The 241453-nt window shown below is 43.0% G+C and overlaps 5 protein-coding genes across 7 annotated transcripts; 1 reads left to right on the top strand and 4 right to left on the bottom strand.

Moving 5' to 3' along the window:
* Positions 1–7147: 7147 nt before the first annotated feature.
* On the bottom strand, positions 7148–72197 carry CPE (carboxypeptidase E). Its single transcript, XM_079991416.1, has 9 exons — positions 71760–72197; positions 21978–22174; positions 19393–19560; positions 17828–17945; positions 16074–16256; positions 11971–12110; positions 9358–9457; positions 8344–8462; positions 7148–7913 (listed from the first exon to the last, which is right to left on the bottom strand). Exons 1-9 carry the CDS (start codon positions 72070–72072, stop codon positions 7815–7817), a joined length of 1437 nt encoding a protein of 478 aa, XP_079847542.1. The 5' UTR covers positions 72073–72197; the 3' UTR covers positions 7148–7814.
* A 10760-nt stretch (positions 72198–82957) lies between these two features.
* Positions 82958–95662, bottom strand: LOC307224527 (methylsterol monooxygenase 1). Its single transcript, XM_079991446.1, has 6 exons — positions 95590–95662; positions 92029–92327; positions 87092–87240; positions 86591–86717; positions 85215–85369; positions 82958–83929 (listed from the first exon to the last, which is right to left on the bottom strand). The coding sequence occupies exons 2-6, from the start codon at positions 92281–92283 to the stop codon at positions 83722–83724; spliced, it is 894 nt and encodes a 297-aa protein (XP_079847572.1). The 5' UTR covers positions 92284–92327; positions 95590–95662; the 3' UTR covers positions 82958–83721.
* Positions 95663–96917: 1255 nt separating this feature from the next.
* LOC307224528 (methylsterol monooxygenase 1-like) lies at positions 96918–116116 on the bottom strand. Of its 2 annotated transcripts, none has more exons than XM_079991447.1 (6): positions 115967–116116; positions 113810–114108; positions 112054–112202; positions 101488–101614; positions 99244–99398; positions 96918–97596 (listed from the first exon to the last, which is right to left on the bottom strand). In XM_079991447.1, the coding sequence occupies exons 2-6, from the start codon at positions 114062–114064 to the stop codon at positions 97389–97391; spliced, it is 894 nt and encodes a 297-aa protein (XP_079847573.1). In that variant the 5' UTR covers positions 114065–114108; positions 115967–116116; the 3' UTR covers positions 96918–97388. The 2 variants fall into 2 exon arrangements, with proteins under 2 accessions (XP_079847573.1, XP_079847574.1); XM_079991448.1 differs by lacking the exons at positions 96918–97596; positions 99244–99398; positions 101488–101614 and adding exons at positions 104363–104918; positions 106233–106387; positions 110065–110191.
* A 2855-nt stretch (positions 116117–118971) lies between these two features.
* KLHL2 (kelch like family member 2) lies at positions 118972–162820 on the bottom strand. Of its 2 annotated transcripts, XM_079991404.1 has the most exons (15): positions 162471–162820; positions 155852–155977; positions 146665–146771; positions 144298–144419; positions 135044–135206; positions 131997–132106; positions 129692–129808; positions 128489–128638; positions 127516–127633; positions 127164–127361; positions 126723–126824; positions 125581–125709; positions 122829–122969; positions 122268–122411; positions 118972–120005 (listed from the first exon to the last, which is right to left on the bottom strand). In XM_079991404.1, exons 1-15 carry the CDS (start codon positions 162497–162499, stop codon positions 119977–119979), a joined length of 1785 nt encoding a protein of 594 aa, XP_079847530.1. In that variant the 5' UTR covers positions 162500–162820; the 3' UTR covers positions 118972–119976. The 2 variants fall into 2 exon arrangements, with proteins under 2 accessions (XP_079847530.1, XP_079847531.1); XM_079991405.1 differs by lacking the exons at positions 155852–155977; positions 162471–162820 and having other exon boundaries at positions 144298–144522; positions 146665–146770.
* An 8597-nt stretch (positions 162821–171417) lies between these two features.
* On the top strand, positions 171418–189761 carry TMEM192 (transmembrane protein 192). The gene is made up of 6 exons (XM_079991451.1): positions 171418–171544; positions 175950–176099; positions 177871–178135; positions 180908–181042; positions 186557–186659; positions 187577–189761. The coding sequence occupies exons 1-6, from the start codon at positions 171485–171487 to the stop codon at positions 187698–187700; spliced, it is 837 nt and encodes a 278-aa protein (XP_079847577.1). The 5' UTR covers positions 171418–171484; the 3' UTR covers positions 187701–189761.
* The last annotated feature ends 51692 nt before the right edge of the window (positions 189762–241453 follow it).

Below are 241453 nucleotides of genomic sequence, written 5' to 3'. Positions count from 1 at the left end.
TGGTTCAGGTGAGGTTTTCACATATTAAAGCTGAATCGCACTGTCAATAAAGTATTCTGAGTTGGATCAGAGACTCTCAAAATCCTGAGCTGCTCTGTGGACTCAAGTGCCCCCCCCCCAATAGCTGCATTTCAGCATTTAAAATAAACTGGCCACTTCATTTCATTTGCAAAGGTAAAACCAATCTGAGTAGGGAAATGCCCTGAGCTTGAGAGGTTAGCAGGTGGAGGGGGGTGGATTATTCAATTTGATGGACAGATCTAGGTTTTGATCACAGTAGATTATTTTCCAGGGCACTCCAGCTACACTGATTTGAATAGAGAAGTTTGCAGGTTTTTAGTAGAGCTCATTATAGAGCCATTCCACTTTCCATCTCCCTCAGTTCAGTTCTAGGGCTTTTTTTGTATGATTTTTAAAATTATTATTCTAATCTTTTTTGGTTTTCCAACAAACAATATCTGCTTTGATTATTCTTATATTCAATTTATTTTTCATTAGGTTTGTGCAGACTTCTCTTCCAGCCGTTCCCACCCATCTTCTCCTACTGCACATGTTTGCTTATTTGTTGCTTATTACACATTTCCATTTATTTTTTTCTCCCAGTTTACTGGTTTGAAATTTCATGCCCTGTTTCCCGCCCCCACCCCCACCCCCACCCCGCTTACTCCAGTCACCAACCCCCATCTCCCTGTATCAGTTTCCCTCTTCTGTTTCCTTCTCCAGGACCATGGCATATTCCCTCCCAATGCCTCTGTTTCCTTCCACAGGACCACAGTGTGTTCTTTATTCCTCAGCTTCCAAACCTACAAAAGGGTCACAATATCTTCTGCACCCAGCCACTCCAGACAAGCATCTCCCCACGACCAGCTTCCCATCAAAAGGAGAGAGAAATCTCCTCTCTCCCCCATCCTGATTTTGATTTCTTTCTTTCTCCCCTCACCTGTCTCCCTCAGTGCCAGTGAGAAAGAGAGGCAGGCCCCACCAGCATGTCATGGTGACACCTTCCTGTCCTGTCCTGTCCTGCCCTCCTCTTCCTCCCAGGGTGACCTATTGAGACTCTGGAGTTGATTTCTGCAAGGACCAGCTTCCAGTTCTTGGTTCAGTCTACGTGTCTCTTATTCCCTCTAGTGGCTCAGAATCTCATCACAGCATGACAGTGGACCACTATGAATAAATAGAGAGAAAGGTTTGCTCTCTAGGCCTGGTACTTTCCCCACCACCTAAACTTGCTTGTCCCTTAAGTTAGCTCCCAGTTAATTTGCTCATTGACAGCGTATTATTACCCATTTACATGGGGTTCCTCTCTCATTTCACCAGTTTCAGACTGGTTGCCAGCAGAACACTAGTGGGGAAAGTTAAGTGATCTAACGCTCTTCCTGCAAAGAGTAAAGAGGAACTTCAGCACTTATCATTCTTTAAGCTGGCAGATTTCATCCATTCAGAAGGGGCAACCAGGCCTGCAAATTGCATCCAATTTTGATATAAAATATAAAAGTTATATATAGTTTTCTTAAAACACACACAGAGAGAGAGAGAGACCTAAAAGGTTCCCTGCATGAAAACTCCTGGGTGGATCTTCCTTCAGTTTGGCAGACTTAGGGGCTCCTTAACCTGCAAATTTCATACACTTCTGTGCAAAGGAAAAAGGTTAGATACATTTTTTAGATTCACTATTATTATAGTCAATAGGGAAGAGACAGAACATTCAATCTAGCAGATCTGTTTTAGGAATGGGAAATGGGGAAGATGCAGAGTGGATCCAAAACAGATCAGTTTGCTTCCCACTGCTACAGATACAAATACAAGATGGATATTGAATCCAGTGCACACTCTTAGTAAATCTGCCTTAATATATTCAACAAGTTTATCAAAACAAGAAATTACATTAGGTTTCGCTTGTATGCAGACATATGTCTCCACCTAGTGATCACTAAGAATAAAGCAAGCCTCTAAACAAAAATCTAGAAGTACATGCGAGTTAAATGTCAGGGAAGAGGAAATGCATCACTGAAAAGGAGTACTAAGGAGGAAACAGATGACATTTTTAAAAGTTAAGAAAAAGATAGGAAGCTGAGTATTTTGCAAGCATCCAGAGATCCGTTTGAAGTTTCATGGGGACTTTAAAAAAGAAAATTGGAAACTGGTGTGGAAATGTGGAGAACTGAACTTAGGATAAGTAAAATGAGAAACAGAGAGGAACCAAAATTGACATATTCACCCATCCCTATTTTTTAACAAATACAGATTGAATTCTTTACAGTTGGTGGAGGTTATGGGACATTAAACTGCTCAGTATGGAGCGGCTAAACATTGTCCTGCCGGATGCCCTAAAGTAGAGGTTCTGATACACTTTTTATTAGAATGCGCTTTGTATTTGGATCTGTTGCCTTGAACCCCTTATTGTTAGGATTAGTAATAACTCTCTGTTTAAGCAAAATTCTATTCCTGTTTGCCAGAACAGATCACCACCTGACATCTAGGACACTGAAATTTGTAAAACTGGCTTTAGGAAAGGAGAAGATGCTTACCATCTTGGATGATAATATATGCTAATACATGCCAACTATTTGTAATGATATAATTTTTAATCACATTTTAACATGACTTAAGGCATTCCGTATGTTCCTGTTTTGTCGTTATTATTGCCTTGTGTATGTGAACAGCCTGAGTGGCTAGTAAGCAATAACCTTATTGGGTGATAGTCAACTAGGCTTTACTCATAGTAGACCGACTGAAATAAATGAACATGACTAAGTTAGGTCCATTAATTTCAACCACCTGTTGTTATTAATGCCAAACTGTGAGTTGTGTCATGCTAACAGACCCATTAAAACTTATGGACATGACTAACTTGGATCCATTAATTTCAGTCGCTCTACTCTGAGTAGAACATAACTGGGTGCAGCCCAGTGCTCTCACATTTATTTCTAAGCACTAACCAAGCCCCAACTTTCTAAACCCTAATAAAGGTACACAGAGTTACATTCTAAGTCTTTCTGCCTCTCTGTCTTCCCCAGTTGTCACCCAGCCAAAAAAGAAGGGCTCGTACACTTGGCCCTGTCCCATGGTCCCCATTTTCAGATGCTTGCTGCACCGGCAACGGATCTATCTCACCATGAGGAAGAGTCTTGCCACACAGCAAATATGAGTATATATCTGCTAGTGGGGAAATGGTGTTGTTGAAAGCACAGGCTTTTCATTTCCTATCTCGATTGCATTGGTACAACTTTCTGGTGCCAATTCATTTCAGATGTCTAAATGCCCTTTTTCTTTTTCTTTTTCTTTTTTCTTCTTTTTTTTTTTGCATACATACTTCCTTGGTCAGATCAAATTCTGCTTATATCCAGACTGGCCAGTCTTAGTGTGTACGTGGATTTCTCTGTCTAGACCTAGCTATTTAGCAGTGTGCAGTTCCAGGAATTTAGATAATATGAAGCAATGAATACTTTCCTTGTGAATTTGGATTTGCATTGGCACCTTTTAACAGTACCCACCTCACTAGTAAACAAACAGCTAGTGACCTAGTTCAAGATGCCTTCCTTACATTTCTATTTTCCCTTAGCTCAGAAAAAAGTATTCCAAGCTACATCTGGTGGGTTTAAAAAACAAAAAGCACAAATAAATACTGATCAGAACATTATGCAAATGTCTGGTGTCCTAAAATAAGATAGTGTTATTATAAACTATCCTATGGATATTCATTGCCTAAGCTTTACTGTATATTATAGCTGGTCCACATGCAAAAGACAACATGACAGGCTCTATTTTTTACTGCTAGCCTTGGATGAGACTTGTTTTTCATTGCTTGTGTTTCTAGCCACTAAAGTTGGAGTTCAAGCATTTGAAGAGGCTTATTTTCCATTGCTTCTGCATTTCTCAAGTGTGGAACTTGTGGTCTTCTAGATGTTGTTGAGACTCCAGCTGCCATCAGCCTCAACCAGCATGGCCAGCATGGGAGTTATAGGCCAGCAATATCTGGAGGATCACAGGTTCCCCATCCCTACACTAGAGAAATGAAAAATAAGCCTGATCAAAGGCCTTCACTCCAATTCTGCATTTTATTTTGTTTTTCATAACTTTTAGCAAATGACTTTTTGTGAATTAAGGAACTTGTGTTTGTAGCTGATGCCATTCAGGAAATACATAGTGGCTCACTCACTATAAGCCTCAGGCTACGCTAAGCATCAGAGGAGAAGGGCAGGGAAGGGTCGCATATGCTGCCTGTACTGGTGCCAGTCATTGATGTGGCCACTATTGTTTCAGCTGTCTTCATTCTCACTCCGGTCTTCAAAAGCAGGTAAGGTTAGGAGGAACGGTGGCATTATGCTGAACAGACCATGGAAGAAATGCACTGGACCAGAATTCCAAGTGATTGCAGCAGATCATTCCTCATTCAACCCAATATTTGTACAGTTATATACTCATTGTGGTTTTTGCTCCTGTTAGACATGGTCACCATGTAGAAATGCCCTAAATATTTCAGGGACCTGCACATATCAGCCCAGCTGCTTGTGGACTCTTGAGATACCATCTCCCAAGCACACTGTATGATGGCAGCAGCTCAGCTCTTCCTCCTGTTACCTTGACATCCTTGTTGAAAAGAGTGCAAGGACTGGAAGCAGAAGGATGGACTGCCTGTAGACTGGTGTGGGTTCTAGTTTTTCCTTTTTCTTTTTTTGTAGTGTATTCTGAAACATTTCATTGACGCAATAATAGTGTATTAATGGAGGATTTATACTGAACCATTCACACATCATTCTGCATTATGGATTGTTCTGCAGTGCCTCCCCAATGATATGGCATTATTGCCATCTGGAAGGGCACTCTCCAGCTTTAGCACAACCATTTGCATTGTTTTGATGGTGTTTTATGTTTTGCCATTGTACACAGCCCTGATATTTCTTTTCTCTCATATGGCAATAAAGAAATGCTTTTATAAATAAATAAGCAAAGGTGGGACAACACCCACTCACCTGAACTCTTGTGCTATGAAAAGTCACAAGATTTAAGCAGGAAGCTATGGGCTGCGCACTGATAGGAAACGAAGCAGTACGTCTGTCCTGAAACATTTGCGGGCGCAAAGAGCATTGAAAGTGGGGTTGTGTATAACCAGCCCTATGCCATCATGAACACAAATCATTATGAATGCACAATAATAAAAAGGCCTTCTGGAAGGGCTCAAAGGCCAGTGGCACATCTAGACCAGCGCTGGCCACCCTGGCCAAATTCATACATGATGCACAACCAATGGTTCAGTACCATGTAAACAAGCTGGAATGAGCCTTTATGCACTCCCTAACCTCATCTCCTCCCATGCAGCTGGGAGAAAACTTTTCAGTTCAGTTTTTCTTTCAAGGAATTCTGGAGCAGCATTAGTTATAAATGAGAGGTCATTGTTTAAAACTGTCTGCACTATTGGAGGCAATAAGCTTCTGAATACCGGCTGCTAGAAAGTGCAGGAGGGGAGATGGTTGTTGAACATGGGTCCTGCTTCCAGGTTTCCCATAAGCATCTGGTTGGCAACTGTGAGAACAGGATGCTGGAATAGGTGGACCACTGGCCTCATCCAGCAAGCTTTTCTTGTGTTTCTAAAAGAAACTTTCGTCAGAGTTCAAACCAGGGTTTATGAAGCTGGCATGCTTAACTATTGTTTGCTTTAAACCATGATGTTGTGTATATATAATGACAAGGCACAACTAAGTTTTGTCCAAGTCACCATGCTTTAGAAGTTGAGCAAACTGGGACAATGACTCACAGTGGCCCTCCAGGGTCACAGGAAGAGGTCACCTTGCTAGGTGATATACTATAACAGGAGGCGACAGGGAATGAAATTGGAACCCACTCCGTGGAAAGAAGGTTGTTTAGCATTGAGTTATTGCCTCTTTGTCTCCATGGATTCTCATAGCAAAGTCGTCTGCCATTTAAAAATCTTTTGGTGCAGTTAGTACCAAAGGAAAACCAAAGAGACAATTTATAAGACAGTTATGTTTCATTACTTCAACATGAAAAGAATATATTATATACACATGTTATAAGTTAGACTAGAAACCCATTTTGAGGTTCAGCAGGATGTAACATCTGTGCTAGCATTAGACACAGAGTCTACAATACAGCTGCATGACAGGAGTATGGCTGCATTTTCTGGCTTTGCTTCAAAATGGGGAAATTAGTAGAGTTAAGTACAATGACTAACAAGCTTCAAATTCATAGCCTCTTCATTACCACTCACCAGGTGTCAAGATCTTTTGCAATAAATGACAGAATAATTTCTCCAGCTGTGTTTGAACACAATATGCTTATCTTCATGATTAAAATGTATTTGCATTTATTGTTTCTCATATTTGGGTTGTTTTATAGTGAGTTATATACAAACTAGTGGGATATGTTGATAGAGTTCTAGAGGCACATTGTTAGGGAAACAAAGTGATTGCTTGATCCCACACAGCGTGTTTCTTTGTTGCAGTACAGTTCTTAAATATTAATTGAAGTTCTGCAAGCTCATCGTTGTCTCTTTAGCCGGATAGAGGTTTTCAAGGATTTGAAGTATGGTCCAATGTATAGCCCAATGTTCCTCATTAACAATGCCATCTGTTTCACTAAGAGCACTTCAGATGTCACTGCTGACCAGCAACAGGAGTGATATACTGGGAAGTGCAGCACAGAAACCATCATGGCTGCTCTGCTTGCTGTTGCAGATACTGACCTACCAGTCTGTTATGGCAAGTTGTTGGTTTTGTGTTATATCTCGATCTGGCTTGTTTGTGTGGACCAGCACTGATCGAAACAGGGATTGCTCCCCTGAACTGCAAGTGCTGACCTGCAAAATACTGATCATCTGCAAACTCATTTGAGTAGACACACCCTTAGAATCCAAACTATTCATTTCAGCTTATGAGAAGCATGTCCCACTAAACTTGGTGCTTTTGAGTAAATTTGTTTGGGGTTGGGCTTTTAGGAGCACATGCCACGTACTGAATTTCCAGTCCAGTGGGTCAGGCAGCTTTTGGGTTAATATTTTGCTCTTTGTGCAAATTATACAGACATCATTTCATGCAACTCATGTCCACTTAATACACAGACAACTGCTGACAAATGGGATAGCAGAATACACTGCAAGCAGAGAAAACAACATGCAGTCACTAAAGGGTTATTCTTTATCCATCCAGAAATTTTAATCTGATTACCAAGTTACTTGGGAACATTATTGAATAGAGTAAGGGAAAAAGTTGTACTATTCCTCTTCGCTTTTAAATAAGAATGATGAAAGTTATTTCCATGTGAGTAGATGAAACCCAAGTCATTATACTTATTTTACATGGCTCTTCCACAGAGACATAAACAAACTTTAATTGTAGTAAAGCATTACTTACAACACCAAGTTTTTACTGCATACATTTGCAGTGCCATTATTTCATGAGACATTAGAAAACATCATCTGCTCACCTGCACTGCCACATATCAGCAGCAGAAGTTGCAAGTGACTGCTAATTACTATAGTGTGTTTAGTATTATTATCATCATTGTGCTTACCCTACACATTCAGGATTTGTATTCAAGTTAGGTAGATGAGACATTCATTCAGATATTCTTCCCCTATGTTGAATACCGGTATGTAGGATTGCAAACAATGGCATGAAAGTATCTAGCAATTTGTTTTTATGTAGAGCAGATTACTGATTTTTTAAAAAAAATACTCAAAAAACTCAAGTTAAATATTGTGAGCTACACAAAATCTAAAATATAGGGACTTTCCACAGTACAGTATACTAAGTCAACACGTAATAGATTAAAAGCTGTAAATTCAGAGCTTCTGCTTAAAAATTTAAAGTTTCTGACATCATCTTCCACCATTCCATTAACTCTTCCTTTTCTTCTTCTTTTCTTTCAGACAGAGATTCCAGGTCAAAATCAACCTAGGCATGAGAAAAATAATAAAATAAAAAACAAGATTTTTTTATGCACATTGGACTTTTTAATTGAAGTAACATCCTGAAATTTAGGACCTCAGAAATCGATGAAATGGCTTTCATGGTAGGGGCTGCAGTCTTATGCCTGTTAACTTGAAAGCAAACTTCCCTGAACACAGTGGGTCTTACTTCTGAAGAAACATAAAGATGCTTTCTCCAATTTAAGAGGAATGACAGGATATAAATTGAATAAATAATAACACATCAAATGTTCGCCTTTTATGCTCCCACACCAGGAATGTTAAAAGGCCCTGAATATTACACAGAGAGCCTATGAGGTTACCTTGTGGGCATCGTATTATTGCACAATATACATGCAACCAATATGGAGTCACTGGCATGCAATACAAGGCTACGCCAACCAGGCGGTACTTACCCTAATGGCAGGACTGAAGGGAACAGCCACTTTTTTAGTTATTGCTAGATAACCTGGTGCAGAGCCAGTCACTTTATAGTTTCCAGGTACGAGCAATCTCCAGTAATCACCATCCTTAGCTGTGGAAAAAGCAGTATGTTACCACTTCCAGAAATATTCTAGAACCAGCAGGGGCAACCTTCAGATATGCAGGGTCTGCTTTGGTTTCTTTACTGCTTGTCAGGGACAGGGCTTCCCAGAGCGACGATGAGAGGAACAGAGAGTCAGTGGAGGAAGAAGTAGTTTTGCTTCCTTCTCAGCAGTTTGAAACTAGTCACCAGCAACCCCCTTCCTCCTCAGCAGGAGAAGAGATAAATTCGCATGAAAGCAAGAGGAGGCTGGAAAGAGGCCAAGTCACTGATAAGCAGTCTCTAACAATAACACGGGGTGGGGGTGGGGAATGATTCATCAGAGGAAGAGGTAGGACGACAGCCAGAACCTCTCCATGCTCATAGGTTAATGAGGGTCAGGGAAAGGCGTCAATCAAGGAAGCAAAAGGCGGGGTTCTGGCGAACATCCTGTTGGCGCCGGAGTTGGAGCTCAGATGCCTCAACATCTTGAAAGAGGCAGGAGCCGTGGGAGCTGTTCTGAGTTTGACTAATAGTATACAGTGGTGCCCCGCAAGACGAATGCCTCGCAAGACGAAACACTCGCTAGACGAAAGGGTTTTCCGTTTTTCGAGGTGCTTCGCAAGACGAATTTCCCTATGGGCTTGCTTTGCAAGACGAAAACGTCTTGCGGGTTTGCTTCCTTTTTCATAAAACCATTAATACCCGGGGCATCCGCGCTCCGCAAGACGAAAAAATCGCAAGACGAAGCAACTCGCGGAACGAATTAATTTCATCTTGCGAGGCACCACTGTATATGGGATTGGGAGTGGTGGGGAGAGAGAATGTGATTCTATTCTTGACATGCACCCATTATATAAGCCCCTGCCATCACCTGTTTAAATGTATCACACATGACATAACTTACCTGAAGTAATATCATGGTTTAGTCCCTCTACAGAAATGGTGGCATTAGCAATGGGATTGCCCTGAAGATCTCTAACAAATCCTTTCACCCCACGATGGATCTGGAAAAAAAAATTCTTTGTTATCAATAGTCTGTATTTCCTTATGTGCTCTCTGTTACATCTGTTAAATAATCTTTTGAGTCCTTTGAGGTAGGCCAATATTGTCCTCATGTTAAATATGGTGCATTCAGTCAGAGACACCCCTTCAAAACTGCAGGTTTATACCCTGGCTTGTTCCAAAGTGGTTAATCCTTGTTTTATGGTATGGACAAATCAGGAAACTATGGTTAAATAGAGACGTCTTTGAGTGAAGTGGCTGTATGTGCGAGCAAAAGGGTCATTCATACTTTGGCTTACTCAATTAAGCTGAGATATGGTTATCTGAATGCAGCCAGTGGCTTGACTAAGGCCATTTGGTGCATTAATGACTGGGCTTTTAACCAGGGGCTTCCAAGCAAAAGAGTGCAAGACTTTGAGTCCAGGCATGACACGTCTTATGTTGGGACACCTTCTCCACTAGCTGGAAGTTCATAAACTCCAGAAACACAGAAGGTAACTTTGCAGCAGCAAAACAAAATAAAAACATATTGAATACATAAGGTCGTTCTAGTTTGCAGAATCTTTGCAGATGATTCTACGTGAAACAGTAAGTGCCTAACAGTTAACAAAGTTATCTTGCAGTAAAGGGTGAAAGCCTGCAATGCCCTCTGTATACATTTTACAAAGAATTAAATAGGCATGACTGAATGAGTCAGTCCTTGGGAATATTTTATTTGGCAAACTGGGCATTTCCTCCCTAGAAAAGCTAGTTTTAAATGTGTTTTTATTCGTCTCTAGTTTTACTAGTAAACTACACTGAGTGCATCATAGTACCAGTTACAGAATTTCCTCTAGTTTGGGATTAAACGACAAAGCGTAACAAACCAATAATTCTTCTATATGGATTTTTTTCCCCTTGGAGAAACTATTTATGAAACAGAAGGTTTCTGGGTGCTGATTACAGTGCTGTGATTGATCTCTAATCAAATCCTGTAATATGCGATTATGATGGCCATACTGGGAAGTGTTCACCCTTGCAGTTTTACAATCTATTACTTCTCATAGTTACAGCGAGTAAGCATATCCTGTTGCAAGAACAATATGACATTTAAATTGCAATTCCTATGCAGATTCTCTTGGTGAGTAAGCCTCACAGGGCAACAAGATTTGTTTCTGAGTGCACCTGCGTGGCAGTGTGTTGAGGGTGGAGCTGTGGTCTAAACCACTGAGCCTCTTGGGCTTGCCGATCAGAAGGTCGGCGGTTCGAATCCCCCTGACCAGGTGAGCTCCCATTTCTCTTTCCCAGTTTCTGCCAACCTAGCAGTTCAAAAGCACACCAGTGCAAGTAGATAAATAGGTACCACTGCGGCAGAAAAGTAAACGGCGTTTCCATGCATTCTGGCTTCTGTCACAGTGTTCCATTGTGCCAAAAGCGGTTTAGTCATGCTGGCCACATGACCTGGAAAGCTGTCTTTGGACAAACGCTGGCTCCCTTGGCCTGAAGCGAGATGAGCACTGCAACCCCATAGTCGCCATTGACTGGACTTAACCATCCAGGGGTCCTCTACCTTTTTACCTTACTGTGTTGTTAGTCTTTATAGACCACATCTAAGTAGTATGCAGAGTAGACCCTAAGGCAATTAATTTAAATGAGACTACTCTGACTTGGTCAGATGCCACCCTGTATACTTTTCCCACCACAGTAAAATGACTATACTAGGGAACAGTACAAGTGACAACCATTAGGCATTTTTTAGAAATAATAGCAGATATTCTGAGGGATCTGATGCATTAGACCTGGTCAGGCATTCAGATTCCTCATGCAACAAGGCCAAAGCTCTAGCTTCACCCCACTTCCCTCCACAAGGAAAAGGAATAGCTACTGAAGTAGGTAAACTTTTGAACTCATATAAGCTCCCATACAATTTGGGAGTCCGGATCTCCCAAGGACTCTCACTGCCTGGGGAGGATACATGAGTATAGCAGACTCCCCAATTCAGATACCTGTCTATAACTTATGGAAGAGCATGGACACTCATTCCCTCTCTTGCTATTGCAGTTGTGTGATGGATTAGAAAGCCTGAATGGGCCTTTTGTGTGACCTGTAATACAGTGCTGGTGATTCAGAAAACTAGTGCTCTCAGCTAAAAGTTATCAACTTTTAATAAATCTTTTGTAAACAGGACTGACATTTCAGTGCAAGAACACATTCTATTCTCAAATCCCCAAGCAGGGGGAGAATTTATGCAATTGTTTCTGAGAGAAAACCATGATCACATGGTAATCTTTCCTTGCCATTCTACTGTGGGGTTAAGCTTTCATGTAAAAAGGTAGCCTCATGTGGTTAGGTTCATAATCATGTTTTGAAGTGGTTTGAACATGAATCAATATGTGATTAAATCCCCAGTCTGAGCATATGGAGTACAACTAAGCAGAAGACGGTTTAACTATTGATGAACAATTGGATAAAACTAATCTGGGGTTGCTTCCTGCCCCACTCATGCCATGACTTGTCCTTCCTACTTCTCTTTTACCTGCTCAATATAATTGATAAGTGAATTCTTGTTGTCCTCCCAGTAACTCTTCAGTGTTTCCTCTGGAGGGAATTTTTCACAGCTAAGCTCCACAGTGATTTCAAAACAATTGCTGCTGAGGTAGTTGAAGTCCTGCATGCCTGCATTATAAGCATACAGACAGGTTGACATTTGGACAAGCATTGAGTTCTATGCAATGAAAACAGGACTTAAAAGATCTCTCTGTATAATCTCGAAAGCAGGTCTCCAGCCCTACAATCTGTTTTTAAAAGTCTCACACATATATTTCAGGGTTGTTGTTGTTTTTTCAATTTTAAGAATGGTTTTCTCCATGGCGTCAAAGTTTTCAGAAATGTTGTCCTCTCAAATTAATGTAAATTAGCTAAAGGTCACCCAGAGATAAGCAGATGTATAATATAGGAGAATCAGGGCTAACGTTTATTTCTTATTTGCTTGAAGTATTCACACTGCCCTTTAGTATATAAAACTCCCTGGGCAGCTAACAATTCACTCAATATGTGATTCTTGAACTCAAGTCAGATACATAATGCGCCGAAATGGCTAACTTCATGCAATGAATATCTTGGCAGTCACAGCTCTGTGTAATGATTGTATGAAGCCTAATATTGCATCTGGTGCGTATATTCCACTGGGATACATTTGGCTCAGAAAGTTCCATTTTCGGAAGCCAAAAAAACAGTTTCCAGGTATAGTTCAATTAATTCCAGATGAACAAGGAAACATGTTATTATGTGTACAATAAAACATGCAAATGACAGATAGTGGCACAGCCAATGAAGCTTCAAGAAATAATTTGAAACAGGGGTTTCTTCCTAATCCTGCAATTCACCAAAAAGAAAAACCAAAGGCAATGTACCAGTGCTAATGATGTGGAGGAGACTTTAAAATGTTGGAGCCAATATTAAAATGTGTGTCGACAGTACACATTACCAGCTGCACATGTTTAAGACATTATGAACCAATCAAAGACATATGCTCACCAATGAAAAAGGAAGGAAGGAGTGGGGTGATGAGTGAGTGAGTGAGTGAGTGAGTGAGTGAGTGAGTGAGTGAGTGAATGAATAAATAGGAGTAGGCTTCTGTATATACATCTCCTTCTGAATCAAGAACTAAATATACAGAATGTTCTAATGCCGACATAGTTGGAATGCCCTACATAGAGCTCACCATAGTCAGCACTGATCACCTGAATGGTGAGGTGCATACCTGAATGTAGGTTCTCTCTTATCATCAGGGTTGAGAACGGGAGACAAAGGAAAGGAAGCCTGAGTTTAGGGGGCAGGGCTTCCTTGAAAAGATTGTCAGTGATGTCCAACCTGACAACCGTGCATTCAAGTCTCTAGATTTTGGCTACATTTTGTTTTTCATATATACCAAATATTTTAAATGTGGCAACTAAATACTCTGTGACACTTGAAGATTGATATCTCCAGCAAACTCTAGGCAGTGTAACAGAAGGTTATTTTCACAATAAAGACTGTTAAACACTGTTATTGGGTTGTTGTTTTCATTTTGATTATATATATATAGTGGTTTTTATGTTGATCTTATCTGTGAACTGCCCTGAAACCTCCAGGTAAATAAATAAATTAAAAAATAAATAAACAAACAAATCAACGGTGCTCCATTTAAAAAACAAATAAAGCTTAAGAAAAATGTGGTGTTGATGCAATTCACTGTAAATACATTTTGCATAAATGCTAAGATGAATGTGTAATGCAAATGACAGTGAAATCCTAACCATGCCTACTCAGAATTAAGACTTATTGTGGGGCTTCAGTGGGGCTTACTCCCAGGTAAGTAGGGTTAGGATTACAGCCATAGACATTGAGGGTGGTATTCTAGACTAGTCCTTCTTAGAGTAGACCCCCTGATGGACATGACTAACTTAGAGTCATTACTTTTACTGAGTCTACTCTGAGTGGGACTTAGTTGACTACAACTCCACATTTTTAAGTCAGCCCTACATTACAAAAGTCTGCTAATTTAATAATGTGTCACAGTATTGCATGCAGGACATCTTGTTCCCCTTTGTATTTGCTATACAGAGCCTCCATTTGCTATAGTAAAACCTATGCCACGAATGTTCGTTGTGTGCCCAACAATAATAATTTAATTAAAATGAGTTAACAGCTGCAAGAGTTGCAGATTAGGCTGACAACACCTTAAAAGCAAAGGCCACAGTCCTGCAGCCTGTAAAGTTGCTTTGCTCCTATTGACTTCAATAGGACTTAAGCAGCTAATGTACAGGAATATATCCATCAGCACTGAAAATGCAGTCTGGCTGCAGGACAAGGTAATCTTCCTGCTGGTGCTATTTCTGTGCAGGAGAATCAGATTAGAGTCCCTTAATCCTGCACTTTGGGAGCCCTTTTAGGAATACAGACTAGCAATGCTCATGGGTGCTTAAAAGCAGAGGAAAACCCTCCAATGTCTGGCTAGTATGTGTCTTAGGGAAAATTGACTGTTTCACTCATATTCATCTATACATGCAAGGTGACCAGGTACTTCTATGTCTTCAATAGTTTATTCAACAGGTGCAAGCAGTGCTGAGAAAAGTTGCTCTTCTTGAAATTTGTCATTCTGCTTAACTATTTTCAAGGCACAGGAAGGCCTGTCCTTCTTTGTACCTTGTTATCCTGTACAACTGAACAAAGAAGCTTTCGAACTTTATGGTATATATGCATAGCTGTTTTCCCCCTCTCCTCTGCCTCTTACATCCTCTCTCTGGTCACATATTAAGCTTTTTGTGTGGCAGGGTTTATCCCTCCAAATTACTTGGTGGTTAGCCTCTACCATGTCAGGATACTTTTGTAGTAGATACAAGAAATAGCAAGGTAGGCAACAGTCAGTATGACTGTCACTGATCGTTGTGAGTACAAATCATTTATTCCTAAAGGGCCACTTCTCTCATCACATTTGAGAGATGAGCTTTCAGAAGACACATTTATCTCTATAGAGATGTGCAAAGGTGTTGACGGAACAGTAATACATTTTGTCAAGTTAGACTTACATAAGTGGAGGCAAATTTTTAAAAGTTGCAAGTTTTAGCTCCAGTGAAGGGAAGCAGCAGTTGATTTGCTGCTGAGACCCATTGTCCATTCACGTGTGTTGGTGTATGTGTATACACTATAATTGTTATTCTCTACAATAATGCCCCTTCCGACCTTCAGGAGGAGGGGGGGTTGTGGGATCACGACCCCGCCCACACTCTGCGAGGCTGGCGTCAGCCTCGCAGGAGACAGGGATTCACCCAATTAGCATACCCTGTGGCGCCAGCCAATTGGCTGGCGGCAGGGGCGGGCCTTCCTAGGGCCACTTAAGGTCAGGGCAGCCCCTGGCTCACCCCCTTTCTTCCCTGGACACGACGCAGTGGCTGTGAACAAAGCTTGGAGGATTGTGGAGCGCACGGTGGCTCGTAGAGTGGCCGCATGGGGCGGTCGGGTCATTCAGCACCCATGCATACGGTTTGACAAGGAAATGCTTTATCACTGGGATGGCGTGCATACGGTTTGACAAGGAAATGCTTTATCACTGGGATGGCGTGCATCTATCTGATGCTGGCAATGTTATTTGATTGGCAGATAATTTTCAAGGCGTTAGGGATTGGTTACAGGTCTGAGGGTATTGGCGGCGAGCCGGCTTGCGGCTCGGTGGCGGTAGGCATTGGCCGGGGTATTATCATGCAGATGAGGTTGGGGGGGAGGAACGCCATCACCTCCCCCAATGCTTGAAGGGTAGTTCGTTAAAGGACTCCGAGGGGCGACGCCTCGTCCGAAACCTACGGAGGCTAGGGCCTAAAGCGCGCCCCCGAGCGGTAACCCCTTGGGGAGCGCCTAGGGATATGCATCTCGGGTGGCTCCCCCTGTTGGTGTTTAACCCTTCCCGGTCAGACCGGATAGTCGGTTAGGGCCAATGCCTAAAGCCAATACCCTTCTTTCCTGTAATCAATAAAGTTGTGGCCATTTTTCGCCCATTAACCTAAAACTCTGTGTCCGTTGTCTTCATTTATTCCACCTGTGGGGGGGAGGGAATAGCCACACAAATGAATCTCTGAAGTATCGTAACGCATTGGCACAAACCTCCTGGAACACTGTACCAAGCCCCACCATTGGTCGTTCCATCTATGAAACTGCTGTCGTCATCATTCTTGCGACACGGTGGCCTGTTTGGATCAGACATGGCGGGATTAAAGGATGAATAGCTTCGAGCTAAGCTTTGGAAAATAGCGTCATCTGGGCAGGAGCTGTATTCATGTGCACTGCCTGAGGAAAGAAAACCAAAAACATGTAGAGGAACAGATAGACTTATTTTTTTCTACGTTGTTCTGTGTCTGTTGCTTTTGCCCAAAGTATTTACTATTGGGGGTGGGGGAAGTCTCATAGTAAAAAGGCTGGATGCACTTAATTTATTTATTTAAAATCATTTTTAGACTACTTTCCATTTTTAAACAATTATCAGAGCCATTTAAAACAATAAATCTAAGTTCAATAAAAGAGCTCAGAACAATAAAACAATCATGAATACAAAAACAAAGGTAGCTAAAACTGTCCTTATTTGTATTGATTTAAATCTAGACACATTACACATAAAAATCAGGCAGCCACATTGCAGTTAAAATTATCTGAGCAAGAATAATGCATTTTAATCTGCAAATATTTCTTAAGAAAAATAAAATACTGTAAGATCAACTACCCGATTCTCACCAAAGAGAAATAAGATGGTTGTTATTTCCACAACTTTTATTTTAATTTTAGAATTTTTAATTGATGCACAATGGCATGGATCAGTTGGTCACAATGTAGTCTTCATACTGTGGATGTCGTTTCAAGTTACAGGGCAAAAGCAGAGTGCATTCATCTCACATATGTCATTTAGCCACCAACATTTAGGGACACATTTACATTTTATAAAGATTACATATAAGATATTTTAAAGTATACTTAAAATGTAGGGCGTGAGTGTGATATATATGTAGATATATGCACCAGAGAACAAGCATTGGCTGCAGCTCCCTATTAATTATAGATCTAGAAACAAAGCTAGGTTTTCTGAAACAATGCCTGTGGTAACAGAAAGTTTAAAGGGTGACTATTAGAAGACCTGATTTGGCCATAGTGATAAACTATGATTTTTTGCATGAGCCTCTCGCTTGTGCACTCCCCCCCCCCTTTCCCGCAGTGTGGCCAAGATAAAAATTAACCATAGTTTAGCATTATGTCTAAACTCTCACCTGTGGTTAATGTTGAAACAAGCCAGTTTTATAAACCATAGTTTGAAACTGGCTCATTTTAGTAAGCAACCATGCCCTTGCAGGGTGCTGAATGAGGCCACCTTTCCTCCACTGCTGACTTCTGGTGTCTACAGTTAATTCTAAACCAGGGGCCAGCAAACCTTTTCAGCAGGGGGCTGGTCCACTATCCCTCAGACCTTGTGGGGGGGCTGGACCATATTTTGGAGGGAGGGAAATGAACGAATTCCTATGCCCCACAAATAACCCAGAGATGCATATTAAATAAAAACACACATTCTACACATGTAAAAACAAGCTGATTCCCGGACCGTTCACGGGCCAGATTTAGAAGGTGATTGGGCTGGATCCGGCCCCCGGGTCTTAGGTTGCCTACCCCTGTTCTAAACCTTATTCTCTTACACTGTAGCAGCGATCAGTAATTCTATCAGTTGCCGGTGGCATGCAGAAATATTGTAAATTTCTGAAGACATTACATACTGCCACAGAATTGTGGAAACTGAACTGTCTACAGCTCCAAAATGATGGCACATTTCACATGCCTTTGAAATGAATAGATTGCACATTCAAGTGCATTGTACATACCAGTTCGAGTCTCATCATAAGGGTAGTTTGCTACAAGGTCCCCACCATGGAGGTTGGCAGACAGCACAAAGGGGATATCCATAATCCAGTGAATTACACTTTTTGTTTCAGGCGCAAGCTATTGAAGAAGAAACATGTATTATTCACCAGCACTTCAAAGCCAGTAAATAGGTTAATACTGTATAACAAGCGCTATCACATAAGCTTTATTTAGAGTCCTGGGAAATTCCATGACTTCTGAAAATTGAATTAGAATTACATTATATCTTCGGGATGTACCAATAAAAGGTGCTGATGTATGATTAAAACACACAAGTTTACTAATATGTGCATTATACAAGTTGCCTAAACGCAACACATTAATGGGCTTCAGCCATCTTAACTCTCTGTTGGATTTAGGCCTCAGAGTCACACAATATCTGTATGTGAAGAAGCCCACAGAGGTCCCCTGCTGCCTTCACCCATTTCTGGCCTTGGGTCCAACTGAATATTCAGCAGAGATCTGGATCTCTGGGGAATGTCTAAGCAGCAGCAGGTTGAATTTGTAGGGGAGAAAAGATGCCACTCTAGAAGCATGTCATCGGGCGGCCTAGACTTTTATTCTGTCAGACCTTTAGCCTTAAGGAATTTTATGCTTGGTTATGGCCTCTTTGATATTCTTTGTTGCCTAACTTTACTGTTCTTTGTATTCTCTGTTTTTAATGTTTTATTATTGTGATCATTGGACTTTTGCTGTATTTGTTTGTACCATAAGGCACTTTGAGGACCTTCCAATGGGAAAATGGCCCATAAATACTAAAACAAATGAACAAAGAAGTGTTGAGAATACATTTGAGGTTGAGTACGTCCTTCTGCTCTACTCTAGCAAGAAAAAATGATGCTCTTTAAAAAGATGTTCTAGCATCATGCTCTTAAAAACACTAATATGTCCTGTCCTGAAGCCCTTGTCCATCCTATCTTCAATTCCTAGTTCTGATCCTGTCTGCTTGCCTTTTCAGCATTCCTGGACCAGAGAAGACCTCAAGTTGAAACCTAAAAAAATACTCCTCTGGATTTTGCACAACCTTTGGTTTTCACCTTGCTCTCAACCATATTATACATAGGTTCTGGCCATTTGTCTACATCCATCTGCAACCACATAGACAAAAGGAGAGGAGTACCAAAGGGGGGGGGTCTTTGCTCTGTAGAGTAAAACTAGTCATCTGAAAGAAACATGCTATGGAAATCTAGAAAGGTTTATCATGTGCTGAAATATTTGAATCAATTCACCTTTCTGTCCCAATTCTGCTTTATTTATTAAATTTTCAAACACCCGTGGATTGATTCTTTTTTTAATGCCTGGGTGGATCTACACACAGGAAAGAAACCGCTATAAATAAGTCAGAAATTAAATCATTATAAAACGGTTTTTGTTCTATCTGGCTCCATCTGGTGTTGCATGTTTATAATGCATTCAAATCACTGTATTTTGATTAATGTAGCTGAGTCCCCTGACTGGAAGGGCACATAGAACTCTCTGAACAGATGACAGTCTATAATGCTGATGGTAAACTACAATTATTTACCTTTGGGTTCTGATCCACAGCTTTCTTCAGGCTTTTCAGTAAGTGATTATTTGGACCTCCTTCTTTCTCATGGACATAAACTATTCTATCCAGGTCAGGGAAATTTCGGTTTAGGTCTATTCCCTGGGCATTACTTCGGCCAACAAACCAGTCTTTCAGTTCACCAGGCTAAAAAGAAGAAGTAATCAAGAGGGATTATTAGAAAATAGCACCGATGCTATCATTTAATAGTATAACATAGTTTCCATGAGAAATGGCCCATTTAGCTCATCACTGTGTTGTCTGGTGGTGACTTGAAAGATTCTCAGAAAAATTCAAAAGCATGGCATTCTGGAAACATTCGCCAGTATCTGCATCTAGTCCTCAGAAACATACCGATTCTCATGGCTGATTTAACATATGCATATTCTTCACTTGATGACTGACACTCACTGTCTCCGTTGACAGAATTGTGTTTGAGTTTATACGCAAGTTCTGTGGTGCTTAGCCGCAGTAAATTAATCGAAACTAAACAAAAAATATAGCTAACTAGCAGCCTCATACCTGACACTGCTTAGGAATTCTATATATATATAAAAAATCACTGCAGTTTTGAAAAGAGTGATTAAAATCAGTGCAGTTTTGAAATGTTCCACCAGTCATCTCCAGTCCAAAGGGTGTCTAACGGTATCCAGAGAGAAAGAGAAACCTGCTACTTAAACCATCATACAAAATTTGGTTATGATATCTTAAGGTGTCCAAACGTACAGTGAACAAACACATTTCCAAAATACATAGTAGATATTGAAAATTACATGGGTTAAAAAAATGAGTAGACATTCTAATATCCACTTCCTCACAGCTGTATAAAATTAGGAGTCCTTGAAATTTAGAAATAATAGTTCAATGTGAGATAAATGCACACATCTACTATGTCTTGATCAAAGTATTAGTAGCAATGTTGGTTCTTGGAATAAGAAATGCAGGACAAATATGAAAAAGAAAAGCTTTCCTTTGAGCCAATTTGTGTTTAAATGCAAGGTGTTCATGAGAAAATGTAACATGAAGCCACCAGAGGGTGCTCCCACACTGAACATCCCTAATCTATAATTTATTGGTGTTTCAAGGCAACCATGACTCACTTATCAGCAAGTAACTTTGGGATAGCTCTTACTGCATGTAGAATGTATCTGAAATTTAAAGAAGATAGGTAAAATCTGCAAAATGCTCCATGGATACTATTACATGTAGGATGCCAGTGAGAGAAAGTGAGATAACACTAGGCATGGATGACAATGATGAATGCCTATTTACACACATTATGTAAGCTAAGCCACTTAGAGATTTTATTAAACACTGGCCTGCGAGCGCTCCAATTGGAGAACAGCCTTTACCAAAGGTATCATGGACTTTGAAGATGCTCGAACTCAGGACAAAAGGGAGAAATGTGCTAAGAGGAAGGCACGTTTGGCAAACACTCACCGTAATCAACTCCCGCCCAGAAACCTATGTCCCCACTGTGGAAGGACATGTGGATCCAGAATTGGCCTCCACAGTCACTTACGGACTCACTGTTAAAACCACGTTTATGGAAGACTATCTTACTCGGCTACGAGTGATCGTCAAAGAAGAAGAAGTAAGCCACTTAGAGATTGGTATGATTTTTTATAATCAAATGTTTGTGGCATTGTAGCCACTAAGGAACAGTGCCATGTAAGTGGCCTTTCACTCATGACACACACAGAATAATCCAAGTGTATATGTTATAGTTACATTGCTAAAGCTAGAAGGCCCTTGGGGAGGTCATTGTCAGGGTGGGAAACAAGCCCTCTTCTTACGTCCCAATCTACACATTCAATAAATGTGTGGATTAGATCAGGAGACAATCCACTGGCCCTGGCCCTGGCTCCAATTTCTGCACGCTGGGAGGAATGTACAAAAATGACTTTGCATATGTACAACTGTACATGCTGTTTTGGATCTGTACTCATAATCAGGAACCTTAACCACACAATATTGCCTATGTGGCTAGTAGCAATGGACCGCCTCATCCTACATGAATTTGTCTAATCCATAATAATAATAATAATAATAATAATAATAATAATAATAATTTATACCCTGCCCATCTGGCTGGGTTTCCCCAGACACTCTGGGCTGCTTCCAACAAAATATAAAAAACTTCCCTAAACAGGGGTGCCTTCAGATGTCTTCTAAAAGTCCTATAGTTGTTTATTTCCTTGACATCTGATGGGAGGGCATTCCACAGGGTGGGCATTACTACCGAGAAAGCCATCTGCCTGGTTCCCTGTAACTTGGCTTCTCGCAGTGAGGGAACCACCAGAAGGCCCTTAGAGCTAGACCTCAGTGTCCAGGCTGCATGATGGGGGTGGAGACGCTCCTTCAGGTATACTGCGCTGAGGCCATGTTGGTGGCCATCACTCCATCCTGTATCTCATCCACAAGGACATAATATAAATTATGATTTTAGCCACTGTAAACTCCTCATTTCAAACCTGCTGCACTGAGCAATAATACCACTTGTAAATGCATTTGACAAATTCTATTAATGCAAATATTTGCTTATGTGACTACTGCTTGCATACCTGTGATGCTGCCTTCTCAAAGCCATCTGGATTCAGCGACGGCATGATATGGATACGTGTGCTGTGAATCAAGTTGATGATAGTCTCATTGCCCTTCTGATATTCGTTGCAGAGGTACTGAGCTAAGAAGATGAGGAGCTCCCTTCCCACGGCTTCATTTCCATGCATGTTGCCAACGTATTTGAATTCTGGCTCCCCTAAAACACAAAGAAAAATGTGGTGTTGGGCATATACACATAACAATAATCAAAATGAATAATGTACGCATCAGATCACACGCAGAGAGAGATCATACAATCATATAATAAAATCACCCAGATCCTAATTTGCTTCTCAATTCAGGGGGTGATTTTTATCACCTCCCACCTACATCTAAGGCTCCCCTTCTTGTATTCATGTAAGGAAAGTCAGGACTCAAGTTAATGCATACCAGATCATGACAACCTAGGATCCAAGCCAACATGTATCAGATCACCCTGACGGGCTAAAGTCCTGTACAGTGTAACAAGGAGTGATGTCCAATTGAAATAATAATGCAAGCATGTGTAATTGCATTATGCATTCTGAATTATTGTTGTTGTCATATTTGATTTTCTAAGATTCCAATTCAGACTTTTTATTTTTAAAAATGCAGTTATTTGGGAAACGCTTGCCTTTGTCTACAGTAACAGAATTTCCAGTGAACTCTGTAAAACTGTCATGTATGCTATACAGTCGTACCTTGGAAGTTCAACAGAATCTGTTCTGGAAGTCTGTTCGACTTCCAAAGCATTTGGAAACCAAAGTGCGGCTTCTGATTGGCTGCAGGAAGCTCCTACAGCCAATCTTAAGCCACAGAAGCCCCGTCGGACGTTTGGGTTCCAAAGAATGTTCACAAACTGGAACACTCACTTCCGGGTTTGCGGCATTTGGGAGCCAAAATGTCCGAGTACCAAGGTGTTCAGGATCCAAGGTATGACTATACTTCAAAATGACTCACCTGGTGGGGTGGAATATGCAGTGCTAGCTTCCCAGAGACATATCTGGCATTTACTGGGAGGGAGAAGGATGAGGTGGCACCAGGGTTGGGGCTCCGTGCCACCAATCCAGAGTTTTGAATATATGAGTGCACAATAATTTATATACACTATACATATACATAAACAAATTGCCAATATTAACAATCTTATTACATTACTTTGCTGGAGCAGCAAACAGAGCTATTAAAACCCTATACTGGGTCTCTTCAACATCTACAGCTGCTGCAATGCTGGTGCTGAGAAATACAATCTGTGCATCTGGTAATGCGACTTTTCTTTTAATGTCTGGCAACAAAATCATAATATAGTCTCTGATTCATATAAGCTGTTTTGTCTAAAGGCAAAAGAGTTGGATAATAATCATTTTCAATATTAAAATACGCTTCAAGATTGCACTAGAAAGTATCATTATAAATGTTAATTCAGACCAAGAGTCAAAATACATTAGGCATATGAGAAAACCGTAATATGAGTTATATTTAAACAAACATGGTATGACCAGGCACTTATTGTTAAAACCTAAGTGAGGGAACAAGATGGGCCGGGCATAACACAGCTCTGCCTGCCTGGGTATTTGGTAAGGTACCAAGCCAAGCTGGAGGGACAAGGTGGGGGAACTGTGGTAGGCCAATGAAGTTCCCTCTCCTCCTTGGAACAGGACTTGGGGGGGTTGCATCTGGTGCTGGGACAAAGAAGCAGACTAGGGATGCTGTTGGTGTACTATCCACCCTGCTGCCCAACAACCTCTCTGGATGACTTCAACATCCATACTGAGGGTGCCTTGAGACCAGCTTGGGATTTCATAGTCTCCATGGTGACCATTGGGACTGTCTCAGATGATCACTCGCCCTACACACAGAGCAGGACATACCCTTGATTTGATCTTTGCTCCTTGTGAGGAGGGGAGTGGTCTGGAAGTAGGGTAGATATTATCCCATTGTCCACTTTCTGGTGAAGTTTATCTAGCATCAACTACTCCTATCTGCAGGATTGGGGGACCAAGTTGGATGGCCCGCCATCAGAAGCTGATAGATTCTGAGGTATTTCTGATGGCTCTGAGGGATTTTCCCTTGGATAGAGCAAGTGTTCCTGCTGAAGCTCTTGCTTCACTGTGGAAACGTGAGGTGAGCTGGCACCACAGAGATTGTATTGCTCCCTGGTGACAATCAAACGTGCATTACAGAGATGGTGTAGCTCTTAGTGAGCTGATTAATCATCTCTTAGTGAAATGATTAATCAGAAAGTCTTCCCTGGAAGCATCTTAATATTTATCTCAACAACATATATACTGCTTAATACCAAGGTTTCTAAGGGCTGGTACCTGCATATAGCCTCCCATTTTAAAATAGCTAAATAATTAACTAATAAAAATAGCTAAGTATATGAAAAATGTTTGTGTTGCATTTATGTGGTCACAGTTTTAGTCAACAAGGCTTCACTTTTTTTCCAAAAAAGGAGCTTTATGTTGAGATGATCAGTGTGTATTACCAAAAAAAAAAAAAAAAATGCTTTTCAGTCTGTCTCTAATCCCCCCAAACCACAATAGCATCTAATGTTTTGTTTTGCCCATTTCAAATGCCTTTCCCCTTCATTCATTCTATTAAGAAATAGTTTTCTGTGTACCATAAATAGTAAGTTAAATAGTAAGTTAGTTGACATTTGGAACGAGGGGAAAAAAGAATAATAGAATCATGGAAGGAACCCAAGTCCAACCCCCTGCAATGAAGAAATCTCATCTGACAAGTGCCCTAAAATATAATTTTGGTGATAAAAGATCATAATCTCCATAAATTAATGTGGGAAAGTGCTATTAATCTGTCAGCTATATGTGTCTGTAATAATAGCAAGCACTTCATATCTGAAGTGTCCTGGAGTGGACCTAGTGCTATCTCATAGCCATGGGAATTGACCTCACCTCACCTTAGAGGCAACAGAAGGCTGGTAGCAACATACCTCTGATTTGTGGGTTCCCCATAACACTAGCAACCTCAAAGTAGAGAAAAGCAGCCTTCCCCCAACCTGGTGCCCTCCAGATGTTTTGGTCCACAATTCCCATCTTCCCTGATCATTGGGCTATGCTGTTTGCGTCTGACTGGAATTGGGAGTCCAACATCATCTGGTTGGAGAAGGCTAGAGTAGTGACAAAATTACTTGGAAAAATGCTCTTTGATCTACATTTGTTTTTGATACAACCAAAGGTTAGAATCTGCTTTTGAAAGCCTGGGCCTTATATTACGGCTACATAAAAAGCATGTTTGTGAAGGAAGAAGCATGAGAACCTTCTATAAGATTTGTCAGATTCCTGGATCTTTTAATTGTTGAAAATTATAAATGGACTCATAGAAAGTCCAAAAAATACTGGGCATGGGGGAAGATACAAGGTTACTTGTTGTCTGAATATCAGAAACAAATCCTGAACAGTTTTTTCTAACAATTTTATGTAAATAGAACCTCACAGACTTCTTTGTGAGCAGCATTTTGTCCGAAACTTAGAATAAAATTGCACTTTCTAATGTTGTTTCCATTCTCTACTAAACATTAGGGAAAATCCAGAGTGACTTGTGTGTTACTAAGCTTGGTGTTTCTGATTATATCCATTTGCCTGTCAGCTTTAAATATTAAAATATGTACACAATTTTTGCAGCCATACATTTTTTCAAATATAAACACCATAAGGAACAGGAAATTAATTAATCTATACGTATTTGAAGTCAGAATTCTGTCGTGTTTTTGCCTTCAATTACAGTGAAATTATCCAGAAATCACTTTAAAAGACAATTTTGCAAGAAAGAAATTGAACATTCTGCTCACAGGAAAATGACAATTATGGGGAAAGTAAGGCTCTGTCTGTTTTCAAGGCATCTGGGAAACAGGTTTTTAAAGTACTATCTGCCATACAGGAAATCTGTGATTTGTGCAGTTTTAATACTGAATGTGTAGGAGAAGTCATGCAGCTTGTACACAGCTTAGTTCGCAATCAAGTGAGACAGAACAGCTTCTCTTTAAGCCTAATGTGGTCTCAGCAACATCTGCTGGGTTAAATTAGGTTTAATCAGCTATGTACCTGGTTATATATTAGCATTCCATGCAACAATTTCCAGAAGCATTCAGGACAATCCCAGAGCTATTTCCACTAATGTTAACTGGAGCATTACATCAGTATTTACTTTAATGGCAGAAGGTAGGTTTGAGAGCTGTTTGGAATTCATTCCTCAAAGAAGAGAAGAAGAGTTTGGATTTGATATCCTGCTTTATCACTACCTTAAACAGCTAAGAGTCTCAAAGCGGCTAACAATCTCCTTTCCCTTCCTCCCCCACAACAAACTGTGAGGTAAGTGAGGCTGAGAGACTTCAGAGAAGTGTGACTAGCCCAAGGTCACCCAGCAGCTGCATGTGGAGGAGCGGAGACGCGAACCCTGTTCACCAGATTATGAGTCTACCACTCTTAACCACTACACCACACTGGCTCTCAAAACCTTTGTACTATCCTGGAAGGAAATGTTCCAAGGACAAAAACACCAGGAACAAAAGAATGAAGGTGGGCTGCAAGAATCTACACAGCAAAAAAGTCACAGTCCTAGACCTCTTCCATTTGAGACAATAGACCATAGGCCTTGCTTCTCTAATACTTAAACACCTTGTTCATGTCCTTTGTCAGATAAGTGCTACAAAGTGTTGAGTTCTTCATCTGGGAACCAACAACTAAGCCATATAAGATATATTTATTTGACCTAAAAGCTGTCTAACTCACACTATTGTCTGATGCACAAGTCACTGCCACCATGGAGCAGTCTTGAATTCAAATAGAGTCGTTTTCTCTACTCCTCTACCAAACTGCTCCTTAAAAGCTGTGAACTTTACATTGGGGTTGGGGGAAAAGAGAAAATCCTCTGATGAACATGATGAGCTTGAATGCTTCCAGACCTGATACCAACAAATTTAATGGCCAAACTAGGGAGACAGAGAGTGTTAGGCTTCAATGCCAAGGTCACTGAGCTTACCGGTATAGGCTGAATGTCGCCATTGCACTTTTTTGGAACACTGTGAGTTTTCACAGTGGTCTTCCCTGCCCCATTAGATCTTCCTCGACCTAAGAATTATTTGGCTCTTTTGTTCACTTTCCTTTACTTGCTGGCTGTTACTGGAGCAGTCTTGTTAATGATGCTGCAGGGGCTCTGAAGGATTTAAGCGTTTCTGTGGAAAGCTACTCATGCCAGAACTCACTCAGTCTGTTGGAGCGGCGATCATAGCGAGTGTTAATGCTTTCTCCCAAATAATGGGCCATAAACAGTTATCGTTTTCCCTCTTGCAATTTCTTGGCCAGTAAGTGGGACAAATTTCATACCAGATGGCTTATCCCAAGCTTCAGAGGATTTTGAACACAGTGCGCATATCTTTCCTTCCATTGTGAGGATATTGCATTTCCCACGCATTTAAAGCACATAATTTCATACTTTTTCCAGATACAGAAAGCTTACTAACAGTGAACACACAGCATGGAATGGATTCACACCATTGTCACATATACTGACTGGGTCTCTTACGCAATTCAGTGACATAACCCCTCAGCCCCAATATGGTTCAGTTACTTCTGAAACTTTCCTTTGCGGACCATCTAATTCTTTGAAACTATGCATTTCACTTCTGCGACTTAGGCATTGGTTTATTTCTTTTTTAAGGGGGTGTAAAGAATGGCATAACTCCTCTGCAACAAGCCTAGCCTCCTCATCCACTATCATATGGTATAGAAAGAGGTCATATATTCACTGCTCTTCTCTAGCTCTTCTTTTTTTGTATCACTAGACTTGGCTCAATGAGAGCTGAAGATGGAACTTCTTATCTCCAAAGATGCAGCAAACAAACCAATTTGAAAGTAGAAGTGCTCTTCCAGGAGAGAAAGCAGCATCTTTGTTCTTGCCCCTGTCATCCTGGGGAAGTGACTTTCATCGTTGTTCAAGGTGGCCTCCTATGCCTGACTTAGATATTTCAGCCTTCCCAATCTAGTGCCCTTTTGATGTTGCTGGACTACAACTTTCATCAGCCCTGACCATTGCCTATGCTAACTGGGCTGATGGGAGTTGTATTTCAAAACATCAGGAGGATACCAGGTTGGTTATGGTTGAGTTATTCATATACAGCAATAGGCTGACTAGATTCCTCTGTTTATTGTGTGCATTATGAGCAAATATATTTCTCTGACCAGCTAGCATATCATATATGTATGCTTTCATAATAATTATAAACTATTTGTAATCTCTCACTGGAAGGACAGATCGTGAAGCTGAGGCTCCAATACTTTGGCCACCTCATGAGAAGAGAAGACTCCCTGGAAAAGTCCCTGATGTTGGGAAAGATGGAGGGCACAAGGAGAAGGGGACGACAGAGGACAAGATGGTTGGACAGTGTTCTCGAAGCCACAAACATGAGTTTGACCAAACTGCGGGAGGCAGTGGAAGACAGGAGTGCCTGGCGTGCTCTGGTCCATGGGGTCACGAAGAGTCGGACATGACTAAACTAAATAACAACATTTGTGATCTGTGTAAGATACTTCATTGTGAGGCATTGTGAGGTATATTTGACATTTTTTAATATATCTTTTGCAGGCTGCAGAAGATGTGTCATTTCATTTCTGCCAACTGTCCATCAAGTCAACAGGATTCGGTTTGACAGTTCCATTTTATTTTTTGTTTACTATATGAATAAATGGGAAATTGAAAATCCAGCAGCACATAGTGGATGACAGCGCAGCTGCTCCCAATAAGAAATGCATTCAACACTTTATAGTGATGCTCAACTGAGTTGATGGAAGTCTGCTACTATACAAAATCCTCCTTGTTAAGTATATAGAAGAATACCAGGCCTGTCCAGATTTGGGTCTGTTTGCTTGTTTGTTGCAGAATACATCTGCAACGTGTTATTGACACAAAAATAGCATATTAGTGGTGGATTTATAATGGAACATCCACACATCGTTCTACTGTTAGCACATTATTGCCACCTGGAGGAGCACCCTTGTGCCTTAGTGCAACAAAAGCAGGTCCACAAAAGTTAGAAAATTTGAGAAAGTTATGAGAAACACACTTACTGGAAATGTCTGCTCCAAAACATTTGCAGGTGAAAAGTATTGAAAGCAGGATTGCATATAACCTCCCCAATACCACCATGAGCACAAATCATCATGAATGAACAATAAAAGGATGTCTGGGGAAGCCCACACTGAAAATGTCACTTTGGCACTAGTAAGACTGCAGGTGCCCAGAAACAATCAGGAACTAGGTGAACAAACATAAGCTCAATGTAGAGGAAAAATATGATAGTGGCTTTACTTTCATAACTTGGTTTCATTTCTCCTTTCTCTATCCAAATATTTTCCTTTAAAATGGTTCAGGTTTGTCATATTTGGAAATGCATATAACTGGGTGAATTGCTGAAGTTTATCTGCTTTAAAGTACAGACAATAGAAGCTGCAGTCTCCAAGCACTAAAGGGTAGCATAAACACACACCACATATGCTTGCATGCATACTTACATGAAAACCCACAGGACATTTAAAACTATCTTGAATGAATACTGTAGTGCCTGTAGTTCCAACAGCAATGAACCCCACCAGAAGCATATGATTGGTATCAGAACTATAGTCAGAAGGCAACTTCATATAAGCAGGCTAAATATGAGCTGCCCTCCCTTGTTCAATAGGGTGTGATGTTTTCTTTTAATAACATTATATGCCCATTATCAGAGGTAAAAATGACTAATACCTAATGCTCATTAGCTTTAGCCATTGCCCTTTATGGATAAACACGGTGCTCACAGAAAGCTTCCATAACGTAAAATGTGACTTTTTGTTTGATTGATTCAAGGAAAAACAAACACAGGAAGAACACAGCAGATTAACTCTGTCGCATCACTTTATCCCCTTATGCAGTCTTGCCAAAATAAACAGGTGAAGATAAATATGTTAGGGGGATGAAATGCAATTTGATGATCACAGTTGCAAAGAGAGAAAAGATTAAAAGGTACACTATTTAACACTGCCTGCAAGAAAGTTGAGGAAATCTCTCAAGAGAGTAGTTTAGCTAGATTTTCTTAAAAATCAGGCAGCACAGCAGTGACCCCAAAGTAGCATGCCATTGCTGGTATTACCTGGGATAGTCAAATGTAAATTACAACTTCCATCACCCCTGACCATTGGATGTGCCGGCTGGGACATGAGAGGAGTTGTAGTCTCTCTCTGGAACATCCTGTTCTTAGAGCTGCTATGTATTATGCTCTTTTGTATATTTTATTCTGCATGCTAAATACACAGATTCAAAATACATGTTCGAGCATACCACATTTGTATCTGATTCTGGCATGTGCTAATGTGCCCGCCAGTACCTCCTATGATGCCCACATAAGGCCTGAGAAAAAATCCCCTCAAAAATCCACATGAGGCTGTTTCCTCTTCCTGTTCAGTTTCACTCTGCACTGGTTTGGTCTCTCCTACACTGGACACATACTTATGTTGACCAATCCCTGGATGCCAGAAGTGGACACCCTCTCCTCCTTCTGTTCTGAACAGAGGTACGAAGGGCGAGTGCATTAGTGGCTGATGTAGGCACCTTCCTGCTGATGGGGGGGGTGTATATACATGCACCATTCTGTGGTCCTGTCTCTTCTTCTGCTCTTTTAGATGAGGCAGCCATTTTGTATTACGCCACATCCCTTGGCAGCCATTTTGTTATTGGCACCCATAACCCTTTCTCAATATTCTAAATGTTCCCACTGATCCCCAAAAGTTGTGTGTCTCTGTTCTACAGGGGACTTCTGATTAGCTATGCCTCAATGTGGCATGTGCAAGTCTGGAACAGGAAACATGTATTGTGGAGGAAGGAACCCTTGCTCTTAAGCAAGTTTCTAACTTTCGAACATTTTAGTAAGTGAATTTTCAGCTTTGTCATCTTTCCCCTCACAACAAACCCACTGCCACTCCCCTGCTTCTCTTTTAAAATGCTAAAGGACATTTGCAACTGGTAATTCAGTCTTCCACATGTAGATGGAATCAAACCATCTGCAGGAGAACACAGTAAAAAGTTAAGCCAACACCCAAAAAGCCACTCCCTCCCTCTTCTAAACATCAGGCTGTTGTCACGTTCTTGCCTTTTTCTCTTCACTTCAGTTGTGGCTGCATCATGATGGTTTCAGTTAACATTCACAGCCTTTATGTAGGCTGCTATGATGCTTGAAAGATGGGTGCTAGAAAGCCTCAGGAAATGTGAAACACTGGCTTCCAATGAACAGCTCCCAAAATAGCAGCTGTTAAGAATGGATAGCTAGGAAGCAGATAGAACATGGGAAGCCAACATGAAGACCAGAAGCAAAACACTGCAAAAATCTCTCTGCTGAGGAGGCTTCGTGTCCAGCCCCCAAAACCCTTTTAGTATGCTGAGGCTAGGACTCAGAATGGAAACATCTACTGAAGAAAAGCGGGAAAGTGCAACTCAGTGTATTTCCTCACCCATTGCTAAGTAACTTTAACCCATGTCAGAGAAAGCAAGTTTAAGATAATGAGAAGTCCTGGACCTCCTGCCTTTAAAAAGGAGGAGGAAATGCCAGGAATGTACATGTCAGCTAGCATGACTTCTTTCTTACAATTGGTACTTCCTAACTAACAAGAGCAAAAATGAAATGACATTCCCCACCCAGTATGCAGAGTTGCTAAGTGTGCAAAAAGAGTAGTCAGAGCAAAAGCAAACATCATCATGGCTGGAGCATAATCGTGAAGGATGTGTGTTGACTTAAGAACTAGTGGCCTGTAGCCAAAGATTTGGCTGATAAAGCTCCAATTGCTATGTGAAATTGATCTTGCTTGAGTACCTCTCAGCTTTCCCAGCTTCTTGGGGCCAAGACCTTCAAAATGCCACTTCTGTGTTTGCACCACTGGCACTAACACAAAGCTCCCCCCCCCCCTTTCCCTTCACCCCATCTGTCTTGACTTACTGCTTATGCCATTCTTTGCTGGAAGCCATACCCCAACCCCCAGGAAAGAGATTCTGTTGTCCTTACACCACAAGGGAATTCTGGATTGAGGGGGGGGGGACGGGACTGGCATGGGTAGCAATTGGCAAAACTGCTTTCTCTGGGTGGAGAAGCACAGCAGAGCAAGGAGAAGGGAAGGTGGAAGCTGCTGCACTCGGTGCACATTCAATGTGAACTCTTATCTCATCTTCTTCATCTCCTTCTTTGGCTACAAAAACTCCTGCCCTCACCTGAAAGAGGGACATCAGCAAAGGCAGCTGTATGTGCAAGTGCTAAGAAGGCCCTCCAGTCAAAGGTTCCCCACCCCGCCTGATTTTAAAGAGACATTTAGAAGATATAACAAGATCTATAAGACGCATTATATAGCTAGAGAAGAAAAATCCATCCAATTTCAGCCACTTCTGAACAGAATTTTGTTGATTACACTTTAGCACAGAACAGAAGCAGAGAGCTAATCTGTGTGACTCATCTCCGGAGACTGTGTGGGTGGAAAACAGGACCAGAAGGCAAAGACCACAGAAGTGTAAACTTCTGTGTATGCCATGACCAGATAATGTACGGGAGCAGAGCAGTGTATGTTGAACTTCTTTGTAAGTAACATGGTTGCTGCCCAAAAAAGATTCCTGAGGAAACAGTTTGAAGGGTTGGAAGATTATATATGTGAATATCTGATTGGTATTATACATTTTTTCACTAGTAACGTTTGTTTCCATACACTTTATTACCGTTTTCTCAAGCAATACAGAAGACATAACCAGCAGAAGACAAATTATAAGATTAGAAGGTTGTCCAACACAACCACCCACAACCAAATAATAATTAATAATAATAATAATCGCAATCTCGTCATTATTTACCAAACAGAATTCAGTAACAAACTAACAAAGTTCATGCCAAAGGTAATTAAAAGAGATAGAACCAACTTAGAAACATAAAAGGCCAAAAATGACATTTCTCTATGACTAAGTGAAATATTAAAGTGGCACCCCTCCTCTCCCCAGCCTTCTGATCCCAAAAGGTTTTTGGTCTTACAGCTGTGCCTCATCAATCCCATAGACTCAAGAACTTGGGTCTCAACCAGACCCTTTCCTTACCCCTGCATCTCCATCCCCACGGTCAGGAAGCTGCATTGCACAGGAATTCCTAGTTTACCTTCTCCCATACTTGTTGCTCAGGGAACCTGGAGCCTAAAAGTCAGCTGCTGTTTGTGCATTCGCATGTCATGTCACATCCATCTTCAGGTTTACTGAACTTCTCACCTGCCTCTTCTTATTCTCTCTGAAATCCCCCCTGCTTTTTTTAATTGCCTGCTTCCTGCATTAAGCACTTTCTCTCTATTCTATCACATCTGTTCATCATTATAAGAAATGTACAGAAGCATTTTGGCATAATATAAAACCACCCCAACACTGAGTTCTGGTCTGTGTTCCCTTCACTATCTTAGAGTGGGCCTTTTCTGTCATGGTACCAAGGCTTTCAATCTCTGAGATCTACCTGCCCTATTTCTACTCACCTTGTGAGCTTTTGCCTCTAACAATTAACTGCCATTCATTTGTTTTATTTACTTATAAAGTGGAACTAGTCTTGTTATCAGAATTTCCAATTTTTTGGGGGGTTGAATAGTTTAGTCCCAAAAGCTCAGTTCCCTTTTGTTCATTCTGGGGCCTATCCCTTTCTCTCCCACACTTTGGAGGGGAATTTCCTTGGACCTATACAGTGTCATGATATCTGTGCTCTTGTCCTATTTAATCTGTTTTACAACTATCCCATCCTCTCACTAAGCCCCTTCATATCACCTTTCTTATCAAGCCATATTTACATTCCTAACTAAAAATCCTATGTTGCACAGAAATACATGAAATGAATACTAAACACGCAGTCAATCCCCTCCCAAACACACACATCTCAAAATCATGAAATGTGGATATGTGGACTACTTTACAGAGGACAGTCCTCTACCTGTCTGGTCCAAGTCCTGTTTAAAGAACCACAAAGGGGGAGAGCAAAAGAGACCCTGAATTTGTCAGTCAAAAGCCAGCACCTGGACAGCAGCCTGAGCAAGTTACAAGGTCACAGTGTTCCCCACTTTGGTAAGCTGTTTTATATTTCTGTTGAAATTAGAGTCATTACTTCTCAATTTGCATATGCTGATGCATATGTGCATCATCTGTTCTCTTTTTGGTGATGCATTTTTGTAAGCGATGACTATAGAGGCCACACTAAAATCAAGCTACAGTTTTAATGAGTGACACATTTTTAGTTTTCAAACAAAAACGGAATGTTATTCTTCATGTGGCCTTACACCTTTCCCAGTTCAGGCATACAAGCTAAATGAATGACAATTCAAGATTATATTTTATGGTCTGTTCTGTAACAGCTGCCAAAAATAATGTTTAAAAGGGTATGCTTTCTTTCTCACTGGCTGTCAGATTATATGGGGTGGGGGAGTTGGTTTCACAGAAAGTACATATTCAATTAAAGAACAAGCAGGAGAGGTTTCCAAAAATGCCTATTTTAGGGATTAATGTCCCATATCTAAGGAAATATGTTATCTGCAGAAGTTTGGTTCAAATCCTAGGTTGGCTTCAAAAGCAGAAATCATAAATTTCACATTTCTTTTTTCTTATTAACTTAAAAGGAGTGTATATTGCTGATCCTTAGTTGTGCTTTGTGACTAAGTAAAAGAAAGAGATTACTGGGAGCACCGGATGAATATGAGAGGTTTGCAAGGCTTGTGTAAATTGAGATTTTCATTTTCGTACATAGTCTGTGTCCTACATAGGCAGTACAAAGCTGGCACACTACACCTGTCTTTCCCCTGCAAAGCTCTTTATTCAGATATTGGAACAACTGGCACATGCAGGTACATTACCACATGGGAGCAGCACGTGATGAGCAGGGAGAAAATAATTGATGGGCTGGAAGAGAAACAGAATTGTGCCTCTGAATTACACCTATAAACTGGCCTAGCTTCTCTTTTTTTCCATAGTGGCTCATATTGGGTGGGGCAGCACTTCATTTTTCTGATGTGAGCCTTAGGGAGGGTGCAGACAATAGATGGAGGATAAATTTGATCCAGTATGCATTTAAAGCTGAATCTGTTTAATTTGCACTTGCCAAAACAATAGATGAGTATGGAGAAATGTGGAAAATGGGCAATTTATTTTACTACTCTTTACAGATCAAAAGCCACTTTGTTACTTTAGAAACATAAAGTGGATTTAGTATAACTTGGTTTGTAATTGTAATGACCTAATACAGTACTGTACATAGTCTAACATAAAGGTTTTAGAAATTATCTTGGTGAAGTAAATATATGAACACCTTGTCTTAAACCTTTCACTCATCAGTCTACCAAAAAAAAAAAAAATCATAATCCAAAATTTTCAGGGGGGAAACACATTTTCCCCAGGTTTCCTCCTGCCCCCGGGCCTTCACATATCTAGTTGGCAAATACACAAGTTCCTCAGAGCAGTTTTGGCAAAAGATATTTCTACCTCACCCCCATTTTCCCCTGCAAGGTAGAAGTCATCACCAAAAACCTAAAGCACCCCAGGGAGATATTTAGTCATGCTCACAGAAAGTACAAGACCTACTAAGCCCCCTCAGCCCACATTGTAATTGACAAAAGGTTCATTACATATTTGCAAAAATCAATAGCAATATATTTTTCTGTGAATAACAGACATAGGTCCAATACGGTGGGCGGGGGAGAAAATATCATATGATGATTCAGTTGCTGCTTCTTTGGGGCAAAGAGAGTGTGCAGGTGCTCACATAGATTTATAGAATCATAGAGTGGAAAGGGACCCTGAGGATCATGAAGTCCAACCCCTTGCAATGTAGGAATATGCAGCTGTCCCTATTGGGGGTCGAACTCACAACCTTGGCATTATCAGCACCACGCTCTAACCAATTGAGCTATCCAGCTGGGGTGGTGAGTGAGAGATATATAAAGCATGTACGTCTTTGTTACTTGCAATTACAGTTCCAAATTGAAATAGCAATGCTCTGTAAGGAAAACAGCAAAAGGTTTTATCCCAAGTGAGGTTATTTTAGGATTGCCACACAACTGTACCCCCAGGGCACCAGAGAGGAAATGTGAGAAATAAAGCCTTTCAGTCAAAAGTAACAGAATGAGGACCACAATTGTGGTATTTATAATTTATACCATAAGCCTATATGCTAAACATTAAGTATGTTGAATTTGTGGGTTTAAACATGTCTTTGATACTAATTTGACACTGGCACCTGCTACAGCAAACTTCCAGTTGGCTGAGACTCCGTGCAATGGGCACCCATTAATTGAAAATATTACAGTATAATTTGCATTCAAGCTAAACTAGGAAACATGATTGCTTTGTTTTACTGGGATCTCAGCTGCACACAATACACAGTACCTTTCATGGTACCTATGTTCATAATGCAAAGTCAAACCATGTTCTTATGTGTTTAGTTTATATATATATGCCACCTTTCTACAGGGAACTGTGTCCAAAATGGCTCACATTCAACAAGACAATAAACAATTCAATCAACATAGAATGAATTCAAAATTCAGACATGTCTTTGTCACAATCAGCACGGTTTCTGTTCTGCAGCAGTTTGGTTTCCCCCAAGTACCACATTATACGTTTCCTGTCCACTACTTAGCATTATTTATGCAAGTTACGAATTTAGTGTGATGAATGACATAATTATTTTTTTTGTTTTTATTTTTTATTAGTTTTCCAATTTTAAGACAAGTCAACAGCAACATGCAAACATCAACAAATACAAACAAACATACAAATATAATTTCTTAACCTCATTTTCATAAACCTCCTTTCTCGGACTTCCCCATACCTCACCCTTTTTGCATCCTTATTTTACAGTTTTTCAGCAACCCTTTTTGCCAATTAAATTTAAACTTGTTATCTTTCTCAGTTTCACCTTAAATCATCAAACAATTTCAGCTGTAATTCTGCGTCTTCCTTCCCCTTGACATTTTAGCACTCCTCAATTTTGTAACAGTCCTTAAGATATACTTTATACTTCTTCCAGTCTTCCTCCACCGTCTCTTTCTCTTGGTCACGGATTCTGCCAGTCATTTCTGCCAGTCCCATAAAGTCGATCACTTTCGTCTGCCATTCTTCCAGTGTGGGTAATTCTTGTGTCTTCCAATACTTTGCTAGAAGAATCCTTGCTGCTGTAGTGGCGTACATAAAAAAAGTCTTGTCCTTCCTTGACACCAATTGGCCGACCATGCCCAAAAGAAATGCCTCTGGTTTCTTATGGAAAGTACATTTAAGTACCTTCTTAATTTCATTATAAATCATTTCCCAAAAGGCTTTAATCCTTGGGCAGGTCCATCAAAGGTGAAAGAAGGTACCTTCAGTCTCATTACATTTCCAACATTTATTATTGGGCAGATGATAAATCTTCGCAAGCTTGACTGGGGTCATGTACCACCTGTAAATCATTTTCATAATATTTTCTCTTAAGGCATTACATGCCGTAAATTTAATACCGGTGGTCCATAACTGTTCCCAGTCAGCAAACATAATGTCATGACCTATGTCCTGTGCCCATTTAATCATAGCTGACTTGACTGTCTCATCTATTGTATTCCACCTCAGCAACAGATTATACATTCTTGATAAATTCTTAGTATTGGGTTCTAACAATTCCGTTTCTAATTTCGATTTCTCCACCTGGAAACCAATTTTCCTGTCTTGTTTAAAAGTCTCCATTATTTGGTAATAATGGAGCCAGTCTCGTACCTTGGACTTTATTTTCTCAAAACTCTGTAATTTGAATTTGCCACTTTCTTGTTCTAAAATTTCAAAATATTTTGGCCATTTAGATTCCATATTAAGTTTCTTCACCTCCTTAGCCTCCATTGGTGATAACCACCTAGGAGTTTTATTTTCCAACAAATCCTTATATCGAATCCAAACATTGTATAATGCTTTCCTAACAATATGGTTTTTGAAACCCTTGTGAACTTTAACCTTGTCATACCATATATATGCATGCCAACCAAACCTATTATCGAATCCTTCCAAATCCAAATGTCTGCATTCTCAAGAAGTAGCCAATCTTTCAGCCAGCAGAAAGCTGCCGATTCATAGTACAATCTTAAGTCCGGCAGGGCAAACCCCCCTCTTTCTTTTGCATCAGTATCTTAAATTTTATTCTGGGCTTTTTGCCCTGCCAGACAAATTTAGATATATCTTTCTGCCACTTCTTGAAACAGTCTAGTTTATCCACAATTTGTAATGTCTGAAACAAAAATAACATTCTAGGCAATACATTCATTTTAATCACTGCGATTCGGTCTAACAAGGAAAGCTTCAAGTTCGACCATATTTCTAGATCTTTCTTTACCTCTGTCCAACATTTGTCATAATTGTCTTTAAATAAATTCACATTTTTAGATGTCATGTTAATCCCCAAATATTTTACTTTCTTTGCCACCGTTAACCCAGTTTCATTTTGAAAACTCTCTCTTTCAACATTTGTTAAATTTTTTTCCAAAACTTTAGTTTTTTGTTTGTTCAACTTAAATCCTGCCACCTGACCAAAGATTTGAATTAACTCTAGAACTCTTTTTGTACTAGTGTCTGGCTCTTGTAAAGTCAATACTAGGTCATCTGCAAATGCCTTCAATTTGTAATGTTTGGCTCCGACCTGTACTCCTTTTACCAGCTGGTCCCCCCGATCATATTCAACAAAACCTCCAGGACTGATATAAAAAGTAATGGGGATATTGGGCACCCCTGCCGTGTCCCTTTTTCTATAGAAAGTTCATCAGTAACCACATTATTTACAATTAACTTTGCCTTTTGTTCAGAATATATTGCGCCTATACCATTGTCAAACCTTTGGCCTACCCCCATCCCATGGAGATTCTTCTTCATGAAGTTCCAAGAAATATTATCAAAGACTTTCTCCGCGTCCACAAAAATTAAAACTGCCTTTGTATTAATATTTACAGTCAACAGTTCCATAATGTCAATTATATTCCTTACATTGTCTGATAAATGTCTTCCTGGGAGAAAGCCTGCCTGGTCCTTGTGAATCTCCTCCACCAACACCCTCTTCAGTCTTTTTGCTAAAATGTCAGCAAATATTTTGTAATCCACATTAAGTAATGATATAGGGCGGTAGTTCTTGATCTGATTTTTTTCAGTTTCAGTCTTTGGTATAAGTGTAATAAAAGCTTCTTTCCACGATTCAGGTGCCTTTTTCCCCTCTAATATTTCATTACAAACCTCCTTAAGGGGCTGTATTAACCATTCCTTCAATGCTTTATAGTATCTGGAGGTTAGTCCATCTGGTCCTGGAGATTTCCCTAGTTGCATATTTTGAATGGCACCCTCTATTTCTTGATCTGTTATTTTCTCATTTAAAACCAACATACTTTGTTGCGATATTTTTTGTAATCCATATTTCTTAAGAAAATCTTCTATATCTCCTTCATTTTCCGGCCCCTGTGCATATAATCTTCTGAAATAGCTCTGAAAACAGTTGCTGATCTCATTTGGTTTAAAAATGTTCTTTCCATCCACCTCCAAGCTTGTGACTGTGTTCAATTTCTGTCTCTTCTTCAATTGCCATGCTAGAAGTTTCCCACATTTGTCCGCTGATTCGAATGTCCTCTGTCTCATTTGCTTAATTTTCCATTCTATCTCCTGGTTCATCAATTCCATGTACTGCATCTGATAAAACTTAATTTCTCTCAAAATCTCATGAGACTTTGGTTTAGACCTCAATTTCTTTTCTCCTTCTTTTATTTTTTCCAGAATCTTATCTTTCTTCTCATTTTGTTTCTTCCTCTTTAAAGAATTCTGTTGTATTAGGAAACCTTGCATCACGGCCTTACTTGCGTCCCAAATCACTCTTTTCTCAACATCTGTACTCAGATTTATCTCAAAATAGTCCTTCAAAGTTTTTTGGGCCTTTTTGTAAATCTCGACATCTCTGAATAGGGTGTCATTCATTCTCCATCTGAAGGAACCAGCTGTTGTTAGTTTCATTTCCATCTTTACTGCATTGTGGTCGGAGCATGTCTTTGGGCAGATTTCCACTTTTTTTATCTTTGGAGCCATTCCACTAGTAGTCCATATTTGATCTATTCTTGTCCATGTCATCTGTGCCTCTGAGAAGAATGTTCCCTCTCTCTCAAGAGGGTTTCTTGTTCTCCAGATATCAATCAAGTCCATATTTTCAGTCATTTCAAAGAAAGTCTTAGGTAGTCTCCCGTCCTTAGAAACCACCTGTCTTTGTGCTTTGTCCATATTAGTAGAAACCACGCCATTCATATCTCCTAACAAAATCACCTTATAATCCAGGTAGTCCATTAATATCTCATGCAATTTCTTGTAAAATTCTGCCTTCCCTTCATTCGGTGCATAAATGCCAACTGTCAAAAAAAATTCTCCTTGGATTTGTATCTCAATTGCCAAAATTCTTCCATGTTCATCTTTAAAAATCAGTTTTGGGGCCAATTTCTCCTTTGCATAGATCACCACTCCTCTTTTCTTGACTTTGTCTGATGAAATAAATTCCTGTCCTAATCTTTTATTTATAAGCAATCTTCTATGTGCCCTTGTCACGTGGGTTTCTTGTAAGCAAATCAAATCCAATTGTTCTCTTTTCAAAATGTGAAAAACCTCACGCCTTTTTCTGGGAAGATTCAGTCCATTACAGTTCCAGGTTAGAAATTGCAGAGACATTATTAATTAGTTACCTCCAGCTGCTCCCTGCGGCTGTTCTTCTTCCGTTGGTGACTTAAGTCCAAATGTCAGGTTTCCAAGATCTGTTTCAGAGGTCGATTCTAGCACTCCTTTCAAAAGGTCCTCCTCGTTTCTGTCCAGGAATTGTTCTTTATCTTGCACTGTTCTTATTTTAACTTTCTTTCCTTTGAAGTTAAAAGACAAACCCTGTGGAAATTCCCACCTAAAAGGTATGTTGTTCTTCTTCAGCAGGTCAACCAGATTCTTATAATAGGTTCTTACCTCCAGAATGTATTTTGGGATGTCCTTGTAAATTTGCACAGAAGCATTTTCAATCTGAAGAGTTCTCTAGTAATGCAAATTTAGTATTTTATCTCTTTCCTCTTTAGATCTCAAAGTTATCAGACAATCCCTTGGAATCTTCCTGCCTTGCCTTCTGCCCAGTCTGAAGGCGGTTGTTATCTTGAATTCTTCTTTCTCTGAGTTTACCTGCCAAAATTCTGAGAGTTCTTTTGTGAGAAAGTCCACTAGGTTGTCCCCTTCACTTTCAGGGACCAATCTAAGTCTTAGATTCCTCTCCTTCCTCTGCATCTCCCACAAAGACAAGGCCGCCTCATGTTGGTCAAGCTTCTCACAAACTGGTATTAAGTTTTCCTGTGTGGTTTCTGCAGTAAATTACCTCCACACCATTCTTTTCAGTGCAAATGTGTAAAGTGCAAAGCAGAACAATGTAAAAAAAGAAGAAGCCAACAAAAATGGCAATTTCCAATTCTTCGGCATTGGTAGCAAAAAATGTATGGGCTACATTCATTCTAGAAATTTCACCCTACCTTCTATTATACCACAAGAGCAATGTGAAGTAATAGCCCAAGGGAAAACCGATGCTAATTCAGGCTGGTTTGCTAATGTACTAAAATTAACACAACGTAGATGCTGTTTTCTACATGAATAATTTATTGAAAAACTAAGCTCCCCATCTCTAGTTACATTAATATTTCAAAATGATAATGAACAGGACAAGTTACCCTTGAAACGTATTTTACATTTACCCATTGAAATTAGTGGGCCTTATTACAGTACAAGGGTGAACATTCTCTCATTTCCTCTATTAGTAAACTAGATTTGTGCATGTAGACATTCCTGGTGGGGAAATGTGTTAGAGGACACATGGCACTTTATAGCACCAAGAGGCTCTCAAAAGAATCCTCAGCTTATTCCTATCATTTGCATCTCCTTGCTGCACATTCATATAGGTTAAGATTCCACACATTTGTTCATGGGGCCAAGGAACGTAACTTTCAAAATGTATAAACTTGGTTTATATTAATACATTTCTCAGATTTGCTCCCCCCCCCAAAAAAAAAGAAGAAGCTGGTTTCCTTCTAGCCTAAGAGGTACCGGTACATTTACAGGACATTCCAATGTATTAGGCATAGTGCAGGATGGCTAACAATAAGCCGCAAACTCAGTAATGCACCACATAAAACCAGCTTGTCAGGCAAGTGCTATTCCCTGGAGCATCAAGTACAAATGCAGCTTCTGAATTCTAGCTCCTTGGGGGAAATGAAGGTGATGTGAACTTTTAGCTGCCACTGTGTTCTCTCTTTTAGCAATTTTCCTCTGTAATGAAATAAAAGTACTAATTTTAAAGGTTGACAACACTCCAGTCGTTGTGGGTAAACATCATCACCTTCAGCTAAGTCTCCCATCTGCACAACACATTTTTTATATTTTGTTTGGCTATGCCTTCTAGAAGACAGCAGGTTGTATGGTGTAGTGGTTAGACATGGATACAGAAGCCCAGCTCCATTTGGCCATAAGCCTCCCCACGCATCAGGATGTTTTTCTTATCATTGTTACTGCACAGATATTGGTCATTGTTTTGATGCGTTTTGTTGCCTAATACATGTTGTAAATCTCTTTGGGATTTCTTTCATACAAAGTGATATACAAGTTTAATAAATCAATTCAAATTTAGAACCACAGAATCATGGGTTGGAAGGGACCCTGGATGTCATCTAGTCAAACGCCCTGCTCACTGCACCATCAGTACCTGCCGCATGGCTAGGAGAACAAATAAATGTCACCTGGTAGCAGCCGATGGGATGCAGGGAAACTCAGTCATCATAACTGAGAGGCCAGCAACATTTATCTCCTCCTCTCATTGAAATTTTCCTCCACAGCTGGTCATTAGAAGAATTTGCAACTAAGAACTGGTGCCCAAGACTGCTTATTTCCTCCTCAGTCCCAATCCATTCTCCTTTTGTGTCATGTCTTTTTACATTGTAAATCTGAGGGTAGGGATATATATATATAGTGAACCCTAAGCTGAGAGGGAGCCCTTTTGGATGTCATGTATGGCATCAAAATTAATTAAATAAATATAAAATAATAAATAAATTCCCCAACCAAGTGATCAGGAGACCTTGTCAGGGATAAAGGTGGGATACTGAATGAATGAAGGTGTATTTTCTACAAAATCAGCACTGCACTAAGGAAGAGAATGCCATCACTGGTGAAGAGCCCTACAAACTCCTGGGGAGGGGGTTCATTTTAAAGTTCTCCCAGCAGCTCAGGAGCTGTTCATGGACAAATGGCACCCACACAGCTGAAAGACTGTTTAAAGGGCATCCACACATTCTTTTTTCCTTTGAAGGAAATGCTAGACAACATATTCTTCAGAAGGCAGCTCTTTTCCCCAGACAGAAAACATTTGGAGTCCCCTGATGCTCCTTTCAGAAAACACCTATTATGATAGAAAGTAAACACTTCCAATCACTTAAATTACAATCGTACTCATAGCAACACATTAACACTCCTTTCAGAATCCCTCCTCTCTTTTTTTATTTTAATCCAAGAGATTTTCACAGAGCTAAAGTTGTGTGGCCATTCATTTTGCAGTAAGACGTATTTAAGATGCACAGCAAGCCTTTAAGATTTCCACACTTTGTGTCTCAGTATACAAGAAAGCTTTAGAAACAGATCTGGTATTCTGTTTCTCAAGAGAGGTGACTATTTTGTTATTTTCCAGCAATTAGTCACAGTTCTCCTTTGAAAATCAACTAAGTGCGTATCCTCCTGCTGAAGTATTCAATTTATTATTTCTTTTTGTTTGTTTGTTGCTTGTTTGTTTTACTGTGGAAATATTTGGATCATTTTTGTTCTTCTTTCCACTAGTCCTAACAAAGATCAGACACAAAAGCTGTGTGTAGGATAGAATTCATTTTGCATATGAGCCTTACAAAGCCTTTAGTTAATACCTGTTTCATATGCAACAGTTCATTCTCTTTTTTTTAGGTGTAATTAAATTGATGCATCACTTCAGTTTTATTGATTTCTCTAGATTCCCAGCCTCTGTGATCTGCCTGGCCCCAATATCTCCCAGCTCCTAAGTTTACAGCTCTAGTCTTCTTCAAACCATAGTAACATTTTCCTGCTTCACAAGAAATGTGTCTTCATTCATAAGTAAGACCACTAATGGCAGTGAAGCTTCTTTTTCTGCAATGTACGCTGCACGATCTCACTCTCCATACGCAGTGGCCCAGCAGATCCCATATTGTTGAATTGTTTAATTTGTTCTGGGATCTCATGGGGAAGGGACGGGAATAAATCTAATGAAATAATAAAAAATATGAACTGAGAATGCCTCCTAGACTATTCTCCATAATATTCTGCAACACAAAGGGGGTTCACAGTAGGCATTTTATTTTTATCTATTTATTTAGGGTTGCCATATGCCATCTTTTTTTCCACGACACACCCTCTTTTTTGAATTAAAATGTCCAGGCCTATTTTTAAAATTTGGCAAAATGTCTGGGATTATTTATTTATTTTTTTGTTTACAGTAACCAAAGAAATTTTTTCTAGTACGTTATACTCAGATCTGGGACACGGGTGGTGCTGTGGGTTAAACCACAGACCCTAGGGCTTGCCAATCAGAAGGTTGGCAGTTCGAATCCCCGCGATGGGGTGAGCTCCTGTTGCTTGGTCCCTGCTCCTGCCAACCTAGCAATTTTGAAAGCACATCAAAGTGCAAGTAGATAAATAGGTACCGCTCTGGCAGGAAGGTAAACGGAAGCTGTACACCGGCTCGCTCGGCCAGTAAAGCGAGATGAGCGCCGCATAGCGATCCATAGTTAAAAGTAGAAGTCAGCAAATGCATTCTCTTTTTTGCTCTTCAAAATAGGGCAACCCTAATTTATTACATTTATATCCTACCTTTCTCCCAAGAAACACACACACACACACATACATTTTATTTTCACAACAACCCTGTGAAGTTGGTTAGGCTGATAATAGGGCCCAAGTTCACCCAGTGAGCTTAATGGGTAAGCAGGGATTTGAGCCATAGTTTTTCCAATCCTGGGACGCGGGTGGCGCTGTGGGTAAAACCTCAGTGCCTAGGACTTGCCGGTCGCATGGTCGGCGGTTCAAATCCCCGTGGCAGGGTGCGCTCCCGTCGTTCGGTCCCAGTGCCTGCCAACCTAGCAGTTCGAAAGCACCCTCGGGTGCAAGTAGATAAATAGGGACCGCTTATCAGCAGGAAGGTAAACGGCATTCCGTGTGCTGCGCTGGCTCGCCAGATGCAGCTTGTCACGCTGGCCACGTGACTCGGAAGTGTCTGCGGACAGTGCTGGCTCCCGGCCTATAGAGTGAGATGAGCGCACAATCCTAGAGTCTGGCAAGACTGGCCCGTACGGGCAGGGGTACCTTTACCTTTACCTTTTTCCAATCCTAGTCCAGAACATTCATCATTAAACCATACTGGATCCTGTGAACTCTTGCATGCACTCTACTATTCCCCAGAATCTTCCTCAAATATAAAAAGATGGATAACAAGATAACAATGCTATTATTAATTTGTATTATCCTATTAGTATTATCGGCAGAAGCAGCTTTCCTACCACTCAGTGCCCTAAAATCCAAAAATACAAATCAATCGATAAAAAGGTTCATTCAAAGAAAAACTTGAAACTCTCTGGATAAGAGCAGCTAATGAGCTGCAAGTTATATAGTGCCTGGAGAATTGTACCTGTGAGTTCATGCCTACTATTGTCATGGAGAGAAGGCAGAGCCTCAGGAAGTCAAGGCATAAGGGATGGAAAAATCCTAAAACAAAAGTCCTAGAACTCAAAATTTAAAATTAAGATTAAAGGCAAGCACAAGTTAAAGTTAACATGAATTTTCACATCTGCTATTACTGTCTTCAGCATTTGGCACCTCTAGTTTTATTTGGAATTATACATTATATGTTTTTCCTGTGCAGTTTGCTCTCATGCAGTTTAACAGCTAATGGTTTTCACAGAGTCTGTTCCATTGAACTCTATAAAGACTGCATGGAGTACAAAAGTTGTTGCAAATCAGCATTTTCGATATCACACTTATGATGTTACAAGCATCCATGTAATATGATCACAAACGGCCAGGTTCAGGGCGGTTTGTAGAGAGGAATGACAAAGAAGAAGAAAATATGGCAGATAATAACAGAACAAGCCTAACCATGTCTTCTCAGAAGTAAGTCATATTTAATTTGCTAGGGCTTACTCCCAGGTTAAAAGCAAAATAGGCTAACACTGGGGAAGGGAGACTGGTGTGGTAAATACTACCAGACTTCACATGGTTTGTTCACCCAAGGTAGCGTGGAAAACCAGAGTTACAGACTACACAATAATATGTGTGAGCAGAACATTAATTAATGCTGTAAACTAAGGTTGTTTCAAGATACAACATAAATCATTAAAAAGAAATGGGTTGGAACTAGACTGTTACATGGACTTAGGTACCATGGAAATTAAAGTGGAAAAATCAGTCACGACTAAATGAAGTCCCACTGATTTCAATAGGACCACAGCAAAAATAACTTACACAGGATTCACCCCTCTCTTTTTAAAAATAAAGCAGGTTTTTAACAGCTGGGGCTTGATTAATAAGGTAAACAAAGGAAGAAGAAAACATGATTTAAAAACTAAGCACAGTGGTTAAACATATGGGAAGGTATTTTTGTAAATCTCAATTGCTACTGCTTTAAATGAATGTCGCTTCAACATTCTATATCACTGATACTTAACCCCTTCACATTTAAGCAAAATGGGTAAGACAATGACAGATAATTGTTGGAGATGAGCTTTACTCAGAGCAGGTGACTTTCATAAGCTGGGGGGCATAAGGTGTACAAATTTGAGCATAAAGGTAAAGGTAAAGGTACCCCTGCCCGTACGGGCCAGTCTTGACAGACTCTGGGGTTGTGCGCCCATCTCACTTAAGAGGCCAGGGGCCAGCGCTGTCCGGAGACACTTCCAGGTCACGTGGCCAGCGTGACATCGCTGCTCTGGCGAGCCAGAGCCGCACACGGAAACGCCGTTTACCTTCCCGCTGGTAAGCGGTCCCTATTTATCTACTTGCACCTGGAGGTGCTTTCGAACTGCTAGGTTGGCAGGCGCTGGGACCGAGCAGCGGGAGCGCACCCCGCCGCAGGGATTCGAACCGCCGACCTTTCGATCGGCAAGTCCTAGGCGCTGAGGCTTTAACCCACAGCGCCACCTGCGTCCCTAATTTGAGCATAATGTAAAGTAATTATTATTAGACAAATTACTACAGATCTGTCATCATTAAGATTTCTTTTAGGATACATCAAGGATGTAATGGCATGTGAAAAGCCAGGATTGGCCAATTACTTAACTGCTTCATATTGAGCAGAGATGGTAAATAAATGGGAAAGTGCTTTATATGACCTACCTTACATTCTAAGCTCTGCTTGAAGAAGGGGAAGGGGTTACTAGTACAATGAGATTTTTAAAAAAAGAAATAATAATTTATTTTTAGAATAATTGCTTTCAAAAGAATACCGCTATAGGCAATTTAAAATTCTGAGGCTAAAATCAGTTAAATCAGCATAAGGAAATGGATGCATTATTATTATTTTATTGCTATTGTATTACAGATATTGCCATTTGTGCCTACTCTTTGTGATTTGAGAACTTTATATTGTAGATTGCATAGGGAAATGAAGGGCGTCAGGGAGAAACGTTGTGTCTGGCTTTTTCTGTCCTTATTCGAAATGAACTGCCGAGAAGTGCAGACCCAGAATAATAGCGCTTCTGAAGGTTATCATGATTCACAGTGGCATTTTGATTAGCAACGTAGTCTAAAGAATCAATCATGAATCAAAAACTCACTCCAGAAACCTTAAACTTTACTAAGCCTTTAATGCATGTCGCTTTTCAGCAAGGTAAAAAAGAAGCCTTCTCACATTTAAACCACTCTGTCAGTTTCAAAAAAATGCTTTAAAGTTGTAGAAAACATGCTGATTTATATTTATATTGCCGCTTTCAAGATCTCTGAATCGGAAGCTCTTCATGTTTTATCCAGCCAATCTGCTGAGCATATTTTTGCATGAGCTCATTTCCCAAGGCATCTTAACAGTAAATGTCATCCTTCTACTAAGTCACTCAGGTAAGCACCTCATTTCACTGTACTTTGAAGTGCTTCTTAGAATTCCTCCAAATATTGCTATCTTCCCCATTGTGTTGATCACACCCACAGTATGAACATACAAAGCTACCTTATACATTGATCTATCACTGTCTACTCTGACTGGCAGAGTCTCAGATATGCCCTCTCCTTATCAGGTTTTGATGTATCTCAAGGTCGGCAAGCCATTTACCATATTTTTCGCTCTACAAGATGCACCCGACCATAAGATGCACCTAGTTTTTAGAGGAGGAAAACAAGAAAAGCCAGCAAGAGCCACAGACACTCTCGATCAGCGCAGCTCTTTAAAGATAGAGCGGTTCTTGCTAGCTTTACCAGGAGGTGGGAGAAGGGACTGACAGGCTGCCCTCCGTCCCTTCTCCCACCTCCCTGAAAAGCCAGAACAAGCTGCGCAGCTATCGCTGAAGCCAGAAGAGCAAGAGTGAAAGCTGTGCAGCCCGTAAGGGCTCCCTTCCGTTCCTCCTCCTACTTCGCTGGGAAGCCAGCAGAACAAGAGGCGCTGCGCAGCTCTCACTCTTGTTCTGCTGGGTTCAGTGATAGCTGCGCTGCCTGCATTCACTCCATAAGATGCACACACATTTCCCCTTACTTTTTAGGAGGAAAAAAGTGTGTCTTATGGAGCAAAAAATACGGTATTTGGCAAACTTCAGTTTGGTTAGGCACAAAACATTCCATTTTCTTCTCTAATTAAAAACCACCCATCTGCTCAGAAAGTCCTCTTCATGTGAGAAGAGATTCTTACATTACTTTGAATAAAGACTCCCATAATATTTCTAGTAAGTACCACTCTATGTCAATCCAATTCACACCCACCCACAATACTTTTAATCATACCCGGGCAGCCCTCTGCCTTCATCTAAATGATCATTTAGTTTTCCTTCCAGTCTTGAGCAAAATTCTTATTTTAGTCCATTTGGAAGTTCATTAGCAAATTTAGCAAGTTAAAGATTATTGTGGAAATTAAGCATTTCATCATGAGAAAGTTAAAAATATGGCTCAGACCTCATATGGGACTGTGCTACCTTAGAATGCAGATTAGAGGATCATGGGACTGCATCCAGTCCAGTTTTTGCCTGTGGAAAGATCACAATTCAGGAAGAAGAGTTCTATCCAAGCCTTCTGCCCATGGGCGTAGTCAAGGGGTGCAGGGAGGGGCAGCATCCCCCCCAAATCAACAAAAATACATAGGTAACAGAGGTTCTGCCCTCCCAACAAAAATGCCTGCCCCCCTAACAAAAATCCTGGCTATATGCGTCTACCTAATGCATTAGTTTTCCATACGCAGGGAGTTTTGCAGGGGAGAAGAAATGAAATGTGATCTTTCACATGCATTTTGGGGTGGAGCAGTCCCAGGAGAGTTGTTGGATTGCCTTCTTCACTTCCTTTCTCTCCCTCCTCCCCTGCCCATTTTGCTTTAGCCCCAAAATCCTGGTTCTGAACTGAGAGGCAGGGCTGGGGGGAAGAAACTCAGGATTCTGTGACTGTCTAACTTTAGATCTGATGGAGAAGTTCCCTACTGAAAGCTGAGGAAGGATGAAAAGGGGATCACTGTATACAACATCACACAGCTCCTCATTTACAAAAGATCAAAGTGATTCGGTTCCCTCTCATTTCACATTCCCTCTGAGATTCACAAACAGGCACACACAAATCAGTGTCATTTAAATCAGTGTCATTTTACTGACATTTAAAAATGCTAAATCAATAGTAACTAGGCTGTCCCTTCTTCCACAATTTGCACCTTAGAGTTTGTGAATTTTATCTTGCACATTATGAATGCCTCATATTCAGGTCAAGGGAAGATGCAGGTGTTTTTTGCTTTTTGCTGCTTCTTATTTTGCAGTTCCTACAAAACAAAACAAACTGCTTGAAATTTCCGTATCCACTCTGTCATGCTCCTTTCCCAATGAAAAGTGTAAGCCAACCTCCTACCTGCAGGCCAAATTAGGCCCAAAAGAGTCCTAATTTGGCCCACCCATGAATAAGTTTTTCCTAAACAATGCCCTCCTGCCCCACACCTGATGCTGTATGTGGCATCAGGTATAGGGCAGGTAAATAGAATTGCACCAAAGGAACAATGGTGAAACTTAAACTCCTGGTGGTTGTTCAGCAAGAGAAGGTTGCTGGTGTGGTATGCACCCAGTAAAGGGCATCACTCACTGCCCAGGCTATGGGATTCTGACCAGCTACAGCCTCCAGACCATCCATAAAGGAAGCCTCACATCAAGCACATTGCAGTAGTCTAAATGTGAGGTTACCAGTGCATGAGTCATAGTGGCTAACTATCCCTGACCAGGATCTTTCTGACATCATGAACAGAATGGGTTGCTGTGGTTCTGTCTCTCACTCAGGAGTGAGTGACCCATTCTCTGCAACATGTCAAAGGATGGCACCCACACCCTTATTGCTCCCTAAATGAGTTTCACTCCTTTGGGTTCACCCTGCTACTGGTATTTTACCACACCACAGCAGTGCTGCTGATTTAGTAGTTCTAGCAGGATGTCCCAAGACAAATCAGTGAACTTGGAACTAAGACTCAGCTAGTTTAACTGCAATGAGCCCAGACATTGCTGCCTCCTTTCTTGGGGCGTTGCCACAGGAAAGATGACATGTTAATTGCTTGGGTGCACAGGGAAACAGTTTGTGCAGTTGCTGTGTTCCTTGCTCAGATCCCCTGTTTTATTAAATGCTGGCAGGTATTTCTACACAAAGATGTTGTGCTGTGGCACGTTAAAAATGCTTGACAGCACTGCAAACCAAGACTTAGGAAGCCATCAAAAGAAATGATAATTTGCTTTGCTATGCAAATACTTCGCTACACACTAATGGGGTTTAAGTGGCCTGCATAAAAGACTGCAGCCCAAGACTACCCTTAGGATTTGTCCAGACTGGCAGGAATCCAGGAAAGAGAGACACCTCCTAAAGCAACTTTCTTCAAGAAGGGGAAATTGGCAAAGTAGTAGGAAAGTCATGTGTTTATTATCATTCAATACTAACAGTTAAAAGCGATGTGACCAATTGATTTTGAAAATGCAGCATGCTGCCTTTATGCTATAAATGGCATTCGAGGCAGCTTAACAATCAGTCATAATAAAAATCCAAAGCAGCAGACAGAAGATTAAATAATCACAACAGCCAAGAACTCAAAACACAAGAATCAGAGAGCAGACTTCACTCAGCATCTATACACAGTAGAAAAAGTGGGTTTCTGTCAGTAGACAGTTCTGTAGTCTGACCACACACATAGAAAAGTCATTCTCCTTACTTCTGCAGGGTAGAGAAGGGCTAATGCTATAGAAAGAGAAAACACATCTTGCCCTTGAGCTCTCTAAACAAATTGCTTAGTTCTTTGGATCTTGGCACCAAAGACACAGCTATAGATAAAAGTTGCAACAGTTAAGTGACTAGTTGGTTACATTAAACGAGGTGTGGGGCCTCCAGAGGTTGTTGAACTACAGCTCCCATCAGCTGTAGCAAGCCAGGGATTATAGGAACTGTATTTCAGCAACATCTTGGGAGGGGTTAAAGGTTCTCCACACCTGTATGAAATTATTTTGTTAAAAAAACTCTTTGGGCAGAGCAATCCTAAAGCTGACCAAAAGGCAGCTGAGAGGCTGTTGGTGCATAAGAACCAGGAGGATGCCAGTGATCCATCTGGTCCAGCATCCGTTCTCACAGTGGCCAACCAGATGCCTTGAGAAAGCATATAAGGAGAATCTGAGCAAAACAGCCACTGTCTCTCTTGTGGGTTCCAGAACTGATATGCTTCCTCTGACTGCAGCATAAATGCCACTCTGCTGGAGAGAGAAGCCTATCAGCGGGAAGCACTCATGATGCCAGAACATGCACTGCTGAATACCCACAGAAAGCTGTGTGGGCATACATGTTGCACCAAACATTGGTGGGAGGAGTGGTATGTCAGGGGAGGGCATGGTTATATAGGATCCTAAGGAGCTTCATTGCCTGGACATGATCCCAAAAGGACACAGTACAATGTCAGCCCTGAAGCTGGTGAATAATTTCCTTCCTGTTGGAATCAAAACTCTCCATCACCACCAAACATTCTGCCAGCTGGCAAGGCTTCTGCTATGGCTATTGCTCCACTACAGAATCTCTTGGCCATTGGAATCCTCTTCAAATCAATGATAGAGATGTCCTTGATTTTTGTTTTCAAATAGTATTTTTTAATACAAGGACTTGTAAAAGCTGCAGATGGGCAAGCATCATCTTGAAAGATACCTTTGTTCTTCTGCCGCACACAGGAATATTGTCTCTGCTAAGATGACGCCTCTTATAGACATATTTGTGCATCATTTAAAAACAAAGACAATACTTCCTTTCTTCAGTTGTATTGATTTTACCTGTACAGAAAATTATGCAAATTGAAATCAATATTTGACTCAAAGTTATTTGTTGGAACATTTATTTGAACGTATGAAATTGGATCTTTGGTTCCCATAGCTCTGTATTGCTTATGTTGCAAGTCACACTGGAGTCTTCCACAACTCTACTTGGAGATGCTAGAAATTTACAGTACATCTCTATGTATGTTTACTTGAGATTGATGGGACATATTCCTATGTGTGTGTAGGACTGCAGGCTGAATCTACATGAAAGCAATGGGCTCTAGCACTGAGCCATGGCTTCATCCCCCAGTGGGGCCTTCATTAATAAATAGAGTCTATTTATCTATGTCTGTATATATCTATGTCTATAAATAAGGACATGACATGAGTAGTGCCGCTAGATTTACTGAGCCTGCTCAAGTACGCAGTGTGCTGCTTAATCATTCAATCAATCAAGCCTGGCTTCAAATCCTACTTACAGTACAAGCCCACATTGTCTGCTCAGCAGTAAATCCCACTGAGCTCAATGGGACTTACTCACAGGCAGTGGATATAGGACTGAAGTCTTAGTCTTATCTAGGAGGTTATTTTAAGGGCTTAAGGGCCATCGATATGTGGTTGATGGACCATGTCCCAGCATGCTGCTTGAAAGCATCAGGAAGGCAAGTCTCATCAAGACTAAGAGCCCTTGGGCAATACAGACAGATCAAAATGGGAAGGGGGATATGCATGAGTGTGAGAGAGAAAGAAAGGGGATTATACTGGTTAAAGAGGCACTTGCATATAAACATTTTCACTTGTATCTTCATAACTTAAAAAAAGCCACCCCATACAAAGAAAGATGGCCTTGTTAAATCACAGAAGTGATATTCTCTGTGGATTCTGTCTACCGTTCCAGGCAAACCACAGTTCCTGCCCCTACTTTTCCAGTTCACTTGGCCCAATTTACTTGTTGACAAGTTGATGCAATTATGTGGTTTAATCAAATATCAAGGTTGTGTTTTTTTACACAGTACTCTGGCATTCTTCCTTCATCCGCAGCAAATTCATAGCCTGCAGATGAAGATGCCAGCTGAAACAGAAACAGCACTATGAACTCTGTACTGTTCTTACATTTAGTCCTGCAGCCACCCACTTTATATACTTGTGCATCTGGCACTTGTATTTTCTGTACAACAGCATACTTTATATTTATTTTTATTCCTTAAAATATTTATAGACTGCCTTCTCATTAGAAGTATAACAAGGTGGTACATAACATAAAAGAGTACAGAACAGAACAGACAAAAAAATACAAGGCTACTGTAATATCTAAAAAAACATCATGTCAATACATTGGTGGGTGCAAAACTTCAAATTACAAATACCGATTTGAACAATTCAGCTTCCGAAAGTTATCTAAAAGAAACCAGGGGGTGACTCATTATATTTGAAAAGAGCTTCACACTAAAGGCTTACTCCATCATGAAGACTGGGGACTGCAAAAAGTGCCCTACCAGAAGATTTGAGGTTAAATATGAGGTCCTTAAGATTCTTTGGGCCCAGGTTGTGTTGAGTTTTGTGAATTAACACAATAACCTTGAACCTGGCTGAGTAGCAAACTGGCAATCAGAGCAGCTCTCTCTCAAGGAGTAGCCTGTTGCCAGTAGCCACAACTTTTGGCCCAGATACAAGAGCAGTCTCATATGAAGGGCATTGCAGTAATTAAGTCTTGAAATTTATTTTATTTTTTAAAATTATATTTCTATCCCACCCATCTTCCAAAATGAGCTCAGGGCAGTTACCAATGCATGGACCACTGTGGTCTCTCTATCCCAGTCTAGAGATGGAAGTGAGCAGTTGGCGTGGGTGAAGAAGCTGGTAAAATGTATTCTTAGCCACAAAGGTCATTTGGGCCTCTAGTAACCAAGATGAATCAAGGGGTATCTTTAAGCTGCACACCTGCTCAGAGGACCTGCAACCCCTACAGAAAAGGTAGCTGATCTATCTCCCAGAAACAGGATCGACACACACTGTATCAAGGTATTAGTCCAGGGCTTACATAGACTGACTCAGATGTAATGTGCAAATGGAATTTGGTATCATCAGTGTACTGATGTCTTCTAACTCCAAAACTTCTCCCAACAGGTTCATATAGATGTTGAATAGCACTAAGGGCAATAAAGTGCCCCTTCGTGCTCTGCAGCACAAATGTCAAGCAGCTGAAGAAGACTCTCACAATGCTGTTATTTGGAGATAGCAGGTAGGAACACAGCCACTGAAAAACATTGACACCAATACCCATCCCACAAAATCAGTTCAGAAGGATACCATGACCAATGGAACCAAAAGTGACTAAGACATTGAGCAGAAGGAGGAGGGCTGCACTCTCCCCGAGCTTCTCTCTATAAAGGTCATCCATCAAGGTGACCAAGGCTGGATCTAGACACATAAAAAAAAAGCATTTCAGGAAAACGCATTGTAAACTTCATAATGGGAAATCACACTGGCTAAAGTCGGGGCTCCACAGCGCCATCTGTTGTCACAGTGTTATAACGCATATACTGTACAACACTTTTTCTTTACTAATGTAGCTGAGTCCCAAGGCTGAAATGAATCCAGATTTTCACTTTTATCCAGGAATGTCTGGAGTTGTTTCAAATGGGCAATAGTTGTCACAATCCATTGGGTCCAGGGCCAACTTGTTCAAGAGGGTCTGCTCCTTGCTAAAGAGTGTTTACATACAAACAAGTTTATTTTCTTCATGATTATCTTCACAATGAAGACAACGGGCAGACTAAAAACCATGGGTTGTGTCCAACACTGCTGTTCTGCTCACACAATAGACTTCTGCTTGCACAACAGAACTCCCCCCTGCACTCCTCTGCAGCCTCTGGAGCAGATCTTAGGGGTGTTAAGGGTAAGGAAGAGGAAGTCCCATTGCATGAGTGGAATGCTGCTCATACAGTGTTGAATGCAACTCTTGTGTTTCTAAATAATTAAAAATAAAACTGCACTGAAGCCAAAGCTCTAATAGGAAGGCTTAGAAATCTGTGGATTAGTGAAGCAGATAAAAACCCCTCTTCATTACGCAACTGCCCTGTCACACAGTTAAACGAAATGTTGGACTAACCCATGATAAGGTTTTTTTCTGCAGGAGATGGAGCAGGTCCTAGGATGGGTCGCCACTCACACTGGGCAGGATTATTCAGTTAAAGGGTGGGTTGCCCTTGCAGGAGGGCCATCCCCTTTCTTCTTCAGTTGCACAACTGCCCAAGCAAAAAAAAAAATGTTTAACAAAACTAAATGGGCCTAGCAACCATGAAAGCATACAAATGAAGTACCGTATTTTCTGCTCTATAAGACTCACTTTTTCCCTCCTAAAAGGTAAGGGGAAATGTGTGTGCGTCTTATGGAGTGAATGCAGGCTGTGCAGCTATCCCAGAAGTCAGAACAGCAAGAGGGATTGCTGCTTTCACTGTGCAGCGATCCCTCTTGTTGTTCTGGCTTCTGAGATTCAGAATATTTTTTTTCTTGTTTTCCTCCTCCAAAAACTTGGTGCGTCTTGTGGTCTGGTGCGTCTTATAGAGCGAAAAATACGGTAGGTATGAAGAAGAAGAGAAAAAGTGCCCACAAGAAACACATCTCTCCCCCCAGCTCATTATCTGATATTATCCAATGCTGCAGCATCCTCTGCAGGAAAACACTTTACATTCTGCAACGCACTCGAACCACCTAGGACAAAATCGAGTGTGCACGTGCAATGTATAGTATTAGCAAAATTTAAATAAGAAGCACATTCCTGCTGCCCTACATAACAGTTTCCTAGTACTGCTCTCATCAAGATTTGAATTTAAATTGGCTGAGTTTCAATGCAGAGGGCTGAATTCTCTGTTGTCTTACACTCATGCTAACCTCCTGAAAAATCACCTAGTGCAAGATCTATAACACAATGTTTGGCCCCAAGAGCACATTTTTCTGTGCAATCTGATGGGATCTGCTTTTGTTTAGAATGGGATATTACTGGAACCAATCTATTTTTACATTCTTGGGAATAATGAATTGCTATAGCATAAATCACTAAAGCAAAGGCGGTGGGTTATCTGTGGAAATCCAAAAGCACCTGATGTAAATCAGAGTTGAAGAATTGTATGATCTTTATAAATAAACATGAAGAGGTAACATCTCTCACACTAAAGGAATCAGTTAAAGCAAAATCTTGAAACTATAAGAAGAGCCCATCTACTCCTCTGGCGTTCTGTTCACAGAGGCCAGCCATTTGCCCATGGGAAGCTCGCAAGCAAGATCTGGCATTCAGAGATATACTGCCTCCAACAGCGAAAATTGTCTCCTCAACTGCCAGCAAATTTCACATACCAGAATAATTTATATACAGAGATTTCCTACATGTAAAGACATTTTAAATACTAGTTGATTGAACAGGTGGCACCTCCAAGAAATAAACAGGAGTACATATATGTGCAATCAACATAAAAGGCACTGTGGCAGCTTGCTGTGCCTATAGCATGTTTTGCTATTATACACGTACTGAGAATCTTTTAAGGTGTCATTGCCCCCTTTGAAAACCTGTGAACCTCATAAGCTCCATTTACAACAAATTAAAAAAACACCATGCTGCCCAGCATTTTTCAGAGCAGGGCTGCACCTTTAAATACTGCCTACACCAGATGGTCTTGACATAAAAGCAGCAGGAGACAACATTTTAATGCTACTCAAACAAGCAACTTGTGCTAGTCGCAGACCAATGGAAGCAGCCTCAGCCGGCTAATCCTCTCTGTAACCATAGCAACTTCTATTTCAGACAGTTCCACGATTTTCAAGTCATATGGGCCTGCGTGAGTCCAAGTATCTCTTTTCCAACACTACTAATGCAACCAGGTATATTTTCTCCTGTGTTAGGACACTACATTTCAAGATATTTTACTCAGAGGAAAGCCTGAATTCGTTTTTCCTATGCAGATTTATGCAGTTATCAGTTTCCATATGGCACGCCTTGTGACATGAGGCTGAACTGATATCAGCTGTTGCAAAATCATAAATCAGAGAAGGAACATTCTGCGTGGCTTAAATGGGGCTTCTCAAACTCGGGAGGGCAGGGAAAGAAGAGAAGGATTCTGCAAGTGCCACAAATTTTCCACAGGAAAAAAAGTATTTGCTCCATCTGTCAGAAAGAGACAGAAAGAGTCTGTTTGCAGAGGGAAATGCAGCCAGCATCACAGTACACCATACAAAAAAATCAGGCTCCTAACTCTCCGTGACTTGGCTTCAAGAAGACCTACTCTCAGGTATGAAAATTTCGCAGCTAATGCCATTAACAAAAAAACAAAATATCCACAATATATAGAGATGAATAGAGAGCCTGAGGAAGGTTACATGCTTATATAAGATCCCATGCCACCTGAATAGCGATTCTGCCACTATGGGCTACTCCTGTGTCCATTTCCAAGAGAGAGTTTTGGTGAGACGCTTACAACCTGAGCTGCCCTGTGCTCTTGATCCTCACTTGCTCATTTTCTCAGGCAAAAGGAAACCTTTACAGGGGGAGTGGTGAATCTTTGGCCCTTCATACGCTGCAGGACTACAACTCCCAACCCTGGCTATTGGTCATGCTGGTTGCGGCAAATGGAAGTTGAGAGTCAAACTACAGCTGGAGGGCTACAGAATTCCCACTCCTGTTTTAGAATCAAGGTGCGAGGGAACACATAAAATAGTGGCAGAATATTGCTCTCCGGTAACACATCAGAGGTACAGAAAAGCAAAAACAAAAATTAAACTTGGAAGGGTGCACATTCAGATTACTAGGAGTTATAGAAACAAAGGCTCACATCATGAGAGGATCCAGTCACAAATCTGTAATGTCATGTCTCATTTGGCCTCTAGATCCATCTGGAAATAACTCACCTTTCTTAGCTGGACAAAAGTCCCACAACATATCGTAAGTATACAAGTACAACCACATTCTCCCAAATTAGCGGAGTCTCAAATTCTATTAAATGCAACTGGAATGGAGTTGTGAAAGTGAAAAGTCAATGAGTAAACACTGGACACAATCCACCAAGTTTAACTATTATTATGAAACCTTCTTTTACATCTTTTAAAGCTGCAGCCTTGAAAGCCTCAGGGAAACGAACATAATCTGCACAGCAGTCATGAGTAACAAACACTCTGACCCCCATGTTTTTTACAAGCTAGATCATAAAACTGGAAGTTCCATTGGTTCTAAAACTTTTTCTCCCCTGCGAACCACTTGAAAATTGCCAAGGATCTTGGCGGACCACTTAATTTTTATTTTATTTTTTTGCCTGTTTTGGAAATTGTAATGTACTGTGCTATATGCCGTATGATTTTTAATGGTTTTATTGCTTCTTTTATTTCTTACATATTGTATTTTATTATACCACAGTCCCATACAATTCAAATTATAATGCAATAAAATACAATATAATAAATCAAAGAAGTAATAAAAATACAGTTTAAAATGCAGTATATGTGAATACTTAATGCAACCGATGTGAAACAATAGTTTGGGAAACCCAATTTAGTCAAACCTGTGCCAAAGGACAAAATCCACCACTACATCACCCCTGAGAGGCGGCCACCCAGTCTTTGTCATCTACCACCTTCCAAGGCTCTCATTTCACCGTCAAACAGTTTGAAGGAGAAAGGCTCCAGGATTCTTGAAAAAGTGTTGAAGGAAAATTTCCAGTCCTCTTCTTTCACCTTCACCTAAACACACACACACACACACACACACACACAACCCTTCATGTTAGTCTCCATCTTCTCTTACTCCCACCCCTTTTTCCTTCTAGCACTGATACTCCCAATGTTTGAAGAGGTTCAATAATGTTTTTACAACATGCTGCTTGGGGAAATCCTAGGAAATATGAAAAGAGTATATAAAGTCTTTGAATCCAATCCTTCTGGCAAGGTCAGAAACTTCTCTAGAGAATCTCTTCAGTGTTAAAACCCATGCAACAAGCTTAGCCTAAGAGCCAAGTGCTTCACTAGAACAAATGATGACTTTCTGTATAGTTCTAGTGTAGCTCTGCATGGGTGCTATTTACCACACAAGGAGGAATTTTCCAAGTAAGATACTTATCTCTCTTTGGCACAGAGTTCCTTTAATTTAAAGTGATTCTTTTATTAGCCTCTATTAAGTTTACTATCTATTGGAGGAACAATCCAGTATATTGTAACACACCAAAACAAGATGTTACACTGTAGCATCAACATTCCTACAATTACAATAGCAAATAAATAGGCCACAGAAGTCAATTCAAATTGATGCATATAATCATGCTTATCTCTTCTGTTAACCTGAATGGTAGTCTGTAAAATAGCAACATGGTCGTATTTGAAGCACCGATTTTTGAAGCCACTATAAACAACAAATATGTTCACTATATCTTGTCTTGTTTAATGAAAATGTTTGCGTGAACATCTGTATACATCTTGGAATTTTCACAGATCCAAGTATCTCTGTTTTCCATCAATTTAAAAAATAACTGCAAAAGATAAAACCTTTGGATGAACCCACAAGCATCTTTAAAAATAATGTTAAAGCACTTTCTTAAAATGGCAGCCTTTCTTTTTCTTTGAGCCAATTATTTGCTAACATCTTTTTTGTTTTGAAAAAGCATCCCTTTAAAGGTAGAGATTCCAGTGCACTTCCAAAACATTTTACAACTTTTTGTAAATTAAACTGACATTTATTGCCAAATGCAGGAAATACACCCATTCCCTTAAAAAAAACCCCTTCATTAAAAAGTACTCAGCATGCACATTTTTATGGCTTCACCAGCGAGAAAGAAAAATGTTGCTGTAAGCTGAACTCAACAAGGCCCTTTGAATCGCTGGGGAATTTAAGTGAGTAAAAGATTATTTAGATATTACAAGAGATTTGGGGGAAAGGGAGTTTGCTTAAGTGCTTTGATTGTAGCAGAAACGGTCAAAGTGCAGCCCCAAACCCCACATTGGAGAGCACAATAATATCACATGAATATTCAAGCCCCTCAGCTGTTGTAACATCCCATACAGACCTTTGGAATATATCTTCTTGAGTCATGTTTAAATTTTACTCACATGTAATTTTCAGACATTTTAAGATAACCCCAAAGGACTCGTTCTTTGTCCTTCTGCACCAGCTTACTTCCTAAGAGAGTTGCCAAGTGTTCCTTACTTTAAGTGCCTCTTTTGGCATTAAAGCTCCACAGCACATACAGATCCTTTATTTCAAACACCTTGCCTGCAGCTTCCCTTACAATGAAGATACCATATGTTGATATGGAAATGCCCTCCATCACATATACCGGGGGGAGGACCTTTTTCAGCTTGAGGGCCACATTCCAGTGATTGGTTCAGCTAGAGGTAAAGGTAAAGGGAACCCTGACCATTAGGTCCAGTTGTGGCCGACTCTGGGGCTGCGGCGCTCATCTCGCTTTATTGGCCGAGGGAGCTGGCATACAGCTTCCGGGTCATGTGGCCAGCATGACTAAGCCGCTTCTGGTGAACCAGAGCAGCGCACGGAAACGCCGTTTACCTTCACGCCGGAGCGGTACCTATTTATCTACTTGCACTTGACGTGCTTTCGAACTGCTAGGTTGGCAGGAGCAGGGACCGAGCAACAGGAGCTCACCCCGTCACGGGGATTTGAACCACCGACCTTCTGATCGGCAAGTCCTAGGCTCTGTGGGTTAACCCACAGTGCAACCCACGTCCACACTGCTCTAGAGGTAGAGCAATACAAATGCATGTCAGGTAAGGTGCTCAGAATTATGATGGGGAAGTCAGACAGTGCCAACATGTTAAAAGTAGATGATGATGAAAAACTACTGGTGGACATGTTGATCAACCAATTGCAAAGCATGTGGCTTTCAGTCTGCAGAATCTTTTTTTTTCCCCCTTTGCTGAAGACACTCCAAAGCATTTTACTTGGGTTCTGGTTTTGACTGAAACTGTATTTGTCGTATATTTATGCCAAATGGCAGGATTATTGCCCCATGCTTAAGCGCTACATTTAATAGAAAGCCGACCCCTTGTGCTCCGCACCAAGTGAGATCAACTCATTTCAAACACTGAAGAATGCTAAATAAGCCAACACCTAGTAACTAGATTCTAGTTTTTAAAACACACACTAGCTTCAGGCATGCCTAATTTTCACTGACGTGCAAGCCAGATAACTACAGCAGAACAAAACATTGTTGTATGCACATGGAATTTCTGTAGCTAGGTGAATAAAAATGACATACAACTGAATGCCACTATTTATAAGTACCAAGAAATATCTGAGCCGCAACAGCTGTATCAGGAATGATGCTGTTTGACTGCTGCTATGTTCCATTTCACCACGCTTGGGCTTCGGAGAGGGAGAAGGCTGTAGATTACAGCAGAATCCGTCAAAAGAAGGAGAATGTGTATACAGTCGTCATCTCTATTTTCTCACCAAGAAAAGCAACTGAGCATGGAAACCATCCATGGTACAAGGGCCAGGACTGACCAAATTGTAATCAGATTCTACAACTCTAGTTAAAGTCACTGCCTGCCTCTGATTCCTAGGCAGTATGCCTACAAATTACTATTTGCTGGGAACACCAGACAAGAGCTATTGCTTTCATGGTCTGCTTTATATGGGCTTCCCAAAGGCCTCTGGTTGGCCACAGTATGAAACAGGATGCTGGACTGATCCAACAGGGCTCTTGTCAGTTACCACCAGAGGAAGTCAGAATAAAAAGTAATCAAAGATAACAATAAGTGAACAACATGGAAAATGTAGTGGTACCACAAACTGCCAGAGAATGGCAAATAAAAATAATTTTAAAATAAATAAATTGCTTTGAGCCTCTCGTGCCTTGTGCATGACAACTTAATATAATTTAGCATATTACTTCAGAATGTGAGAATGATGCCAAGGAAAGGACACAGCAAAGATGCAATTGTTTCAGACAACATAGTCCCAAGCCACTTTATGTTGTAGGTTTTCAGAATCATAACTTAATCCAGGCATCCCAGGGAAGACTGCCAAAAGTAACAACCCTCCAGACTAAGGCAGCATTTGACTTTTGAACCACTAGGACATGGAAACTCCCTACATATCCCCACATGCATATCCTTACAATTTCTGGGTCCTCTGCCATGAGGAGCCTTACATTATCTAGGCAATGCAGTATGCTATAGATAAGTCACTCTCCTCTTTTCTTGCACATCACCTGCCTCAATTGCTGTGATTCATGTTGCTGGTGTGAAATGCAATGCTGTGAAGAATCCAGATGAGATAATTTAAGTCATCAGTCATGCTTTGATCCGATTAGCAAAAGGAAGACACAAACCATTTATTACAGAGAAACAACATCGATACGGAGGAGTAAGACAGCTTATTACTTATTACTTTTTTGTGAGGCAATGGAAACTACAGCTTATATGACCCCTTTATATCGTTGGTCAAAATGAGCTGCAGCATCAAAACTACATTTAGCAAATTCCAATCAAGATATAGCCTGTGATCATGTAAGTTCTCCAGACAAGGTGTTGTGGGGCAACTTGTTCCTGAGGTCTACGTTTTTGTTTTACTTATCTCTGAGAAAGGGCACAGTAAATAGGAACTCTGTAATCCAGTTACATTTTTCACAAAAAAAACCTATTATACTTTGCTAGCATTCAATAAACCATCAAAGACTTTTGGCCAAGCAAAAGCTGGCATTCTCCCATTTTTAACATTTAGCAGCTCTAGGAGAAGAGTCTAGGAAAAAAGCCACTCTGTATTTTTTTAAGTGCATAATTGGTTTTCAAGATTTGCCAAGATACTTTTAAAAGAATGACACAATAAGCCAGATCTGTTCCTGGAGAACTATTCTTGTCTCTAATGTATACTTTGTAGGGTATTTAAATAAAGGGTTTTATGTTGTTGAGGGTTTTTTTTTTAGAAAGAAAAACTTTTCTTACAACTAATTCAAGACACCAGTCCATTAGGTCCATCCCAGCTGTGGTAAGCTACAGGAAGTTTTCTACAAGCTACAAAGAGTGTGAACACACTGTATTTTATTTTAATATCTGCTGAGTAAACCTCTATTAACTAACAAGCAGTGGCGAGCTAAAAGACCACCCTGGAGTATATTAAAAGGGTGGTCAGAATTAAAGTGGGGAAGCATACTTGACCCCATGATTTTAGAAATTTAGCCTGAAGGTTAAATGAAGTTGTAAAAAAAAGATATAAAATATGGATGTTATGGAAAATGTTAAAACTATCTATCTATCTATGAATGACACCAGTCCATTAGTCCTCTGGAGGACATGGTGTTTCAACAGCAATATTCTAGAGCCGTGTCCAATTGTGCCAACCCTAAAGTAACTTTATTCTGGCACACAAAACACTGGTAGAAATATTTAGGAAAGGGCACCAGTTTTACATGCAGAAAGTCCAAGGTTCAATCCCCAGCATCTCTGGGTGTAGCTGAGAGAGACTCCTGCCTGCAACCCTTGAGAGCTGCTGACAATTAGTATACTATTGACAGCTCTGAGCTAGATAGACCAATGGTCTGTATAAGGTAACTTCTTGTTTTCCTGGGATTGGGATGCCTTCTGGAAATCAGATTAGTTGCCTGTGCAATCTAATCAATATCTCAACATGTTTCTCTCCATCTGCTTTCTTCACCCCTAGTGACTTCAGTCACTGAAATTGACTCTACGGCCCTCTATGTATGGTCCTGCCCTTTCATTTGCACAACCTCATCCAGGGTTCAATTTCTTGGTCCCGCTATAATACGATGCAATATTACCTTTCAAATATGTCTGAGATTGCGTCTTTTTTTAAAAAAAAAAAAATCCCATGTATAAACTGCAGCTCAGTCCGATGCAATTTTTATCTTTGAAACTTTTCTATCCAGCAGCCAGATCATGGGTTCCTGAGTTCCTGGGTTCCTTCACCCACAGTGGGCCACTCTTGCAGGTGGGGTGGGGGTAGGCACCCACCTGTCAACCACCTGACTTCACCATGCTGTCAGGTGATTCATTTTCCCCTTGCCCAAAAGGATGAGCCAAGCTGATTCAAGTGTTGCTTGAAGTCACCGCCAATCAGCTGATTCATGCCAACTTCAAGATCTGCTTTTGGTAGGGGGTTCGGTGTACAATGGAGTCCCTACTAGGGAACTTTGTAGCGCAGTCAGCTGCTTGGTGGTGATAGCAAGCCTCTGTTGCCAATGAACAATTGAGGCTCACTTTAAGGCCTAAATGATCGTCTCAAAGTTCAGCTTGATATACATGAAACAAAATATGCTCATATGCATATTCACAAAGTGAGGCATAGATCTATACGCCATAAGTTTTAGCAGGCAGGCTAAGCCTCTTCCTTTTTCAGACCTCCTCCAAGAATCAGCATAGGTCACAATATTTAACAAGCAGCATTCTTATTCAGTGTCATTCAATAAATCAAACAGAAGACCAACAACTGTATTAATTTGTGCTTTCTAAGTTTTGCAAGACGATTAAGAACATAAACCCATACTGTATATATATATATATATATATATATATATATATATATATATGTATGTATAGCTTGTTTATGAAATCTAAGCTCCCTGAAGTATGCACTCAGACAGAAGACATGTGCATTATATATGACTGCAACAGCTGACCAGATTTGTTAACTTATCAGTCTAACAAAATTACCGGCCTTCCAGAGAGTACTTAACCTATTGGCCACGTTTACATCAAACAGTGAAAGCACTATGATACCATTTAAATAGTCTCTGGTTCCCCCGAAGAATTACGGGAGCTTTAGTTTGAAAAGTGTGCTGAGGGCTGGTGGAAGACCCCTGTTCCCCTTCCAGAAATGCAATTCCCAGAGTAGTATAATGACCAATCCCGCTTCACAGGGAACTGTAAGGGAACAGATGGTTTCCTAACAATTCTCAGCACCCTTAGCAAACACTCAGAATCCTTTGGGGGAAGCCATGAATGTTTAAAGTAGTATCACAATGCTTTAAATGTATGTTCTAAGTGTGCCTATTGTTATTCTAGAAACAAGGTGGGATGTAAGGTAAAGGACCCCTGACCATTAGGTCCAGTCGTGGCCGACTCTGGGGTGGTGGCGCTCATCTCGCTTTATTGGCCAAGGGAGCCGGCACACAACTTCCGGGTCATGTGGCCAGCAGGACTAAGCCGCTTCTGGTGAACCAGAGCAGCACACGGAAACACCGTTTACCTTCCCGCCGGAGCAGTACCTATTTATCTACTTGCACTTTGACGTGCTTTTGAACTGCTAGGTTAGCAGGAGAAGGGACCGAGCAACGGGAGCTCACCCCGTCGCGGGGATTCAAACCGCCGACCTTCTGATCAGCAAGTCCTAGGCTCTGTGGTTTAACCCACAGCACCACCCGTGTCCCAGGTGGGATATAACTACTTTTTTAAACCACTTTTAAAAATGTAACTAGAATAAGTTTTGTGAAAACTGACCTTCTAATCTGACTTCAGCATCTCCTGAAATAGCTGAGCCGGGTGCAAGAATCTAAAGACAGCCATACAGTGGTACCTCGGGTTACGAACTTAATTCGTTCTGGAGGTCCGTTCTTAACCTGAAACTGTTCTTAACCTGAGGTGCGCTTCCGCTAACGGGGTCTCCTGCTGCCGCCGCGCTGCCAGAGCATGATTTCTGTTCTCATCCTGAAGCAAAGTTCTTAACCCATGGTGCTATTTCTGGGTTAGCGGAGTCTGTAACCTGAAGTGTCGGTAACCCAAGGTACTACTGTAGTTGCATCTACAAGCTATCTTCTCTGGTAAGTGACAGTCCCAAGTTCAAATCTTACCTTCAAAGTGGCAATCTCCCCTCAGGTTCAAATGCCATTTCCATGGTTTTGTATGAAGACCTAGGCTGACCCAATTCTTGTGCTGGCAGAAATCTTTTGAAACTGCCATGGTTTGTGCTAGCAAAGGGATTGCTAGGCTCTTAACATGCAACATAATTCTCAGCCACTTCCTCGGCTCCAAAATATGGTGCGATGCCCCTAAAGTGCAAAATCATGTAGAAGAAGTAACCTGGAAATGTTGAGTACAACGAGGAACCCACAACGACACAGGTTTTTAACATGATTGTATGATGGTTAATTGACAAGCTGAAACACTTTAATGTACAGAAATTATTTAAATGCAGCTAAGTCTTCTGCATAACTGCATTCAGCCTGTAATGAAGTAGTGCCTTGTGCCTTGTTATTATAACTTTCTCACTTGGGGGGGGGGGCTCCAACCTTCATGAACCCAACCCCTATAGAACTCCTCAGAGACAAGACCCACAAGTTCATACTTCATATAATTTCAGCAGGGATGAGAATAGCAGAAATATGAGTCACAGACCACTGCCTTTTCTGTTTTGTATAACATCCAGACTAGATACCAGTGACATCTTGGAATGTATATTTGAAATACTATCAAAAATTCAAAGGGGGGGGGGGATAAAATGGGCAGGGAAGGGTCCTAAATGGAGGCTTTTTAGTGGAGTGTGGATAAGTCATTGCTGCTGTTACTGAGCTTTGATTTTATTGTTTTGCTGTATGTTTCTAAGCAGTTTTATAAGCCTGGATTTGTATTTTTAAACATGTTATAAGCTGTTTTGTGGAATATTTCCCTTTAAATATGTGTGTGCACATACACACATACTTGAAACAGGTCCCCCCCCCCTTCATCCTTACATGGTGTGCATGTTTCACAAACATATGGTCCTAAGCAGGTTTTCTTCCTGATCTTTTCCTTCCCTTCAATGTCTTCCTTAGCTCTTGACACTTGCAGTATTCATCACTCCCACACTGTTCTCCCAATAGATTCGGGAGTTCTCACAATCAAGCCTCTATTCACAAAACCCAAGGTTAATTCACTGATCTCTTGGTATAAAGACACTGAGTTTCTAATAAAAATAAAGCTTTGGCAAATTAAAAAGTCAAATCATTCTGTTGCTCAGCTTAGAAGGGGTACAGCTTTGGGAATTTTCAAAGGCACACACAACCAAACAAAGATTAAGCCGTGCTAGCAGCTAAGAACTATTTTGGCTTGACAGAACATGTGGCTGAATCTTAAGGTGAGCCAAGGTTTTCCTAGGAAGAACGAAAAGAAAACTTTTGAAGACTTGGGTTTTCCAGGCAATGAAGGACAATTGGTACATTCTGTAGCTTTACCACAAAAAAGCAGCAGAGCAGCTTCTGAGTCTTGCTCTAATTTATGCAGACTAGTGCCATAGTATTAGTTCTTTGAGACGTGTCCATCAGTACCATTGATGATACCATGGAGGCTGTATAATCCATTTTATTTTGTTTTTTATTCCTATTTCCTGATATATTGCAAGCCTAAATCTTAGTTTATAGCTAAAAGCACTTGTTTACTAATTTTAGAAAGTGCTGAGCCTCTTTTTATCTTTTAGATTATGAGACATGTTTGGTTGCTTTAACAGGAATGCTAAATATCAAACATTCTGTTGTGCTTTTTTTTTAATGTCAGACCCATCACAACCAAGATTTTTCAGCCTCCATATGTCCATGTACTTCAGTACAATACAATTACAGTATGTCAGCAGGCAACTTGCTGACGACAAAGACAGCAGGAGCACTGCTTCAACAAGAATGATATTCCAACTCCCATCCCAGACTTACTACATAATAAGTTTCACACATTAACATACGCATTAACAATCCCGTACATGTCTACTCAAAAATAAGCTCATGAAATACTCATGAAGTTCGATAGGATTTATTTCCAAATAAATAGATACAAGACTGCAGCCTAACACAATTTTCACCATTCACAAATATTGTTAACATGACCCAGCATTTCCATTTATGGACATCATAAAAACTGTCCTCTCCTAAAAGCGACACAGTAGCCAATGGGCAGCTTCCCTTTGAAATGCTAGTTTGAGGGATAATAGATCTGAAGTCAAGAAGACGAACCCTGCCTTGTCATATGTCATGCTCCATACAGACTCTAAGCACTGGCTCTCACAGAACTGATGTCATGAAAAATCATAAAAGGAGCAGAACAATTAACCTCAAGCTTCCCATCCCCAAGAGCTCAGAAAGCTTTTCAAAATAAAGCTGCAAACCAGGACATTGTCTGTGGCCAACAAATAAGGTCATCTATAAACTCTGATGTCCCTTTGAAGTGAATAGAACCTAATCCAGAGCCTTGGCATAATTCAAGGGTACAAGCAAGGAAGAAATCCACATTGGTTTCCCAGTGTCCTAGGGCTTTTAAAACAGAAGAAGTTATCCGTTATTATACAATGATTTCCTAATTAACTCGATTAATTCTTATACAGCTGGTGCTCATCAGTCAATGTATAATCCTGAGTGTCATTCTATCATTTGCTCTATCTTGCAGTAAGAGAGATATTCTAGAATTCATCATCGCTGTTGCCTGGTGTATGCATCTATCATCAGAATCTTTTGATGCTGTCAGAGGTCTAGCTATTCGTTTGGCAAGTATGACTTATGACAATCGTATGTTCATTATTTCCTGATTAAATAATTATATCCCCCCTGTTATGCTGGCACCTCAAAGCAAATAATAAAATACAATGCAGAGTATGTAATGCCACTGAAAACTTTAAATACAATAAATAACAATCAAGTGGTCAAAAAGTCCACATTCTACCATGGCAGACAGCAAAAGCTATGGCAAATGGAAATGTTTTCATTCATATGGTATCTCGTCATTATACTTCTATTGCTATATTGCCTGTTGCCCCATGTGTTGATTCATGCAGCTTTGATATTTGCAGGATCTCTGTTTTCAACAACTAATAGGATGCTGACCTGCTCTGTTTTTGGTTTTTTTTAACTGCTGCTGCTGGTGAGAGCTCCTGGGCCATTCCATCTGCTTGCCCACTCTGTTCCTAGATGCCAACCAGCCAGCACTTCATTGCTGATTCTAGGAGGAGGATAGTAAAAACATCTATGGCTATCTGGCTTGCTGCCACACTACAGTGCAAACCTTTGGAGTTTGCATGAGGGCACCAACCTCTTTGAGTTTGTGCTGTGGAATGTATTATCCAAGTAGGAGAAAGAAGTGATGTAATATTGGGTAGCAGGACTGGCCCACCCATGAGGCAAGGTGAGGTGACTGCCTCAGGTGGCAGGACCCATAGGGTAGCTGATTTGGATGTACAGTAGATCTTTACTCCCCACCTCTTCCTTCATGGGGAGGGAGGTGCCATTTTGTGGTTTGCCCCAGGTACCAAAATGTCTTGAGCCAGCCTTGTTGCGTAGTTTTTGCTGTCCGAAGTGAGAATCTGAGTTGTAATGCTTTTGTTCATTTCAAAGTTGTTCAGTACCACTCAGTGTGAGACACTGAACCGGTATAGAATACAACCCTATGAGGGTGAGAGTTTAGTTGGGAGTAGTTTTGTTGCTGGTTATATGACACTACATTGCCCTAGAATGAATGAGCTGGTCTCCCTCCTGTGTCAAGGCACCCACAGGCTACTGGAAGATGGGAGAGAGAGGTCAATATTTCAATGGGTATGGTTGTCACTAAAAAAGTAAATATCTTGAAGTTGCAGGAGGATGTCACAATTCTGTCACTTTGTTCCACTTTGTGAATTGTTTTGACAGAAAAACAGGCTACAAATCACTAAGCAAATAAATAACTTTTTGTGTGAACCTATTTCCTTACCAGCCAGACTGTATGGTAAATATTGTTGGCCACTGTGTGCCACCATGGAACCTGGCAGCACCAGCATGGGTATTATTTGACCGATTCATGTATTCAGAGAAATTTTAGCTACTACTGATACTGCATCAAGCAGCTGTTGTGGAGAAGCATTTCTCTGAATAGGAGGAACCGTGTCACACTTTTAACGTGTGTGTGTGTGTGTGTGTGTGTGTGTGTACGCATGTGTGAAGAGAGAGACAGAAGGAGATGGAGCTAGTCTCTTCCAAGTCATGGTACATATACGGCTTTCTTTCCATCAATGGCTACTGGCTCTTTAAAGACTGTAGACAGAGGCCTTCCTATGCAACCTGACATGTGGCTGGTAAAGGTAAAGGTAAAGGTACCCCTGACCATACGGGCCAGTCGTGTCCGACTCTAGGGTTGTGCGCCCATCTCACTTAAGAGGCCAGGAGCCAGCGCTGTCCGCAGACACTTCCGGGTCACGTGGCCAGCGTGACAAGCTGCATCTGGCGAGCCAGCACAGCACACGGAAACGCCGTTTACCTTCCCACTAGTAAGTGGTCCCTATTTATCTACTTGCACCCGGGGGTGCTTTCGAACTGCTATGTTGGCAGGCGCTGGGACCGAGCAACAGGAGCGCACTCTGCCGCGGGGATTTGAACCGCTGACCTGACGATCGGCAGGTCCTAGGCGCTGAGGTTTTACCCACAGCGCCACCCGCTGGTACCTTGATCTATAACAGGGATTAGAAACCTGTGGCTCTCCAGGTGTAGTTAAGACTCCAGTTCCCATCAATCCCAACTAGCATGGCCAGTGGTGGAAGATTATGGGAGGGCCAGCTTCAATGACATCTGGAGATTCAAGCCTATAAGAAACTATACAGCCAAATGGCTCTCTACCTGCTTCTCTTCCCCCTCTCAAAATGGCTGGCACAGATGAATCTTTTTCCCAACTAATTCCCTTAAACCAGGAAGATTTCAGCTGCCCATCCAAAGCCATTCCACAGTGAAATGCGCCGCACGTGGCCTCTGCCATGACACAAGCAGCTCAGCCAGCCCACTAAGCCAAGTCAAAAACATGGCTGCGAAGGTGTAGGCAGAGATCCTCAAAGCCTGGTTACCAGGAAAGATTATCATTATCACCATAGCATCCGTTGCATGCGTCTCCAGGTCTGCGCACGCACGTAACCGTACTGGGAACACAGCACATTGTACCATACTGGGAAGACAGCACATTGTACCCTCGCTGCCATAAAAGGGGGTCACCATGGCCAGGATTTCAAAGGTCTCCTAACTCTCCTTCCAGCATGAGGTCATGATCCCCGGAATAGACCCACCGCCATCAAGGGGATCACGGTGACCTCAGTGCTGAGAAACAAGGCAGGAATTTGCAAGGGAGAGAGGTTGTTTATTCCACCTGAGAAAGCAAAAGAGAAAATGGGGGCGGTGGGGTGGAGGAAAGAGGAGCCACCCAGGACACCCCCAAGCCCACCCCAGCACTACCGGGGGGGGGGGCTGCGTCAGGGGCTTCCCTTACCAGGCTCGTGCTCGCCCGGGTTGTCGGAGAGCTCGATGACCAGCAGCTCCCGGCCCTCGGAGCTGCGGCCCACGGTGTAGATCCTGCTGATGGACGAGCACTGCAGCCACACCGAGACCATCGCCTCGCGCATCTCCGGGTAGCGGTGGTACTCGAAGGAGATGCCGTCCTCCTGGCTGAGGCGGCGACGCCGGTTGGCGGCTGCCGCTTCGGGCTGCTCCGCCTGGGAGCCCTGCTGCCGCAAGGCGAAGGCGCCCAGCGCGCCGCAGAGCGCCGCCAGCAGCAGCGCCCAGAGCCCACCTCGCCGCGCCATGCCTGGCGGAGAAGAAGGACGGGCGAGCAAGCGCGGCTGGCAAGGCGGGCTGCCGCTTCTGCTTCTTCTTCGCTCAGCTGCTGCCTTGACGTGCTGCGTCGACGCGGGCTGCGCTCCCTCTGTGCTCGCCTGCGGGAAAGCTGCTCCGTCCAGGAAGAGCGCTCGCGCCGCAGACTGCACTACTCGCGCCGCAGCCGCCGGGGGGAGACGCAAGGATGTACCACTGCCGCGCGCGGGGGGGGGGGGGATGCGAAGGTGTGACGTGCGCCACGCGCGCGCGCGCCGCCCCGTCCACCTGGCAGCGCCCTGGGGGCGCCCGGGCTGCTTCCCCCATAGTCGTCGCGATTGGCCAGGGCCAAGCGCCCTGCAGGTTTGGCGCCAGAATCTTCCTCGCGCGCGTCAAGAGGTGCGGGAGGGTGTGCCTCTCAGGACACTCGGCACATGCCCCAAACCTCCCCATAGGATGAAGTGCATGTATGTATGCCTGCCTGCCTGCCAGAACGCGTGCCACCCTAGGAACCATATCCTAGAGGCCGAGGTCACTTTGCCGCCTCCACCCCCTACAATAAAATATTGGAGGGGACCTGCCAGTGCCGGATTTACGTATAAGCTAAACAAGCTGTAGCTTAGGGCCCACTCTCTTGCGGCCCCCTCAAAAAAAAAAATTCAAGGAATAAACAACTGGATGTACATTTCCAAAATATAAGAAAAAAATAAAAATAAAATAATTGTTATAAATAAAAAATCATTTTAAGTTAGATAATTATTTCAATATCAATGTACTTCTTAATTGTATTTCAGTTCAACAATTACTTTGATAAAATACATATTTTGTTATGTGCAAATGGCTTTAGATACCTCTTAGGTCCATAAATTACCGTATAGCATATATTCAACACAAAATACAGCGATAATTTGTTGTTGACAAAGGACAGCTGGGCATATAAAGGGCCCCATTACCTTCAGTAGCTTAGGGCCTCATCAAACCTAAATCTGGCCCTGGCACCTCCCCACCTCCCCCCCCCCCACTTAATGACCATTGCTATTCAAATGGTGTGTGTGCACCGTATCATGTGATTGATTATGGGGGGGGGGACACCCCATATTTTATTCAGGTTGGCCATGCATGCCACAATCAGGGTGCGACTGGGCTTTAACATCCCACAAGGTTCTGCTGTTTTCCCATGCTCAAAAGTCACTGTTTGTTTCACATGTTTGTTGAGTAATCAGCTGTACAGCTGCAGATAAAATATTTTAGGTGTGTTTTAAGTGCATTATACAAACATTATACAAACATGGACGCAGGTGGCGCTGTGGGTTAAAGCCTCAGCTCCTAGGGCTTGCCGATCGAAAGGTCGGCGGTTCGAATCCCTGCGGCGGGGTGCGCTCCCGCTGCTCGGTCCCAGCGCCTGCCAACCTAGCAGTTCGAAAGCACCTCCGGGTGCAAGTAGATAAATAGGGACCGCTTACCAGCGGGAAGGTAAACGGCCTTTCCGTGTGCGGCTCTGGCTCTGGCTCTGGCTCTGGCTCTGGCCAGAGCAGCGATGTCACGCTGGCCACGTGACCCGGAAGTGTCTCCAGACAGCGCTGGCCCCTGGCCTCTTAAGTGAGATGGGCGCACAACCCCAGAGTCTGTCAAGACTGGCCCGTACGGGCAGGGGTACCTTTACCTTTACCTTACAAACATGACACCAGATGGCGCTGGTAAGCTAATGCCAAATTACATATACTGTACAGGTATACAGTACAGTATTTCAAACCTTTTTTTAAAAAAAAAAAAGCATGTTGACAGCATTTTTTTTATACATGTGGTGATTCAGCCTATATTTACACTCATAGGAAACTGCCCTACTCTCCAAGGTCACTTCCAGATTACCTGGTTACTGAGCATTCTGGTTTGTTCATAGGAAGTTTGCAGGGACGTTCTTCGTTATTACTTATTTGAATTGTTGCCAATCCTTCGCCATGAAGTTTCAGGGCAAGTTACAACAATTTTTAAAATACAATATTCCAAACAATTAAAACAAATGAGATGGCATTGCTTCAAGCATTATTCTGCCCTTTCTGCTGCAATTTCCCATCCTTATTGCAAACACACACATATACATATACATATACATATACATATACATGTATACATGTATACATGTATACATATACATGTATACATATACATGTATACATATATGTGTGTGTGTGTGTGTATACATATATATGTATTATGGTGCTGGAAGAGACTCATATACATATACATATACATATACATATACATATACATATACATATACATATACATATACAGTGGTATCTCAGGTTAAGTACTTAATTCGTTCCGGAGGTCCGTACTTAGCCTGAAACTGTTCTTAACCTGAAGCATCACTTTAGCTAATGGGGCCTCCTGCTGCTGCCATGCCGCTGGAGCACGATTTCTGTTCTCATCCTGAAGCAAAATTCTTAACCTGAAGCACTATTTCTGGGTTAGCGGAGTCTGTAACCTGAAGCGTATGTAACCTGAAGCATATGTAACCCGAGGTACCACTGTACATATACATGTATATGTGTGTGTGTGTGTGTGTATACACACACACACACACACACACATACGTATGTATGTATGTATGTATTATGGTGCTGGAGGAGACTCTTGAGGGTCCCATGGAATGCAAGAAGATCAAACCTATCCATTCTTAAGGAAATCAGCCCTGAGTGCTCACTGGAAGGACAGATCCTGAAGCTGAGGCTCCACTACTTTGGCCACCTCATGAGAAGAGAAGACACCCTGGAAAAGACCCTGATGTTTGGAAAGATGCGGGGCGCCAGGAGAAGGGGATGACAGAGGACGAGATGGTTGGATAGTGTTCTCAAACCTACCAGCATGAGTTTGACCAAGCTGTGGGAGGCAGTGGAAGACAGGAGTGCCTGGCATGCTCTGGTCCATGGGCTCACAAAGAGTCGGACGCGACTAAACGACTAAACAACAACAATATACATACATACATACAGTATATCCAATTTTGCGGGGAAAGGTGGTTTGTTGCGCAAGAGCTTCAAAGCAACTGTAACAAAGCAACATCAATTTCCCACCCAGAAATATTAATGGACTGGAAAAACTAGTCCATCAATCTCATTACTGCCAACACAATGACAACTATTGAATATGGAGCGTTCTACATGCAAGGCAGGCACTGAATCACTCTATTTCTATAAAATACAGCAGTTCTATTTCTATAAAAAACAGCAGTTCGCAATTTTAATAAATAATTGTAAGGTATCAGTGAAGCAGCAACAATCTTTAAAAACAGCACAATCCTATACATATGAGTTTCACAGAGATTAATGGTACTTATTCCCTGGTAAGCAGGTACAGGTTTGCAACCTAAAAGGTTAATACAGTATAGGGATTGCAGTGGGAGAAGGAAGAGCTAAACTTCTCCTTCTTGTGGACTGTGGTCCTAATCTAGATTAGGCTGCTCCTGTGCTTGGCTTTCATTAAAAACAGAAACCCTGAGGTGGCTAAAGCAAAGCATTTAGTGCCACACAGTGTGCAATAAGGGACCCTTGTGTATCAGAACACAGACCACAGAAAGTATGAAAAATACTCTAAAAAACATATTAAAGAGGAACAAAGAGATCCTTTGCATATTGTTCATTGCCTCTTTTTTATTTGTTTACTTGTGGACATTAAAAGTATATATATTTTTATAATTGTGGGTCTTTCCAGTGCTTGTGTTATGAAATGGAGACCACAATCCCCTCATGCTTGCTTTACCTTTCTTTCAGAGGCAGTAATACTTCTGAAAATCAGTTTCTGGAAACCTCAGGAGGGGAGAGCAATCTTGTGCTTGCTTCCTGCTTGCGGGTTTCCCACAGACATCTGGGTGGCCAGCGTGAGAACAGGATGATGGACAGGGCTAGATTTAGGCTTGATAAGGCCCAAAGGTCCTGAAGGTAATGGGGCCCTTTATATGTCCAGCTGTCCTTTGACAACAACAAATTGTCACTGTTTTTTGTGTTGAATATATGCTATATGTTAATTTGTGGACCTAATAGGTATTTAATGCCATTTGCACATAACAAAATATGTATTTTATCAAAGTAAATGATATAGAAATGAGTAAACCAGTGATATTTTAGGGAGCAGGCTAGCAGGTGGAGTCCATTACTTACATCATAGGAGCCTACACAACACAAAACACTGTTGCTGTATGTATGTTTTATTTTATTTGTTTTTTATCTTATATTTTGGAAATGTACATCCAGGGTTTCTTTCCTTTAAATTTTTTGGGGGGGCTCCAAGAGCCCTAAACTATAGCACTGATGATGGACTAGTTGTTCATCATGACAACCTTCAGACTTCTCAAATGTCAGAGCCTGACTTACACAGGGCTATTTGAGGCGTGCAAGGCATAACCAAGCTGTTAGAAACCACACACTCCAGTCTACAAGCAGGCAGTATTGCTTGTGTTGTAGTTAAAAGTGTTTTTTTTTTTTTAAGGAGATGAAGCTAAATGCATGCTTTCAGCCACATGGTTTGGTTTTCCATGACCACTAGTATTTATTCCAACATACAGTAGTGTTTAGTGGTTTAATATATCTGGACTGTAACGAGGCAGAGAATCACACACCCGTCCTGATTTCGTATTGGAACGAATGATTTTCAGGTTTTACAGACTCAGCTTTTACTGGCATCCATGACTCAGATGGAATGAAGCCTTCACTTATGCGAAGTGGTGCCACTACTTATTTCACAAACAGCAGGATTCTATGGGGCAGGTAGGAGATGTGCAGCCCCGTGGCATTTACAGCCTCCACAACAGATCAGCTACTTGAAGGAGTTGCCAGACTTCTACCTACCACAAGAGCAAATCATCTTCTGGAACATGAGGTACACCAGACTTTCCTGAACCTTTAGATTTAAGCTCCCTAAAACATACCTTCCTGCTAGTAGAATCATAGAATCATAGAGTTGGAAGAGACCACAAGGGCCATCAAGTCCAACCCCCTGCCAAGCAGGAAACACCATCAGAGCACTCCTGACATATGGTTGTCAAGCCTCTGCTTAAAGACCTCCAAAGAAGGAGACTCCACCACACTCCTTGGCAGCAAATTCCACTGTCGAACAGCTCTTACTGTCAGGAAGTTCTTCCTAATGTTTAGGTGGAATCTTCTTTCTTGTAGTTTGGATCCATTGCTCCGTGTCCGCTTCTCTGGAACAGCAGAAAACAACATTTCTCCCTCCTCTATGTGACATCCTTTTATATATTTGAACATGGCTATCATATCACCCCTTAACCTCCTCTTCTCCAGGCTAAACATGCCCAGCTCCCTTAGTTGTTCCTCATAAGGCATCGTTTCTAGGCCTTTGACCATTTTGGTTGCCCTCCTCTGGACACGTTCCAGTTTGTCAGTGTCCTTCTTGAACTGTGGTGCCCAGAACTGGACACAGTACTCCAGGTGAGGTCTGACCAGAGCAGAATACAGTGGCACTATTACTTCCCTTGATCTAGATGCTATACTCCTATTGATGCAGCCCAGAATTGCATTGGCTTTTTTAGCTGCCGCGTCACCCTGTTGGCTCATGTCAAGTTTGTGGTCAACCAAGACTCCTAGATCCTTTTCACATGTACTGCTCTCAAGCCAGGTGTCACCCATCTTGTATATGTGCCTCTCATTTTTTTTGCCCAAGTGCAATACTTTACATTTCTCCTTGTTAAAATACATCTTGTTTGTTTTGAGCCCGTTCTGTAACCTGTCAAGGTCGTTTTGAAGTGTGATCCTGTCCTCTGGGGTGTTAGCCACCCCTCCCAGTACCTCTCCTGTAGAGAGAAACTGCTCGTTGTAATTTGGTTTAACCATAAGTTGTAATTTTCCAAGTTTAAATTTTGACATTGACACATGTCTGTGTTTTATTTTCCTGTTGTCATTCCAAACATTATTTTTCTCTTGTTTTTCCTGTGTGTGTGTGTTTTTAAAGATTATGATCATTAAATCAGAAGTGGCCAACCTGCCTAATGTTATAATACAGCCTCAGCATCGGATTCTTCTGTGCCTTCTTTCCATTCTCTGTGACAGACCCCTGTTCATTGTCACGACTCCCTCCTCCCCTGAAATCTCCAACCACTGTGGCTTGCTGAGATGGAGGGTGCGACTGCTTTTTCCTCCTGGGCGGAGGATTAAGAAGATTGCCTAAGGCCATGGCAGGGGAGGGGCAGAATTATTTTCACCAGAACCTTGCTCAATGTTCATTCACTGTCTCTTATTGTTACTCCGTGGGAGGTAATTAATCCGAAGAGTCATACCTTATTATGCTGCAATGCAACAAAACATTGCTGTGGGGTGTGTTCCTGTTCACTGTTCTTGTCAGACAACCATACCCTCTTCCTCAAAAGTCCACTCCATACCATTCTTCTCACTTTCCCAGGCAGTCAACAGTGCATGGCCTCTTAGCATGCTCTGTCCTCATCTAGCTGTTTTGCCAGTTCCAATATATTTTGCCACCTGAGGCAAAGAACATGATGGCACTCTATCCAACCCACTTCCACCTAAAGGAAATTGGACTGGCAGCTGAATCTTACTTTTGCACTTACAGGGTAGTGCCCTTTAGTGCTCACTTAGTGGGTGTTTGACAGGCCTGTAGCCCACCCATAGCTCTGATTTCCAACAGAGTGGAATGTCCAGGGGGCCAGAAGGAATGGCTGGTGGGCTACCACTGTCACTTGAGCCAATTGCCTCACTCTGCCCAATGGTGGGGTGAATGCTATCAACGGCTTAAATGCATCTCTATACCTTTTTAAAAATGCATGCAAAAATTGTTTCCTTTGACTTTTAAGCACCCAGGAACATCGTCAGTTTGAAGTTTGCCCTAGAACCTCATTTCCCTGGCTGTACATAGTTTGCGGGAAACAGGGATGTATATAGGAGCTAGGCATATTAATGGTGACCTTTGCATAGGGTGAGACACGGGTGGCGCTGTTGGTTAAACCACAGGGCCTAGGACTTGCCGATCAGAAGGTTGGCGGTTCGAATCCCCACGACGGAGTGAGCTCCCGTTGCTCAGTCCCTGCTCCTGCCAACCTAGCAGTTCGAAAGCACGTCAAAGTGCAAGTAGATAAATAGGTACCGCTCCGCGGGAAGGTAAACGGCATTTCCATGCACTGCTCTGGTTTGCCAGAAGCGGCTTAGTCATGCTGGCCACATGAACCGGAAGCTGTACGCCGGCTCCCTCGGCCAATAAAGCGAGATGATCGCCGCAACCCCAGAGTCGGTCACAACTGGGCCTAATGGTCAGGGGTCCCTTTACCTTTACCTTTTTGCATGGGGCTGCTGCAGGACCTGAAGGAAAGCAGCAGCAAGGGAGGCCAGGCCAGTGAGCACATCAGCTCCCAGTTGGCAGTAGAGGACTCTGTCAGTCTTCATTTTATATAATGTTCTCGTTTTAGTATTTGAATTGTAAACTGCTTTGGGTGCCTTGGCAGAAAGGAGGTATGTAAATTCAGTCAATCACTGGTGATGGGAGGTTATTTGAAGGTGGTTAAGAGCAATAGTGGCTTGGAGCAGAGAGCATGGCGGGAACATCTTAGATCCCCACAAACTTTGACCTGTTTTTCTTTGCATTTTTTGTGGCTAATTTCCCGTTGTGCAAGGGCTCAATGAATGACAGATATTGCATCAGTGTGGACTAATTTTTTAAAACTTTTAAACACTACATTTCTGTTTGAAATAAACAGAAATGTAAAGGGTAAAGGGTGATTAATTAATAGTTAATTATGCAAAACAATCAAATGCAATAAAAATAACTGAAACAGCAGAAAGATAAATGAACAGTGCACATTTATTCGAAAGTAATTCCCACAGTGTTTAATGTGGCTCAGATAAAGTGTGTGCCGGGGCTGTAGTAAATATTTAGTAGAATCAAACACATAACAAACACTCCGTCCCCCCAACGGCTGAAGGTTCATGAAAGAAACACGTACAATTACAGAGCATCCATGCCCAAAAAAATGGAGTGAGGGGACCAGATGAGCCCCATTGGTTGTGATTGATGGGTTTCCTGCAGCCTAGAAGGAATGACCAAAATGCATATTTGCCCACATAACCCTCTGGAGATTAAAATCAACACAATTCATTTTTTAAATTGTTTGAGTGTCAAATATATTTCCCGATACTGCTTGGTAGCCGTATGTTTCCAAGTACGATGAAGTAATTGCTATCAAGCAATAAAGAGGATTCTGCACCACTCATGGCATTTCCTGTGCTTAACATGATTATGAATGACTGTGGTTGTAGTTAAAAACCCAGCTCCAGAAGATGTAAATATTCATCATGCACCCCAGAGCCTAAGAAGGGAGAGGGGGTGGGGAATCACTAGAATAGTATATTGTGTGCCAGAATATACAAGCTAATCATATTCCCATGGCACCCTATGCAACAACAATGCGGTTTCTATAAAAACACACACGCACACTGAACTGAAAAGGAAAGGAACTGAATTCCTATTTATTTGAGCCAATCTCTCCTAGGATCTCTTTGGCATGTGTGTGAGCACATTTCTCTTTTTGGAGAGAAGGTGGGAGGAGGAGTCTTTATTGATTTTTTAGCTCTTACTGGCCCACCCAAGTACATTCATGCTGGAAACCTGTCGCCAAAGAACTGGCTTATTAGCTCAAATTCACGTGTGACTTGAAGCCCCAGCAGCACCACAGGTCAATAATAATATAATGAATTAATAATAAGTGCTTTTTTCTAGAAAAATAGGCGCCGGGACTCACCATGAAGTTACAGTAAGTGCCACACTTTTTAACAACAAAAAAGGAGATTCTGGTACTGAAAGTACCCCCTGAAAAAAAAGCACTGATTAATAATAATGTTATTATTTATACCCCCACCCATCTGGCTAGGTTTCCCCAGGCGGTTTATCCCACATTGCTTCCTCATGTCACCAGGGCTTTCACAAGCCCCATGGGTATGCCATGGAGGGGACTGGCAGATCCCAAAGAAGTGGGGGAATGAATCAGGCAGTCAGAGCTGGGTGACCCAGGGAAGTGCCTGAGCAGGATGGAGGAAGGTCAAGGCCTCAAGAAAGGTCAGAGCTGGTGGAGCTGACTTGTGATTAAAAAAGTCAGGAGCTGGATCCTGGAGAAGGTTCAAGCAGGCTGTCAGAGAGGTGTCCCACCTTGTGACGTCAGACGCCTCTAGTCAGGCTTCTCCTAAAAGGCTGCTGCCATCACTCTCAGCCCCTCCTGTCAGGAAGGAGCCTCCCTCCAGCAGAGGCACCTGAGAGGAAGTTGGAGACGTGAGCCAGCACCTCTGTCCTCAAGGACATGGCGATGCCACCATTGACATAAATGAACCTCACAGACCCAGCCCACTGTATAGCAGTGCCCTTTGCTTGCCCAGAGCAGAAATGCCTGTTATTCACCACACTAGATTTGTGCCTGCACCACTCTTCAAAAGGAAGAGGTAATGGCTGGGAAGCTTCTTGGATCAATGTCTCTGCTTGCACTTAACCTTGCAACTCACCCTCAGGGCATTTAATCTTTCCCTTGCCTATGTACCACTTATATTTGTGCATTGGGCAGAAAGATAAGCAAGAACATTTGTGCCGTAAAAAGTTACAGGATTTCAGCAGAAAGTTATGGGCTATGCACTGATTGGAAATGAAATGGTGTGACTGCCCCCAAAACGTTTGCAGGCACAAACATGACTGAAAACAGATTTGTGTGTGAGTGGCCAGAGAGCATTATGAGCACAAATAATCAAATAATTTGTTTTGAAGGGAAGTAGTTCTCTCTGCAATAGAAGAATTAGGCACTTTGTGTGAATGTGAAAGATGTCACTAAGGTGCTTGATCGATTGATCAATACTGAGGAGGGGAAAATACTGAAAATCTGGGGGGGGGGGGGACTAGAACACACATAATGATGCCAAGAAGTATTATGCACCATCTTCTGGTCAGAGTGAAGTATAACAGACCAAGGAAATCCCCAAACCAAGAAGAGAGAAGAAAAAACACAGAACATGCAAATGTGAATTTGTTCTTTGTTCAAATACACATCTAGTATTGAGACTTGTTTGAAAACTGAGACAAATAAGACAGGGTAGATACAGTAAACATATGAAGTTTAGTAAACACAAATGTTCACAAGAAAGACTTCATAGGTTTAAAGGAATTTGGGCAATAAACTAAGTGTTAGGAGTCACTTCCAAACCTGGAGGTTGTACGGTAAGGCAAATTGATTTTGATTACAAATAATGAATATAATGGAGAACAATAACTGGAAACAAATCTATTACTTTTATTAATACAAAAAAGTAGAAGAGCAGCGGAGAATACAGGATTGTTTCTGAAATACTGTCATGCAAACTTTTTCTCCCCCGAAGAATAGAATTCTAGAAACAGCAGAGTGGAAAGCAAAGATGTTTGAATAAATGCCTGTGTAGTTTTTTACCTCTCTCCTGCATACAAACCTGAGATGTGGTCAAACAAGAGCTGCATTCGCTCATTGACCACCTTCAAGCAATAACATGCTCATGGGTGGGCGGAGAAACGGGTGTCTTACCTCTGTACAGCAGGATACCACCTGCACCAAAGTCAGAAGCTTATACCCTCCCACTCCAGCCTCCATTCAGACAAGCAAACAGCATTTTGACAGTTCAAGAACACAATCCAGGCAGGCAAAAGCCCTTCAAGAGGGTACAGAGCAGGGTCTGTGAAGGGTATTGGCCAGGGGAGTGGGGAGGGCCCAGAGGGCCAAATGAAGAGGTCTGCAGAGGCACATTTGATCCCCAGGCCTAAGGTTTCTCATTCCTGATGTATATTCTCAGACACTAGTTATGGTCAACCCCCTCGTTTTCTGAATGTTATAAAGGAACAGGAAAACATAGCTCAAATTCCAATATATATATCTATTTATTTGTTGCATGGTAAACATGAAAATGTCAGACTAACTTTACAAATTTTTTTTGCCAACGACAAGTGCAAAATATAGCAATCATTCAGTAGTTTGCAAATATTTATTTATGAACATTAACTACATTGACACAGTTAATTTAGTAAAAGAGAATAGAAAGGCTCATCCCAGCAGATTAAGAAGAAGGGGGGGAAAAAAAGCTTCCTCTCTCAAATCTAAATTTTTTCTAACACCAGACTAAGAAAGGTTTTTTAAAGGAAACAACTATTAACATGTGTCTTCCGGTATTTTTCCTCCCAAGGAAGTTCTACTCAGCAGCTCATTAAACCAGTTTTTATGGGTATGCTTCAGAAGAAACTTAACTTCATATATCCAAATACTTTACAAACAGTTCTATCCAACTCTAATGGAAACTTTATTCTTTTAAAAACTTTGAATTCTAAATGGATACATTGCTCTTTACAAATATTCAAATTTGTGGCCTTCATTTTTAACCTTTACTTAAATATATATGCTTCAGTTGCGTATAAAATAGAAAATGCATTCATTTTAGGAAGATAGGGCCGTTTCCTCTAGCACACAGCTAGGGCCCAGCAGGCTTGTTCTTGGGCTCCAGTTAAAAGCATCATATAGCTTTGAATTTGCAGAGGGTGTTAAATCTTCTAGGCTTAACCAAAAGTTTATAGTAGTAGTTATGTGCATTTGTCAGGTGTTCCTCCTTATATTTCTGCTGGGAAATTTATTTGGTCTTCTTTTCCACCATGCACTCTTCTTTCTCCAATTTCTCTCTGTAAGAATTGTACTGCGAGTCGGTACCAAACAGTTTATCCCACCACGTGAAGGTTGAAGCATAGTTGCCAATGAAGTTCATATGGTGGAAGTCATGGAATCGAGCCCCAGCATAGAAAGGCACCAAATGCAATGGATTCAGAGGAATGTCGTAGCCGCTAAGGAAAGCGAGAGAGAGAGGAGAATTTACAATACAGATACAGAAGACACTGCTCGCATTTCCATTCAAGTGAAGCATTGCTAAAATCAGAAGCAAGTCCCACTGAGTTTAATGGGGCTTACTCTCTTGTAAGTGGGTATAGGACTACAACCATAGACATCTACCAGTTTCCATGTTAACTTGGTTGTAAAACCCCTGAAGTTCCTGGACTATGCAACTGGACAACATACTTCTGAAGCTGTAGAAGTAACATCCACCATGTGGTATTTAAAGTGTGTTTCTTACTTCTGTACTGATGCTACATGCTTTATATATAGTCCCTGTAAGGAGGTCATGTAAATATCTCAGCACAAAGTGTCTACAACACTATGCCAAACAGAGGAATGAAATAGTTGAATAATGTGGGCTCTCTCTCTCTCTCTCTCCCACACACACACACACACAAACACACAGTCTGGATTCATAGCTAGATTTTGCTGGGAAAGTATTCAATGAATCAAGGGTGGCCAACCTATGGCTCTCCAAATGTTGTTTCCATCAATTAAAAATTATGGTTAAATGTTCTCTCTTAACCATAATTTGTTTCACTTGTTCAGACATCACAAGGAATTCTAGTTAGCTTAACATTAAAAAGCTTTCTATCTGAAATAAATAAATAAATTCATTCATTCATTCATTCATTCATTCATTCATTCATTCATTCATAGCCTTCCCATCTGGCTGGGTTGCCCCAGCCACTCTGTATCTATCTTTGACATGTGAAAATAGAGGGGAAGAGGGAGCATGTGAGCCTAGGCTCATTTAGGTAGCATAGTTTCCAATTGTATCTTATCATTTCTAGTTACATCTTAATCATACTTAATAGAAAAGCTTTTATGTGGAACTTTAGGTGACCCAACTTGCTCAAAGAGTATCAAATTAGTTTGTAAGCTTGTCATCTAAAGAATCACGTGCAGTAGAATCCTCTGAATGTTTATGCAAGCTCTACTAAAGTCACTGAAACTTACTCTAAGGTAGGAATGCACAGGATTTCAGTCTTAAATACATGCACTTAGAATAAGGACATTTAGAGGAAATCGTGAATAGTTAATAGATTTTTTTTTTTAAAAAAGTCATTTGTCTAGATTTTACCTGGTGACTTTGGGTGGTATTCAACTCTAAGTGTGACTTAGAGTACACCTAGATGACTAATTTAGGTCTAATACCCCAAGTAACACTTTGTTGAATACAACCCTCTATATTTCTGATGAATATGACCAGACTGAACAGCGAAAGTAGATTACCTGTGGACGTCAATGGTCTCCAGCAAGCGACAGATCACCCATGCCCACAGAAGAATCACGTGATTGCAAAACACCATTATTCCAATGAAAAACCCAGCTCCAAGGATAAGGGTTTCCAGAGGGTGTGCATATTCAGCTTGCATTCCAAACGGAGCCTATGAAAGGAGGAAGAGGGGGAAAAATGCTCTTTTCTATGCCAAGACATAAATATACTTTACAGCTAATCTGAAATGTATACAGTGGGTTACGAACTAAATTTGTTCCGGAGGTCCGTAGTTAATCTGAAACCGTTCTTAACCTGAGGTACCACTTTAACTAATGGGGTCTCCTGCAGCTGCCGCACGGTTTCTGTTCTCATCCTGAGGTATAGTTTTTAACCCGAGGTACTACTTCCGGGTTAGCGGAGTCTGTAACCTGAAGTGTTTGTAACCCGAGATACGACAGTACTTCCTGCATGGCCAGGTTGTTCTAGCAGAGTTCTCCCCCTCTCGCACTCAAATCCTGGTTTTAATGTTACACACAGGGAACAGAGGAATGAGTGAACTGTGTTTAGCTCTACTCCAACTCTTTATGGCTACAAATTCTGGACTGCCCCTGAAACACTATAATTTCAGCTGGTAGCATAGAACCATGATTACTTAAGACGACAGAGTAAGAACCCCCTGTAAAATATTCAGAATGGAAGCAAATCATAGCTTATATGAAAACTTTACAGTGATGCTTTTCTCACCTTCAAACCTCAGAAGAGGTTTTTCCGAGTCTTTAGTCTATGCTCCCTACTGAGCGTTATTTCAGTAGCAGAAGCTAGCTATTCAAAAAAGCAATTGGAGGGTGGTTGTTAGGGAAACCACCCAATGTAGGTTGAAACCTTACAGGTGGGCTTTAGCTCAGTTGTACAGCAGAGTGATGCAGAAGGACTAAAGTTCAGTCACTAGTCTCTCTGTTTAATAGGACCTCAGTAAGTCAGGAGACTGGAGAATTGCTGCTGGTCAGACTTCACTACAAATATACCAGGGCAAAGTGGGTTATGTTCCTAACCTACATAATCATTATCAGAATAACAGACAGAGATCATTTGTAGGGAAACCCAGCTGAAGGGATTTTTGTATTTTATAGCCAGTCATTGGTGGGTAAGAAGTTAAGACATATTCAGAGCACAGCATTTAAAATGGCGAACTATTTTGAGCGATTAGTTTCAAAGTCTGTCCAACTACAGCCATATTAAACACTTGATGAAAACAGTTTGCTAAGCATGCTGTTTTCTCTTCTCCCTTTTTACAAAAAGAATAGCTAATGTATGCCTAGTGCTTTTATATGCTCACAGCATTACAGCTTTAACTAGGTAACGTTCACCAAGAATTTAAGGCAATACATACCACAAACTCATGATGCACTTTGTGGATGTACTTATATATTCTCTTGTGATGCAGCAGCCTATGCAGAAAATAATGCCAGGCATCCTCAATCACAGCACATCCAAAACACTGAGAAAGTAGCACATACCTTGGGGGGGGGTAGGTAGGGAAAGAACCATTTGTTAAGACAAGTTCAATAGATTAGGACACCTTGTCTCCCAACCCAATTTTTGCTTTTTACAAATCAGTGTAGCAGTTTTCTAAAATTAATTTCACATAAAATTTACTTAATCCATTAACATCTTTCTTTCTTGCAAATCAGTTGTAATTTGTAATGATAAGAACGCTTTATAGGGAAAGTTCAGCTTGAAAATGACTGACTACTAGAAACTTATTATTATTTTTCTGTGCAGAACTTTTAGAAATCTTCCAGATGCTTGATCATGACAGGATTTGAGAAACACTACATTTATTGAAGTACTTAACTGCACAGAGCTGTTTAAGTGAAATCCATCTACTTACCATCTTGGCATGCTTTCCCAGTCATAAGGAATATTAAAATATTCTGTGAAGTAATAGGTACCAAGTATCAGAGGAAACTGAATAAAAAAGTGATTGAACATAAGTGCCTTGAAACACTTCCATTGTCTTTCCCAGGTTTCTGGCTTATCCTGTAAACAAGAAATAAAAGTATTTTATAAATAGAAGTAGAATATTCCAATGATATTACTGAAGATGTGATACATGGGAATAAGTTCTAAATTAATAGTACTTCATACTATAATAGAAGAATACCTAAATTAAAGGTAACGGAATATCAGCTTTGTCTTATCTGACACTGTTTCAACTGAAATTTCCCCAAAATGCAGCAACACTGCTGCCTGCGATGATCAATGTTTCCATTAATATCAGATATACATTTCAATGTTGATTCCCTGTCAATTATCATCCTACTCCAGGTGTACTTGGGGTAAGGCGAGAGATAAATATTAAAGTAGTGTTAGAATGCTCAGATTTTTGTCTTTCAGCCCGGGAACAGTACACCCATTTGGTCTGAATTTATTGTTAATGAATCAAGATTACAAATGCTATTTTAAAGTCAAAAGGAAACAGTTATGGTATGCATAGATCACAGCATCTATGGCATCAGAGCAGGGATGAGTAACCTGTGACCTTCCAAACATTGTTGAACTCCAGATTCTGTCAGCCTCAGCCGGCATAGCCCACGGTCAGGAATGAGCAGAGCTCATATATCTGGGGGGCCACAGGTTTCCCCACCCCTGAATTAGTTTGGAGCCTGTACATTGTTTCAAGAAGGCTGCAGGAAATCAGCACAGTAAAGTAATCATGGTTTTATAACAGACTTCTGGGCTCCGGATCTCATTAGGAAGCAGGATACTATGATCTATCTACCTTTTTAGTAGAAACTGGATTGAGAAGGCACCAGAATTCTATACGATACAAATTTCACTGACTTATTATTCAATACTGTGGTACCTCGGGTTACAGACGCTTCAGGTTCCAGACTCTGCTAACCCAGAAATAGTACCTCAGGTTAAGAACTTTGCTTCAGGATGAGAACAAAAATCACGCAGCGACGGCGCGGGAGGCCCCATTAGCTAAAGTGGTGTTTCAGGTTAAGAACGGACCTCCAGAATGAATTAAGTTCTTAACCCGAGGTACCACTGTACAGTGGTACCTCAGGTTACATACGCTTCAGGTTACAGACTCTGCTAATCCAGAAATAGTACCTTGGGTTAATAATAATAATAATAATAATAATAATAATATCTTTTTATTTATACCCAAGGCCGGGCTCAGAGCGGCTTACAAGCAATAATAAAAACAAGATGAATGATTACAAACTTAAAAACAAAAATAGAATACAACATTAAAATAATGGAACATTAAAATATTAAAATGTAGCCTCATCGCAGGAGGAGAAGGAAAAGGAAAAAAAAGAGAGGGAGGGAGGGAATCAAATTGGCTCCAAGCCAAAGGCCAGGCGGAACAACTCTGTCTTACAGGCCCTGCGGAAAGAAATCAGATCCTGCAGGGCCCTGGTCTCATGAGGCAGAGCGTTCCACCAGGCCGGAGCCAGAGTTGAAAAGGCCCTGGCTCTGGTCGAAGCCAATCTAACTTCCTTAGGGCCCGGGACCACTAGGGTGTTGTTATTTATGGACCTTGAGGCTCTCCGTGGGGCATACCAGGAGAGGCGGTCCCGTAGGTACGAGGGTCCTAGGCCGTGAAGGGCTTTAAAGGTCAAAAGCAGCACCTTAAATCTGACCCTGTACTCCACCGGGAGCCAGTGCAGCTTGAAAAGCACTGGGTGAATATGCTCCCATGGCAGAGACCCCGTGAGGAGCCTCGCTGCAGCCTTCTGCACCCGCTGGAGTTTCTGGGACAGCTTCAAGGGCAGCCCCGCGTAGAGCAAATTACAGTAGTCAAGCCTGGAGATGACCGTTGCATGAATCACTGTGGCCAAGTCAGGGCGGGAAAGGTAAGGGACCAACTGCTTGATGCGGCGAAGGTGGAAAAATGTCGCCTTGGCTGTTACTGTAACCTGCGCCTCCATGGAAAGGGAGGCGTCAAGGATTACACCCAAACTCTTAACGGAAGTCAATGGCACTAATTGGGCCCCCGCAAGAGAAGGGAGTTGGTCCCTCATCCCCATGCCATCCCGACCTAGCCATAGGACCTCTGTCTTTGAAGGATTTAGTTTCAATCGGCTCCCACGAAACCATCCAGCCACAGCTTCCAAGCATCTGGTCAGTGTGTTCGGGGTCGAGTCGGTGTGGCCATCCATCAGCAGATAGAGCTGAGTATCATCAGCATATTGGTGACAGCCCAGCCCAAAGCTCTGGATAATCTGGTCAAGGGGGCACATAAAGATGTTAAAAAGCATCGGGGAGAGAATTGCGCCCTGTGGCACTCCACACACCAAGGAGTGGCGCGACGACATTTCCCTCCCTAGTGCCACCCTCTGTCCCCGACCAGAGATAAAAGAGCACAACCAGTTACAGGCTATGCCTTGTATCCCCACGTCTGCGAGGCGGTGGTCCAGAAGATCATGATCGACCATGTCAAAGGCAGCTGACAAATCTAAAAGGATCAGCAGTCCTGACCCGCCTCGATCCAGTTGTCTACGGAGATCATCTGTTAGGGCAACCAGAGCCGTCTCCGTCCCAAAACCAGGACGGAAACCAGACTGAAATGGATCTAATGCCGATGTTTCCTCCAGAAACCTACCAAGCTGTTCAGCAACCGCTCTCTCAATTACCTTACACAGGTATGGAAGATTTGAAACTGGGCGGTAATTGGATAGGTCTAAGGGATCTAATGAAGTTTTTTTTAAGAGCGGACACACCACTGCTTCCTTCAGTTCCCTGGGAATGTCCCCGTGTCAAGGGACAAATTGATAATTTCAACCAGGGGGGTCCGTGCAACATCTGGACACTCCCTAATCAGCCAAGACGGGCACGGATCAAGGAGGCAGGTGGTGGGCCTACCAACTTGGAGGAATCTATCCACATCAGTAGGGAGTATCCGATCGAAATGGTCCAACACTGGACCTGAAGTCAATCGAGGGGCCTCCAGTTCAGTCACTGTATCTAAATTGGCAGGGAGGTCACGGCGGAGCAACAGGACTTTCTCCGCAAAAAAACTCGCGAATGCCTCACAGCTGTGGGTCGAATTTGTGCTTAAATTTGGTTGTCCTCCTAAGGACGTTATTGACCTAATTATTCTAAAAAGTTGTGCCGGGCGAGAGCTAGCGGATGCAATGGAAGCTGCAAAGTAAGATTTCTTAGCAGCTTTCATAGCCATCTCATAGACTTTCATAAGCGTCCTATAAGATGTTCTTGAGGCTCTGTCACGAGTCCGTCGCCATACTCGCTCTAGCCGTCTGAGATCCCGCTTCATTTTCCGGAGCTCCTCAGTAAACCAAGGGGCCCGGTTTCGATGGGGTCGCAGAGGGCGCTTAGGCGCGATCTCATCTATGGCTGCCAAGAGCCGGTTATTCCAGTCCTCAACAAGGTCATCTAATGAGTCGCCAGGAGGAGCAGGGTTCTGCAAGGTTTGTCGGAATCTATCAGGATCCATCAGTTTTCGCGGACGAGCCCAAATAGGTTCGCCACCCGAGCCGGGGAGGAGCGGGAAGTCAATCTTGGCTTTCAGAGCGTAGTGATCAGACCATGGCACTTCCACAGCAGGGAGCATGATCACATCTATGCCAGCCCCAAAGATCAGATCCAGCGTGTGGCCTGCTTGATGAGTGGGGCCCAAAACAACCTGGGAGAACCCTAGTGTTGCTATGGAAGTCACTAGGTCCAGAGCCTGTGGGGAGGGAGTGGCATCGGAATGGACGTTGAAGTCTCCCAAAACCAGTAGGTTTGGGAACTCCAAGGCCCAGCCTGCCACCACCTCCAGCAGGTCTGACAGGGTGGCTGCAGGTGTGCTGGGTGGTCGGTACACCAGCCAGACAGCCAAGCTCTCCTTGGTGCCCCACACGAGACCAACACATTCAATGCCGGAGATCGCCGGTGATGGCAGAGCTCTGAAAGAGCAATCCTCCCGGAATAACAACGCTACTCCTGCTCCGGCAGCGCAGCAGCAGCAGGAGGCCCCATTAGCTAAAGTGGTGCTTCAGGTTAAGAACAGTTTCAGGTTAAGAACGGACCTCCGGAACGAATTAAGTACTTAACCCGAGGTACCAGTGTATTGCAATACTCCAAGCTTTATGTTATTACATATATACCATTCAGGTATCAGGGTGTATGTCACTCAAGCGAATTTCACACACGGTTACTATTAAAAACAAGAGTGCCCAGGACTGATGCTATATACAGGGGCCATGGTCTAGCTTAGTGATGGATAGCCTGAAGCTTTGCAGACTGCCCCAACTCCCATCAGCCCCTGCCAGCATTGCCAATGGTCAGAGATGTCAGGACAGTTTGGGGGACCACAGTAAACATCTAGCAAATAATACTGTTGGCAAACCTTTTCAGACGTTCCACTTTCTACAATAACATATCAAAACATACACAAAAACCCTATTTACTTGAAAGCCTGCAAGTTAGAGGCCAGACTGTCAAAGGCCCTTTGCCTCGTGCTTTTCAACAGCACCACCCAGAATTCAGATTGGAAGTCAGCAATACGTACTCACAGATAGCTAAACTAAATATTGATATAAGAAATTAACCAAAATATGCATAATAATTATACAATCACATAAATAAGTGTAAATTGTTCCATGTTTGTTATAAAAGCAGAGTAAAGCATAAGATCGGTTTTTTTCTATCCTCTGAAAGAGGCTGCTCACAAAAATGTCACCAGTCGCAAGCTGGCAGAATATGGGAAGTGAACTCATGATCTGGGGAGCTCCAAAGTTATGCCACTTGTTGGAGCCATGTATGACACCAGAGCTGGAATTTTTCATACTAGACAACACTCCATCTTACCTGTTGTATTTTATACTTTTGCATGTAAGGTATAAACTGAAAGATAAATCCAGGCAAACATATTAAAAAGTAGGAAAGTTCATGTATGAGAAGTGATCCCCAGGTTGCAATCTGGTATTTGGTGTAGTTATTCAGCATATATGTCCAAGCATTTTTAAATGGCTGTTGTAGCGGATTCTCAGGCAAGAAAGAGTCTATATATTCTACAGCCAGATAGGCAGAATTCAGTATGCCAACACTGTCGTTAGTTGCCATCGTTCAGTTCTGGAATATCACACTTGTAGCTTCTCTGCAGGAGTCTAGGAACAGTAAATAGACATCATGGTAAAGACACCATAACCAAAATGACATCGGCCAGCAACACAGTGTGCAGCTGTTGACTTGCATAAAAATAGTAGGGGACAAGATCTATCCATTTCCATACTAGACAACAGAGTTAAACAGATGTCGCTGCTTGCCCTTTGTCCTTGTCTGGTAGGAGAAGAGATTAATTCATACCTGCTTGCGCTGTATACATTGACAGAATCTCCTCTACCGCCTGACAAGAAGGAAATGTGCTGCTGCTTAATTAGGATGCCTTGGCCATAAATTGATCAATCATGCTAGTTATCTGTTACATAATAAAAAGTAAATTAAAAGCCCTGCATGAAACTACTAGGATTTACCTCGAGAGAGCATCCAAGGATTAACTACAAAAACAATTACAGTGGTACCTCATGTTATGTACCGTCCCCCTTACGAATGCTGCGGGTTACGCGCTCCACTAACCCGGAAGTAGATCTCCCTTGTGCGACCCTTGCCCTAGGACCCAAGCAGAAGTCGCACTCTGGTGGCGTGGCAGCAGCAGGAGGTGCCATTAGGGAAAGTATGCCTCATGCTACGAGCGGTTTCAGCTTACAAACGGATCTCTGGAACGGATTAAGTACGTAACACAAGGTACCACTGTATCTTCTTTCCCTTCCTGATATGAACAAAGGACAGGTCCAAACCAATTCTTACCTATGTGGCATTGCTAATGCATCAGATTGAACAAAGTTTTTACAAGCATTCAATATTGGAGGTATAAGATCAAATTAGATGCTTCCGGGTCATGTGGGCAGCATGACTAAGCCGCTTCTGGCAAACCAGAGCAGCGTATGGAAATGCCGTTTACCTTCCTGCTGAGCGGTACCTATTTATCTACTTGCACTTTGACATGCTTTCAAACTGTTAGGTTAGCAGGAGCAGGGACCGAGCATCGGTAGCTCACCTCATCATGGGGATTCGAACCACCGACCTTCTGATTGGCAAGTCCTAGGCTCTGTGGTTTAACCCACAGCACCACCCACATCCCTCAAGCATTCACATACATGCTTTCAAATGTATATGTGTAAGTTTGCTTAACCTGATGCAGTAAAGTAACTCTTAATAAAGAGGAATTAAATGCTGTGCTCTTCTAATTATTCAGTCAGAGCAAGAATTTAGGCTTGCCAGATGGAACAATCCTGACCCTCCAGAGTGGCCAATGGTCAAAGATGACAGGAGTTGTAGTCCAGCAACATTTAGAGAGCCAGAGGGTAGCCATCCCCAATATGTGTGAAAATCAACTAACATTAAGAGTGCCACAACAACAGAATCCCAATCCCACCTCGGCAATCAAACTGAGTGACTGACTGCAGGTTAAGGTAAGGTAAGATTTCACCAGGGGGGTGAAATCCTTATAATGGCTACTCTGCCTTTCTGTACCTCAAGCCTTACTTTGTGCTGCACTTGATATTCAGGTGAATCTATTTGGAGGAAGTTTATATCTCCCTCTTTGTCCAGCCAGGTACCAGACCAGACTGGCAAGTTACTAAAATCTGAAATGATTGAGGTCTATTATTTATTTATTGCACACTTTTTTAAACATAAAAAGTAAACTCAAAGTGAATTGCAATGTATCAAATAACTTACACAATCCAACTGCTATAATTATGCACATTTCAACCTCCTAACAGTATCAGTAATCTATTCTTCTACCCATATTACAAGTTAAAGGGAGCAGGTGGTGCTGTGGTCTAAACCACTGAGTCTCTTGGGCTTGCCGATTGGAAGGTCAGCGGTTTGAATACCTGCAATGGGGTGAGCTCCCATTGCTCTGTCCCTGCAATGGGGTGAGCTCCCATTGCTCTGTCCCAGCTTCTGCCAACATAGCAGTTCAAAAGCATGCCAGTGCAAGTAGATAAATAGGTACTGCTGTGGCAAGAAGGTAAACGGCATTTCTGTGAGCTCTGGTTTCTGTCACGGTGTTCCATTGCACCAGAAGCAGTTTCGTTATGCTGGCCACATGAGCCAGAAAAGCTGTCTGTGGACAAATGCCGGTTCCCTCAGCCTGAAGCAAGATGAGTGCCACAACCCCATAGTCACCTTTGACTGGACTTACCTGTCCAGGGGCCCTTGACCTTTTTGTTATTTCAAGTTAAAAGAGATAAGACAGCTCTGCCTGCAGGTTTGCTTTCCAACAGCACAACTCAATAGGGAAAAGTAATGGGGAGGTATTCCTTTACTGGCAGACTGAGGGGGCCAGGCTGGTCTTCCTCTTGGTCTTCCTGGTTGCCCTGTGTACCCCTGCGGGTGACAGAGGCCAGAGCATGCCACCCATAGGTTCCTGCACAACGCAAGACTATGACTGAAACTAGATACATCCTAGCTCTGTGAAGCAAGACTTAAGCATGCAAAATGATGAAACCTTATAGCACAATCTCAAGGATGTTTACTCCGCAGCACATTTATCTAATTAAACTGGGCTAATGTTGTAGGATACAGTGGCTCAAGCATCAGACTAGGCCAACTCCCTGCTCAGCCACAAAGTACATTTGATGTTCTTGGTCTAGTCCTTGTATTTTACTTATTATACCGTAAATTTTATACACTGCTTAATTGTGGGGGGGGGGGGACCACTAAAGTGGTTTCCCACTATCCATCCTAACCCACCTATCCCAAAGTTTGGTTAGGAACAAGTTGCAGGAGGAGAATGCCTTCAGCTCCTTGGAGAAGAGCCGGTAAATAATTCTTAAAACATGCTACCTCATCCGTCTTAAAAAAGTTACATAAAAACTAGACAGTCCATCAGTCAGGCCTGGCCAAGCTCACCAACCACAACAAACAAATAATAGAAACTTTAGAATTTCAAGCCATGGTTTGCTTTCTTGTTCTACCAGGCAAGCAGCACTAGGCGAATCAAAACAGCGAACATCGAAAACAGGCACCAGGAGAAAGAAATGCCTTCTCCTATAACTCACCTGGGCCAAATAACAACAACAACTAATAAAAAATAAAAATGCATCTCCCGAACCCTTAACTTCAGCTTTTGTCTCTGAGAGAGAAGTCGGTGAGGGGGGAGAGAAATGAAACGGAAAGTCACAAAATAACAGGCCTGAGCGGCCAAGAAGTGAATATTTTGGTGCCCATAAATAAAATGTAAGGGGGTTGTGTTTGTCGCCTTTTTCGGGTGTGGGGGGGGGTCTCCAAATGCAACCAATGACAGGATCACCCTCTAAAACAACCCGCCCCCCAAGGCGCCTCCGCTCTCCATCCTCTTACCTGCGCCGAGGGATGCAGCAGCTCTGCCCACCTGACAAGGGCCAGGCTCCCTCCGCGCCGGGTCCTCAAATACGCCTCCTTCATTGGCCGCGGAAGGAAAGGCCGCCCCGCTGCCGCGATTGGTGCCGTCGCGACCGTCAGGCGTGCGCCGAGCAGGTCTCGGCGGGCTCCCATTGGGTGGAGGGATGGAGTGAGATCGTCAGACCTTGTGGGCCGGCCAATGGGACGAGGCGCCAGTTCACTGACGAAGAGAAGGGAGAGGAGCGAGATGGGTGGATGGAGGGGGCGCGGGGCGGAAGGTAGCCATGCAAACCGTACGGCGGCTGCACGCTCACCTGCTTCTCCTAATACTGTATCGAAGGATCGCAGCCTCTGCTCACGGGGTTTACTTCCAAGGAAAGCTGGGCATAAGACGGCAGATTTCCGATGCAGCTTCGCTCCCCTGCCTCGCACTCCAAAATAAACTCAAAAGTAATGTTTGGTATTGTTTTCGGTTCATACAACTCCCCCTTCCTTTTGCTGGAAAAAAATTCAGATTATTTTTTTAATGGTACATTCGGAATCGCTTTCACGTTTCCCCCTTTTTTTTAACTGTCCATTTCATTGCTGTAACCCAACCTGGGACCTTATGGTAGGGGGCAATTATAAATGATAAATAAATGAGAAAATCCCGAATCCCATAGGTGGTTTGGTTCCTCTTGGCAGTGCCAGATTTATGTACAAGCTAAACAAGCTACAGCTTAATGCCTCACTCTCTTGGGTCCCCCAAAATAATTAAAGGAAAAAACACCTGGATTTACATTTCCAAAATATAATACATAAAACAAATAAAATTGAACCAGCAAGAGTGCTTTGTGTTGTGTAGGCTCCTATGATGTAAGTAATGGGCTTCGCCTGCTAGCCTGCTCCCTCCCTAAAGTATCACATATAAAGGGCCCTATCATCAAACCTAAATCTGGCCTTGCCTCTTGGGGCTTGGTCCTAAGTACTGGCAAGTGCTTCAGATTGCAGCTGTTCTTGTTCAACAGCAAACACAAGTTTGGTTACCTTATTCTCTGCTTTATGCCAGGAATCTACTGCTATCTTCCACATGCAATCAGTGAGGCCAGCAACTGGCATTCATATATTATAAATATAGCAATCATTCAGTAGTTTGCAAATATTTATTTATGAACATTAACTACATTGACACAGTTAATTTAGTAAAAGAAAATAGAAAGGCTCATCCCAGCAGATTAAGAAGAAGGGGAGGAGAAAAGCTTCCTCTCTCAAATCTAAAATGTTTCAAACACCAGACTAAGAAAGGTTTTTTAAAGGAAACAACTATTAACATGTGCAAATACTCTTCCACCAGTATTTTTGCTCCCAAGGAAGTTCTACTCAGCAGCTTATTAAACCAATTTTTATGGGTATGCTCAGAAGAAACAACTTCATATATCCAAATACTTTACAAACAGTTCTATCCAACTCTAATGGAAACTTTATTCTTTTACAAACTTTGAATTCTAAATGGATACATTGTTCTTTACAAACATTCAAATTTATGGCCTTCATCTTTAACCTTTACTTAAATATATATGCTTCACCTGCGTATAAAATAGAAAATGCATTCATTTTAGGAAGATAGGGCCGTTTCCTCTAGCACACAGCTAGGGCCCAGCAGGCTTGTTCTTAGGCTCCAGTTAAAAGCATCATATAGCTTTGAATTTGCAGAGGGTGTTAAATCTTCTAGGCTTAACCAAAAGTTTATAGTAGTTATGTGCATTTGTCAAGTGCTCCTTATATTTCTGCTGGGAAATTTATTTGGTCTTCTTTTCCACCATGCACTCTTGTTTCTCCAATTTCTCTCTATAAGAATTGTACTGCGAGTAGGTACCAAACAGTTTATCCCACCACGTGAAGATTGAAGCATAGTTGCCAATTGAGTTCATATGGTGGAAGTCATGGAATCGAGACCCAGTATGGAAAGGCACCAAATGCAATGGATTCAGAGGAATGTCGTAGCCGCTAAGGAGAGAGAGTGAGAGGAGAATTTACAATACAGATACAGAACACATTGCTCGCATTTCCATTCAAGTGAAGCATTGCTAAAATCAGAAGCAAGTCCCACTGAGTTTAATGGGGCTTACTCTCTTGTAAGTGTGTATAGGACTACAACCATAGACATTTACCAGTTTCCATATTGGTTGTAAATCCCCTGAGGTTCCTGGACTATTCAACTGGACAACATACTTCTGAAGCTGTAGAAGTAACATCCGCCATGTGGTATTTAAAATGTGTTTCTTACTTCTGTACTGATGATACATGCTTTATATATAGTCCCTGCAAGGAGGTCATGTAAATATCTCAGCACAAAGTGTCCACAACACTATGCCAAACAGAGGAATGAAATAGTTGAAAAATGTGGGCTCTCTCTCACACACACACAGTCTGGATTCATAGCTAGAATTTGCTGAGAAAGTATTCAATGAATCGGGGTGGCCAACCTATGGCTCTCCAAATGTTGTTGGACAAGAACTCCCATCAACCAAAAATTATGGTTAAATGTTCTCTCTAACCATAATTTGTTTCACTTGTTCCAGACATCTCAAGGAATTCTAGTTAGCTTAACATTAAAAAGCTTTCTATCTGAAATAAATAAATAAATAAATAAATAATAAAATAAAATAAAATAAAATAAAATAAAATAAAATAAAATAAAATATTTCATTTATAGCCTTCCCATCTGGCTTGGTTGCCCCAGCCACTCTGTATCTATCTTTCACATGAGAAAATAGAGGGGAAGTGGGAGCATGTGAGCCTAAGGCTCATTTAGGTAGCATAGTTTCCAGTTATATTTTATCATTTCTAGTTACATCTTAATCATACTTAATAGAGCAGCTTTTACAGTGGTGCCTCGCAAGACAAAATTAATCCATTCCTTGTGGCTCTTCGTATAGCGGTTTTTTCGTCTTGCGAAGCAAGCCCATTGACAGCTTAGCGGATTAGCGCTATTAGCGGTTTAGCGGCTTTTAGCGGATCAGCTGATAAGCGGCTTATCAGCGGATCAGCTGATAAGCGGCTTAGCGGCTTAGGAAAAGGGGGGGGGAACCTGCAGGAACTCGCAAGATATTTCGTCTTGCGAAGCAAGCCCATAGGGAAATTCGTTTTGCGAAGTGCCTCCAAAACGGAAAACCCTTTCGTCTAGCGGGTTTTCCGTCTTGTGAGGCGTTCGTCTTGCGGGGCACCACTGTATGTGGAACTTAAGATGACTCTACTTGCTCAAAGAGTATGAAATTAGTTTGTAAGCTTGTCATCTAAAGAATCATGTGCAGTAGAATCCTCTGAATGTTTATGAAAGCTCTACTAAAGTCACTGAAACTTACTCTAAGGTAGGAATGCACAGGATTTCAGTCTTAAATACATGCACTTTGAATAAGGACATTTAGAGGAAATCCCGAATAGTTAATAGATTTTTTTTTAAAAAAGGTCACTTGTCTAGATTATACCTGGTGACTTTGGGTGGTATTCAACGAAGTGTGACTTAAGAGTACACCTAGATGACAAATTTAGGTCTAATAATTTTACTATGTCTACCCCAAGTAACACTTCATTGAAAACAACCCTCTATATTTCTGATGAATATGACCAGACTGAACAGCGAAAGTAGATTACCTGTGGACGTCAACGATCGCCAGCAAGCGACAGATCACCCATGCCCACAGAAGAATCACGTGATTGCAAAACACCATTATTCCAATGAAAAACCCAGTTCCAATGATAAGGGTTTCCAGAGGGTGTACATATTCACCTTGCATTCCAAACGGAGCCTATGAAAGGAGGAAGAGGGAAAAAGAGAATGCTCTTTTCTATGCCAAGACATAAATATACTTTACGGCTAATCTGAAATGTATACAGTGGGTTACGAACTTAATTCGTTCCGGAGCTCCGTTCTTAATCTTAAACCGTTCTTAACCTGAGGTACCACTTTAGCTAATGGGGTCTCCTGCCGCTGCTGCACGATTTCTGTTCTCATCCTGAGGTATAGTTTTTAACCCGAGGTACTACTTCGGGGTTAGCGGAGTCTGTAACCTGAAGTGTTTGTAACCCGAGATACGACAGTACTTCCTGCATGGCCAGGTTGTTCTAGCAGAGTTCTCCCCCTCTCACACTCAGATCCTGGTTATAATGTTACATACAGGTAACAGAGGAATGAGTGAACTGCATTTAGCTCCACTCCAACTCTTTATGACTACAAATTCTGGTCTGCCCCTGAAACACTATAATTTCAACTGGTAGCATAGAACCATGATTACTTAAGACGACAGAGTAAGAACCCCCTGTAAAATATTCAGAATGGAAGCAAATCATAGCTTATATGAAAACTTTACAGTGATGCTTTCCTCACCTTCAGATCCCCCTGAAGAGGTTTTTCTGAGTCTTTAGTCTATGCTCCCTACTGAGCGTTATTTCAGTAATAGAAGCTAGCTATTCAAAAAAGCAATTGGAGGATGGTTGTTAGGGAAACCACCCAATGTAGGTTGAAACCTTACAGGTGGGCTTTAGCTCAGTTGTACAGCACAGTGATGCAGAAGGACTAAAGTTCAGTCACTGGTCTCTCTGTTTAATAGGACCTCAGTAAGTCAGGAGACTGGAGAATTGCTGCTGGTCAGAATTCACTACAAATATACTAGGTCAGAGTGGGTTATGTTCCTAACCTACATAATCATTATCAGAATAACAGGCAGAGATCATTTGTAGGGAAAACCAGCTGAAGGGATTTTTGTATTTTGTAGCCAGTCATTGGTGGGTAAGAAGTTAGACATATTCAGAGCACAGCATTTAAAACGGCAAACTACAGTTGTGCCTTGGGTTAAGTACTTAATTCCTTCCGGAGGTCCGTTCTTAACCTGAAACTGTTCTTAACCTGAAGCACCACTTTAGCTAATGGGGCCTCCCACTGCCGCTGCGCCGCTGGAGCACGATTTCTGTTCTCATCCTGAAGCAAAGTTCTTAACCCGAGGTCCCTCAGCCGGCATAGCCCACGGTCAGGAATGAGCAGAGCTCCTATATCTGGAGGGCCACAGGTTTCCCCACCACTGAATTGGTTTGGAGCCTGTACATTGTTTCAAGAAGGCTGCAGGAAATCAGCACAGTAAAGTAATCATGGTTTTATAACAGACTTCTGGGCTCCGGATCTCATTAGGAAGCGGGATACTATGTTCTATCTACCTTTTTAGTAGAAACTGGATTGAGAAGGCACCAGAATTCTATACGATACAAATTTCACTGACTTATTATTCAATACTGTGGTACCTTGGGTTACAGACCCTTCAGATTAAAGACTCTGCTAACCCAGAAATAGTACAGTGGTGCCCCGCAAGACGAATGCCTCGCAAGATGGAAAACTTGCTAGACGAAAGAGTTTTCCGTTTTGGAGGTGCTTCACAAAACGAATTTCCTATGGGCTTGCTTTGCAAGACGAAAATGTCTTGCGGGTTCCTGCGGGTTTTTCCCCCTCCCCCCCTTTTCTAAGCCGCTAATCCGTTTATCCGCTAATAGCGCTAATCCGCTAAGCCGTCAATGGGCTTGCTTCGCAAGACGAAAAAACCGCAAGACGAAGAGACTCGCAGAACTGATTAACTTCGTCTTGCGAGGCACCACGGTACTATTTCTGGGTTAGCGGGGTCTGTAACCTGAAGCGTATGTAACCCGAGGTACCACTGTATTTTGAGTAATCAAAGTCTGTCCAACTATAGCAATATTAAACTCTTGATGAAAACAGTTTGCTAAGCATGCTGTTTTCTCTTCTCCCTTTTTACAAAAAGAATAGCTAATGTATGCCTAGTGCTTTTATATGCTCACAGCATTACAGCATTAACTAGGTAACGTTCACCAAGAATTTAAGGCAATACATACCACAAACTCATGATGCACTTTGTGGATGTACTTATATATTCTCTTGTGATGCAGCAGCCTATGCAGAAAATAATGCCAGGCGTCATCAATCACAGCACATCCAAAACATTGAGAAAGTAGCACATACCTGGGGGGGGGGCAGGGGAAGAGAAGCATTTGTTAAGACAAGTACAATAGATTAGGACACCCTGTCTCCCAACACAATTTTTGCTTTTGCAGTTCTATACTGACTATAAAACCAGTTTTTTTGTGTTGGAGAAACATGTTATCCAATAGCTTGCAAGGCAGCAGCAATCTACAAAGAATTGGCAAAAGTATATTTTACCATACACATAACCTTTGTACACAACAACTTTATTATATAGGGAGGATAAGAGTGGCTTAAAAGACTACATTGTACACAAACACTGCTGTTGTGTATAATGCAATACACAAGGTTGTGTTGTGTGTCAAGCAACATTAATTTTAGAACAATTTAAATTGCTATAGCTGTGACCTACTTTGTATTGAGCCTAAGATTAGTAAGATTGATAATTTATTATTATTATTAATCTTACTAATCTTATGCTCAATACAAAGTAGGTCACAACTATAGCAATTTAAATTATTCTAAGATTATTGGTGCTTAACACACAACACAGCCTTGTGTATTGCATTATACACAACAGCATATTGCTGACAACCAAAGTAGGTCACAACTATAGCAATTTTTAAAAACCTATAAAAAGGCATGCAAGTAGAAACCAAGCTACCATGTATAATAGATATGAGGATAAAAATATAGCCTAAGTTGTAACATATGGGAAGTTGCTGGTGAGATATTTTGCTACTTTTTTCCCTAAGGAATTAGTGAGAAATGTTTCAAATACAATATAGATGGGGGAAAGGTGTATGCTGTATTCTGTTTGCTAATGAATGAAAAAATGAAAGTTGGAATTGTCAACTCTGGTGACATTGCTGGAAGCAAATCAGTTGTAATTTGTTGTTTTTCCAAAAAGTTTTATTAGTTTTCCAAATTTATAACAAACATATCAACAAACATAAAAAGAAAAACATCAAAAAACAAGCAAACAAGCAAACATACATATATCCTAACTGTTGAAATTTCTCTTTTGTTATCATTGTTAGGTGACTTTCTCAAATCCCCCTAGCTGAGTTTCTATATAAATCATTGTAGCAGTTTTCTAAAACTAATTTCACATAAAATTTACTTAATCCATTAACATCTTTCTTTCTTGCAAATCAGTTGTAATTTGTAATGATAAGAACACTTTATAGGGAAAGCTCAGCTTGAAAATGATTGACTACTAGAAACTTATTATTATTTTTCTGTGCAGAACTTTTATAAATCTTCCAGATGCTGAAGTGCAGTGCTTGTTCGTAACAGGATTTGAGAAACACTGCATTTATTGAAGTACTTAACTGCACAGAGCTGTTTAAGTGAAATCCATATACCGTATTTTTCGTCCCATAGGACGCTCCGTCCCATAGGACGCACCTAGTTTTTTTGGGGGGAAATAAAGGAAATTTTTTCCCCTTTATTTCCCCCCCAAAAGCAGGTCGGGGAAACCGAACCAGGTCGGGGAACAGCGGGATGGCGGCGCTGTGCCTCCCTGCTGTCCCCCGAGCTTGTGGGGCTGGCCAATGTCTGTCCGGCGCACGGGGCGCTCTGCTGTCCGCAGCATGGGGAGCGAGATGGGTGGATGGAGGGGGCGCGGGGCGGAAGGTAGCCATGCAAACCGCACGGCGGCTGCACGCTCACCTGCTTCTCCTAATATCGAAGGATCGCAGCCTCTGCTCACGGGGTTTACTTCCAAGGAAAGCTGGGCATAAGACGGCAGATTTCCGATGCAGCTTCGCTCCCCTGCCTCGCACTCCAAAATAAACTCAAAAGTAATGTTTGGTATTGTTTTCGGTTTATGCAACTCCCCCTTCCTTTTGCTGGAGAAAAATTCAGATTATTTTTTTAATGGTACATGCGGAATCGCTTTCACGTTTCCCTTTTTTTAAACTGTCCATTTCATTGCTGTAACCCAGCCTGGGACCTTATGGTAGGGGGCAATTATAAATGATAAATAAATGAGAAAATCCCGAATCCCATAGGTGGTTTGGTTCCTCTTGGCAGTGCCAGATTTATGTACAAGCTAAACAAGCTACAGCTTAAGGCCTCACTCTCTTGGGTCCCCCAAAATAATTAAAGGAAAAAACACCTGGATTTACATTTCCAAAATATAATACATAAAACAAATAAAATTAAACCAGCAAGAGTGCTTTGTGTTGTGTAGGCTCCTATGATGTAAGTAATGGGCTTCGCCTGCTAGCCTGCTCCCTCCCTAAAGTATCACATATAAAGGGCCCTATCATCAAACCTAAATCTGGCCTTGCCTCTTGGGGCTTCGTCCTAAGTACTGGCAAGTGCTTCAGATTACAGCTGTTCTTGTTCAACAGCAAACACAAGTTTGGTTACCTTATTCTCTGCTTTATGCCAGGAATCTACTGCTATCTTCCACATGCAATCAGTGAGGCCAGCAACTGGCATTCATATATTATAAATATAGCAATCATTCAGTAGTTTGCAAATATTTATTTATGAACATTAACTACACTGACACAGTTAATTTAGTAAAATAAAATAGAAAGGCTCATCCCAGCAGATTAAGAAGAAGAGGAGAAAAAAAGCTTCCTCTCTCAAATCTAAAAATTTTCAAACACCAGACTAAGAAAGGTTTTTTAAAGGAAACAACTATTAATGTGCAAATACTCTTCCACCAGTATTTTTGCTCCCAAGGAAGTTCTACTCAGCAGCTTATTAAACCAATTTTTATGGGTATGCTCAGAAGAAACAACTTCATATATCCAAATACTTTACAAACAGTTCTATCCAACTCTAATGGAAACTTTATTCTTTTACAAACTTTGAATTCTAAATGGATACATTGTTCTTTACAAACATTCAAATTTATGGCCTTCATCTTTAACCTTTACTTAAATATATATGCTTCACCTGCGTATAAAATAGAAAATGCATTCATTTTAGGAAGATAGGGCCGTTTCCTCTAGCACACAGCTAGGGCCCAGCAGGCTTGTTCTTGGGCTCCAGTTAAAAGCATCATATAGCTTTGAATTTGCAGAGGGTGTTAAATCTTCTAGGCTTAACCAAAAGTTTATAGTAGTAGTTATGTGCATTTGTCAGGTGTTCCTCCTTATATTTCTGCTGGGAAATTTATTTGGTCTTCTTTTCCACCATGCACTCTTCTTTCTCCAATTTCTCTCTGTAAGAATTGTACTGCGAGTCGGTACCAAACAGTTTATCCCACCACGTGAAGATTGAAGCATAGTTGCCAATTGTGTTCATATGGTGGAAGTCATGGAATCGAGCCCCAGTATAGAAAGGTATCAAATGTAATGGATTCAGAGGAATGTCGTAGCCGCTAAGGAGAGCGAAAGAGAGAGGAGAATTTACAATACAGGTACGGAAGAGATTGCTCGCATTTCCATTCAAGTGAAGCATTGCTAAAATCAGAAGCAAGTCCCACTGAGTTTAATGGGGCTTACTCTCTTGTAAGTGTGTATAGGACTACAACCATAGACATTTACCAGTTTCCATATTAACTTGGTTGTAAAACCCCTGAAGTTCCTGGACTATTCAACTGGACAACATACTTCTGAAGCTGTAGAAGTAACATCCGCCATGTGGTATTTAAAATGTGTTTCTTACTTCTGTACTGATGATACATGCTTTATATATAGTCCCTGCAAGGAGGTCATGTAAATATCTCGGCACCAAGCGTCTACAACACTATACCAAGCAGAGGAATGAAATAGCTGAATAATGTGGGGTGTCTCTCTCTCTCTCTCTCTCTCTCTCTCTCTCTCTCTCTCTCACACACACACACACACACACACACACACACAGTCTGGATTCAGAGCTAGATTTTGCTGGGAAAGTATTCAATGAATCAGGGGTGGCCAACCTATGGCTCTCCAAATGTTGTTGGGCAACAGCTCCCATCAACCAAAAATTATGGTTAAATGTTCTCTCTAACCATAATTTGTTTCACTTGTTCAGACATCACAATGAATTCTAGTTAGCTTAGCATTAAAAAGCTTTCTATCTGTAATATATTCATTCATTCATTCATTCATTCATAGCCTGCCCATTTGGCTGGGTTGCCCCAGCCACTCTGTATCTATCTTTGACATGTGAAAATAGAGGGGGAAGAGGGAGCATGTGAGCCTAAGGCTCATTTAGGTAGCATAGTTTCCAGTTATATCTTATCATTTCTAGTTAGATCTTAATCATACTTAATAGAGCAGCTTTTATGTGGAACTTAAGATGACTCTACTTGCTCAAAGAGTATCAAATTAGTTTGTAAGCTTGTCATCTAAAGAAGCATGTGCAGTAGAATCCTCTGAATGTTTATGCAAGCTCTACTAAAGTCACTGAAACTTACTCTAAAGTAGGTATACACAGGATTTCAGTCTTAAATACATGCACTTTGAGTAAAGACATTTAGAGGAAATCCTGAATAGTTAATAGGTTTCTTTTTCCAAAAAAGGTCACTTGTCTAGATTTTACCTGGTGACTTTGGGTGGTATTCAACGAAGTGTGACTTAAGAGTACACCTAGATGACAAATTTAGGTCTAATAATTTTACTATGTCTACCCCAAGTAACACTTTGTTGAATACAACCCTCTATATTTCTGATGAATATGACCAGACTGAACAGCGAAAGTAGATTACCTGTGGACGTCAACGATTGCCAGCAAGCGACAGATCACCCATGCCCACAGAAGAATCATGTGATTGCAAAACACCATTATTCCAATGAAAAACCCAGTTCCAATGATAAGGGTTTCCAGAGGGTGTACATATTCACCTTGCATTCCAAACGGAGCCTATGAAAGGAGGAAGAGGGGAAAAAAGAATGCTCTTTTCTATGCCAAGACATAAATATACCGGTACTTTATGGCTAATCTGAAATGTATACAGTGGGTTACGAACTTAATTCGTTCCGGAACTCCGTTCTTAACCTGAAACCGTTCTTAACCTAAGGTACCACTTTAGCTAATGGGGCCTTCTGCTGCTGCTGCACGATTTCTGTTCTCATCCTGAGGTATAGTTTTTAACCCGAGGTACTACTTCCGGGTTAGCGGAGTCTGTAACCTGAAGTGTTTGTAACCCGAGATACGACAGTACTTCCTGCATGGCCAGGTTGTTCTAGCTGAATTCTCCCCCTCTCGCACTCAGATCCTGGTTTTAATGTTACATACAGGTAACAGAGGAATGAGTGAACTGTGTTTAGCTCTACTCCAACTCTTTCATGACTACAAATTCTGGACTGCCCCTGAAACATTATAATCTCAACTGGGGTGGTGAATGCTTCCCTCCGTGAGGGAGCCTTCCCAGACCCGCTGAAAGAGGCGGTTATCAAACCACTTCTTAAAAAACCATCTTTAGATGCGGCCACGATGGCCAGCTATCGCCCAGTCTCAAATCTTCCATTCTTGGGCAAGGTGATTGAGCGAGTGGTTGCTGAACAACTCCAGGCACGCCTGGAAGAAGCGGACCATTTGGATCCCTTCCAGTCGGGATTCAGGCCTCATCATGGGACTGAAACTGCCTTGGTCGCACTGGTTGATGATCTCCGGCGGGCTAGGGACAAAGGTGAGAGCTGTTTCCTAGTTCTGCTGGATCTCTCAGCGGCGTTTGATACCATCGACCATAACATCCTTCTGGACCGTCTTGAGGGGCTGGGAGCTGGGGGCACTGTCCTACAGTGGTTCCGCTCCTTCCTCCTGGGCCGTGTTCAGAAAGTGGTGGTGGGGGATGAGTGTTCAGACCCCTGGGCTCTCACTTGTGGGGTGCCTCAGGGTTCTGTCCTCTCCCCCATGCTTTTCAACATTTACATGCAGCCGCTGGGAGAGATCATCAGGGGGTTTGGGCTGGGTGTTCATCAGTATGCGGATGATACCCAGCTCTACCTCTCTTTCAAATCAGAACCAGTGAAGGCGGTGAAGGTCCTGTGTGAGTGTCTGGAGGCGGTTGGAGGATGGATGGCGGCTAACAGATTGAAATTGAATCCTGACAAGACAGAAGTACTGTTTCTGGGGGACAGGAGGCGGGCAGGTGTGGAGGACTCCCTGGTCCTGAATGGGGTAACTGTGCCCCTGAAGGACCAGGTGCGCAGCCTGGGAGTCATTTTGGACTCACAGCTGTCCATGGAGGCACAGGTTAAATCTGTGTCCAGGGCAGCTGTGTACCAGCTCCATCTGGTACGCAGGCTGAGACCCTATCTGCCTGTGGACTGCCTCGCCAGAGTGGTGCATGCTCTGGTTATCTCCCGCTTGGATTACTGCAATGCACTCTACGTGGGGCTACCTTTGAAGGTGACCCGGAAACTACAACTAATCCAGAACGCAGCAGCCAGACTGGTGACAGGGAGCGGCCACCGAGACCATATAACACCGGTCTTGAAAGACCTACATTGGCTCCCAGTACGTTTCCGAGCACAATTCAAAGTGTTGGTGCTGACCTTTAAAGCCCTAAACGGCCTCGGTCCAGTATACCTGAAGGAGCGTCTCCACCCCCATCGTTCTACCCGGACACTGAGGTCCAGCACCAAGGGCCTTCTGGCGGTTCCCTCACTGCGAGAAGCCAAGTTACAGGGAACCAGGCAGAGGGCCTTTTCGGTAGTGGCGCCCTCCTTGTGGAATGCCCTCCCACCAGATGTCAAAGAGAACAACAACTACCAGACTTTTAGAAGACATCTGAAGGCAGCCCTGTTCAGGGATGCTTTTAATGTTTGATGTATCATAGTATTTTAATATTCTTTTGGAAGCCGCCCAGAGTGGCTGGGGAGGCCCAGCCAGATGGGCGGGGTATAAATAATAAATTATTATTATTATTATTATTATGGTAGCATAGAACCATGATTACTTAAGACGACAGAGTAAGAACCCCCTGTAAAATATTCAGAATGGAAGCAAATCATAGCTTATATGAAAACTTTACAGTGATGTTTTCCTCACCTTCAGATCCCCCTGAAGAGGTTTTTCTGAGTCTTTAGTCTATGCTCCCTACTGAGCGTTATTTCAGTAATAGAAGCTAGCTATTCAAAAAAGCAATTGGAGGATGGTTGTTAGGGAAACCACCCAATGTAGGTTGAAACCTTACAGGTGGGCTTTAGCTCAGTTGTACAGCACAGTGATGCAGAAGGACTAAAGTTCAGTCACTGGTCTCTCTGTTGGTCCTATTAAACAGAGACTGGAGACTGGAGTCTCTTGACTCCAGTCAGGAGACTGGAGAATTGCTGCTGGTCAGAATTCACTACAAATATACTAGGTCAGAGTGGGTTATGTTCCTAACCTACATAATCATTATCAGAATAACAGGCAGAGATCATTTGTAGGGAAAACCAGCTGAAGGGATTTTTGTATTTTGTAGCCAGTCATTGGTGGGTAAGAAGTTAGACATATTCAGAGCACAGCATTTAAAACGGCAAACTACAGTTGTGCCTTGGGTTAAGTACTTAATTCCTTCCGGAGGTATGTTCTTAACCTGAAACTGTTCTTAACCTGAAGCACCACTTTAGCTAATGGGGCCTCCCACTGCCGCTGCGCCGCTGGAGCACGATTTCTGTTCTCATCCTGAAGCAAAGTTCTTAACCCGAGGTCCCTCAGCCGGCATAGCCCACGGTCAGGAATGAGCAGAGCTCCTATATCTGGAGGGCCACAGGTTTCCCCACCCCTGAATTAGTTTGGAGCCTGTACATTGTTTCAAGAAGGCTGCAGGAAATCAGCACAGTAAAGTAATCATGGTTTTATAACAGACTTCTGGGCTCCGGATCTCATTAGGAAGCGGGATACTATGTTCTATCTACCTTTTTAGTAGAAACTGGATTGAGAAGGCACCAGAATTCTATACGATACAAATTTCACTGACTTATTATTCAATACTGTGGTACCTTGGGTTACAGACCCTTCAGATTACAGACTCTGCTAACCCAGTAATAGTACAGTGGTGCCCCGCAAGACGAATGCCTCGCAAGATGGAAAACTTGCTAGACGAAAGAGTTTTCCGTTTTGGAGGTGCTTCACAAAACGAATTTCCTATGGGCTTGCTTTGCAAGACGAAAATGTCTTGCGGGTTCCTGCGGGTTTTTCCCCCCTCCCCCCTTTTCTAAGCCGCTAATCCGCTTATCCGCTAATAGCGCTAATCCGCTAAGCCGTCAATGGGCTTGCTTCGCAAGACGAAAAAACCGCAAGACGAAGAGACTCGCGGAACTGATTAACTTCGTCTTGCGAGGCACCACTGTACTATTTCTGGGTTAGCGGGGTCTGTAACCTGAAGCGTATGTAACCTGAGGTAGCACTGTATTTTGAGTAATCACTTTCAAAGTCTGTCCAACTATAGCAATATTAAACTCTTGATGAAAACAGTTTGATAAGCATGCTGTTTTCTCTTCTCCCTTTTTACAAAAAGAATAGCTAATGTATGCCTAGTGCTTTTATATGCTCACAGCATTACAGCATTAACTAGGTAACGTTCACCAAGAATTTAAGGCAATACATACCACAAACTCATGATGCACTTTGTGGATGTACTTATATATTCTCTTGTGATGCAGCAGCCTATGCAGAAAATAATGCCAGGCATCATCAATCACAGCACATCCAAAAAATTGAGAAAGTAGCACATACCTGGGGGGGGAGGGGCAGGGAAAGAGAAGCATTTGTTAAGACAATAGATTAGGACACCCTGTCTCCCAACACAATTTTTGCTTTTGCAGTTCTTACTGACTATAAAACCAGTTTTTTTGTGTTGGAGAAACATGTTATCCAATAGCTTGCAAGGCAGCAGCAGTCTACAAAGAATTGGCAAAAGTATATTTTACCATACACATAACCTTTGTACACAACAACTTTATTTTATAGGGAGGATAAGAGTGGCTTAAGAGACTACATCGTACACAAACACTGCTGTTGTGTATAATGCAATACACAAGGTTGTGTTGTGTGTCAAGCAACATTAATTTTAGAACAATTTAAATTGCTATAGCTGTGACGTACTTTGTATTGAGTATAAGATTAGTAAGATTGATAATTTATTATTATTATTAATCTTACTAATCTTATGCTCAATACAAAGTAGGTCACAACTATAGCAATTTAAATTATTCTAAGATTATTGGTGCTTAACACACAACACAGCCTTGTGTATTGCATTATACACAACAGCATATTGCTGACAACCAAAGTAGGTCACAACTATAGCAATTTTTAAAAACCTATAAAAAGGCATGCAAGTAGAAACCAAGCTACCATGTATAATAGATATGAGGATAAAAATATAGCCTAAGTTGTAACATATGGGAAGTTGCTGGTGAGATATTTTGCTACTTTTTTCCCTAAGGAATTAGTGAGAAATGTTTCAAATACAATATAGATGGGGGAAAGGTGTATGCTGTATTCTGTTTGCTAATGAATGAAAAAATGAAAGTTGGAATTGTCAACTCTGGTGACATTGCTGGAAGCAAATCAGTTGTAATTTGTTGTTTTTCCAAAAAGTTTTATTAGTTTTCCAAATTTATAACAAACATATCAACAAACATAAAAAGAAAAACATCAAAAAACAAGCAAACAAGCAAACATACATATATCCTAACTGTTGAAATTTCTCTTTTGTTATCATTGTTAGGTGACTTTCTCAAATCCCCCTGGCTGAGTTTCTATATAAATCATTGTAGCAGTTTTCTAAAACTAATTTCACATAAAATTTACTTAATCCATTAACATCTTTCTTTCTTGCAAATCAGTTGTAATTTGTAATGATAAGAACACTTTATAGGGAAAGCTCAGCTTGAAAATGATTGACTACTAGAAACTTATTATTATTTTTCTGTGCAGAACTTTTATAAATCTTCCAGATGCTGAAGTGCAGTGCTTGTTCATAACAGGATTTGAGAAACACTGCATTTATTGAAGTATTTAACTGCACAGAGATGTTTAAGTGAAATCCATATACCGTATTTTTCGTCCCATAGGACGCTCCGTCCCATAGGACGCACCTAGTTTTTTTGGGGGGAAATAAAGGAAATTTTTCCCCCTTTATTTCCCCCCCAAAAGCAGGTCGGGGAAACCGAACCAGGTCGGGGAACAGCGGGATGGCGGCGCTGCGCCTCCCTGCTGTCCCCCGAGCTTGTGGGGCTGGCCAATGTCTGTCCGGCGCACGGGGCGCTCTGCTATTCGCAGCATGGGGAGCCCTGCGGGAAACTCCTGCAGGGCTCCCCACGCTGCGGATGTGTCCCCGAAGCGCCGGGCACTCTGCTTTCAGGGCGCCCGACGCTCCGGGAAGCAGGCTGCTACCTACCTCCCGCAGGGCTGCCTAGGCTGCGGATGTCTTCCTGAAGCCTGGAGAGCGAGAGGGGTCGGTGCGCACGACCCCTCTCGCTCTCCAAGCTTCAGCGAAAGCCTGTATTCGCCCCATAGGATGCACCCAGATTTCCCCTTCATTTCTGGAGGGGGAAAAGTGCGTCCTATAGGGCGAAAAATACGGTACTTACCATCTTGGCATGCTTTCCCAGTCATAAGGAATATTAAAATATTCTGTGAAGTAATAGGTACCAAGTATCAGAGGAAACTGAATAAAAAAGTGATTGAACATAAGTGCCTTGAAACACTTCCATTGGCTTTCCCAGGTTTCTGGCTTATCCTGTAAACAAGAAATAAAAGTATTTTATAAATAGAAGTAGAATATTCCAATGATATTACTGAAGATGTGATACATGGGAATAAGTACTAAATTGATAGTACTTCATACTATAATAGAAGAATACCTAAATTAAAGGTAACGGAATATCAGCTTTGTCTTATTTGACACTGTTTCAACTGATATTGTCCCAAAATGCAGCAACACTGCTGCCTGCAATGATCAATGTTTCCACTAATATCAGATACATTTTAATGTTGATTCCCTGTCAATTATCATCTACCTTTTTAGTAGAAACTGGATTGAGAAGGCACCAGAATTATATACGATACAAATTTCACTGACTTATTATTCAATACTGTGGTACCTTGGGTTACAGACGCTTCAGGTTACAGACTCTGCTAACCCAGAAATAGTACTTTGGGTTAAGAACTTTGCTTCAGGATGAGAACAGAAATCGTGCTCCGGCAGCGCAGTAGCAGCAGGAGGCCCCATTAGCTAAAGTGGTTCTTCAGGTTAAGAATAGTTTCGGCTTAAGAACGGACCTTCAAAACAAATTAAGTTCTTAACCTGAGGTACCAGTGTATTGCAATACTCCAAGCTTTATGTTATTACAGTGGTGCCCCGCAAGACGAACGCCTCGCAAGACGGAAAACCCGCTAGACAAAAGGGTTTTCCATTTTGGAGGCGCTTCGCTAAATGAATTTCTCTATGGGGTTGCTTCGCAAGACGAAAAAATCTTGCGAGTTCCCGTGGTTTTTTTCCACTTTTTTCCGCCCTTTTCCTATGCCGCTAAGCCGCTTCTCAGCTGATCCGCTGATAAGCCGCTTCTCAGCTGATCGCTAAAAGCCGCTAAACCGCTAATAGCGCTAATCCGCTAAGCTGTCAATGGGCTTGCTTCGCAAGACGAAAAAACCGCTATACGAAGAGAATCGCGGAACGGATTCTTTTCGTCTTGCGAGGCACCACTGTACATATATACCATTCAGGTATCAGGGTGTATGTCACTCAAGTGAATTTCACACACAGTTACTATTAAAAACAAGAGTGCCCAGGACTGAAGCTATATACAGGGGCCATGTTCTAGCTTAGTGATGGATAGCCTGAAGCTTTGCAGACTGCCCCAACTCCCATCAGCCCCTGCCAGCATTGCCAATGGTCAGAGATGACAGGACAGTTTGGGGGACCACTGGTTCCCACCTGTGTTCTAGCCACTCTACAGCTTCTGTGGGGGAAACTAGCAACTGTATAATGTTATCTCCTTTCTTCATTTACTGGCTGAACAATGCAATCCTATGCATTGCTTAAGATAGAATCCTACACCAACTAACCTGTGAGTAAGCCACAGTGACAATCACATCTGAGCAACTGTGGCTTACTCACAGGTAAGTCCGTGTAGCGTTTGTTTGTTATAAAAGCAGAGTAAAGCATAAGATCGGTTTTTTTCTATCCTCTGAAAGAGGCTGCTCACAAAAATGTCACCAGTCGCAAGCTGGCAGAATATGGGAAGTGAACTCATGATCTGGGGAGCTCCAAAGTTATGCCACTTGTTGGAGCCATGTATGACACCAGAGCTGGAATTTTTCATACTAGACAACACTCCATCTTACCTGTTGTATTTTATACTTTTGCATGTAAGGTATAAACTGAAAGATAAATCCAGGCAAACATATTAAAAAGTAGGAAAGTTCATGCATGAGAAGTGATCCCCAGGTTGCAATCTGGTATTTGGTGTAGTTATTCAGCATATATGTCCAAGCATTTTTAAATGGCTGTTGTAGCGGATTCTCAGGCAAGAAAGAGTCTATATATTCTACAGCCAGATAGGCAGAATTCAGTATGCCAACACTGTCGTTAGCTGCCATCGTTCAGTTCTGGAACATCACACCTGTAGCTTCTCTGCAGGATTCTGGAACAGTAAATAGACATCATGGCAAAGACACCGTAACCAAAATGACATCGGCCAGGAACACAGTGTGCAGCTGTTGACTTGCATAAAAATAGTAGGGGACAAGGTCTATCCATTTCCATACTAGACAACAGAGTTAAACAGATGTCGCTGCTTGCCCTTTGTCCTTGTCTGGTAGGAGAAGAGATTAATTCATACCTGCTTGCGCTGTATACATTGACAGAATCTCCTCTACCGCCTGACAAGAAGGAAATGTGCTGCTGCTTGGCCATAAATTGATTGATCATGCTAGTTATCTGTTACATAATAAAAAGTAAATTGAAAGCCCTGCATGAAACTACTAGGATTTACCTCGAGAGAGCATCCAAGGATTAACTACAAAAACAATTACAGTGGTACCTCATGTTATGTACCGTCCCCCTTACAAATGCTGCAGGTTACACGCTCCACTAACCCAGAAGTAGATCTCCCTTGTGCGAAACTTGCCCCAGGACACAAGCGGAAGGGTCGCACTCTGGCGACGTGGCAGCAGCAGGAGGTGCCATTAGGGAAAGTGTGCCTCATGCTATGAGCGGTTTCGGGTTACAAACGGATCTCTGGAACGTATTAAGTATGCAACACAAGGTACCACTGTATCATCTTTCCCTTCCTGATATGAACAAAGAACAGGTGCCAATGTTTACGTACCAATTTCAGTCCAAACCAATTCTTACCTATATGGCATTGCTAATGCATCAGATTGAACAAAGTTTTTATACGCATTCAATATCGGAGGTATAAGATCAAATTACATGCTTCCGGGTCATGTGGCCAGCATGACTAAGCCGCTTCTGGCGAACCAGAGCAGTGCACGGAAATGCCGTTTACCTTCCCGCTGGAGCGGTACCTATTTATCTACTTGCACTTTGACATGCTTTCGAACTCTTAGCTTAGCAGGAGCAGGGACCAAGCAACGGGAGCTCACCCCGTCATGGGGATTCAAACTACCGACCTTCTGATTGGCAAGTCCTAGGTTCTGTGGTTTAACCCACAGCGCCACCCACACAAGCACGGAGCACGATTTTTGTTCTCACCCTGAAGCAAAGTTCTTAACCCAAGGTACTATTTCTGGGTTAGCAGAGTCTGTAACCTGAAGCGTATGTAACCTGAGGTACCACTGTACAGTGGTACCTCGGGTTAAGAACTTAATTTGTTCTGGAGGTCAGTTCTTAACCTGAAACAACACTTTAGCTAATGGGGCCTCCCGCGCCTCGCTGCGTGATTTTTGGTCTCATCCTGAACAAGTTGCAGGAGGAGAATGCCTTCAGCTTCTTGGAGAAGAGCCGTAAATAATTCTTAAAACATGCTACCTTATCCGTCTTAAAAAAGTTACATAAAAACTAGACAGTCCATCAGTCAGGCCTGGCAAGGCTCATCAACCACAACAAACTAATAATAGAAACTTTAGAATTTCAAGCCATGGTTTGCTTTCTTGTTCTACCAGGCAAGCAGCACTAGGCGAATCAAAACAGCGAACATCGAAAACAGGCACCAGGAGAAAGAAATGCCTTCTCCTATAACTCACCTGGGCCAAATAACAACAACTAATAAAAAATAAAAATGCATCTCCCGAACCCTTAACTTCAGCTTTTGTCTCTGAGAGAGAAGTCGGTGAGGGGGGAGAGAAATGAAACGGAAAGTCACAAAATAACAGGCCTGAGCGGCCAAGAAGTGAATATTTTGGTGCCCATAAACAAAATGTAAAGGGGTTGCGTTTGTCGCCTTTTTCGGGTGGGGGGATCTCCAAATGCAACCAATGACAGGATCACCCTCTAAAACAACCCGCCCCCCAAGGCGCCTCCGCTCTCCATCCTCTTACCTGCGCCGAGGGATGCAGCAGCTCTGCCCACCGAGGCTCCGCGACAAGGGCCAGGCTCCCTCCGCGCCGGGTCCTCAAATCCTTCATTGGCCGCGGAAGGAAATGCCGCCCCGCTGCCGCGATTGGTGCCGTCGCGACCGTCAGGCGTGCCCCGAGCAGGTCTCGGCGGGCTGCCATTGGGTGGAGGGATGGAGTGAGATTGGCCGGCCAATGGGACGAGGTGCCAGTTCACTGACGAAGAGAAGGGAGAGGAGCGAGATGAGTTTGTTCCTAAGTACTGGCAAGTGCTTCAGATTGCAGCTGTTCTTGTTCAACAGCAAATACAAGTTTGTTTACCTTATTCTCTGCTTTATGCCAGGAATCTACTGCTATCTTCCACATGCAATCAGTGAGGCCAGCAACTGGCATTTATATATTTATAAAAAGTTACAGCCTGCCCTTCATTATTGCCAGGGTTGGGTGTGATGTAACAAATTGCAATCTTAAAAATCAATTTATAAAACACATTGTCAGGCTGAGAACTAAAAACAGATGGGTAAAACACTCATTAAAACCCACAAAAGTCAGTAAAAAAAGTCTCACGAAGTGTTTGTCCCTTATATAGTTGTAGGGAGAAAGCACTCCACAAACAAGGGTGCCATGCTGGGGAAGTTTGCACCACTACTTAATTAGTCTCTAACAGATAACAAAAAGATTCCCTCTGCTGATCTTGGAACACAGATAGGTTCAGTATTTCATGTATTTGAGTCACAAGCTCTCAGAGAAGGTGCAGTGTTTTAGATATTTGAGTTGCAAGCTATTTAAGTGTGTAAAGGTGCACAGCCATTTAAGGCTATAAAGGTGCAGCCTTGACTTAGGCTAGGAAATGAATAGATGGCCAATGCAGCAGTGGCGTAGCGTGGGGGGTGTAGGGGGGGCCGGCCGTACCGGGTACAACATCTGGGGGTTAGGGTTAGGGGGCACAAATCCACGGGTTAGGGGGTGCAAATCCACGGGTTAGGGGGCACAAATCCACGGGTTAGGGGGTGCAAATTACTTGCCTTGCCCCAGGTGCTGACACGCTACGCCACTGCAATGCCGTTGTCTAAAGGTTGATGTACAGTGGTACCTCGGGTTACATATGCTTCAGGTTACAGACTCCGCTAGCCCAGAAATATTACCTCAGGTTAAGAACTTTGCTTCAGGGTGAGAACAGAAATTGCGCGATGGCGCGGCAGCAGCGGGAGGCCTCATTAGCTAAAGTGGTGCTTCAGGTTAAGAACGGACTTCCGGAACAAATTACCAGTAAGTACTTAACCAGAGGTACCACTGTACTATGAATCATATTGGTTGTATAAATCAAAACTATGGCAGCCACATTTTGCACTCATTGACATAAACTAGACAGACCACTGCTACTTTTAAGCCTCCCTGCCAGAAACGTGTCCCAAGCGTGTTGTCACCGAAGAGTTAACACCATCCCATCGACATAATGCAGTTCAGTGATGTGGTAAACAGCTCAGAGGTATTTCACTTGAGAAACCAGTTTGACAGTGACAGAATGCATCTTGATTTTAGAAGGAAAGAACACACTCATTTGGAGTGCTCTTAAGGGACTAGCCCTTTCTCTGACATCGTTTTCTCTGAAGGGTGGGCCTGCACGTGGATAAGGAGAAACATTCAAACATGAGCTTGTAAGTGGTACAGCCCAGACACAGTTTACCTCCCTCTAAGAATCAGGCTAAGGAGGAGCCATTATTTCATATAACATATGCTTAAGTTACAGACTGCAATAACTAGTATATCAAGTAGTGAGCACTTTTCCTTTTAACACATTTCTTCCAAAAAATTTTTTGTCTGGTGTGGAATGTGGTTATCACTAGTCATCAGGCATGGTAGCAACCCAGAACCTTCATGTGCAGCTGTTTCACATGGCCAAGATTTCAGATTGAGCAGCTCTCATAGCAAGCTACACATACTGACATGTCCATTTCTACACAACTTAAAGGTCTAGGAGTCCTGTTATATTTTGCATTTCGTCTCCCTATTTATACCCTTTCCTTTTTGTGAGGTCCCCATATGCATGTGGCTGACCATTGTAGGAAAGAGTGCACCTTTGGGTCTGATCAAGAAATAAACATTGGAATGTACAAAAATCTACCATACTGCTTCAACATTCTTCCTTACCATCTTATATAAAAACATCTTAATCAAATACCAATTTTATCCTTTCCCCCCCCGATATATACACAACATTCCTAGACAGCTTGTTGTAGCACTCCCTTGCTCTTAGTCAGAAGTTCCTAATGTTCAAAATACAGTGGTACCTTGGTTTAAGAACTTAATTCATTCTGGAGAGCTGTTCTTAACTGTCAGGACTGGTCGCTGTCCTCTTCAGATCACCACACAAACGCTTCTTGTTCTTTTATAACTTTTATTGTGTATCAACAAAACAATCTTATAAATGGTTCTTAACTATTCTTCCTCAGAGTCACTTCTTTCAGATACCTTCTCAGCTCTGCTTCTCCGTGACCAGCCACTCTCAAAATGTCGAACCTGCCGTCGTTTTCCCCGCTCTTTTTTCTAACCTCCTGGCTAGAGCTGGCTTGTATCTCCCCTCCTCCAAATCTGAGCTAGAATTTAACCCTTGCCTTTTCTGGGAACATCCCTGTTGTTCCTGTTGCTCTCTTCTATTTGATTCACTGCTCTCCTCCCCCCCTTGGGGAAAGCTTTCTCCCTCTGGGAAACTGGAAACTTCTAACTCTAACTCTTCCCTGACATTAACCTGAAACTGTTCTTAACCTGAGGTACCACTTTAGCTAATGGGGCCTCCTGCTGCCACCGTGCCGCCACCGCAAGATTTCTGTTCTCATCCTGAAGAATGGTCAGCATGGTTCTTTTACTCCAAGCAAAACATACTCAGTTCATCCAATCTGTCTTCCCAGACAGTTATGAAACAAAAAACACCTGTCTTGTTGAAGAGGGACATTATTTCATCACTTTTACATTAAATAGAAGTCCCAAACTTTAGGAAAAACAAATATGCAAAGTTTTATTAAAAGAAAAGAAGTCAAAATGACAATAGTTTTGGTCATATTTAAAGCATCCAGGAATTGTTTGTTTACAAACATTTTCACATACAGGAAGTACATAATTAATAGCAGCTAGTTACACAGGAAAAGTTTTAAATGCCATGCAAGTAAAACAGAGCTCCATACATTCATTATAAACCTGCCATTATGCCCAAGCCAAGTATTAACCCTTATGACAGAGTTAAGAGAGATAAATCAAAACATAACAAAAGAGATCTTGGTAAATAGAGATCACCAATACATTAGTTTAAAACATTTTGGCATTACACTTATTTCATGAGCATTGTATTGTATGTTTTCTGTGGCATTTGTTAAAGCATTGGTAAATATCAAAATATACACCTCTGTTTTACAACATAGTACTGGCAAACTTCAAAGTTCCGTGCAGAGTATAAATAGTATCATCAAGTTCCAAACAAGTATAAAGAAAGTCTACTTACACACACACTTAAATATGCACACAATAGTAATGTAACCAAAGATGATTTATAAAAGCATCCAGATTCTTGTGCCAGCTTGTAGTACTAAGCTGGGATTCAATATTCCTCCAAAAACCAGCAGTTAATGGATATTTTTTTTTCTTTGGAAAAAAGACACCAGGAAACACTATCTTTTACTTAAAAAAATAAAAATCCAGTCAACCATGAGACACATGATTGGTCCTTAAGGAATTTTGTCCAGAAACCCAGCAAATCCAAATTGTAGTCAACACAGCCAGCTACACCTCAGTCAGATGCTGCTTTACATCAAATAATGCTACACATTGCTTCAAACTGGAATAATCTTCATTTTCATCCTTAATTGTCGCAGGCCACAGCTTCCAACATGTCTCAATGTGCTACAAGTTAAGAAGTGACTTGATGCTCAATCACTTCGACATCACTTGTTAAAGCTTGCTTCTACTGCATAATCAAGGTAGGGAGAAATCTTTGCACCAACTCACAATGGCTTGTCAATAACTGTAACACCTACAGAAAGAGAGAGAAAGCGGGACTTGAACTGTTATTCAGAGAAACATTCCTATATGGTTGTTCTAAAACTACGTAATTCACTTTATCGTGTTAAAACAGCCATGTAAAAATAAAGATGTGACCGGATTCTGTGGCTAGAAAGCAGGACTGATCCTAGAGTGGAGTTATGGAGTTTTGCTTCACATACATATTTCCCCCTGAAACTAAAATATTTTCCCTGAAGGGGGCTTTATTTGCTGTGCTTTTTGCTGTAGTGGGTCTTGGGCTATAATTATGTTTTAGTTCTAGGCTGGATGTCTGCTTATTTGCTATCTGTATTTATTGAGCTTCATTCACCAAATAAAAACGAGTACAATTTACATTAAAACTGTAAAATAGCATCAGAAAACCACCAACGGCAAAGTTGCCAAAAAAACAACCCCAACAACAACCAAAAAATTGGTTTTCTAGAAAAATAGGTGCTGGAACTCACCATGACCACCTCCCTCCTTCTCTTAGAATGGCAATAGCGCCCACCTGAGAGCTGCTGGACTTGAGTTCCGGTGAGTTCCAGCTGAAACAAAGCCTTGCATCTAGTCAACTAAAGACCTGGGTGAAGAGGTGTGTGAACTAACTCAGAGAGGAAGTCATTCGACAACCTGGAAGCCACCACAGAGAAAGTCTCCCGTCTCCCCGCCCCTCAAACCATATTTTGCCTGCACTGCCAAAATGACTTCCCACACTGATCGCAACACTTAGGCAAGCTGATGTGGTAGGAAGTGCTCCTTCAGGTATTTGGAGCCCAGGTCATTTAAGCCTTTAGCAAATTGGAAACCAGTGCAGATCTTTCAAAGCCAGCAGAATACATGTCAGGCCAGACACTCAACAGTAGCCTTGCTGCTGCATTCTACATTAACTGCATCATCTAAACAGTCTTCAAGGGCAGCCCCACAAAGAACATATTGCTAGTCTAATCTGGAAGTTATCAATGCATACATTGCTTTGGCCAAAGAATCCCCTTCCAAGTGGGATTGTAGCTGGCGAACCAGCCAGAACTGGAAATAGGTATTCCTAGCCATTGAAGTGAACTGTGTCTCAAGTGACAGTGATGGATCAAGGAGTCCTGCCCCCCAAATGCACATTTTCCTTCCAGGGGAATGCAACTCCTTCCAGAACTGACCATCTCCCTATATTCTACACTTGAGAACCTGCAGCACCTGAATTTTGCCTGGATTAAGTTTCAGTTTAGTACTCCCCATCCAGACTACTACCATCTCCATACAACTGACAAGCACCTGAACTGCTTATCCTGAGTCAGAGGCAACAGAGAGATAGATCTGGTTGCCAACTAACTCGACATCACCTTAATACATCTCCCAGTGGATTTCTATAGGTGTTCAAAAGCATCTATAACTAATGCTCTTTGTATGGATTTTGTTTCATTATTTCTGGTTTATTCACATTTTATCTGTGATGAAATTGTCTTACATGTTGTTTTTTATGGACGCCGCCCTCAGAAAGCTTTGACTCTTAAAAAGGTGACATATACACAGTGGCGTCGCAATGGGTGTGTGGGGGTGGTGCGGTGCACCCCAGGTGCCATGTCTGGGGGGGGGGTGACAAGAAGGCAACCCGCTGCAGCCGCATGTGGAGCTGGAGCCGTGAGTAGAGGATCCCGGCGCCAGTGGCAAACTGCTATGTACAGCGTGTGTGCAGTGTCGCACGCATGCGCTTTACGCAATGACGCCGCACATGCACTGTACATAGCGGTTTCCGCCGGCGCCGCTCAAAAGCCTTACAGATGGCGGTGGGATCCCTCCATCGCCACTACAGCCGCATGTAAAGGATCCTCCGTTCGAGGCTGCAGCTGCGAGCAGGGGATCCCGGCACTGTCCGTATAGCGCTGGAGCACCGGCAAACCGCTATGTACAGTGCACATGCAGCGTTGCTACGTATGGCACATGCATTATATGTAGCGACACTGCACATGCGCCCTATGTAGCGATGCCCCGCCCCAGGTGTCACAACACCTTCGTTCGCCTCTGCATATACATATTTTAAATGAGCAAATATAAAGATGAGAGCTTGGTTTTCACCGCATGCAGATGCTATCTGTGTTTAACTCCATTTATATCCCATCCATCCTCCAAGAGCTTCTAGACCCATTCACATAATACACGCTCACTGAGGGAGCATAATGCAGTCCACCTGCATTTAGCACCTTCATTAACCTCCAGAAAAAGGGAGAAGACTCCTCCTTTTTAACTTATTCTTTATTACCTGCATAGCTTCTTCCTGTACTCATACATGACGATACCACCGTCCACTTATCTGTTGTAGGGTTATAATATTCCACTGTTGCCAAGTTACAGGAACCATCGTCTCCTCCAACTACATATAAGAGCCCATTGACAGCACAAACCCCTAATACAAAGCAGAAAAATAGTGTCAGCGCCTGGTTTCTTAGCTCACCAGGCCACATTTGGTGCCAGGAGGTTGTAAAAAAGAAGCATTAAGGCCTTTCTAAGTGACAAGCTAAGTGCACAATTATTTATTTGATATGATGGAGAACCATGTATTTCCCCAATGTAGCATTTGAGGCTAGTGGTTTATCAAAATTCAAAACTGCCATAATTTTTGTCTGTTGTTATTTAGTTCTATGGTGAAAGTGGCTGTGTTAGTGTCATATGCTGAATTATGTTAGATTTCTCATTACTCAAAGCAAGGTCCTCATTAGATAAATAACCTGGGGGGCAGATGTGGAAGCAATTAAAGCCCAAGCGAGTGTCATTTCTATTTTCAATGCTATATTAAAAGTTCTTTGAAGGCTGTAATATTTACCTGCATTTCTCCTACACATGTTCATATCTGCAACCTGTTTCCATGTATTGATGGTGGGATCATACACCTCAACACTTTTTCTGACTAAAGGACCATCATGGCCACCTACTGCATACAATAAGTTGTTTAAAACACCAACACCTGAAAGGAGGGGAAAAAAGCAAAACGAGTTAACACTAAGAAAAAGCATAAATCCCCACTTCTGGGGTTTTAGCAAGTACCAACAAAGTACCAAGGGGTGGGAGGTGGGAATCAAAAAATTTCAGATGCAATGAAAGTCACATAAATACTGTATTACATTATACGTTCACAGGCACCAACACATTCACAGACATGAACACACACTTAGTATGTACCTAGAGCTTGAGAGTTTTGAAAAATGTCTTCACACTTTTCCCCAGCAACTCTTACAGCCACCTTTAGGTCAGTTTGTTTATCCCAATATTACATGGTTTGCTGGAGCTGTGTGTGGCTTTGTTGAAGATTCTATTGAGTTCATCAAAGGGGCAAACTTTAAACTAATGAAATACTGGCCCATAGCTGACTCTCTTACAGTGCAATCCTTTGTCCAGTGCAATCCTATGCTAAATTACACCTAGACAAGTGTGCATAGGATTGCACCTTTAGCCAATATGCTATGCTAGTTCTTGGTCTTGCAAACCTTGATGCAGCTCACAGGAAGGAAATACTGTGGGGTCCTGCAACAGACTCTATAAACTAAAAAACATAACATGCAAGAATAAAAGGGCAGCGTAAGCACTATACTAGCAAACAAACTGCAGAGTTGAAGTGAGGCACATCCTTGCCTTCCTTCGCCACTAGTCAGGAAACCAATGGCCCCTGGGAGAAGCACTCTCTACCTCTCGGAAAGAGCATCATGGGAGAGCAATCTAGCCCCATCCATCTGCCAGAGGAGGAGAAGCAGCTCCTCCAATCATTACTTTCTCCTTCCCACCCCATTTCCCCCCTTTTCAATTTGTATATCACTTAGTTACAGCAATCTCTCAGTGGCATACAGGAAACACAAAGCAGTAAAACTAAAAGTGAGTCAAAACTATAAAACCAGATACAGGTTTTAAAACTATAAAACCAGATACAGATAGGTAGCCGTGTTGGTCTGCCATAGTCAAAACAAAAAAAATTCCTTCCAGTAGCACCTTAAAGACCAACTAAGTTAGTTCTTGGTATGAGCTTTCGTGTGCATGCACACTTCTTCAGATACACAGAATTAAAACCAGATTATAAAACCAGAATTATAAAACCAGAATTCAGCTTAAAAGTCTGTAGGAATAAAACAGTGTCTTCAGTAGGCACTGAAAGCTTAACAGGGAGGTCCTGTCTGATCTGGAAAAGATTTCAATAAAACTGGGCCCACTATACTGAATGCATGGCTCCTTGGTAATAAGAGTCCTGCATCCAAGCCATGGGGGACCATTAACAGTGACTCCCTTGAAGACCTCAGTGACTGAGCAGGGATATAATGGATCAGGTGGTCCATTATGTACCTGGATCCACGTTGTTAAGGGCCTTATAAATTAATACAAGAACCCTGAACCTGGTCCAGTAGCATATAGGCGGCCAATGCAAGCTTGAACACCGGGTTTATGTGCTGCTGATAGTCCGACCCTATCGACTGTCTAACCACAGCATTCTGCATCAGCTGCAGCCTCTGCTCAAGGGATGAGTGCATTGAAATAATTGAGTTTTTGAAGGTACCAGTACATGAATCTCAATACAAATTTAACTAATCATCATCATCACCATTATTATCCAGGTCCAAGAATGGCCATAGTTGGAGGACTAACTGTAGCTGGCAAAAGACACTCCTAGCCACTGAGGCTATATCTGAGCTTCCAGCAACAAAGATGGATCTAGGAGCACCTCACCCCCCCAAGCTCTGAACCTATTCTTTCAGAGGGAGTGCAACCCCACACAGACCTGTCAATCTTCCAAACACAGGAAACACCAAACCATCTTCCAAGGATTCAAGCTCAGCATACCGGCCCTCATCTACTCCACCACAGTGCCCAGTGGTGCAAATTGAACTGGACACCAAGTACTGAATGGGTGTAATCCAGACGTATGCAAACAAAATTATGTTTTCTCAAGTCATGCTGAACCAGAAATTGCTTTTTCAAAGCCACTGGCATTTAAGAGTTTGCTGCTGGGAGCTTCCAACATAAATAGTTAAATAGGGATTCAAAAAACAAAAAACAAAACAAAACAACCAAAGTCAGATTTTTCAGTGAGTAGCTGTTAGATCATACCAAAAACCTTTGAAAAACAAATAAATGGGGGCGTTAAACCAGCAATTTAAAAATTAGCTACAAAGAAAGATTATCTTGAGAACACTTCCTGATTGCAACTCACAATGTCAGTTCCTTCCAAAGAAACTGATAGCAATTGATATTTGAAATGTACACCTACCCGTCACCCCACCTTGAGAATGGTAAAGCATGAATGGTGAGATGACTCTCTTCAATCCTGCAATACAAGCTAAAATCTGATCAGAGAGACATCTCATATTCCAATAAATGCAATTATTTCCTGGTTCAGGAATTATGTCCCATATATAGCAATAAGTGTGGGGGAGGTGCAGGAACAAGTTCAAGCAACAGTAAGACAGCTATTTGGATTTTGAAGATATGTGTACCTGCCATGACTATTTTAAAAAAACCCCCAAAAACTTTGGGATTCCTTGCATTTTTTTCCATTTGACACATAGAGTTCTCATTTAAGTTTGTTTACTCACCTGCTCCGCTACGTCTAGTGCCCATCTCTGCAACATAGCTCCATTCATTTGAACTGTAGTTATAACACTCCACTGTACTAAGGCACTGACGTGATGCACCATCATAGCCACCGACGGCATACAGCATACCTGGAAAGAGGATTAACAAATTCTGCATATACAGATACACCAGTAGATGATAGGTCAACCTTCCCGAACCTGGTGTCGCCCAAGTGCTTTGGACCACAACTCTTGTCTTTCCTGACCACTGATCATGCTCGGTGATAGAAGTAAAGAGCCCAAAAATATCTGGTGGGCACAAGGTTGGAGAAGGCTGCATTAGATTTGTATGATGTGCATTTCACAGAGGATTAAACCTAGAAGCCTTTGTGTTAAAAGGGGTGACTGATCTGAATGAGAAAGCTTCCACATAAAATAGTTAAGGTTTGTGCTCTGTGTAACTGAAACAATGCAAAACCATTTAGCGTGGACGTTTACATTTGATGCTTTGTGCTAAATGGGCTTTTCTCAACAAGGGTCTATTATGAAGAGAACTTGTCAGGTTCCACTCAAGTCCTTTTTTGTGAGGTTTGATGGACTCACACTTTGAAGAAGCTGAACGAAAGCAAGGCAGCCTTATCTGAGCTGTCTACTTCAGATAGGTTGTGGTTCAGTTTAAATCATTCATACATTTCAGAAGAAACAAATACTTTCTCTTTAAATATTTTTTTAGACATTTCTCTTTCAATCATATTCATTTAATTCAAGATTTTTATTTTTATTTTAAAACATGAGCAGTCATTTTTAAAAAAAGGACTATTCAGCTTCTCAGCTGGCCAATAAAATCTGACTACTATAGCTATTTCTTAATATAGCAGGCAGCACACTGCCACTTTCTCCTTGGCACAAGGAAAGCAAAAAATTAATAAAATAAAGATAAAAATACTGTACTAAGGTGGTTAGGAAAAATTCACAGAGAACACAGCAGAGGGCACTCCTGGGACTAATAAATACTTCATCTGAAGATGGAGTTAGACTGAAAAGACTAGTCTGCTTTGCAAAGTGCTTGCTATGAACATATGGTGTATTTAGGAGTTAAGCTTGTGAATAGCTATTAGTCACATGGACACCAGAACCAATTTAGTCTTAAGTGGAGACCTTACCTCCAACTACACCTACACCAACACTACTTCTCCTTGTGTTCATTGGAGTTACATGAAACCATTCATTAGTCTTCATATTATAGGCTTCTACTGATGATAGACCTGTAACAAAGCAGTACACAAAGCTATGAAGAAAGAAGTTATTATTCATTCGTTTCTCCATGAACTATTAACAGGAATTAAGAACTTATGAACGCTTTTCTATCATTAGCTACGGAGATGAGCGTGAGCTTGAGAGTGCTGGTCTCACTCAGATGAATTACTGCGTGTTGTGTTTTCATTTTTATAAGCACAATTTTAATAGTGTAAAACAACTTGCTGGGGCTGATGGGAATTGTACTGCCAAGCATCTGAACAGCGCCAAACTGGTGAGGTCTGATCTAGAAGACTGTCATCTCAAAGTAAGAATGCAAAGTACAATATGAATGAAATGCTCTATACCTGTACTTCCATCAAATCCTCCCACAGCATACAGAAGTCCGTTTAATACAGCAGCCCCCAAAGTACTTCTTCTGTCTTGCATGCTAGCAACACTTGTCCATTGGTCCTTCACGGGATCATATGAATCCACCGTACGAACCCTCAAGGAGCCATTGAAACCACCAACGGCAAAGACAAGTCCGCTCATGTATACCACTCCTGAAAGAAAAGGTTCTACATTTCAGGTATTGGTCTCTGCAGACCATGTATGCTCTTTTGTTTAAAGACATAAAAAAAACATCCTTCTTAAAAGGAAGTTGTTGGCATGGAGTTACCTAGCTATGTAAGCAACACTATCAATTTAAGCAGCTACCTGCTCTGCATCTTCTAGAAGGCAGCTCAGCAACTTGGTGCCACCGTTCTTCCTTAAAATCGTAACACTCCACACTGCGGATAGCTTTGGGTGCTTGTCCTCCGACCACCACCATCAGCTTCAAAGGAAGAAACACATCGTAAATAACCTTGTTGCTTAGTCACATAAATGGAGACAACAATGGAAAATTGATCATTTCTTACAAGTTGCTATTCCGTGTCTCAGAGTAGTTTGTCATGCTCTTTGGCTAGAGCAATAAACTTAGGAACTATTCACTTACGCATACCCATCATGTATCAGAATAGCATCTTTGAACTTCCTGTATTCCCCTTTTCTTTTGGAGACTACTTCTGCCAAGGCGATTGTCAGGAGAAAGAGTTCCACCACCAAAGTACACAGGGATCAATAAGGAGGAGATATAGTCCTACTCCTACTGTCTAACTTTGCTGCCACCAGGGTGTTTTTTTTTGGGGGGGGGGAGGAGAGAAGAGTCTTGCTATAATCTATAATGCTGCTCCTTCTGTTAAGTGGTCACCTTGACAATTCATGGGACACATATGGAACCAAATACCTCCATTCTACTCACTAAAAAGGCAGATGCTCTTGACAGGCAAAACAAGAGTCTCTCTGCTGAACCACCATGACAGTCTTGCCAGTTACGTCATGGCACCCCAATATTCTTGAACAAGCAGAACCCTACTAACAAATATGAAAGAAAGACATTCTAGATTTGATTGTCTAAATTCGCTTACTGGATTGTGGTGCGCCTCTTCCTACTGGTGTGTGTGTGTGTGTGTGTGTGTGTGTGTATATGTCCCATTTGACTGTCTTAAATTACTCCAAAATCACTGTATTTTCAGTAAGACCGCCGCATAATTAAATCCATCTGTTACATCTCTGCTGAACGTTCTCTTCCCATAATGCAATGCAATACTAAATGGCGAACCAGGTAGTCAAGAGTGACAGGTCTTACTTTTGGAAGGCAGGCTGGTGTTCGCAGCCTTGTTCGTGTGGTCTTCATCAGAGCCCTTTGCTCAAGTGGCAACAAATGGTACTTCATCGCTTCAATGAGGTAATCCTTACACGCACTGCTGTTTTTAACAAGTGGTTCCTCTTCGACTCTCTGCGCATTAAACATGTGGACAAAAGTCTTAATAAGTACTGCTACACAACAGGTGCGTACTAATATGTTGGCATGTTCATATCAAGATTACCCCTATGCCAGCCCTCTTAAGAAAGAAAATACAAGCCCTTTGGATCTGTTCAATAAGAGATGTAAGCACGGTGCTTCCAAAATTTTTGGAACCCTATAAAGAAAAGGCATTTCAAGAAGGTGAATGCCTACAGGCGAGAAATCAGAATATAGAGGTAAGAACAGAAGCTGTATACCCTGGCAAAAAAATGCAGTTTGAGTGTCACTTCTTATGTGTGCTTTGGAGTTCTGTCCTATGCAAAGACATTTCAGTACTTTTCTGAACAAGATCAAGGTAACTTATTCAAAGAAATGAAAACAAATGGGCTCAAGGAAAAACGAGGTGAATATTGCCAATTTCCTTCTGCATGACATGCAGAAGTTTCAAAACTCACTCCCTGGCACCTCCAGGTAAATATGGGGTTGTCCCTTATTAAACTCTGGAGAGCCCTGCCAGCTGGACCAAAGTGACTTCATTTAAGCTGGTTTCCTACATTCCTAGGGCAACAGGAAATATTAATTCCCTTCAACAAAATATCAAGGAAAGCATAAACCAGTACACAATTGTTCTAGTATAGCTGCAGATTCAGATTCTTAGCGATAAACCATTTAAGGCAGGTCACTTCAAATTTAGGTGTAGGTTTTTTGGGTTGGTTTTTTTTTTTTTTTTTTTTTGCTAGTTAGGTTGATGAAGTGATTCCTCCAAATTAACGGAGCCTTACCCTTTCCACTATTAAATATTTTCAAAAGTTTCACACTCTCCAAAAAGCACGACACAAACAAGATAAAAAAAGACCCAGTCGTAACTACCAAGATACAGAACGCTGAGCAGATTGGTAGAACCTTACAAGAAGTGCTACCTGTAGTTAAGCGATTCTGTCTCCTTAATGGTAAATATTCTGTTCCTACGGCTAAGTCTGTACGCTTAAGGTTGTACAGAATAAGAGAGAGGGTGTGCACATCAAATGCTTACTTTTTACTTACCTGAACCAAATACTCCCGGGAGAGCAATGGCAGGCGGACATGTTCCATCAGGCGTGCCATGAGCTCCTGTCGCACATCTTTGTCGTGGTTGACCCATGCGATCACCGCTTCAAACACCTTGAGTAACAAAAGGACACACTATGAGTTTTGAACCTTTTTTTGGGGGGGGGGCAACAGAGCAGATTCACATATTATTCTCTCTTAAGAAGCCCTTCTCTGAGAGTGCTGTAATTGAGCGTGGAGAACAGACACCCTTCCATCAGGGGTCAGTAGCACAGGAAAGGAGCCACAGCTGCTGCCCACACTCTGTAGGTTATCCTCAGCAGGTCCTATCTTTTTAAAGATGCCAGTAGCCTTCTCACTCTCTAAATGGTTAAAAAGGGGTACCAAGCCCAAGCTGCTTCCCTCTCTCACCCCAAGCATCTTGCTCCTTTTGAAAGTGGCTGCTCTCCTCTGTCGTCTCTTCCCCAATCACCTTCAGCTTCTCATAAGCTGTCAGGAGGATGGAGTATATTCTCACTTCCTTAAAGGATTATTGTGGCTCCTGAGGATCCTCAGTACAGTACCGCATTGTACAGTGGTACCTCTGGTTACAAACTTAATTCGTTCCGGAGGTCCGTTCTTAACCTGAAACCATTTTTAACCTGAGGCGCGCTTTCACTAATGGGGCCTCCCGCTGCCGCCGCGCAATTTCTGTTCTCATCCTGAGGTAAAGTTCTTAACCCAAGGTAATACTTCCGGGTTAGCGGAGTCTGTAACCCGAAGTGTTTGTAACCTGAGGTATCACTGTATATGCATTGTAACACTGTGACACCTGACGGCGCTTTGGAGTTCCATTTTTGCCAACCCGATTTCTCATATAAAGTTTACAATGCATTTTACTGAAATGATTCTTTGATGTGTCTAGATCCAGCCCTTACTGAGGTTCAGCTTTTTGATGAAAATGTTTGTGTTTTCGCAAGCTGCTGGAGTGGAATTCAGCATCGTGCTAAGCTGATCCTTTCATCGGCACAGGCATTTCTCATTGTCAGGTGAAATGATTAACCCTCTGCTCTCCCTACGAGCTGTTCGGGGGGTGGGGGTGGTTCCTGACCATTATGAGCATATTAAGAGAGGGCATAGGGCATGTGGGGAAGAAGAGAATTCCCCCAAGGATGCCAACAACTCGGTGTTGTTGTTTTTAGTGGTCTCCAGTTACAAATCTTGTCAGCGCTTACCACTTGAGTTAGAAGGATTATCTATAAAATTCCCATACTGTGCTAAATATATCTGCAGTCTATGAGGATGCTTAATAGAAGTTCAGTTCAGTTTGCAGCTAGGGTACCAAAAGATCTGCTGAGGATTTAATTAAAGGATAAGAGTCATGCAGCTCTAAAAGCAGGCCGAGATGTGGGCTGACAGCACTGCACCACTGCCAAGACTCAGAGAGTTGGACAGTGATGCTGCAGTAGCGTGTCAGCCCTCACCGAGGGAAGAAACCCACACAGGACATGGGCATGTGGCAAAAACAAAACAATCAGAACAGCTTCTCCATATGCCGAAACTCAGCACATGCTCTACTTAACCTACATCTCGGCCCACATTCAGTATCATATGATCTTGCTTTGTAGGCCTATGTGTATTCCAGTATCTGCGCTATCATTGTATACTACTCATTTTTAAGTAGGATGCTTTAGCTGTACTTCAAGGAAAGTCTTGAAGTTGGCCAACTATAATGCATTGCGCATAGGGCAACCTTTGAAGATGGCCCCAAACCTGCTACTGGTCCATTTCCAAAGTGCTGGCGCATAAGCATGTAATTTGAAGCCCTACCTACTCAACTTCGGACCTTGTTACCTGAAGGCTTGTCTGCTTCCATATGAAACAGCCCAGGAACTAGGTTTTTGGGTTTTCCCCCTTCCCACTCTCATTTTAGGAAACCCTTCTCTGGGTGCAGCTACCATCTGTGGTGAAGGAAACGCCATTTTCTATTATAGCAACTTGCTTTTGGAGTTCCTGCACTCCTGGGAGGTTCACCTAATGCCTACGTATATGTCTTTTCAGGGGCAGGTGTTGTCCAGTTATCATCATCTGAAGACTTCTTATCCAATAAAATGTATTATTACTATTATTAACATTTATATACCACCTTTATCTTTCAAAGATCTCAAGGTGGTGTACATGGTTCTCCTCCCCATTTCACCCTCACAATAACCGTGTGAGATAGGTTGTTGTAGATGCGGCACATGAATGAAGCTTCCATTGTATCTGATTAGACCTTAAGATTCTTTAAAGCAGCTTTCAAACTGGGAGAAAGGGACCTTACCTTTTCCTCGGACGCTATTGTAAGTTTGTCACTGGATATTAAGCTGCACACCTGTTCTACATCGAGGTTCAGAAATTCCTCACAAAGTACAACTTCAGTAAAGTGCTGCTCTGTTTAGAGAGGGGAAAAATATCTTTGAATGCACACACACACACCCGTGCGATGCAAGTTAAGAGGTACTGACTATAGAAGCAAGTGGTTTCCACTGCAGTGACTACTTGCTGGGGCACACGATGGCAAAATGAGGAAAGCACATAGTTCATATATAGTAAATGCACATATATAAAGCATTCCAATACAATAACTCACCACAATATCATTACAGCATTTGGGATAATATTATTTGATATTCAGGTGAATGGGTGGATAGAGCTGTAGCCATAATGGCACACACCAAAGGGGAAGAAGCAGGCTTGGCAGAGCCCTGAGCTTTGCAGACGTACAGAAGTTCTGCTAAAAATACCCAAAGGGGAGAAACAGCCCAATGAGTATTGAGTATGTTCAGTGGACAAAGAATGCTGACTGTTTGGGGAGGAAGACTTTTGCCTTGCTCATAAATTAAAAGTTGGTTTAAATGGACTCTGGCCCCTGAATGGCCAAGGCAGCGCAGCAGGAGTTGGGTTCTTTGGCTAGGAGAGGTATTTTCCTTCTGTCCATCATTGGAGGATTTTTGCTTATTTTTTTAAGTTGAAAGGGTGGCAGAGGCAAGTTAGTACAACAGGGCATTGTGCACCTCCAGGGTGGCCTGTTCAAGGTTGGGAGGAATGAGACAGAATGTTGGGAGGTGGAGGAAATGGCTGATCAAGTTCTTTGGGGTGGTTTGTGGTATACAGAAGACATGATTTGGATGCTGTAAATCTGACTATGGGGGCTGCAGTCAGGGTAAAACTCTCTGGGGTTTGGCGCTGGACAGTTTGTGAAGACTATGAGGTTCTACGAAAGGCTGCAACTGAAATGTGATTGCAGTATTGCCAGTAGGTGGTTTCCTTGGCCTTGCTGCCATTGAACCCTGAAAAGGAAACCAGATGGAAGGGAAATAGAGTAACCTAGAAGGGGGTCCTGGCTGGCTGATTGACATACTAAACAGGAGCACTCCACACTGCCAACCTTATGTTGAAGGCCCCACTTGCCACATGGTAATTCAACAGTTTAAAGGGACCCAATCTGATTAATGTGCTATTCAAACACAGTAGCCACATTCTCAACAGATTCTGCAGCAATTCAGCCTAGGTGATTGGCAAGTTGCCCCTTTCGTAACATCTATGCTCTCTCACACTCAGGTTCTCAGAAACGAGAAAAATAGGAAAAATAAGGAATCTGAAGCGGCATTGTTATGATCAGCCGTCTGTTTAGAATGTAGTTCGTTGCCTAGGAAATCTTGTTAACTGTTTGAGGCAACTCCTTTTGTCATGAAAGAGGAACAGATAAATGAATTATTTCGAATAATATGTTCTGAAATTATATAAATGTTACAGCTGAGCTAAGGAAAAGAAAAATGTGTGCTGTTGAGACGGAGGCAGAAGCCTTCCCCAAAGACCAAGATGGGGAACCACCTGTGGCCATTCAGATATACATGGGCTTCATCCCCTACCAATAATGAGCAGGGATTGTGGCAACTGTAGCCTAGCAACATCTGGAGAGCCATCTGTTCCCCAACCGTGGTCTATAATCACTGGCAGCAGCCAGGAATTGAATTTGAGATGTTCATGTGTACAAAGCATGTCCACCAATTCTCAGCTACGCCTCCAATCTTGTTTGAATGTTCTAAGCTGCTCAGAGGACCCAGACAGCTTTCCTATGGTTTCTTGGGGGGTGACCCACAGGAAGGAGGGGTACCCAGAGAGCTGGAGAGCCCTAAAGGAAAAGGAGATCTTTCCCTCCTCGCTACCTTGTATCAGCAGTTCAGCCAAGCCATTGCCTCATATCCAAACAAGTAGCAGAGCCCGTCAAGCAGTTCAGAGATCAACTACTCATTTGCACTGCCTTAAAACCTGACTTGACTAAAGACAAGGGATCTTCTCTCACTTCCTCAAACTTCAGCTCTGCCATTGATCTGCTGCCCCAAATGCTAGAACAACTGTTTGGGTAAAATGCTGAGGAGCAGAGTTGCAGTAAGAGAGACCTTTCCCCAGCTTCCAGCCCTTTATCCAAGATACTGCTGCATGCAAGTGTGCACAGGCTATATAGGTCACAGGAAGAAGTCCACTGAGACTGCTCCTCACCCTATGATATGGTGGGGACCATAGCTGTCAACGTTTCCCTTTTTTAAAGGGAAATTCCCTTATTCCGAATAGGATTCCTCGCAAGAAAAGGGAAAAGTTGACAGCTATGGTGGGAACCCTCTCACCCATGGGCCAATCTTACCCTGCTAGGGTATCCAAATTGCCCTGCAAGGCCATGTCCCTCCCAAGCCTCATCCACCTACCCATCAGATAGAATGACTTAGGACATCATCTAATGAATGATGGTTGAAGTTATGCATTTACCACACACACCTACTGTCATGGAAGAGAGTTGTATGGAATCCTCTGCTAAAAAGGAGGGGGGGGGAAACACTTGTTTTAACAGTTCCTTGCAAGGCACTTTGTACTCCCAACTTTGGGTCTTCAAAGCACCAAAACAACTGTGGAGTCAAACCTGCAAAGCCTATCATGATAAGGAGAGAGGGGCTCATGGAGCCAAAAAGGTTCCCTATAGCATTGGGGCTTGTCTACAGAGCATCTGGGAGAATTTTTTTGGATAAGGTTAGAAAGCCCTGGAAGGCTTGGGCTGCACAGACTCATTTTTTTATACTGGTGCCTAAAATTTTAATGTGGTTTTAATTTCTGGTTTTAAAATCCACTCGTTTCCTAGTTGCTTCATGATTTTTTTTTCTTGCATGTGCAAAAAGTCAAGGCAGTCAGTTCTAAGACTTTCACATCCCCCAACATTGTAGCTCAAATTCCCTCTTGTGCAAGCAATTTTAAAAGGCTGCCACATTAGACAGCGTTAGAAACAAAACCACAGTCCAGCCAAGTGTGTTTTTTTAGAATCGGTGTTGCACTTGCCTGCATAAGTGTTGGCCTTGTTCAGAAGATCTGTGCATGCATGCATGTCAGCAAAAGCGCGAAAGCCTAAACAGTTCACAGGATGAAGTTGGGTTTCCAGAAAATCACAGCAGCTCTTCTTTACATCCTGCAACTGCAACAAACTAGCTGCCGGGAGAAGCACCTACAATAACCAAAACCAAATTCATGCACACATTGCCAACGTCAACAACAATGAAAAGGAAAACTTAAGGCACACGTATTAGGAGAAACATTAGAATGGTAGAGAATATGACCAACAGAGGTCTGCATTTTAAAGTCACCACCTTAAATTTACGGTACTAGTGTTGATTGTGATGCTTGCTGTGAGAAAGTTTTAAAAACCCTGTATTCTAGATAAGTTATGGCTGATATTTCTATTCATTTTCTATCATTCCGACTCACTGGCCTTTGAATCCAGATGAGTTGCCAAGGATTGGGTCACTGCAGTTGCCCCTTTTGTCGCATGAACTACGATGGGACAAAGTTCCTTCTATTTTCAAAGGTTTATTCATTCTTCTCCTACTGCTCCCTGTAGGACTTAATCAAATTAGCACAACAGGGCTGGCATTAAAAATAAAAAAATGGTTAGTGTTTAAGAGGTTGACATTGATCAGCTTCATTCCAAAGCGCTATCCAATTCTGTATTCCCAACCCCTTTATTTGATTGACTCAATGAAATCTAAGTAAGCTCACAAAATGGGCTTCTTTGTATATACTGCATTGGCTGTTAGCAGTTGTATACGGTATTCACTTTTAAATACAGAAGCCACGGAATGCTAGCTGCAACTGGAACACATTCAAGAGGACAGACACCACTGACTTTACTTTACTGCACTTAATTCATCTGCCCTGCACAGAGGATGCTTCCGGGTTCCCAAGGGCTCACTGAACCAGCAGAGAACTGCAGAAATGCCTCAAGCAGAGATCCTTTGCGTTTGCACTGCTTGTCTTTCAAGAAAAGCATGAGTCAAGATAAACAGCTGTAGTGGTGGGTGGGTGGCAGTGCAGAGGGCTAAAAATAAATTTTGACATCTGTAGCACAAAGCTAATGCTAACACTTTACATTTCACCCAAGAAAGCTATTAGCCCTCATTCATTTCAGATGTAGCAAGTCGTTCCTAAAAATCATTTACAAGCCACATGCTTCCTGAAACAAGGCCTTTTTAAAGCGATCAACTTTTTTTTTTATAGCTCTGCTTGAAGTCCAAGTACTGTTTACAGACCGAGCGTGTGGCCTTGTCTAAAATGTTCCCAGCTGCCCAGCACACTCTCCCTCCAAACAAATATTTACACTCAGTTCTGTTCCATGTTATATGCTGTTCTCTGGCACCATATGTATAAAAAGTGAACTGTGCCAGAAAAAAATACATAAGCACAAATCAGGAAAGGATAGAACCCCACTTAGGTGTAGTTTTCACGGCAGAATTTGCCATTTATACACATGGGAGCTCTTAAAAGACTGCACCCTTTGGATCTTGTTTAGGGATGTTTTTAATATTTGATGCTTTATTGTATTTTTAACATTTTGTTGGGAGCTGCCCAGTCAGATGGGCAGGAAATATATAAATATATATATATGATGCTTTTGAATTATGGTGCTGGAGGAGACTCTTGAGAGTCCCGTGGACTGCAAGAAGATCAAACCTATCCATTCTTAAGGAAATCAGCCCTGAGTGCTCACTGGAAGGACAGATCGTGAAGCTGAGGCTCCAATACTTTGGCCACCTCATGAGAAGAGAAGACACCCTGGAAAAGACCCTGATGTTGGGAAAGATGGAGGGCACAAGGAGAAGGGGACGACAGAGGACGAGATGGTTGGACAGTGTTCTCAAAGCTACGAACATGAGTTTGACCAAACTGCGGGAGGCAGTGGAAGACAGGAGAGACTGGCGTGCTCTGGTCCATGGGGTCACGAAGAGTCGGACACGACTAAACAACACACACACACACACACACACACACACACACACCCAGGCACCTCAGGCTCTTCTGCTCCCTGACCTATCAGTGAGAGTTGTTGGGCAAGTGGATATGAGAGGTGCACTTTCTCCCAGTGAGGCCTCACATTTTTGGAGCTTCATTCCCAATAGCCTTTAAAAATCCTCAAAAGATGCATTTCTTTAAGCCTGTGCTTGGCTGAATTGTGCTATACCATGCAAGTTAATACATTAGCAGAATTTTAAAAAAAACACTTGTAATGTGATAGATTAAATTTGGAGGTAATTAGAGATAAAGATTTTATTGACATGCATGAATGAAGATAATACAATGGAACCAAGGCAAGGAGTAGAGGGAAGTTGAGGGATTCAAGTAATCCCATAATGTGGATTTAATGTTGATTGTGTATACAGCTGTTATAAATGTTTTATTTTATGTTTTTTTTCTCTTTAATGTAATGATTTTATTGTTTTTTGTGAAAATCAATAAAAATATTATATAAAAAAAAGAATTGTGTTATACCGCACTTGGTAAAGAATTTTTATAGCTGCTGCTGCTTTGAATCTGTGTGCGGCTTTGTAATTGTGTTTCATGTGTGTTAGTCTTGTAAGATGCCTTGCAAAGGCAGCATGCCCTGAAAAGTATTAAAAAATACTTTAAACAATACTCAGCATTCCTTAGAATGTTTTTAATAGCTTTTAAGACAGATCAGTGTCTTTCTACTGGCAATCACACAGGCTTTCTTAAGTCCACTCACAAGACACACATACATAACTGTCTCCCTACTGTAAATCATTTTGTAAAATTACACTTCCCATTGTAGATATTACCTTAAAATAGCTTGTGCAGAGGGAACGTCGGATTCATCAGACATTTATATTTCATATACGGGCCCTATTCAGGTGTTCAATCTCCTCACAAGTAAAGGAAAGATGTGAGAAGTGGGGGTACAGTTTAAAGCCCTCCACAAGTTTGAGGGAAAAGGTCTGAAGCAGGAAGCCACCTTCTAAATCATCACATAGGGAGCCTCCAAGAATAGGAGGCAACTTCTCACTTCAGATCTTCCCCCTCAAACACATGAAGGATTCTAACCTGGGTAGCAATGACATGCCAGAGGGGGTGCGGGACGTGATAGCACATCCTGCTTTTCCTCACGTTTCCTCAGTCTTATGAGGAGACTGAACACTTGAATAGGATGACTGTGTACCTCCGGCAACTGCCTCCGAATCTCCCACAGCCTCACTCTAAATATCCGCCACAGCTCCAAGAATTTGGGATAACATGAAGTAATAATCTAGAACTAGAAACTGCATAGCAAGGTGCAAGGTACTGACTTAGCAGATCGCTGTCGAGGTTTAGGCTGCAAGCCTAAACACATTTATTGACTTTGAGAGTAAAGGTCCAGTGAAGTCAATGGGAGTTACATTTGAGAAAGCAAGTTTGGGCTGTTGGGAGTGATATCCTGCAAGAGGCAAAGATTATGAGGCTCACTGCACGGTAAAATGAAGCCCGTTCCTTGCCTCTTTGACAGTCTGAATACTAAAAGCTTCAGATGCCTCTTTTTACCAGAGAAGGGTCCTTCTCAATCATGGTGCCTCAATTGTGGGATTCCCTTCCCAGCACCTACTCCAAATTTGTTTTGGCAGCACGTGAAGAACCTTCTGTTTTATCTTAGCTGGGTTTGCTGCTATTGATTTTCCTGCTTTTAACACATTAGGCTGCATCCAATGTTGCAGCTCTGCTGGTGCATGGGAATTCCATATGTTCAAGAGACTTCCTCTTCCGTCCCTCCAGCTCCCTGAGCACCCTCAAAATCAGCTCCAGAGCAATTGGGGGGGGGGGAATGGAAGAGAAGAGAGGAAAAGGAAGTCCTGTTGCCCCATTGGAATCCTGCTGGTGCAACAATGGATGCAACCCAGTATGTTTTAATGAGCTTGGAATTTTATTGGAAGAGGGAGAAAATCCCTAATTAACAACAACAACAGACTGAATTCAAACTGAATTAGTTGGTGTGAAGTTCCACTCAAAAGAACAGGACTTAAGAGAACGTCTAGATCCACCCCAGTATGTATAAGAACAAATTAAATGAATGAATGAATGGTATTGCAAGTATTATTATTACCTGTAAGTCACACTGAATTAATGGTATATTATAGTTCAAAGGGAACAGGTGACGCTGTGGTCTAAACCACTGAACCTCTTGGGTTTGCCAGTCAGACGTTTAGTGGTTCGAATCCGTGCGATGGGGTGAGCTCCCATGGCTCTGTCCCAGCTTCTTCCAACCTAGCAGTTCAAAAGCACGCCAGTGCAAGTAGATAAATAGGTACCACTGCAGCAGGAAGGTAAATGGCGTTTCCGTGCACTATGGCACTCGCCACAGTGTCCCATTGTGCCAGTAGCGGTTTAGTCATGCTGGCCACATGACCGAGAAAGCTGTCTGTGGACAAACGCTGGCTCCCTTGAACTGAAAAGCGAGTTGAGCACCACACCCCATAGTCACCTGTGACTGGATTTAACCTTCCACGGGTCCTTTACCTTTTTTTACCTATATTATAGTTCAAAGACACCCATAAATACATGCTATAAACTCTTCTATGATCTCAAAAGTAGATCCTGTCTTATCAGATCTCCCTTCTCCTCAACCTGCTTCCCATTTCGACTCTCCCATTACGCCTAACACCACAACAGTTCAACAGTCCTAACACCTCAAAGCAGCTACCGATTAAACTGAACCAGATTAGGCTTAGGAAAGAAGCTACAAATGTTATGAGGAAGATTACTTTCGGGGGCGGGGGGTAAAGCTGGTCTCAGTCAAAATAGTGTGATATTACTCACAGTAGTTTAATTCTATGTCAAACCGGTCAAACCCATCCCAACAATTAAGGAATTTTTTTAAGCCTGCAAGCTATTAGGTGTTAAAAATCCTTAATTGCTGCAGTTGAAAGTGTTGACTATGCAACAGCTTGAGACATTTTCTTGCGTTTAGTGAACATTTGGCCAAACAGTTTGTCAGAAATGCTACATGCTGTACCAGATAATGAGTTGAAAGATACTGGCAAGTCATACCTAACAGGAAATAGGACTCAAATTGCAAAGGACGAGATCATTAGATCACTGGTATTACACACACCATTTATATACAAGATGGAGGGCATTACACACAGCATTTGCATACCACAGTAATGCACAGCAGCTGTTTGGGTTTTTTTTTTAGAGAATTGTATATAATTCTCTACCATCAAGAAGGAGAACAGCCACCGTGCAGCCTGCTTGTTCAGGTTGCAAACAAAGGGAATGTGGCATATACATGAACATCTGAAGCGAAGAAGGAGCATAAATTGATGCCCATAAAGGCTGCCAAATCTAATGCTTCTGGAATCAGTTGCAGAGACCCTCAATTTGTAGCCACAGGATTCTAGTTTCCATAATTGCAGCTATACCTCTTCTCTACCATCAGAGTCCAGCCTAGTGTCTAATAGAACACACTTTGAAGTATACACAGTCTAGCCTCCTTACACTAAAATTTTACTAAATTCCATGGAGACACCCAATGTGAGTTGCCTGTAGGGCTTACCCAGAGCTCAGCCATCCTGAAAAACTGCTTCATTCCAAAGTCCACAATGAAAAAGCAAGACAAACAACACCTGTCAGGATGAAATGCCAGGTAAGGAGCTTTCCACCTTACCTTGGGTGGGTCAAAACGGCCTTGCGGGCCTCATTAGGGCCTGCGGAACAGAGGCTCCCCACTCCTGACAGGCAGTGATGACAATGACACTGTCATGCAAGAGTGAAGGGAGCAAACATCGGCACCACTCTGAATAGAATCTGACACCATAACCAGAGTGAAGACAATTCATCCTGCCCTCACTCTGAATGAACTTTTTGTGCTGTTGCACAGCCTCCACTCCCTCGCCCCCCAAAAGAAGGTGAATGGGTACAGGAAACTTTTCACGAAACAAGCTCTGCTGTACTGGCTCAGTCCTAAACATGGAAACCCACACATTTCATCTCCATTAACATAATCAAGTAAACAATTACTTTTAGCTGGAGATGGATATGAACTAAGAGTTTCATAAATGAATAAAATGTAAGGTTTTAATTACTTCTAACTCCCTTCCTAATTCAGGGGAAATAGTTGTCCTCCCCCCCCCCCTTTCATCACTCTTTGCAGAGACTGCAAATCCCTTGGAGACTTATGTTTTGTGGAAGACAGGCTACAAGTACAAATATAAAACGAACTGCTTATAAAAGAGCTTTGGCAATGGGGGATCTCCATGTAATCAATGCATTAGGTACCAATCCCAATGACTTTGGAAAGACATTTTGTGGGGCCAAAGCACTTCAAATATGTGAAAACGAAGAAGCAACTTGTAAGTGCAACAGAATACCAAATGTTGGCTATGTAACAGAAGTCATTCTCTTGCTGACTGTGTGTGTATGTGTGCGCATGTGTATATCATATATGCAAAAACAGCTATGTCAACACTCAGAACCATATTAATATGATGCTGGCAGTTCTGCATGCTTTACATGTGGCTCTCCCCTATTCACATAGGGGGTGGCAATCAAATTTAACAGAAAAAGAGGAGCACAGGTGAGAGGCGCTGTACTGTCGCTGCACCCACTGTTCACCTCCCTGCAACTCTTCACACTTTTCCCTTTCCCAAACAGACTTCCAGCATCAAAGCTTAGCTAAAAGGAGGTGGTAAGTAAGCACTTGAGGGCTACAGGAAGACAAGTCATGTACCCCTTCTGCGGCTAAAATCGAGACCTACACCTTCCCTCCTCTCAGTGCAACTGGCCAGTTGGACTAGATGACCCTTGGGATTCCTTCCAACTCTACAATTATATGATCCTACATTGGTGTCAAAGCGCCACATCACAACTCTAACTAAAAAACATGCACAGAGGCCTTCCAGGCAGAAGAATCTTTAGGCAGATTTGGAAACAAGCTTGAGTTAAAGGTTGACTACACCAGCTGCCATCATTAATACTGTGTTAGATACTGCGATCCAGATGGATACTCAGGAAATGTAATAACAGCACATTGGACGGCTTATTATTGCAGTATGTAGGCTGGAATCATAAACAGTATATAAAGCTGAATGAAGAGTGTCCATGAATAATGGCTGATGTTGCTGCACCAAGATCTCTGCTACTCTTACATGCCGCAGTTTGCCCTAATAGTTCAAGCAATGACATTTACCACCTTGGCTGAGCCTGAGTACTGCAAACGCTGAACATTATACACTGAAAGATTAGTAAGGTAAGAAACCAGAGCTCGCAAAGTGAAACCCAAATCCCTCAAATCACTAAAGAGATGGGCATCTGATTTCTGGTAAGCGAACAATCATTTTTCCTAATCTGTAGGGATGGCTATTGCAGCAGTCATAGCTCATAGCAGTTCTGCAGCGAGTAAGGATGTGGCAGTACCAACAGTGATATTATTCTATTTATGACTGCACTAGGGTCTTAAGTACATTGTTGCAACAATTAGGCAATGCTAGTGTGACATTTTAAGTCTTATCATCTGCGGAACTAAGGAAATCAGCTTTCAGGTCAGTAAGTTTTTCCAGGAACCAGGCTGGCCGAAGACATTTTGCAGCCCAAGGGGAAGGACCCCTCTCTCTATTAAAGATACAGAAGCTAACCAGACTGGTGGCTGAATCTTATTTCACGACTGGTGATGGGACAGTATCTTCTACTGCAGTCAGATAGCAGGCTAGCTTAGGAGGCACAAAGCAGGCTGCATAACACACAAACACACACACACACACACACACGTACCTGTTCCCTGACCCTCAGCAGAGGGTATTTACAGGAAAAAAGCTGTATTACAGGTCAACATACAGAATGTACCCCAAGCTTGGATTAATCATTTCTAAAGAAGGGACAAAAGGTCTAAAGAAGGACCTCTGTTATAAAGAACCAATTAATTTTATTTTAGTAGCAGCATGCCCAGTAGTGGCAAAGAATTGGAAGGGACTGGAACATCTGTGTATTTCTCATTGGAAACAGAACGTATGGTTGATTGCTGCATCAGATAAATTAACAAAGAGATGACATGCACTGAATGATACAAATTATGTAGACGATTTTGCTGAAATATGGCATCCTTTAATAAAATGCTTTACTGATAATCCTGAAGAATGGCACGGACTGGATTTTGGCAAATTAAACAGACTGATCCGTCCTGGAAGGGGGAAGCGGGGGGAAATTGAGTTTTGTTTTTGTTTTGTAATTGTTGTTATATAATAAAGGTAAAAGTAAAGGTAAAGGTACCCCTGCCCGTACGGGCCAGTCTTGACAGACTCTGGGGTTGTGCGCCCATCTCACTCAAGAGGCCAGGGGCCAGCGCTGTCCGGAGACACTTCCGGGTCACGTGGCCAGCGTGACATCGCTGCTCTGGCGAGCCAGAGCCGCACACAGAAATGCCGTTTACCTTCCCGCTGGTAAGCGGTCCCTATTTATCTACTTGCACCCGGAGGTGCTTTCGAACTGCTAGGTTGGCAGGCGCTGGGACCGAGCAGCGGGAGCGCACCCCGCCGCAGGGATTCGAACCGCCGACCTTTCGATCGGCAAGTCCTAGGCGCTGAGGCTTTAACCCACAGCGCCACCTAATAGAAATCAATAAAACAACAACAACAACAACAACAACAACAACAACAACAACAGAGTTCAGCCTTCTCATTTAGAAAGCTGGCTGATTATGCCTATTTAGTTAAAAACCTGGACAACTAATAAACCTGTTCCTCTGTGTGTGTTTTTGAGCTCCTCTAGAATGCAGAACAAAAATTTGCTATTTATTTAGCTGTTGCTGGCCACTTCAGCGGCGAGTGCAATGAATGCATGACAATTTAAATATGATAGATACCAATATGTATATTTGACATCCATATTCAAACTTTGCCCTTTTTTGCTACACTAGAGCTTCTGACGTGCATCAGCAAAGATTTATACCCAAATGCAGCATATTTAACATTACCCTTTCAAGCCACTGCTTTCTCAACTGTTTCCAAGGCTGGCCATTATATTTGATCTACAATTACCAAACGGCTTGTTGAGGACTGTAAAACAGCAGGTGACTTTAAAGTGCAAGTTCTGTATCAGCTATTCTGAACAAGAAAAAGAAGTGCTATAAGATCACATAAATGCTATTAAAAAGCACACATCCTTCTTATGACTAAGATGCTAAAAATAAATGTCATTACCCTCACAGGGGTGGGGGAGTGCCTTACTTTTTGTGTCATTATGCATACCATTAAAGGATGAGTTGACAGTATCCTCCTACTCACCTGTACATTTTCCTCTGTAAGCTGAATTTCAGCAGTGTAAACATATTCAATGAGCATCTTAAGGGTCCATCCATCAACTTCCTTTATTCGAACTCTCTTTGCCTGACTCTCGCTCATTTCACCTACAATACATGGTTGTATAGCTCTGTTAATTTAATCAGATACTGGCAATTGGCATCAACATGTTGAAGTTCCAGGCGGCTTCCTCAGCACAAAAACTTTCCTCTAAGAGAAGAGAAAGGAAAAGCTTATTCTCCAGAACGAAGCTATATAGATCAGTGTGTCTCTTTTCGGAAGACACCCCTCATCCCCAATAAAAACCACAAAGTTCTGGAAAAATATTTTGAATTTATGGAGCAACCATCAGGTTTAGCTATGCTTCCTGCTATGATCTGCACAAAACTCTGACAACCTTGGATGCCAGTCTAAAATGTCTATATCTATTTGTAATTTCAGGCCTAAAAACTTCATGGGTTCGTAAAACTCAGAACATGACAATGATGCAGAAAGGGCACCAAAGCACTCATACAAACTGGAATAACGACTTGATACAATGAGCTTCCAATATATTTAAAAGATACCAGTAGAAACTGTCTTAGAAAATTCTAGCAGCCCACAAGGAGGATTATTCGCAGCAGTATTTGATTCACTGTCTCTCAAAACAATTTCACCTCTAGCCAGAAAATAGGGAAATATGGTGTCAGCTTGTGGAGGCTGAAAGGCTGGTCATGAAGACCATCTGCAGTGCCAGCACAAATATTTGCAAGAGAAGAGGATTCAGAACAAGACTCCAAGACCAGAAAAAGCCAGTGCCTCTAATAGCAATGAAGTTTGTCCAAGGTATATTTAACTGCTTCTGCTCTGGTCTTTGACCACAATAAAGATATTGATTGACTGCTTCTGCTCAACAGCAGGCATAAGCCTACTGCAACCTGTAGTACAGCCCCAATGTAATTGGGCTGTACCCAACATCAATCCTACTTAGTTGGATACAGCCCATTGTGCCTGGCAGGTGTAGCCAACAAGGTGTTGCTAGACTCCAGCTCCCATCAGCCCTGCCTGCTGGCATAGGCTAATGGGAACTGGAGTTGAACAACATCTGGAGTATACCACGTTGGCTACCCCTGCAGTATGGGAAAGAATTACAAAACAAGGCAGATGAGATAGGAAGGAAATAGTCTCCGAACTAGAATTCTAGCCGGATAGTCAGTAGTTTGGTCCTTTTGGAATATGTTTTCTGAGTGGAACAAAAAACTCCCAGACTCTACACATGCATAGGCAACAGAGATGCTAAAACTCCTGCCTGTGAAGCCAGAGCACATAACCCAATTGCAACGGAAGATGGGACAGACAGAGGTGAATTTTTAAACTGAGGGGGTTTTTTTTGCTGTTCTCTTGCTGCCATTGTTAATTATTCCATTGCATATACCATTTTTTACTTGTATTACATCTGAAAGCCACCATGGTGGCCCCTCTGAAGACCCAAAGATGGATCATAATTTTCTAAATAAAAATGGCATGTAAAGGGAGACCAGAGCCATCAGGGAATGTGTTCAGCCACAGCCACAGCCGGTCATAACAATGGACTACCTAGTATTTGATTACACACATCAAACAAAAAGCATTTAAGCTGACGGAATAATCTCTAACTTGTATGAGAACTCCATATTTTTCTTTCATCTATCTTTTAAGAAGACACCTGAATCAAAATAATGCAGACTTGGTCTGAAAATAAGAATTCCTAACGTAAGAAACTTTAGTATAAAGGGAAAGGAGGCTTAGTCAGAGCTTCGATACTAATACTTTCCTGATGACTGACTGAATATTTATCCTAAACGACACTGAAGTCATCTAAAGAAGAGACTGTGAATCTGTGGCCCTCTGTATGAGGTTGGGCTACAGTTCCCATCATTCCTGGCCACTGGTCATGCTGGTCTGGAATTCAGAGCACAACAGCTGGAAGGCCATCTGCACACCAACCCCAAAGACAAATGCAACCATTCTTGTGCCCTGAAAACCCACTAACATTTCAGCCTTAAACACACAGCATAAGCAGTGCAAGGAGAGAGAGAAAAGGAGTAAAACCCCAGCTGGCATTGATAATTTGTGGCAAGATATACAGTCCAGCTGTCACTTAGAGTTATGCAAAGAATACTAAAACATGAACTCCAGCAATAAGATGGCAAAGTCATTAAGTCCTCCATGCCTGTTAATAGCTTGACATTTTCAAATATTGCAACTGATGTCTCAACACTCTCTCACCCCCCCAACCCCTCCCAATTCCATTTCCGCTGCAGTGTTTTGACCTTGTATACTCATTTAGCTATGCTATAGTTTCAAGAAGTAAGAAAAAAAGTAGTACAGTACCTGTAAACATGGCATGGAAGTATGGGCTGCAAGCTGCTAACACAACTCTATGAGCTGCAATTTCCATGTCTTCAGCTACTATTGTCACATCACACAACAAATTTTGACTATGTAGAAAATGAGAAAAGAAGAGGATGAGTTGTGAACAATGCAGAATCTGAAAAAAAAGCAAACGTCTACTGTCTGTTTTGGAAAGCTGCTTGTGTGCTCTGTATTCGGACCCCTCTTGAGATATCATAACCAAATTCTGTATGATGGTGCCTGAGATCAAGGAGCAGGTTTTTATCTATGTTTGGATACAATCAGATGCCATTCTGAATTAAGATGGAAGACTTTTAAAACTCTTAATTAGAGCTTTAAGCCTCTAAATTAGAGGTTTTAACCTCTAATTTAAAAACTGCATTAATTTTTTTGGTTTCTTAGAATTCCCAAACAGCACCTGCTATGAAGCTGCTAATATTATATACTCTCCCCAAGAAGCTTTTAAGATATACAGTATTTAATTTCCAGATGCATTTGAAAAAGTATAACCATTACCCATGTTGATGAAAGTTACCAATTGGGAACAGGGAGTTTTGCTAAACCCCACCATTATCAGTCCCCACCCCCTGCATTTTAAAAAATAAAATGAGGAGAGTGCAGCCAAAGTCCAGAAGCTTACGGCTCCTCTTGGTAGCGGATGATGCCACCATTAACATGTCTCTCTCACTTTATTTTTATTGCATCACATCTGCAGCTCTCCACTAATCACACCTTCATCTTATTAAGAACTATTAACTTCATTGGTATTCCTATTTTACAGAAGGAGAACCAAGGGCAAAAGACAGCTGCCTGTCCAACATCACACAATGAACCTCAAACTCAAAAATATTGACCCAATGTTCTAGTCACTGAATTAGGACCATACATGGTTTCACTACCTGGACCTTTCCCCTAGATCCCTCATTCATTCATTTTACTTGTATGCCACTTTTTCCACACACACACACACACCAAGCTCAAAGCGGCTTACAACAAAGAAGCAGGACGCATTTTAAACATACACTACAAAAAAACAATTTCATAACAACACAGCAAAACAATAACATAACAACACTTTCATAATAACATAGCCAAACACAAGCTGAATTCAAGCCATTCAAAAGAACGAAAAATTTTTATTGGGGTGTGTTCAAAGCAGGAAGAGGCAAGACAGATGGCAGAATCACTTGCAGGATGGGTGAAGCTCAGAGAGGCAAAACAACAATTTATTAATATACAGATAGTTTCATACTATTTGCCAAGATTCAATTTGCCTATAAATGGAAGAAGTTGAACATTAAGTGTGTCCCTCCAAACTGAATTTTAAAGAGGCAAATGAACTCAAGGACATTTGGTTTAAAAACATGAGGGCAAGTGTCAGGGGTTCAGGGAGAGAGGCGCAGAGGAGGGAGGAGACCGAGAGTGAGGGAGAAGGATTCCAGCCGGACGAGGAAGAGGACGACAATGACCCGAGATGGTCCATGAGTCCGTCCAGTGAATCGGAGGATTCCCAAAAGGGGGCCCCCCTGGTCAAGCCAAGGGGAGCCCAAGGGGGAAGCAGTCAGGAGCAGGGGAACGTAGGGGGAACCGCCAGTGGGAGTTGGAGATCGAGACCTGCTTCTCCACCGGAACGGAGTGAAGAGGGTGGAGTTACCAGTGTGTCGGGAGGAACAGAACAAGGAGCAGAGGGGGGAAGGAGATCGGGGCAAGACGTCCTGCCGGAAGGGGCGGAAAGCAGTACCGGGAGCAGTGTGGCTGTTGAAAGGAAGGTCAGGAGCAACGTACGCGCGCCAAGTTCAAATGTGGAGGCGCGCGGAAGTGGGGAGAGCTCTGGGGAGGAGCCTGGTGCTAAAGCACGAAGGAGGGGGCAGCAGGCAGGAGAAGACTCAGCCTCTGGGGAGTCCCGGAAAGAAGGAACACAGGGGGGCAGGAAGACCCTGCGGAAAAGGAAGGAGAGGAAAAGGTGGAGCAGCACAGGCCTCTTAAATTGGTGCAGGGGAGGGACGGACTCAGAGGGGACTTCTAACATCTAAGGGTAACAGATGCGGAGCCACGGAGTTTGGATGTAATGACGACAATGATCTTCAATAAAACCTTTTGTATATAACTTGGACTGGACTTCGGTCTCTTGTGAGCTGGGACCCAGGGTGGCTCTGACAGTAAGTCCCCTCCAAAGAACGCAAAAATTTTTTTTTTTTGCAAAGCTCACGAACGGTGACAGCCATGAGTGCGGAGGAGCAGTTGACAGCTCTGCGAAATACAGTTTCCGAACTCACTGCTGCAGTCCTTGCGTCTCAGAAGGAGCATGACGAAATGGAGAAGCGCTGCCAGGACCTGCAAACCAGGTGGGAACGTGCAAGCAGGGAAGGGTTCCCAGGGTCCAGATCAGAAGGGATTGGACTTGGACGGAGGGGGGGCCGCCTAGTCACCCACTTCGATGGGAACCTGAAGCACTACCCCAGTTTCAGAGCAGACGTTTTGTATGCATTGCACTTGCTTCGTCATGACTTTAAAGATGAGGAGGAGAAAGTGGGGTTTATTGTTTCTCACTTGCATGGGCCGGCCAGAGACTGGTTGCGCAATTTGTGGCGTGAAGATGGCCCTGCCCGCCGCGATGCAGATGAATTCATTAAAGCAATGGATGCCTGCTTCCAGTCAACTGTAGATGTGGATCTTGCACGCAGGGAAATTTTTGGATTGCGGCAAGGCAAAGCCACTGTGCGTCAGTACCATTCCAGATTTTTTGCTTTACTGACTGCGCTAAGCTGGGAGAAGGATTGTGCACCTGTGAGGGATTTGTTCTGGGAGGGGCTCAGCGGTCCCATTCAGGATGAACTTGCCAGGGGAGACAGACCCCAGACCCTGGAGGAGCTTGTGCAGAGGGCTTTGGCGATTGGGATAAGGCACGAGGGACGTCCTTGGCACACTGAGGAAGAACGTCAGGTGCGTCCACCAGCGAGGACGTCTTCTTTCATCCCCAGGGAGTTCAGTCAGTCACATCCTTCGCCACTGGGAAGGCAGGGGGAGGAGCCCATGGAACTTGGTGGTGCTAAGGCTCAAGCAACAGCCAGAGCCCCAGCTTCCGGTGCAGTAAAGGCAAAGCCTCCTAGAGGGACCAGGAAGTGTTACATTTGCGACAGTGCACAGCACATGGCGAAAGAGTGTCCCCAGAGGCTGCAGAAACACACTGCAGCTTTAGCAACTGTTGCAGCAGAAATGATGCAAGCAGAGCAACCTCAGGGAAACGACAGTGCCTGGCTGGAAGCAGAGCTGCTGGGGCTCAGCCAGGCGAATCTGTAGAGCAGTCCCCAGCGCTTTTGCAACGCACAGACCCTTTACCACCCAAGCCAGCGGTGCAGCTCACTGCAACACTTCAGTTGCCGAATGGGACCACCCTGGAAGTCCCCATCACGATTGATTCTGGGAGCAACGCAGATTTTGTGGGGACGCACTTTGTCAAGCAGCATCGCATAGCGCTTCTGCCAGCGACAACACCTCTGAACGTAGTCACGGTGGATGGCAGGAAATTGCTAGGAGGACAAGTTGTGCAACAGACGCCTCCCATGGTGATGAGGATTGGAAATCATCGAGAAGTCATCAGCTTCAATGTCACCCGCCTTTCAGACACGCCTATAGTATTAGGCATGAGTTGGCTGGAGAGACACAGTCCTGCTGTAGCGTGGTACCAACGGCAGATCACCTTTTGCTCATCGTACTGTGCTCAACATTGCATCCAGTCCAGCCAGGAGGAGGGAGCTGAGCAGCAGTTGCAACTTGGCATGGTGCAGGCAGTACCCCGCAAGTACGAGGGGTTCCTGGAGGTTTTCTGCGAGAAGGAAGCTGACCAGTTGCCGCCCCACAGGCCTTATGATTGTGCCATCGACCTGGTGCCAGGGGCGCAGTTGCCGACTGCAAAGCTGTATTCCATGTCTGAGGACGAGATGCAAGACCTCAGGGAGTTCATAGAGCACAATTTGAAGCGCGGATTCATCCGAGAATCGAAAGCGGTGGGGGGCAGTCCTGTTTTCTTTGTAAAGAAAAAGGACACGCCCCAAAAAAGACTCATTGTGGACTATCGATTCATAAACAGTAAGACCAAACCCAAGGCCTTCCCCATGCCCAAGATAGATGATCTCCTGGCAACCGTAAGGAAGGGGAAGATCTTCACCAAATTGGATCTGCGTGGAGCGTATAACCTCATACGCATCCGGGAGGGCGATGAGTGGAAGACGGCCATGTTCACGCCTCTGGGCACGTACGAATACAGAGTGATGCCATTTGGTCTCCAAAATGGATCTCACGTCTTTCAAGCATTTATGCATCACGTGCTAGCGGGACTTCTCTACAAGAAATGCGTGTGTTTCCTCGACGACATCCTGATCTTTTCGGAAACGGAGGAGGCCCATGAGAAGGACGTAAAGGAAGTCCTGCAGAGACTACGGGAGAACAAGCTCTACGCCAAGTTAGAGAAGTGCCAGTTTGATGTGACGGACGTGGATTTCCTAGGCTACAAGCTGTCCGACAAGGGGCTGGCCATGGACAGCGCCAAGGTCCGCGCGGTGTTGGACTGGAAGAGCCCTCGCAATCGGAAGGAAGTCCAAAGATTCATCGGCTTCGCCAACTTCTACCGCAAATTCATCAGAGGTTTTGCAAAGGAGACGGCAGCGATCACGGACACTCTCAGTTCCAAGAAAAAGAGGTTCGTGTGGACGGAACAGGCGGAGCGCTCTTTTCAGAAGCTTAAAAGCCTTTTCGCCTCCGAGGAGCAGCTGCTGCACGTGAATCCAGGCAAGCCCATACGAGTAGAGACCGACGCGTCAGACAGAGCGGTTGGAGCCGTACTCCTGCAAGAAGATCCACATGGAAACTGGAGACCCGGTGCCTTTTACTCCAGAAAGCTCAGCAAAGCGGAGCAAAACTACACCATATGGGACAGGGAGCTGTTAGCCATTCACGCAGCATTCAAAGCGTGGCGACATTTCCTCATTGGAGCCAAGCACACAGTGCAGGTCCGCACGGATCACAAGAATTTAGAGTATTGGCGCACGGCGAAACTCCAGAGCCAAAGACACATGCGCTGGGCAGAGTTCTTCGCGGATTTCGACTTCAGGATAGAGTACGTCCCAGGGGACTCCAACGTTATAGCCGATGCGCTCTCCAGGAAACCGCAATATCTTGAGGAAGCGGCGCCAATAGCAGCCAGGCACATTTTTGCACCGCAGGCGTGGGCGTGCGCTGCCATCGCTGTCGACCTGGACGCAGTACGACGCGCGTTGCAGGTAGATCAGTTTGCACAATCCAAAATAGAGGAGCTGCGTAGGGGTTCGCTGAGAGACGATGAGTTCCAGTTACGCGACGGACTGTTAACTCACAAGGGTGCCCTCTACGTGCCGAGCGACGAGCTCCGAGCAAAGGTTCTGCAGCAGTTGCACGACGCTCCCAGTGCGGGCCATTTCGGCAGGGAGAAGACAATAGAACTGGTGGCCAGGGACTTTTGGTGGCCCCAGATGCGAGGAGAAGTAGCGGAGTACGTCGCCAGATGTGACACTTGTCAGAGGCCCAAGCCAGTACACCAGAAGCCGGCGGGCTTGCTGGAACCACTGGAAACACCACAGCAACCGTGGGAGAGGGTGGCGCTGGACTTCGTCACTGACCTGCCCAGTTCCAGAGGCAAGACGGCGGTACTGGTGGTGGTGGACTTGTTCACCAAGATGGCGCACTTCATTCCCTGCGCGAAGGTGGCGACGGCGGAACAGACCGCCAAGCTCTTCATCGACCACGTGTTCCGGGCGCATGGGCTGCCGCGGGCCATCCTGTCCGACAGGGGGCGCCAGTTTATTTCCAATTTTTGGCAGAAGCTCCTAGGTATCCTGCGCGTCAAGATCAACCTAGCGTCGGCAAGACATCCACAAACCAACGGCCAGGCCGAGAGGGTCAACGCGATCATGCAGCAGTACCTGAGATGTTATGCAAATCAGCGACCCACAGATTGGGTGGACTACCTACCGATGGCGGAGTTTGCCTACAACAACACGAAGCATGCGTCGACGGGGGTGACGCCGTTCTTCGCGAACAATGGACGTCATCCCAGGACCTTCCCGGGGTTCGTAGCACCAAGAGAGGGGGAGCCGCAAGAGGCCGACCAGTTCGCTGCAGAACTACAAGAGGTGCACGAGGAGCTGCGGAGACATTTGGAGCTAGCCAAACAAGCATATAAGGTGCAGGCAGACAAAGGCAGAAGAGTGGGAGAGGACATCCAGGTGGGGGACTGGGTGTGGTTAGCGGCCCAGGCGATGCCAACCAAGTCGTTGGCCAAGAAGAAGCTAGGGCACAGGCAGCTAGGACCATACCAGGTGGAGGCTAAGATCAACCCCGTGGCTTTTCGACTGGCCCTCCCCGAAGGTTCCAGAGTCCACCCGGTTTTTCATAGGTCGGTGCTCACTCCCTACAAGGCCCCGCACAGGTTTCAGGAGTCTGAAACAGTACCGCAGCCACGCACAGAGTCACCTAGGAGGGAGGGATCGCCTAGGGTCGAACCACTCAACGAGGTCACAGAGATCCTGGACTCGAGATGGGGGGAAGAGGGAATAGAATACTTTCTAGTCAGAGAGGGTGCACCAGTCAGTGCCAGTGGGTGGGTGCCGGACTACGCTTTAGACGAACCTCTTTTAAAGGACGAGTTCCATGCCCTTTTCCCACATAGACCCATGCCAGCCGAGTACTTCGATGACTGGCTCTTTACCCCCACATGTTCAGGCAGCACTTTCCACGGCTTTTCTTCAGCCGAGGAAAGAACGCCGAACTCAAACTCGCCCAGGGGATCGTGTTCGGGGGTGGACACAGAGCCCTCTTATTGGTGGGATGAGCAACCAGAGGAAGCCTGGCGCAAGAAATGGCTGAAGGGGCCTTGGCTGGCAGCACCAGACGAAGTAGCAATGGAAGAGGGAACTGCGAACATTTTGGGTGAAGAACCCGAATTCGAACACACGTACACCGAGCTGCCAGCAGAGGTCATGGACGTAGCCGAACTGTATCCTGCATCTACCTCCGAGGAGCTGCAGTTCCCACAACCCGCACCCGATGGGGGGGAGGGGGGAAGGGGGGGCTTCGAGGGGGGGATGGATGTCAGGGGTTCAGGGAGAGAGGCGCAGAGGAGGGAGGAGACCGAGAGTGAGGGAGAAGGATTCCAGCCGGACGAGGAAGAGGACGACAATGACCCGAGATGGTCCATGAGTCCGTCCAGTGAATCGGAGGATTCCCAAAAGGGGGCCCCCCTGGTCAAGCCAAGGGGAGCCCAAGGGGGAAGCAGTCAGGAGCAGGGGAACGTAGGGGGAACCGCCAGTGGGAGTTGGAGATCGAGACCTGCTTCTCCACCGGAACGGAGTGAAGAGGGTGGAGTTACCAGTGTGTCGGGAGGAACAGAACAAGGAGCAGAGGGGGGAAGGAGATCGGGGCAAGACGTCCTGCCGGAAGGGGCGGAAAGCAGTACCGGGAGCAGTGTGGCTGTTGAAAGGAAGGTCAGGAGCAACGTACGCGCGCCAAGTTCAAATGTGGAGGCGCGCGGAAGTGGGGAGAGCTCTGGGGAGGAGCCTGGTGCTAAAGCACGAAGGAGGGGGCAGCAGGCAGGAGAAGACTCAGCCTCTGGGGAGTCCCGGAAAGAAGGAACACAGGGGGGCAGGAAGACCCTGCGGAAAAGGAAGGAGAGGAAAAGGTGGAGCAGCACAGGCCTCTTAAATTGGTGCAGGGGAGGGACGGACTCAGAGGGGACTTCTAACATCTAAGGGTAACAGATGCGGAGCCACGGAGTTTGGATGTAATGACGACAATGATCTTCAATAAAACCTTTTGTATATAACTTGGACTGGACTTCGGTCTCTTGTGAGCTGGGACCCAGGGTGGCTCTGACAGCAAGGAATTTCTGGTTGTGAGGAATTAAATGTATGCAGAACACAATACAGCGACCCTTATTTCTGCTGGGAGAAGACCTAGCAGACAGCACACTGTAGACTGCAGTCTGTGCACAGAATAGCTGTGCACATTTGTGGATGTCAGACTAGTTTACCCTCTTGTCCACGCAAGATGGCAGGTCCTAATCAAGCTCATTCACAAAACCCTGAGACTTACAAAGCAGGTTTACATGTTATATGTGTGACAGCGTCCTCTTGCAACAACTAAGGAGAGGCAAGTTACCTGCCCTAGCTCTGGAGAGCAGCACCTGCTCATGAACAGACTTCATCCCTGCAGATATCCACACTGGCACAAAGTTTCCAAAGCGGGGACAACGCCATCGCCAACTCCAGGGCTGGCCCCAGTCATTGTATGAGAATCTCTCCATGAATATAATGGGTGAAGAAGTCTCATAATGCAAACAGGGTAGAAGTTACCAACTACCGGTAATTGTATTACTTCCAAACAAAATCAAGGTGCCATGAGCCAAAAAAGGGGGAGACACTTGTGCCACTCCAGGCATGGGTGCACAAGACTTTGAACAAAGGATGTGGGAACTATACACAAAAAGAGTAGAAAAGTGACAGGTGATGCTGTTACTATGCCCCCGAAGTGCCCCTGCACCAACACCACCAACTAGGCTCAAAAACAAAACCATTTCTTACCATTCTATCCCATCTTTCGTCTATACTTTATTGTCACAGCAACTATCCTAATAGGGATTATGGGATTTATCTCACGGCCCAAGACAGTTCTCATAACTTTCTTTCCTATGGGGCAGGTTATGCCCCATAGGGCTGGCCCAAAATCACCCAGTAAGCTTTACGGTTTTGGGGGAAATGGAAGGGAGGGGAGAGGACAGCTTGGGGCCACAGAGTTCCCACTGCTTGAAACCAGCCCACCTGTTTTGCATAGAGTTTGTAGCAACCCACATTTAAGGTGCAGAAGTACCACCATGAATGGATACAGAAGTGTAGGCTTCTACATATGGAAATGTTTATCTAGATGTAACTCACCTTAACCCGCCCCCCGCCCTGCTAAAAGAAAACCAACTTTCTTTAGGGAGCTGCTTTTGAGGGGAAGACAGTTGTGCATGCAGAAGAGAATCTCCAGACCTCATCTTAGGACATGATGCTAGCCTGTACATCCCATCAATGGCAAAGCTCAGTGAATGACCACAGACAAGCAATCAGACTATGTGTATATCAAGAAGTAGTACCTTCTTAATTCATTCATAACTTTGAAAGCGTTCTTCATATGCCAAGGGTTCACTGTAACAGGACAGTGCTTTTCGGTATTATCATCTTTCAGATCCAGAGGTTTCTGCTGGCACAGTTTGGTACATCTGCAAGTAAGAAAGGCTGGTTCATTAACTGTCTGCTGGAGAGTTTGTCACCAACATGGGCTAAAAGGTTTTACTGCCTACATTTCTGCAGCTTCCGCATCATCACCACCTGAAGAAAGGAAGCCAGGTGCAGAACTTTGCTTTGACCAGGCCCTCAACACTCAGGACAAACAACCCAAACCTCTGAATGATTTAGATCCATGCATATAAATGCTCAAAGACAAAAAAAACCCATATATAATCAGATTAAATTACTGATAGCAGATCAAAACAGTGCCAGTTAAAAGGAGTCGCTCTGACGGATACTTACTCAAGATGTACTAACAGACTGCAAGGAAAGAGGTCAAAATGATGTGCTCTTTAGCCAAATCTGAAAAAAAGAAAAAAGCCCTAGTGCCATGACTTACCTGCACCTGCAAATGATACACTACAGACCAATCATGAGCCCCAATGTCCTTCCCAAACCTGCTTGCCTTCCGATGTTTTGGATTGCAATTCCATCATCTCTAACCATGCTGGCTTGGCCTGATGGGAACTGTAGTCCCACAACATCTGGAGGGTTGTGCTAGTATGACGACACATGGGCCTGATATCTCACAATACTTCATTTGAGGAGACTTCCCCCTGCCTGCCAATCAAGGCAGCAAGAATGGCCACTGACAATATCTCATTATGTTCAAATAGAGCTGCTCTGTAACCCAGGACATCACATATTAGCAATTGCTCCAAAGGTCAGAGTAGAGAGGAAAGCACAGGGCTTATTCCACAAGTTTGAGCCACTAGGTACCGTGCAAATGCATCAGGATCAGATTGTCCTTCCAACAAATCAGTCCTAAAGGTCACAGTGAATGTCTGCAACAAAGTGAGTCAATCAATCAGTGAATGCAGAGCCTTCTTGTCAAATGTCTGTATCCAAGCACCAAAGAGATCAAGGGGAAGACAAACTTGGCCTTTCAAAGAAAATAGATCAGCTCAAACCATCATTCTTATTAACTTTTTTAAGACATTGTTTTCTAGTCATTGAACCTCTAGTTACCAAAAGTCTCTGATGCTACGGAAATTGCCTCTATATATCACCAAGTCCATTACATTAGGGGAACATTTGTTGTTGTTGTTGTTGTTTAGTTGTTTAGTCGTGTCCGACTCTTTGTGACCCCATGGACCAGAGCACGCCAGGCACTCCTGTCTTCCACTGCCTCCCGCAGTTTGGTCAGACTCATGTTTGTAGCTTCGAGAACACTGTCCAACCATCTCGTCCTCGGTCGTCCCCTTCTCCTTGTGCCCTCCATCTTTCCCAACATCAGGGTCTTTTCCAGGGAGTCTTCTCTTCTCATGAGGTGGCCAAAGTATTGGAGCCTCAGCTTCACGATCTGTCCTTCCAGTGAGCACTCAGGGCTGATTTCCTTAAGAATGGAGAGGTTTGATCTTCTTGCAGTCCATGGGACTCTCAAGAGTCTCCTCCAGCACCATAATTCAACATGCGTGGTATTTTATTTTTTATTTTTGCAGTTGCTCAATATCCTTTTCTCTTCCTGTCCTTTCTGTGGCTTGCCTGCCTGAATAGCTCAGTTGGTTAGTGTGTGGTGCTGATAATGCCAAGGTTGCAGGTTTGATTCCCATTTAGGGCAGCTGCATATTCCTGCATTGCAATGGTTTGGACTAGAACTGCCCTGAGACCTATGAGTATAGGGCAGTATATAAATTCTGTATAGATGATCCTCAGGGTCCCTTCCAATTCTATGACTACTCTTGTATTACTCCTTTTAGCTTAGTGCCAGTTCTGGAAGAGATCCCATCCACTTTAAGATCTTTTATAGTGGATCAATCCAGCAAGCACCACTGCTTGCCCAACTGGTGCTTCCAGCTACAGGTCCTCCCAGTGCAGCCCAACTTCTGAAAGCTCAACAGTTCTTCAACAAACTGCAAGGAGGTGCAATGGACAAGATCGAGGACAAGATCGAGCACATAGAAGACTTTGAGCAGCAAGCGACTAATAAGTCTAATAAATGAAATGAAAGATGCTAGCACAGTGTGGGTAAGGTCCCAGCAACTATCTTAATTTGCTAAGAGACCTAAATCTACATCTACACACATTAGTTAGTATGCCTTGTGACACTGCCCCTTGTTGATATATGGTTCTTCAAGCATGCCAAAATTATATTCTAATGCAAATTAATATACTGTATTTAGCTTTTAACAAAAAAAGTTAATACAGTGGTACCTCGAGTTACAAACACCTCATGTTACAAACGCTTCAGGTTACAAACTCCGCTAACCTAGAAGAGTTACCTCGAGTTGAGAACTTTGCCCCCGGATGAGAACGGAAATCGTGTGCCAGCGGCGCAGCAGCAGCAAGAGGCCCCATTAGCAAATGCACGCCTCTAGTTAAGAACAGTTTCACGTTAAGAACGGACCTCCGGAACAAATTAAGTTCGTAACTAGAGGTACCACTGTAATGTAAACGAAGTGTATGCTACTGAGCTGTCATGTCTTAACAGTATTTTAAAGTAAAAACATTTCAGAAGTATCGAAATACGAATTTCCACGTATTTTTAACATGTTTGAATATAGCATGTAAACAACATGAAGTGTGCCTTGTTTTGCTGAACAAAGCACTTCATTTCAAATAATTCTGGCTACTGAGTGGAAAATTAAATACTCCAAACAGCACATAAAACCAACAATGACATGGTTATTTTTTAAAAATAGCTTTGCTAACTGAATATATCTTCAACATGCTAAAGTAGATCTTAGTTAATTTAGGACAGAAAATTTAGGACAGAAAAGGTTTCCAGAAAATCCACATCACTGTGAAACTCTCAAAGAAAAGTTACAGGTAGTTAGCTTGTGTACATATGGACCCCCCCCCTCTGCTTCAATAAACCATTTTAAGAATCAAGGAAGTGTCCCTGCTCTTAACTACTTAGTGGCTCTGTTTGTATGACAAAAGGCCAGGAGTCAAACTTTATGAGACACCAAAGAACATGAGCCCCAGCTAATTTTCTTTGCCAGCCCCCCCCCCTTTCCAGTAGGGCTTATCTTTTAATACACGGGGATTACACTGTGTTGCATCCTATTCTCAAAAAACGGTCCAACAACTCATTATAAAGAGGTGGTAACATACAATTGGCACCCACCTCTACCTCATTCCATCCACTAATCCAAGAATCAAGCCTGATAAACAACTTAACATTTATCAGTGTTGCTTGCATGGTTGATTATAAGACAACAGCCAGTGGGATGCTCCTCGCTTCCCGCCAAGATGCTCAGTCTGCCGTGCAGGAAACGGAAAGGATCTGTTGCCATTTAGACTAGAAGACAGACACTTAACTCCTAGTTTGGGGACATGGCACATACATCTGCTTTCACATTCCTTACAACACATATACAGTGGTACCTCGGGTTACATATGCTTCAGGTTACATACACTTCAGGTTACAGACTCCGCTAACCCTGAGCTAGTGCTTCAGGTTAAGAACTTTGCTTCAGGAAGAGAACAGAAATCGTGCTCCGGTGGCGCGGCACCAGCAGGAGGCCCCATTAGCTAAAGTGGTGCTTCAGGTTAAGAACAGTTTCAGGTTAAGTCCGGACCTCCGGAACGAATTAAGTACTTAACCTCAGGTACCACTGTATATGGGTAGCAATACGTCTTTCTGTAGCTCCACTGACCTCAGAAATCTTTGAATATCCTTCTTAGAAGCCTACCCACTAAGAGGTATCTGGCAGGCCACTATGGAAAACAGGGTGTTATTCTAGATAAGGTGTGAAGGACCTTTGGCCCTCCAGGTATAGCCGAACTACAACTCCCATCAGACCTAGCATGCATGCCTAGAGGCCGAGCACAATGTGCATTGCAGTTCAGCAACAACTGGAGAGCCAACGGCTCCCCAAACCTGGACCTGATGAACCACTGATCTTAATATGCACCTCATCCATCCATCCCTTTTCTATCATCATGCACAAAACTGTCTGTCCCAGAAGACCTTCTTCAATCTAATGTGACAAACAACAGGCTCGCTTCCCTTTGGATTAATTGTTTCAGAGGATTCTTAAACTTGTTCCAATACATTTCACCTTCCTAGCTTCAAGAAAGAGGACTTTGGAGGAACCTTAACAAAACTCCTTAGAATCTTTGGGGATCACACAACCCTCTAACCTATGGCAATTTTTTTTTTTGCTGATACCGGCCATTACCTGAAGCACCTTACATCCATTACAGTGGTGCCTCGCAAGACAAAATCAATCCGTTCCGTGAGGCTCTTCGTATAGCGGTTTTTTCGTCTTGCAAAGCAAGCCCATTGACAGCTTAGCGGATTAGCGCTATTAGCGGTTTAGCAGCTTTTAGCGATCAGCTGTTAAGCGGCTTATCAGTGGATCAGCTGATAAGCGGCTTAGGGGCTTAGGAAAAGGGGGAAAAGGGGGGGGGGGAACTCGCAAGACATTTTCGTCTTGCGAAGCAAGCCCATAGGGAAATTCGTTTTGCGAAGCGCCTCCAAAACGGAAAACCCTTTCGTCTAGCGGGTTTTACATCTTGCGAGGCGTTCATCTTGCGGGGCACCACTGTATTTGGATGTGTAATTCTTGAACAATTTGAGCTGGTTATTTATTCATACATATAGCAGGATGCAGGTGAAGTTAGTTGAACTGAGGTCCTACTGAAATTGATGGAATGGAACAAATTAGTCATATTTGGTTATCACTGAAATTAGGCAGCTTAAGTGCAACTAACTTCACCTGGATCCAACCCATAGTCTCTTTTCCTGTGTTCTCCATTCCCTCCAAATCATGCAGGAGCAAATGAGCTGCCTTGTCTGCTTCATTCCCAGCTCCCCATCCTCTCCAAACTGTTCCCCCCGCGTTATTGAGATTTCTACTACCCCCAAAACCTTACTTTTCTGTAACTCAGGCTAGGCCAAAAACCTATGTGGAAAGTGGCAGACAAGTGGGAAATACGGCATTTTATTTTATAATCTATTTACAAAGCAGGAAGATCCAGTTAATGAAATAATGAACATTAATATGCAACCCCCAAACATAAAAACAAGGAAATAAATATAGCCACTCACAGACCCTTGCTGGCTCTGGGTTGAGTTAACTTTTCTTTGAAGGAGATCAGTACAGTAGATGTTCTAAATAATGAAGACTCCAGATTGGGTCTGAAATCCTGAAAACTGTTGCCCATCAGTGTATATGCATTTCTGAGATGGCCAGACCGGATGGTATCACTCAGTACTGTATATTTCTATGTTAGGACAGCAACAATCACAAAGTTTCAGAAAGCAGCATCAGTAATTGCTTGAAGCCTGGGATAATAAGGTTTTGACACATAAAGCTCGAACAAGGCACCAGGTGAGAGCATTCCAGAGTGAAGGCACAATCACAAAGAAAGCCCTTTCTCTGCTTATTGTCATCTAACATCTGACAGCAGGGGCATGCATCAGTAGAAGGGCCTTTGAGGATCCTCTAACTTGCCTGCTGAGTCTTTTAGCTATGGGCAACAGGTCTTCACTTCTAGCACCTCACTGGGAGGGGCACTGACTTAAACTGCAAACTCACAATGCTATCAGGACCTCTTTCAAAGCAGCAGTTGAAACATATTAGGGTGCATTTCCCTAATCTTTCAATACATGGGTGTTAGAAGTAGTGAACAAAAACCAGAGGGACAGGGGACAGAATAGTTATTTCAAGCTAAAGAATTAAAGTGATTGTGCAGAACAAAACTATAGCCCTCACAGGCAGAAACCATCATTCCTGTACGTTACCCAACACACTGCAAGCGCCAAACACACTACTATTCAATAGAAAATTATTACTAATTCAAACAAAACAAACAAGGATAAACTGGTTCTTCTCTTGCTAGCTTGCCCCCAGCCCACATTAGGATTTAAAAAGAGCACATACAGACGGGTAAGTGTGAAGGGCAGACGAACAAGAAAACGCCTGCCTGAAAGCTGCTCCCTTTCACTTAGAATGAATGGAAATGTTCCACAAAATTAGACTACAGGCTACCTCAAAGCAGCCCATACTTACATTAAGGCCAGGGTCCAGATCCAGAAAGTGTTTTGGCCTGGAACTTACTGATTCTACGGGCAGTGCTTCTGAGCACGTCCAGAGTGCATTTCTGTTTCCAGACCCTCGGCCAGCCCCCAAAGGTGTGGGACCAGGGAGCATCCCTTCCACGCCCGAGAGCAGCGACCCTTCTATACCAACCCCACTTCCTTTGCTCTGGGGCGCCTGCGGGCTGGCCTCTGGGGAACAGGAAACAAACTCTGCCCGTGCTCCGGGGCTCCGAAATAACTGCTCCGTTCGTTCCAAAAAGCGGACCTTGGGCATTCCCAACCGGCGGCGGGGCCGAGGCCTGGTCCAAAGTACGCTCTGTCGAGGTGGTGGTGGATGCGCTCTCCAGGATCCTTCGCATCGTTATTACGCGCGGCCCAGCCCAGCGCTCCCCCCCGGACCCCCATGCGCGCCCAGCCCCGCCGGCGCCGCTCACCCCAACGGCTGCAGAAGCAGCATCTCCATCGCGGCGGCTCCTCCGCTCGGGCTGCTCTCTCCGGGGAACGCGGGCACCGCGCGCCGGCGCCAGCACCATTCCAGCCGCGAGCGCTGGGACACCCCCGGCAGGTCGCCCAGAGGGAGGCAGGCGAGGCGAGCGCGGCGCCCCCACCCACGGCGGCAGCAGCAGCGCCTCCGCCGCCTCGTCGTCCTCCTCCTCCGGCGCTGCCCCGCACCGAAGTGCAGACGGGGTTGCAGCTCCTGCGCCTGCCGCCGCCGCCGCCGCCGCCTTGGCTGTCCACGCTTTCTCCCCAGATTCCGCCAAGCCGGCACTTCCGGGGTCCTAGCCCGACTATCCTAACAGGAGGAGGGGGAGGATTGGGGGCGGGGGGGTGACGCGACGTCAGCGCGCGACTTGGTGCGGGGTAGCGGGGAGAGAAGGGAATGGCTCCTACGCGCTCTCCCCCCTCCCTGCGCGGTCCTGGAGGCGCGGCGCGGGCGCAGCTCGCGATGGCGGCAGCTGGCGCTGGGGTTAGAGCGGGGCAGCGAGAGAAAGGCGAGGCTGGGGGGATCTTGCAGTGGAAGGCGACTCTCTCCTCCCCAGGGGTGCAAACTTCAATAAAATATTAGGCGGGGGGAGGGAAATAAGCCCCGCCTTGCATAATCGATCACAAGACGCGGCGCACCCCCTCATCTGAATGGCAATGCCCATCAACTGGCGGGGGGGGGGGGGCTTGGGCCCTTCAGTATTTTATTGGGGGTGGCAAAGGGACCACGACCCCTAGGAGTTGCCTCATATGCTCCTCCCGTTTGGGGTGTGGTATCTCTCCAACCCCCTTTTCCTTATGCTTCAAGGTTTAGATGCAGCCATGAATAGCCTTGTCCAGCTTTGAATCAGGTTGGTGGGCCCTGTAAGGTAAAGGTAAAGGGACCCCTGACCATTAGGTCCAGTTGTGTCCGACTCTGGGGTTGCGGCGCTCATCTAGCTTTATTGGCCGAGGGAGCCAGTGTACAGCTTCCGGGTCATGTGGCCAGCATGACTAAGCCGCTTCTGGCGAACCAGAGCAGCGCATGGAAACACCATTTACCTTCCCGCCGGAGCGGTACCTATCTATCTACTTGCACTTTGATGTGCTTTCGAACTGCTAGGTTGGCAGGAGCAGGGACCGAGCAACGGGAGCTCACCCCGTCATGGGGATTCGAACCGCCGACCTTCTGATCGGCAAGTCCTAGGCTCTGTGGTTTAACCCACAGCACCACCCGGGGCCTTGTACAATCATAGAATTGTAGAGATGGAAAGGGACCCAAAAGGGTTAGCTAGTCCTACCCCCTGAAATTCAGGAATGACAGCTAAAGAGTCAGCGTTGATCAAAGCTGAACCAAATGCTGGTTCAGGAAAGTTAGGAGCGCAGGAAGCTGCCTCATAGCGAGTCAGACCAATGGTCCGTCTAGCTCAGTACTGTCTACATTGCGCGGCAGCATCTTCCAAGGGGCCAGACAGGATTCTCTCCCAGTCCTACCATGAGATGCTGGGGATTGAGCAGGAACCGTGTTCATGCAAGACAGATGCTCTTGTTGGCTGTTCACATCTGTTTGTCTCAGGAGACAATGGAAGAGTGTGCCTGTAACCGTTGGAGAGTTACAGTGCCTGCTGTGGCTGTAGAGACCAATAAGGGGGAGAGATGTTTTGTTGCAGCTGGGGTAGATGAAGGTTTCTTTTCTCTGCTCTCCGCTCAGCGGTCATTCCTCCTCTGGTCACTGCTATGGATACATGACCTGATTGTCTGTCTCCAGGCCCTACAGTTTTCTGTAGGGGATTACCACTTGGCAGGCTTGATGTTTCCAGCCTTCGTGTTATGTTTGCAGACATCTCTGTAAGACAGAGCTGGTCTGCCAATGAGCCTGGTGCTTGAAGCCAACTCCTCCTAGAGCACATCCCTGGGGATCCTGCCATCTTCCTTTCTGTGGACATGAGCACTCCAGCATAGACATCACTGGAGGGTGAATATGCTAGGAATATGGGCTTGGCACTCTTTGTTTGGCGGGACGCAGGTGGCGCTGTGGGTTAAACCACAGAGTGGTAGGACTTGCTGATCAGAAGGTTGGTCGTTCGAATCCCCACGATGGGGTGAGCTCCCGTTGTTCGGTCCCAGCTCCTGCCAACCTAGCAGTTCGAAAGCACGTCGAAGTGCAAGTAGATAAATAGGTACCGCTCTGGCGGGAAGGTAAACGGCGTTTCCGTGAGATGCTCTGCTTCGCCAGAAGCGGCTTAGTCATGCTGGCCACATGACCCAGAAACTGTACGCTAGCTCCCTCGGCCAATAAAGCGAGATGAGCGCCACAACCCCAGAGTCGGTCACGACTGGACCTAATGGTCAGGGGTCCCTTTACCTTTACTCTTTGTTTGAGACTGTCCTGCCATGTGATTCAAGACAGATGCTCTGCCAAACAAACAGGACAACTTGGTGGTCAGACGTGGACTTGATGGTGGAAATAACACATCCATGTTATCCTCATCTGTCTCCTTGCCTGCCCTTCACTTACATTTTCCCTGTGTTATATTTCATATGGCAAGCTCTTTAGAGCAGGGACCTGCATGCATGTCGCATAAATAAATAAAATCAGGGGAGTACAAATGGATATTTCCTTTGTATTTTTAACCACCTTAGGCAGGTTCAATTGCAATAGTAGCTTGATGATGTGTCATGGCAGAATACAGATATGAACCTTGGATTGCAGTAATAAACTTGGTAAGGGATAAGGCTGATGTGGGGAATCTTCGGCACTCTAGATGTTGCTGAACCACAACTCCCATCAGCCTCAACAAGCACAGATTGCAAGGCCATCTACCGTATATAGAGAGAGACTACATCACAAGGCCATCTATAAATACAGAGAGGAGTCCCTAAGATGGTTGGATTGTGCCTTGTACGCCTCCTTCTGGCAACTCCTGCAGCCAAGCTGGTGCCAAACGTATTGCTCTGCTTTCCTTTGAACCACATCAGTGAGGACAAGAGTGGCGGTCATGCCATCTAGGCAGCCTAGGACCGCCATACACACTGCCCAGACTTGTGACCCCTGTTCTTTCGAGACAGATGGCTGCCAACAACTTTACATACAGAGAAAGAGTCCCACTTATTTCTCCAATTGCAACTTGTTTGAAGCGGGTGGCGCTGTGGGTTAAACCACAGAGCCTAGGACTTGCCGATCAGAAGGTCGGCAGTTCAAATCCCTGCGACGGGTGAGCTCCCGTTGTTCGGTCCCTGCTCCTGCCAACCTAGCAGTTCGAAAGCACGTCAAAGTGCAAGTAGATAGATAGGTACCGCTCCGGTGGGAAGGTAAACGGCGTTTCCGTGTGCTGCTCTGGCTCGCCAGAAGCGGCTTAGTCATGCTGGCCACTTGACCCAGAAGATGTGCGGACAAACGCCGGCTCCCTCAGCCTATAGAGCGAGATGAGCGCGCAATCCCAGAGTCGGTCACGACTGGACCTAATGGTCAGGGGTCCCTTTACCTTTAATACAGTGGTACCTCCGGTTGCGGACGGGATTCATTCTAGAGGCAGCTGTCTCCATGCATGGCCTGGGTCAGCAAGTTAGTGGAATCAGGCTCATGAGCAGTCACCCCAATTTTTAACTAGTCTCAGTCTGTCTCTATGTAGTTTGGCAAGAAGGATTATGATAGTAATTCCATATCAGTGTCCACCTCTTCATCATTGCTGTAAATTCTTAGGCAACACTATTACAGGGCCAAATATAGTATCACAATAGCAAAGCTTCATTTGCCTGGTTGTCTTCCAATATGGTATCATCTGTCAGCAACACCCTTCTGCAGACTGCATTGGGCAAACCAGACACTCTTAAGTAGACAGAAATCTGACATCAGAAATGGAAATATTCAGAACCCAGTAGGAGAATGTCTTAATGTTACAGGACACAGTTACTTACCTTAAAGTGACCATTCTTGCACAGATAAACTTGAAAGGAAACCCCCAGCATGAACTGTTGAATTACAAGTTGGTATTCTGTCACCTACGGTTTGAAGCAAAGATGACACAATGATTATTTTACAGGTGTTAATTAGTTCACAAATGTCAGGATATTTAAGTTATCAGAAGTGTTTTGTGATTGCTTACTGTAATAATTTTTAGAATTAAGCTTTGAGATAATTATCGCAGCCTCCTGCATTTCATATCCCTTCGGCTTAGTCATGCTGGCCGCATGACCTGGAAGCTGTCAGCGGACAAATGCCGGCTCCCTTGGCCTATAGAGTGAGATGAGTGCACAACCCCAGAGTCGTCCGTGACTGGACCTAACGGTCAGGGGTACCTTTACCTTTTACCCGCTAAATTAGGATCATATGTCATGTGTCTTTGTCTATGAAGGCAGAAGCCATAATACATTTGATAGTAAAGACTATGAAAATCAGATCAGATGCCACAAGACTCTGTGTTTTAACTACTAAATTGTTAATGTCCTTTTAACTTTATACAAATAAGCTACCAGTGAGAATATTTGCTTTTTCTTTCTGTGCCTTGTGGGAAATCCTTAGCATGTCTTTTTGGAAGTAACTCCCGCTGAGTTCAGTGGGACTTATTTGCAAGTAAATTATTTTTAGGATTGCAACCTCACAGGTAACATTCAGCTGTATGGATCACAATACTTTGTCCACTAGTTAACTGGGTTGTGCTTTTTAAAATAAATAAATAAATAAATAAATAAAAACTAAGTCGACAGTAGGAATATGCACCACTCTTCAGTTCATAGAGCACTCTGTAGCAGCTTACTCCAATAAGAAATGCAATACTGTTAATATAATAAGATTATAAAATACCGTATTTTTCGCCCTATAGGACACACTTTTTCCCCTCCAAAAATGAAGGGGAAATCTGTGTGCGTCCTATGGGGCGAATATAGGCTTTCGCTGAAGCTTGGAGAACGAGAGGGGTCGGTGCGCACCGACCCCTCTCGCTCTCCAGGCTTCAGGAAGCTATCAGCAAGCCCGCGGGGCTCCCCACGCTGCGGATAGCAGCCTGCCGCCCGGCGCGCATGGTGCCCTGAAGCAGAGCGCCCCGCGCGCCGGGCAGACATTGGCCAGCCCCACAAGCTCGGGGAACAGCGGGGAGGCGCAGCGCTGCCATCCCGCTGTTCCCCGACCTGGTTTTTTTTTGGGGGGGGGGGGATAAAGGAAAAAAAGTTTTCCTTTATTTCCCTGCCAAAAAAAATTAGGTGCGTCCTATGGGACGGAGCGTCCTATGGGATGAAAAATACGGTAATAACCAATTAAGCTGTATAATCTAGAAGAGTAACAGAGTCATACACTAAAAATTCTGTTGGGTGGTGGTGGTTTTAATCTGTCCAACAGACAGGAGTGATAGAGCCAGATGAGTTAGGGTATTTCACATGCTGCAGCTCCACAATGAGAAGCCCACCCACTTCACCCCACCAGGAGAAAGGACAGAGAGTGGGACCTCCAATGAAGATCTCGGACTTAACAGTGCAATCCTGTGCATGTGCTCTTGGAAGTAAGTTTCATTAAGTTCAATGGGGCTTACTCCTAGGTAAGTGGGTAGAGGAGTCCTCTTTTAACTAATGTGACAAATTAGTTTATGACTTACAGTAAATTCCATTGATTTCAATGGGAACTAAGTGCAACTGACTTAATCTGGATTTCACCCATAAGATATAACACAGCATCCAAATAATTGTAAACAAAGTTCCTTAACCTTTGGTGTACAATCCTTCAGAAGGAAAGGGAGACATAATTTTCATGTGTGTCAGGCTTTTGATACCCTATCCTATAAGTATTTATAAACAAGAGTTGACGCTAGGCAAGGTTATCATGTAACATGCATTTATACTGGGTCCTTTCCTCAACGTGTTAATAAAACTGATCGTGGGTATAATATATTAATTTCCAAAGGAAAACATAAACCTGTCAGATTTTGTAAGGTAAAGGTAAAGGGACCCCTGACCATTAGGTCCAGTTGTGACCGACTGTGGAGTTGTGGCGCTCATCTCGCTTTATTGGCTGAGGGAGCCAGCGTACAGCTTCCAGGTCATGTGGCCAGCATGACTAAGCCGCTTCTGGCGAACCAGAGCAACACACAGAAACGCCGTTTACCTTCCCGCCGGAGCGGTACCTATTTATCTACTTGCACCTTGACGTGCTTTCAAGCTGCTAGGTTGGCAGGAGCAGGGACCAAGCAACGGGAGCTCACCCCATCGTGGGGATTCGAACCGCCGACCTTCTGATCAGCAAGTCCTAGGCTCTGTGGTTTAACCCACAGCGCCCCCTGCGTCCCGTCGGATTTTGTATTTATGGCTAAATTAATTTTATATACAGCATTTACAAACTATTTATTTATTTATTTAATTAAATCTACCCCCCTTCATCCGTAGATCTGAGGGCTGTTCACAACATAAAAATACAATATAAAAACGTAAAATGCATGATAAAAAACCCAAACAAACCAATAATCCCTCCCCCCCCAACACATTTATAAGGGGGGTAAGATTTTAATCAACCAAAGGCCCGGTTGAAATGGACTGGTTTCTTTGCCTGGAAGCTAAAGGTGCATAATGAAGTTGCCAACCAAATTTCCCTGGGGAGAGCATTTCATAAATGGGGAGCCATTGCAGAAAAGGCTGATCTCAGGGTCCAGGGTAAGTTCCTGTATAGATTAAATTTTTGTGTGTGCATGCACAATATAGTGCCATCTCGTGGTCAATGGATCACAGTGCTCTTTCTGACAAGAAGCATTCCATTTTAATCTCTCTTTCACTTTTCAATCTCTTTCCCCCCCTGTAAATAACTATCAAAATACGCATGACCCCCACTTTTGTTTTCTTTTAAAAATTAAAGTGAACTAAATGAGACATCTGTGAATATATTTCTCAAATCAATTAAATATTACGAAACAGTCAGTTTCAAGGGGGGGGGGGAATGATTTTAAGGCTGCAGTCCTAAACTCTCCCACTAGGGAACAAGCTCCATCAGACTCTGTTGAACTTACTTCAACCGCATGTCAAGTGACTTCTCAAATATAACCTGCAGTAAATTGGAAAGATGCAGATTTATTTATTTTAGAGATCAGCCTGAATATGAATGTTCCTAGTTATCAGCACCGTGGTCTTCCTCAGAAACTGACAGAAAGTGGGTTTCATGCTATGCAGAGGATTAGAATTATATTGGGAAATGCACCTTTCTTTATTTGAACAACAGTCTCAACTTTCTCAGTTTTTGAGCAGAATTTTACCAATAAAGAATTAAATTGAAAAGCAGCAATTGGAAAGTACTACTTAAGAATGGTTGGCATGCATTATCAGTGATTCTGACTACATTGCCAAGAGCCTTTCTGTCAACCGCTATTTATCTTACTTTATTTAATATGTTTCTAGGTCTCCCTTAATCATTCCCAGTCCCAGCGTGGGTTGCAAGCCCTGTCTGCTGCCCTGTCTTCAGGGCAGGAGTTGGCTCTTTAAGACTCAGAAGTTCTTGGTGAATGACTGAAGGGTGGAGGAGGTAGGCTGTTGACAAGAGGCTTAAAAGGCCTTGGTCTACTCCCAACCTTTATCAGAGCAGGCTGCTCACCTGAAATAAATTAAAAAATTGTCCAGTCGCTCCTTAGAGACCAACTAAGTTTGTTCTGGGTATAAGCTTTTGTGTGCATGCACACTTCTTCAGATACACTGAAACCTATCCTGCTCACCTGAAGTTTGTGTGTGGTCCTGCAACTTCTGACCTGCCTTGCCACCTCCTCTTTGGGCTCCCAATCAACTATAAAGGGCCCCTGACAGTTAAGTCCAGTCACGAACGACGCTGGGGTTGTGGCGCTCATCTTGCTTTACTGGTTAAGGGAGCTGACGTTTGTCCACAGTTTTTCCGAGTCATGTGGCCAGCATGACTAAGCCGCTTCTGGTGAAACCAGAGCAGCACACGAAGCGTCGTTTACCTTCCTGCCAGAGCGGTGCCTATTTATGTACCTCGGGTTAAGTATTTAATTCGTTCCAGAGGCCCATTCTTAACCTGAAGCTGTTCTTAACCTGAAGCACTACTTTAGCTAATGGGGCCTCCTGCTGCCGCTGGAGCATGATTTCTGTTCTCATCCTGAAGCAAAGTTCTTAACCCGAGGTACTATTTCTGGGTTAGTGGAGTCTGTAACCTGAAGCGTATGTAACCTAAAGTGTATGTAACCCGAGGTACCACTGTACTTGCACTTTGACGTGCTTTCGAACTGCTAGGTTGGCAGGACTCACCACGCTTAACAAACTACAAATCTCAGTATGCTTTGTGAGAAGCTGTGAGTGTTCAATGCGGTACCATAGCGCCTTAAACGTGCGGCGTGTGAACGTGGCTGTTCTCATCTCCCTGCTGTGTAATCAGGAGGAACCCTCATTTAAATAACCATTGCTTCTTTAGCACCATCCTTGGCATGCACTTCGCCTGCAAAAAATATACGGTAATACAGTGGTACCTCGGGTTACATACGCTTCAGGTTACACACTCCACTAAGCCAGAAATAGTGCTTCAGGTTAAGAACTTTGCTTCAGGATGAGAACAGAAATCGTGCTCCGGCAGCAGGAGGCCGCATTAGCTAAAGTGGTGCTTCAGGTTAAGAACAGTTTCAGGTTAAGTACGGAACGTCCGGAACGAATTAAGTACTTAACCCGAAGTACCACTGTAAATAAAAGTCTCAAATCCAATCTGTAGGTGGGACTGGCGTCCCTACAGAGCCGCCGCCAAGCCACCAGCACTCCGCGCTCGTCCACGCCTCCCTCCTTAGGCCACGCCTCTCTTCGCTTCTCCGGCAACCCAGACAGGGAGGCGGAGCTTCGAAGGGAAAAAGAGACCGCGGGGCGAGGGAAACATCCGTCCAATAGCGTCGCAGGCGGAGGTTTGGGCGGAAGCAGCGCTGCGTGAGGGCACGGGAGGGCGGGGCGTCCGCTATACCTGACAGCGCCGCGCGGGAGACGGGCGTGGAGCGCGTCGGGGCCGGAAGCAGCTGCGGAGAAGATGGTCGGCGTATCGAGTGGGGCTGGGCGGCAGCAACAGCAGCCGCGGCAGCTGGATAACGTGAGTCGCCAGCCGCTTAGGGGTCCTGCTCCGCGGGCTGCACAGGGGAAGGGGAGAGGCGGCTTTGGGGTGGAGCGTGTCGGGAGGGCGCGGGACTCGGGAGGGCGTCTGAATCGCAGGGCGCGTGACTCGGGAGGGCGTCCGAATCGCCCGGCGCCCCTCTTTGAGCCCCGTGGCTGCTCCAGTATCCCCGAAAACGGAAAGCTTCCAAGAGTTCTGAGGGCACACGCTTCTTTCCTTGAACGGAGAGTCGTCGAGTTGCAGCGTTGGGAGAGGGACCCCGAGAGTTATCCAGCCCAACCCTGTGCGGTGTAGGAATCCTGCTCACAGCCTTCCCTGGGTGGGCTCGAACCGCCGACCTTCTGCCTCGCAGCCAGATGCACTGACCCACTGCGCCACAGTGTGCCTTTATTGCATTTATATCCGCCGCCCCCTCCCCAGCGGATAGAAGGTGGTATATTAGTGGTTCTGCTCCTCAGTTTAATCCCCCCCCCCCACAACAACCCCGCGAGGTAGGTTGGGACTGCGAGGCAGTGGCCCAAGGTCTCCCAGGGAGCTTCATGGCTGCGTGGGGATTTGCACCCTAGTCTCCCAGGTGTTAGACCAGCACTGAAGCTGCTACACCGCAGCTGCTGGGCAAAGAAGGCGTGGACGTTTATAGACTGCACACCGCAGAGATTTCTACCACACGCTTGCTTTCGCCTTGAAAACCTCACTTCCTGCTTCCAGGTGTGGAAACTGTTTTGATTGTGAGGGAAACGAGGGTTAGGAAAAAGTCATGTTAAAACTCCTGAAAGCCATTGAGTCCTGTCTGTTTACTGTCCATTTGGAAGTGCATCTTTTCATAATGTCTGCCAGTTACTTGAAGGACTCATTGAATTCCAGCACAGCAGCCCCAAAATATGGCTGTTTCAGTCCTATGCTTCTATTCTGTGAACTTCTTGCTTTGGGGGCTTTAATTATAAAGTTTATTGCCCACCCTTTGTATAGGGAGACTCATGTCTTCAAGAATTTGGGTCCTAAGACATTTAGGGCTCTCATGGCAATGAAGAATGTACTTAAGCTTTGTTTAAGCTTGTCAGTTCTCTAAATGTTATGTTAGGGAAGGACTCTGCAACAGGTAAGCTATTGGGAAATCTAGTAAAGGGGTGTTGACCCTAACAGTAGAATCGGCTCCTGAGCTGAGAAGTATCTGTGGTTATTTTGGTTTTTTTTAAATAAAGGTATTTATATTCTGCTGTTTTGCAAAACATCAGGGCGGTGTATAAACATATAAACATTTAAAAGCAGTCGGGGGACATATCAGACAACTGTATAGACCTGTCAGCATAAAAGTCTTCAAGTCTTGTGACAGTCATGCAGTTACTGGGCCACAATTAGAAACAGACACCAGAATACTTGTAGTAGGATTGGAAGAGGAAGTGTTTGCAAATATTTCGCTCTATTCTAAAATATTGTAGACAGACATTCATACTTACTTTGCCAAACATTTACAGTGGTAACTCGGGTTACAGATGCTTCAGGTTACAGACTCCGCTAACCCAGAAATAGTACCTTGGGTTAAGAACTTTACTTCAGGATGGGAACAGAAATCGCGTGGTGGCAGTGGGAGGCCCCATTAGCTAAAGTGGTATCTCAGGTTAAGAACAGTTTCAAGTTAAGAACGGACCTCCAGAACGAATTAAGTTCTTAACCCGAGGTACCACTGTATTAGACATTACAAGTATAGGCCATCATAAAACACCCATAAATAAAATTTTGAAATATATACTAATATACAGCCATGTAAAATATATAATGAGGATTTTCATTGGGATTTCTTCTCACTAAGTAGTGCCACTCGCCACTCTGAGAGACTATTGACCAAACTCAGCCACCTTTGCAGTTACTTCCAGGTTAATGTCAGACAGATAGAATCTGATATTTTCATTGTCCTGCGATGTTAGATTACCCCCAAAAGGGGATAGCACGCATTTGCGTAGCTGTTTGTACAATGGACGATAGAAAAGAATATGTTCTACAGTGTCCAGCACATTCAAAGCAATGTCTATCATTTCTGGGGATGTTTAAATATCTGCCCTTGTTAAAAGCTGGGGGGGGGGGACGACAACGACATTCAATTGGGTTAACATAAAGGTCCTGTGTTGAACTGGAATTATTAATTTTTAGATACAGTGGTGCCTCGCAAGACGAAATTAATCCGTTCCGTGAGGCTCTTCGTATAGCGGTTTTTTCGTCTTGCGAAGCAAGACCATTGACAGCTTAGCGGATTAGCGCTATTAGCGGTTTAGCGGCTTTTAGCGATCAGCTGTTAAGCAGCTTATCAGCGGATCAGCTGATAAGCGGCTTAGCGGCTTAGGAAATGGGGGGAAAAGGGGAAAAAACCCGCAGGAACTCGCAAGACATTTTCGTCTTGCGAAGCAAGCCCATAGGGAAATTCGTTTTGCGAAGCGCCTCCAAAACGGAAAACCCTTTCGTCTAGCGGGTTTTCCGTCTTGTGAGGCGTTCGTCTTGCGGGGCACCACTGTATAAGTGACCCTGTTATCTGTAGCAAATTTTATTTCCAGCCAATGGTAAAAATGCTGGAAGCAATTTTCAGCAATGTAACAAATATATCTTTTATTTTGGGTTTAAATGTTCAAAGCAAAGCTAAAAATGTGTTTGCATTGCAGAGTTGTGTTTGTTGTAATGGCTGCCTCTTGAGTTTGCGAAAGGTGGGATTCCGAGGCTCTTAAAGAAGACCAATCATTTTAAAACTGGTGGTTGTTGGAGGAACCCTGCTCTGTCCCCTTAAAAAGAACCTGGTGGAAAACTGCAGTATTATGTTAAAATGAAGTTTGATTAGGAAATATAAAACTAACTTACATTTTGGGGCATCTGCCTATCTCTCTAGAGCCTAAGGGAGGGCTGTTTTTTTAAAGCAGAGAATACGAAACTTATTTACTCCATTTGTTGAAGAGCAAATTAGAAGTGTGTTAAGTAAATTTGTTTGGGTGATATTCAATTAAGTTTTACTCAGAGTAGACCCGCTGAAATTAATGATGGAAGTTAGATCCATTAATTTAAGTGAGTCTACTCAAAATAAGACTTAGTTGAATATCACTCTTGGTGTTCTGTTAAGCAGACATGACTATTGAGCCTTCTACAGTTACTATTGGGATCTCTGTTTCTGATGTTAAGGTATGAATGTTGTAGCTTATGTAGCCCACATGGTATCCATGCCCAAGAAGAAGGTTATTGTCTGGGCTGGCAGAGCCCTGTGGCTTCCTAAAGCAGGAACCCTAAGGGTTCCTCAGAACCCTGGGTGCCCTGTGGCTATGCACTTCTGGCTGTTGGTGGGTGTGCTGTGCATTGGCTGGCTGACAGGACCACTCCACTCTGAAACACTTCACACAGGACTTGTTCCTTGTGTAATGTGGCAGCTGTCCATTCAATGCATATACAGCTCCAAATAAATATTGGGGTACCAGCATTGATTAGACAGGAGTTAAATTAAGCGCTGGCTAGCTTTCCAAAATTGTATAGTGAATTTTGCCTTCTTTAGTGCATTATATCTTCAAAACCTGAGGATCACAGTGATCATATATTGGAGCTTCTGAAATTTGAAAGTGGGCATTTAAACTGAATTATTAGGAAATACTTTTATCTTCCAAATATGAGCAGTTTCAATGTTTAAAACAAGTTTGAAGTGCAAGGAGACTATTTTACACAGGGTGCCAAACTTGCAAGGGGTTGGTTACCCATTAAGCTAAATGTTGACTTCTGTGCTAATTTAGATAAGATTGAGCTGTCTTTGGGAACAGTAAAAGAGCTCAAGTGATGCCTTCTAAAGTAAACTTGGTTGAATTTTTCAAGGACTAAACTAGATCACATGCCTTTCTCATTCTTTTTTACTAAAACTGAAGTAGTTTTCCATTCTGACAGGACAACGCCAAAAATGCTTGTGTAGGACAGGAAAAATGAGTTGGGCAATTATCCTGTGATTATGTGTGATGTTATTTCTTAAAAAAACCCTAAATGGTTTATGTTAGATAAATGATCTCATGGGCATCACTTTTATCTCATTGAGCTTTACTAGTTCTCCTTAAGTTCCTATTTAAAACCTTAAATGTAGATGAGCACTTTGAAAACCATAAATTAGTTTAAGCAAGTTCACATTCACGTAGAAAAACTGCATTGGTGTTTGTGCTAAACTAGTGTGGGCAATATTTATTGCCAGTTCAGGCAATATTGCTTACCTTCAGTTTATTGGTACTATTTCACATTGGTCAACCCCAGTTCTTTAAGAACTGGTTTGCAAAAATAGACCACACTCTTTCAAAAACAAAACTGTACATGGGAGTAAATCCCACTGAGTATCTCTTGGTTTTCTGTTTTGAACGTTATGTTGCTAAATCTATTTCAGGGATCTGTTTCAGAGATAACGCAGAGCATGGATGATGACCCTTTGCTTGATGCACCACTCCTTCCACCTCATGCATTGCATTCCAGGATGTGTCCAAGGTTCCACGCCATACCTACAGTCGGCATTGCCAATATTTTGCTGCTCATGCATGTAAGTTGCTGATGAGTTATTTGGATAAATTCAATGATGCAGAGGTGCAGTTTGCCCCCAGGCCTTCAGTTGAGCGAGCGAGTAGCAGCGCTGGCCTCTTCCTCAGGCATCTCCTGTGCAGCCACTAGAGTAGCTCTTTCCCCAGCAGACAAGTGTGACATGGCTCTCCTCCTTAGCCACTTAAAAGGTGGAAGGGTCAGCCCAGTCAGTTTCCTGTGAGCCCTTTCCAGAAGTGTTCTGTTGTGGTCGCATTTTCTGTCTGTCCCTGCTCTTTAAGGCCATAGGGTGGCAGCATGCAGAGCAAGTGGGATGACAAACCAAACTGAAGCACCTGGAAATTAGAAAGCACTAAGGCATGGATGGGGACGTGGGTGGTGCTGTGGGTTAAACTACAGAGCCTAGGGCTTGCCAATCAGAAGGTTGGTGGTTCGAATCCCCACGACGGGGTGAGCTCCTGTTGCTCGGTCCCTGCTCCTGCCAACCTAGCAGTTCGAAAGCACATCAAAGTGCAAGTAGATAAATAGGTACCACTGCAGCGGGAAGGTAAACGGCATTTCCGTGCGATGCTCTGGTTCGCTAGAAGCGGCTTAGTCATGCTGGCCACATGACCCGGAAGCTGTACGCCGGCTCCCTTGGCCAATAAAGCGAGATGAGCGCCGCAACCCCAGAGTCGCCCACGACTGGACCTAATGGTCAGGGGTCCCTTTACCTTTACCTAAGGCATGGATGAAATCTCAAAATACCTTGCAGGCAGCAAGTTGGGGAAAGCAGTTACTGCCCAACCTTCATCCCTAGAGTTTTGTTGGCTTGAGAGGCAAGCAGACAACAATAATTGTGTCTATGTCCCTGTTCCATATGCTGATGCCATCCTGCTCCCTGCCCTTGGTGACCCTGGTCAGTGAGAATCAAGCTTTTATAGCCTTTCTTCCAGTACCAAACTTGGTGGCACCATGCTGATCAGTAGAAAAGTGAAACGGAGCTGCCCCAAAACAGCTGTGTGTTTCTGTTTACCAGGACTTCATAAGCACAATAATACTGCTTTGTTAAGAACCACCTCCACCCCCGCCAAAAAAAAATCCTGCTGGAGAGGGCTATGCAATCAAAAGTCCTCCCCTAGAAACAGTCAAAGCTGTCTTGGTGGCAAAAGCAAGAGGGGATAGGGACTGTTCCTGTGGAGAACTGGGATAATGCACACACCACCAGCAGCTGTAATGGCCAGGTGGCTCTCACTCGGATTAAAGTACTTGCATTCAGAGTTGGTGATAACAGAATGGGAAGCTTCATTTCTGTGCTGTCCTGCTCAGGTTGGGGGTCACCTTCATTGCCTTCTACTGGCCACTGTTTACCAGCCCCAGAGATTCCTTTGGGGGAAGGCTGAGCTCACTGGCATTTGCATGTGCATGTGTCACTTCCCATCATTACTGTGTCAATACTGGGATAGCTCAGTCAGCAGAGCATGAGACTCTTAATCTCAGGGTTGTGGGTTTGAGCCCCACGTCAGGCATAAGATTCCTGCATTGCAGGGGGTTGAAATAGATGACCCTTCTGGTCCCTTGCACCTCTACAGTTCTATAGGATTCTAATAGGATGGAGGTTGGCTTATATTTTTCCTTCCTAGTGGGAAGGCTTAAGAACATATTATGGGCTAATGATGCCATATCAGCAATAGAAAATGGTTATAAATAAAGTTAGAGCAAACCTGCCAGGCTTGGATGTGTTTGGGTTTGATGATGAGCATTTGAAATTTCTTCCTTTCTCTTTTCTTCCTTAGCTTGCTTTTGTTGTTTTGGCTTTTCTGGCAGGCATATTCTGCTCTTACCCTGATGCAAGTGGAGATATGTGTCCTCAGCGTTACACTTACCCACTTAAAGTGCAAACTGTTATAGTTACTGCCAAAGTAATTCTCTGGATCCTGTATCTGTTTCTCGAACGGTATATTCACTTCCACCATAGCAAGGTCAGAAGGAAAGGCTACCTCCAGATCTACAGAGCCACAAGGCATCTTAAGAGATTTCCACTCCTAATTCAGTCTACAGGTGAGCCTGAACCTACTGACTCACTCTTGTCAATCTCTTGTTTGTAAATGTGAATTCTTCTACGTGCATGAAGCATCTCACATGGTCATGACAACAGTGCAGTTCTAGCTTTCGCTGCATCTTTCTAGTATTTGGTCTGACTTGGACAAGATGAAGCCTTCAAGGTAAGCCAAGATTTATCAGTAATTTTTGTAATGCATTTTGTATTCAGTCCACTTTGTTCCTTAATGTATACCACATCTCTCCTCTAATAGCTCAACTGCAGGTACCATAACTGCAAAAAAATAATAAAAAATGGCCATTTGAGGTGTTTTGCTCCAATAGCTATCTGGAATTGAGTAGTACATTGTGACAAAATGTGCCATACTGTCCTAATAATGTCCAGGGTATTCCTTACTGCAGTTAGCTCAAAGGGGGGCACTGGCTCTATGGATCAAGGAAAGAGTGGGTACTTTAGCTTCTACCCTGATCACAGGAGATGGCAGTGTGGTAGGAATCTGAGCCCTGTCGGATAATAATAATAATAATAATAATAATAATAATAATTTATTACTTATACCCTGGCCATCTGGCCAGGCCTCCCCAGCCATTCTGGGCGGCTTCCAACAAAATATTAAAATACAGTAATGCACCAAACATTAAAAGCTTCCCTAAACAGGGCTGCCTTCAGATGTCTTCTGAAAGTCTGGTAGTTGTTGTTCAGTTTGACATCTGGTAGGAGGGCGTTCCACAGGGTGGGTGCCACTACCGAGAAGGCCCTCTGCCTGGTTCCCTGTAACTTGGCTTCTCACAGTGAAGGAATCGCCAGAAGGCCCTCGGCACTGGACCTCAGTGTCCGGGCAGAACAATGGGGTGGAGATGCTCCTTCAGATATACTGGACCGAGGCCGTTTAGGGCTTTAAAGGTCAGCACTAACACTTTGAATTGTGCTTGGAAACGTACTGGGAGCCAATGTAGGTCTTTCAAGAAATGGTGTTATGTGATCTCGGCGGCCGCTCCCAGAGTTACAGCCTCAACCTGATGCTCGGGAAGCAGAAGTACAATAGAAGTATGTTGCAGTATGTAATAAACCCATTGCATGTTGACATTTAACAGATGGCTGTTCAGCCTTGACTTGAAAACCCCCAGCATGGGAGACCCCATCACGCCTTTAAATAATCTGCTGCATTGCTGAACTGCTCTTGCAGTCAAGAGGTTTCCAGCCAAAATCTGCCTTCCTTTAACTTAAACTCATTAGATGTCTGGTGCCCCAGAATTTAGTCACTTTCTTCCTCTAAGAAGCAAATATTTGAAGAGCGCTATCATGCCCTCTATAATCTCAGATAGGAACTGAATAATGAGTAATTCATGAACGAACCAATCCTTGGTCAAAAGCCTGCTTTTGCTCAAATTGAAATGTTGGGCTCTTGTTGAGTTATTTTCCTTCTCTGTCTACTGATGCAAGAAATGTTCAATTAACAGATTAATGAATTTTCCATACACCCATTGTTTTTGTAATAACCAGAGTAGGGACGCAAGTGCCTGCATATTGACTGAAAACTGGGGGCTTTAATACTTAAATAGAGCTGCTTTCTTTGTGTGCAGTTTGCCCTACTTATCAAGTTGGGCACAGTATGGCTGCAGTGTTAAGAAGTGGCCACTAAGTGGAGCCCTGGAGATTTAATATGAAAGATCACACTATAGAAGTAGCTTTTGGCTAGATAGTGTTGGTTGTAAGGACAATAGCTTTTCTTGCAGTATACAGTAATGATTTGCGCTTGAAGCACTGTGTGGCTGAATAACTTTAGAACATGTCTGTGAAAACTTGAGGGCAAAAGGTGAGGTCGAAACAGTAATCCTTAGTGACTTCAGTAGTAGTGGGAAACCACTGGCTCTCAAGGCTTCCCAAGCCCTCGCCATTTGACCTGAGGCCACTTCAGCCAAGCCACATGCATGTGCCCCACACCTGATAGGGGGTAGGTAAAGACATGACTTGCTTGAAAGTGAGTTTTGCAGTCACCATAATCAGAGGCTCCTGCAAGGCCTTTGCAAACACCCATGCAAACACTCATGATGGGAGCTTTGCTAACACAGCAGACCAGCTGATTAACTGTTCCTTTGTCCATGCAATTTGATTCCAAAGGAAACTGGGGCCCCTGATGTGTGCGGGACTTGGCCTGTCAAACATGGTGCATGGGTGGTGAGGCGGGTAAGGATCTCTGATCATAGGTGTGTTAAGAGAAGGGGGGAAAGAAGGGAACAGTCTAATACAGACGTCAGCAACTTTCTGTAAGTCATATGTTCTCAGCTGCAATTCCCATAGGGCCCAGCCTCAATTGGAAGGCATCAGGTTGGTGAAATCTAGTCTAATGGATAAACATAACTGGTACTTCAGATGTGTTCTTAGTAATCCTCAGTCAAAAGTACTGTAAAACATTTTATCTTAAGTTCAAACTCTGCATCTTCTTGCATACAATTGAATATACATATACTAGTGACAACTTGGAAACATCTTCCATGGCATTTAGCTTGAACAGAAAACTGAAAAGTGCAGCTGAAATAAACACACGGGTCCGTTCCTCTTTCTTATCCTGTAGTAAAGCCACTGACCATCTGTGTGGTTGAGAAAGTGCTCAGTGCCTGTTTTCACTCATGTCTGAGAGAGTCAGCTGGGTATGACTATTGGTTCAAAGTTAATGCTGGTTTATGTATTTGGGGGTTATCTTGAGCCACTTCTGGAAGCTATCTAGACAGCTGGGTTTCTTAACATGTCTCATCTGTGTCTTTTAATAGGTAATATAGCTTTACTGCTGATTTTGTCAGCACAACATTCCTTTCCTGATCACAATAAAATGTATCTCTGCTTCATCCTGGGAATCTTGAGCGTGGAACTATTGTGTTCGTTGATATGTGTGGTTGTCTACACAGGTAAGAGCAGCAGGATTGCCTTGCATTTATAAGCCTCTTAGACTGGCCACTAGGCCACAGAATTACCACTTTATTTTTCTTCAGATTCATTGCTAAGATTAGCTTGACCCAAGGGGCCTGCTAAGAGTTAATAATCTGATGGCTTGGATGGTTGTATCTTGGCTTAATAAAACAATACAAGAACGGGCCTTGTGCACTCATATGCAGCTGCTTCAATCCTGCCTTTATGTGAGTGACCAAACAAGCTGGGGAGTCTTAATCTGCCTAGTTTCTCTCTATTCCTGTTTTTGCCCTATTGAGAAATCTGTGTTTTGGCCAAAACCTGGGGAACAGCTGGATTTTACACTTCCGTAGAAGCAGAATTGGCCATTGTCAGATTCTCCTCCCCAGCAGCCTAAAACCTGCATGGCATACATTTGTATGTTACTGCCTCCCGCATTTCATCTTGAAATTCTTGGCAAACACCGACTAAATGGCTTCCCTGCCAGCCACATTTTCTTCTTCCATTTCCTCTTGCTTTGATTGCCCATCTACACTGATAAGTTCTGGGGAACTGAAACATTGTGCACTATGTGAGAGCCAGTGTGGTGTAGTGGTTAAGATCGGCAGACTCGTAATCTGGTGAACTGGGTTCGCGTCTCCGCTCCTCCACATGCAGCTGCTGGGTGACCTTGGGCTAGTCACACTTCTCTGAAGTCTCTCAGCCCCACTCACCTCACAGAGTGTTGGTTGTGGGGGAGGAAGGGAAAGGAGAATGTTAGTCGCTTTGAGACTCCTTTGGGTAGTGATAAAGGGGATATTAAATCCATTTTTTTAAAAAAAAAAAATTGTGACATTTTGGTTGGTGTTATAAAAGGGCTGCCCTAATATGGATTTCGACCACAGTTTACTGGTTTAAACATAACAGGAAACAGTAGTGAACTGAGACTTCCCAGCTCACTTGTGCAAGGGGAGAAGGAAAATAGCTCCATGTGGAAGAATGAAGCATGTTCATACGTTGCTTTATAAAGTCATGATAGGGTCATCCCAATATGGCTTAGAAGAATAGAATTGGAGAGTTGGAAGGGACCCCCAAAGGTCATCTAATCCAATCCTTTGCAATGTATGAATCTTTTGCCCAATGTGGGGCTTGAACCCACAACCCTGGGATTAAGAGTCTCAGGCTCTACCGACTGACCTATTATCAGATTCAAGTTTGTACAACCTTATTCTGTCGATAAAGTGTGTATTTTTAACAATGTGCATAGCTACCTGACGTTAGATAAATGCAAAGAAGCTGAAACGCATTCAAGCGTTCCTAACTTTATTGGGACGCAGGTGGCGCTGTGGGTTAAAGCCTCAGCGCCTAGGGCTTGCCGATCGAAAGGTCGGCGGTTCGAATCCCTGCGGCGGGGTGCGCTCTCGCTGCTCGGTCCCAGCGCCTGCCAACCTAGCAGTTCGAAAGCACCTCCGGGTGCAAGTAGATAAATAGGGACCGCTTACCAGTGGGAAGGTAAACGGCGTTTCCGTGTGCGGCTCTGGCTCTGGCTCTGGCTCTGGCCAGAGCAGCGATGTCACGCTGGCCACGTGACCCGGAAGTGTCTCCAGACAGCGCTGGCCCCTGGCCTCTTAAGTGAGATGGGCGCACAACCCCAGAGTCTGTCAAGACTGGCCCGTACGGGCAGGGGTACCTTTACCTTTAACTTTATTGCATTGATCCAAAATGCCCAGATGGAGGGATAGAGTTCATTGCCCAACGCTAAGACATTGTTTAAGCTCCTACACTGTCCTATCCCAAGGGTTTTGGGCAGTTAATAGTGTAGAAGAGAGGACACACAAAATGCAGCTGTTGATCTAGAAATCTCTCGCTTGGCAGTGAGAGCCATCTTTGTGGAGGAGCAGCTGCTTTGAGGGGTTTCTTGCCTGGCACTGATAGGCAGCTGCGTCTCTGCCCATGTAGTGCAAGGCTCTTCATTTTTGTACGTATGGCAGCCGTGGAAGGAGGCAAGACCCTGCTTCTGAAAAGTGCCAGCACAATTGACAGAACTTGAGGTCTGGACTGCAGCCTGATGTCACCTGCAGGGCAGTGCAGTTCTTGAGTCTCCTCCCTCCTTTAGGAAGACAGAAGTTAAAGCTGCCAAACTTCACAGCGTTAGCAGTGAGGCAAGAGGGAATCATGATGCGTTGTAAAATATTGCAGAGAGGAAACGGTGGCAGTGCTGCTGATTTAAGAGGGAGGCCAGGGAGACTGCATTGACTTTCGACCGTGCCAGCAGAGCAGCTCTTGGGTGTAAATAATTGATCTGTCAGCTCCTACATTAAAGGAGTGAGCTCTTCATGTTTTAAAAGAAAGAAGAATTCGTATGATGGTTCTGTGCTGGCCTTGCTGCTTTCAGAGCCCCTCTGAGACTCCACACAGATGCATGTCACAGTCCAGGCACAAACACAAAGTTAACGGGCTTCCAAGACCACAATTTACATGTGATGGCCGCAGATAGCGGCCGCATCTGGATGATTAAATCCTGTCTTAATAAGACAGAACACATCCACACTTTGTGCACACATCCTCTGTGCTTTCTTCTGCATGCACAAGGAAACCCTGGGAATTAGACAGCCCTGGTTCGTTTGACCCTTCAATTAGTTCTCTTTTTTGCCTCCTATAAAAACTACACGAGGCACTCTCTTTTAATGTTTAAATAGCACATAACCTTTACTTAGTGTACTTGCATTTGCAGATTAAAATATACAATGTGGGTGGGTGTTTCAGAGGTGTAGCTTGGGTGGTGATGGGCACTGGCTTATGTGTCCAAGCCAGCATGTGTAAGTCATGGTTTAAAGTTAGCTTTTGCTTCCTTGCTTGTTGTTCCTGGTTCTCACGTGACAAGAAGCTATAGCTAACTGCAGTGGCTTGGCATACTGTCCAGTTTGCACAAAGAGTGGATTAGGGGACTGCATGCAGATGTATGGAGCGTGTACACATCCTGCTAATTAAACAAGGATTTAATTTGTGTAAACCAGGTTCCATTAGATCAGGCACCCCCAAACTTGGCCCTCCAGCTCTTTTGAGACTACAACTCCCATCTTCCGTAGCTAACAGGACCAGTGGTCAGGGATGATGGGAGTTGTAGTCCCAAAACATCTGGAGGGCAGAGTTTGGGGGTGCCTGCATTAGATGCACACATGAAAGTAGATCTAGCTGGGAAAATGAAGTTGTTGTTTTTTCTGAAGGCACATAACAATCCCTCTACTTCTTTGTCATGTGTCTTTTGCCTTTGCCCATTGTGAAAGTGGCCCTGGGAACCTCTACTCAAAATTCACCTACAAATGGAGGAGATGGGATTTGTTGACAGTGAGCTCCCTCGACTCCTTCCCATTGGGCTGTTGGCATGCTCCACTTGCAAAGGAGCAGCCAAGAACTTACTTCGAGCTCCCAGGAATTCCTTTGTAGCCATGCCCATACACTTGCTTCTTGCCTGACATCATGTATAAAGTCAGGAATGGGGTAGCTGGGCATGTTTTGGAGAAAATGGCCAAATTGGGACCCATGTTGGACCTAGTTAGAGTGGTGGGCCGGAGGTTCCCAGCCTCTGTGTTAGAGTTCATAAGTGGAACCTACAACAAAATGTTGCAGTCCTTTTGCTCAGGGTTTGTGTTGCTTCATTTCCCCTTCCTGTCTTTTTTATTCGCACACCACCACACACATTCAGTGAGCATTCTGTGGCCATTGGTTGCCCTTGAGCCTTATCCGCTTATTTTGTGGGCCTTGCCCCTATAGGTGTTTTCTAAAGACTTATTTTTCTTCTGAAAACCTTGATATCCTCTGAACCTCTTGTGTGTTGATGCCCCTGCTTGGGCTACATGAGCAATGACACCCTTGCCTGAAAATTATTTTTTTTTAGAGAATCATCAACTTTCTTATCTTTTCATGATCTTTCTTTTACCACCAACCTTCCCAAATGAAGTAGTTGTGTATCTGAACCCTTCAGGACACCTGTTGGGTTACAATTGCCTCAAATGTCCTGGAATGCATGTGCTGGGGTAATCTGATCCGGTCATGAATAGCTGAATTCTGATGTTGTTGAGAGCCAAACTCAGCTGATTACTTTACAGCTTGCTGACACATCTGCCTTGGTTATTCCTCTGATCAGTCATGCAACCTGCTTGTACACAACAGGTGGTCTAGTAAAGTAATTCTATGGGGGGAGATAGGAGGGGGGAGAGAAGAAGAAAGTTCCTATTCAAAAGGAGATGCTGACTGAGTAGATGAGAATGAAGCATTGTGTTGACAGTGGAACTCTCTTAAAAAGGAACTTCCTCCACCATCTTTTGCCAAAGAGATCAGATGAATTTAAGCATTCCGATTAGGGACGGTTGAAGGGGACTCGCCAAACCACATTAACTGGTCTGTAAAATTAAGCCACCTATTTTTTTTTTCTAACTGGCCGAAAGTGGTATAAAACATGCCATTTCACACTGTCACACTCATTGCAAAGATGATCAGTTTTTCCCTCTTGGGCTTCAGCTCTCAAGCATTGTTTATGGGTTTGCTATGGGTAGTAAATCTGCCTAAGTAACATATTCAGCTGCACGTTCCCTGCTTTCTCCTATTTTCTGCTTCTCTTCCTTTTCCTCTTTTCCCCCTGTGCTCAATTGTCAGCTTCTCTAGGCAGGGGCCTGTTGTACTGAATGTAAATCAAAACAACAATAGCAATACTCTAGCAGACCTAAAGGGATGTGGGTGGCGCTGTGGGTTAAACCACAGAGCCTAGGACTTGCCGATCAGAAAGTCGGCGGTTCGAATCCCCGCAGTGGGGTGAGCTCCCGTTGCTGGGTCCCTGCTCCTGCCAACCTAGCAGTTCAAAAGCACGCCAAAAGTGCAAGTAGATAAATAGGTACCACTCCAGCGGGAAGGTAAATGGCATTTCTGTGTGCTGCTCTGGTTCATCAGAAGTGGCTTAGTCATGCTGGCCACATGACCCGGAAGCTGTACGCTGGCTCCCTCAGCCAATAAAGCGAGATGAGCGCCGTAACCCCAGAGTCGGTCACGACTGGACCTAATGGTCAGGGGTCCCTTTACCTTTACCTTTAAGCAGACCTAGGAACACAACACAGGTCACTCAACATGCATTGGCTGTGGCCCAGATGTGGAAAAGTAGGATATTTGCATGTTTGTAACTCAGGTCAGCTATACCTGGCTCATGGAGTGTGTTGTGTTCATGTATGGAATGGAGCCGGAAGGAAAGTCCCATCTTGTAGCAATCTTCTTTTTCTTCTGTGGTGGAGCAAATGGTAGAACAGAAACGGAGAACCTGTGGTCCTCCAGGTGTGGTTGGGACTTCCATCAGCCCCAGCCAGAATGGTCCAGGGGTCAGGAATGATGGGAAATAAAATGCAGCAACAGGTGGAGGGCCACAGATTCCCTCTCATTGTTCTAGAAATTAAAATGGTTCTGTATTTAAAAGTCTTCTGAACTGTCAATTTATAGTTCAGGTGTCAGACTGCACACACTGTAGCTTTCCCCTTTTCTAATTACAGTAAAGGTAAGCAACTTTAACCGGGCAAAACCAAGACCAGATGTCATAGAAGAAGAGCAGATGTATGCTTATCCTAATCACACTACCTCAGAAGTTGGATTCAGGTAACATCTCCTGTTCCTCATTATTCCTCCTGTGCACAAGGTAACAAATAGCATTTAATGGAAAGATGAAGTCTGACTTCTTGATAGACGCCAGCATAATGTTCTGCACCATTACTGAGAGTGTAACCATAGATATCACTGGTATTTGTGTAGCTTGGTACTGTCATGGTTAATGACATGCTGGACTTGATTGACGTACAGTTGACAACTCTGTATGTGGCTTATCTGCATAAACACTTTTGGGCTTAGCTGCATCCTCGGAATTAGGAACTGTGTTTATCCACTACTTTTATTAGTTCATTTGTTCCTTCCTTGGTGCATATCTGAAGACACAGTGATTTTTTCATATGCTTGGAAGACACTTGGTCCAAATAGATGCATGACAGTTGGCAGTGGCTTTGGTTATTGAAGGTTCAAGAAATAAATGCACACATAACCTGTTGAACCAGTCAAATCTGTAACTGCGTAACTGCCTTCCTTTATTTAACATGGAGCTGAAACTATAAGTAATATTGCTGGACATATCTTGAGATTTCTATATTCCACCAAATATAGAACTTTTTAATACATATTTGTCTTTAGGCCAAAGCCATCATAAAGCATAAGGGCTATTTTACTAAGAGTCGGTGTAAGTGTTTTACTTGACTTTTTAATAGGCGTTAATGCTGCTCCTTTGTTCTGATTATTTGAGATTTCTGTATTCATTGTGTTAAGGTAACCGTGTTTTACCTTGGGTGGTCTGTTCCCCAAAAGGCATCGTATAACTAAACAAATCTGAGATCAGTATGTAAATGCATTTTGGGAAGAGGAGGGTGTCCAGTAGGGGGAAGAGTTGCTGTTGCCTTCTTAAGTTTCACATGGTTGAGATGGAAGATGATAATGCTCTGTAAGTAACATGGTTTGAATTTGTCTTTTAGGGAAGCCTCAAGCTTGGAAGAAGTGGTTGAAAAACAAGGAGATGTGATAGAATACCTTAAACGACACAATGCTCTACTGAGCCAGAAGATGCTGGCTTTAACGTCCCAGCAGGGCAGGGGCTAGCCGTGGCCAGAAAACAGTGGCCAAACAGTGTTAAAAATGATGGACTAACTTGAATATTGACTCGTCCTCTGACAGCAGCAAACACATCTTACGCAAGTTTGCAGTGACAGGTTTCCAGTCCTGGTTCTGAGCAGCTGTCGGACCTCATCTGACTTGGTGCTTAAAGCTGCTTGGTTTTTAAAGGACACTTTTATTTTTGAGATTCCCCCCCCCCCCAAAAAAAAAAAATCCCTCCTGTACAGAGAGCTGGCATTAACCAGGGGAAAAACACCTCAATCAGTTGTCTGTTTGGTTCTTTCAACTCTCTGATTTGAAAGTGATGCAGATTTCCAAAGATTTTAGTCGTTTTGAATGCCATCTTTTTTCAAACCAGTATGAAGCAAACACCTGAGTATCAAGTATCAAAATATTAATATACTGTGCATTTATTTGGTAATTGGTAAGGCCATCAATTAAGGATTGTTAGTTTCTATACTGCAGCTGCGATGGATGACCTCGCAGTGGTAAGATCCCATAGGAAAGGCTGCTTGGTGTCACAACTGACTCCGGGAGACTTTCACCAATGTAAGTGCACTCATGATGACAAGTAGCACTGTAAATTCAGGGACTGATCCAAAGCGGTATGGAGATGACACTTAGACAAGTGGGAAAGAGAAGTGAAGCATTCAGAAGCTAGTCCCAAAGCAGTTGTATAGATGACATTTCAAGCATCACTCCAGACAAGGATGGCAAGATGAGGCTGGCAGTCTGGGAAGTCACTTCTTCTGGCTTGTTCACGTGTTGCATTATCATATGTTATAAATGCCAGTATCCTGTTGTCAGCAAATGGTTGCATACTGAAAATATGTTGTTCACTGCCTCCAGCTTTTTCCTTTTCTTTTTGCAGACCAGTTATCCCTTCTGCTTATGCCTCTCTGCTTGTCTTGCTAGCTGGAAATAAGAGAGAATAATTAAGGGGACAGTGCATGGGCATAATGTAAGAACCTGCATGTTAACAAGCTACGTGTAAATGTATTTCAGGGAGAATTGAGTACCTCTTGCCCTCCGGATGTTGTTGGATTGCAGCTCCTTCAGCCCCAGCCATCATGGTCAACAATCGGGGATGATGGAAGCTTCAGTCCAGCAACATCCAGGAGATCCCATGTCCCCCTTCCCTGGCCACCAAGGTGTGTCTTGCTTAAAAAAACAGTCCTTAAATTCTTCTCATAGAAAACTACTTGTTTATCTAATCCTTCATATGGGATATATACACAAACAGGAACCCCCCCCCCCCAAAATTGCATCACAGTGATTCACAAATGCTTCATGGCGCTGAAGTTTAGAAATGGATAAAAGTAAACTAACAAAAGCATTTTTCTTACAATGTTGACATACAGTTTGAATCTGCCATGATCGTTGCTTCAAATATTTCACTTTACAGGATAGTATCCAGTGTCTGCTGTCTTTGAAAATGCCGGCATTTCCCCCCCTGAAGCCAAGTGGCTCACAGAAGTGTTTATAGGTTCAACTCTGCTTTGAATGTATTTGATTGAACTCTGTAGATACTAATCGTTGGGACGCATTCCCCCTTTAAGTTCCCCATCCAGCTACAAACAGCTGTCATTTGTCTGCTATGCCACTTTGCTGCCAACAAAGGCTGGGTGGTTTTTGTTTTCTGTTGTTGTTTTTTTGTGTATCATAGTCAATATTTCTGTAGAAAGACAAACACATAAACAGGAGGATTTTCCGAACATGTGCTGCGATCTAGTTTAGAGAGAACAAAAGCATACCATTCTGTCACACTTCATGCAAACAGACTGTTAATCCACTGCTCAGTGAGAGATGTATATAGTATTGTTTAAGGGACAGTATAGAAAAACTGCAACTGGCTGCTTCTGACACTTGACATGTTCTTTCCTTGTTAGCTGTGCCTTAAACACAGTTGGGATTTTATTAAGAAGTGGAGGAAGAAATATGTATACTTTTCCTTTTTTAAAAGGACACTCAGGTTTTGATCTGATTTGTATGTGACTCATTCTCTGTTTTGTATTAAATGTGAAATAATAAACGCAACAAACCCTACTCACTTTAGTCTGCTGCTAGCTAAAGGTAAAGATTATTGTGCTCTTGCATTGGGGTAGAGCACTTGAGACTGGAGGTCTTCGTAAACGCCTGCTGGTGTGTTGTTCTTGCCATTGAGTCTGGTAAGTCACAGCTAAGTGCCTAGAATCATTAGAAAGTCACACTAAATTGAAGGCTTGAGTCAGTGTCAGAATATCGAACCTAGGGCACCTGTGCAAAATTGCATATCACGTAGAACCCAGTTGTTAAATCACATCTTCTGTTGACATCAGCCAGGTCTACTCTTTTAGCCTGTTAAATTGCATTGAACCCATTCACCAAGTAGCATCCTCTAAATGCTTTATTCTGAAATTATTGGCTAGAAAGATGACCCCTGGAATAGTATTTGCATAATGGGGAAAATTTTGTATTCCAAAAGTTGGAAAGCAACATTGAGTTCTACTTGCTTTCATATATTTACTGCGGTTTTTACAATGTTTTCTCTACAGCAGCTAGATATATTAATTTGAAGCAAGAATTCTCTCAAGGCAGCTATTGTGAGTTGTGCATAAATTAAATATTGGCAGAAATGAATATTGACCCACCCCATTGCTGGTGGGGTTAAAGGACAATGCAAAACTGGATTCTTACATTAAATGACTCATTGGTACAACTTTGCTTATTGTTGTGTCCCATAGACGAATTAGTATCATGCAGAAATAAAATTTAGCAATTGGGATAGCTGCATGGGGAAGGATTTTATGATAAAAAATGTATGGTTTGCCTTAGTTTTTTTTCTAATCTTGAGAGAGAAAATGGAAACATCCGAAGGTGTCATGAGAAGTAGATATTTTTTAAAATAAGTTTGCCCAACATAATTTGAGTTCTTTTATCAATGTTTATAACTCCTTTTAAAAAAGATAACTTTAAGAGCTGAAAGCTTGAGACACAGTGGGTAAATGTCAAGAAAAGCATCATTTCTCCATGGCACCTATTTTCCTTCATTGTGTCTCCCCACTCCTGGTGAACTGTGCCGGTCTTGCTGGCTGGCTGGATTTTTTCATATAAAAAATCTGTGCCATATTGTTTCAAGGCCTTAAATGGGAGTGCCGTCTGTTCAAGACATGTCCATGGAGCTAGGGTCAAAACTTTTCCAGTGAAGGGTAATTAAAGGGAAAAGCAATCTGCCTGGGGAAGGCTATCTAATAGCCTAATCCTGAGATAACCTCAGAGACATGAAAGCAGTGTCACTGTGGGAACTGGTTCAGTACCTCTGGTGCATTACAAATGTGTTTGGAGACAAAACTGCCTAGGAATTGATTGCTCTTCCTGTGCGTAAATATTAGACCATGGAAAACACTTGATCAGCATGCAAATGGAAGCAGATACCAGCTGACCTCTCATTTGCTTGAGGAAAATGGAGGTCTTTCCCAGGCCTGCTAACCTCTTGCAATTGGAACCATATCCTGGTGGGAATAGTCCCTTTGATCCCAGCGTTTTGAATGCTTGTACATTACTCCCATTCAAATAGGCCAGCTTAGGCCTTTGCAGTCACAGCCAGTGGACTGGAATGGTTATGAGTGTTGGACTAGGACCTGGGAAACCAGTTTTCAAATCCCCACTTGGCCATAAAGCTCAACTGGTGACCTTGGGCCAGCCGCTGCCTCTCAGACTAGTCTACCATGCAGGGTGGTTGGGGTTAATCGAGATGGGGAAGAACCACTTACACTACACTGAGGACCTTGGAGAAAAAGGTGGCATATAAATGCAGTAAGTAAATAAGCCCTTCATGCAATTGCCATCACTTGTGCTTCGTGGCATTGCCACCCTCCAAGCTTCTAGATGAGAAGAATCCCTGTGGGATCAGAGTTCTAATTATGCCAGGAGCCTTCAGACTCTCCAGTGTGTGAAAGTGGAGCCAGCAGGGGATACTATTGAGGGTATGCAGCCAGCAAGTTTGCAAAAGGAGAATGACTCTCTGACCTTATTTATATATATTTAAAGCTTATGATTGCCTAGTCCATGAAAAGTGAAACTGACAGCACAATCCTATCCTTATCTACCCTGAAGGTCCATTAAGCTAAATGGGACTTAGTCCTCGGTAACTCTGCATAGGGTTGCATGTTAAAAACAGATTTCTTGCACAGGCATTAGCATAGGATCCACTGTGGAGCTTCCTTATTGCATTATACAAACACCTTCGCTTTTGGATCAAAGCAAGGCTAGCATTGTCCCGTATTCTGTTCCCAAAGGTGCCTGTGGCAAGCCTCCAGGCAGAATCTCAACAGCTATATCTTATTTAAAGTGAATGAATGCATTACAAGCTGCAAAATCTGATCAATGGCTTCTTTCTTCAATAGTTATGGCTTCTTTCAAAAAAAGAAAGAAAAATTAATAGCATGATTTAAACTATATTTTATTTAGCTACATCAATTATTAAAGTTTACATTGATCCCTTATGAAATTTACAAATTCGGCAAATATTTCACTTGTCTTTGGATATGGGCAATTTCCATGTACAGAATACAAAATTTTTAACAGAATTGTACAAAGATTAATATGAGAATGCTATTTGAAGTACCATTTTACAACATATACAGTTACAAACATGCTTTAAGGAAATAATTGAATCCCAAAGTAAGTTGTAAACAGGTTAAAATTAGTACAAATACAACCAGTAATACTTTTAAGGAAGACTAGGTTGATCTGTTTGATAAGACCCCGATTCTACTAAGCTAGCATCCAGCATAGCTTTGGCATATTTTCCACTGGTGTGAGTGGAAGATTCAGTCATGCTTGTAAGACTTTCCCGTTAAGGCTGAACATTTTTTAAGGAATTTTCCACTAGAAGTATTCACCTAGTAATGTCAACAGATATACCGTACTAGTCTTGAAAGACTGGGAAAGGTGATAGAATAACACCAGATTCAAACACCCAATATGCATTTTTATAAATATTCCAACGAATCATGATGTTTATGAAACAACGGCTTCTTTCTTGCATATTGTTAGCTGGGTGTTAAAAGATATACAGACACGTGAATAAACACTATTAATATACCAATAGTTTGGGTTTTTGTTTTTTTTAATGACACACAACTCTTCTAATATTGTGAAGTTCGCTTTCTGGTTACCGGTGTTGACGTGTAGAGAAGAATGGTGATCATATTGCACTGATGATTCTCCAAAGTCCAGAAGAGGATCCCTAAGTTCTTCATTGCTTTTATTCCTGCTTAGAGAAACCCAAAACTCCTGTGAAGCTTGTTTCAGCAGGCCTCTGGTAAGATTTTTTTGAATGTTTCCAGGTGATGGCTTATGCGACACCTATATAGATTACAACAGTGCCGCTGTCAAATTTTGTCATTTGCACATCTCCATTCCTTTCGCCAGTCAGTTGGTGGAAGCTACATTTGGGGGAAGAGTAAACCAGACAAGATTTTAAAATAATTGTATTAAGGTGGTCAACATTTTGTAAACCGTCCTCCTAATAGTTTCTACTAGCCTTTATTGGCACAACTTTTTAAAAATGTGATGCAAGGGTGATCTGGTTGCTACATGTCATTCCATTGATCTCCAAGTTTGATTTGACTGATCTGGCTAGCTAGGTGGGTGTCCCCTTCCACTCCCTGTGTTTCCCCCGCACAAAGCCGCACACTCGGTGGAAGAGGACGACCATCAATAGCTGCACTCCCTTGCTAGAACCTCCAAACAAGCTAATAACAAACTCAGGTAATCAGGGGGTGATGATTACATTGCCAACCAGGGCCACAAGAAAAGAGGTAGCTATCGGCAGGCTCAGGAAAAAAGCATTGCCAAAGTACAATTCTTATTAGAAAAATATGGCACTAACACCCCACCCCACCAAAACCCATCTCAATGAGGATCAGGGATGCTTAGAAGGCATTTGAATGTTTAGAGCAGGGTTCAGCAACCTAAGGCCCATGGGCTGGAAGCAGCCCGTGGAGGTCATTTGACTGGCCCGCGAGCTGCCCCAGAACCGAACTGTCCGCTCATGTGCTGCGCTAAACTGGCGCAGCGCAGGGACTCGCTTCCACAGCACCAAAAATTGCGCCTGCTCAGGTGCCAGAAATCGTGTGCGCAGGTGATCCGGCCCAGAGGGATCTCCACGGGAGTGATCTGGGCCAGACAAGATAAACCTTGCTGACCGCTGGTTTAGAGTCAGTTGTGAAGAAATTGACAGGAGACGGGGTAGGGGTTGAATGGAGTCGGGTACTCCTGGTTGGTTGGCACCTTGACAACTCCTGTTCGAACCCCACTTGTACACATATAGTCCTCAACTTTTAAAAGAGGTAGAGGGAAGAACAGATTTTTGAGAACAGTTGAACTTCTCTCAAAGCCAGCAGCAGCAGTAGCTGACTTTCTGGTGCCAAGGAATTCGTACCCCAGTCATAATAAACTTTACATCTGTTCTGTGATTGCACAGAGTTATAAGGTATGAACATTAAAATATTATTATCCAAGGAAAGGACATTTTCTGTTCTTAAGCTGCTCTCTTCAGTATAGCCCTGCATTGTGTAGCATTTGCTGCTTTGAAGAGATCTATGCAACTACAGAGAATTGTAGCCGTCATGAGAGTTGTTTTCAGTGGAAATTTTGAGGTTTAAGTGCAATAGTTGTAGGTTTGCTTGCACAAGTTGATTTGGTTCAGGTAAACAGGATGCATTTGCCCCATCCCCAGACCGGTTTAAAAACCAGTTAAATAGGTACATTATTCAAATAGTGGTTGCTACCCATAGATGCTTAGAGGAGCCTAAAAGTCTGACTGTGCTCACTTGAGACCCTTGGAAGGGTAATACTTGAGCAAACATACCAATTGCTGCATTTCCAAAAGACTTTGCTTGTGAAACAGGTGGAAATTCTTGTCTGTAACTGACAATGTTGTATCCCTGGGAAATACCACTTTTTCTAATATGATCAGCTAAATGGTCCCCCATATAGTCCACGTTACAAATAAGAGGCTATGCTAAAAGGCCCGGCACCCACTTTAAAAACCAACTCCAAACAAACAGAAACCAGTTTGAAATTTTCAGTGTGCATGTCCTACACCTTTAATAGTTGTGTAGAAGAATTTCAGAGAATTTCCTGAAATTCCCCATTAAAGGTGCAGAAGGCCTGTCCTCCCATTTCATCTGGCTACCCAAATAAATCATTTTCTGCCTCTTTGCTCTTTCTCAAGGCAGGTCCAAATGGCAGGCCTATTGTGATGATTCCTCCTTAACATATGTGAGAGTGGATCCCAATCTGCAATCTTAAGCGTTTATGGGAGATAGAAAACATGGGTGAATCTTCTATTTCTGGAAATTTAAGTAGTTCCTTCCAGTTTCCTTGTACCATAACACCACTCTAGATCATAGCCATTTTGGGTCCATTAGACCCAAATGAGAGCCCTTGTATAAAAATATAAAAAGGTACAATCTCTATGGAGTCTGGAGTTTCCATGATACTGCTGCCCCCGTAACTGGGGCACACATCCAGCTTTAAAGAGGACGGCCCTCTGTGTGATGGGCTGCCTGGTCTAAGTCTAGCTTAAAGGGTAGGACTTCAAGAAGGGAGAGCAGGAAGGGCCTGGACATGACCCATCAATAGTACCAGAAAACAGAGCAGGCACATAGGCCACTACAGTGAACTGCATTGTATTACAATTTAAATGACAATAATTGCTTCTAAATTTATATGCAAATAAATTAGTATGCACACATTTTATGAAAACCTGTTGTTTCTTTCGTCCTCACTTTCTCTCCTTTTGTGACACTTTCCTGTTTTGGGGCAATCCTTAAGCAGCCTTCCTACTTGGTAAACTCCTTGCTAGCAGGGATTTGACTTGTGTCTATAACTGTGAGATGCCATGCTTGCTGCTGACACAGTGTAAGTATTATTAATAGCATTTCTGTTCTCTGTTAAATTCAACGGAGCTTCCTTCCATCTGAGTGCCATGGCACGGCTATGACCTTTTATGCCTTTGTTGTCTGTGGGAATTCATCCTCAATCTCCGAGAGCAGGCCAGGATTTCAAAACACATTATGAATATGCTGCTGCATTAAAAAGTCTGAACAAAGTAACACAACACGATGGCCAATAACAATGGCACTAAACACTATTTATAGACTAATACAAATGATCAGAAATTGCAACCAAAGTCTCTAAATCTAAATAATTCAAAAGTTCGATATATACATAATCTGCAGTAAAAAGTCTAGCAGGAGGAACATTCTCTTTTTATAATCTTAATCCTAAAATCAGGCCAGTGCAATGACTGAATGCATTTGAGAGCTGATTATTTTCCTCCCCATTAACAGTTAAAACATTTGTGCCCATGACGCATTTCTTAAGATTGGGCTAGGTTTTTTTTTAAAAAAAGGAATATTCAAAATGTCAGTAAATCTTACATTGACACACAACTCTTTTTGCCAAGACTGGCAATTTTGTAAGAATGGACATTTCACTTATTGCCATTCAGTTAGGTGAAAGTATGGTCTCTGAGCCTCATGGGCTGTCATTGGAACGGCTATAATGTGTGATGAATACATGCAAACAACCCTTAGCCAGTAGGAAGTATAAAGGGGAAGGCTTTTCTTCATCTGAAGGTGCTACTGCCTGGGAAACAACAAAGATAAGCTTCACTGTGAATACGGCTGACATGGAGAACTAGATGACATTGGACTCCATATCCCATCATCCCCAGCCAGCATGGGCAGTGCTTAGGGATGATGGGAGTAGTAGTCCAACAATATCTGGAGCAGGAAGAGCTAACATGGAGCCCTTCAGAGCCTCCTTATCATTGGGCCCTGCTGACTGGGGTAATGGGAGTTGGAGTCCCCTGATAGCCAACCCTGATCTGGAGGGTCAATAGCATCCCTGCTCTAGTGGATTAATCAGTACTTGTTGACCAGTTCAGAACCACAGGCAAAGCTTAGACTCAACCAGTGTTAATTTTGTAAGAATCTTAGCACTCCTGGGAGCGTTCAGCTTGAAAATGTATGGATTCCATGCAGACAAATGCACAACAAAGAGCATGACCCACATAGTTGTAGGGGATGCGCCATGCAACTTTTGCAGACAGGTTTGAAATCTTGAACTCTGTCCCCACCCCTTCCCTGGCACTCCAAAACGCACATTTCAGTTGTTCAGAATATCTCTAGACCAGGTCATGGTTAAAGAGCATCTGTTTCTGCTCTGTTGTTAGGGGAGAGCAGTTTCCCCAAACGGAACTAGCTACAAAATAGCTTTTAGTCTTGCAAACAGATATTCTGTAAGGAGGGATGGGAAATCCACCTAAGTGCATGTTTATCACCCAGACTCCGTACTATTAACTTGCATGCATTATGCTTAAAGGCGCATTAGAGATTGTCTCTGCACACAGTCATGAAACACTGGAAGTGGGGGAAGGAGACAATTGATTCCATACTCAGAAACACTTCTGAAGCTAGTGACTCAAGGAGTCTGCCTCCTCCTAATTCTGATTTCCACAGTGCCCCTAAACTCCAAAGTGCTGAGTGAGTGGATGTGGTTGCTTTGGCTTGAGATCCTTAAGCTGATACCACTCCGCTCTCGCTTAATCTGCCACCTGCTGTAATTGACACACAGGTGGACCTTGCCCCCTTTTTATCATTATAAAAAGGCACATTTCTTAAAAAACTAGTGAAGTAGCTGGCCGAGATCTTGGAAAAACTTAACATGATGGAGACAAAGCTTTTAAATACATTTGGTACTTCCAGCACCACATATAAACCAAGGTGTTACTTTCAAGGAAGAAACCTTATTTTTTTTGTTGTTTTTGTTGGCTGAGGCTTCTTGAGACTTGCAAACATCAACTGTTTTCTGGTGGGTTTCTTGGTTGTATCTCAGTGCAGGCTGTTTGGGGCCGAATGAATGCCCATTGCTTTAGAATCACTTATCAAATTCCTTCACCGGCTTCCTTTGTGACTAAGCCTAAGTGTGTATAACTGAAATAACCCACATTCTTTCCCTGTTTACTCCTGCCTCTCCTCCTCTCACCCTTCATCTCCTGGCCCTCTGATGGCGAATGGTAGATTCAAGGCAAACAAAAGCAAGTGCTTCTCTGCACACAGTTAAACCTTGGGATTCGCTACCAAGAGATGCAGTGATGGTCGCTAACCTGGATGGTTTTGAAAGGAAGTTAGACAAATTCATGGAGGATGAGGCTATCAATAGCTACTAGTCGTGGTGGCTATATATTACCTCTAGCATCTGAATACCAGTTGCTGGGGAACATGAGCTGGGACTGTGCTATTGTGCTCATGATCTGCTTCTGAGCTTCCCATCAGCATCTGGTGGGTCACTGTGGGAACAGCACACCAGACAAGATAGGCTTTTGCACCACAGACTTCTTGTTAGCCCTTGAGACAGGGACTTGTACTCTTCTATGCTGTAAAATGGCATGTGCATTATGTATTTTTTATTTTTATATCCCATTGTTCCTCCCAAAGAAGTCCAGGGCAGCACTGATGATGCAATATATATATATATATAAAACAGACAAAGAAGAATAGCACCGAAAATGTTTTGGATGGATTTCATTTTCTTCCCAGCTTCTAGGCAGGTAGGTTTCACAAAACTTACGGCACTGTCAGAAACACAATTCTGACTTCGGCTGAACTGCTTAGCAAAATGTAAAGTGTCCTTGAAGGGCCAGTTGCTGTCCCTTAACGACACTCACTCCAGATTAGTCTTGCTAGTTCCAAGAAGCTGACATTTTGAGAGAATTGATTTTGGGGCTTATAGCCTGTGTCATTTTTTATTTATTACAGCCAAACTACCTAAGGCTATGCCATTATCCTGATGTATATAACAAGAGGCGCTGCCAGATGCAAAGCTATCAAGTGCATGTTTTATTCATCTGCAAATAGTGTGCTTCTCTAAAAGGCAGCTTGGGCATCCTTTTGATCCTTGCTGTGACATATTTACATGTCCTACCTGTGTGCTTCTGGAGCGACGGAAGCATCTGCATTTATATGGTGCCCTCTAGACTAGAGAGCATTGATACTTTGCACCTCCTATTCTTTAACCCGCAGAAGCCCTGCTTGGGTTCAAAAGTGCTACTTCAGCTTTATACCGCGGAATGCAATCTTAAAATCAAAGAGCTCTCAGGTTCACAATGCAACAGCCTGCTCCCGACTCTTTTGAATTGGATGGCACATGAGCCCCTGCTATGACAGGCTTGTTAGTCGATGCCCCCTCGTGCTTTGTCTTTTTGCTGTGCTAGAATAACACAGCTGCTCCTTGGGACCTCACATCAAAGGACCTTTGAGTTCTTCCCTCTTAACAAGATCAATCTAGGTGATACCTTTTTAATTAAATAGGGAGCAGTTCCAAATGGTGGACTGTTCCCAACACTAGTCCTCCTCATTCAATTAATGGACTGCAATTTGCCATCACGCTGGATAAAACCCTTTAAAAAAACGCCACCTCTTAGCCACTACACATATTTCCCTGGTATAGCTACAGAGGCCTGTGGTTATAGCTCTACCAGTGGTGAAATCCATGTGGAATTGAAAGCTGTATGCACACCGTAATTTAAAGCACATTATTCCCCTCCCTAGGAATCCTGGGAACTGCAGTTTTCCCCTCACGGAGCTTAAATTCCCAGCACCCTTAAGAAACCAGATCCTGAAATTCTTTAGGGGAAGTCATGTGCTTTAAATGTACTGTGTGTGCATTCAAAAGTGTGGAACCTGTGGCCCTGAAGATGTTTCTGAGTTATAATTGCCATCATCCTTGACCATTGGGCCATACTGACTGGGGCTGATAGGAGCTGGTTTTCAACAACAACCGGAGGCCCACAGATTCCCCATGCCTGGTTTATAGAGTGTCCATTCAGCAAAGTTGGCTGCTGCAGAGCTAAATGGTAACGGCTGCCTTTGTTTGTTTTTTAAAATATATCTTGTTCTTTTAAGAACAATCTGGCATGAAGAAATCCACCAAGTTAATGTGCTGAGGAAAAGCATCTCCGTGTAAATTTCTTATTGATAATTTTAATGTTTTATGTAGACTGCTTTGAGGCTTTTTCTACAATCAAGCAGTATAGAAGCTTTACAAAGTAAACAAATAAAATAAATGCCAGGAAAGCATCTCCTGCCACATGGCTGTGTATCATGCTGCTGTGAAAATAATAGAAGGGCATCACAAAATCTAATGAGAGTCTTCCCACATAAAGATCAGATCCTTGACACAATTTCACACGCATCCTGCCATAGGTTGACTCAGAAAGAGTGGAAGGAATCTTCTCGTAATAACACTGAACACCACCAGACACCTCTGAGTGGTATTCGACTAGGTCATACTCAGAATAGCCCCACTGCAATCAATAGGTTTAAGTTAATTATAACTCACTTTAAATCCACTGATTTCAGTGGGTCTACACCAGGGGTCAGCAAACTTTTTCAGCAGGGGGCCTCAGACCTTGTGGGGGGCCAGACTATATTTTTTTTTTGGAGGGGGAAATGAACAAATTCCTATGCCCCACAAAGTATCCAGAAATACATTTTAAATAAAAGCACACGTTCTACTCATGTAAAAACACCAGGCAGGCCCCACAAATAACACGCTGATTCCCAGACCGTCCATGGGCTGGACTTAGAAGGCGACTGGGCCGGATCTGGCTCCCGGGCCTCAGTTTGCCTACTCAGGGTCTACACTATGACCGATGCTACCCCCTGAATTCCACATACTCCAGGTAGATCCAATTTTTATAGACTGTGTCCACCTTATTCTTAAGCGAGATAGACTTTTGGATGGTTCTGCCCAAGGGATTCCATCTTTCAGGTTTTATAATAATGAATTATTATCACTTTCATGTGCAAGATTGGGGAGAGGGGGTGGGAAACTGCAAAAAGACAGCAGGGCATCAAATGGGTCCCATTCTCTGTGCAGCTTCAGAGAGTGAAATAATTGACAGAGAGCCCAGTACTACTCACTCATTTGGAACCGTGCCCCGGAGTTCACATAAAACAAGTACTTTTATTGTGCTTTTCCTCCCCCCCCTCCTTGAGTTCATTCCCACCCCCACCGCTCCCTCCCTGTTGCTCTATTTTCAGAGCAAATAAAATCACAAAGAACGGAGGCCAAAGGAAATTGTTTGCGGTCTGAGGTTAGCAAAATGCCCCCAAAACCATTTGGAAATGAATGCATAAGTTTGCAAACGGGCATATTTTCTGGTGAACACATTTGGCATTCCCCTACGCTGTCCCCAAAACAATGCTGGAGGGGCAGCCTTCGACAGTCGCATCCTACTGGCGCCTGGTTTTATTACCAAACCCTTATGAATGACCCTTTGCCTAAAATTAGCCCAAGCACCGTAGAGTTTTTTGGATACCTCAGGGAAAGGGCACTCTGGAATGAAGGGGCATGCATCTCCTGTGGGAGCAGTGATGTCTGTGGAGTTTTCGCCTGGAGGCCACATTAGCTGGAAGACAGGAGAGAGAGAACATGAAAAGAGCAAGATGTCAAAATGAACGCCAGGTAAACAATAACGGTTGCTGTTCTGAAGTGGCATAAAGCGTGTCTGCTTTCTGCAAGATGTTATTTCCTGCACTTGTGGGATCCCAAAGTATAAAATTTCAATGTAGCAAGTCTGTCTTCTTCCAGAAGCACTCGGCTTCCCATCCTATCCCATCCCAGAATTTGCCCAATTTTTCAGAAGTCTCAGACCACTGCAGTGGCGTAGCGTGGGTTGTCAGCACCCGGGGCAAGGCAAGTAATTTGCGCCCCCTAACCCATGGATTTGCGCCCCCTAACCCTAACCCCCAGATGTTGCGCCCGGTGCGGCCGTCCCCCCCTGCACCCCCACGCTACGCCACTGGACCACTGTAAACTGCAGGATCTTCAGCTGTCTGTGGTTCAGCCAGTACCTCGGGTTACAGATGCTTCAGGTTACAGACGCTTCAGGTTACAGACTCTGCTAACCCAGAAATAGTACCTTGGGTTAAGAACTTTGCTTCAGGATGAGAACAGAAATCGTGCTCCGGCAGCGCAGCAGCAGCAGCAGGCCCCATTAGCTAAAGTGGTGCTTCAGGTTAAGAAAGGACCTCCAGAATGAATTAAGTTCTTAACCCAGGGTACCACTGTACTCTTATGGCACATGTCCTATACATTTCTATTCAGAAGTAAGTCACATCTGAGTTCATAGAATCATACAATTGTAGGGTTGGAAGGGACCCAAGGGTCATCCAGTCCACCCCCTGGAATGCATGAATCCCAGCTAAAGCATCACCTATGTGGATTCTGCACATTTGTTCATGTATTGAATATCATGAAATCTACACCTGGGCACAAAATAGGAAATTGTGAGTAGTTCAGCAGGGCTTAAGTTAAATTGCCATCCTAGGCAAAATGTTCTAGGGAGTAAGGCCTAATGATAACAGTGGGGCTGGCTTCTGAGTCAGCATGGATTGTCCTGCATGTTTCCTGGAAATTAATGGAATTTTAAGAAGTGTTTATACTTGGCTGAGTCGTGTTCTTTGATTTTAATGCATGGAACAAAAGTGTTGTGTGCAAGAACTCTTAATATCCACTCAGGGTTTAATTTTTTTTCTCTTTCAAATTTGTAAGCCACCCGCAGAGCTATTTTATATGGAAAATGGGGATTTGGTAAATAGAATAAATAACGGCAGAGGAGACCTGATAAATATCCTTTTTCAAAAAAAGAAACAAAACACTTTTGCACCCAGAACAAAACAGGGGCTAATAGTACTTATGGGGTTCTCTGAAAAAGGCACGCCACTTTCATTGACGATGTAAATATTTTTTTATTTCATAAAATGTACAAATGGATTGATTGGGGGGAAAAGAAACCCTCAAAGCAGTTTATAAAAGAGACCATGTTTAGGGTCCCTCCAGACATCTCATTTATTGCACATTCATGGCCATTTGTGCTCACAATGCTCCTGAGGCAGTTACATGTGATTCCACCTTCATACCGCTTTATTTCTAATCAGAACCTATCCCATAACTTCCTACTGAACTCCTACAACTTGTTATAGCATCCTGGTTTATTTTTATTCCACTTTTGTTGACAGCAGTAATGTGGCAGCACTGTGGCAGCACTGCAGAACAAACTCAAGCAGAATAAACCCACCACTCATTATTGAGTCGAGAACATGTTGCAGAAAACGACCGCAATAAACACCAGTGGTGGGAGAGATATTCAGAGTAGCACCATCCTAATCAGCCAAAGAGCTGATGTAGTATTGTGGTTATATCCTGAGCTGTGAGCTTGTTCTAGTCTCACTTTAGACATACATTCATCGCGGAGAAAGACAAAAAGTTAAGTCATTGGCCATCAGACAGTAAAGGCAAGAAGAGGTGGTGGCTGAATCAACCCTCTCCCCCTGTGGCTGTAATAGTGGCCTACCATACAGGGTTGGCATGCAAAGCATGTTTGAACATTCAGAGGAAAGTGCTGTATAAGTACTAAGCAACACTACTGAGCCTTTCAGTGCTGGAAAGGTGGGGGGATAAAGTTCCCAGACCAGTGTAGTGACTAAAAGCCTAGTTTTGGATGTGGGAAATGCTCAAAGCTCAGTTTTGATGCTTAGTGGGTGGCCTCAGCAAGCCACTATCTTCCAAGAGAGTCGGGAAGCTAAAATGTTCTTCTGTGTTCCTTAAAGTCAAAATGACAAATGCAATAGTCTTCTCAAAAGCCTCTGGAATGGTAAGATGGATAGACAATTGCTCTGTGAGCACATCTTCCTTATTCTTACTGTAGGCCTCCACCTGTTTATGCAAACCCAGGTATATGCAAAATGATCTGAGAAAGCATACTAAGTACTGTAAATCCCTTTCTGCCTGCTGCTCAGTTAAGAGAACTGCTTTGCAGGGTGGAAAACTCAGGTGACTTCAGGGCAACTCACTCCCTTAGGGAATATTTTCTGAATTCACCATAGAGGAAGTCTGCCTCTTCATCTGTGCACCAAAAGGTGGATCACAACTCTGGCTACTTGTTGTATGCCCTCAGTTCCATTCTTGTTTCATTTTGGCTTTCTCCACCAGAGAGGACTGGGAATGTACATTCCCGCCAGCTAGTACTCAAGCAATGCTCTTTTTGCCTAAGACTTCCGTCTACTCCAAGCTAATTGTTCCAGAGAGTTGTATCAGTCAAGCAAAGGAGACTACCGCAGAGTGCATGGTCTGGGAGCTGTCAGCTTTACTTAGAAAAGTGAATCTGCCTTCTGAAAAGTGGGGAGTGGTGGGGAGGGCAATTATGCAAATATCTTACTCCTCTGGAGAATCAGTATATGAGATGATGTGATTTCACCCATCTCTCTGTCAATGCTCTGTTAAAAATTGTTGAAAGCTGTAGGGATCTGGGAGGGTGTCAAATGAGGCAGGAGGTTATAAAAAAGAAGAAGCAAAGTCTGACCTCCCCTTGCCTGATGAAGGTAGTCAAATAACTAATAAATCATCATAGGAATCCATAAAGCAGCAGTCCGGGCAGATATTAGCCAGATATTATAGGGAATAGAAAACAGTGAAATAATTGCACACACGTAGGAGAAGAGTCACAAATATTTGCACAGGGACATAAGCTGCATAACACAAGCTGCCCTCTTCAGATGTTTACTCATAGGGTTACAGCACATAGAGATGAATTAACCCATCTACATTTACAGTTTGCACTTCTTTCACGACTTTATTGTGGTAAAATCTTCCTACCAGGCTAGTTAAATGTAGCATTTAAATGTAACATCTTGCACAAGCCCTGAAGAAGCTGATGTGATCATGAATTCTTTATTTGCCATCTTCTCGTGCGCACGAAAAGAAATGGCTTTGCACTGAAATCTCAAAGTGGCATGTCGTAGGCGCAGCATCTCTTAAGGAAGCCATTCTCTCTTTTTAAAAGAGAGTTACGGCTGCAAAATAATACTATGGGAGGCGAACAGCTTTTTTTTTAAAAAAAAAAAAAGGAAAAGAAAGCCTGGCTTCAAAACGTGGCTGCCCCAGAAATCCCCATACACACGCTGGAGATAAGAGATGTACAAAAAGACAGCTGAGACGGGGAAACGGAGTCAGATCACAGGGTTCCTTACCTGGCCTCTGTCCGTCGATCAGGAGCACCCCAGCCAGGAGCAAAAACCAGGTCAAAAGGAGCTGCTGGAATCTCATTTTTGCAGACCGGATCCGATAGTATTTGTAACACTTGCAGCCAATTTGCAGACACCCTCCCGGAAATGTGTCTGCAGTACAGTATCTGTGGCTCAGCTCACATTCTAATGGCAAGCTTTCGAAATGAGCTCCCAGCTGCCTTTTTCAGCAAGGTTAATGATCATACACAAGGCAAGGTTACTGGTTCTGCACTGTGGTCAGTGCCTCCCTCTGTTTCCCTCTTTTTTTTTTTGTCACTCCCACTTATTTTCCATAAGCAAACAACAGGAAGAAAAGCCCCTGGAAACTGCAGCTTCTGTAAACGTCCGTGAAAGAAGCAGCCCTACGAACAATGGTCCAACATCTTCCCTTTCGATTCATTCCAAGGCAAGGCTAAATATGCAAAGCGAGCTCTAGCCTTCCTCCTCCCATTTGCAACTGTTTATGCTTTGCTGCGTTTGCCCATGTTGGTCCCACATGCGAAAAGCCAGGGAAGGGACAGGAAGTCTTTCCTTTTGTCCACCTCTGAAAAGGCATCCTCAAGAGGACCAAAAAGCATCGCGGGCCCCTCTTCTGGAGCCCCCCCCGCCCCCCACCGCAAATCTTTATCCCTTATCAACTAGCTGCAAAGTAGCATCTATTCAAAGTTAAAATGTAAGCTGTTAAATGTAATGTGCCTCTTCTGTAGGGGCAAGTATTTTTCTTTCATTCAGGAACTGGGATTTCTGGGCTTCCCTATATGGTCCTTTAAGACTATTTAAATGGGTACTGACTGCAGGATTATCTGAAAAGTTGTTGTTGTTGTTTAGTCGTTTAGTCGTGTCCGACTCTTAGTGACCCCATGGACCAGAGCATGCCAGGCACTCCTGTCTTTCACTGCCTCCCAAATTTGAAAGGCTGGGCTGGATGAATCCCAAACTGGAATTAAGAGTGCCGGAAGAAATATCAACAACCTCAGATATGTCTGAAAAGTAAAGGTAAAGGGACCCCTAACCATTAGGTCCAGTCGTGACCGACTCTGGGGTTGTGGCGCTCATCTCGCTTTATTGGCCAAGGGAGCCAGCGTACAGCTTCTGGGTCATGTGGCCAGCATGACTAAGCCGCTTCTGGCGAACCAGAGCAGTGCACAGAAACGCCGTTTACCTTCCCGCCAGAGCGGTACCTATTTATCTACTTGCACTTTGACGTGCTTTCGAACTGCTAGGTTGGCAGGAGCTGGGACCGAACAACAGGAGCTTACCTCATTGTGGGGATTCGAACCACTGACCTTCTGATCAGCAAGTTCTAGGCTCTGTGGTTTAACCCACAGCGCCACCCGCGTCTGAAAAGTACATCCCACTAAAAGCAAGCGGACGCTCATATCCCCACTCCTTGCCAAGTCATAGTTTGCATTTCGGCACAGATCCCAGACTGAGTACCATCACCAAAACATGCCACCTGCATCATGCCACCGCTTTTAATGCTTGCAATGTAGATGTCTGTTTTTTAATGTATGCAGCATTTTAACTCTCTGACTTCTTTGCAAGGCACTTGGATAAAGTCACTTGGCTTCATAACCAGCTGGATGCCACATTTGTGGCAGTTCCCAGAGAGGTGTCCAACACAACATCTTCTGTGATGTCATGGGATCAGTTTCAATTGATGCCTCTTGATGATGTTGACAACGTACTTGCAACACTGTAATAATAATAATAATAATAATAATAATAATAATAATAATAATAAATTATTTGTACCCTGCCCATCTGGTCGGGTTTCCCCAGCCACTCTGGGCGGCTTCCAACAAAGATTAAAAATACATCAAAATGTCACACGTTATAAACTTCTCTGAACAGGGCTGCCTTCACATGTCTTCCAAATGTCAGGTAGTTGTTCTTCTCTTTGACATCTGGTGGGAGGGTGTTCCACAGGGTGGGTGCCACCACCGAGAAGGCCCTCTGCCTGGTTCCCTGTAGCTTTGCTTCTCACAGTGAGGGAACCGCCAGAAGGCCCTCGGCACTGGACCTCAGCGTCTGGGCAGAACGATGGGGGTGGAGATGCTCCTTCAGGTATACTGTATCCAACCATGTTTTCCCTTGGGCCCATCTTGGCTTATTAAAGCTAAGGGGGCATCAGTGGGTTGGACCAGGGTTGGGAGCAGGCTCATGTCCACCAGCAGAGACTCAAATGACCTCAGGGGCTACAATTGCCTTTTACCAGCTTCAGTTGGTTAAGAGACCTACAGCTATTTTTGGACCAGGATAGCCTGACAACTGTCATACATGCATGAGTAACCTTCATACTGGATAACTATAACATGTTCTATGTGGGCTGCTGCCCCTAATGTTAGCCTGGAAGCTGCAGCTAGTGTTAAATGCTCCTGTTCAGCTATTCACTGGGGCTGACCATCACCACCATCATGGCAGACTGCTATTGGAAGAATTGCACTTGCTAAATTCAAAGTGCTGGTACTCATGTACCCTATGCAGTTTGGAACCAGGCTACCTTAAAAACCATTGTGATTTTTTATTGTGATAGCATTGGGGCAACATCGTAGAACAACTAACAAAGCAGAATAAATTCATCACTATCATTGTATCAAGATTTGTAGAATACACCCACAATTTAAAAACAACAACAACAGTGGAGAGTTCCTAGATGAGAAAGTACGTGCTTGAGATCTACAGCAATCCTGAGCTAATGGTCTCAGGATCTCTTTGCAGCCGCTATAAAACTGGCTGACTGTTGCTAGAATTTTGTAAACCAAAAACACAAGGAGAGCCAAGTGGAGAAACAATGGCTGATTGCCAGATTAAATTTCAGGTTTCTCTTTGAAAGACGTGTTGCAATCTATTTAGAACTGTTTTGCTGAAGCAGCCAGTCTTTCAGCATAACCTAATATAACCTGCAGATGTTCCCTTTCAGAGGTGCTGTGCCTCTAACAGCTTTATGGCAGCCAGATAGTAAAAAAAATAACTGGAGTATTGCCAACCTGGGACAAGGTGCACTTGTTGAGTTTGCTTCATGTCACATTATTGGCCATTAGAGAGGAAAGGCAAGAAAAGGTGGTGGCTGCATTTTAGAGTGAGAGCAATCTTGTGCACAGGTGCATCACATCATTAGTTGTGGAAACTGGCTTCCATCTCAGTCATACAATTACCCATGTCTGGCTTCCCTCTTAGGAAAAGGACCATTATAGCTTTGCAATTTCATTTGCATACCTTCGGGTTGATCAGGGGAGGACTGCATGCGTTCCTTAGCCATCTTTCTGATGACTCCACAGCCACTGCATTAATTTACCTGAGAGGCAGCTGACCATGATAGGAAGAACAGCCTGCTATGCATGTAACACTAAATAAGCATTCAGCGTTACATGCATGAATGTGGGGCTCATGTGCTCGCCCCTGCCTTCTCTTCTTCTGGTAAAAAAGGTAAAGGTAAAGGAACCCTGGTCAACTAAGTCCAGTCAAAGGAGCACTCATCTTGCTTTCAGGTCGAGGGAGCCGGCGTTTGTCCACAGACAGCTTTCTGGGTCATGTAGCCAGCATGACTCAAACCACTTCTGGTGCAACGGAACACAGTGACAGAAACCAGAGTGCACGGAAATGCCATTTACCTTCCCACTGCAGCAATACCTATTTATCTACTTGCACTGGTGTGCTTTTGAACTGCTAGGTTGGCAGGAGCTGGGACAGAGCAATGGGAGCTCACCCTGTCATGGGGATTCGAACCACCAACCTTCTAATTGGCAAGCCCAAGAAGCTCAGTGGTATAGACCAAAGTGCCAGCTGCGTCCCTTCTTCTTCTGGTACAGCTGACAGATCAGAATCTTTCACTTCTGTTTTTAACTAACTGTGGTTACTTGCTATCTACTGTATGTTTGAACCAGGAACTGTGTTTAACCTTAATTGTTGTTCAGTTTAGAAGTAGAGGATCTGAATCATAGAACTGTAGACTTGGAAGGGACTGTGGGGGTCATCTCTAGAGCACCCCCTGGAATGCAGGAAACTTTTGCCCAACACAGGACTTGAACCCACAACCCTGAGATTAAAAGTATCGGGCTCTACCAACAGAGCTATCCCAGGACTGTGGACATCCAGATGTCACTGGACTCCCCTCACGCTTGGTCACTATGGCCAGTGTTCAAGGATGAAGGGAATTGTAGTCCAGAAACATCTGCAGGGCCTGATCCCTGGTTTAGTCAGTGACACAAAGCAAAGACCATTCACCATAGTTTGAAGGGCTGGGTTTTTTAAAAAAATCAATTATATAAACTTTTAAAATCACAAACTAAAGAACCAACAACTACAAGCATATGCAAAAAGGGTAGGGAAATACAAGGGAAAAAAGAAAGTGTCTGGTCAAATAGCATCCTTGCACTTGCAAGCATTGCAAAGTCAATATTTCAATACATTTATTCATTGGCTCTCCATTATCAAGTTGATTTTCTGCTGTAGGTCAGTTTTGATAAAACAATGGTATTTCATATTTTAGTATACAATTTGGAAATCTATGGATCAACTATTTTCTTCCAGCTAGCTGCTATGCACATTTTGATGCCAGCAATTTCAAGGCCACTTTCATTAACCAATATAATAATTATACTATTTTTGGATTTTGTGGTATTAGCCAGTCATCTCATGAATCAAATTTACAACATTAGTCCAAATAGACTGCATTACCCCAAATATGCAGGAAATCTGCATGGACACCTTCACCTTGCCACCAAGAGTTGTCCACCAAGTTATAAATCTGACTTCATTTGCAAAGGAGTTAGATACTACTGAGACTATTTTAAAAGATTTTTTAAAAAGATCAATGGACACCCATTTAGTCCACATATACCTCCATACACAGTCCCATTGCTTGAGTTGGGCCTCTTGCCTCAAATCTATTGCTCATTTTTCATAAAAGTACAAGACCTCTCTCTCTCTCTCTCTCTCTCAGCTGTTCTATAATAAAGCATGAAACTGGCTTATAAGGGCTTTGCTTTTTATTGGGGTTAGTGTTCTATCTAGTCTCCCATTCTGTTACAGAAGGCAGTGAGTTCCACAGTTTAGCTATGCATTGCATGAAGAACTACTTTCTTTTATCCATCATGAATCTTCCAACACTCAGCTTTATTGGGCCTCCATGAGTTCTAGTGTTATTAGAAAGGGAGAATAGCTTTTCTCTCTTCACTTTCATCATGCCATGCATTATTTTATAATTTTCTATCATGTCACCTCTTACAGTGGTACCTTGGGTTAAGTACTTAATTCGTTCCAGAGGTCCGTTCTTAACCTGAAACTGTTCTTAACCTGAAGTGCCACTTTAGCTAATGGGGCCTCCTGCTGCCGCCGGGCCACCGGAGCATGATTTCTGTTCTCATCCTGAAGCAAAGTTCTTAACCTGAGGTACTATTTCTGGGTTAGCGGAGTCTGTAACCTGAAGCATCTGTAACCTGAAGCGTATGTAACCCGAGGTACCACTGTACTTGCCTTTTCTCTAAACTAAAAAGTCCCGTACATAGCAATCTTTCTTCACAGATGAGTCATTTCATCTCCTTTATAATTTTGGTGGCCCTTTTCTGAACCGTGTCCAACTCCTTTTTGAAGTGAGGCGACCAAAACTTTATTCCAAATTTTACAAAGCAGTATATATTGTGTTCCCCCTAGTCCCTGCCCCCATTAGTTCAAAATGCCTTTACATGTGCTCACAACAAGCACATTAACACACACTTTCTTTCCTGGCTTTATAACTCCAGTTCTAGCAACTGACAAAAGAAGATAAAACTCTTGGCAAACTTGTAAAATTTGGGCCATTGATTTTAGTAGACCAAGGACCAGACCCGTTTAACTACAGATGCGATTCATAAGGAACAGGAGCACATTGCCCTGCTCTCTCCTTCACTCCTGAAACACAAAACCCTCTCTATGTTGTAGGATGTGCTTGTGCATGCCAGTGTCCTTCATGACTCCAAGTCTTTGTTTTCTGTCTAAAGAGGAAGACAAGTGGGGTTTGCAAATGCAACTGAAATGGTTGTGTATTGCTCCAAATTATTATAAAGCAACACTATTATCTAAAAATCAAGTTTGCATATTGAGCCAAATATGAGGGGTGTCTATTAGGGTCAAAATATCTACATTTGTAAAAGTCAGTCTTAAGCATCCCCTTTTTTTCCTGAATTCTAGAAACAATTGCAACTCTTGGCTTAAGGTGTCAAATACATTTTGCATATGAATCTTCCCTCCAGGTTTTATTCGAAGTACCCGATAGCTTGCTCAATTGAGCTTTGCCTTCTGTGAAAAAGTCTCCAGCTCCTGCTTCCTTAGACCTACTGCCGAGTTTCTTTGCTAGACTTTTCTTCCTCTTTCTCAGAAGGACCTTCTAATATTGCCATCACAGGTGAAAAAAGTAAAACAGCAGTGAGTTATTACCGTTTCAATTGCTTCTAAACCTTTGTGGAAAACTTTGAGGTGGATTATTCACTAGATGTGACTGTGAAGATCTGAGTTACTCCTTTCCCAATTTCTGGAACTCCCTGCCTATTGAAATTAGGTAGTCAGCCTTGTTAAACTGTTTTAGAAGCCTGCTGAAAACTTTTTTTTTTTAAGTAAGCACTTTTACTGATTTTATCTGTGTTGTAAAGATAATTATGTTAAGTATATATGTTCTTTTTTAATGTTTTTGTGGATTTTAGCTATGTTTTATCTACAGTTCTCTTATGCACACCACTTAGAGACCTTTTCGATTAAGTGGTTAATAAATCTTATTAAATAAATCAATAAATACATATTCAGGGAAATACCATTTAACATTACTAGATAGTATTAATACAGTATAGCACTGTATACAAAGCATTGCACATGAATACTTTCCTTTTGATCCTGAAGACAACCCAAGCAGGCTTGGCATTATTAACCTTGTATTGGTTGAACAGAGACGAGCTTCCCTGTCTCCATCCAGCACTCTAACTACTCTACAGCACTGGCTCATGGCAGATTTGTTTCCTGAATGCGTGTTCTCAGATTAAAACCCATCGCTCCATATTGAATAGGTTCATTGCATTGCAAACAAGGAAATAAACAAAATGCTAAAAAGTTGAGTTGAACCCAAGACCAACAACATTGCACTCCAGTCAGCAATTGGGTTTGCAATATGGTTTCACACTCTTCTTGGACTTGACTGCTAACTATGTACTGATTCCAATACTCACTTTGTTTGTAAAAGGGGGAGGAATCCAGCCTTAATAAAAAGCATATTGCAGAAGTAACTAAATAGTTGTTGAAAGAGGCAATAAACAAATGGCAAAGTAAGAAAAAGAGAGAGGGAAAAAATCAGTGTACAGTAAGACTTTGTGATTTTGTTCCATTATTTTTATTTTTTTACAATTCACACCAAAAGGATTTCTAAGATGGGCTGGTCTGCCAGAGTGGGTACAATCCACTTTTTAAACCATACTGTGCTGGGGGGGTGAGTCAAGAGTGAAGTGGAAACAACAGGGGATTTCTGGAATTAAAAACCAATTGCAAAAAGCCCTTTGTGTGATCGCCTATTATGGAAATATGTATTTTGGCAGTTTTTTTTAAAGCTGAAGTAGCTCTTATGCCCTTGAGCCTTTCCAACTGGCACCGTAGTACAACCTAAGACAATTACCTTGGTGAAATATGAGCTGAGAGAATACTATAAAGGCTCCTGTCTTGCTTCAAAACCTCGCCAGATCTGATTAGGTTTCTCCCCCACCACAACATGACCAAAGGAATTTGTGGTTTTCAAGTGGGATGATGGCAGATCCTCACTTGGAGAGGCACAACTGCCTTCGCCCTTCCTCTGTTCTCATTGACCAGCTTCTACATGCAAACAACCACTTGGAAACAAACCACACAGAGCGGAGAGGTTGTTTCCCATGGCAAGACTTTTGTGGGAGTAGAAACCCAAACAATCCCAGGAGGGAAACTGGTTTTTTACAATACATATGCAAACTTGGGGGAGGGGAAGAGTAGGCTTCCAGTGGTATGGATCAGTTAATGCCCTGCACTGCAAGGTGTAAGACAGGTGAGCTTGGTTTGGGGACTAAATTAGGATTCCTAACTAGCTCAATGTATACAAAAAGTATACATTTTCTACAAAAGAGACACACTACCTTTGATTCCTTTTGGCATCTGTTCCATGAGGAACAGTTCCTGTGGGGTTGTCATGAACTGGCAGGACAACGGGGAGGAGGAAGAGGATCCTGGCGGGAGATCTAGCTGGGACTGGGACACACTGGGGCAAGCAGGGGCTAGGGAAGGAATGGTTGGTGTAGGAAGTACTCACAGGATGGTGAGGGGGTGGGGGTCAGTGCACAAGAGCCAGAGCCGTAGGACTCATGACCAGATTCAGAGTGGGCCCTGTCCTCATGAACACTGCAGGCTCTGAGATGTAGAGAGCAGCGGGAGTTGTGCTCTAGGAGGCTGGAGACAGGCAAGGACCTACAGCCCAGCTCCCTAGTTGGCCAGGTGTGGCTCGCTAGCTCTGGGAGGAGCTGTATGATTTCTCCAGCTGGAGTAGGCTTGGAAGAGGTGATGGCTGGGTCACCTGCCTCATCAAGCCCAGCTGCTGCAATCAGCAGGCAAGGCAGAAAAGGGCAGCAGAGCTGAGCTGCTGTGTCTGCCCATCTACCCATGTTGATGGACTTTGGCTTCAGTGCGCCTGAACCCCTATGGGACTATGTTTCAGGTTTGACTCTGGACTATATCCTGACTTCTAACTTGGCTTACTTGGAGTGGCCTTGGACTGTGTTTCCTGGACTTTGCTTGTGTGGATTGACCCTCAGACATTGAACGTTGGACTTGGCATACTGGGTTGCTGCCAGGTAGGCCAAGGGTTCAGGCCAAGGGTTCTGCTTCAAGAAACCTCTCACACCACTAAGTCTATGGACACATATTTTGAATGGGTCAGGAGACACAGTGTTAACATGCCTCTTCCTACACAACCACTTACCCAGGTAGGTGTTGTCTACATATCTTGCCTACCCAGTGCTGTGATTGATAATGGCCCCCTCACCCCCTTATTAATCACACCTGTATCTAATTTCTCTAGTACAGCCTTGCCCAACCTGGTGCCATCCAGATGTTTCATAGCACAAACCCCACCATCCCTATCCATTGGTCATGCTGGTCAGGTGTACTTCAAAACATCTGGAGGGCACCGGGTTGGAGAAGCGTGTAAAAAGGCTGAACTGGAGCTACCAGAAGTGCCTCAAATAGTTTCATTGATCTTGGCAGGTTTGTTATGATAAAGTTGGGGGACACCTTTTGTCTGCCTGGATAACAGTGCAGCTGGTTTTTTGTTTGTAGTTGGTTCTGGCATGTTCTGTATGTTCCATATTTGTATATCCAATGCTCTCTTTTTGGATGTTTTGAATGTTGGCTGTAAGCTGCTTTGGGCACAGCTTTGGCATATAAGTAAAAATTATCTTATTTATTATTTGTGGGAATTAGAGCCATTCGAAAAGAGGATGGGGTCCAATAGCATGACATGTGCAATTGCCCCTCTCCTGCTCATAAGAGCCAACTCCTAGGGGTCAAGGTCCCTTCAGCTTCCCCCAATAAAATTGTGGTGGAGCCCCCCCCCTCAGTTGATGGGCAGTGCCATTCAAATGGTGTGCATGCACCACATCATGTGATTGATTACACAGGGCAGAGCTTACCCGCCCCTCAATATTTTATTCAGGTTGGTACCCCTGCTCCTGCTCTACCCCTCAATCCATGCTGTGTTGATCATGGAGCCAGCCAGCCAAGGTGGGTGCCTTTTTGTTCCAATTCAAAAATGGTTGTCCTTGGAGTGCCAGCATGACCTCCACTGACTCAAATGGTCCTTGGCTTTATTGCTAAATAACAGCATGTGTTAATGCATGCAAATATATGCAGTTAATGTTCCTTCTCCAGAATGTTTAAAGGCCCATTGTGATAAAACGTCTGCTTGCATTATGAATTAAATTTTATTTTATTAAGTACTTTGCTTTTAAAATCATTAAAGATTAGGGAGACCTTGCTTTTTAAAAATTCCAAGCACTGTAAATTTTGCTGATTTTTGTGGCTAAAGTTGTCCAGGCTGTTGACAGCTGACTACAAGAATCTGGCTACACGTTAATCAATAGTGTGATAACGTCTATGTAAGCATTCAGCAACCAGTCCAAATTGTGCTGACATCATAATTTGCCGTCAGCACATAAGAGTTGTGCAAAATTCCCTATTCAGCATTAAGAGGTGGTTAAACCCTCTTTAAAGACACTGTGCTGGCTTACTAGAAGCAAACAATAACTGTGCTTCACTTTAAGTCTCTACTCACTTACAACTATTAACTACTTGAAGTGCAGCTTCTGATGTGACACATTGGCCTGGTTTTCACAACACAGTAGGTCAAATTATGATTTACTGGGATCACATGAACACCCTGGCTTTTCCCAGGTCCTCCTTACTCCTGCACTGCGATGAGCTAAGCAATAGTTTGATCTAGAACAGGGGTCAGCAACCTTTTCCAGCCATGGGCCAGTCCACCGTCCCTCAGACCATGTGGTGGGCCGGACTCTCTCTCTCTCTCTCTCTCTCTCTCTATATATATATATATATATATATAGGGGGGGGGGGAATGAACGAAGTCCTATGCCCCACAAATAACCCAGATATGCATTTTAAATAAAGGACACATTCTACTAATGTAAAAACACTCTGATTCCCAGACTGTCCGTGGGCCGGATTGAGAACCCGGGCCTTAGGTTGCCTACCCCTGATCTAGAATGTCAGAGAAACTGGGACTCCTGGTTAAGACCCTTCTTCAATATGGGCGCAGGGCTGGACCTTCCATGAGGTAGAGTGATGCTTCACCCTGCATGTCCCTGGCAGAGACCGCCAGAGCACCTTCCGGGGAAGAGTAATCCTCATGGAGGGGAGAGTACTCTTGTGTTTAGATCCTGCTGGAGAATTTCCCACAAGTATCTGGGTGGCCACTATGAGAACAGGATGTTGGACTAGATTGGCTGTTGGTTTGATCCAGGAGCTCTTCTTACAACCTTATGCATGTTTGCCCAGAATTCATCCCATTGTGTTCCATGTGGCTTACTCCTAGATAAGTGTGTGCAGAATTACAGTCTGAATGTCATCTGTGGACCTCATAAGATGCATAATGATAACGGAACTGGGATTATAGCACACATACAGTCGTTTCTGTTACACCATTTGCTTGGTGAAAGTCCTTGGAGCTTTCAGTAATTATAAATGTGTGGTTTTTTACATTCTCATCACAGTTTCTCTGGTTGTTTTCATGTAATTTAGATTGGCAGATGCAACCGCATTGCAGTAGCTTGTAAATTTGTGTGTTGAATTGTAGTCTGTATAAAGAAGGAAAGGAATAACAATGTGGTATTAGAACTTCTGACTCAAATGGCCTCCTTGGAGTGTCTAATTTTGTGGGCTGGGAAGCAGGAAAGCTGTCTTCAGCTGCTCCCGCAGGAATGTTTTCAGAGGGCAGTGGGGTTATTGAAAGCGGGGGATATCAAACCTTGACACTCACTTCTCGGAATATGGCCACCCAGGCACTATGCAAGTGAAAAAAGAAAGAAAATGGCTGGATGGTGATGGGACATTCTGAGACAATGTACAGACCTCATTGCTGACTGCTGTTGGCGACTAGAAAGTTGAATCAATAACACTGGGAATTAACATATTTCTCCAAGACCCAAGAGCTGGTGTGGTGAGGTGGTTAGAGCGAGGGAGACCTGGGTTCAAATCTCTATTCAGCCATGAAGCTCACTGAGTAACCCTAGAACAGTTGCTGTTTTACAATCTACTCACCTCACAGGGTTGTTATGAGGATAAAATGGGGGGAGGGAGAGAGCCATGTCAACCCCCTGAGCTCCTTGGAGTAAAGGTAAAATATAAATGTAAGAATAATAATAATACTTGTGTGTCTGATAAACAACAAACAAGTCTTGGAATACTGGGCTTCCCAATTTGAGTGTCTTTTATTTTCATGGCATTGCTTTCTATTAGAGTTTGCTAAATCTCCAAAATAATAAAAAAGAAGTTTTGGAGGGATTTGAATAGCAGCCCAATTCTATACTTCTTTGAGTTCAATGTTCAGAAGTACAGTGTTGTTAGGAGGAGGTGCTGAAATTTCACAGGTGTATGCATCTATAGGGAGGGACCCATCTTTGAAACATTTAAAATTACTGATTAGTAGTTGACCAAGGGAAGTCAGTCACCTTTGCTGGCACTTTCTCCTAGTCTTTTAGAGAACGTATGGCCCACTTTTCATGGGTTGAATCCAAAAGTCCTTTTCCTCCAATGGAAGGATTTTTGGAAGACACTTTCCATTGGAGGAAATTCCTTCCACTGGTGGCAAGTAAACTTTAGATCCAGGCTGATGTGAAGGCTGCCAAGGCAGTGGACAATAGCTGGTTGAGTGTTGCTGTTTTTGTCTGATGTAAGATCCATGATTTTACTATGTAGTAGGACATTCCCATGCGCGCTCTCATAGGTTTTTATGTTAGTTTCAGAGTGACCTTGCTCCTCTACGTGCTTTAAAGTCAATGCAGCAAAAGTATAAGACCTCATACGGCCTAGGTTGAGCATCAAAATAAAACGCAGTATTCTGCAATTTGTTATATCTCACTAAACAGGTGAGGTTTGTTCATGGTGTCTAATACAATTTAGCATCTGAATTAAATAGATAAATTAGATAATCCCATTGCTGGGGGGAAATGTGTTTCTTTTCCTTCTATTACTTCACACGCAGTGCAATTGCATTATTTACCTTTCATTGCTTCATTAACTTTTAAGTTTGTAGTCAAGATAGCTTTCCTTCACATCAAAATCAAATTCTGAATCCTCTATGAATTATGCAAGCCAAGTAAATTTGAATATATTCTGTATTGGTTTCCTAGGTTGTTCACTGAAGCCCCTCACAACCACCGGAACATCCTCCTGAGCCACTCTATGGCGTTTACATTGTGAAATGTTATAGTCATAGTAATAAGGACTAGAAACTTAATCTTTTGAAAAACAAAGCTATACATTGTCAAGTATCCCGTACCAAATTCAGTGGAGGTTTTTTTCTGCACCTGGACTTGAATACATGTGGTCCCTCTGTTACTGGGGGGTGGGGGTGGTATTATTGGGTTGCTGCTTTTATTTTGATTATGGTTATATATATATATATATATATATATATATATATATATATATATATTGTGGTTTTGTTCTGTGAACCGTCCTGAGACATCCGGGTATATTATTATTATTATTATTATTATTATTATTATTATTATTATTATTATTTAACTGTCAGTAGCTGAAAAGGACTTTGCAAACAAAAGGGCAGATTCTTTCTTTCGCTTATGGCACTCTGTATGAGCAAGGGAGTGTGTGAAATAGTTTCTCACTAATCTCTGTCTCCAGCACTTTAATTCGCGTCTGGTGCTTTCAGATGTAAACTGAAGTCTGTGTGGTGGATGTGGATGAATGTCACAAATGATTGGCTCACAAATTATACTGTCCTCATGCATAGGTGATTCCTGCAGGAGCAATAACAGAGTCAAGTAGTCTCTGTTTCTGCTGCAACCAAAGGTGGTGTAAATGTCCTGAAAGATCAATTCCTAATTCATTTATTTCTCTCTCATATATAATGAATATGGAAATATATCTGTATGCATTGTATGATTAAAAACAAATATATGCGGTCCTGCCATTTCTACTTCATTACTCAAGCTTGCACGGAATCATGAAATATTATCCAAACCCTGCAATTTTCACTGACAGAACTCAAGGTGGCTTACAGATAAAAACAAGAATCACTAAAAACATAAAAAATCAATTATTTAATTTTTTCCACAAACAATTAAATACACATGCCTTAGGAGCTTTTTTTAAACCTGCATCTTTCTTCATAGTGGGAGACTTAAGACTAATTTTGCTGTGATAGTAGAGATTTTTAGAGATTGATGTGGGTGGATATGCCATGTGTCTTAAAGATGTGAAAATTTGCCTGAGTGATAGACATTGATGTTGTGAACTCTGAATTTGCTGCCAAAGATTGTACTTCAGATAGGAAAAGATATTCAACATGCAACTCATTTAAATATTTATCTGGCATGTTTTGCTGAATATTCTAACAGGGAAAGTCAGTCCTTCAGCTAAAGAGATGACAAATGTGATTTTAATCTCTGTGTATTATTGAGGCTTTCCACTTCCCTAGATGTACTTCTTTGGCTCATTAATCTTGGTGAGGGCACTTCCTGAGGACAATGGCCTGTGAAGAATCTGCTTTGTGAAAGGAAAGGGGCTTCTTCTTTTTAATCCTGTAGAAAATGGCTGAATGACAGCTGGAAGGCCGAAGGCCCATCTGCACTGTACCACAACTAGGTATCCATAAACTATTCCTTAAGGAGGAGGAGTTACTTTGATCTTGAAATGGCTTCAATTTCATCTTTGGGGCTGCCTCTCCTCTACCATTGTAGAGTCTGATCTTGACCCTCTATCTTGAGAAGCAGAGCATTTATCACCCGTCCTTCAGTTCTTGAATGTTTTATTTCAGGCCAAGGGGGTGAATGAAAAGGCCAGTCTTCCTTCTGAGGTCCTGCTGCAAACACCCACTCCTCCTCCTCCTAACAGATCTTGCTTCCCACCTCCAAATCTTTTGATATGCAGAGACTTTCACAATGAGGAATCCAACAGCTATGTGAAAAGTATGACTTATTAGACTGTAGACCACACACCCCACCCCCGGATTCACTAGGGAATTCAAGACTGTGGTGTTGTTTCTAGCACATGTTCCCATCCCAAAACAGAGAGCAGAGAGCCTCACAAGTCAGCTGCGTGTAGGAGGAGTGGAAACATGAAATATCTTGTGTGTGCATTCTAGCATTCAAAAAAGTAACTTGTTTGGAGGGGTAATGCATAAGCTCTTGCCACATCTGAAGCTTACTTTCTCTCCATTTGTCACGTAAAAATGCGTTCCAGCTCATTCCCACCCTACTTTTAGAATTCAGTACTGTGTGAAACCACTCGTGATTGCTAGGTTGAGATACGGCTGTGCTTGTGCTGTAGATGTGCAGCAGTGTTATCCATTTTATTGTGAGAAACTCAAGGTCAAGTCCTCCAGCCTTAATATTTGTTGATGGCCAACTGGCTCTTCTAGAGATTGGAATATTCAAATAACTGTGAATGTTTATTGTAAGCTGTTTCAAAGCATGCAGTGAGACAGGGTGTACATTTGTTAAAGAAGAAAGGTGTTGGAAGGATCATTTTGCATCCTGCAGTTCTGATAATCGCACACAGGTCTGGCAGGGAACAATATCAGCGGCAGGCTTTAGTAGAAGCAGGTGATTTCTCAGGAACCCTGATAGTGCTATTCTTCCTTCCCTGTGTGTGATTCAGCCTAGTTCAAATGTTACATTCTGTGTCGATTCAAGTCTGTTCCTGCAGAATGTCTGGGAAAGCTGCTATCATGCTGCGCAAGTCAAAAGAAATGAAGAACCTTATGTCGAGAATTGCAATTATGTCTCCTGGCTTGAAAAGCCAGGGAGAAACTTTGCCTCTGGTTTTTAGGCAGATACAACTTAGCAATCAAGGTAACTGATTTCTAGCATGGCAAAGTTCAGATTTGTTAGACATACGTTAGAACTGTTCCTGGAGTGAACAGTGAATACAAATGCAGTTAATATTTCCAGTTCCAAATCTGCAGCAGAATGGGTCTTGGCTCGAGTCCTAACTTACATGCCTCTGTTGGGGGGTGAACTACAGTGGTACCTTGGTTTACAACCATAATCCGTTCTGGAGGTCTGTTTGTAAACCAAAACATGTTGTAACCCAAGGCATGCTTTCGTCAATGGGGCTTCCAAAATTTTTTTTGTTCATAATCAAAAAAAAAAAAAAAAAAGGGTTGTAATCCAAAAATAGGTTGCAAATCGGGACACTTCCAGGTTTGACGTGTTTGTAATCCAAAATGTATGCAAACCAAGGTACCACTATATAGTGGTACCTCGGGTTAAGTACTTAATTCGTTCCGGAGGTCCGTTCTTAACCTGAAACTGTTCTTAACCTGAATCACCACTTTAGCTAATGGGGCCTCCCGCTGCTGCCACGCTGTCGGAGCATGATTTCTGTTCTCATCCTGAAGCAAAGTTCTTAACCTGAAACTCCATTTCTGGGTTAGCGGAGTCTGTAACCTGAAGCGTATGTAATCCGAGGTACCACTGTAGTTCTAAATTGCCTATGGATCTGTTGAGGAGGATTCCTGTCTGTTTTCTGGTGCTTTTCTCTGCTGCAAATGCAGATCCTTCCCCTGTCTCCTTCGGTCGCTTTGCTCTCTTTAGTCTCCATATAATCTGCCTACTGTGCTACAAAATGATTTACAGAGTTAATAAATAATGGAAGGTAAACTTTCTCTCCGGAGCTGCCTGTCATCTGAAACAGTCTTGCCCATATTCCCCTCCCCAAGTGTGTTCCAGCTGGGAGATGTTTCCTTCCTTCCCTCTTTGCTGTTATAGTTCTATTTTTATTTATTTATAGCAGTGTATTCTCTTTTAGCTGAATTTTATATAATTGTCTGGATTTTTTTAAAAAAGCTTTATTTTATGGTTAGTTTTGTTATAACATGTAAAAGAAAACCATTCAGAATTGCCTTGGTTTTCTAGAGAGCCGGAAAGGTAGCTGTTCTGAGGGGAAATGAAATACCCTTCCTACTTAATCCCTCACACTCAAAACTCCAAAGTTCCCATATAGTTTTTGCTCAGGATGCCTGCAAACACAACCGCTTATGCTTTTGGGAAACAGAAAATCACCTCCATTTACTGTAGTTCCATTCTGCCTATCTGATAACGGGTAGACTGAGCCTAGGGCTTGCTGATCAGGAGGTCAGCGGTTCAAATCCCCACAATGGGGTGAGCTCCCATTGCTCGGTCCCAGCTCCTGCCAACCTAGCAGTTCAAAAGCACGTCAAAGTGCAAGTAGATAAATAGATACCGCTCTGCCAGGAAGGTAAACGGTGTTTCCGTGCACTGCTCTGGTTCGCCAGAAGCGGCTTAGTCATGCTGCCACATGACCTGGAAGCTGTACGCCGGCTCCCTCGGCCAATAAAGCGAGATGAGCGCCACAACCCCAGAGTCATCCATGACTGGACCTAAGTGTCAGGGGTCCCTTTACCTTTACCTTTACCTTTACCTTTACCTTTACCTTTACCCAGAGTTGCTATAAATATGGTATGTACCCTATTTGCAAGTTCACATGATTGTGACTATGAGAGGAAGAGTGGGATGTGCCCACTGGCCTTGCCCCTCTTGTGTCTTGTCACATCTCCATAGCCCCTGCCCCTGCTGCCCACCCATAAAGGTGATGATGGGGAATAGCTCAACTGGGGGACCTCTCTTTTCATAGGATCCCTGTGTGATTTGGAACCTTGCATAACAGACAGCAGGAGTGAACCATAATGGAGAGAGTGGGGCCCCACTCTCACATGACTGCAATGTGAATGCCATAGATGGCCAGATAGTTGCATGACGGGCTGAGCGACTGATATTTACTCAGGAGTAAATCCTATTGTCTCCTGTCTCCTGAGAAATCTCTATGTGGGACAAGAAGCTACAGTTAGAACTGGATATGGAACAACTGACTGGTTCAAAATTGGGAAAGGAGTACGACAAGGCTGCATTTTGTCTCCCTGCTTATTTAACTTATATGCAGAATTCATCATGCGAAAGGCTGGGCTGGATGAATCCCTAGCCGGAATTAAGATTGCCGGAAGAAATATCAACAACCTCAGATATGCAGATGACACAACCTTGATGGCAGAAAGTGAGGAGGAATTAAAGAACCTTTTATTGAGGGTGAAAGAGGAGAGTGCAAAATATGGTCTGAAGCTCAACATCAAAAAAACGAAGATCATGGCTACTGGTCCCATCACCTCCTGGCAAATAGAAGGGGAAGAAATGGAGGCAGTGAGAGATTTTACTTTCTTGGGCTCCATGATCACTGCAGATGGTGACAGCAGCCACGAAATTAAAAGACGCCTGCTTCTTGGGAGAAGGGCAATGACAGGCCTAGACAGCATCTTGAGAAGTAGAGACATCACCTTGCCAACAAAGGTCCGTATAGTTAAAGCTATGGTTTTCCCAGTAGTGATGTATGGAAGTGAGAGCTGGACCATAAAGAAGGCTGATCGCCGAAGAATTGATGCTTTTGAATTATGGTGCTGGAGGAGACTCTTGAGAGTCCCATGGGCTGCAAGAAGATCAAACCTCTCCATTCTTAAGGAAATCAGCCCTGAGTGCTCACTGGAAGGACAGATTGTGAAGCTGAGGCTCCAGTACTTTGGCCACCTCATGAGAAGAGAAGACTCCCTGGAGAAGACCCTGATGTTGGGAAAGATGGAGGGCACAAGGAGAAGGGGGCGACAGAGGACGAGATGGTTGGATAGTGTTTTCGAGGTTACCAGCATGAGTCTGACCAAGCTGCGGGGGGCAGTGGAGGACAGGAGTGCCTGGCGTTCTCTGGTCCATGGGGTCACGAAGAGTCGGACACGACTAAATGACTAAACAACAACAAATCCTATTGTGTTCAGCGGGCCTTACATCTGTGCAAAAGTGCACAGCCTCCTAAGTGCTGTTGCCCAGAGATTAATTTGCAAGCTGCAAAGTCCTGGTCATAAGGAGAAGTTCCTGTGTTCAAGGTTCCCAGTGCTATAGCTGCCATTATTCCTTGCTCACCTGAGTGAGGGTGTTGCTTTAAGCTGGATGCTGTGGGTGCTGGAGGGGGAATTTGGGGAGCTACAGAAAGGAAGGAGCAAGCTGTGAGTGCTCACCTAAGCTAGCCTGCTCCTCTCAGGAGCAATGGCTGTCACATTGTCAAAGAATGATTAAGCAGCCAGCCCAGTCTGCTGCTGAATGTGAAATGGGAGGGGGTCAATATCTTGTGCTTTGCCTCAGGCAGCAAAATACCATGGGCTGGCCCTGCTTGCAATGATGCTGGACTAGTTCCCAGAAATATTACATGCACACACATGCATGGCTTTCCAAAGTTCTTCATAGGAAACAGAAGCTTCCTGTGAGCTCATGAGACTTTTGCCATTCCTTAGCCAACAATGGAAACCCCAAACTTGTGAGGTCTCCTGAGCCACAGCCAAAGTATTCACACTGTGCCATAAAGCATAAATATATATATTTTTTTATAAAAAAAATAACTTCGGTGTATTCTTTGGTGTACTTAATTGGCTTTTCCTCCATGGCACCACATTTTATTAACAGGGGCAGGATATTGGCATCATGTTAGGCTGCTGCAGAAAGAAATTGAACTGACTGCCAGTTGGCTACTGGGCTAGGTTCAAGTTGCTGGTATTGGGGTACCAATTCCTATATGGCTTCTGACGAAGACACATCAAGAATGACCACACCCCTTATATAGCCAAATGATCACTTCCTCCTCTGGCAGATATTGTCTTATCAGGAAGTACATTCCATATGATGTACGAATCAAACCTGTAGTGTCATGTCACCTTCAGAACTCCCTACAGTTACATCATTGGTGCTTGTTGATGACTTACCTTTCCTAACAAGCTTTTAAGTGGAGATTTATTTACTTTTTAAAATCCCAGTCTGTATTGGAATTGAATTTGTTTTTAAATAGGCTTTTATGCTTGAATTTATTATTATTATTATTGGGTATGTTTTATGGGAGGGACGTGGGTGGTGCTGTGGGTTAAACCACTGAGCCTAGGACTTGCCGATCAGAAGGTCAGCAGTTTGAATCCCCGTGACGGGGTGAGCTCCTGTTGCTCGGTCCCTGCTCCTGCCAACTTAGCAGTTCGAAAGCACATCAAAGTGCAAGTAGATAAATAGGTACTGCTCCGGCGGGAAGGTAAATGGCGTTTCCGTGTGCTACTCTGGTTCGCCAGAAGCGGCTTAGTCATGCTGGCCACATGACCCGGAAGCTGTATGCCGGCTCCCTCGCCCAGTAAAGCGAGATGAGCGCCACAACCCCAGAGTCGGTCACAACTGGACCTAATGGTCAGGGATCCCTTTACCTTTACCTTTACCTTTATGTTTTATGGGATTTGTAGACAGAAAAAAGGAAACATACACAATGATCTGGATGATGTACATAGCAATTCTTGGTTTGACACAGGAAGCTGCCTTTTTACAAGGACGGGCTGTCAGTCCACCTAAACCAGTTCTGCCCACTCTGGCCGGCAGCAGCTCCCCAAGGTTTTGCACAGCTCTTTCTAATCATGCACTACCTGATCATTCTAGCTGGTGGTGCTCTGGACTGAACTCTCAACCCTCTGCATTCAGAGTATATGTTCTGCCCTCTGAGCTACAACCTTGAAGTCATCTGACAGGTCTACAAGCTGGAAGTTATCAGTGGGCCAGCATCAGCTGTGTAACACACATTCATACTGTACATCTAAAGCACATTCAATGCACATAGCTCCCCCAAAGATCCCTGGGAGCTGTAGTTTAAGTGTTCCGGGAATTATAGTTCTGTGAGGGGTACACTCAGGATTCTTTGATGATATCATGTACTTTAAATGTGACCATCCTCTGTATTCTGAGAGCAACGCTTTCAAGCGTCAGTATTCTCAGATCTGAAGCAGCTTTGAACTGTATGGTTGTTGTGAGGTAGGTTTACTGGCTAAAAAAAAAATAATATTTCAGGCCAAGGCCAGGCCAAGCCAAGCCAGAATTCAGTTCAAGGTAATGTTGTTTCAGATCTCTGTGAATGTGCCAAGTGAGTGTGTTGGGAGGCCCTACCCAAGGATGCAGCAAACATTTGCAGGTCAAATTGAGAGATAAAGCACAAGTTAGAGATGTCAAGCTCACGTTCTGTAGCAAGAGGCAAAATTACTCTCCCTCTCAGCTTGACATAAGGGCTTGGAAACTAAAAAGAGTTGAAATAATAATAAAAAAGTTCTGCCACCCTTTCTTAATACTGTTTTTTTAAAAAAATAACAATGGCTTCGCTGTTGGTCTGTTTCTTTCTTTTATTATGAAAATTTAATTATGCACTTTTCATGCCAAAGGCTCCCAAAGCAGCTCATGCGATTAACCTCCCCCCACAAACAAGTCAATTAAAAATAGATTAAATGCAACAGAACAGGTGAGGTCAATGCAAAAACGGAGTACCAATGAAACCCTGGACAAATGAAAAGGTGGACACCTACTACTGCAATTCCTTTCAGCTGACCCCACAGAGTCTATCAGCATATTCATGAATGGGGATGGCTAGAACAGCCTACTGAAGTGGAAGTCAGTAACCAACTGCCATTTGACACCCACGTGAAACTTCAGGTTTCAGAATTCACCCAGGTATACTTATGAAGACATGGGCTGCTTCTGTGTGTGCAGGACTAGTGTGATGTAGTGGTTCAAGTGCTAGATTAGGATTGGAGGGACCAGGGTTAAAATCTCCACTCGGCCATGAAATTCACTGGGTGACCTTGGGATAGTCACTCATTCTCAGCCTAACCTAATGGGGCTGATGGATAGCTCAGTCCGTAGAGCATAAGATACTTAGTCTCACGGTTGTGGGTTTGAGCCCCACATTGGGCAAAAGATTTCTGTGTTGCAGGGGTTTGGACTAGATGACCCTCATGCAAGGCTGGATTTAGGTTTGATGAGGCCCTAAGCTACTGAAGGTGATGGGGCCCTTTGTATGTCCAGCTGTCCTTTGTCAACAACAAATTGTTGCTGTTTTTTGTGTTGAATATATGCTATACAGTAATTTATGTACCTAATAGGTATCTAAAGTCATTTGCACATAACAAAATATGTATTTTATCATAGTTATTGTTGAACTGAAATACAATTAATAAGTAGTATATTACTTATGTGTGTCAAGATGGCGGCGCGCATAGACGCTGCGGCTTAGTACTCTCCCTTGTTTTTCAGCGTTTTGTTTTGTTTTTTATTATTTTTACTTGTTCTGAGTATGTCTGGTCGGGCAAGAAAGATTTACAGCAGGCAGGAACTTCTGAAGGTCGGGTTACAGTGTGTACAAGCTGTAAGAGCTGATTATTTAGATCTATCATCTATCAACTGTCATCAACTGTCAGCCAAGATGGCGGTGCGCACAGACGCTGTGGCTTAGTGCTCTCCCTTTGTTTTTCAGCGTTTTGTTTTTGTTTATTTTTACTTGTTCTGAGTATGTCTGGCCGGGCAAGAAAGATTTACAGCAGGCAGGAACTTCTGAAGGTCGGGTTACAGTGTGAACAAGCTGTAAGAGCTGATTATTTTCGCCCAGATACCGTTCCTGTGGGAGTAGCCAGGCCACCGGGCTCTCCATGGATTACTATGCCTCCAGGGAGGAGGCGAAGGCGGCGTAGAGACAGGAGGCAAAGGAGGGGTTGTCGGGCCGGCGTCCTGGTAAGATTGCAGAGGAGTCCATCTAAACCACCACTCCCTAGCATATTTCTTGCTAATGTGAGATCTCTTGCCAACAAAATGGATGAATTGAGGCTGCAGGCAGCAAAGAACAGCCTTGTAAAAGATTGCTGCGTTTTATTTGTCATTGAAACATGGCTTCAACCGTCCATACCAGACATAGCTATTCAGTTGGAAGGCTGTGCGGTACATCGTCATGACCGAAGCATGGACTTCGGAAAAACCAAAGGAGGGGGGCTGTGTGTATATGTGAACAAGTGCTGGTCTAAAAATTCTAAGACTGTGGGCAGTCACTGTTCACCAGATTTGGAATTTGTAGCTGTTAAATGTAGACCAGCCTATCTCCCTAGGGAGTTCACAGCTGTTATGCTAACTGGTGTGTACGTGCCACCAGATGCTAATGCCAACTTGGCTTTGGGATGCCTGCAGAGCCTTATCAGCAGCCAGCAAGACAAGTATCCTGAAGCTGTGCACATCATTGCGGGAGACTTCAACCATGTTGAACTTAAAACAGTGCTCCCAACGCTCTATCAGCATGTGAAATGTCCCACAAGAGGGGACAAGACACTGGATAAAGTTTATTCGAATGTAAATCACGGCTATAGGGCTTTACAGTTGCCACATTTGGGCCAGTCCGACCATATGTCTCTGTTCCTGGTACCAGCATATATCCCACTCAGGAAACGGGCTCCCACAATATCAAGGACTGTTAAAATCTGGCCTGAAGGTGCTATTCACCAGCTGCAGGACTGTTTTGAGAGAACCAATTGGGATATTTTCGATCGTTCAGACCTGGAGGAGCACACGGCGGCAGTTCTGTGCTATATCAATCACTGCACAGACACTGTCACAGTAAATAAATCCATCCGGTTTTACCCCAATCAGAAACCCTGGATGAATAGAGAGGTCCAATGCCTGTTGCGGGAAAGAAACAGGGCTTTCAGGTCGGGCGAGGTGCAGCTTTACAGTGTGGCAAGAGCAAACTTGAAGAGGGGTATTCGACGGGCGAAACTGGATTATAGACAGAGGATTGAGGATAATTTAAGGAGCAACAACACAAGACAGATGTGGCAGGGGATTCAGCATATTACCAACTATAAACCTAACCTTGGTGCTGTCGACGGTGACCCTTTGCTGGCGGAGGAGCTTAACCTCTTCTTTGCTCGCTTCGAGAGGGAGCCACCTGAGACGTCGGTATTACAGCCACCAGCCCATAGGGGCCCCTCATTCACTGTAGAGGAGCACGAGGTGAGACAGGTATTGAGGATGGTGAATCCGAGGAAGGCTGCTGGACCTGATGGCATCACTGGAAAGGTGTTGAAGGGCTGTGCGGATCAGCTGGCGAGGGTCTTTACTAAGATCTTCAACAAGTCCTTACACCAGTCTATTGTCCCACCCTGCCTGAAGTCGTCAACTATTGTTCCTCTGCCTAAAAAACCCACAATCAGTAGTTTGAATGACTACAGACCAGTTGCACTGACTCCAATCATCATGAAGTGCTTTGAGAAACTGGTGCGCCGTCACATTATTTCCTGTCTTCCACCAATTTTTGACAACTACCAGTTTGCATACAGGGCAAATAGATCCACAGAAGACGCTATCACCACCACTCTCCATGCTGCTCTGTCCCATCTGGAGCAGCCGGGGAGTTATGTGAGGCTGCTGTTTGTGGATTTTAGCTCTGCTTTTAACACTATCCTCCCCCATAGACTGGTGTCCAAGCTAGAGGCGATTGGACTCTCCAACTCCACCTGTCTCTGGGTTTTGGATTTTTTGTCAGAACGTTCTCAGAGGGTTAGAGTAGGGTCACATATGTCCAAAGCCCTTAGCCTTAACACCGGCTCACCACAGGGTTGTGTGTTGAGTCCCCTGCTCTTTACTCTCTATACGTATGACTGTACAGCCATCTATTCCAGCAACAAAATCATCAAGTTTGCTGATGACACTACGGTGGTGGGGCTCATTTCAGGAGGGGATGAGTCCGCCTATCGGGACGAGGTGGAGCGGCTCTGTGTTTGGTGTGGAGAGAACAATCTGGCTCTTAATACAGCTAAGACCAAGGAATTGGTGATGGATTACAGGACAAAAAAGGCGGTCATTCAGCCCTTGTATATCAACGGGGAACGGGTGGAGAGGGTGGCGGAATTCAGGTTTTTGGGAGTGACTATCGATCAGGGCATGACTTGGAGCGCAAATACCACTGCTCTGGTGAAGAAGGCTCAGCAGAGAATTTATTTCCTCAGACTTTTAAAGAAGAACAATCTGAGTGAGAAACTGCTGGTGTCCTTCTACCGAGGCTCCATAGAGAGCATTCTCACATACTGTATTTGTGCTTGGTTCTCCAGTTGTACAGCTAGGGAGAAGAAAGTGCTCCAGAAGGTCATAACCACAGCCCAAAGGATTATTGGTCATCCTCTCCCATCTTTGGAAGAACTGTACGGTTCCCGTTGTCTTAGGAAAGCAAACAACATCCTGCAGGATGCATCTCACCCGGGATACAGTCTGTTTGCACTACTGCCTTCTGGCAGGAGATATAGAAACATCAAGTCAAGGACAAATAGACTGAAAAATAGTTTCTATCCAAGAGCTGTGGCCTTTTTGAATGCTGTAACTCGATAGTGTGACCTGGGAGTTTGATGGGTGTGGGTGTGGGTGTGGCTGGAATGTGGTTTGTTTGGTTGTTGTTGCTGTTTTGCTTTTGTTGTTTTTTTAAGGGATGACATCCAATTTCGTTGCACTGTGCAATGTTGCACTTGTGTAATGACAATAAAGAATCTATCTATCTATCTATCTATCTATCTATTAATAGTGAAATAATTATTAAGCTGTAACTCCATGTAGGTTTTATTTTATTTGTTTTTATCTTATATTTTGGAAATGTACAACCAGTCCCCCCCCCTTTAATCTCCAGCCCCAGAGAGTTGGATCCTAAGCTATAGCTTGTTTAGCTTATACATAAATCTGGCACTGCCCTGGTGGTCCATTCTAACTCTACAGTTACATGATTCTACCTCACAGGGTTGTTGTAGGGTTAAATGAGGAGGGGATGAACCATGTATGTTACACTGAGTTCCATGGAGAAAAAGGTGGGATATATGCATAATAGATGATGATGACTGATACACACACACACACACACACACACACACACAAACAAACAGCCTCGTTTCTACACAAACACACATCTCTCAATATCTTCCTCTCAGGCAAGCAGGAGACATCACCAGAATTCAAGAACACATTTCAGCCAGGCAAAACACTTGAAGCTTGATGCAGGACCAGTGAGGGATGTGGCTTGGGAAAAGTTCTGAGGATCAGCAGAGTAAGCTGGTGGAGGCATATTTGGCCCCTGGGCATGAGGCCCCCACCCCTGTTTGAAAGCAGAAGAGCAATGTCTGGAAAAGTAGAACTTGTGGAAATAAATGCACCAATTGCATACACAGGGGGGGAAACTGGATCTGTAGTATAAATAGGATCTTTGTGATATAAAGCAGCTGTCTGGAAGCATCCCGAGTTAGCTGTTTCTGCACAACATCCGAAGTCACTCTAAAAATAGAACTTGAATTTTCTCTTTTTGTAACATGAACCCGCATTGATTAACATTTATGTTTGGTGTAAATAAGCCTGTACTGTCACCTATTGTGCGTTATCAGCATCCAAAAATGAAAACCAGGAGTTCGAGATATGTCCTGTGAAAGGTCTAGCAGGCTTCCAAATAGCTGAGGCATTAAGAGATTTTGAATCTTTCCATTGGTAAAAGATATGGGAGGAATGGAAACCTGCAAAACACAATGTATGTGGCATCCTCAGGTTAAGAGATAAAGGAGCTGCAGATGGCAATAGTTAAAATGGAATTGGAAAATTTTATTACCATTTATGACATACTTAGGCATGCAAGGAAAATCTGTAAGGGTGATTTAATTACGCTTCGGATTAAAAGTATAGGTCAATTCCTTTCAGGGTCAGGAACAAATTTACTTGCCTGTATAATTGATACAGTGTATTCTGAGATTAACTGGTCTTCTCTGAAGCATGCAGCTCAAAGTATGAGAACATGTGGGGGTTGACTTGAAATATTTATAGTTTTACTAGTCTAAGATGAAGAGGGAGACCTGGAAGCAACGACCGTTTAACTATCTAAATTTTCTGTGTGGCAGTGCCATGAAGACTTGCTAACTTGTAGTACAAAAGTTTCCTCTCTAAAAGAAATTGGAAGTGTACTTTAGACAGATGACATGGGTAGGATGCTGAGTCAAAGGAGAAATGTGAGGGGTTTCAGAACAACATAGGGAAGCCCTGTCACTCAATCTGGTCGTGTTTGTAAATTCAGAACGTTGTTTTGAATAATGCATCAGCATTAATCCTGTGCGGGGACTCAGCTATACAGCTGCAAACAAAACGTTTTAAATGTGTTGCAAAGTGCAATATACAAATGTGAGACTAGATGGCGACAGTGAGCTATGCCAAATTCAATGTGTTTTTCAAAACTTTTTTTGAAAAAGCATTTTCACAGCGTTTTTTAAATGTGTGTAGATTCCACCCACATGTCAACGGTCCTTGTTCCTTTCTTGCTTACTGCTCAGCTGAGACATAAAGTTATAGGTTATGGGTCTATCTTGATTGTTGTGTGTGAACACTTTAGCCCAAACAATTCTGTGGCTGTACTCGGGGAAGGGCTGTAGCTCAGCAGCAGAGAATTTGTTTTGTATTCAAAAGTCCCAGGTTCAATCCATGGCAACTCTAGGTAGAGCTGGGAATATCCTGAATCTGAAACTCTGAAAAACCTACCGTTAATCAGTGGAGACAATACTAAGCTAGCTGGACCCAATGGTCTAATTTACTGATAGTTAGTTTTCAGTGGGTCAGATTCAACTAAGCAGTTCCACTAGTGGGAGCCAGGGCATGGGCTCCTGCTAGTGCAACAGGGGCATCCCTTTCTCCTCTCTCCACACACCCCAAAATCAGTTCTAGAGGGTTGGGGAAAACCCCAGAACAGTGTGTGGGGCAGGAGAGGGGAGGCTGTTCCCTCGGGCAAGCAGAAATGCTTGCACTGACAGAATGCTTGTTATAATAATAATTATAATAATTTTATTATTTATACCCTGCCCATCTGGCTGGGGTTCCCCAGCCACTCTGTTTTACCACAATGCTGAATGCCCTCCTTTCTCCTGTTCTTTGAAGAAACCCCCTTTGTAAGGGAGCAGGAGATGCTATGAGTCTCCATCTCTTGAAAGTGTTCAGTAACAAGTGTGGGGTGATCCCCCCTCAAATAAATAAGTTGAATGCTTGATAAATAGTCAGTCAAAGAACTTAAGGGGAACTGGCCACTGTACATTATCATGGAAGGAGCTGTACCATTGTTATAAGCCCAATAGCCTGTAAGAGGGAGACTTGCTCAAGGTTACTCAATCAGCAGGAGAGTCTGATGCTGCAACTGGGTTGGAAACCTGGTTCCTTGAATCCATTAGTGTGCTAAACTAGCCTATGAATCTTCACTCTGTGAAGATTTGGCGCCTAACTAGATGTGATGGCAGCAGATCCACATGCTTGGAGCTAACACAATTGTGGAGAAGATGAGCGCTCCAACCTAAGGAACAAACGGGTCATTTGGGTGAGGGTTGCAGAACTTTCCCCTCACATACACCTTACCTGCCTGTCCTTTCATCCCAGCCAGGGCTCTACTATAGGAAGTGAGCCCAACTGAGGTAGCAAGGCACTTGTGAGAGAGGGCTGCAAATAGATAAGCTGTGCTGGCACGAAGGATTCCTTATCCTCACCCTTTGACCTCTAGAACCTAGACCCCATTTCCTACTTCCTAGGTGATTCTAGAATATCTATGGTCAATTGTTCAGTTCTGCTGCCCTTTCTCTGGTCCTAAGTAAACCAGAATATAAGGAGTGGGTTTTTCTTGCATTGTAGCTTCTCAGTCCTTGTTTCTGAGTTAGCTGACTGGTACTTACATTAAATGCATTCCTGTACTGTGAGGACAGAATCTTTCCTCCCCCGCATAAGTGTATAAGAGAAAATGGTCAAAAAGAGGCTATTCATACAATAATGCCTTTTTATTTTGCTTTATGTAAGATTCAAATAACAAAATGGTTGTAAACAGGGGCAGCAACAAATGACAATGGAATCCCCAGTGGATGCAATTCAAAGGCTGTTGTATCTGGTGAGTCAAATCATTTGCATTGGCTCGAGACTCAGAACTCTTCTTTGTGATTGTCAATACGTATCAGATTGAAAAAACAGAATTATTGGATTCTTAGGACTGAGAAGAAGTATAAGGAGACCATTCCTTCATAAGCATGACCAAGTAACACCAGAGCAACTCAAGTGTGCAGCATGCATAAGGGACATGGCCCAGGAAGCAGAGGAATGACTCGGACTAGACCAGTGTGTGGGATAAAATTGGGCAACAATGCTACTCATTATAGCAAATAAGTGGTATGACATATGGGACATGGACATCCTTGGGAGTTCAGACAAAAAAGTCTTCTGCAGCAAGTCTTACACCAAGGGAAGGAGGGATCCTGTGAAGAAGGCCAAGCTTCACAACTGAACCACCTCTTTCTAAGTGGCTTAGTCTGGCCTTGCAAGACTGAGAGAACTCCCGTACGGTCTCATAGGATGGTTGGAGCCAATGAATTTCTTCCCCAAAAAGGATGGTCTCTGTACACTTGTATCCTACTGTTATCCATTGAAATATTTCTGTGTCTAGACTCCTGAAAAGGTTTTTGTGTGGATAGTGTGGATAGACTAGTTTCTAGGTAGCAGTGGACTTAGCTGTATTTGAGGGGAGTCCGGTGTCTCTTGTTGCTGTGTTCTCTGTCTAACATGAGCACAACAAAGTTAGCATGTTGCTTCCTGACTGGTGTGTCCTACAAACCTTCCATGCCAGGTTTCAAGGATGCCACTCTCATTAAGTTGGCCATTACCAACTTAATGTCCTTCTGACCAACCTGATTTCTCATAAAGGTTTAAAAGTACTCCAGGGTACTGCAGAGTGGAGGTACCTTAGGCCGGCAGCTTAAAAGCACTTATCTCAATGACCACACCTACACTCCTTGAATTCCTATCGCTCTAGTGTAATGCCTTTGGAATATTGAACTTTCATCTCTCTGAGCCAGCTCCCCTTGCCTGCTTTGGCACTTAGGCTCTACTTTTTATAATTGGAGATTTTTTAAAGAGGAGAATAGCTAAGGCTATTCATAACTTCTTACAGCGCAGGAAACTCCTCCATTTCAGCCCAGGCTGGAGAAGCCAAATGTTAACATCAAACATTTGCAGAATTCTTTGTGTCTGCCTCTCTTAAACCAGCCAGTTGATCAAGGGCTTAATCATGTCAAAAGTTTTCCGACCAATTTCATAAGCATTTAAAGTCTGTTCTAAATCACTGGACAACGTCGTTGCTGTTTTGTCTGTGGCTACATTCTGTAATCTTGGGCAAGGAAGAGCGACTATCAGAGTGTTCCCAGGGTCAGTCCTTATCTATAATAAAGGTCCAAGTTTATAATACCCTTGCAAGAAATGATCCTGCCCTCCCTTCTTATGGGTCTTTAACCTGGAGTTGGAATGAAGGGCCCTTCAGCTGAAAGTCCTCCACAAAGTAGGGTAATGGGCAACCCTATTTCTGCTGCTAAAGTGAATGCGAAAACACATTGATCTGTATAATATTGTTCCCCTGCTTAAACTACTGGATTGTCACCCCCCCCCAAAAAAAATTGCTTCTGATTGCATCAAATTCCAAAGACTAGCACAATTTCCATTTTGACTTGTGCCACAGGCAGTGAAATATGCATTTCACTTTTCTGTTTGATACATGTGACATAAAAAAATTGATTCCAGGTCTATCATGGCACGTTTTGCTGTGAAACTCATGCAATGCAACAAGTTCCTTGTAGAAGACTGGGCAATATCTGGTCCTCAGTCTGCAGAAATGGTCTGATGGTATCATAAGCTGAACTTTGGGTGTTTTAGCACAACCACTTCCAGATTAATTCTGAACTCCAGAACATGAGCGTAGCCAGGATTTTTGTGGGGGGGGGGCAGGACTTTGTGGGTGGCCAGAACTCATGTGACTGGTCAGTTACTTAAGTATTTCTATTGTTTTACTTGATCTAGGGGGTGCAGCTGCCCCCCCCCGGCTGCACCCATGTTTCACAGCTGTGTCTTGCATATCTCAATATTTTGCAACTGTCAAAAATATAAGGAAGAATTCTGAAGTAGAAAATGGAGCATGGGAAGGCATAATGCATGTTGAAACTGCACTATATGGGAGCATCTTACAGTGCAGATGCAAACCTATTGACTTCTATATGAAAGTTAAAAACAAAACAAAACAGAAAAGTCTTCTGAACTTACTGCTCAGTAATTTGACATTTTCACTATTTGTGGATCTATTCTGTTTCAACGTGTGTCTTAGAGTAGGGATCTTCAACATTTTTGGCCCTGCAGGTATGTTTAAATAATCTAAGAAACTATTGTGGGCACTACAAAACACCCATTTCACACAAGAAAAACTGAGGATGCTCAGAACCTGTTCAAACAACAAGCAAAACACCTTTATGCCCCAAACAAAACACAGACAAAAAAAAGCTGGACCCCCCCCCACTGCCCCATAGCTACCCAACATCAAAAGCCATTCCCTTATTTATTTATTTTTAAATGGGAGGGGCAGAGACCCTGGGTGCTCACAGACACCACATTCGGAACCCTAGTTTTAGACTTCTGATTTTTTTTGGTGTGTGTGAACTATTTCAGTATATACTATTTCAGTATGCAGTCTATAAATCTTATGATAATGCCTAAATACAAATGGAATACAAGGAAGCTGAATCCTGTATATTTCAAAATGGAATAAGTGATAAACATATACATGGATATCAAGCTTGGAGTCTTACATAGAACAGTCCTCAGAGTTCATGAAATCAGAACATTCTGGCAAAAAAGAGAGAATTTTTAGAAAACCCACAAGCTAACCCCATAACTGACAGAAAAAGAAACAATTTAACCAACCTAACTGGGTGCTTTTTTTCCTGCCATTATGCCAGATTCATTATTTTTTGTTTCATTAAAATGAATCCAGAAGGCTGAAGAGAGATTTTGTGTTGCTGAGCAGATAAAATTTTCAGAGCACTTGGCACGCAGATTGTCTTTTGGGGAAAAACTAGAAATTGCTTGCTGAAAGATGTCTAAATCTATCAAAATATAAACTGGGAAAGTTTCAGTGCTTTGGGTTTTCTGGAAAACAGATCTATTAAAGACCAATGATCAAGAACATGGAATAACAATGGAAATAAGACATATAATTGCTAGTCATAAATATAATTTGGCTCATATATCCCAATATTCTGTAATTAATTAAGTCTCCCAAACCACTGATGTATGTAAGCATTCATAGACTTGAAGGCCAGACAGGATAATTACAATAATTTACTTTGACTCTTGAATAACACAGGCCACTGGCTTCGTCTGTTAATTACTGTATTGAGGAGATAAAATGTATGCTTGACTTACAGCTAATATATAATGTACCTGGTGTGGTTCACCAACTCTTACTCCTATCAAGGTCTTATTTTCCAGTGTCAGTGTGATTTTGTCCGGGATCAGGTATGCTCCTCCAGCATGGATTCAGTGTTCAGCTCAGTTTCTCTCAGCATCTTAGCTCACAAGTACTGGGTGGTTTCTGTGGATCCTGTGGACCAGACTCAGTGGTCATGTATCAAGTGATGGCTCCATGCTTATAGAAAGCCCTTTTGCTTGCAAAAGGCAAGGTGTCCAATTTTCACTGATTCTGCCCATTTTATTTGTCAAATTTGTCTTCCATGTTCCTCCTCCAAATAGTGCTCAAAGTCAACAATAAATGCAAATGTAAGAAAATACAATCAAGCAGCAATTTAAAAAAGAAAAGTTAAAATCATATAAACAAGCCAAGGCAAACATCAATAAAAGTGAGTTAAAATGTATTTACAGGCCTGACTTATGCCCTGTCTAAATAGGAATGTCTCCTATACATCAGCCAGCCCCCCAAAAGTAGGGACCTTGTGAACAGTATGGGTTCTGTCACAGAGGATTATAAGGGACTGGCAAAATTTTGGTACCCCACCTTGCCTTGCACAAACAGAAGGTGCTGGTGCAAAGTCAGCATCTAATGGGGTGTTCCTCATTGTGCTTAGGAATAGGTTGACAAAGTCATGGTTTGAAACACCACAAATGAAGGTGTAACATTGATGCACAGACTTCTGGGGAGCAGCACTGAGAATTCAGCTGCCTTTCATTCCATTGAAGCAAAGGGAAGGTTAGCATCAGGGTTGGATAGACTTATAGGAAGGCACTGCATTTGTTTCAGCACTCCAAAATGTTTCATTACCATAAACTGCTTTGGGCAAGGTGATGTATACTTTTTAAAAAATGCATACATGAAGAAAAAATTTGTGGAAATCAAGGAGCAAGAGTCAGAATTGGGACATGTGTTCTTTTATGACTGAAGCCCTAATTAATCATTGCGCTCAAATATTTTGGAATTAAACCCAGACACTCCCCACACCATCCCAGGAAAAGCCACTTTGGCAGGAGAAGAGGCTGAACTGAAACAGAGAGGAGGCAAAGAAAGAAGGTGCTTGTTCCTTCTCTGTTTCAAATCTGAAATATACTCAGAGTTGCAAAGTGATTTCATGCTCTTTATTCAGCTCATAGTGGTGAGGAGGAATGAATGAAAGTCCCCTCAAAGTATCTGCTTTATATACATTCTTTACACAATGGGCTGCACATGATTGGCTAATTCCGGAATTCTACTGTAACCCAATCAGGTTGTGGATTCCCTTCTATCTGGAGCATGATTGGGTGGTTCCTGCCAACCAATCAGACTGCTGCCTTTTGGATCCTATTGTTCTAGGACCAATCAGACTGCTGCCTTTTAGATCCTATTGTTCTAGGACCAATCAGACTGCTGCAGTTTGGATCCTATTCAACTCAGTACATAACAAAATCACTCTGAGCCACTTCCCCCCTGCAAGACTCTAAATGTATGTTTGCACTTCAGGGTGGTGTGAGCAGCTGGCTGTAGGTTTAGAATGGAGAAAGAGGTTGCAGCGCAAGGGGTTAAGTAATCTCTGTCACTGTTCCACACCTGAATGTGCACTTTAAGTTATACCCAACATGTAGTGTGTGGTTCGTTCCTGAAATAATCTTACTTTTCTTTGTTTCTTTGAGTTGGCTGAAAAAAGAAGCAATATAAAATAATAATAATATATGAACACTTTTCTAATATGAGCTTCTATAAGAATGTTGGAAAAGAGTTACGTATTTGCAAAGTTCTCTGTTACTCTCTTGCATGCTGTCATGCATTGCAGAGGCCATTTCAAAAATAAATAATTGTAAATGCTTTAAGGAAATGTGACAAATATACCAGTAATTAGAAGCAGACTGCATAAACATATCATAGCAAACAACCTGAACAAATATGCTTTAATTCCAGTTTCTGTTCGGTATTCATTCATAAACAGAAGCTTAATTTTCTGAAAGGTCAGGCCATTTCTCCCTCGTCTTTCAACTGAACATAGTCCACTTTGCTATTTTGGCAATTCTTCATTTTATTTTGTGGATAGTTCGCTGACTGGTATATATGATCTCTCCATTTGGCTTGCCTTCAAAATTTCAGCGACAACAGTCAACAGCCTCCAAACAGTCAATCCAGTACAATGTTCAGTTAGCACTGCCTTGTTCCACTAGCTAAGCAGGTTGAACAGCACTGTAAATAAGCACTTAAAATAAGTCCGTTTATGGTATATAAACAATATAGTATTTTTAAATTTTTAAAGAAGCTCAACATGTGGGTGGGTGTTTGTGGAAATTCAGCAATATGTTAAAAACATCTCCAACATCTGTTTGCTCCATTCATATGGATTGCATTAAACTGAACAGTGATCAGGTATCAGAAGCCTGTTTTAGCTTTGTGCTGAATGATCAGTTCTACTGATTTCAAGAAAAAATAAAGCAACCATATAAAATCACTGTGTCTTCATGTAGCTATATGATTTTGAATATTCTTAGTATGAGCTCTGTGTTATTTTGTAGAATTCCTACTGTATGCACACCTTGTGGAATGAACCAATTCTCTGTAGTGTATACCAGTGCTTATCTTCTCCTGAGGTTTGTGACATCAAAGAACTTCATTCAAGAGTACAAATAATTAAATGACTTGCAACACATGTTAAGTAGTACGTTTTGATCAAAGCAACATTGGCACTATCAGTTTGCCAAGTGGTGAAATGGTCTATTACCTGAGACAGGTGCAGTACAGTAACTGTTGTCACATAATCAAAGTAAAAGCTATTCTTCCTACTCAAGTTGTTATTGGTCGGAAGCTATATAAATTTACAGCTATTTGAGGGCAAGTTGTGCCTCCCTCCCCTGTGCTGGCACCTGGATCTCACCCCCCTGATCAGATAAGCTCCTGTAGGAGCACAAGAGCCCATAAGGTCAGGCCATTCAAGCATCAAAAGGAGCATTGCTGCCTGATTTCCAAGAGTAATGTTGGGACTTTAAAAAAAGAAAAAAGAACATGAAGTCAGCAGAAGCCATCAAATCCACCAATTCCACATTTAATAAGATAGGATTGGAAATACCGAGACCTGTGAAATAACCAATTGCTTTATTGCATGTATTATGCTTTTATTTTACAGCTGTACAATAGTTTTCCATTATTGTGTAGGATAAAATGCTTCAAATAAGAAATTGTTTAATGAAAGATTCCTGCTAGTGCACCTGCACAGCCCTGTTTCTGTGCCCCCTGCGTTGCCTCTTCCCCTCCTAGTAAGCAGCCATGATGCTATTGCTGTAGCTCTCGGTCCGTGGGCAAGCCAAGTTCCTTTTCACCACCTCCTCCTGCCAATTTTCTGTTTTTCTTTTCAAGCAAGACTCAGCCTCATGTGGCTCCTGGCTGCCACTGAGTATGCTCATTCCTCACTGGGCTGGAGGTGGGGAATGTTTTGTACTTCTACATGTCTCAGGGTTCACCTGAGCATGCTGATACCACTTTTTTGTGTCTAACCTGTGGTCCAGGGCTGGATAATGCCAGCCTGCAATGACGGCAAATGGCTTACCAGGGTTTCAAGCAACGTTCTCTCCCATCCCTACCTGGAGGTGCCAGGGACTGAATCTGGGACCTTCTGTAGGTACAGCAGATGCTCTACAGCTGAGCTATGGTTCCTTCCCCTAAGCAGGGGTGCCCAAACTTTTTTCAAAGAGGGCCAGATTTGATGAAGTGAACATGCGTTGTTGCATAACTATGCGTTACCCCATAGTTGTTGAGCTTTTTAAAGGCTTTCCCCCCAGGACATATACTGCCACAGGGGCTGGATTAACTCAATTGACTGGCAGGCCGGATTAGGCCCCCAAAATGGACTTTGGCCATGCCTGCCCTAAAGGTACCACCCAACTTCATTGTTAGAAGGAATTATTACTTTAATCCTGAAGGCAGCAGCAGCAACAACAAAATGATCTGAATAAATTTCTGTGTACGCTGGCATGCCAGGCAAACAGCTTATAGACAGTGCTTTTTGTCAGTTCCTGGGCAACTGAAAATGGCTAGGAGGGATGATTTCAGAGCAAATACATGACTAGTTCTCTGTGCAAATCCTAGAGCACATGTGGCATTTTGATGGGGATAGTGATATCCAGCACCACCCATGGCTGTAACATCTGGGAGCTCTTCACTACTGTAATGTAGCCTTCACAGAGTGAGCATCTTCAGTCCGTCTCCACATCTCTAGTGCGTTTCCCACAGGCCTCTGGTTGACCACTGAGAGAACAGGATGCTAGACTACATGGGGCATTGGCCTGATCCAGCAGGCTTTTCTTATGGACTCAGAGGTAGAGATAGCGTAATGGCAGCATAAATAAAACAGGTAAAGAGCAAAATAAAGCTGCTCTACTTAATATATTTGGTCCTTTTAACAGTTGGAGCAGATGCAGGTGTTAACAAGCCAGAATAGTTTGTTGTTAATATTAAAGTAGTAATAGAACGATTCATCTTAACATGGCACCAGCTTTTCTTATGTTAAGCGATTAACAAACCTCGCCATGAGATCTATCCTCTATCAACAGGCAAGGGAAGATAGTTGCACTTATTTGGATAAGATTTTATCTACTGTCTTCGCTTTCAAGAGGAATTTAGTTCCAGTGTAATAATCTTATTTGTATCATAGAGTTGGAGAGAAAA

This window comes from Podarcis cretensis (assembly GCF_951804945.1).
Source record: "Podarcis cretensis genome assembly, chromosome: 9".
NCBI lineage: Eukaryota > Metazoa > Chordata > Lepidosauria > Squamata > Lacertidae > Podarcis > Podarcis cretensis.
Note: the sequence above shows the minus strand (reverse complement) of the source record. Positions and strands in the feature narration are given on the sequence as shown.

Bases quoted from the DNA above. Each gene is read 5' to 3' on its own strand.
- CPE (XM_079991416.1), bottom strand. From the start codon at position 72,072: ATGGCGCGGCGAGGTGGGCTCTGGGCGCTGCTGCTGGCGGCGCTCTGC. The intron at 22,175-71,759 runs GTAAGGGAAGCC...TTTGTGTTTTAG, and splicing joins CCCGGGCGAGCACGAGCCTG to GGGAGCCAGAATTCAAATAC. The intron at 9,458-11,970 runs GTAAAAGAGAAG...TTTTTTTTCCAG, and splicing joins TTATCAATTATATTGAGCAG to ATCCATCGTGGGGTGAAAGG.
- LOC307224527 (XM_079991446.1), bottom strand. From the start codon at position 92,283: ATGGCAACTAACGACAGTGTTGGCATACTGAATTCTGCCTATCTGGCT. The intron at 87,241-92,028 runs GTAAGATGGAGT...TCTTGTTTACAG, and splicing joins AAAAGTATAAAATACAACAG to GATAAGCCAGAAACCTGGGA. The intron at 86,718-87,091 runs GTAAGTAGATGG...CCCCCCCCCAAG, and splicing joins TGGGAAAGCATGCCAAGATG to GTATGTGCTACTTTCTCAGT.
- LOC307224528 (XM_079991447.1), bottom strand. From the start codon at position 114,064: ATGGCAGCTAACGACAGTGTTGGCATACTGAATTCTGCCTATCTGGCT. The intron at 112,203-113,809 runs GTAAGATGGAGT...TCTTGTTTACAG, and splicing joins AAAAGTATAAAATACAACAG to GATAAGCCAGAAACCTGGGA. The intron at 99,399-101,487 runs GTATGTATTGCC...CTCCTTTCATAG, and splicing joins AAGTGCATCATGAGTTTGTG to GCTCCGTTTGGAATGCAAGG.
- KLHL2 (XM_079991404.1), bottom strand. From the start codon at position 162,499: ATGGAGATGCTGCTTCTGCAGCCGTTGGG. The intron at 155,978-162,470 runs GTGAGCGGCGCC...TCTTACTTGCAG, and splicing joins CTGCTTCTGCAGCCGTTGGG to ATGTACCAAACTGTGCCAGC. The intron at 127,634-128,488 runs GTAAGACCTGTC...CTTCCTTTGAAG, and splicing joins CACCAGCCTGCCTTCCAAAA to CTGATGGTGGTGGTCGGAGG.
- TMEM192 (XM_079991451.1), top strand. From the start codon at position 171,485: ATGGTCGGCGTATCGAGTGGGGCTGGGCGGCAGCAACAGCAGCCGCGG. The intron at 171,545-175,949 runs GTGAGTCGCCAG...AATCTATTTCAG, and splicing joins AGCCGCGGCAGCTGGATAAC to GGATCTGTTTCAGAGATAAC. The intron at 186,660-187,576 runs GTAACATCTCCT...TTTGTCTTTTAG, and splicing joins ACCTCAGAAGTTGGATTCAG to GGAAGCCTCAAGCTTGGAAG.